Below are 278913 nucleotides of genomic sequence, written 5' to 3'. Positions count from 1 at the left end.
AGCATATGACAACATGGATGAAGCTGGAGGACATTATGTTGAGTGAAGCAAGCCAGGCACAAAAGACAAATACTGTATAACTGCATTATCATAAATAAATATATTGTGTAAATTCATGGAGTTAATAATTAGAATATAGGCCACCAGAAAATAGAATAAGGGTAGAGAACGGAAAGGCTAAACTGAAGAATTTGGTTAAAAAGTTGTTTGTAAATCTTGGGAAATGAGTGGAAATAGTGAAAGCACATCATGGTGTTTGTGACTAGCAGAGCTATTATGTGGGTATGACAGTGGTTGAAACTGAAAGTCTAAGGACATGAATATTTCTAGAAGGAAAGGGAAAAAATTTAATGTGGGACTGTAGAGCATAGTGAAACTGCATGTGAAATATGAATAAGGGTGATATTGCCTATATAAGACAGATTTTACAAAATAAGTACAAATAAACTAGAGAAAAGGAAAAGAGTAGTGGCTGTGTATAGCAGGGGAAGCATAGATTGAGAGGTGATGAGTTTTGTTTGGTTTTTGGTTTTAGTATTATTATTACTGGGATAATGAAAATGCTCTAAAATGATTGAAGTGATGAGTATATAACAACGTGATTATGCTGAATATCATTGACTGTACACTTTAGAAGGATTTATGCTTTTTAATATGTATCAATAAAATTGATTTGTAAAAAAAATGGTTAATTGTTAGTATTTTTAAATGGATGCTGTCTGAATGGATTGTTCCATTGCTGACGTATTCATTCTAGAATATATATGATGATGATATGTGAAAAACACAGAAAACTGCACTGACAAATAAATCCAAGACAATTTTTTGAAGGCTGACAAAAACACCACAGGCCTTTATTATAAAACAAAATTTCTTTTTTGAATCTCCACATTCTTCAATCTCCACATTTGCGAGTGTATGTTTATGTGTGTCTGTGTGAATTTAAAGGGAGTCAACACTCAAATTATGGTAAAAAACAACAAAACACAGATTTCCTTGACTCTTAAATGTGCCATAAAACAAGTCAAATGAGAATACGAACCTAAAGGCATTTCCTGAAAATAAGACCACACTCCACCCCCACCACAATTCCAAAATCAAAGTACTTGCATTCCAAGAATCAGAAAAGATGTGGAACAACAACACTCTCCCATTTGACAGGCTGGGGTGCAAAACGGGGCACCCACTCTGGGACATCTTGAGCTGCAACCACAAAAGCTTCTTGCCTTCTCAGCTAGTGAGTCTGCTTTGGGGTAATGGCACAACAGAAGAAAGTTTTGAGTCCACCAAAAGACATATAAGAAAGTTCATGACAATATTATTCATAATAACCAAAACACAGAAACAACTCACATGTCCACCAAAATCAGGACATGTAAATAAATGTTAATACAGTCACAAAATGGAATACCATGCAGAAATAAAAACTAAACAAAAGAAACCCCCTACAAAATAACTAAGATGCATCTCAGACATAGGCTGAGCAAATCAGCCAGACATCACAGGGCACGTGGATTTGCGGCCCCCAAACAGGGCGACAGAAATCAGAGCTGCATTTCTTTTCAGGGCATTGACCTTGGCTCTGTGGCAGGAGCTCCTGTCCTGGGTGGTGGGTGCAGGGCACGTCCATCTGCAAAACCCCTTTTGTGACATGTGCTCTTTCCCGAGTGGGAGCTGCAGCTCAGTGGAAAGTCAAGCAGGACTGTGCAATGGGTGGCCAGCCCAGCCAACTTACTTCATCTGGGCCCTGGTTTAATCACCAAACATCAGTGGGCTTGCTATGGGCAGATGTCTAAATTAGGTGTTTTAAAGAAAAATATGATGTGGTTGTAAGAAGTTGATCAGAACAGAATAGCCAATTGACATTCTAGATATTTCCTGAGAGAATAATAAAACTGAAGAACACATTGCTTTACTTAAATCAAATCTGTGAGGAAGGTGATTCAGGTCTGGATCACCTGACGGGGATAAATTGTTAATCTTACCGATTTGGAAATTGTGCAGGGGCACCTGGGAGTAGAAACAAGGCAGTGTGAATGCCTGTAACTCTCAGGATTCACCCTCGGACTGGCACGGGCTCAGGGCACCTGGGATGAGCAGGGGCCCCACCTGCCAGGGACACGGGTCCAGGATGACCGTATGTTGTTAATCATAGCTTAAAATACTCCAAAAATATGCCTGGGTATTTCTGTAAGTATAATCAAATAATAGAGAATTCAAGATTAAATTAACAGAATTGTATATGGTGTATTGAAAACCAACATTTGCGAGTCGCCAGCCCAGTGCTTGTCCATGAACAAAGCCACCCCTCCCCCGTGACCAGTTGCTGGCTTGTGCTGTAAGAAAACCTGTGATTTTCAAGAAAAATTGTGCTTCCTCTCTTCCTTTCAGCAATCACCCCAGATCACTTATGAAAAGGCAGAGTTGATTTATTTATAGCTTTGCTGAGGAAGCAGATATATGTTGACTTTGCAAGCTGGTCTTCATAACTGGATGTGCCCAGGGCTTGTTTAGAGTTTCATTTCGGTTCCACCTGGAAGAAGCGAGCGGACTTTGCGGGTCTGTTTAATTCTTGAAGACGGAGCAAATACGCAGAGCGGCCAGAAGCACGGCGCTGGAGCCTAAGCGTCTTCCTCATCCAGTGCCCCTCTCGGCCCCAGGAGGAGGCACAGCTGGAGCCTCTGGAGACAGGTCCCTGGCCCCTGCGACTAACCCTGGCGGCCAGGGTGAAACCCAGACTCTGTTCTGAAAACCAGGCCCAGGAGCCCGCAGTGCCTGTGGGAGCAGGAGTTCCGCATTCCGCGTTCCCAGCTCCCAGCACGTCTGCGGGACCAGTGCTGGTAGAACTGGAGTGCACGAGCGCTGTGTAGTTTAGTTACAGGCTTCCTCCTTGCTCATCCCCTAATGCCTACCCATCGCGGGTACTTTAGTCCTGACTCTGTGGGACATAAAGAGTACAATTCTGGGAATGCAGCATATTTTCAAAAGTGGGGCATATTTAACCTCTATCCTGGCCAGGGTCGGCAAAGAAAGGGCTCGAGACTTAAATAAGTGACTGCAGGAAGCAGCCATCAAAGGAACAGGGTTGTCAGGGTGACGTGGTCCTCATGCAGTTTTTGTGTCAGAAGATTCTTTTTCCTGCTTAAAGCAAGATAATTCAAGAAAAGTCCACAAGTATTTCATAAGAGTTATGTTTTTGTAAGGAATTCACAAATCGAGTGAAGTCACAGTTTCCAAATTTGCACAACTCTGCAGTAAATATTAGAAAGAGAAATAGCAAAGCTAATGCTTTTGCAATGATTTCAAATGTGAAAGGGACTGGAAATGCTTTTCTCCGAGTGGTGGTACCCAGACCCCCCAGGAGCCCCCGAGGTCACACAGGGCCACAGACGCCCTAAACCCAGCTTGGGGGCACCACCTGCAGCAGGGGCTGCCCCCCTGCCCCCCGCCCCATGTAAGCCTGGGGCCCAAGCGATGTGATGCCCAGGCCCCTTGCGTTCAGGGTTCTGGGAACGGGCTGCAGCCACACCAAGCACTGCTTTGGAGCAGAGTGGATGGCTCAAGTGGAGTCAGAACCACAGACCTCAGAGAGTACGTGAGGAGCCACAGGCCGTGAGCAAGGGGCCTCCACGGCACGCAGGAAGCGGCTGCACACAGCTGCACCTCCAGTATGCCCTGGCGTGGGACAGCACTGGACGGACACCCACTCAAGGTGCAGGAATTCACCTGGGACCACCCAGGTGGAGCTCTTATGGGACTGGGGCCGACTTCGGGGCTACCCAGGCAAGAAGACTGGAACTGGCAAGAACCCGGAGACCCTGTCTAGAACCGACTGGTGAACAGACAACAAAGAGTCACACCAGTTAGAAATAGAGTGAGAGACCCAGGAGGACCGAGGACACTGCCTCCTGGGAGACCTGCTATTACTATTTGATTTCAAATTATATTGGTGTTTGCATGTAATTTTGATTAAAATAACACATAAAATTAAACAATAGCAGAATAGGGGTGCTGGAAATGTTCTATCCATATACAAAGTAGACAGAGAAAAGCGATTGCACAGGTCTACTACCGCCTCAGGGACTCTTCGCCTCAGATGTGGATGGCTGCAGAGGAAAGCCGCTCCCTCCCACGCGTCCCAGCTTTTCTGGTTTGTCAGAGGCCCGAGGTCAGAGGCTGACCAAGCCAGCTGGATTCCAAAGAGCAGCCAGGCCCCTGTAAGATGAGCCACATGAACTGCTCCTCCTCTGGCAGAAGACAGGAGAGGTGGCTGCTGCAAAGGGGGGTGGAAGGAAGCTCAGGCAGTGCTCCCTGATTATAAGGCTGGGAGAGGCTTGTATGGTGTAGAACGCCCGGGCCTTGGTGTCCGCACCTGCCCAGCCGTGGGTCCTTCCATGGCCTTGTTGGGGGTGCGGGAAGACAAAGACAACTGGTTGCCCCTGGAGGACGAGCACGACACCCTCCTGCTCCCCAGACCCCTCTCTCATATGACACAAAGGCCATTGTCTCCTGGGGAGGGCAGGAAACCCTCCTGCCCCAGTGTCTCAGGCAAACATCTGCCCCTGGGGAGTGGACGCAGGACTGACCGACAGGAAGCTGTGGGCTGCTGGCCTGGGGAGAAAAGTCTTTGCTTCCCGAGGTACAAGCAGCATTTGGGCGAGACCTGTGGGGAGCACCGACGCCCCTCTCCAGGAGCCCCTGTGATGGGGTGGGTCAGGGACCGAGGACACGCTGGCCCCAGCCCAGCGCAGCCCCAGCAGCAAGCAGCCCCATCCCACAGCGGGGAACGGCAGGAGGGAAAGACACCTCCACATGGTGGAAGGCACAGGGACACGGGAGAGCTGAGGGCGGGAAACGAGCACCGAGCGCCGAGCACCTTGGCCACCCCAGGGACCACACTAAGCCCAAGGCACCTGCAGCTTCCAGTGGAGGGACGTGAAGTTTGTGGTAAATGGAAGGTAACCATAGCAACAGAACCCAAACCCAACGCCACATATGAAAGGCCTGAGAGGAGATGCATGACATTTCAGGGTGAAAATACTATTTATCTCACATGATCTCTAGTATTCAATCAAAATTCTCAAAACAGAAGAAAGACAATTTATATAACCTGTCAGCAAGAGGTAAAGCAGTGAGCATTACCAGGTACAGAGGAAACCCAGATGTTAAATATTTGTCCAATGCTTTTCAAATAAATATAGGCTGTATGATGAAAGATCTGGAAGTGAAAGTGGAGAAATACATGAAAAGTGATGAATTTCATCACAGAGATCAAATGTAAAAGAGTGCCAAATGATAATGCTAGGAATGAAAACATGATATCAGATATATAGTATTCTTTTGACAATTACAAGCAAAGGAAACAATCAGTGAGCCTGAAGATAAATCCAGAGAAACTATATAAACTGAAACATACAACATGAAAAAAATTTTTATAAAAGAACAGAGCATTCCAGAGCTGTCAGATAATGTCAAAAATTCAAATATATGTGAAATTGTGGAATCAGAAGGGGAAGGGACAATTAGCAGGGAAGAATAAATATTTGAAAAGATAATGGTTAGAAATTTTTCAGAATTAATGAAAGACACAAAGTATATATGCAAGAATCTCAGATAACTCCAAGCAGTATAAATAAAGCAAATAACATCAATATTAAAACACATCATAGTCAAGCTGCTGGAAACTAAAGTTAAAGTGAAAACTCTGAAGACAGAGGAAAGAAAGATGGCTCAGATACCAAGGAACAAAGAGACTTGTCCTCCTAGGTCTACAAGGGGGGGGGGGCGAATTGTGTCAGCTCAGAACTTTATTCGTAGCAATAATATATTTCAAAAACAAGGTGGAATAAAAGCCATTTCAGAAAAAAAGCTGAATAATTCTTTGCTAATAGAGCTTCACTACAAGTACTATTAAAGGAAGTTATTCAGGCTGTGGTATTAGATAGACATTTAGCTTTATACAGAGAAATGAAGAGTGCTAGAGATGGTAAAAATGAGAGTCAGTATAAAAGATATTTTTATTGCTTTAACAGATAATTGTGTGAAGCAAAGGTAATAGCAATGTGTGCTTTATAACATGTGTGGAGACAGGGTGTATGACAAAGGTAGTGAAGAGATGGGAGGGAGAAAACAGAAGCAGGCTGTTTAAGTTCTTACAACCATACCTGAAATGTATGCTATTATTTGTAGGTAGAATGTGAAAAGTCAACCATGTATATTGTAAACCTTAGAGCAAATCACTAAAGATTGTGCAGAGAGCTATAAGCAATAAGCTACAGTGGAGGTAAAACATAAGCATAAAAACTACCCAATAAGTCCAAAAGAAGGCAGGAAAACAGCTGTCTAGAATGGCTTCAAAATTGCAGAAGAGAAAAGTGTGTTCGGGTTTCCTTCCAGAGAAAGGTAGCTGTCCTGAGTCCAGGTGGGCTGATATTTGCCTGGCAGACATAGTGGGAACACTATTCACTGGAATTTGAATTTTATGAGAGCAAGAACGAATCTTGCTTGCTTGCCCCACTATTCTCATTAGCTAAACTAGTGCCTGATGGGAGCCAGCCCGTAATGAATACGGCTTGAACTACCATGTAATTTGTTCTGTAACTTTAGTATAGGAGTACAATCACTTTCTTTCCCTGAAATTGTGGACAACATAGGACAACATATCTAGTCTTCACTATTTGATTATTGTGGAGGTTGTCATAACCACATTTTAAAGTACTGCCAAAATAATAGTGAACTGGTTAAATAAAAAAACACACAATCGTCCAGAAAGAGAACAAAAGTAATCAAAAGAAAGAGTTTTGGTAATGAAATCATTTAAGTATATCAACAGTAGATACAAAAAATATGAGAATTTTAAAATGAAAATAAGTAGATTTTTTTTTGGAGGTGCAGGGTATTGAACCCAGGACCTTGCACATGGGAAGCAGGTGCTCAACCACTGAGCTACATCCACTCCCCGATGAGTTGGTTTTTTCATTTGTTTTTAGGAGGTGGGGGGATTGAACCCAGGACCTCATATATGGGAAGCAGGCACCAGACTACATTCACTCTCTTAAGTAGAATTTTTGATGCTTTCAGTCTCTGATTGCTTTTATATGGCCACTTAAAGTTAGAGGTATAATTTTTCCCTAAAATTTGTGAGAGGTTTAAACCAAGGCTATCTGTCCTGTAAATATAGTATTGTGATGGGGAATAGATTAAAATTTCTCATGAGGACTCTGATATAAGTAGGAATTTCTTTTGGATTTTTTGGACATGTTTTAATTATATAGTAAAATTAGAGTAAGGTTTTCTGTCCCATATGTCAGTTATTCCTTTCAGCAACCAGACTTTTTGCACAAATGCTATTTACACTTTCAGATTTTTATGATAAAATCTAGGTTACATGGAAAATTATTTTCCATCCATTTAGAAAGACAACTGTAATGCTTTGAACTCTCATTGGGATGCAGAATGAGTTAAAGAAAATGACTAAAATGTTCCTAATCTGAGGACCTGCCTTTGTGAGAATAGGATAAGAGGTCAGTTTCGGAACTGTGTTTGTTTTATCAAATCAACAAACTGAAGGTTCCCGAGCTGGCCTGGCTGCCTCCAAGGATCCAGGCCCACAGGCCGGTCCTCCCGGGAGTGCTTGAACGTGGCAAGGAGGAAGGTTATCTCTTCAAGACTCGTTTTCCCCGAGGAGAGGAAAGCTGCGTCCCCATCTGGCACGTAAAATCAGTTTATCCTGAACAAGGATGTCTTTCAGAGGCCACTGACAGAATCCAGTCTTCTGATTTGGTTGAGAGAGAGAGCATGAATTAGTAATCCGCCGGGCAGGCCGTGGTCGGCTGGCGTGTCTGGGAGGGCAGGGGCCCTGCAGGCAGGTGCGCACAGCGGCTGCCCCTGTTCCCCGGGAAGGGAGGGCAGGGCAGGTCAGGGCCGAGCTGGACGCGGCCTCCGTGCAGGCCCCACTGGCCCCACACAGGGCCCTTAGGAGGTGTGGGGAGGCAGAGCCAGGCCTCGGCCCTGCCTGCCAGGAGCAGACCCAGAAGCCCACCGCAGTGGGCACAGCCCCTTCCCAGGCGACGATGGCAGCGAGCCCGCGTCCACCCCCGGGCGTTTCAGCAGCTCTCCAGCCTGGCCGGGCACCCACTGCGCCCTGCGCCCTCCGCAGCCCTGAGCTCAGAAAGTGCCTGACTTTTCACTCATTCTCTAACAAGTATACGGTAGAGTTTTCCAGAAAGTATCTCACATGCCCACAGCTGTCTCAGGAAGCCCTCAGGGGCCCGCACTCCCGCAGAGGCGAGTCCACCTCCCCTGCTGCCGCACTCAGCTGAACAGGGGCAGAGGCTCCTGGTGGAGGCCGCCAGGGCCCCGAGCCCAGAGGTCTGCAGGCTGCACGGCTGCGCCCTGGCACGCGGGGAAGGCAGGATTTTGAACAAATGGTTGTTAGCCTGCAGCGAGTTCACTGTGGTTATTTAAATGAGTTAATGGAATATTCTAAGACATTCTCAGTTTCAATGTCTAATTAAACTAGATAAATATGAATAGTATATTAACAGATATAACATGCACAAACAAAAGCCTTTTGAGGGCCACAATAAGTTTTAAGAGTAAAAGAATCCCAAGACCAAAATGTTGATCTCAGGGCAGTATTCTGTGCTGTTCTTTAGTGTAAATTTTAGCTGAAAGTTCTTTAAATTTATCTAATCAAACGCAAATATTGAGTAAACCCCAAAGTAATTTCTACAAAATAATCATTGCCTCTAATTACTAATGTTCATTCAAAATTATATACCATTCCCATTGAAAGAGCAGAAATTATGTAACCAGAGATGTGTGCCTGTGGGTGAGTGCACACGTGTACATGTTTGGGGGGGGATCAGATTTCCTCTAAATATGACAAACAAAAGTTCTTATTCCTCATTAAACAGATTTATATAAACTGAATGTGTGCAGCTATTTACATGCTTGATCTCAGTATCATGAGAAAGCAGCTGGTCACTTCAGGTGAAGATTTACCTTAAGAACCTACTGGAGACAAATCTTCTCTCAGCTCTTCCCAGAAAGATGGGAAACAAGAAGCTGAGATGCTGTTTTCATGAAGTAATCAATAGACTTCTGGATGTGGAAAAACTACAATGCATGAACTTTGCGTTTTCCTTTATAATTCTGAATCATATCTATACATGTATTAATTGTTTGGGGCTACCAAAATGAAATTCATTTATAGGAACATTCAGGTCTTTTTTTTTTTAAAGACATTTTATTTATTTATTCCCCACCCCCCTGCCACTTGCGCTTGCTGTCTGCTCTCTGTGTTCATTCGCTGCACTTTCTTCTTTGCCTGCTTGTCTCCCTTTGTTGCATCACCTTGCTGCACCAGCTCTCCATGGGTGTGGGCCAACAGCTCTCTGCGGCACAGGCTGTCGGCTCTCCATGGGCGCAGGTCAGCTTGCCTTCACCAGGAGATCCTGGGAATCGAACCCGGGCCTCCCATATGGCAGACGGGAGCCCAATGCTTCTCCATTCAGGTCTTTCACAGAGAGAGATACAACTACTAAAATTTATTTAACTTACCTAATAATAAGGACAACAAAATTTACAATACCTGAAATAATCTAATTTAATCAATTTAAAGGAATGTGCAAAATAACCCGTGAATTGAAATTTTCACAAAAGTATAATGGCAATAATTTATGCTAAAATTTTGTAACTACACTAAGAGTATCTGGAAGTCCCCTTTTCATTTGTTAGTAAAAGGCAGAATTATAATGGTCTAAAATGTCAGATGAAGATAAAGAAGCCTACATAATGTTGCAATTCATAATAAAATGTTGGGAGGAATTTTAAAGATAAAATCATGTAATTTTTTCTGTCGGCTGCTGATAGAAAATCTCACACATATATATAATTTGTCTTTTTTAACTATAATCATTTTGTAATGAAGGAATCATTTATCCAATTGATAAGGTTTCCTCTTTTTCTTCCAAACATAAAAGAATCTCTACTAAGAAATCACCAGTTATCCTCTTGATAAAACTATTTTCTGGTACTAATGCAATAATCTTTTCAAGAACAATGTGGTCTCCTCCAGATAATAATATATGAATTAAATGCCTTCAACTAAACTAGAACCAGCAAACTTTTTCTCTTGTATTAACTTCATACAGCTTAGACTCCACATGCAAATAATCATAATATAAAGAAAAGCACATCAGGAGAAAAATCCCATACACCAAAATTAAATTATCTCATTTGGGAATTTTTAAAATAGAGAAGCATTGTTGTGGTTTTAATATGACTATTTTAAGCATTTATTAAAAGAACAATGCATAAAACTTCCAAACTGTGTTACATCTACTGGAAGCATGAAATAGTGAGTAAGAGTCTTCTTTCCAAAGAGGAATAACCCATTGCATGATTTTAACAGAAACATTCATTACATTATGTACTGGTGATTGCCTCAACATGCTAACCCCCTTAGCCCTGTCTAATTACCAACGGCTGGAGTTAGATATTGTCTGCATTTCTCCTTAGAAAGTCTGTCTTGATTTTCTTCTTTCTCCTTATTCCACCCTCCCCTACCTACCTCCTTAACACTTCCTGGGATTTTAATTCAAGATGATTATAAAGTTATTTTAATTTTAAGCACAAATTTGAACGTAATATTTGGTTTTCCTATTTATTTTTCAGCAAATTGGCCCTCATTTCTCATTTTTCCTTAGGTTTATTTTCTTGTCTTTCTCAAGTGCTTCCTTTAGAATTCTTCTTTTTTCCAGGAGTTTCTAGGGACTGCATGCTTGTGTCCCAGGTTCTGTATTGTAATCTCATATTTATTTGAAAGTTTTGGGGTCTATAATTCTAATTCCAATATTACTATCTGTAAGAACTCTGAAGTTATTGCTCTGTTAGCTTCATGCTCTGCTTCTGATAGGAAGTCTGATGGGAGGGACTCTGATGCTTTTTCCACTGTAGGTAATTCCTGTTTTTGACGAAGGCTAGTAAAATAGGGAATTAACAGATGGATCTGGAACCTGGCAGAGAGTCCATGTGGACATCAGTAACCCCAAGATGGCTACTGGAGGACCCCCACGCCCGGGACTCTGCAATCCAGAACAAAGACTTCTTCTGGGAGCAAGGAAAAGCCCTGGATGTTCCCTGGGGACTTTATCATTCTGTCCTCACTAGGGGGTTGATGGGTGGGGTAATCAATCAAACCAGCAAACAGCTGGACCCCCACCCCTGCCATTAGCAAAGCAAACCACGAGACCTGAGCACTCTTGCCCTGCTCTCCTGCCTCTGGACCCGTTGGTGCCCTCTGTGTTCACTCTCACCATTTTTCCTCTGCCATGTGGCCACACAAGTAAACCTGAGGATTTATAATCTACAGTGGGGAATTGTAGCTTGTAAATCATCCCTCTTTATCCATTTTCACCCCCTTCCTCTCTACCTGGGACCCCTGCTCTGTTATTTTCTCTCATTTCTCTTCCCTTCCTACCTAAATAAATTACTGCCCTAACTCACCCAGCGTGCTCTTGAGATTCATTTCTGCAGCATGAATTGAATTTCAAGAACCTAGATAAAATCCGGTAAAGTTTATTTCTAGAAAAATATTTCAGAATTATCTCTTCAACTTTGTCATTTCCCAACACTAGTTAGGAATTTTCAGTCTAAACCCTCATGTTCTTCAGGTTCTACACTACTGATTATTTAAATTTATTGGGGGGTGGAGGGTGCGGTGGGCAAGGGCAATTCATGCGGAATGCGCTGTGGCAAGTGAGCATCCCTGGAGGGAGGCGGGGCTTCCTGGAGGCGTGGCTCCCTGGAGGAGGGGCTTTCGGGAGGAGAGGGCTCCATGGAGGCGGGGCTTCGTGGAGGAGGGGCTTCTTGGAGGAGGGGGCTCCCTGGAGGAGGGTCTTCCTGGAGGAGGGGGCTCCCTGGAGGAGGGGCTCTCTGGAGGGAGGAGGGGCTGTCTGGAGGGAGGAGGGGCTCTCTGGAAGGAGGAGGGGCTCTCTGGAAGGAGGAGGGGGCTCCCTGGAGGTGGGGCTCCCAAGCAGATCTGGGCCCGCGGAGGTGGGGGCGGCTGAGCGCGCGGCGGGCAGCTCGGGGTCCAGGCTTCTCTGTGCCCAGCGCGAGCTGCTTTAGGGCCAGGGGCTGCCAGCCCTGGGCAGTTTTAGACCACCCTCTGCCAGAGGCCCAGGCCCAGGAGCCTTGCCAGCGCTGAGTTTGGAGATTTGTGGACCCAGAGGAGATCGCGATCTTGCAGCCAATCCATTCCTGCGGTGTGAGCCCCTCGGCTTGGGTGGGATTGGGGCTGGAGCGTTGACTGGAGCCAGGTTTGGGCACTTCAGAGCCTCAGAGCTGAAAGCTTCCAACCTGACAAATGCCCTTAGAAAAGCCCATCCGGCGCCGGGTACCGCGCGGGCAGCGCCAGCAAACCCCCCGCCCCTGGAGGGTCAGCCAAGTATGCGCTGCGGACCCCCGGAAGTGTTTACTTTTTAGAGCCGTATTTGTTGATACGAGTGGTCGGTCCTCCTTTATCTGGCTCTGCCTTCTCGATGGTGAATGGTTTCAAGGCTTCTGCTCTCGATGGTAAATGGTTTCAAGGCTGCTCTGAAACATTCCGAAGGCCGCGCCCCAGCTTCTAGATGGGGTGAGTGAGAGGCCCCTAGAAAAAGGCTGGTTAAACCAAGAGCTTCCTGGGAATCCCGTGCAAATCTAAGGAAGCAAAAGAGACGAGGCGTCTTTAAACAGAAACACACGTTTGACAAGAAGGTGCTGGGGCAGGAGGTGGGAGCAACGAGCAGACCCCACGGAGAGGGGCTGGCTCTGGAATCAGCAGCAGCAATGGGGTGGGGGTGAGGGTGGGGCGCACCTGAAGTGGGAGGGGACCCCATCTGCTTCCGGAAGAGCAGCTGGAAGCAGCAGCTGGGCAGGAAGGATGTGGTGCTGGACAGTGACAGGAAGGCGGGGCAAGAGAGAGCGAGGGTCGAGGGCAGGGTTGGAAGGCAAGGGGGTTCCAGGGGCTGGAGCCCAATTATCAGAGTACATTATTTAGCTTATTACCTGAAAATATGTCATTTTATTATGTGTTTGCCTGTGAAATCTAACTGTAACACAGCATAGGCTATAGTAGAAAAAACTACATATAGATAAGCATCCATTTCCACACGAAAATGATCAGTTAAAATCAGATTATTTGGGTTCTGCAAATAATTGGTTACATATCCTTTCAATTTATTGGAACACTTTAATGTTGCATTTCCTAAAATTGTCCTACCTGTTGTTATACTTTTATAAAATAAGTATCACTTCCAGTATCTGACCTTTGAAATGTAATTTTGTCCATTGCACCAATTATTTTCTAACTTGGAGAAATAACTTTTTACTACGTAGCAAGTTGTACAATGGCATTTTGCAGGCGTGATATTCTGTGCTGGTGAACCTGGAGCCGCGTTCCCTGATGAGAGGAGTGGTTTAAATAGGCACATACATGGGACTGCCGTGGGGCCTGGCTGAGGGACAGGCTTGGCTGACGCTGCCTCCACTTTGTGTTGCAGTACTTTCATTCTATCACGTTTATTTTATTCAAGTCTAAAACAACCACTACATAGCAAATATAAAGTGATGTTTTGAAGTCTTAAAATTCAGAATTTTACAATCATTTAGATTTCTGTTATAATGATATATTCTTTTTATTCCTAAGCAGGTAAAATTGTGAGACAAAAATGGATGAATCTTAAACTGTTACCTAATAAAACATAAGTCTTGGTTAAAAAGACTTACTCTTTATAGCTGCAAAAAATAAGCAAATTGACTCAAAGCGGAAACATTAGCAGGCAGGGACCAGTGAGGTGTGAGAAAGTGTTGAGAACTCCAGAAGTATAGAATGTACCCTTCAGACACCTTGGATGTATGAAGAGACAATGCCACTCTCCAATGTGGGAGAGTTTTGACTGACTCATCCCAGAAACTGTGCTATGTTGACCTCACATACTGTTCTTTAAAATAATTTATTTTTAATCATGGTAAACTGTACATAACATAATTTTCACCATTTTCAGTGGACAAGTCTGACAAAGTACATCAGCAATACTGTGTAACTTCACCACTATATTTTCATCATACCCAAACTCAAACCAAAACTTATTCTTTAGCAATAGCTTCCAAAACCCCCTTCCCTGCACCCCTGTCTCTATGAATTTGCTTAATAATTTCATATAAGAAAAATCATACAATGTTTGTCCTTCTGTGTCTGGCTTTTTTCACCCAACACAATGTCTTCCAGGTTCATCAATGTCATAGCATGTTCCAGTACTTCACTTCTTTCTAGAGTTAAATAGTATTGCATTGTATGAATAAACCACAATGTGTTGTATCCATTCTTCTTTTGGGACACTTGGGTTACTTCCACCTTTTGCCTATTATGCATAATGCTGTGATGAACACTGGTGTACAAATATCTGTCCAACTCCCTGATTACATTTCTTTTGGGCAGATACCTAGGTGTGGGATTGCTGAGCCATATGGTAAGTCTATGTTTGAATTTCTGAGAAATCACCATACTCTCTTCCACATCGGCTGCACCATTTTACATTCTCACTAATAATGTATAAAGATTCCTATTTCTTCACTCCTCTCCAATACTTAGTATTTTTGATACTTCTTAATAGAAGCCATACTAGCGTGTATGATGTGGTATCTCATTGTAGTTTTAATTTGCATTTTTAATGACTAATGATGTTGAATATGTTTTCATATAATTATTGGCCATTTGAATATCTTCTTTGGAAAAATATCTATACAAATCTTTGGCCCATTTTTCAGTTGGATTGTTTGTCTTTTTGTTTATATGTTCTGTCAGTTATTGAAAGTGGTGTATAGACCTCTCCATTTATTATTATTTTTTAGGAGATACCAGGGGTTGAATCCAGGACATGGTACATGGGAAGCATGTGCTCAACCACTGAGCTATATCTGCTCCCCTCCATCTATTATTATATGACTAGTTCTTCCTTCAATTGTAATTTTTGTTGCATATATTTTAGTGTATGTTGTGAGGTACAGATATGTTTATAATTGTATCTTCTTGCTGGACTGGCCTTTTAACAATATATAATAATCTACTTTATCTCTTATAGTCTTTTTTGACTTAAAATCTATTTTGCCTGACAATAATAAGCCACTGCAGCTCCCTTGAGTACTCTTTGCATGGAATAACTTTTTCTACCCTTTTACTTTTAACTTTTTTGTGTCTTTGTAACTTTTGAGTCTCTTATATAAAGCCTATAGATGGGTCATGCTTTTTCATCCAATCTATCAGTCTCTGCATTTCAATAGTATTTTAATAGTAGAGTTTAATCCATTAATGGTTAAGGTGAAAACTGAGAAGGAAAAATTTACTTCTGCTATTTAGCTATTTGTTTTCTGAATGTCTTATATGAATTTTGGTCCTCAATTACTCCATTACTGCCATTTTTGAAAACTGAGTTGCCTTCCTGTACTGTACCATTTGATTTCCTCCTTCTTTCCTTTTCTCTATTTAGTTATTTTCTTAGTTGTTGAAGTTACCTTTGTGATTACAATGAACATCTTAAACTAATGACAACTTAGTTCAACTCTTACCAGCCTAGTTTCAGCAGCACAAACACTCTATTCCTATGTATTTCCTTTCCTTCCTCTTTATTTGTTGTCTCAGATTATATCTTTATACATAGTATGCCTATTAACATGAGTTGAAATAATATTTCACACATTTGCCTATTAATTCACATGGCTACGGAGTAGTTTCAAGCTGAAAGTACTATAATGCAGCATTTTATATTTACCTAAGTGGTTACCTTTAGCAATATTTAAAATTCTTTCTTATGGCTTTGAGTTTCTGGCTAGAATTCTTTTATTTTAGCCTGGAGGACTTCCTTTAGCATATCTAATTGGACAAGTCTTCTGTTAATGAACTCTTTCAGCTTTTGTTGAACTGTAAATGTCTTAATTTCTCCTTCATTTTTGAAAGGTATTTTTGCCAGATATAGAATTCTTGATTGACAGGTTTTTTTTCTTCATACCCCTGTCTTCTGGATCCATGATTTCTGATGAATAATCCACTGTTAATCTTTTTGGAGACCTCTTGTATGTGACAAGTCATTTCTCTGTTGTTGTTTCTAAAATCCTCTCTTTGTCCTTGGACTTTGACAATTGCACTATAATATGTCTTGGTGTAGATTTCTTAGAGTTTATTTCACTTGGAGTTCATTAAGATTACTGGATATGTATAGTCATGTGTTTCATCAGAATTGGGGAGGTTTGGGCAATTATTTCTTCAAATACTTTTTCTGCTTTTTGACCCTTGGGGACTCCAATGATGTGTGTGCTGGTATGCTTGATAGTGTCCCACAGATTGGTCAGGCTCTGTTCATCTTTATTCATTTTTTTTCTTTCTGTTCTTCACACTGGATAATATCAGTTGTCTTATGTTCAAGTTCACTGATCTTGTTTAAATCTGTTGTTGGTTTTTTGAAAAAAATTTTTTAAATGGGTACTAACACCTTGTTTTATTATCAACATATGCATTTGATGTCAAATAAATTAATTTTCCAAACTCAAAACTTTCACAACTACATGAAATTTCCATTTTATTCTAAGGTTTATATAACACTAATTCAAATGCATTTCCCTAAAGCTACCCTAGCAATGCTCCTTTGAAATTATTTTAGTCATCCCTAATAACAAAGAGTTTGACACAAAACAAACAAAATTTCAAAGGATTAACTTCTAAATGAGTGAGACAAGAAATGTTGGGGTTGTTAATCCTGAACAAGACATTTTTTGAAACATGTCTTCTGACAAATTTCAATTACTATATTTTGAGCTCCAAAATTTTTTCATTCCTTCTTATAATTTCTATATTTTTATTACATTTAGACATTTCCCTAATTTCCTTTAGTTCTTTCTATGTGGATTCCTTTAGCTCATTGAATGTATTTCTGATAGTTCTTTTTAAATCTTTGATTAACAGTTCTAATGTATTAGCTTCCTCAGGGTTAGTTTCTGGTTAACTTTTTTTCCCTGTGAATGGGCCATACTTTCCTGTTTCTTTGTGTGTTTTGTAATTTTTTGTTGAGAGCTGGATATTCTTATTATTATGTTGTTGTTATAACTCAATATATCTAGTTCTTCTCCTCTGTGGTTGCTAAGGTTTTCTGTTGTCCTGTTTGTTTGTTTGTTTGTTTGTTTGTTTGTTTTGCGAGGTCTGGAGCCAATGGTTTGTGAATTTTCCAAATTATTTTTCTTCCCAAAGGGTAGTAGAAAGAAAAAAAAGAGTAAAAATTAGGTACTGTCTCTTTAAGAGTCCTCTGCTGCTTCTCCAGAGGAGGGGGGTTGAAACAGTGGCCACCCTCAGAGCTGCACTCACTCCTAGTTATCTGAAGTAGATTATCAAATGCAGTGATCAGCAATCAGACCACACCCCAGGATTTTGGAGACATGGGTCCCTATAGCCCACCCTGGTACCAGCAAACTGCACCTGAGCTGGGCTGCAGCCCCTACTGCTGCCTACCATGCAGCTGGGGGACAGGGGTGGTACCCCTTCACGGAGGGAAAGTTCACCAACAGCCAACATAACTTACCAGCTTCTTCCTTCAGCTCTTCTCTGGGTGCTGCAGGTTCCAAGAAACTTTGGAGTCCTAGCATAATTGATTCACACAGCTCCTGCAGGTCAATAATTGTTTTGGAGGAGGTACTGATTCCTGGAATTGGCTTTTCTGCCATCTGCCCACAATCCTTCCTTTCATAAACTGTTTTAAAGCAAAAAGTATTCTGAAGAGTACTCTTCAAACACTGACAGATTCTAATACTGACTGATCCAGTATGAAACATTCAGACACGGACAATGCTTTCCAGTTTTCTCCACTTGTCTCTCCCAGTTGGGTCTCCCAGGACACTCATGTCCACACACATCATCAGCATCATCATTTCGTCCACTTGCTGTTCCTTGAAGCACCATGTTGACCTTCACTCGTGGTTACCTGATGCTTGGCCTTCAATCAAGTTTATTTGGATGATTATTTTTGAGTATTTCAGGTATCATCTGATTTAATCATTCTTTAAAGGTGTAAATAATATTCTGAACCAAATCCTACTTTTGCTTTGGCTCAAAGAATATTTCAGTTGCTTTCTCATATTTTCTGAAGGAATCTCCCACATGAGGAAAGATTGCTGTGTGCTTGCATAGAGATAACAATCTCAGAGCCACATTGAAGAGTTTGTTCAGGTCCAACTTCTGATGGACATTTATCAATTCTTAAGGCTCCCACAGAGGCCAGCATATTTCTCAACAAGCCCTTTACACTAATAAATTTGTCCCAAAAGCAAATGCAATTTGCTTTTACACAGGATAAGTTATGTAAAGAAATAACAAGTTTAAATGTAATTCGGGAAGGCAGTTATATTTAAATACTTAGCATGTTGTGATCTAATCTAACTTCCCCTCAAGACCCCATTTGTAAATGCTGTATTTTCAGGAATGCAATTTTTGGGTGTTGGAAACCATATCTTACTCTAACTGCTATCAAATAATTATCACATATACACATACATTCACACATGCAAAGATAGGCACACACATCCAACCATACGCAGGCATAGAACATGCATACATACAGATATGCAAGCACACATGCACACAGGTATACATATATATACACACACATACACTCATGCATGCACACATACACATATACACCTCACAGATATTAGGGGTTCAGTTCCAGACCATTCCAATAAAGCAAATATCACAAGAAAGTGAGTCACACTAAATTTCAAGTTTCCCAGTTCATATAAAAGTTATGTTTACACTATGCTATAGTCTATTAAGTGTGCAAATTATGTCCAAAAACAATGTGCATACCTTAATTAAAATGTGACAAGATACACGAAGTGAGCACATGTTAGAAAAATGGCTCAATAAGGGTTCCCACAGACCTTTAATTTGTAAAAAATGCAATATCTGGGACACACAATAAAATGAACTGCAATAAAACAAGGTATGCCTGTAAATTTGAATATGCATTCTTTTTCATAAGATAGTTATTTAAAATTTCAGAGGTAGTTTTCACACTGTTCTTTCAAAGAACTATGGAATTTAAATAATTATGCTGAAGATACTGATTTAAAATTATTTAAAATGTCAAGTGTTTCCAACTTCAGTTGCTTTTCAAATTATTACTCTGAAAGTACTCATTAATGGGAACATGAAAAGGTCATTTTCAACAGTTATATCACTTCCTTGCTTTATTATAGTTCCATTTTCTCATGGACAATACTGTCTAAAGAAATGACCAAACTAAGCATGCTCTCTCCTCAGAAAATTGAATTCACTGCAGACTTCCAGGGGGTATGGAAATATGTGGTGAAACTTGCATGCAAATTTGTTAAAATACTGGAATTTCATCTACCTGATGGGTGGAAACTATAGATAGAGACATTTAAAGTAAGAAATCCTGTGCTCAGAAAATGAAGCTGGATAGAAAAAATATCTTTACATATGCAATACCATTCTCTATTATTCTAGACCATTTGCCTCCTGGAAATTTGTGCATGCACACATATGTACTATCATTATTCTAGATTTTATTCAACCAAAATGATGCAGAGACATTGAATGACCAGTTTCTCCCTCTGGGAATCCTTCAGTCTGTCAATGACAGCTTCAGTGCCACCTTGAAGACCACTGGGTGTTGACCTCACAGCCTTTAGGTCATAACAGAAGTAGGAGACAGGCCAAAGGCCAAACCTTCTCTTTTTTATTCTGAAATGCAGATCATTGTAACCTAGAGATGTGGGGAAGTTATTTAGTTCTTATTTTTTCAAGAATTGGTGAAACATCTTTTTAACAATTTCATAATGAACTTTCATTCTTGATATTTAGGGAAAATGAGCCAATTTAAGCTCATTTTTGTGATATTTTTCTCTTTGGTCTTTTCTTCCTTTTGAAGTATTCCAAATGTTTTTCCTGGACTAACTGTATTGTTTTATGAATGTTATATTATACCTGATCATCAGTCACTTCTTAAGCTCCATACTTTTAGTCTACATATAATATGGGGGAAATGATATATATTCCTCTCATTTTGCCTTCACTGAATAAAACTTTCTAAAATTAGCATTTTTATCCATAACTCTTCAAAGGACATGGATACTGACATTAATGGCCATTTTTAGTTACCAAATCAATGTATTAAAGAATAATTGTAGAAATTCATAACATAACATTTATTCAAATGCGGTCCCTAAATTTTATGAGACTATTTCAACCAGCTTTAATTTATTCACTAAATATCTATTCTACTTGCACATTCTCTGCAATAGATTATATTTCCAAACCATATAGAAAATTATAACAGAAACTGAGCCAATTCCACCCAGTATAAAGTACTAATAAGGAAAAAAAATCATCAGAAAATGATTTCAACTCCTTATTTTACCTTCAGTGTAGTCTAGGGATGGGTGTGTCTGTGCTTCCAGAATGCTAAGTAAAGAAGTATGCACCAGATCCAATAGAGCGTGTGTGGAAGCTCCCACCACTGCAAGCAGGCGAGCATAGAGGGTGAGGGAAGGGAATGTGAAGCTACAACAAAGGAAAGTGGAGACCATGGAGGAAGCACAGAGAAACACCATCTACAAACGAAAGTCCAGCAAGGAGTGCTGAAATCCCACACACAGGTTTGGGTTTGGAGACTCCAATTGCAAGCTCCAGGGAACAGGCTTGACAGTAAATAGGCAGGGGAAGGCAACATGGGAAAGAAGGAGATGAGTGGACATGGAAGGCTCCATGGGGGTAGTGGTAGAAGAGAAGGACAGCATGAGGCACCCAGGCTGACTGTTTCTATTCACTTCTTATCACCAAGAACATCATGCATTGAAAATGCAGACTCAGGTCCACTTCAACAAGAAGCCCTCTCCACAAAATGTCTAGGCATAAGAAAAATCACACTAGTTCCATGCAAACATGAGAATAAAATTTAACATAAGAAGGAACATTTTGGCTAATGAACACCACCTCCCAAATAAAACCAACCACAAAACCCCAGAAGATTGAAGCACATTATTCCAAACTGAATTAAATCAAAGGAAAACATGCAGATACAAAAAGTCTAGATGCAGAATTTCTAAAAATAGAAATGGACAACATAAAAGAAGAAATTAAATGAATTGATTGTGTTAAAAAAAAGTATGTAAAGGGAAAGGAAAAACCTTTACATGAATGAAGAGTAAATTGCAAAGTATCCAAAAGGGAATATATTAAAATAAAAAAAAATATTAAAGGGAATTGAAGAGAGTCAGGAAAGCAATCCAGGGGATAAAAATAAGATTTAAAAAGTAAATAAAACTAGCCAGAAAAAAAGGTGGTTAAAATGGAAGGAAGGAAAGGAAGCTCCACCATAAATGTATAAAGAAGTTGCTGATAAACAATTTTAAAATAGTAAAGATATAATGCTTAACATTTTAACCCTGTAAACTTGCTGAAATAAGAGAAAAACTAAATTTTCATTTTGAAAGGCCTGCCATATCTATGAGAGAACTGGTCCTGAACAATCAGATTCAAGACATATTCTACTAAAACTATTAAATGAAAATACCAACTGAAAGAAAAAAAAAAAAAAAAAGATCAAGGACTCTAGGAGAATGACCAAATAAGTTACAAAGGAAATCAAGCTATCCCAAGCAATGTGCCTAATAAGATGGCTTTGGAACAGCATATTCAAGAAACGCAAGGAAAGGAAACTCAAGCAAATATTTTATGCCCAGCCAAGTTGTCCGTCAAGTGTCAAGGCTGTAGGAAGGCGATCTTGAAATCACTTAGATTCAAAGAACACAATGCACGGACCCCTACTCAAGCATCTCCTGAAGGAGCAGTACTTAGCGTGGGCTCCAGCAGAATCACGGGGGCTCGGAGACTCTTTCAGGGGATGTGGGATGGCAAAGCCATTCTATAATATTTTGTATCATTTCCCTGTCTACTGAATACCTCTGCCACGTGTACAGTAGAGTCTTCCACAAGTTTCATGACATATCCAAAATTATCTAAAACAGCTATAAAAATGCCCCTCCCCTTTTCCAATAGCATATTTGCATAAGCCCAGCTTTTCTTTATACACATCCAACAAAATAGCATATTGCAACAAGCTAAATACAAAAAAAATGAGAATCCAGTTGTCATCCATTAAGCCAGACACTGAAATTTGCAAAAGTGTAAAAACATGCTACTCTTCCCACTATTTTATGCACATTTGAAAATATTACCATTCATAAAATGTTAAGTTAGCATGTAATTGATTTATTATTTTTATTGTTAGATGAATTTAACCATATTTTTTTACTTCTCAGTTTTAATTTCTAATATGGTAAATGTCAAAAGAGCTAGCTTACATCAGCAAAAATTCTTTGGGGTTCTTAATAATATATAAGAGCATAAAGGTATCCTGAGACAAAAACATTTTGAGAACGATTCTCTAAAATTTGCACTTTATCCAACCAACAAATGACTGGGGAAACTTTGGCAAAAGTATTGATGTTGAACACTAAGTAGAAAGACTGCAAGAAAACATGGAAATAGAAGGGAGAGAGACAGGAAAGTAGAAGAAGATTATCAATTGTATCAATAATAGGTGGAATTCAAGAGCCAAATAAAATTTACAAACCAGATTGTAAAGAGTGGTATGAGTATTAGAAAAGGTATAACAACCTTAGAGCAAAAGTAACTAATAGAAAGACAGTCCTCCTTAAGCACCCAAAAGAAATACATACATAAATGAAAACAAGCAAGACAAAACCCAGAGAATAAAACTGCATTTACTATAACATAATACACAGAGTGAGAACAACATAAAATAATATGACAGCAATGACACAAAATGTCAGCCATATCAATATTTATGGATTTCACACACTTACTAAAGGAAAAAAAAAAAGATTTTGACATTAGCTAAGAAAGTAAATACCAGTCTATTACAAGCACAACAGAACATCTAAACCAAAGCAATTCACAAACGCTAAGAATGAACAAAGATGTGCCGACAAATTGAAATGTAGGAAAGCAGGTGAGGGGCATGATATCAGGGCAGAATTCAAGCCTCAAAACATGACATGAGGAGAGGCAAGTAAGCGGCAGAGAAAGGAGCTCCAAGAGTCAGCTCGTCCTACAGGGCCATTAGTAATCACCCAGAGCTACCTAAAGCCCCTGAGTGGGGGGCCAGACCAGAAGAGCATCCTGCCACATCCTTGGGAGAATGGAAGGCGGAGACAGCCCATCTGCAGAGAAGATGCATGAGTAGAGCGCCCCACACTGCCAAGTTGGGTGCCCATCCCCTGCAGGCAGCACAAGACGTCTTGGGAGCTATTCTCTAGCTGGATTTGGAAGCTACATTTCTCAAAAATGGGGGAGGAAGAGACAGTCAGGCACCAACTTTGGTTACTGATTAGTCAATTTGGCTGGCTAAAGTCCAGTCTTAAGAACAGCTAAAGTTTGAACCTGTCCAAGCTGGAAAGAGGCTGGTAGCCTCCATTTTAACTCTGCCCCCGGCATGAGGGCAAGTGGAGCTGATTGAAAATCACAGTGATGTAGGGACTGGATTCCTCCTACCCAGGTTGGATTGCTGCCTTAGCCTAGTCTCCAGCTCCAGCTCCACCTCAGCAGGAAGGAAGCTGGTGAGCCCTGCTCTAGTCACTTTTGACTAAACTGCTGTGCACAGGGGGCTCCATCCCCAACCCCTGTATGGAAAGGAGTGGGGCACTGTGCCCCAGCCTCTCCAGACATCTGCAGGAGCTTTCGGCCCCTCTGGGAAAGCCTGTGGATGCATCTCTACCCCCAATAGGGGAGGAGAGGTGGTGTTCCCCAGCCTCCCTGGACATCTGCAGGAGTGTTTTCAGCCTCACAGAATACATTGTTGGGCAAACCTGTGGCTCCATCCCACCCCTTACAGGATACAAGGGACAGTGCCCCTCAGCCTCTCCAGACAACTGCAGCCATTTCGGTGCACACAGACTAGACTTCTGGACACAGCTGCAGCTCTGTCCCCACCACTGAGAGAGCAAGAGGAGGGACAGTGTCCCCTCACACTCTCTGGCCAACTGCAGGCACTTTTGGCCCACACAGGCTAGATTGTTAGGCACATTTGTAGCTCCATCCCTGCCCTGGCAAGGGAGGAGGGGGCAGTGCTTCATGAGTCTATCTGGGCAACTGCATGGCTTAGTTTGCTGCCCACACCTGTGGGTCCACCCCTGTGCCAGGCAGGAGAGGAAGGGATATGGACTTTATCAGATTCACCAGGCAGCTACAGAAGGTCTTGGTCTGCACAGCTTGCATTACTGTACACAGCTCCAGCTCTGGCCCTACCCCTGGCAGGGGAGAAAGGTAGGAGAAGCTTTATCAGTTCCTGGGGCAACATGGGTAGCTTCAGCTTACACGATTTACAGTACCAACCACATCCTGAACTCCTACTCTATAACCAGGAGGGAGATAGGGTAAGAAACAGATTAAAGAGAACTGAAAAAATCAGATTAGCTAAACACAAACCACTATAAAGTTCCAAATTAAGTTAAATCAAGTATCTAAGAGGGACTATAGTACAAAGCCAAGCAAATAGAAAGTCCTTGACTAAAGAGAGAAAATGAACCAAGAATAAATACATCTAGTAAAAGAGATACCAAGACATCAACAAAAATTACAATCCATACCCAAGAAACAGGAAGGTATAGCCCAGTCAAAGGAACAAACTAAGCCACCAGATGCTCAAATAAATCTCTTTAATAATTTAAATGAGATGGCTAAAAAGATTGAGGATATTAAGATGATACCGGGTGAGCATAAATAATTATTCTTTTAAAGATTTACTTGATTTATTTCTCTTCCCTTCCCCTCCTTCCCCCCATTGTCTGATCTCTTGTGTCTATTCACTGTGTATTTTTCTGTGTCCACTTGCATACTCAGTGGTACTGGGAATCTGTGTCTCTTTTTGTTGTGTCATCTTGCTGCATCAGCTCTACATATGTGTGGTGCCATTCTTAGGCAGGCTGCACTTTTTTTGTGCAGGGCAGTTCTCCTTGCAGGGCACACTCCTTGTGCATGGGGCTACCCTAGGTGGGGGTTACCCCCGTGGGGCATGGCACTCCTTGCATGTGGTAGCACTGTGTGTGGGCCAGCTCACCACATGGGCTAGAACGCCCTGGGTTTGAACCCTGGACCTCCTATATGGTAGACAGATGCTCTACCAGTTGAGCCACATCTGCTTCCTGAGCGTAAAGAATTAGAAAGCACAAAGAAAAATAGGAGATCTTATGGGAATGAAAGGCACAATAAATGAAAATTAAAAATAGACTGGGAGCATATAAGAACAGATTTCAAGAGGCAGAAGAAAGGATACATGAGCTTGAAGACAAGGCTTCCAAAAGCAAAATATACAAAAGAACAAATAAAGATAAGAATGAAAAAATTGAACAGAACCACAGGGAACTAAATGGTGACAGGATACATGCAAATATATGTGTCATGGGTGTCTCAGAAGGAGAAGAGAAAAAGAGCACAAAAAAATATTTGAGGGAATAATGGTAGTAAATTTCCCAGCCCTATTGAAGGACATAAATATCCATGTCCAATAAGTAGAAAGTTCTCCCATCCTAATAAATCTGAATATACCTCCTTCAAGATACATACTAATCAGAATGTCAAATGCCAAAGATAAAGTGAGAATCCTTAGAGCAGCAAGAGAAAAGCAATGCATCACATTCAAGGGATGCCCAATAAGATTAAGTGCTGATTTCTCATCAGAAACCATGGAGGCAAGAAGGCAGTGGTAAGCTATATTTAAGATACTGCAAGATGGGGTTGAATGGGACCTCATATTTTTTGAATGTAATATTTTTAAAAAATGAATTAAAAAATTTAAAAAAAAAAAAGATACTGCAAGAGAAAAACTGCCAGCTAAGAATCTCATATCTGGCAAGATTCTTTAAAAAATGAGGGTGAATTTAGAATAGTGACAGATAAACGGAAGCTTAGAAGTTTGAAAACAAGAGATGAGCTTTGCAGAAAAATACTAAAGGAAGTGATACAGCCTGAAAAGAAAAGACAAGAGAGAGAAGCTTTAAAGAGAGACTAGATAAAAAGATTATATCAGTAAAAGTAACTCAAAGTGTAAAAAATGGTGAAATAATATGTGATAGATAAAACCCAAAGGTCAAATGGGTGAAGTAATAACTGCCTTAACAATAATAACATTGAACATTAATAAACTCCCCAACCAAAAGAGGCAGACTGGCAGAATGGATAAGAAGCTACGAGCCATCTATATGCTGTCTACAAGAGACTCACCTTAGACCAAAGAATATGAATAGATTGAAAATGAGAGGCTGGAAAAAGACATTCCATGCATTCAGTAACCAAAAAAAGTTGGAGTAGCTATACTTACATCAGATGAAATAGACTTTAAAAGCAAAGCTGTTATTAGATACAAGGAAGGGCATTATTTTTTAATGAAAGAGGCAATTCACCAGCAATAAATAATATTCATAAATATATATGCACCAAACTAAGGTGCTCCAAATTACATGAGGCAAAACACTGGAAAAACTGAAGAGAGAAATAGATGATCGACAATAATAGTTGGAGAATTGACTATATCATTTTCAGCATTGACTAGAACATCTGGGCAGAGGATCAATAAAGAAATGCAGAGCTTGAATAATATGATAAATGATCTAGACCTAACAGACATATACAGAACACTGCACCCCAAAATAGCAGGATATACATTCTCCTCAAGTGCTCATGGACCTTTCTTGAGGATAGACCATATATTGGGTCACAAAACAGATCTCAATAAATTTTAAAATATGGAAATTATACAATGTACTTTCTCTGATCAAAATGGAATGATGTAGAAATCAATAACAGGAAGTAAAAGGGAAAATCTACAGATATATGGAGGTTAAACACACATTCTTGTATAATCAGTAGGTCAAGGGAGAAATTGCAAGAGAAATCAGTGAATATCTCAAGACAAATGAAAATGAGAACACGACATATCAAAATCTATGGGATATAGTGAATGAGGAATTCTGAGAGGGAAATTTATAGCCCTGAATGCTTACATTAAAAAAAAGAAAGAACTAAAATCAAAGAACTAACTACACAACAGGAGGAACTAGGACAAGAACAGCAAAGTATTCCCAAAACAAGCAGAAGGGATGAAATAACAAAGATGAGAGCAGAAATAAATGAAATTGAGAACAAAAAACAATAGAGAGAATCAACAAAACCAAAAGATGGTTCTTTGAGATCAACAAAATTGACAGAACTTTAGCTAGACTGACAAAGAAAAAAGAGAGAAGATGGAATGAAATTAAATCAGAGATGAAAACAGAGGCATTATTACTGACTCTCAGAAATAAAAGAGATTATAAAAGAATACTGTGAACAAATATATGTCAACAATCTGGACAATGTAGATGGAATGGACAAATTTCTAAGAACATACTAACAACCGACACTGACCCTAGAAGAAATAGAAGGCCTCAACAAACCAATCACAAGTAAAAAGATTGAAATAGTTATAAAAACCTCTCCAAAATGAAAGTCCTGGATTAGACAGCTTCACAGATGAAGTCTACCAAGTATTCAAAGAATACTGAATACCATTCATACTCAAACTTCAAAAAATTGAACAGGAAGGAACATTAACAAACTCTTTCTATACAGCCAACATCATCCTTATACCAAAGTCAGATAAAGAGATTATGAAAAGAGAAAATTACAGAACCATTTCCCTAATAAACATATATGCAAATATCCTCGATGAAATACTCACTAATTGAATCTAACAACACATTGAAAGCATTATTCATCATGATCAAATGGGTTTTACCCCAGCATGCAAGGGAGGTTCAACTCAAGAAAATCAATTAATAAATCAAAGAATAAAAATCACAGAGTGTTTCAACAATGGCAATGGAGGGATACTGGTATGGGATACCAATGACAGGTGATATATGACTGACAGGGAGCTGTACAGAACATATGTCCAGGGTGCATGGTAATGTTTGGATATACTCATAGTGGCAACAATTAAAAACCACAGTAGGGGGGGTACTGGGTTCCTGGCCAGTGGTGCTCTGTCGTGGTCCCTAGGGGAGCAGTGACAGTCTCCCAGGTATAGTGGTGGGGACCGGGAGGGAGTGAGGGTTCAACAGTGAGCCCCTGATACTAATGACTATGCCTGTGAGCTGATAAACCCAAAATAAGAACAAGGCCTAGAGCAACTTTGTGCCTGGGAATTTCCTTCTGTCAGCCTTCATGTTACTGAAATGTGGCCAGTCTCGAAGCCAAACTCAACATGTAAATGCAATGCCTTCCCCCCAGCGTGGGACATGACACCCGGGGATGAGCCTCCCTGGCAACGAGGGACCACTATCAACTACCAACTGATGATGCAACTGGAAAATGACCTTATACGGAAGGTTCAAAGCGGATCAGCAGAATATCCATGTCTACATAAAATACCATGACTTTAAAATGCTGTTTGACCTAAAGTAAGGGGGAAATGGAAAGGAGAAATGAGTTCATATGGCTACGAGTTTCTAAAAAAGAGTCTGGAGGCTGGCAGAAGGTTTGCCCTCATGCACAACTGAGCAGAGTCAGAGAGACAGATAAAGCAGATACAACCCCCAGATATTGGTTCCTTTGAGGGCTAAAGAGACCCATGGGAGTTATGGTCATGGCCGATGGGGTTAACTACCAGGGCAGATGGCCCCTCTTTGGAAATGGTGTTTATGTGTGATGAATCTAGACTCAGTTGGGATCTCCCTTCATAAGACTTTCATGCTAATGTGCTGGAGGTGCAGTTAATGTTGGGGTCTAAGATATATTTAGGGGATTTGAATCTTTGGACTGACAATGTGATAGCCAGATCCTGAGCCTCAACAGACTCCAGCACCTACAATCTGATTTATTGGACTTACCACACTCAGCTAAGATGGAGTTGAAGAAGGACAACCACCACACCATGGAGCCTAGAGTGATTACAACTGAAAATGGGAGGATTGCATCCAGCATCCAGGTGGAATCTGAGCCTCCTCTCGACATAGAGGTGCAATGGACACAACCAATCCAATGTCCACATAGAAGAGGTGCCATTGGATTGGGAAAAGTGGACATAATGGACAAAGGGTATGGGGAAAGGCAGGAAAAGATGAGAGGTGGAGGCGTCTTCGGGACATGGAGCTGCCCTGGATGGTGCTTCAGAGGTAATCACCGGTCATTGTAAATCCTCACAGGGCCCACTTGATGGAATAGAGGAGAGTATGGGCCATGATGTGAACCAATGTATATGAGGTGCAGAGGTGCCCAAAGATGTACTTACCAAATCCAATGGATGTGTCATGATGATGGGAACGAGTGTTGTTGGGGGGGGGGGAGAGGGGGGGTGGGGGGGTGGGATTGAATGGGACCTCACATATATATTTTTAATGTAATATTATTACAAAGTCAATAAAAAATTAAAAAATTAAAAAAAAAAAAAAAAAAGAATAAAAATCACATGATCATCTTGTTTGATGCAGAAAAGGCATTTGACAAAATCCAGCAACCTTTCTTGATAAAATCACTCCAAAAGATAGACATTGAAGGAAACTTTCTCAACGTGATAAATGGTATATATGAAAAATCCCACAGCTAACATTGTACTCAGTGTAAAAGACTGAAAGCTTTCCTGTTGAGATCAGTAACAAGACAAGGATGCCCACTGTCACTACTGTTGTTCAATATAGTGCTAGTGGTTCTAGCTAGAGCAATCAGGCAAAAAAAAAGTAAATAAAATGTGTCCAAATTGTAAAGGAAGATGTAAAACTTTTCACTACTTGCAGATGATATAATCCTATATGTAGAATTTCCTGAAAAATCTACAACAAAGTTACTAGAGCTAACAAAGAAGTTCAGCAGAGTTGCAGGATACAAGATTAATATGCAAAAATCAGTAGTGTTTCTATACACTAGTAATCAGCAATCTGAGTACAAATATCAGGAAAAAAATTCAATTTCTAATAGCAACTAAAAGAATCAAATATTTAGAAATAAATTTAACCAAGGTTGTAAATGATCTGTATTCAGAAAACTACAAGGTATTGCTAAAAGAAATCAAAGAAGACCTAAATAAATGAAAGAAAATTCCATGTTCATGGATTAGAAGACTAAATATCATTAAGATGTCAATTCTACCCAAATTAACATACAGATTCAATGCACTCCTGAAAAAAAATTCCAACAACCTTTTTTAAAGACATGGAAAACTCAAACATTAAATTTATTTGCAAGGGTAAGGGGCCCCAAATAGCCAGAAATATCTTAAAAAGGAAGAATGAGGTCTCTTGATTCTGGACTTTATATTACCTAGTTACAGCGGTAAAGACAACATGGTACTGGCATAAAAATATACTATTAGACCAATGGAACCAAACTGATGGTTCAGAAACAGACCCTCACATCTATGGTCAAGTGATTTTTGACAAGCCTGTCAAGCCCACCCAGCTATGACAGAACAGTCTATTCAACAAATAGTTCTGGGAGAACTGGCTATACATATCCAAAAGAAAGACTCAGGACCCCTATCTTACTCCTTATACAAAAAATAACTCAGAATGGATTAAAAACCTAAATATAAAAGCTAGAACCATAAAACTAGAAAAAAATATAGGCAACCATCTTCAAGACCTGGTGATTTGTGGTTGTTTCTTAGACTGTATGCCAAAAGCACAATGTAAGAAAAAATGATTAAATGGGACCTACTCTAACAAATTCTTTTGTGCTTCAAAGGCCTGTGTCAAGAAGGTAAAAAGGCAGCCTGCTCAATGGGAGAAACTATTTAGAAACTATATATCCAATAAGTTTTTGATTTCCATTCTATCTGAAGAGATCATACAACTCAACAATAAAATGGCAAGCAATTCAACTTAAAAATTGGTAAAGCACTTAGACATTTCTCTAAAGAGGAAATATTAGTGGTAAAAAAGTACATGAAAATGTTCATATTACTAGCTATTAGGGAAATGCAAATCAAACTACAAGGAGATACCATTTCACACCTCATAAAATGGCCATTATTAAAAAAACAACAACGGGTGCTAGAGAGGATGTGAGAAATAGGAACACTACCTCACTCTTGGTGGGATCGTAGAAGGATGCAGCCTCTGTGGAGGACAGTTTGGCAGTTCTTCAGGAAGCTAAGTATAGAACTGCCATATGATCCAGCAATTCCTCCATTAGGACTACATCTAGAAGTGAAAACTGTAACCCGAACAGACATTTGCATACTAATGCTCATAGAGGCATTATTCACAATTGCCAAAATATTATTGAGTAGACTACAAATTACATTAAGAAATTGGTACATCAAGTGAGGCTTATTCCAGGAAAGTCAGGAGGGTTATAAATCAGGAAATTTATGATTGGCTAAATTGACAGCGTAAGGAGGAAAATTCTGTGATTATGTCCATAGATGCTGAAAAGCCTTCACACTATCTAACATCCATTTCTGATAGTAACACTGCAGAATGTGGAAATACAGAAATACTTCATTAGCCTTATAAAATCTATGCCTCTCTGCGGTCACCCCTCGGGCTGAAGTGTGGTTTGCTGGCCTGGCGGGAGAGCGGCCGCGGCAGGCCAAGCCGCTGCCCCCATAATAGGGTGGCTGGTCGGACTCACCGCCACCCCTGAAGGAAGCTTGGCATGGGCGCAGAGTGCCCTCGGGTCTCCCCTTCTCGGCAGCCATGCTTCCGCGGCCACCCCTCCTCCCGGATGGCGCCACCCGATGCCTGTGGGGCGGCACCCTTCTTCTTCTTTCTCCCTGCGCAGGCGCAGGGCGGAAAATTCCAGTCTGCCCTTTTCCCCATCCCCGACAGCAGCAACAGCCAGGTGTGGGTGGAAAAATCCAGTCTGCCCTTTTCCCTTCCCCCGACAGCAGCAACAGCCAGGCATGGGCGGAAAAATCCAGTCTGCCCTCCACCCCAGCAACAGCAGCCACCAATCCCTAAACCCTGCCCCTTCCCCCAGCAACAGCGACAGCCAATCCCTAACCACCACCCCTCCCCCATCCAGTACCGCCCACTGACCTTTCGCCGGCAACCAATCAGAACAGGGCGTGGCTTCGACCAATCAGCCTTCCCCAGCCCCTATAAAACTGTTGCGTCTCCCTCAGTAAAGTGGACTTGTGTGTTTACCTTGTCTCCGCGGTAGTTCTTCTGCCGTGCGCCCTCCAGTCCTGAGAGCCCCCGACAAGGGCCTGGCCTCCCTTGTCCCCAGTTCATCGCCTGCTTCTCCGGGCGACCCCTTCATCACCGGCTTCGCCGGGCGACCCCGTCAGCTGAACCGCGCAACCCCTTGTGAGACCGATCCCTCGTCTGCTGCCGGACCGACCCCTCGTCCCAAGTGGGACCGACCCCTCATCCCAAGCAAGACCGACCCCTCGTCCAGAGCTGGACCGACCCCTCGTCCGCAGCCAGACCCCACCTCTACTGACCGAGCAAGCCGCCGCACCTCTTGATGTGAAATCCTTCTTAATTAATCAGGAAACACTAAGGGAAACCCCTCTCAGGCTTCAACAAGGCAAGATTCCCAGTCTCTCCATGGGGAAAAAAGAAAACAATCAGAGACAGCATGAGAAAATGTACAGAAGAAAAAGTAAACTATTTCTATTTTCAGCTGAAAATAGGATACTTGGAAAACTTTAGAGCATTGATAATAAAAACATCTCAAAAATTAAATAATTCAGTAAGGTTGCAGGGTATAAAAGCAATCAATATGCCATAACCCCTTGTTCACCTGTGTAAATGTTAGAGTGGACCACAAATCCTCCAGCAGACTAAAACAGCAACGTGCTGCTTATAAATAAGCAGATAAATGTAATAGTATAGACTCAGTGTATACATGAGAAATTAATTTTCAGTAGGGCAGAAACTCAAGTCACTGATGTAAAAGTCCTTGTAACAAATTGTGCTTGGGTGCCTGGGTTGCCATTTAGAAAAAGTTCCAAATTTGATATGTTCTTCACACTATACACAGAAATAAACTATAAATGAATCAGAGATAAATATGTAGAAAATGATGCTCTATGAGAAAAATACAGGTGATTCCTCTATAATAGGAGTGCATGACTCCAAACCCAAGTGCCAAGAAAGATTGCTAAGTTTGTCTATATTTTTTAAAGTTTTGTATACACCTGTCACACCCTCCCAAAAATAACAGCATAAGCAATATCAAAAGACAAAATCCTCAAAATTGAGGAACAAACAAACATACGGGGGGAGTGTAGCCATGGACCAGAGTAGACTTATTGTTATTGCAGTAATGGAAGAATTTGTAACGTTGATATAAAGACAGTGGTCAGCACAGGCTCTGAGAGGAGGGAGGGAAGAGTAGGTGGATCGTGGGGCACTGGAATTGTTCTGCACGATATTGCAATGACACATAAAGGCCATTAGACATTTTGTCAAAAATTGTAAAACTGTACAGTGCAAGGTGTAAACCATGTGTAAACTATAGATCTTCATTAGCAGCAATGGTTCAGTATTGTTCATCAATTGTAACAAATGTACCACAATAAGGTAAGATGATATCAAGAGGGGAAAATGAGGGAAGGGATGGGGTATATGGGAATCTCCCATACTTTTGATGTAACTTTTATATAATCTAAAACTTTTCTAAGAATAAAGTTTATTATTTGAACCAAAAAAAAAAAAAAAGACAAATGACAATTTGGGAGAAAATATTTGTAACTTACATCACAAATGAAGAGCTAATAGCCCTGAAAAATAAAGAACTTTTAAAAATTGAGTAGAAACACCAAAAATCCTATGGTGTTTAAGCAAAGTACCTGAATGCACAATTCAGTAAAATCTATATAAAATGGCACTTGATTATGTGAGAAGCACATCTTCATTCATAACAGGAAAAAAGTGAACTAAAACAATGTGGAAATTATATTTCCCATCGTCATATTGGTAAAAATTCAAAAGCTTGATACTATGCTCTGTTGATGCAGCTGTGGGGTAAAGGCATTCTCAGACATTGCTGGTGAGTGTGAAAATGGTAAGATGCCCATGGACAGGAGTTTGGCAGCATCCAACAATAGTGCAAATGCATTTACCCTTCAACCCAGCAGTCTCACTTCTAGGAATTCCCCCTGAAGCATACCACCAATAATTTGAAAATACACTAGCACAGTGCTATCCATGGCATCCTCATTCTAGTTGCAAAATATTGGAAAAGATTTAATTGTGTAAACGTATGAGACAGGTATCTGTGTCCCATGGCATGCTGTGCAGAGGCAGAAAGGAAGAGGGAGATTTCCAGGAACTAACAAAAAGTAATTTTCAGGTTATATTGTTAAATGAAAAGAGCAAAGGAATACGTACAGCATGCTGCCTTTTGTGTAGGAAAGGAGAAACTTTAAAAGTGCATGTAGGGAGCAGATATGGCTCAGGCAGCTGGGTTCCTGCCTCCCACATTGGAGGTCCCAGGTTCAGTTCCAGGTGCCTCCTAAAGAAGACAAGCAATGAGCAGACAACGAGCAGACAGCAAGCAAAAAACAACAAGCAGACAAATGAGTAAAAACAATGAATAAGACTAAAGCTAAAAAAACAGCAACAGTGAGCAAGACAGCAAGCAAACACAAAAAATGAGCAGGGAGCAGATGTGGCTCAAGCATCTGAACACCTGCCTCCCATGTGGCAGTTCCTGGTTCAGTTCCTGGTGCCTCCTAAGAAGAAACAAACAGGCAATGAGCAAACAGACCAGTGAGCCATCTCGAGGTGGGGGAAAGTGCATGTAGTTGCTTGAGTTTGTGAGAAGAAATGCAAAAAGTATAAACTAGAAATGATGAAGTGAGTGAAAAGGCAAACAAACCCCAGAGACATATCAAACAGAAATAAATTACTTGAACGTATTCAAACAAATTGCAAAACCACTCTACATGGGAGGGGTGAATCCAAGTAGTATTCGAACAAGTATTTGACTTTATTCCCAGAGCTCTGCTACCCAGAATCAATACCACCCCACTTGGAGTCTAAACAACATGGGGATCTTTATCAGTATTTTTCCTATTAAATATGATACAAAAAAATAAAATAATACATTACATTTCATTTTCATTTATGAAGGACTGTAACTTCGACCAAATATATGGAACAAGGACTCCAATTTTTGAATCTAAAATGTTCTTAATTTTAATTTCATGGTTGTTTTGAATTTATAATTCTTTAACCAGGAGATTACATGTTTTGTGAACAAAAGAAGGTTGAGAATATGGAAAGAGGTACTTCATTTTCAGCAGGGACTCAGCAGAGCTAGGCTGACAAGGGCCACGTGCACTGCAGGGCTCGGCAGAGGCTGTTTTGAAAAGCACCTCAGCATCTTACACTTTCTGCCAGATTTCACATAGAACAAATGCAAAGTAAAGACCTACAAATGTGGCTTTGCTTATTTGCAAACACACTGGAAAGGCCAGCCTGTGCTCTGACCTGACTTTTTGATCAGCCTCTCCAAATACGTGGATTTGAGGGTGGTTTCCCACATGCTGGAAGTGACCTTGCTGATGGGGGGTTGCTTTCCTGCCATCTCTAGAAGTAATAACCCCTTGTGGCTTTCTTTTTAAGGAAAATGTCAATATAGGGATTAAGCATTGTGGTCATATATATAAACGCTACATGTCTTTAAATGATGCAGGTGTCATGAAACTCGAGTAAAGTCTAGTCTGAAGAGCAGTACAGCTGCTGCCTCCAGGAATCTGATGAGCTCAGGACTGGAGTTTTATGGGAGACATTCCCTGGTCCAGGCAGCCCCTAGGAGAGGTCACTGCCCTGGAGAGGACCCTCCTTTGTGACCCCAAAGGTGGGCCATATCATCCTGTGTCCACGTCCGGGGGCTGCCTCCCTACAGCCTCCTAAACTCCTGCCGGAGGAAATGCCCACTTGTCCCTGCTCCTCACAGCGGACTCCAGAAGGGTGTTTGTCAGAGAGAGGAGCCAGCACTCCTAGGGAAAGAGAAGCAGCAGCCAAGGCCAGCTCAAGGAGAGGGGCTGAACGCACCTACATCTTCAGTGTGCTTAAAATTTATCAGGAAGGGGCAAGGTTTCCTGACAGATATTTCTAATCACAAAACTGGTTTCATATAAAGTATAGATGGATTGGGTTCTGCTGAATTGTTTTGGAAACCATGTTTGGGTGAGAGCCACAATGCCGGTCTGGAAATAATCAGCAGAAACAGAAAACTGAATGAGCCAAAATGAGATAAAATATCTTGTCCCAAAACTCAAAAATGACTTTCACGATAACGCAGTGTTTGGCTATTTGGGGAGGTGGGTGCAGGGAAGGTTGCTTGTTTACCTGAAAGTAAACTATTTCAGTTAGAAAGGAAGTCTTTATAGCTTTTTAGCCTTTTCTTTCAGGGACAGCAAGCAGACATTCTCCTGGGCTGGAGCTTCACCCGGCGTTAACCCTGTGTGTGCTGGAGCCCGGCGGGGCCTCCCACCTCTCCAAATTCTAAAGGTGTGGTCCACTCCCTTCTGCAGACCAGTAAAGGCCATAACACCCAGGAGGATGCACCAGAACACAAAGCCTCCCAGGCACCAGCCTCTGAAGCGCACCCACCCAAAAGGGAACCCAGAAACTCTCGCCAGCTATCCTGTTCCAACATGCCAGCTTTGGGTTTTCCTACGCTTGAACTCTCTTAATGGACAGTCAAAGAGAGCCGGAGAGCTGGTGGCTCCTGGACAAACAACGAGAACTTTCCGTGAACATTTCAGACCAGTCCAGGACAAGAGATCCAAAATATGTTCTGTTCGGAGGTTGTATTTCAGCGCATTCTTTTTTCTTCCTAAAATGGGCCATTTTCCAAAACATATTCTGCAATTCCAACACTAAATATTAGCAGTGGAATAAAAATCAGGCAGTGCAAAGTTTCCGGGAAGGCTGGTGTAAGTTCTAAGCCACTCACCTGCGTTCCCCGCCGCGGCCTCGCTCCAGTTCCGCGCAGACAGCAGCAGCAGCGCGCCGACCAGGGCTCCGGGGACGCGCCCCATGGTCTGCCAACGTCCAGAGGCCCCCAGAGACGAGCTGGCAGGCGCCGCTCTTGGCTGGAGCCTGTCCTGCTGTCGGCCCCTTCTGGGGCGCCCCTCTGCCGCACGCCCACACCCTGACCCCCAGAGCCAGCCCCGCTCCCTCCAGCGGGCGCCCGCCCCTCCTAAGTCCCCTGGGGCGCAGCATCCCCGCCGCGGAGCCGGCTCCGCGCTCTGCCCCGGCCCCGGCTGCTGGCCTTCCGCGATGCGGACGCCTTGCGGTGGCCAGTGGAAGAGCCGTGCGCCCGGGATGCGGGGCCGGCGCCCCACTGCAGGAGCCGGCCGGGCAGGGCGCGCGCAGCCTCTGCGCGACAAACCGCCGACCTTCCCTCCCCCTAGCGGCGCTGAGCAGGGAAGTGGCCTTGTGGGGAGTCACAGCACACCTGGGAGTTACTTCAGGTCAGGTGTGTGCGCGGGGGAGGGGCTGCACACCAGGTAAAAGGGCATCAGGTGACATCGTAAAACAACTAAAACTGTTCCTGGGAGAAGACTTTGTCTTTTTGTTTGTATAAAAGGTATTGTCTTCAGCTTGAGAATTTTTACTCCGTAAATTCCCATTACTGGAGAGAGATTTGCTCTCCAGGTTGTTAAAATCACAGTCAATGTACCTGGGAGGGCTATCTATCTATTTCTAGGGAGGATGAGTGAGATTATGGAAATGAATGAACCAAATGTGTTTAATTTGATAAATTCCAAGTTTTAAATGAGCTGTATCTCCTGCAAATGAGCTTCAACCTGCTGTCCTGGGACCCTCTAGAAATAACTCCCTAAAAACAGGGTGGAAAGGAAGTAGCCCCAAGAAAAAGGAAGCTGGAGAGCTGCCCAGGGCGGAGCACTGAGGCTCCAGGGGTGGAGAGCGGCGGGCTTCGGTGCGGAAAGCTACCGGGATCGGCTTCACCAAGGGTGGGTAAATGGTGTCCCAGAGAGCTGACAGCAGCAGCCTCCCAGGGAATAACCGCAGAGACAAACATAAGGGATGCACACCACAGCACCCTCTGAAAGCAGCCCGAGGCCCGCATTTAACAGGAAGGGGCTCATCAGTTTACCAAATGAGCCACAGCAGTGCCGGAGTTAGTACTAGGGAGCCCTGCGTGTGTGCATGACTGTTCTGTAAACCCACAACTTCTCTCAGAAGTGAATGAAAAGCAGCTGGGCTTCCTGGCTCAGTGTTATTTATGGGACGAAGAGTTCCTTTTCTCAACCACCATCAAAATGGAATCAGAGAAGGAATATTAAGCATGAGGATGAGGTAGGTTGTAGAAAGGTTGGGGCTTCCAAGGGGCCCGTGGGTGGCGCGGCCTTGCTGGGAGACCGTCGGGGCTCCTGGAGGGCATCGCTCCCTGAGCTGATGAGATGACCGCAGGGGTCCCAGACATCACAGGGAAATGCAGGTGACACATCATCTCAGCACACAGCAGGGTCCCACAGCCTCTTCCCAGCCTCCAGGCCGCGAAGGACAGGCCTGCAGGGTCCTCCTGAACCCTGGGGCACAGCCCAGCTCCTGCGGTTGCTAGTCGGGGACCCTCCAGGGAAGGGCAGGGTCGGGTCTCCAGTGACTGGCATTGGGGGTGGGGCACCAGGGGCCTCACCGGTCTCCCAAGGAAAGTCAGAGAATGGAATGGGGCACAAGCCAGTTTGGGCTTCACCCCCCCCTCGCCCACCCTCGTAACTCCTCTGGGTGGGAGTTCATGAGTGTGTGTCTCTTTCTAATTGTTGCCAATGGAAACTGAGCAGGCCTCACTCTCAGAAAATAGCAAGGCCCCTGGTATCCATGCACAGGGCTGGAAAGCGCCTTCCACCTTGGACCTGCCTCCCGGCTGCCAGCTCCCAGAGCCTCTGTCCTGGCTCAGCAGCTCTGAGAAAATACCGCTGGCCGAGCTCTACTTGCATCCCAGGACAACTCGCCCTTCCTAGGATTTTACTCAGTCACTCGTTCCCTTTTCATTTTTCTTTCAGCATTTTCTGCTTAAAATTTGGAATGCATTGGATTCTTACTTCCAAAGTGAAAATGACACTGACAAGGGAAGCCATGGCTAATGAAACGCAGGGGATGTGGGAAGATCTAAGTTGTTCTGAGCCCCAGGCAGCAAATCCGGGGAACAGTTATCTAGGGACAGACCGCAGGTCCCACCAGGCTGCTCCGAGCTGCACACGCCCACCTGCATCTTAGCGCTAAGGCGCAGGGTCTCTCTGATTAGCTGTCACAAGCCTGGGCTTCTAACACCAAGGGTGGCAATCGAACCCATGAAAACCTGTTAGGGAAACCATGGACCTCCCCTTTGCGGTTTCTACAATCCAGCAAGTCTTACCGCTTGATGAGCCACACCTGTCACCTTCCTCATCTGTACGAGGAAGCATTGCTGGTTATTTCACAGGCTTGTGCACACACACTAACTGCACAAAGTCACATTAACATGTGCACATGATCACACGGACAACACATCTGTATGTGCACATGCTCACGTGGACAACACATCATCCATGCTGCACATGCTCACGTGGACACATACATCATCCATGTTGCACACTCACGTGGACACACACATCATCCATGTTGTACACTCTTATGTGGACACACACCATCCGTGTTGCACACACTCACGTGGACAAACACATCATCCGCGTTGCACACGCTCACGTGGACACACACATATATGTGTTGCACATGCTCACATGGACACACATCATCTGTGCTGATGTTCTGTCTTCGATAGGCGCATAGAGGCTTAACCATCAAGTGGAGTTGGGAACTGACTATCCAGTAAAGAGGCCCTGACAGTGCACCTGGCAAGGGTCTTCTAGCCCACCCAGGAGGGCTGCGATGGGCCTTCTGATGTCTCCTGAGCGCTGAGAGAACCAGCGGGAGGGGAGGGAGGAAACTGTTTCCTTACCGTCCCAATGCAGGTCGAAGAGTGACAAGTTCGCTGAAGTCAACTACATGAGTTTTCAGAAAAGGTGTTTTCCTAATATGATGAAGGACATTTCAAAGAAAAGTCATCTCGTGTCCTTGGGGGGAAAAAGAGAGCTTTGTATTATTTATTTTTCCTCATTAAAATAACTTAAGATGTAGTGCCGAACCAGACACAAAAGACCACATAATGTTTGATTCCATTGATACGAAATGTCCTTAATAGGCAAACCCACAGAGAAAGAAAGTAGATGAGGGGCTTTAGGGGCTGGGGTCAGGGAGGGAGGAAGGCAGTTGCTATTGGGCAGGGGGTTTCCCTTAGGAGAGATGAAAATGATTTTGAACTTGATGTGGTAACAGTTACACAATGTTGTCAGGTATTAAATGCCACTGAATTGTTCACACTAAAAGGGGTAAAACAGCAAATTTTATGCTATCTGTATTTTACCACAATAAAAAGGTTATGCCAATACAAATTGAAATTTAGTGAACTGGCTTGGAATTCCCATGGCATGACTAAACAGTTCTGGATAAACCCTCTACACAGGCATGCTCACTTCCACTGTTTCATCACCCAAAATGGGGATGCAAGGCAGATGATGGGCATCTTTTATTTTTAGCTGAGTATATGGTAGCAAAGCAAAATCTATTATTGTGTCAACTGTAGCCAAATGTTAAAGAGATTTTAGCACATTATGAACTTAATTATTGAGATTTTAAGCTTAATGATGTAAAGTTTTTCAAAAGGCATTTAGTGGACATTTGTAATATTTAAAGTTTGGCCTCATGGGGCATGTAAAAATAGAAGTCATTTCAGGGGAAGACTTGCTTCTTGATTCTTTCATCGAAAAATTGAATTGAAAATAAATACTCAGGATTATCTCCCAAGACACAGAACACAAGTTCTCTGAATCTAGTTTTGGGCAGAACTCACTTCAGTCTCAATGTAACTTCCATCCAGAAGGGGCAGTGGGCTCACGATGCAGGGATGTACCCCTAGGGCTGTGACTGCCCGCCCCACGGCCCCTCCCGGGACAGGGCACTGTGAGCTGGGAGTGCCTCATGGGGATGGAATTGTGTACTAAGTGTTTTGTTTTACTTGTTGGTTGGGGAATTCAAAGTCCTTTAAAATAAAGAAATGCCTACAAGGGAATTTTCTGTTGTCATAATGACTGCTATGAAGCTCAAAGCATTTGTTCAAAACTAGCAAAGTCAGTTACTTGTTTATAGACATGCTCTGAGCTGATCAGGCATTCAGAATTCCTAAGCTCTAGAAATGCATGTTGTTATTAATAGTTGAGCAGCCAAAACTATTATACAACATTGATTTAGTTGACAAAACAATGTAAAAATTATAGGCAGTTTCTGTGTCTTGAACACTTGAGGCTGTCTGTTGGAAAATAGTAAATACAATAGATAAACTTCATTTGTGTGCTGTAATTTTACTTTTTCCTATTCTTAAAAGTGTGACAAAATTCTGAAACTTCTTGGTTATCTAGTAACAGAAACAAGTAATATTTTAATATTTTAGGCTGACTAATTATCATATAATTCATATAAAGTTAAAAGGCAATAGGATTTTAATAGCAAATACCTGGATTTTAGTTGATCATTTTTACATAAATACCAATGAATTCTATTGTGAGTGGATGAAGTATGTATAAGACTGCTTTCTAGTTAAACAGGAACTTTTAGTGTTTGCAGAGAGGAGTTTTTAAAAATTTTTGTCTAGATTGATTTGAGCTGCAGAAGGATTTCAGACCTGTTTGTAAAAACCAAAGTTACACAAGACGATGTGAGTAGCACCACCCACATGCACCCACATGAACACATGCACAATGCGCCTGTGCACATGCACAAGCATATACACATGCACACAATGCATGCATGCATACGTGCACACATACGGACTCATGCACCCATGCATGTGCATAAACACATGCACAAAATACATGCATGCACACATGCACACACGCACACACATGCACATGTGCACACACATTGCACACCCATGTGCAAGGCACTCTGTAAGGCAATCCTCAACCCGTGTGCCTCCCAAATGAGGCTGGACTCACATGCCTGTCCAAGCAGCCGTGTCTTGAACACAAGTGTGCCCCAAGTCCTCTAGGCAGACATGCGCCCTCTGATTCATCACTGCTGTTGAAGTCTTGTGCTGGCCACTGTTGGGGGGTGCATGAGGAGGGGGAGGATGGAGAAGGAGGCACCCAGGCTGACCCCAGGTTTCTAGTGGCTCAGGGAGGACCAGGTTTGGGCACAGGCATAATCTGTTGTATTTCCGGGTATGCTAAGTTTGAGACATCAGGGGCCCCTGGGCACAGGGAGGTCAGTGCCGCTGAGCTCTCCAGGGGAGGCATTTGGGGAGATGAAGGGGAGGTCACGGCTCAGCACTGGGGACTGCAAAGGCACAGGTGGGAGGGCTCACAGGAGAGCAGGTCACAGAGCCCCCGGTGAGGTGTGTGCAGAGTGCTCTGCAGGGGGTGACGAGAAGGGGCCTGGGCAGCCCAGAGAGAGGCTGGAGAGCCTGAGAAGCTACCTGGGGAGGCACTGCCCTGGCTGAGGGCCAGGGGGCTGGAGGGCAGCCAAGGAGGCGGTGGCATGATGGCCACACATGTGGGTCATTCATAAAATAAGGACTTGGGCTCACAGGCATCTTAGCCCCAGACTCAGGAAAGCCAAAATCATGCACTATGCATTTTCTATGCTTCTCTCATTTTGACCTTAAGGAGGGAGGTTGTCTCAGCCCTGCTTGTCCTTCCCCAAGTGTCCTGCAGGAGTCCCAGCCCATGTCCAGGCACCTCTGCTCCAAGACCCCTCCCCAGGCTGCCGTAGAGAGCCTCAAGGCCAGTTTCCTGAGTGAAGTGAGCTGGCTCATAGCAAAATGCAAGAGAAGAAACAACAGTCAGTTGCTTTGTAAACTATTCCTACGTAACTTTTATGTTCTGAATAGGAAAAGAGTCTAAAATGCAAAGTATTACCTGTGCAGACATAAAACATTAAAGCTCATTATGGCTTTTTAGGTGCCCCAGCCAAAGTGCCAGCATGGAATGGCCATTACAGCTGACACAGGAGCTGAAGTTCAGGCTCACTGTCCTCTAAGCCAGACAGGCAGAAAGTGGCTCACTGAATACACACATCTAGTGATAAGTTATGAAAGCCCCCAAAAGGCAAATCCTGCTTACTTTAAAGTCACTTGCATGGTTGGTTCTGGGAGTACAGGGAACCCTTGCATAAGGGCAAAACAACAGCAGAACACTGAGAAGCAGAGTCTGCACAGGTGAGTGCTCACCACCTGCTGGCTGCCAGGCCAGGGAAAGCGCCTTCACTCTTGGTCCTCCTCCTTTTGGCTTCTTTCTTACTGGTCCTTTAAAAGCTCTCCAGCTTTGGGAATGGTAAAGGCTCACATCACTACCCACCTCAGGCTCTGCAAGGGAAAGGGGGTCTCTGCTGAGGGGCTGGTGAGGTGGGGCCCCTGCACGGGGGGAGGTGGTGGGAAGGGGGGTTGGCAAGAGCCCTATAGAGAGGAAGCCCTGGGGAATCCCCAATCAAAAAAAACCACAGAAAACAAAGATGCCATGCTTCCTCTTTGACTGCCCTCTGGAGTTCCCTCTTCATCTTCTGACATTTGAAATCCCCACCAGGGAACTGACCCAGACAGACAATCAAAGCCCTAGTTCATTACGTTTAACCCAAAACAGAATAAAGTCCCCGGCCCAAAGCCTGCCTCTATAACATGGACAAGCCTTCATCCTACCAAAAAACGTCAAGTGAACTTCCCTTTTGTGTCTGTATCACTCCTTTGCCATCCTCATCAGCCTGAAGCTTCAGTCGTTCTGGCTTCTGTTGTTGCAACCTTGGGGTCTGAATCTGCAAACTCAATTCCATTTGTCTTTTGACTCTGGGAAGATGGAAGTCTGGGTCCCTGGACGTGGAGAACGGAATGAGGGCATGGTCTTGGGCCCCCAGGGGGCCCTGGCTGGCGGAGGGAGGCTGAGCTGGACCGTGCATGGCTGGCTGCCCCACAGGGAAGCACCCACGTGGCACCCCAGCACGACCTCCCTCAACCCCAGCTCCTTCCGCTTGTGAGGATCCCAGAAGTAGAGCATTCATTAGTTCACCATCGCCACCGCGCACCCGAGGTTGCCGTGAATTTCTCTATATTTATATTTAAATTATTTGCTTAAGGAAAGCAAACCACCAGAAGCCCATTCTCCAGTAGCCCAGTCTAAAAGGAGAAGCTGCTGTGCCTCTGCGCCAGCCCTAACCTTAACCCTAGCCCTAACCCCAGCCCTAACCCTAACCCTAACCCTACCCCTAAACCTAACCCCAGCCCTAACCCTAACCCTAACCCTAACCCCAGCCCTAACCCTAACCCTAACCCTAACCCTAACCCTAACCCCAGCCCGCCACTTGTTTTCATCGCATTGACATGCGCGCTCCCTGTAAATTAAATGTCTGTATGAGGAAACGATGTCCTCTTTACTACAACCCGCTCATAGACTAGACGCAGGAGTGATGAGAGCCGTGGATTCGTTTTCTACTCAGCATCAGTTTTCTTCCAAAGTCCCAGGCGGGATGCGAGAGCGACCAGGGTTCAAAGGCGGTAGGAGCAGGTCGGGGAGCCTGGGCAGGTAAAGCTCGGCGCGGCGCGTGGGTCCGGCCCGGCTTCCGCTGCTCTCCTTCCGAGGGTGCTTTTTAGTCAGCATTTAATCTCCACCTTCCACAACAGCCACGTCCGCCCGGGCTCCTTCTCCATCAGTCCATGCCCCTATGGGAGCCTGGAAATGGGCTGGGGACCCCTGGCTGCCCTGCCCGCTCCCTGCCGAGAAGGGTTGTCTGTGACAGGAAGAGGGTTTACGAGGGCTTCGACCAGTGGCGGCTAACGTGGTGGACAAGGGTCTCCTCAACGTGCTGCTTCTGCTGAGCCCAGGCGCCCGTCGTGGGGCCCAGAACCCTGCCCTCCTAACAGTGCAGGGCAGGTGTGTCTCCAGGCACCCCTCGCGGGGGCCCACGACCCCACCCTCCTAACAGTGCGGGGCAGATGCGTCTCCAGGCGCGCCTGGTGGGGCCCAGGACCCCACCCTCCTAACAGTGCGGGGCAGGTGTGTCTCCATGCGCCCCTCGCTGGGGCCCAGGACCCCACTCTCCTAACACTGCACTCAATAGGGAAGTGGGCAAGTCGAATGGCAAGTAAGGACAGTGGTAAATATCGAAAGCTTTGGTCAAAGACTTCATGGATACATACTAACATACAGATAGTTATGAACATGGGTATAGATAGATAAACATCCACACATGCACACACTCACATATATACACACATATACACACACATTTATATGATTTTCTTTAAAAGTAATATTTTTTCCTTGGCCTAAGAGAGAAAAATTCTCTGATTTCATTTTTTCCTTTATCCCACCTCCATTAAATTGAATAAAGAAATCCTCTTCCCCTCTCCCTCTCCCTCTCTCCTTCTCTTTCTCTGTCCCTTCCTCCCTCCCTTCCTTTTTCACTCACTCCCTCCCTCCCTTTCACCTCCCTCTCACCTCCCCCTCCCTACATCCTCCCTCCCTTCTTCCCACACACCTCCCTCCCTCTTTCCTCCTCCCTCCTCCCTCCCTCCCTCTCACCTTCCTTCCCTCCTTCCTTCCTTCTTTCCTCCCTCAGTCTCTGCCCTCTTCCTTTCTTCCTTGAATCAAGTTTAAAACCTGATTTTAGGGGTCATGGGCATTTGACCCTGGACCCCGAGTTTGAGTGGCTGTTTTTGATACTTCAACTGTTTTGCAGCACTGGGGTCCATTCCCTTTTCTACTTGCACATGTCTAAGCTGATTTATACAGAACTTATTTATTTTAAAAGTGTTGGATGTTTCCCTTTGAGCAGCCCTTGTCCTGTGAATGCTCAGTGACAGGTGAACGCTGCCTCACTCAGTGGGCTCCGGGCCAGTGATGGGAACACTCAGAAAAACCAGGAAAAACCACCCCTGAGGCGGGTTTGCTTGGACACCTGAGAGTCTGCTCTGCTAAAGCTATGGGGTTTTCCTTATTTTGTGGTTTCCAAGGTTATAATGGTACATGAGGAGATTTGGTGGTAAACCATTAAATATTTAACTCCATACATTACTGAGTAATATTAGTGTACATTTTTAAATCACGGACAACCTTTGCAAAAAAAATATAAAAACTTCTGTTATAAACATAACTCCACACAGAAGTAGAAAATAACTCATATTTTATATAGGATTGCAGTCCCATTGGATCACATTTTTTTAAAGATGTGTTTTGTTTATTTCTCTCCCCTTTCCCCCTGTTGTCTACTTTCTATGTCCATTCGCTGTGTGTATTTCTGTGTCCACTTGTATTATCTGGCAGCACTGGGAAACTGCATCTTTTTTGTTGCATGATCTTGCTGTGCCAGCTCTCTGTGTGTGTGGCGCCACTCTTGGGTGGGTTGCACTTTTTTTTTCACACAGGGTAGCTCTCCTTACGGGGTGCACTCCTTGCATGTGGGGGACCCCTATGTGGGGACGCCCCTGTGTAGCACGGCACTTCTTGTGTGTGGCAGCACTGCATGTGGGCCACCTCACCACACAGGCCAGGAGGCTCTGGGAATTGAACCCTGGACCCTCCAAATGGTAGGCAGACACTCTATCAGTTGAGCCATGCCTGCTTCCCTGGACCACATTTAATGGTGAGATTCTACACACTGAAATATATAGAACTATAGATATAGATGCAGATAAAGACAGGTAAGCATCTTTATGTAGAATATTGTCTGCCCTGTTTGTACTAAAACTCCACCTTCCTACTAAGCCATGCTGTCACCACTCCAGCTTAAATTGGCAATGATTCCACAGCCCTCTTTTCCAGTGTACAAACTTCTGCCCTAAACCTCAAAGGATACTTTTCAAGAGTACATTTGAGTGTGGCTAGTCTTGAAGCAAAACTCAGCATGTAAATGCATTACCTTTCCCCCAACATGGGACATGACTCCCGGGGATGAGCCTCCCTGGCACCAAGGGATTACAACCAAGTACCAGCTGATGGTGTAACTAGAAAAAGACCTTGAATAAAAGGGTCAACTCAGACCAGCAGAATATCTCAGCCTACATGTAATATCAGGTGTTAAAAATGCTTTTTTACTATGAATAAAAGGGGGAAATGGAAAGGACAAATGAGCTTATATGGCTATGAGTCTCCAAAAAAGAGTCGGGAGGTCATCAGAGGGGTCACTCTTAAGAATGCCTCAACTGGGTCCCAGAGACAGCCAAAGTAGATACAAGCCCAGGTATTGATTCTTCTGAGGATTACAGAGACCCAAATGTTCTAAGGTCATGGCAGATGGAGGTCAGTGCCATGTCAGTTGGCCCTACTTTGGAGTTTGTGTTCTTGAGTGTGATGGAGTTGAACTCAGATGTAATCATTGTTCACAAGCCTCTTCTGTTACTTTTACTGGAACTGTGGTTGGCACTGGAGTTTGATGTATGCTCAGGGGACCTGAATCTCTGGACTGTCCATGTGATAGCCAGGCCCTGAGCCTCAACAGACCTACAATGCCTACCCTTTGATTTATTGGACTTACCCCAGCCAGCTAACAGAGAGGTGATGAAGGTCAACCACCACACCAGGGAGCTAAGAGTACCTACAACTGCAAGCAGGAGAATTGCATCCATCATCCATGTGGAATCTAAGCCCCCTCTCAATATAGAGGTGGAGTGGACATAACCATCCCAGGATCCACAGGATGGAGGAATAGAGTTTGGATAAGAGTGAACTTACTGATATTCTATTCTGGAACTAGTGTGATTAGTAATAGAAGAAAATATACCATTGATGTGGAGAAAGTGGCCATGGTAGCTGCTGAGGGTAGGAAGAGGGAAGAAGAGATATGATGTGGGGACATTTTCAGGACTTGGGGTTGTCCTGGATGGTACTGCAGGGACAGTTGCTGGACATTGTGTATCCTGCTATAGCCCACTAGATGGACTGGGGGAGAGTGTAAACTACAATGTAAACCACTATCCATGTGGTGCAGCAGTGCTCCAAAATGTACTCACCAAATGCAATGAATGAGCCATAATGATGAAAGAGGTTGTTGATGTGGGAGGGGCGGGGTGTGGGGTGAGGGGGCTATATGAGGACCTCATATTTTTTTAATGTAACATTAAAAAAATAAAGAAAAAAGAGTACTTTTAACCTCGTGCAGTGGACAGGGTGAGACGTGCAGTGGGCAGGGTGAGATGTGCAGTAAGTGCAGCAGGCCTTGGGGCACTTCTGAGGAGGAAGCTCCTCTGGGTGCTGCCTCTGTCACCTGGCCCATTGCTGAGCCTCTTGGCTCTTAAGATGTGGATCGGACTTGAGGTTAAATGTATGCATTTTCCTGCTTTCCTTTCAAGAAATGAAGAAGAAACTTTCTTAAAGGGAATTAACATTGGCTTTTCTGGGAGGGGGCTGGGTTGAAGAATGTGAAAAAGCTAATCCACTTTACATTGTTGTTTGTTTTGCCAGCTCTTGTTTTAATTTAAAATCAGTTCTCAGTATATTGGAGCATGTAGTGTTCAATTAAAAAGGACAATTGGGCAGATGGTGTCTTTAGTACCATGAGCTCTGCTCTCCCTGGAGATGCTGCTTAACAATCCAGAGAAAGAAAGCCAGGGCCTCTGGAGGGCATTTCCTGAATGGAAGGCTTGATAAGAGAAAGGTGTTTTGCACTCCACCTCTACATCGAGAGGAGGCTTAGATCCCACATGGTTGATGGATGTGATTCTCCTGCTTGGGCTGTCCATGTGCCAGCTGGGCCCTGAGCCTCAGCAGAGTTGCAGCTCCTACTCTCCAGTGTGTTGGACTTGCCCAGGTCAACCACCACACTAGAGAACTGAGAGAGCCTACAACTGCAAGGAGGAGAATTGCATCCACCTCCAGTCTGCTCCAGCCCCTCATGGAAGACTTCCAAGCTGCTACTGCCTGTCCACTGTTTTTCAATTAGAGAAACTGTAGGTTTACAGAAAAATCATGCAGAAACCAGAGTTCCCATGTATCCGCCACTTAGAATTAACACCTTGCACTAGTGTTGTTACAATTGATGGTAGAATAATATAATTGCACTATTAACTATAGTCCATGGTTTACATTAGGGTTCACTGTTTGTGTTATAAAGCCCTACGTGTTTTGGTTTTTCTTAATTCTAATAACTACAACTGGTCCTTGATCCACCACTTTCAGACATCAGCCATTTTCTTGAAATTTGGGAGTATTTAGACTTTCAGCCAGGTTTTACAGAAGCTTATATGTTATGGAAATTTCCAATGGAATGACTTTGTATTACAAAAATTCTGCTGTGTTCTAATATTACTCACTCAAACCTGAGTGGTTTAGACCAGTTCTGGTTAATTCATCTCAAATTTTAGTAAATAACCTTTATCAAATGCAATTTCAAATGAACCCTATAAAAATATGTGAAATACCAAATGCTTTTAATTCAGTATTTCAAAAACTTGATTTACATGTTTTTTTGCTAAGATTTGTCTTTTAATAAAATATTAGTGTCTGCTATTATTTTGCAAATGAGAAAAGTATGCATCAACATTCCTTTAGGTTCTACTTGACTTTTAAACTTCTGCTAATTTCACGTTCTCCAGGAACAGCTCAGTCCACTGGTTGTCTGCCCTGGCATTGTGCTGGCTCCCTCTCCACTTAATGTGAGGCGAGGAGATGCACTCATGGAAGAGGGAGTGGAGGGAGCAGCTCTCACCCTCCCTATCATACACAAGGGCTGTAGAGTTGCTTGAAGCCTGACACTTATAGACAGAGCTGTGCTTGGGTGCCCTTAATGATAGAGAATTTCATGAATTCTCCTGAAAGTAATGAGCCTACACAAGTCTCAGTGTCACAATACAGCAGTTACAACTCTTTAGGATGACAGAAGAATTTTCCAACAATTCTTCAATTAGAAATAAAATAACAACAAATCATCCTTTTTACTTTTTAAAACTAAAGAATTGTTTAAAGATGCTTTATGCATTTTATAAAGGCTAATGTTAAGAGTAAGAAACATTTTTATAATAACTAATCATTTGCCAACTGTTTAAAAAACAGATTTAATTTCATTGCAAGCCTGTAGGATCATTTAAATTTTATCCACAGTCTGTGCAAGTAAGTAGCATTTAATTAAATAGAAGTAATTTTACAAATGGCATTCTAATCTAAAAAGTGCTAAACTACCATATGGTAGCATGGGTACTTATCTTTATACAGAGCAATACTCCTATATCCTTAGATGTAGGAAATTCTACTTTCAGGTGAATTTTCGGTTGGAAAAAAAAATTTGTGCTTTTTTTAAAAATATTCGTTTGATATTTGAAGACAAGCATTTTGTGTGACTTGAACTAATAATAACCTATTGCATCTATAAAACCTGTTAGATGATGGTGCCTCATTCATTTTTTAACCCAATGCTGTGTATGCTAATACCATGATGGGCTTTGGCTTTAAGCAGCTGGCGTGACATGGCTATGAGCTTAAGTCATAGCTGAGGCAAACCATGACTGCTCACAGCCCCGCCAGCACGGTGACAGGCTCAGCAAACACTGCTTCATTTCCTCCTCTTGAGAATGAATGCCTATGGGCCATTTTCAGGGAGGACTGCAGGGAACGGAGGTGTGGCTGAATTTTCACAATAAAGTAAGTGGTTAGTTTTAGATTCATAGCTTCTAGTCTACTTTATTTTATTTTATATATTTTTACTGTTACTGGGAAGTTTATTTTTCTATATAGGCAAGCCAAGCCAAGGTTTCTTTAGGTTCTTCTGCTATTAAACTTCTGCTAATTCCATGTTCTCCAGGAACAGCACTCAGTCCACTGGTCATCTGCCCTGGCACCATGTTGGCTCACTTTCCACTGAATGACCAATGACTTACAAGTTCTTGAATTACAGGGTGTCGTTTCTGTTTGCTCCTGGTCCTTGAATCCCACTGGGGATTGGAGGCACTGGGGAGTGGCTGGGATGTCTGGTGGGGCTGGCCTGTGCACCATTGCAGGTTCTCAGGGCCTGCAGCAACCTGATGGCTCGTGGCCTTGGCCACCGAGGTCTGTTCCTAGATGGGCACCTTAGATCCATGGTCCTAAAGCCCAGTGCTTTACTAACTGGGTAGAAAATGTGCTGTCCCTGCTGGTCTTGGCAGGAAAGCATTTCATGGAACTACTGCAATCATTTCATAGCCATGAGGGAGGTCAGCTTGAGGGCAAAGTCAGAACATGGGAGAAGATGGTGCTGTGACAAGCTCTGAAAACAGGCCTTGAGCCCAGGGCAAATGGTGCCTAAGGGTGAGATTATTCCTGGACTCCCCTGCTAAGCCAGCCATGCTGTGGGCCCCTGCATTTGTAATCAGTTGATTTAAAATCTTTTTTCCAACCAGTGCCTCATATCTTCTCTACCTGGTTTCTTTGCAAACATTCCTTACCACTTTCCCATCTACAGAGTCTGTCTGCTTAGAAGTGGAAAATCCCCAAAGTTTTAAGGCAATTGATGCAAAATCACATGTTTTACATTAAGCATGAACAATATTCTGTGAGGTGGCTAATTTCTCTGGTTGCAAATTATTGGTCTGTTTCTAAGAAACTAAATGCCTAGTATTTTGTTTTTATGTTTTGTGGTGAAATCTAAAAAATAGAATATTGATGACTACTTTATATGCATGACTTATATTAATTTATTTTTCAAATTTAAGAAGAATATGGGATTGAAATTATTTTACTTATATATTAAATTAAAATCATCTAATTTCAGAAATTTCTATAAGTATATTGAACAATATTTAAAAATAAATAAGGAAGGGGGGCAAGATGGAGACTGAGTAAGGCATTCCATGAGTCAGCTCTTCCTAGAGGGCATTTAACAATCACCCAGGGCTATCTAAAGCACTTGTTTGGTAGGCCCAGGAGGTCAGAAGAGCATCTTGCAACACCCTTGAAAGAATGGAAGGAGGAGGTTGCTAATCTACAGGGAAGATTTGTGAGTAGAACACTCCAGTGTTCTACAGTGCCAGTACCCATCCTCTACTGGCAGCACAAGCCACCTCAGGAGCTATTCCACGGCTGGAGTTGGAAACTCCATCTCCCAAAAATGGGGAAGGAAGAGATGATTGGCCACTGACTTCAGCTACTGATTAGTAATTTCAACTGACTAAAGTATAATCCTGAGAACAGCTAAAGTTTGAACCTGCCCAAGTTAGAAAGAGGCTGATAGCCTCCCTTTTAACTCTACCCCCAGCATGAGGGGAAGTGGGACTGACTGAAAGTCACAGTGCTGGTAGGGACCTGGCTTCTTTCCATCAAGATTGGATTGCAGCCCCAGTCTAGGCTCCAGGCCCACCTCCAGCAGGAAAGAAACTGGAGGGCAGGGGTGGGGTGCGGACCTGCTCTAGTCTTTCTGGGAAACTGCAGGCACTTTCAGCCAACACAGACTAGACAGTTAGACATGGGGTTCCATGCCTGCACCCCAAGTAGGATAAGAGGGTACTGGTGTTTCCTCAGCTATTTCAGGCAACAGCAGACACTTTTGGTCTACATGAACTGGACTGTTGGGTGCCTGTGGATCCACCCCCACTCCCTAAAGGGCAGAGAAGACAGTACTCCCTCAGCCTCTCAGGGCAACTGCAAGCATATTTGACCCACATGGATTAAATTGTTGGGCACTCCAGAGGATCCATTTCCACCCAAGACAAGAGAGGAAGGGGCTATTGCTATGTCAGTCTACCTGTGCAACTGTGGCCATTTTGGTCCTTCATGACATAGATTGCTGCCCACACCTGCAACCATCCCCACCATAGGCAGGGGAGGAAGGGGCATAATGATTCATCAGTCTCTCCAGACAACTATAGATGGTCTTGACCTGCACAACTTGGATTATTACACATGGTTGCAGATCTGTCCCTTCTCCTGACAGAAGAGAAAGGTGGGAGAAGCTTCATAGGTTCCTGGGACAACTTGGGCAGCTTTAGCCTCCACAGCTTTTAGCACCAACTATATCCTCAGCTCCTACTACACAACTAGCAAGGGAGAAAGGGCAAGAAATCCCCAAATTAAAGAGATAAACTCTGCCAAGAATAAATACATGTCTTAAGTCAGATGCCAAGACACAAACAAAAAATTATAATCCATACCAAGAAACAGAAAGATATGGCCCAGTCAAAGGAACAAGACAGGCCTCCAGATGACATAAAGTAATTGAAAAACCTAATCATAAATGTTCAAACAAATCTTAATAAATCCAGTGAGATGGCTAATAAGGTTAAAGATATTAAGAAGACACAGGGTGAGCACAAAGAAGAATTTGAATGCATACATAAAAAAATGCAGATCTTATGGGAATGAGAGACACAATAAATGAAATGAAAAATACACTGGAGGCATGTAACAGCAGATTGAGAGGGCAGAAGGAAGAATCAGTAAGCTTGAGGACATGGCCTCTGAAAGCAAACATACAAAAGAATGGATAAAGAAAACAATGGAAAAAATTGAACAGGGTTTCAGGGAAATAAATGATGGCATGAGACATGCAAACATACATGTTATGGATGCCCCAGGAAGAGAAGATGAAGGGAAAGGGGCAGAAGGATTGTATTAATCAGCCAAAGGGGTGCTGATGCAAAATACCAGAATTTGGTTGGTTTTTTATAAAGGATATTTATTTGAGGACGGAGCCTACAGATACCTGGCCGTAAAGCATAAGTTACTTCCCTCACCAAAGTCTACTTCCATTTATTGGAGCAAGATGACTGCTGACAACTGTGAGGGTTAAGGCTTCCTGGATTCCTCCCTTCCAGGGTCTTGCTTCTTTCAAGGTTCAAGGTTCCTTTCTTCCTGGGGCTGACTTCTCTTTCCTCTTTGAGCTTACTTCCCCAAGCTCCAGCTTAAGTCTTCAGTATCAAATGCCAACATCAATACTCCAACATCAGAAACCCTCAACTCTGTTCTTTGCCATGCCTTTTATCTGTGAGTTCCCAACCACCAAGGGTGCCCTAATCATAATCATGCCCAGGTACAGATCAGATTACCAACATAATCCAATATCTATTTTTGAAATTCATAACCATATCAAACTGCTACAAGGACTATTTCAGAAAATAATAGTACAAATTTCCAACCCTATTGAAAGACATAGACAAAGATCTAGATATTCATATCCAAGAAGCACAATGTACTCCCATTCAAATAAATCCAAATAGACCAACTCTGAGACACATATTCATTAGAATGTCAAATACCAAAGACAAAAAGAGAATTCTGAGAGCAGCAAGGGAAAAGTGATGTATGGCAAAGAAGCAATACCCAATAAGAATAAGCGCTGATTTCTCATCAGAAAGCATGGAGGCAAGAAGACAGTGGTATGGTATATTAAAGTTACTGCATGAGAAAAACTGCCAGTTAAGAATCTTATATCCAACAAGGTTTTCCTTCAAAAAATGATGGTGACTTTAGAATATCCACAGATAAACAGAACTGGAGAGAGCTTGTAATCAAGAGACCAACTTTGCAGGAAATATTAAAGGGAGTGCTACAGCCTGAAAAGAAAATATAGGAAAGAGAGGCTTTGAAGAGTCTAGAAATGAAGATTATATCAGTAAAAGTAACTGAATTGTCAAAAAGGTGATGAAAATAAAATATGACAGATAAAACCCAAAGGTCAAAATGGGTGGAAGGAGAAATGTTTTCACAGTAATAACACTCAATGTTAATGGATTAAGCTCCCCAATCAAAAGACAAAGACTTGCAGCATGGATAAGAAAATATGAGCCATCTATATGCTGTCTACAAGAGACTCAGCTTAGTTCCAAGGATACCAATAGTTTTGAAAGTGAAAGTCTGAAAACAGATACATACACATGCAGCAACCACAAAAACAAAAAGCTGGAGTAGCTATGCTTATATCAGAGAAAATATGCTGTAAAAACAAACTGTTATTAGAAACAAGGAAGAATATCATATATTAATACAAGGGACAATTCCCCAAGAAGAAATAACAATCATAATGTATGTGCATCTAACCAGGGTGCACCAAATTACATGACAAAGCACTGGCAAAACTGAAAGGAGAAATAGATATATCTACATTAATAGTTGGGGACTTCAATACACCTCTATCAGCATTGGACAGAATATCTAGGCAGAGGATTCATTAAGAAACAGAGAGTTTGAATAATGTGATAAATTGGCTAAACCTAATAAACATACAGGACATTGTACCCCAAAACAGCAGGATATGCATTCTTCTCTGTTCATGAATCTTTCTCAAGGACAGACTATGTTGTGTCACAAAGCAGAGCTCAATAAATTCAACAGGATTGAAATTATACAAAACACTTTCTCTGATCATAATGGAATAAAGATGGAAGTCAATAACAGGTTGAAAAAGGGAAAATTCACAAGTATATGGAGATTAAACAACATACTCTTAAATATTCAGTGGGACAAAGAAGAAACTGTGAGAGAAATCAGTATATATCTCAAGTCAAATGAAAGCAAGAATGCAACATATCAGAATCTGTGGGAGGCAGCAAAGGCAGTGGTGAGAGGGAAATTTATAACTCTTGATGCTTACATTAAAAAAAGAAGAAATAGCTAAAATCAATGACCCAACTACACAGCTAAAGGAACTAGAAAAAGAACAGCAAACTACTCCCAAAGCATGCAGAAGGAATGAAATAACAAAGATCAGGGCAGATATCATTGAAATTGAGAACAAAAAAGCAACAGAATTAATGAAACCCACAGTTGGTTCTTTGAGAAGATTAACAAAATTGAAAAACACTTACCTAGACTGACAAAGAAAAAAGAGAAAATGCAAATAAATTAAATCATAAATAAAAATGGGGACATTACTTCTGACACCACAAAAATAAAAGCGGTCATAAGAGGATACTATAAACAGCTGTACATCAACAAAGCAGACAATATAGACAAAATGGAAAAATTCCTAGGAATGTACAAACAACCTACACTGACCCTAGAAGAAATAAAAGACCTCAATAAACCAATTACAAGTAAGGTGTTTGAAACAGTCATCAAACAACTCCTCAAAATGAAAAGCCCAGGACCAGATGGTTTCACAGATGAGTTCTACCAAACATTCAATGAAGATTTAAAATCAGTTTTACTCACATTCTTCCAAAAATTGAACAGGAATCAAACTTATCCTATGAAGCCAATATCACCTAAATACCAAAAACAGATAAAGATATTCCAAAAATAGAAAATTAGAGACCCATTTCCCTAATGAATACAGATGCAAAGATCCTCAGCAAAATATTTGCTAATTGAATCCAACAACCTACTAAAAGAATTATTCATCATGTTCAAGTGGGTTTTATACCAGGCATGCAAGGATGGTTCAACAAAATAAAATCAATCAGCATAATACATCACATTAATAAATCAAAAAAGAAAATTCACAAGATCCTATTGATTAATGCAGAAAAGGCATTTGACAAAATACTGCATCCTATCTTAATAAAAATATAATGAAAAATAGGAATTGAAGGAACTTTCTCAACATGATAAAGGTCATATATGAAAAACCCATAGCTGACATTGTGCTCAGTGATGAAAGTCTGAAAGTTTTCCCCTTGAGATAGAGCAAGAGCAAGATAAGAATATTCACTGTCACCATTGTTTAATATGATGCTAAGGTTCTAGCTAGAGCAATCAGGCAAGAAAAAAAAAGACACCCAAATGGAAAGGAAAAAGTAAAATTTTCACTATTCACAGAGGATATGATTCTATACTTAAAAAGGTCCAAAAACCTACAGCAAAGGTGCTAGAGCTAATAAACAATTTCAGTAGAGTGTCAGGATACATGATCAATATGCAAAAATCAGTGGTGTTTCTATAAACTAGTAATGTGCAATCTGAGAAGGAAGGGGGAGAATTTCATTTACAACAGTGACTAAAACAATCCAATATTTAAGAATAAACTTAACTAAAGATGTAAATGATCTGTATTCAGAGAACTACAATTCATATTGCTAAAATAAATCAAAGAAGCCCTATATAATTGGAAGAACATTCCATGCTCATGGATTGGAAGACTAAATATCATTCAGATGTCAATTCTACCCAAATCAATGTACAGATTCAATACAATTCCGACAAAAATTCCAGCAGCATTTTTTAAAGAAATGGAAAAAACAATTATCTACTTATTTGGAAGCGAAAAGGATCCTAAAGAGCCAGAAACATCTTAAAAAGGAAGAATGAGGATGGAGGACTCTTACTTCTGGGCTTTAAATCATATTACCTAGCTACAGAGGTAAAGACAACATGGTACTGGCATAAAGATAAACACAAAGACCAATGGTACTAAATTGATAATTCAGAAACAGCTGCTCACATCTATGGTCAAGTGATTTTTGACAAGCCTGTCAGACCCATCTGGCTGTGGCTGAGCAATCTGTTCAACAAATGGTGCTGGATAGTCATATCCAAAAGAAAGAAAGAGGACCCCTAGCCCATACCTTACACAAAAATTAACTCAAAGTGGATCAAAGACCTAAATGTAAAAGCTAGGACCATAAAACTTCTAGAAGAAAATGTAGGGAAACATTCAATACCTGGTGGCAGATAGTTGATCTTAATCCTTACACCCAAAAGCATGGTAAATGGAAAAAAAAAACAACACAAAACAAAACCATGAGTAAATGAGACCTCCTCAAACTTGAACACTTTTGTGATTCAAAGGACCTTGTCAAAAACATTAAAAGGCAGGAAATATTTGGAAACCATATATTTGATAAGAGTTGATTCCCGTTCTACATAGAGAGATCATACAATTTAACAATAAAAGAGCAAGCGATCCAACTGAAAATTGGGTAAAAGATCTAAATAGACATTTCTCTAAGAGGAAATATAAATGGCCAAAAAGCTCATAAAAATGTTCAATATCACTAGCTGTTAGAGAAATGAAAATTGAAGTGAAGATGAGATACCATCTCACATGACATACAATGACCTTTGTTTAAAAAAAAACAGAAAACAGTAAGTGCTGGAGAGGATGTAGAGAAATAGGAACTCTCCTTCAGTGTTGCTGGGATTGTAAAATGGTGCAGCCTCTGTGGAAGATGATTTGGAAGTTCCTCAGGTAGCTAAATATAGAAGTGCTAATATGATCCAGCATTTCCTCTACTAGGAATATATCCAGAACTGAAAACTGTGACATGAACAGATATTTGCACACCAATGTTCATAGCAGTGTTATTCACAATTGCAAAAAGATGGAAACAGCCAAGTGTCCATCAAATAATGAATGGATAAACAAAATGCAGTATAGACAAATGATGGCATACTATGGTGCAGTAAGAGGAAATGAAATAGTGCCACATACAATAACATGGATGAATCTTGAAGACATTATGCTAAGTGAAACAAGCCAGACACAAAAGGGCAAATATTGCATGGTCTCGCTAATACAAACTAAATATAAATGCATGGAGTTAAAACATAGAGTATAGATTTTTAGAAGATAAGAGTAGGCCTGTGATGGAGTATCGATGCTTAATTTATGCACAAGTTTCAATGAACTTGACTGAAAAGTGTGAAAATGGATAGAGTTGATGGTAACACATTATAGTGAGTAGCAGCTGATTTATAAATGAGATTGTGGCTGAGAAGGGTAGTCTAGGGATGTAAATGTCAAATGACAGAAAGCTAGAGAATAATCTAGGGACTGATTAATACAGTGAATCCAGACATGGATGAGAATTGTGGTTAGTAGTACAAATGCAAGAATGTTCTGTGAGCTACAATGGATGTATGTCACTATTGCAACATGGTGGGGATGTGAAGAAGCATGGGAAAAGGCAACTAATGTAACCTATGGACTATAGGTAACAGAAATACTATGATATTCTTGCATCAATGCCAAAGATGTACTGTGTTAATAATAGGAAGGTATGGGGAAAATATGCCAAATGTACACTATGGAGTATAGTGATAATAGTCTGATGATATTATCTCACATCTGTAACAAATGTTCCACAAGGGTGAGGTATGTTGACAAATGGGTGCTCTATGGGAATTCTACACATGTGCATGATTGTTTTGTAAGTTCACAACTTCTGTAATAAAAATATATTTTAAAAAATATAAAATAAGGACTTCTAATGGCAGTCAATGAGGTGTTCACACAAACACTCATAAAGGTAACAATTATAGAATATGCACAAAATAACAAAAAAAAAATCACCTATTAAGAGGGACTGAGAAGAGTCTAAAAGCAGGTAGAGGCAGAGAAAGAAGTATATGACTATGTAACTGTTTTCTTAACTACCAAGGCTATGGCTACAGGGACAGGGAAACACAGCTTTAGCAGTGTGGCTTAGCAGCTTGAGCTTGGAGGGGTAACAGAGAGCAATTGGAAACTTAAAGTGACTACTCTGGAAGCAAGAAAATCAGGAAAGATGAGACTAAAGGTTTGTATGTAAATGCTGTCCAAAGAATTGATGAACTGCCAAAATACGCAGGCACAGATACCAGAGAGTCAGGCTAATAAAATTTAGTAACTGGGGGCTCTTAGGACTGAGCATTTATCAACCACTGCATGCTGTGGGGGAACTGAGTTTTCAGTTTGAGTCCAGGCAAGTTAACTCTATTCTGGAAGAAGAAAATAAACAACCCTCTGAAGAGCACAATAGAAATAAGTCTCAATAATTCATTATCTGCAATGTTCACTTCAACAAAAAATTACTGAACATAAAGGAAACAGAAAAATGTGACCATAATCCGGAAAAAGCTAGTCAATGAGAACTCATTCCAAGTGGTTCCAGATGTGAGAAATAACAGGCAAGGATTTGAAAGCAGCTGTAAAAATATGTTTAAAAAATTGAATGGAAACATTATCTTAATAAGGGAACCAAAAAAGAATCTCCGTGAATAAAAGAAAACAACAAAACAATGGAAATACAAGACATGAAATATATACAAGAATGAAATGTATAATAACTTAAATAAACTTCAGCAACAGGTTGGAAAGAAAGAATCAGTGAAGTAGAAAGGTCAAGAGATACTACGCAATCAGAAGAAAAGAGAGAAAAATGATAGAAGAAAATTAACAAAACCTGTGAGATGTTATCAAGCAGTCTAAAATACATATAATTGGAGCCCAGAAAGAGAAGAAAGGTCCAGAATAAAACTGAAGACCCTCATGCAGAATGAGTGTAGGAGTCGATGGACCTGAGGGTATCGGGAATGAAAGACAAAGAAAGATTGGGTTCAGGGGATCTGCAAGCATTGAAGCCTCAAGCTCATCAGACAAGTTTATTAATCTCAGGGGCTTCTTTATATACCCCAAGCAATTGTGAGAACCAGCAACTATTCTAGCTAACTATTCCCATTACCTCATTCTAAATAACACAGTGCACAGTGAATAAGATAGTTACCAAAGCTCATAATGTTCTATTATATTATTGAAACAAATATACTCATTAATTTTGTTGCCCAGGTTACTTGAGATATCGAGTTTGGGTTCTGCTGGGATGTATGTTTCCCAGAGAGATTAGCCACCTGCACGTATATCTCTAGGGACAGCATGACCCAGTGGTCAGAAAGTAACCTTGCTTCCACGGAAACAACATGCCTTTTTTTCCCACAATCAACACAAAGAAAACCACACATATCTATTTAGTGAAACTGCTGGAATCCAAGATAAAGAGAATATCTTAAAAGCAGTCAGGAAAAGGAACCCTCTGCATAGGGAGGATCACCTATCAATGAGGTTGACTTCCGTTCAGAAACACTGGAGACAGAAACAGCAGGGTTTTGCAAAGATGGCAGAGTAGGGAGATCTAGGACTTAGTCATTCCTCCAGAGCTACTATTAAACAGTAAGGAACTGTCTGAAACAGCTGTTATGAATCTGTGGAGGGCAGGAGACCAGCATTGCACAGCATCCAGGCAAGAGTGGGAGGATGAGGATGATAAATCATGGTAAAGAACCGTAAATTTCTCTCGTCACCTCATGGCTACTGGCATCCATCCCCACTCTCAGATCAGGCAACTGTGGGTCCCACCACTGATTACATTACTGATGACAGAAAGGAACACAAAAATCCTCTTCTCCAAGAGCATGGTGGGCACAGCTGGTCACAGGTCATGGGTTTTGATTAGACTTCAGATCCCTTGGGCCCCAGCTCTGAGGTGGGCATTGTTCCAACCCACCCTGGACAAAGGCCATGGCAGCTGTTGTTTCAGCCTGCCCTGGACAAAGGCTGTGGCAAAGGAAACTTAAAGATGCTTTGCTTCCTCAGTGCAATGGGGAAGAGTCAGCTGAAGGGCTGCATTTGCCTGGCAGGCCAGGAAAGCTTGGCTTTGGGGAGCCATGAAGGAAGCTCTTGGTGTCCTTCCTGACCCCCTTCCCAGGGCTCGATGGAGCCGTGTTTGTGTTTCTTCACTGAATCCTGGCCCTATTTCAATTGGGAAAGATGAACTTGGGAAAGTCTCCTCAGGATGTGTCTCTCCTCCCAGCATTTGCCCTCCAGGCAAAAGCAGCCTGAGACAATGAAAGGTGTGTAATCAATAACAGAAGGAGAAATGAAAAATTCACAAATATATGGAAAATAAACAATTTGGGACAAAGACTTGCTTGCTTCAAACACCTGGAAGAGGAAGGTCTGTCTTCTGGGAAAAATAGGGGAAAATCAAACCCCTGTGAACAGGAGAACTCCAAAACAACCAAGAAGCAAAAGACCAGGACAAGACAGGCCTGGAAAGACAGGGAACTCCCTGCACACTACTAGCCTTGGACAGCCCTTCCTGATAGAAGGCTGGGGCACAAGACAATATATGTCTTACCACAGGCTGCTTTAAAAAATCAAAAAACAGACATCTCAGGGAATAAATCCCAGAGTTAACATTTTAAATATTAAAATATACAGTGTGCAAAAAAAGTGTGCAAGGCAAACCAAAAAACAGGAAATTATGGAAGAGGATAAAAGTTCAGAAAACACCAAATGAAAATGACCAGAAATGAGGACATACCAAACAAAGCCTTTAAAACAATATTTTAATTGAAAGAAACCAGGCAAAAATCACTACATTTTTTCCCATTTATATAAGATGTAACTATAAATACATTTGTATAGATGGAATTAGACTAATGGCTATGCAAAGCTGGGGAAGAATAAAGTGATTGAAAGATGACTGCTAAGGACTGTTTTTGTTTTTTTTTTCTTTTTGGACTAATTGAAAATGTTCTAAAATTGATTGTGGTGATGAATGCACAATTCTGTGATTATGCTAAAAGCCATTGAATGTACACTTTGAATGAATTTTTTGGTATCTGAATATATCTCAATAAAATTTCTTTGAAAAATAAATAAAGTAAAATGCTCAAGGAGATGAAGGAAAATACAGAGAAAGAATTTAAGTATACCAAGAAAACAGTGAGTGCGCAATATGAGCATCATAGCAAAGAGATAGAAATTTTAAAAAGGACTCAAGCAGAACTACTAGAATTGAAGACAAATAATGAAATAAAAAATTCCCAGGAGGGTTACAAGAACAGATTGGATCTGGCAGAAGAAAAGAATAATCAAGTCAAAGACAAGACACTTGAAATTAGTCAGGCTGAGGAACAGAAAGAATAAACTTATATAAGGTGAAAATAGCCGAAAACAACTCTGGGACACTATCAAGCATACCAATAATCACATTATGGTAGTACCAGGAGGAGAAGAGAAAAGGAAAGAAGGAATATTCAAAGAAATAATGATGAAAAACTTCCCAAAATAGCAAAAGACCTGAATAGACATACCCAAGCATCCCAGAGACCACCAAACAGAATAAACATGAAGAAAAGACAACCTGTCATATATTGATCACACTTTCAAATGCAAAGGACCTCTGGGCCTCATCTCTTTCATCCTCTCAGGTTCTCTTTCCGTGTCTGTGCTCAACTGATTCCAGCCTCCAGTCTCTGGGACCTCTCTCTCTCTCTCAGCCTCCTGGGGGTTTCTGTCTCGGTCCCCTTTTACTGTCTGTCTCTGGTTTCAGTCCTCCATTTATAGAGGACTCCAGCAAGAAGACCAAGACCCACCCCAGGTCACTCCTCCCTGAAGCAATACAATCAAAGTCCCCAAAATGAATCCAATCCAATCAAAGGGTCTCACACCTGCAGGGATGGACTAGTTCCAAGAACATGATCTTCTCTTGGGTGCACAAAATCTTCAAATTGTCACACACATTTTATAGTTGTTACATCTTTTTTCTTGAATTTCCCCCTTTTATCAGCATATAATGATCATCTTTGTCCCTTGTAACTCTTTTTGACTCAAAGTTTCTTTTAGTTGATATTTATATAGTTACCCCAGCTTTCCTGTGGCTACTACTTGCATGGTTCATATTTTTACATCCTTTCACTTTCAACCTACATTGTATCTCTGAATTTAAGATGAGTCTCTTGCAGACAGCATAGAGTTAGGTAATGATTTTTCAAATCCATTCTCCCAATTTTTGCCTTTTGAATGGAGTGTTCAATTCATTTATGTTTAAAGTCACTACTGATAATGTGGGACTCTCTTCTGCCTTTTTACTATTTAGCCTTTGTATGTCTTATACATTTTTCCCCCTCAATTCTTCTGTTAATGCCCAATTTTATATGTATTTGATTTTGGGGGTTGTACCATATTGAATGCCTTCTCTTTTCTACCTGGATATATTTTTCATCTATTTTTCTTGTGATACCATGGGGTTAAAATTTAACATCCTAAGTATAAAACAATTGTATTTGGCTTGATGCCAACTTAGCTTCAATAACATACATATATATTTTTTCATATACCTATTTTCCCCCACCTTTATTTTACTAGGTATACCTTATATATTCATACATAGTATTTTAAAAATCATGCATTTATCATTACTTTTTTATGCAGTTGCATTTTAGCAATTGTAGGATGTAAGAAGTGGAATTACATATCAAACAATACATTACAGTAATACTGGCATCTATAATTACCCAAATGGTTATCTTTACCACAGGTCTTTATGCAGCACTGAATCGCTGCCTAGTGTCCTTTCTTTTCTGTCTGAAGAACTCCATTTATTATTGCTTGGAGGGCAGGTCTAGTGGTGATAAACTCCTTCAGATTTAGGTTATCTGAGAATGTCTTAATCGTACCCTCATTTTTGAAAGAGAGTCACACTAGATATAATTTCTTGGTTGGCAGTTGTTTTCTTGAAATATTTCAATCCACTATCTTCTTACCTCCATGGTTTCTAATGAGAAATTGGTACAGTCTTATTGAGACTCCCTTGTACTTATGTTGCTTTTCTCTTGTAGTTTTCAGAACTCTCTTTGTCATTTTCATTCAATAGTGTGATCAGTACATGATGGTTTTTTTTTACCTCCATATTTATCCCATTAGATGTTCTCTGGGCTTTTTGGATGTGCATAGTCACATCTTAAGTTTGGGAAGTCCTCTTTCATTATTTCTTTGACTATTCCTTCTGCCCCTTTCTTTCTTCTCTTTCTGGAACTCCCATAATGTATATATTTTTATGGTGCCCTGGAGATGACTTTGGCTCTTTTAGCGTTTTACAATTCTTTCTTCTTTCTGCTCCTCAGCCTGACTCATTTCAAGTGTCTTGTCTTCAGGTACACTGCTTCTTTCTTCTGCCAGATCCTATATGTTCTTTTAACCCTCCTGGGAATTTTTCATTTCAGTTAGTTATTGTGGTATTCAACTCCAGTAGTTTTGTTTGCTTCCTTTTTAAAATTTCTATCTCTTTACCAAGATTCTCATGTTGTTCATTCATTGTTTTCCTGATACCCTTTAGTTCTTTCTCTGCATTTTTGTTAATCAACTTGAACACGTTTAAGATCACATTTTTTAAATACTTCATTTAGTATGCCCACATTCTGCTCTTCTTCATTGGTGTTTTCTAGATTTTTATCCTCTTCCTCTGGATAGGCCATGATTTCCTGTTTGTTTGTCTTGTACTCTTTTGTTGCATACTTTAAATTTTAATACTTCAAACTGTTAAGTCTGGAAGTTATTCCCTTAATTTATGTTTCTTGGTTTTGTAACCAACTTATCACAAGAAAGAGATTTTCTTGAGCTTCAGCCCCCTTTTCAGGGAGGGCCGCCCAAGGCAAACACAGTGTGCAGGATTTCCCCTGCATTTCTGGGCCCTGTCTTGTCCTGGGCTTTTGCCTGTTAGAGGTGGTGTTGAAGCAATGGCCATAGCAATCCCTCTCTATGGTGGACCAATACAGTGTTCAGAGCTAGGACCAGCAATCCAAATTCCCTATCAAAAGCTACAATCAGCACTCAGCCTTGCTTCCTCCCTGTCTTTAGGGAGGAGGGATTTCACATCCCTCTCTGACCACAGCACCAGGTAGGAACTGGAGCCAAGGTGGCTCAGCTCAAGGGTGCAGGACACATGCTGGCCATCTTTACAGAGTGACAATTCTTTACTGCAGTTTCTCAGTCTCTTCCTCCCATTCTTCCTTGGATACTGTACAATGCTTCTCTGGCCTCTGGAGCTGCAGAACAACTGTTTCACACAGTTCCTGCCTGTTTAATAGCTGTTTTGGGAGGAAGGGTTAGTCCGGGGACTCACTACTCTGTGATCTTCCTGGAAGTTCCAAGTCTATGTCTTTTGATTGGGAAGTTTAGTACATTTACATTCAGAGTAATTACTGATAAGGCATGGCATACTTAGTGAATTTGTTCTTTTTTTCTTATACATCTTATATCTTTTTTCCCCTTTTCCTTTATTGCAGACTACTTTTGTGTACTTTTCATCTTTTGTGAAGTAGTGGATTGATCCCTTTCTCATTTCCGTTTCTGTATATATTTCAAATACTTTCTTTGTAGTTATCCTGAGGTTTGTATTAAACAATCTAAGTCTATAATTTACTGTCTCAAAAAATACCAAATTAGCTTCAATACATACATAGTCTCTGCTCCTTCACACTTGTATCCCCCTCCATATATTTTTGTCTCATATTGCCTCTTTATATTTTGCATGTCCTAAACGTGGAAATATTATTATTTTTATTCAATTGTATTCTTAATATTGCAGGAAATAACGAGTGGCATTACACACTGAGGATACCATACTATAGAATTTTGCATTTACCCATGTAATGTCTTTTCTGGGTAATCTTCACTTCTTCATACTTCTCCAAACTACTCTTTCCTGTATTTTCCTTTCAACCTGAAGAATTCCCTTTTGCATCTCTTAAAGGGAAGGTCTCTTGGTGGCAAATACTCTCCATTTTTGTTTATATGTTAATGTCTTAAATTCTTCCTCCTCTTTGAAGGACAGTTTCTCTGGATAAAGATTTTTGGCTGGCAGTGTTTCTCTGTTTTCTAGGGGACCACTTTGTATGTACCACTTTCTAGGGGACCCACCTTGAGACTATCTGGTCTTGGGTTCTGTCCCTGGGTGTGCATGGGACTCCAATATGCTTCATGGATTGCTCTGTGGTGGGCAGGAGGTGCCCAGGCTGGAGCATTGCCACTGAGTGTCTCTCACACTTCATGGGACCAAGTGGGAGCAAGTTGATGCCTCTCTCCTACCTCTCCCTTTTTTTTTGGTTTGTTTGTTTTTTGCTTTGATTCAGCATTTGTTGTATCTTCTTCCAGTCTCTGTCCTCCTCCAGCATTCTCAGTGAGTTGAATTTGCCCTTTAATTTAGCTGTTTCTAAGGGGAAACATTTCTGGGGACAGCATTTTTTTTAAAGATTTATTTATTCATTTATTTCTCTCCCCTTCCCCCCACCCCGGTTGTCTGTTCTCTGCGTCTATTTGCTGCATCTTCTTTGTCCGCTTCTGTTGTTGTCAGCAGCATGGGAATCTGTGTTTCTTTTTTGTTGTTGTTGTATCATCTTGTGTGAGCTCTCTGTGTGTGCGGTGACATTCCTGGGCAAGCTGCACTTTTTTCATGCTGGGTGGCTCTCCTTATGGGATGCACTCCTTGCACGTAGGGCTCCAAGGAGTGGCATGACACTCCTTGCGTGCATCAGCACTGCACATGGGCCAGCTCCACACGGGTCAAGGAGGCCCAGGGTTGGAGACAGCATCTTGATATCCCAAGCATTACTTATTTTCAATAGTATTAAAGAAAAGTTTATCTTCCTGAGAAATGCTGTGTAAATTCAATGTTACTGAATCAAACCATGTTTTACTTCAAATGATAACTCCCTCATTTAACTTTATTTCTGTGTTTGGCTTATTATTTTTCAATATCTTCTGTATATATTGAAGGAAGTATGCATAACAGTTTGTGTAATCAAAATTTTGTTCAAAATTTTCATTCATAAAATATACCAAAACTATAAATTTCATGGTATGAGTTCACTGAATATAAATAAAGTACATAATTATTAAGTTGTGTTGATTCAGGAGTTGCTTTAGGATGAGTTGTTACCTTGGGACCCTTTGTTAATAGACTAATTACACAGCAACTGCTTTAAAAGTGAAAAAGTGTGACAACTAACCACAACATTGAAGATACTCAGAAATTTAAAATAATGGAGAATTTCAGTCGTGGAAGAGTCCTAATTAGATACTGTTAGAGGTTTGCAATAATTAACAAGCTGTTGCTCAGTTTCCCCTGATATGCACTGGGGAAAGGCTAACCCCATCCCCCATAAGCCTAAGTGTCCAAAGGCATGGTACTTCCCACAAGTTAAATAAAGAAAGCACACAGAGATGGGATAAAGGGAAATGGAAACCTTCCCTACCTACATACCAGAGGAAGATAAAATTCCTACAGAACAAAGAAATATCTGCTCCTGCAGCATTCCAAGAAACCACAGCTGTGTAACCCAGTATCTTCTAGTCACTATCAGAGAAAGTTCCACCTCTAAGGGTTTCCCATTGGCCCCTGCACTTCACTCGGACCCTCAACCCTCTCCCACCAACTATCATTTCCCTGCCTAGGAAAGTTCTTTATAAATCCAAATCCCCCTTTCCAGGGGTGGGCTGAAGTCTCTCTTCAGACCCCCACCATGCTGGTGGAGGCACTGAAGTCTGTTCTTCAGACCCCCTCCATTGGGAGAGCTTCTCAATAGATCTTTATCTATAGTCAAATAGTCTCTGTATCCCCATAAGCGCTGTGTTTTCTTCAACAGCTACTAATTGAATTAAAGTAGAACGTTCCTATACTGAAAATATCAGAGACTATTTTATTTAACTAAGCTGAAGAATTAGAAATTAGATTATTTGTATTGGAGGACTAGAGAACATTAACAAAATGTCTTAGGTGGCTTTAACCCCTGTGAGGAACTGGTAGGATCCAGAACAGTGTATCCAAATTGTATACCATCTGCATCCATTAGTACATGCCAGCAAGGGTAGAAACTATAGGAGAAGAATAAAATTATGTGGGAGTCCTTGGTTATCTACACTGGCAAGAAATATTTTATGCTACACATTAAAAACATAACAGCCTTTTTATTTATCATAAGCAAGGCCTTAAAACCTTGAGCAATTAGGAACAGAAAACCATACACCTGTACATAATTTAAATTGCAGAAGATAGCCATTTGGATTTCTGTCTGTGGGATGATCAAACACTCCACAGTTAGAGCAGGTTTGTCATATAAATATAAGTTTATCAGTGAGGTTCTAATTAATTGTAATCTTTTTCAGAAGAAGATGTGAATGGCCCATGAAATATCAAAGTAGGAACTGTCAACAAAGGGCAAATGGCACAAAAGTGATTTCATACAGCTTTTTATTCCTGAAATTCTACCATCAGCTGATCCAATGGTTTGTGAAAAACAGTATCTTCTCTGTAGATTCATCCATGCATCCAAAACTCATTTAGTCTCTTCCCACCGGTGAGATGAATTATGCATGCATGTAAGTTACAGCAGTAACCTAAACAAATTTCCCATGTGTTTACCTATAATTTCTATCTCTATATCTACATTTATTTCCATCTATACATGTATCTACCATCTATAATCTATAAACTATTTCTATGTCTACATCAATGTCCATGTCTATGCCTATATATATATACACACAATCTTTAGCTATGTAATTAAATTTATCTCTATCTACACTTGTCTTTGTCTCTTTATTATCTGTATCTATTGCAATATATCGTCTTTATGTCTCTTGCTGCTGCTATCTGTATATCTACCATCTATCTAGTTCTATCATCTATCATCTATCTACCCATCTATTACTTATCTATTTCCTACCTTAACATAAATTTACCTTTTCCTAATTATAATAGCAAACATCACATCCACCAATCAGACTAAACCACCACTTTTAAACATGCGATACAAGGAATAGCATGATTTGAAACTGTACATGATTCACTTATGCATGCCCCTTTACCCATGTTGCCTCACATTCTCCTAAACCACCCTTGAAGCACCTTCCCCAAACTGCATAAATGTCTCAAGCCTCTTCAACTCAGGGAGACAGATGTGAGGTTTTCATGACCTGTCTCCCTGATGAGCACTTAAAACACACTATTTTCTCAAAATCCTAGTGTCAAGGCATTGACCTCTGTGCACATCAGGCAATGAGCCCATCTTGGGTGATAACAGTAGAATTACTCAAGTCCTCTATTTCCTTATTGAAGTGCAACTCAGATGTTGTATCAGTTATTGTTGGTGCATTGAAGTCTCCAACTATTAATGTAGAACTATCTCTTTCTCCCTTCAATTCTGTCCATTTTTGCTTCATGTATTTTGGGGGTCTGTTTTGATGTGCATATATGTTTATAATTGTTATATATTCTTGCTGGATTGAAACTTTTATCAATATATAATATTCTTTGTCTCATATAACCTTTTTTTTTACTTTAACTATTTTGTCTGAGAATAATAGCTCTCTTCTGAGTACTGTTTGCATGGAATATATTTTCCACCCTTTTACTTTCAATTTTTTTTTTGTCTATGTACCTAAAGTGAATCTCTTACAGACAGCATATATATAGGTCATGGTTTTTTCCAATCTGTCATTGTCTAATAGGGGAGTTTAATCCATTAACATTTAATGTAGTAACTGAGAAAAAGTATTTACTTCTGCCATTTAGCTTTATGTTTTCTGTATGTCTTGTATGCTTTTTTTTGTGGTTCCTCAATTACTATTTACTCCATTTTTTGGATTTAGTTGCTTTTTCATAGTGTATCATTTTGATTCACTTCTTTTTTCTTTCTCCCTGTATATTTTAATTATTTTCTTAATTGTTACCTTTTTGTTACAATTATTACCTTAAATAACAACAACCTAGTTAGACTAGCATCAACCTAGTTTCAGTATGATACAAACTCAGGACTCCTACATGATGACTCACCCTCCCTTTTATATTTTTATTGTCTCAGATTACATCTTTATGCATTGTAGGCCCAGTGACATGTATTTCTATATTTTTTTTATTTTTCACACATTCGCCTGTTTAGTAATTTGGGGAAGGTTGGTTACAGGTTCAAAGTACATGTTTTTATATTTACCTATATAGTTATCTTTACCAGTGTTCTTTATTTCATTTTATGGCTCAAATTACTGTCTAGTGCTCTTTTATTTCAACCTGAAAGACTCTCTTTAGCTTTTCTGGTATGGTAGGTCTACTGTTAATGTTTCAGCTTTTGTTTATCTATAATTTGTTCATTGTTTTCCTTTCTTCTTAAAAGTTAATTTTACTGGATACATAATTCAATAAAATTATTCATTAAGGACCTTAAATATGCCACCCCACTGTCTTCTGACCTCCTTGGTTTCTGATGGTTTCTGATGAAAAATCTGCTGTAACTCTTATTGGGGATCCCTTGTTTGTCATACGTCTCTTCTCTCTTGATGTTTTCAGCATGCTCTTTGTCTTTGTATTTTGACAATTTCTCTCTAATGGTTCTTGGTGTAGCTCTCTTAAGAGTCTATCTTTCTTGCATTCATTGAGCTTCCTGGATGTGTATGTTCATGTCTTTCATCAGATTTGGGAAGGCTTTGGCTATTTTTCCTTCAAATACTTTTTCTACCCCTCTCTATCTTTCTTGTCCTTTTGGGACAGGCACCCACAGAGCACTCCACCCAACAAGAGCAGAATCACATTCTTCTCAAGTGCACATGGAAAGTTCTCCAAGGTAGACTGAATTTGAGTCCATAAACCAAACCTGAACAAATTTTACAAGACTGAAATCATACAATGTATGTTCTTTATCCACAATGGAATTAAATTAGAAATCAGTAATAGAAAAATATCTGAAAAATCCTCAGACATGTTGAAATTAAACAGCCCCAAGGAGTGGAGCCACTGCACACCATCTGAAGAGCTATTACTGTGACCGCAGAGGTGCTGGTGAGGAGAAGGAGCCTGTGAGTCTCTTTCCCACTGCTGGTGGGAGTGAAAACAGGGCAGCCACTTGGAAGACACCTTGGTTGTTTCTTATCATGTAAAGCACACACCTTGCATATGACTGAGCAATAACTCCACCTCCCTCTTCACCCCTGTACCCTACCATGCCCCAACATTTCTTGGTAACACCCATTTGAGTCCTTGGAAAATGAGAGTGGCTGCAAACCTCACTTCTCTCTCTTGCCTTCAGGGTTTCTATACTTTCAGGAGGTCTGTAGCCAATTTTTAAACGATTTAGCTGAATTATTCTCACCACCTCATGGTACTTGGAGTGAAAGTCTATAATTTTTGGTGGTAGTCAAATGTTTTTCTTGCCTATAATAATTTAAATCATATTCCTGAGAGTTGCACAACAATTTAAATTGTTAAGTTAAACTTCAGAAGAGTTTTTATTTGCTTTTTACTTTACATTGTAATTTTTTTCTTATTTTACAAGAACCACTTCACCTATCCTCAATAGAAGTATCATAAAAAAATATATATGGACTTCCAGGAAGATACCATCCAGGTAGAAGGGCAAAGCTCAACTCTCCCACAAATGACAGCAGATAAAGGGCAAAAGCCTACCTGAGGGAGCTGCTTCGGGGATCTATAGAACAGGAAGGTGCTACACATTATCCAGGAGGGAGTGAGGCACATAAAGAAGCCAAAGGAAAACCAACCATAAGTTACTCCCCCTGTGGCTGGAAATAGCACATATGCCCCACTCTCAAGGTGAAAAGACTTGACAAAACCCCTGGCTCACTGAAGCCTACTGAATGGGAGGGAGTGTTCTGTAGGAGAAAGAGGGGTCTGGCAGAGGGTGGAGAGTGGTTTATTTTTGGTGAGTTTGGCCATCTGAACCCATTTGAATCTCAAGAGACCCCAACCAGCACTGAGGTGGCCCCAAGGAGAGAAGAGGGGGGATCTGATCAGGCAGGCTGTCACAACCAGCTACCCTGGCAGAAAGGAATTAGGTCGGTAAGGATGTGGAGACAGTCACATATTCAGCCTGACTTAGCAAACTGTTGGAAACCTAACTCGCCTGAGGGAACAGGGGTAGAAAGACCCAGATAAACTTTCAGAAGCCTAGTAAATCTGAGTGGCAGATGTAGCTCAGTGGAGGAATTCTTTCCTTGCATACAGAAGGTCCCTGGTTTGATTCCTGGTACATTGTAAGAGAAGGGAATCTGCCAGGTTATCAGTCAGTACTTTAGGACAGGGGAGGCATAGACAGATTTTTTCTGTTTTAGATTGTCTTGAATCTGTTCTTTTTCATTAGTTCTTTTTCTTCTTTTTTTCTTCTTCTTTATTTTAATTGTTAAAACCAGGTACATCATCTGTAGAGGATAGGCTGCAGGGTGATTAATTGATCAGTTCTGGCAGTCTGAGAAGCTCCTTAAGGGCCTAAGAGGGAATGCTATTTTTCCTGGTTGTTTTTGTTTGTTTGTTTTTGTTGTTTCCTGTTTGGTGTCTTTCCTCTTTCTTTGTTTCCTTTTTTTGTTTCCTTAGTTTTCAACCTACTTTATTTCTTTTCTTTCTTCACTTTTCTATCTTCTGTCTTCTATTGTTTTTCTTTCATTCCAACTCTTTTTGTTTGGCCTTCATTTTTTATTTTTTCTCTCTCTCTCTCTTCTTTTAACCTTCCTTCTCCTCTTTCCAACTTTTTAATTCAGTCTATTCTTTTTTCTCTATTTTGTTTCTTGTTTCATTTTTTTCTATTCCACCTTTTTAATTCTTATTTCTTTGTATTTTTTAAAGATTTTTTACTCATATTACTTTTTATTTTACTATCTCTTGTATGGCTCCTCTTCTAACTTTATTATTATTATTACTATTCTTCTTTCTCTCTTCTTATCTCTTTCCTTTTCTCTGGCCCTACTATTTTTTTTTTCAAGGGAACACAGACAACTGCAAGGATATAGAATAAGAGGAACCAAGTGTCAAAAAGGAAACTTACCACACACACACAAAGACCCCAACAATAAAACCCTAAAGTAGAGAAGCTAATCAACTTAATAAGTACATCAAGATAAACAGATGTCTAGACACCAACAAAAAATTACAAGCCATAATAAGAAACAGGAAGACATGGCTTAGTCTAATAAACAAACCTAAAAATAGGAAGAGATGCAGAATGTGGAAAAACTAATCAGGGATATCCAGACAAATATCATTAATCAAGTAAATGAAGTGAAGGAAGATAAAGGATATTAAGAACATGCTGGGGGAACATACAGAAGAAATTGTAAACACACATAAAAAGATAACAGACCTGATGGTGAAGATAGGCGCAATGCAAGAAATAAAAAATACAATTAAGATGAAACACATAGCAGCAGATTTGAACAGAAAAGGAAAGAATTGATGTTAAATACAGTACATCTGAAATCAGACAGATAGTAGAACAGAGTGAAAAAAAGATAGGAAAAATCAAGCAGGGACTTAGGGATTTGAATGACAACATGAAATGCACAAACATATGCATTATAAATATCCCAGAGGGAGAAGAGAAGTGGAAGGAGTCAGAAGGGGTGTTGGAGGAAATAATGGCTTAACATTTTCCAACTCTTTTTTTTTAAGATTTATTTATTTATTTCTCTCCCCTCCCTCCCACCCCACCCCACCTCATCTCACCCCACCCCACCCCAGTTGTCTGTTCTCTGTGTCTTTTTGCTGCATCTTGTTTCTTTGTCTGCTTCTGTTGTTGTCAGCGGCATGGGAATCTGTCTCTTTTTGTTGCATCATCTTGTTGTTGTGTCAGCTCTCTGTCTGCTTGGCACCATTCTTAGGCAGGCTGCACTTTCTTTCACGCTGGGTGGCTCTTCTTCTGGGGCACACTCCTTGTGCGTGGCACTCCCCTACATGGGGTACACTCCTGCGTGGCACAGCACTCCTTGCACGCATCAGCACTGCGCATGGGCCAGCTCCACATGGGCCAAGGAGGCCTGGGGTTTGAACTGCAGACCTCTCAGGTGGTAGACGGATGCCCTAACCACTGGGTCAAGTCGGCCACCATTTTCCAACTCTTTTGAGGTAAATACATGTTCAGGAAAAGCAGCACACCCCAAATATTATAAATCCTAACAGGCCTACCAGAGGACATATACTTATCAAATTGCCCAATGCTCAATATAAAGAGAGAATACTGAAAGCATCAAGAGAAAAGAGGCCCATCACATACAAGGGAAGTGCAATAAGATTAAATGCTGATTTCTCATCCAAAACCATGCAGGCAAGATGGCAGTGGTATGACATAGCTGAAGTGCTAAAAGAAATATTTTCCAGCCAAGAATGCTGTATTCAGCAAAGTTGATATTCAAAAATGAGGGCAAGTTCAAAATATTCACAGATAAAAGAAATTAAGAGAGTTTGTCAAAATAAACCTACCCTTCAAGAAATAGTAAAGGGAGTTCTTCAAGTTGAAAGGAAAAAACAGAACAGAGAGGGTTGAAGGAGAGTGTAGAAATGAAGATTATTGATAAGAATAAAAAAGATAAAAAGAAATAAAAGCAACATATGACATACATAAACCTAAAAAATATGGCTAATTTAAGTAATTCCTTGACAATAATTACATTGAATGTTAATGGATTTAGCTCTCCAATCAAGAGACACATTGACAGAATGGATAAGGAAATATGCTCCATCAATATGTTGTCTACAAGAAACCCACCTTAGACCCAGGGACACAAGGAGGTTGCAAGTGAATGGGTGGAAAACAATTTTACATACTAACAATAACCACAAAAGGGCAGGAGTAGCTATATTAATAATGGACAAAATAGACTTTAAATGTAAAACTTTTGTAAGAGACAAAGAAGGGTAATCTATCAAGAAGAAAGAAAAATCATAAACATTTAGGCACCTAACCAGGTGCCTCAAAATACATGAGGCAAACATTGGAAAAACTAAGCAGAGAAATAGATGCCTCTATAATTATGGCGGGGGATTTTATTGCACCATTATCACCATTAGACAGAACATCTTGGCAGAGAATCAATAAAGAAACAGAGATCTTAAATGATACATTAGAGGAGCTAGACCTAATAGACATATACAGAACATTATACCCAAATACAGTAGGATATACATTCTTCTCAAGTGCACATCGATCATTCTCCAGGATGGGTCACATGCTAGGCCACAGAACAACTCTCAATAAATTCAGAAAGACTGAAATTATACAAAGTAAATTCTCTGACTACAATGGCATGAAGCTGGAGATCAGTAATGGGCAGAGAAGCAGATTAGGCACAAAGATATTGAAGTTAAACAATATGCTCTTAGACAATCAGTGGCTCAAGGAGCAAATTGCAAATGTATCAGTAACCACCCTGAAATGAATGACAATGATAATACAATGTATTAAAACCTATGGGATGCAGCAAAAGCAGTGCTGAGAGGGAAATTTATAGCCATAAATGCCTATATTAAAATAGAAGAAAGAGCTAAAATCAAAGACCTAACAGCAATTTGAAGGAATGAGAAAAAGAACAACTAACCCCAATGCAAGTATAAAGAAGGAAGTAATAAAAATTAGAGCAGTGCTAAATGAAGTTGAAAATAAGAAAGCACTAGAAAAAATCAACAAAACCAAAAGCTGGTTCTTTGAGAAGATTAATAAAATTGACAAACCCTTAACTAGCTTAACAAAGAAAAAAAGAAATGAGGAAGGGATATCACCACTGATTCCACAGAAATAAAGACTATCATAAGAGGATATTTTGGAAAATTGAATGCCAACAAGATGGATAACTATTTAGATGAAATGGACAAATTTCTAGAGACACACAAGCAGCCTAGACTAATGAAAGAAGAAATTGATGAATCCAACAGACCAATCACAAGTAACAAGATTGTATCAGTCATCAAAACCTCCAACTAAGAAGAGCCCAGGACCAGATGTCTTCACAGATGAATTCTACCAATCATTCTGAGAAGAACTAACATCAATCCTGCTTAAACTCTTCCAAAAATAGAAGTGGAGGGAGCATTGCCTAACTCGTTCTATGATGCCAACATCACCCTAATACCAAAGCCACACAAAAATGCCACAAGAAAGGAAAGCTATAGGCCAATTTTCTCTAATGAACCTAGATGCTACAATCCTCAAGAAAATCCTTGCTAATCATGTTCATCAATACATCAAATGAATTATACGTCATGGCTAAGTGGGTTTCATCCCTGGTGTGCAAGGATGTTTCAGCATGAGAAAATCAATCAATGTAATGCACCACATTAACAGATAGAAGGAAAAATCACATGATCATTTCTATTGATGCAGGAAAATAATTTGGCAAAATACCTCACCCTTTCCTGATAAAATCTCTTTAAAAGATAGGAATAGAAGGAACCTTGCTCAACATGGTAAATGGTATGTATGTAAAACTCATAGCTAATATCATATTCAATGACAAAATGCTAAAAATTTTCCCTTTAAGATTTGGAACAAGACAAGGATGCCCACTGTCACTGCTCTTTTGTAACATTGTGTTAGAAGTATTTGCTCAAGCACTTATGCAAGAAAAAGAAATAAAAGGCATCCAAACTGGAAAGGAAGAAGTAAAAATTTCACACATGACCTGATCCTATGCATAGAAAACCACAAGAAATCTACAACAAAACTTGTAGAGCTGATAAATTGGCAGGATATAAGTTCAATGCACAAAAATCAGTAGCATTTCTGTATACCAATAATGAACAATCTGAGGAGGAAATAGAGAAAAAAATCCAGTTATAATAGCAACTAAAAGACTCAAATACCTTGGAATAAACTTAACTAAAGATGTAAAGGCCTTGTACACAGTAAACTCACACCGTTGTTAAAGGAAATCAAAGAAAACCTAAATAAGTGGAAGAATATTACCTGCTCATGGACAGGAAGATTAAACATCATTAAGATGTCTATCCTACCCAAACTGATTTACAGATTTAATGCCTTCCCAATAAAAATTACAACAATATTTTTTACTGACTTGGAAAAGCTAACTATGAAATTTATTTGGAAGAACAATGGGCCCCAAATTGTCAAAGACATATTATAAAAGAAAAAATGAAATCGGAGGAATCACACTACCTGACTTTAAAACATACTACAAAGCTACAGCGATTAAGGCTGCATGATATTGGAACAAAGGTAGACATACTGACCAATGGAACAGAATTGAGAGTTCTGATATAGATCCTTGCATATATGGTCAACTGATATTTGAAAGGGCCACTAAACCCACTCAACTGGGAGAGTATGGCCTGTTCAATAAATGGTGCTTGGAGAATTTGATATCCATATCCAAAAGAATGAAAGAGGATCATCACCTTATACTCTATACAAAAAATAACTCAAGATGGATCAAAGATCTAAATAGAAGAGTCAAGACCTTAAAGCTCCTGGAAGATAATGTAAGGAATCATCTATGATATCTTGTAGTAAGGAATGGTTTCATAAACTTTTCACCCAAAGCATGAGCAACAAAAGAAAAGGTAGATAAATGGGACCTCCTCAAACTTAAAAACTTTTGCACTTCAAAGGAATTTGTCAAGAAAGTGAAAACGCAGCCTACGCAATGGGAGAATATATTTGGGAAACATCTATTTGATAGGGGCCTAATATTCAGTATATATAAAGAAATCCTACATCTTGAAAATAAAAAGACAAACAATTAAACCCATTTAAAAATGGGCAAGTGAGTTGAACAAACACTTCTCCAAAGAAGAAATATAACTGGCAAAAAAGCACATGAAAAGATACTCAAATAATTGCTATAAGAGAAATGCAAATCAAAACTACAATGAGATATCATTTTACACCAATTAGATGGGTGGCTATTAAAAAAAAGCAGAGGACTACAAGGGTTGCAGAGGATGTGGAGGAATGGGAACCCTCATCTACTGCTGGTGGGAATGTAGAATGGTGCAGGCACTGTGGAGGACAGTTTGGCAGTTCCTCAGGATGCTAACTATAGAACTGTCATATGATCCAGCAATCCCACTGTTGGGTCTATATCCAGAAGAATTGAAAACTGGGACACAAACAGAATATGTACACCAATGTACATTGTGGCATTATTCACTATTGCCTAAAGTTGGAAGCAACCCAACTGTTTATCAACAGATGAATGGATAAGCAAACTGTGGTATATGCACACAATGGGATACTACTCAACTGTAAGAAGGAATGCAGTATTAACACATGGGATAACATGAATGAATCTTGAAAACTTTATGTTGAGTGAAGTAAGCCAGGCACTGAAAGACAAATAGTACATGACCTCACTGATGTGAGTTAAGCAAATTGAGCAGACTCACAGAACTAGAGTCTGGAATATAGGTTATTCCAGCAGCCTTTTTAGCAGAAATGGAAAAACTGGACCTTAAATTCATATGGAATTGTAAGGGGCCTTGAATAGACACACAATTTTCACAAAAGACAGAGTTGGAGGCTCACACTCCCCAATTTCAAAATTTGCTGTAAAATTACAGCAATCAATTGATCATGGAGGGAATGCCAGAACTGCATGAAGCAATGAGGATGAATAGAAATGCTAAATATATGTACACATATACATTAATATTAACTGAATACTGAGGGTACAGGACCTAGTAATGATTTTTGGAATTTCATGCACTGTATGTAAAATACATTACAAAAATAATGAAATAGCTGGGAGTCAGTGAAGTCACACTGTTACCAAGTAAGTGGTAAAAGTAATATTTTGAATTACGTCATATTTATCAAGGGTGCACATTGTAATCTGGGATAACCACTTAAATTTAAGTAAAGAAATTATAGTTAAGTAATTGTTACAGGGAAATGGAATAAAATTAGATTAACCAGAAAAGAAGGAAAGAAGGGGGGGAAGAACATAAAAATAGGGGAGTTCAAGTAGAAATCACAGTGAGAATTGAGATAATAAATACAAACTAAACATCATTTTTAATTATATTAAATGTAAATGGACTAAACACTCAAAAGACTTAGCTTGTGAATGTGAACAGAAAAGCAAATACCAACTTAACTCTGCTTATAAGAGACAAATTACTGCATATAATGAACTGAAAAGCTTGACAGTAACGGCATGAAAAGGACTTTAGCATGCAATACTAGTCAAAAGAAAATTTGTGTAGTTGTACTAAAACCATGCAGAGCTGACTTTCAAGTACAGAGCCTTTCTGGAGATAAAAGAGATTTTTTTTTTCATTATCTTATTTATTCATTTGTTTGTTTAAATTTTTTTTCTAGTAACATATATATGACCTAAATTTTTCTCTTTTAATAACATTCACAGATGTAATTCAGTGCTGTTAGTTAACATTCACAATGTTGTGGTACCACATCCATTACCAAAACTTTATAATCAATTTAAATAGAAATTCTGTACAGTTTAAGCATTAACTCCCCATTCCCTATTCCCAACCCAGCCCCTGGTAACTTATATTCTTGATACTGACTCTATGATTTTCCTTATTCTAATTATTTCATGTCACTGAGATCATACCATATTTATCCTCTTGTGTCTGGCTTATTTCACAGAACACGATGTCTTCAGGGTTTATCCATGTTGTCACATGAATCAGAATTTCATTCCCATGGAGCCTAGAGTGTCTACAACTAGAAGCGGGAAGAGTGCATCCAGTACCCATGTGCAATCTAAGCCCTCACTTGACATAGGTGTGCAATGGACACAACCAATCCAATGTCCACAGAGAAAATGTGGAATGGGTGTGGGAACGGTAGCCATGGGGGCTGCTGGGTGTGGGGAACGGGAGGAAGAGATGAGATGTGGAGGCATTTTCGGGACGTGGAGTTGTCCTGGATAGTGCTTCACGGACAATTACGGGACACTGTAGATCCCCCCAGGGCCCACTGGATGGAACGTGAGAGAGTCTGGGCTATGATGTGGACCATTGATTATGGGGTGCAGTGATGCTCAGAGATGAACTTACCAGGTGCAATGGATATATCACGATGATGGGAGAGAGTGTTGCTGTGGGGGGAGTGGGGGGCGGGGGCGGTGGGGTTGAATGGGACCTCATATATATTTTTTAATGTAATTAAAAATAATAATAATAAATAAATATTTAAAAAAATATTCCACTGTGTATATATACCACATTTTGTTTATTCATTCATTGGTTGATGAACCCTTTTGATTGCTTCCATCTTTATCAATTGTGAATAATGTCATTATGAACATCAGTGTGCAAATATCTATTTGAGTGCCTGCTTTCAATTCATTTGGATATATAATGAGTAGTGTGGCTTGCCAGGTCATATAGTAATTCTGTACTTAATTTTCTGAGGAACTGCCAAACTGTCCTCCACAATAGCTACACCATTTTATAGTCCCAACAAACAATGAATGTTCCTACTTTTCTATACACTTTCTAACATCCATAATTTTCTTTTTTTTTTTCTACAGTAGCCATTCTAGTTGGTGTGAAATGGTACCTCATTGTGGGATTTTTGTTTGTTTGTTTGTATTTTGAGGTACTGGGGGCTGGGGATTGAAGCTGGGACCTTGTATATGAGAAACTGGTGCTCAACCACTGGCCACGTCAGCCCCCTGCTGAGCTGGTCCCTTCATTTCTTTTGCTTGTTTAAAAGAGATTTTCAATACTGAAACAGGTGTCAAAACTCTAGGAAGGTATTATATTCTAAATTTGTATGCACTAGATAACATAACTTCAAAATGAACAAAGCATGAAATGAGCACATCAGTAGACAAATTAACAATCACAGTGGGAGATTTTAACACTCCATCTCAATATCTGATCATAAAGCAGGCAAAAAACAAAACAAAACAAAAAAATTAAACCAAGAATATCCAAGTAACAGAGTTAACATACTTGACCTGATTAATCTGCACCAAGCACTTTTGCAGCTGCAGCAGCAATAGTAAACAACAAATGGCAGAGTTTACTTTCTTTTTGAGTGTAAATTAGAGCTTTTATGAAAAGTAACCATAGAACCTGAACAAAGAACAGGATTTAAATAATTCAGAGCACCTACTCTAAACACTGAAATTCACCTAGAAATTGATAGTTTACAATTGCTTGGGGATTAGTAATAGCCTTCCAAGTAGTCCATGGATCAATTAAGAAATCATGTTGGAAAGCAGATCATATTTTGAATGGATAAAAGTGATATATGACATGTCAAAACTTGTGGGATGCAGCTACAGGAGTGTTTAGAGGGAAATTTTATACTTCAAATACATGCATTTGATGATAAGAAGGGCTGAAAAGCAATTATACAAGTTCCTGCTTCAATAATCTAGAAGAAGACCAGGACAGTAAATGGAACCAAAAAAAAAAAAAAAAAAAGTAGAAGGAAGAAAAATAAATAGAAGAATATAATCTATGTTTTTCTCCTTTTGCACATTAATTTTCTAGTTCAATTATTTCTGCTCTCATCATAATTATCTCTACCAACACAATTTAGAAGCTAGAATAACACTGATAACAAAACCTGACAAGGACTTTTACAGAAAGGAAAAATAAAGACCAATCTCTCTCATCATCATAATCGGAAATATCCTGGACAAAATACAAGCAAAATTAATACGAGGATGAATATGTCATGACAAAGTGGGGTTTGTTCCATAAATACAAGGGTGGCTTATATAAAAAAGCAGTGCAATCACCACGTTATCAGAATGAAGGAGAAAAACCATCATCTCAATAGGTACAGTATAGTTTTGCTTGCTAGGTTGCGCTACGCCGCCTGCAGCGATGAGCGCTGGTTGTAGTCTCTCTGTCTTAGATGCTCAACCAGGCGAGTTCCAACCTCAAGGGGTGGAGGCTCTTGGCAGAGGGGCAGGCCGCGGAGGTATTTAGCACTTAACACATTCAGCCACACAGCACCACACAGCACACAGGAATGAGACTCCGGAGACTGTTTAATGGGAGGAAGCAAGTCCGTTTATTGGAAGGGGGGAGGCTATTTTATACTCTTTTTTGAAGGATCGTGTAAAAGGTTGATTGGATGATATTGAGTGAAGTGAGACGCAAGTCAGAGTTCTAGTGCTGGTTACCGTGCCCTTATTGGGTCTGTGCTAACTCGGTTTCAGTTGGTTTCAGTTGCCTTTTCCTGGAAATGGGCTGAGTTATTGCCCCAGGGGCTCTTTTGTTACTTTCCCGCCATTTACTTTCGCACCCTTTGCCTCAGGCGCCATTTTGACAGCTCTAGGCCCATCTTCCCTTAGGGACTTTCTAGTGGGGGGAATTCCCACAGTACAGAAAAAGCATTCATAAAATTCAGACTTGCATTCATTATTTAAAAAGCTTTTCACACACTCTAGGAATAAAATAAAAGTTCCATAATCTCTTCAGGGGTGTAGACAAAAGTCCTGCAGCAAATGTCATACTTTATGGTGAATTGTTACCACCATGTCTATCTCATCATCCCAAAGGCAAGAAAAAATGCATAAGAATTTGAAAAGAAGAAATCAAACTGTCCTTTTTCATTGATGGCATGATTGTGTACAAAGGAAAAAAATCTTAAAATTGATAAGGATACAGATCAATACTCAAAACTCAATAGTACTTCTAGGCACTAGAAAAAAAAAATAGGCACTGTTACCACAAAATGACAATTTTTACAATAGCACCCCCCAAATTCCAGCAATGTGTACAAGTCTTCTACTCTGATAATTACACATCTTAACTGAGAGAAATAAAAGAAAACTGAAACAAAGGGCCAAATATTTTTAAAATATCAATTTCCCCCTGACTACAAAGTCAATGCAATTCTAATCCCAGGAGGTTCTTTACTGGGACATCAATAAGCTTATTTAAAAAGGTGTACGTGTGTAGTAGCCTCTGAGATGACCCTGACAGCCCTGCCTCCTGTAGCCATTCCCTTCTCTCATCTCTGCCCTTGAGTGTGGGGTGGACCCAGGGACCTCTTTCTAATGTATAGAATATGGTAAAGTAGCAAGATGTCACTGCTGAGGTGAGGGGACACAGAGCCTGTTGGTTTCCATCTTGAAAGTTCTCCGGCTTGCTCACTTGCATGTCAGCTTCTCTGTCATGAGGACACTCAAGCAGCTATGGAGGGTCCCACATTGTGGGGTTGGAGACCCCAGCAGCCTGGAGTGAGCTTGGGAGGGATCCTCCTCCAGTCAAGCCCTGGCACATGGCTAAGCAGCCTCAACTCTGGGGTAATTTGTTACAGAGCAATAAACAGCTAATACGATGAGTAACGTAAATGATCAAGGGCAGTTAAGGCAATTTTGAGAACAAAGCTGGAGAATTTATTTAAAAGCACAGAAATTTAAACAGTGTGTTGTTGATGCAAAAATAGACAAATGAAACAGTTGAAAGACTCCCACAGAAATTGTCACCTGATTCATGACAAAGTGGGACCTTGTGCTGGGGAGAGGACATATAAAAAATAAAATTGGACATCCATGTAAAAAAAAATGAATTTTGACTCTTTCCATAGTCCCTATCATAAATTCCCTATTTCACTTGCATTTTAGATCTACATAGGAATGGTAAGATAATCAAGGTTTTGGAAGTAAGCATGGAATTGTATTTAGTTCCTTGGTGAGGCAAAGATGTCTTAAGCAGGATGTGTACAATCAACAAATGTGACAAACAGATTGACTGCATTTGATCTACATCATAATTAAGAAGATCTGTTCACCAAGAGATTCATTTAAGAAAGTTGAAAATGTAGGTGTCTTATTCCATGTTCTCTAGGGGAACAGAATCAACAGTAGTAAATAGTGTAAGGTTTTATAAAAATTCTCTCATGTACCCACGGGGATGCACAAGTCCAAATTCCAAGGGCAGATTGCAAACCAGGGGCTCTGATGAAGGTCCTTGATGAGTTCCCAGGAAATGCTGGCTGTCTGCAATCAAGCTAGAAAATTCTCTCTGAATGCTGAAGTCACTTCCCCTTTTAAGGCATTAAACTGACTGGATAAGGCATCACTCATTGCTGGTGGCAATCTCATGGGTTTTAGATGTAATTAGTCATGTATGCAATAAACTCATTGTGACTAAAGTCCATAAAAGTCCTTGTATTACCATAAGTTTGGTGCTTGCTTGACCAAACAACTGGGCACAATTACCTGGCCAAGTTGACACATTAGCCTAACTAATAGTCTACCCTTTGTCAATTTGGCAACCATACACACCATCTTAAACATAGTTAATCTCTAAATAAAAACAGTAACAGACATACATATATTTATTTCTACCTAACAATATTCAACTGTCTTGCGTACAATCAGAAATCCATTAATTCCCTATAGAATAGGGATCAAGTCCTTGGGTAATATTCACTCTTTAAGTTTTTTTAAAAGGTACATAGATCATACTAAATGTTACATTAAAAAATACAAGAGGATCCCATATGCTCCCCTCCCTATCCCCCCACTCCTTCAACATCACCAAATTCTTTCATTAGTGTGGCACATTCATTGTACTTGATGAGTACATTTTGAAGCACTGCTACACATCATGGATTATAGATTACATGGAAGTTTACACTCTATTCAGGCCATTCAGTGGGTTATGGTAGGATATATAATGTCCTGTATTTGTCCCTGCAATATCATTCAGGATGACTCCAAGTCCTCAAAATGTCCCCATATCACACCTCTTCTTCCCTTTCCCTGCCCTCAGCAACTTCCATGGCCACTGTCTCCACATCAATGATACAGTTCCTTCCATTGCTGCAATCACAATAATTCTATAGTAGAAAACCAGTAAGTACACTCTAATCCATATTTTATTCCTCCATCCTGAGGACCCTGGGATGGTGATGCCTACTTTGCCTCTAACTTTAGAGGGGGCTTAGATCCCATATGGCTGATGGATGGAATTCTCCTGCTTGCAGCTGTAGACTCTCAGTTCCTGGTATGTTGGTTGACTATCCCCACATCCCTGTTAGCCAACATGGGCAAGTTCAATGAACCGGAGAGTAGGTGCTGCAACTCTGCTGAGGCTTGGGGCCCAGCTGGCACATAGTCAGTCCAGAGATTCAAGCTTCCCAAGCATACACCAACCCCAGCACCAACCACAGGTTCAGTAAAAGTTACAGAAGAGGCATGTGTATAAAGGACATATCTGAATCCAACTCCATCACACTCAGGGGCATGAATTCCAAAGTAGGGCCCACTGGCAAGGCACTGAACTCCACAGCCATCTGTCATGACCAGAGGACCTGGGTGTCTCTGTTACCCTCAGGAATACCCCTACCTGGGGTTGTATCTACTTTGGCTGTCTCTGAGATCCTGCTGAGATGTACATGAGCACAACCCCTCTGACGACCTCCTGACTCATTTTGAAGTCTCTTAGTCATATAAACTCATTTGTCTTTACCATTTTCCCCTTTTATTCAATGTCTTTTTCTATTTGCATCACCAGCTGGAGCTTGGGATAAGTCCCTTGGCACCAGGGAGGTTAATCCCTTGGGGTCATGTGCCATGCTAGGGGAAAGGTAATGCATTTACATGCTGAGTTTGAGTCACATGGAGACTCTCAGGAGGTATCTCTTAGGCACCCGGAAGCTCTAGACCTACTTGAAATTTCCAGCACACAGGCTCCTAAGCATATTCATCAGTAAAAAGGGGCCATCATTGGACCATCCTTCTTCCCTTGCACTTGGGGGTTGTTGCTGCTCCACTAGGGAATGTGACAGAACTCCCCAGAATGCGAACTCAGTACTTCATCAGTTGTCATGTTTAACTCTACCCACTATGACAATATCCAACAAACACCCAAACATATCTATGTATCTATATACCTATATGCATGCCCTGGAGAACTCCCTCCCACCCATGCATCCCCCATCAATGACACCCCACATCAGTGCTCTTCCCCTGCCATAGTTGAACCCCTCTGTGATAAAAAACTTCTTCAAAAATGAAGCCTAAAGTATTGCCAAATTCAATTATTACGAAAATGAAATAGTAATGATAGGTTTAAAGATTAGAAATAGAATACATAATTTAGAAAAATCTAAAATGAAGTAAAAAATAAATTGGGATATTAAAAAATGAAAAATATAAAACTTTTTTTAACATTGTGATTTTCATCACTGTAATAAGTATTGCTCTGTGTGTACAGTGACAAGGCAATCTTTTCCATTCCTTCCTCAGTGTCTAAATACTTTTTTTTTTAAATTTTATTATGTTTTCAAAAAAGCTTTAGATCACAGTAAAGTCACAAAAACAATATGGGGGACTCCCATATATCCAACTTCAAGCCCTTTTCTCCCTTCCCCAGCAATGATCTTTTTACAAGTGGATGTTATGCTTGCTACAGCTGATGTGTGGGCATTGAAACATAGCTACCAACCATGATTCCATTATGGTTTACATTACAGTTTACACTTTAGACCATATACTTTTGTAAATTTTTGGTGAAATTTAACATGTCCTAAATCCATTGTTGCATGATCCTGTGGCACACTTCCATTGCCCCCTAGTTACCCCACCCTACATATATTCTATTCCTCTCTCCCCCTCCCCTCAGAACCACAGTGACAACCAAGCTTCACTGCTTGAAGGACAAGATTTATAGATACTTGCATCATTGCTGAGGGTTTGACACACTAGTCTGTCCTCCCCCAATAGGAGCCACCCATGCTCTTGAGAGACACCCTCCCCTCTGAGAATTTCAGGCCTCCCCAGGATGGGGATACAATACCTTCCCACTCATTGTATGGGTCTCCATCCACTGGTATAACACACTATGACAAGAGGAGCCCTCACACACTCCCTAGAAGCCTGCCCCAGGTGCACCCTGTGCCAGATGCCCCTGTCAAACACCTTAAACTAGTAACCCTTCCTTATTTTACTTTCTAAAGAGTTTTCTCAACGTTATGGTTTCAACCACATACCTGACACTTTCCCATATTCACCTGTTCCCCCCAAACCATCCCCCCAATTCCATGGGCCATCTGACCCATTCTCTAAACCCTAGTCCCCCTCAAGCCTGCAAAACCCCTCCCAATAGTATCCCTATGCCCCTATCTTATCCCTTCACTGCACAACTACTTACCTCCACTTTGTCACAGATTTCACCCTTGTAGGTGTCAGTTCACAACCTTCCTCTCCCCCCAATTCCTGTAAGCCTATCTTCCAGTCTCTAGTTCTCTGAGACAGCTTGGTTTGCTTAATTCATATTAGAGAATTCTTGTAGTATTTGTTCTTCAATGCCTGGCTTGCTTCCCTCAACATAAGGTCCTCAAGATTCATCCTTGTCATCCCATGTGTTAGAACTGTATTCCTTCTTACAGCTGAGTAGTTTTCCATTATATGTATATGCCACATTTCATTTATTCATTCATCTCTTGATGGGTATTTGGGTTGATTGCGACTTTTGTCAACACTGAATAATGCTGCTGTAAACGTTGGTGTGCATATATCAATTCGTGTCCCTGTTTTCAGTTCTTCTGGGTATATACACAGCAGTGGAATTGCTGGGTGATTGGCAAATCTATCGTTAGTTTTTTGAGGAACCACCAAACTGTCCTCCAGAATTGTTGGATCCTTCTACATTCCCACCAGCAGTACATGAGGTTTACCAGTCCTACACATCCTCTCCAACACTTGTAGGCCTCTGTTTTTTTAATAGCCGCCAGTCTAATGGGTGTAAGATGGTATCTCATTGTAGTTTTGATTTGCATTTCCCTAAGGTAGCTAGTGATGTTGAGCATCTTCTCATGTGCTTTTTAGCCATTTTTTTTCTTTTTTGGAGAAGCATCTGTTCAAATATCTTGCCCATTTTTTGAATGGGTTGTTTGCCTTTTTATTTTGAGATATAGGATTTCTTTATATATTTTGGATTTAAGACTTCTATCAGATATATAGTTACCAAATATTTTCTCCCATTGGGTAGGCTGTCTTTTCACTTTCTTGATAAACTCCTTGGAGGTGCAAAAGGCTTTAATTTTGAGAAGGTCCCATTTATCTATTTTTTCTCGCGCTGCTCATGCTTTGGGTGTGAAGTTCATTAAGCCATTTGCTATTATAGTGTCCTGTAGATGCTTCCCGATATTGTCTTCCAAGGTTTTTATGGTCTTGGCTCTTATATTTAGATCCTTGATCCATCTTGAGATGATTTTGGTATAAGGTGTGAGATGGTAATCCTCTCTCATTCTTTTGCACATGGATATCCAATTCTCCAAGCACCATTTGTTGAAGAGGCCATTCTCTCCCAGTTGAGGGTGCTTGGTGGCCTTGTTGGATATCAGATGACTGTATGTGCGAGAGTCTATATCAGAACCCTCAATTCAGTTCCATTGGTCAGTATGTCTATCCTTGTGTCAATACCATGCTTTTTTAACCACTATAGATTTGTAGTATGTTTTAAAGTCATGTAGTGTGATTCCTCTTATTTCATCTTTCTTTTTCCCTATGTCTTTGGCTATTCAGGGCCTCTTTCCCTTCCAAATAAATTTCATAGTTTTTCCAGTTCATTAAAAAATGCTGTATTCATTTTTATTGGGATTGCATTAAATCTGTAGATCAGTTTAGTTAGGATAGACCTCTTAATGACATTTAGTCTTCCTATCCATGAACAGGGAATATTCTTCCATTTATTTAAGTCTTCTTTGATTTCCTTTAAGAGTGTTGTGTAGTATTCTGTGTATAAGTCTTTTACATCTTTAGTTAAATTTATTCCTAGGTATTTGCTTTTTTTATTTACTATTGTAAATGGTATTTTTTTTCTTGATTTCCTCCTCAGATTGCTCATTATTGCTGTACAGAAATGCTACTGATTTTTGCACATTGATCTTACAACCTGCAACTTAATGAACTCATTTATAAGTTCCAGAAGCTTTACTATAGATTTTTCAGGGCTTTCTATGTACAGAATCATGTCATCTGCAAATAGTGAAATTTTGACTTCTTCATTTCCAATTTGGATGTTTTTTATATCTGGTTCTTGCTTCAGTGCTTGAGCAAGTACTTCTAACACAATGTTAAATAGGAGGGGTGATAGTGGGCACCCTTGTTCCCAATCTTAGAAGGAAAGATTTTAGGATTTCACCATTGTAAATGATATTAGCTGTGGGTTTTTCATATCTACCCTTTATCAAGTTCAGAAAGTTTCTTTCTATTCCTATCTTTTGCAGTGTTCTTATCAGGAAAGGGTGTTGTATTTTGTCAAAAGCTTTTTCTGTGTCTATGAATATGATCAAGTGATTTTTTTCCTTTGATCTGTTTATGGTGTGTATTACATTGATTTTCTTATGTTGAACCATCCTTGCATACCAGGGATGAAATCCACTTGGTCATGGTGTATAATTAGCTTGATGCATTGTTGAATATGATTAACAAGTATTTTATTGAGGATTTTAGCATCTAGGTTCATTAGAGAGATGGGTCTGTAATTTTCCTTTCTTGTGTTGTCTTTGTTTGGCTTTGGTATTAAGGTAATGTTGGCATCATAGAATGAGTTAGACAATGTTCCTTCTATTTGAACTTTTTGAAAAGGTTTAAGCAAGATTGGTGTTAGTTCTTTCTGGAAGGTTTGGTAGAATTCACCTGTGAAGCCATCTGGCCCTGGGCTCTTCTTATTTGAGAGGTGTTTAATGACTGAGTCTATCTCTTTACTTGAGATTGGTTTGTTGAGATTCTTTCATCAGTGTCGCATATTCATTGCATTTGATGAATACATTTTGGAGCACTGCTGCACCACATGGATTATAGTATACATTGTAGATTACACTTTCTTCCAGTCCATTCAGTGGGTTATGGCAGGGTATATAATGTCCTGCATCTGTCCCTGCAATATCATTCAGAACAACTCCAAGGCCCAAAAATGCCCTCATATCACATATCTTCTTCCCTCTCCCTGCCCTCAGCAACTCCCATGGCCACTGTCTCCACATAAATGATACAGTTTCTTCCATTGCTAGAGTCACAATAATTATATAGTTGAATATCAGTAAGTCTCCTCTAATCCTTATATACCACTTCCACTTTATTGTGAAGTGCTCTTGTGTATACCCAATGTTATGGTTCATTGGGTCAGATAATGCTTAGCTCATGATAGACAACTCAATTCTCATGGTAACTTGGTAGTACATGGTTAAACATTCAGTCTCTACTAAGGTCCAGTAATAGGCCAAAAGCTGTTTTTCAAAAGAAGAGTAGAAATCTGCACAGGATGTCTGGGCTTTACTTCAAAATCCTAAGGGTTTGTGTTCTGATTCTCCTAGAAGGGCCTACTAAATGCTCTAGACTGCATCTCTATTTGTCACTGACATTTTCAACACAGTAGGAACTGCTGGATCATATGGCCCAAGTGGCAGTGCAGTTTGCCCAGCACCCTGAACCTGTCACAGAACCTCCTCTTGCTCTGTTCCCCAGTCAAAACTTGTAGCTTTTCTGGTCACTTGGTAAATGGACTGGAGTAGCACACCCAAAAGAGGAATATGTTGCCTCCAAAATCTGAAGATACCCACTAAGTGCTGTGCCTCTTTTGTGGTCACATGAGGGGCCAGATGCAACAGCTTATCCTCCACTTTAGAAGGGATATCTCAACATGCCCATACCCCTGAACACCTAGAAATTTCACCAAGGTAGAAGGCATCTGTATTTTTAAGTTTTCTCCCATCCTCTCTCACTCAAAGGCCTTACCAATAAGCCTAGTGTGATTGCTATTTCTTGCTCACTAGACCCAATTAGCATGATTACCATCAATATAATGGACCAGTGTGATGTCTTATGTGTAGGAGATATGATCAAGCTTCCTACAGGCAATATTATGACATAACATAGAGCTGGAGAGTTGATATACCCCTGAGGGGGGACAGTGAATGTATATTGCTGTACTTGCCAGCTGAAAGCAAACTGTTTCTGGTGGCCCTACTGATAGCAATTGAGAAAAAAAGCATTTGCCAGATCAAGTTGCAAACCAAGTATGAGGGGATATGTTGATTTGCTCAAGCAATGATACCACACCTGGGACGACAGATGCAATTGGAGGCACCACCTATTTAATTTTATGATAATCTACTATCATCCTCCAAGAGCCATCTGTTTTCTGCACCGGCCAAACAGGAGAGTTGAGTGGGGACGTGGTGGGAATTACCACCCCTGCATTCTTAAAATCTTTGATGGTGGCAGTGATCTCTGCAATTCCTCCAGGAATCCAGTATTGCTTTTGATTTACTATTTTGCTAGGTAGGGTCATGCTAGTAACTTACACTTCACCTTTCCTACCATAATAGCCCTTTCTCTGTAAGTCAGAGTTCCAATGTGGGGATTCTCCAGTTCCTGAGTATGTCTATTCCATTTATGCATTCTGGAACTGGGGAAATAAGCAGAGAATGGGTCCGGGGACCCACTGAACCCACTGTGAGATGGACCTGAGATAAAACTCCATCAATCACCTGATCTCCATAAGCCCCTGCTCTGACTGGTAGACCACAGTGATGTTTTGGGTCTTCTGGAACCAATGTCTCTTATGAGCCAGAGTCTGTTAATCCCCCAAATGTCTGATCATCTCCTTTCCCCAGTGCACAGTTTCCCTCATAAAAGGCCATGGGTCTCTTCGGAGAAAGCTGGGTAGAAATTTAACAATATAAGTTTTTGGCAGTATAACAGGATCCTTCCCCAGGAGGACCTGGCCTTCTTATCATTAGAGGGCCTCTGGATCTATAAATTGTCTCAAGTCTTAGAATTGATTAAGGGGCCATGGCTCTCTGTTTCTATAATTTAAGTTAGACTTTTGTTCACTTGACCTAGAAGTCTTCTGAGTATACAGATCAAGTAAGAATTTAGTAGACTGCCCATCTATTTCATTTCTAAGTACCCCATGATCTGTTAGTGATGACCATAGCTCTATGGGACTCAGACTCTAGATTGCTGCTTTGAGTCTACCTTTCATTGTGATACCCACACTCACCCTGTCTTTGGCAATTAGGTGCTGCTACTTGTTGTCTGCCAGCCTGAGAGCTGATCATCCCCATAGTGTTTAAATATTATAGTTTCATGACAGCAGTTCTTACACAGTAATATCTGGCCTACAGAGAGGAACAACCACAGAGCTTCAGGGAAGATGAAGTTAGTCTCAAAAATTTGTTTCTCACAGTCCTGGTTAAAGCTATGTCCTCTGAACTTTTCTGGGGTAGATGGGCAAGTCTTAAATGGTGAATCCATTCTAGCAGTCCAATTTCTCTAAGCCTTTGGATCCCCTCATCTGCAGAATACCAGGATAAATTGGGCATCTCAGCCTCAGGCATGCTAGGCCATCTTTTGGTTCAGCCAGGCATCCAGACAGACTATTAAAGCCTTTTCTAACCCTTTGATCTATATCATTGAATCCAGACTCTCCTTAGTGGGCCCATATCAGTAAATTCAGCCTGATCTAACTTCATATTCCTTCCACAATTACCCAATCCCCTTAGTGTCCATTCCCACACGTATTCCCCTGATTTCTGGCTATATAAGTTGGAAAACTCATGCAGTTCTTTTAGAGTATAATGTACTTCCTCATGGGTCACACTTTATAATTTGCCTTTGATGACCCATTGTGATTTTAGTCAAGTTATAGGTCTGGAAGAGAAGAGGGGTGGTGGGGGTGGGTAAGGATAAGGATTAGAAATACCTTGCAAGCTACTGACCTCAGGGCATTCTTTTGCATTTTCTTCAGGTGAGACAGGATTAATCTCTACAGGTGGAGGTTGAATGGTAGACTCCTCAGGGCAGGGTAGAGGTTGGGTGATGGTTTCTTCAGAGCAGGGAAAAGGTATGGACTCCCTGGGGCAGGCTGGAGGTTGGGTGATACAAGCTTGATATTGGGTGGTCTCCATGGGCAGACCATTACATTTGGCATGTCTAAGCCAAATTTAGGGTTTCAATGTCCCCACCGATATCATCATCATATGTCTCCTTCCCAATCCTCAGGGTTCTACTCCTTTCCAACCATTGCTCTCACTTTAATAGCAGGCCCTCTGCAAAGTTGAGATTTTAGTTCCATTGTAACTCTGGTACTCATGCAGTGAGGCTCTGGGTCTGGTTTTCAGAGATCTCAAGTCTGCAGCTGCACAAAACAAGATTTTACTTCAGATCACACATATAAACTTTCACAGCATTCATGCAATGCTTAAGTTGCAAATTTGAGGCCTTCAAGCTCATCCCTTTCTTTTTAACTGTATCTACCGCATTTAGGAAGAACCAGCCCACATTATTGTATCTTTAAACTCCACAAAACTCTGTTAAGGTGTTAAAAACACTCTCGCCCAGATCCTTGTCTCTTGTAAGCATAGAAGTAGTTATATCCAGTGGTGATATTTTGTATATGTCTTGCCAAATCACACCATAGACTCTCAGTGGACTCTTGATTATTGGAAACAAAGTCATTAATGTACTTGGATCTAATCAGAGTAGAGAACCAATTACAAAAATCCCACAACCAATTCAGAAATTCCATTTTTAAGATTCTGATACTCAAGAACCACTCCTGTTACCAAGCTGTATTAGTCAGGATTGTCTAGGGAAACAAAACTGACAGGAGATAATTGTTAATAGAATGGGATTTTATCAAACTCTTTCACATGATATAGGGATGCACAAGTCCAAATTCCACAGGACAGGCTGCAAAGCAGGGCTCTGATATTGTCAGTCTGAAGTAGAGATGGGGATTCTCTCCCTGATTGCAGAAATCACTTCCCTTTTAAGGACTTCAGCTGATTGGATGAGATATCCCTTAGTCACTCATTGCTGACAGTGATATCCTCAGTTGATTGTAGATATGATCAGCCATTATGCAATCAACTCATTGATGATTAAAGTCTATGAAATGCCATTGTATCAGTGCTTGCTCGAACAAATAACTGGGTGCCATTACCTGACCAATTAACACATTAGTCTAACCATCACAGGGCAGAAGAGAAGAAAATAAGAGGGAAAGGGTCAAGAGTCAAGGTATAGGAAGTGAAATTCTCTCATGAGTGAAGAGGTACCCCACAGGTGCACTGATACCTTTCTCCCTCTCTTCCAGGGATTTCCAGGAAACTCTAATGCAGACAGCATCCTGCACTACCAGCTGCAGCCACCCTTGGAGACACGGCACCTGAGCTTCCTGCCCTTGTCCTGGAACCCTGATGGTCAGATTGGGATGCACGTGGAAGTGTATGGATGTGCCTACAGTGAGTGTCCCGGGGGTGCACTTGGATGCAGGTAGAGTGAGTACCCTTGGGGCTCATGGTCGAAGGTAGAGTGAGTGCCCTGAGGTGAGGGAGATGCAGGTGGAGTGAGTGCCCTCAGGTGACTGTAGAAGCAGGTGGAGTGAGTGCCTTGAGGTGAGCGTGGACACAGGTACAGTGAGTTCCCTGAGGTGAGTGTGGATACAGGTGGAGTGAGTGACCTGAGGTAAGGTAGAAGCAGGTGGAGTGAGGATGTGCCTTCAGGAACATGCTGCTTTTTAACCACATTACTCTCGTGGCAGCACCCACGTCACCCTCTGTGCCCCATCGGGGGACCAGCTGGCCCGCCGAGTTTAGCAGAATCAGCATGTGAGGGAGAAATGGCACCTTGATAAGGAGAGCATTGAGAAGAGTTCCTCCAAGTCTGAAATGACACTGATCTGTAGGAACTCCCAGGGGCTCCCTGGAGCCAGAAAACAACAGAAGCAGCACATGACCTTCTGGAGCATCTAACGATGTTTTACGACCAGCCTCACATGGAGGAGTGCTATTGCTAACAGCCCCCAGAAGTTGGGACAATACCAACTTTGCACCAACTGACCGGTGGTTAGCATGTCGAGGGCGGAGCAAGTGTGGACCTTGTCTGAAGGGCTTATTGATGTGCCTCTACTACCCTGATGCCCAGTGGAAATGGCTCAAGCAGAAGACTTCAGGCTAGTTCTCAAGCAGTTCACGCTGGAGGAAACCTTGAAATAATTGTCAGCTTTCAGGAAACCATGCATGGAAATGATTATATCTATAAGATACATGAGCTTTCTCACTGAATGCAAATTTTTACAAAAGTTTTACATTATTTGTTTTGATAATCTAATAGCCACTTGAAGTAATCAGCACCTTTATCAACAGGAAGGATAATTTATAGTCATGGTTCTTTTCAATTCGCTGGTCTGTGACTGGTTTTTAAGTTTACCACAGACAAGCCCACAATGAATCGACCTTTCAATGCGTTGCAGGCAGAATCCACTCACACCTGGCTGCAAGGTCGGGGTCCAACCTCAGGTAAAGGATTCACCAAAGGACTCAGAGCTCAGCAGTGCCATCAGTTATTTAGGTTGAGGGCTAAAGCCAGCAACAGAGCAAGGCCCCGAGGGCAGGTGCAGGCAGGCCAGCGTGGGCTCGTGCTCTGCCCTCCTGAGGGTCCCTCGAAGGTGGGCGATAGTTCCTCCCTGGAGCCTATCTGACAACAGGCCATCAAGCCCTGTCAGCAGGGGCCCCCCCCAAGCCTGGGGCTGAGTGCTCACTGGGGCCCATCCGTGGCTTATCTCACTTTCCAGACCCTCCAATGGCTGAGCAGACAGTGCATGGCCAAGACCCCAAGAGCCACATGCTAGCACAGGCTCTCAAGTGTGCCACAGGCCCCCTCCCAGCCGTGTCCCTGTGGAGGGGCCACTGCCCCTCTGTATGCCCCCTGGCTCTCCCTCCCAGGTCCTGGCCCACCCCCTCCCACTTGCTCACCATCACCTGGGGGTCCCTATAAACAGCTCTGCACCTCCTGGGTCTCCTGCCCTGAGAACACTGGAGGTTCCCTGTCACCCTGAGTGAGTGCACAGGTGAACTTTCCAAGAATAATTTCCCTTTTGCCCTCATTTAAATGTGCACAATGAAGACTGAAGGGCCTTCTGACAATAGGGCAGTTGTTCCTTTTATAAGGGGGATGGCCCTCAGATAGAAACAAATGCCAGAGACCTGGGCAGGGTCAGGCAAGTGCTGAAGCTGAGGGATAGGGCCTGGCGCCTCAGGTGGTGCCTCAGGTGGTGCCTCAGGTCTGGTGCTTCAAGTGACGCCTCAGGTGGTGCCTCAGGTGGTGCCTCAGGTGATGCCTCAGGTCTGGTGCCTCAGGTGACACCTCAGGTGATGCCTCAGGTGACACCTCAGGTGATGCCTCAGGTGGTGCCTCAGGTCTGGCTCCTCAGGTGGTGCCTCAGGTCTGGTGCCTCAGGTGACGCCTCAGGTGATGCCTCAGGTGGCGCCTCAGGTCTGGCTCCTCAGGTGGTGCCTCAGGTCTGTGGTGCAGTTGGCACCTCAGTGCTTGGGCACCTCTCTGGGCCTTTGGAAGGGCAGCCCCGAGCTGCTGAGTAAACCCTGGCCACCTGCCCTCCCTGCTACTGCTCAGCCAGTGGAGAAAATGGAGCCATTCCCTGGAGGGCCTTGAGGTCTGCCTGGACCGCACCCGAGGGCTGAGAGTGTCCCTGGATGATGACAGGCAGGCTAAGCAGTTCTTCCGAGGGGGCGGACCTGTGGGCCTTGGGCGGTCTGGTCCAGGAGTGACAGACCTGTTTCCACGAGAGAGTCTAGTCTTCAGCAGGGGATGCAAACCCCAGAAACATCCAAGGATGCAGCTGAGAGCGAGTAGTGTGGCAGTGAGCTGCGCAGGTGACACGGACCACGACAGACAGAAACCACCTGCTCAGGAGACCCCAGCCTCCTAATCTTTAGGAGACCCTGGAGACTCAAATGGAGTCTTTAGAGTATTTCTATACAGGAATTTTGCCCAAAAAAAATGGTGAGGAAAGGCTAATGAGGAACTGAGGAAAATTGACACCTCCTGAAAGAAACAATATCAGCAGATGACAGGGCCAGAATTGCGCATGTGGGCATGTGTGTTTGTGAGCTGGTGTGTGTTTATGAGCCTGTGTGTGTTTGAGACCTTCTGTGTGTTTTTATGAGACTCTTATAAGCCTGTGCATGTGTTTATGAGCCTATGTGTGTTTATGAGCCTGTGTGTGGATTTGTGAGCCTCTGTATGTGTGTGTTTGTGTGTGTGTTTATAAGCCTGTGCATGTGTTTACGAGCCTGTGTGTGTCTATGAGCCTGTGTAAGTGTGCAGTATGCAAGAAGCCACACATTTAAAAGCTTTCATGAGGCACATGCTAATATTTAGAATAACTTCTGTTATATTTTTTGTAGGATCGGAGGTGGTTGATTTTGATGGAAAAAGCTCCCTGCTTTACAGATTTGTTCAAAATACTAGGAGTCCAGTAAAAGACATCATTTCTTTTAAATTTAAAACAATGCACAATGATGGGATTCTATTCTACAGAGAAGGGAGAAATGGAGATTGTATCACCCTCGAGTTAGTAAAAGGACAACTCTTTTTACTCATCAATTCAGGTAAAATTATCAGGAAAGGAGCGCAGTACTCTGATTTCTTAGATGTAATTTACATAAAAGCAACTTTTACCTAGTCTTTTTAACAGTCTTTGCAGATGCACTTACACACCCCAACTGTTTTCATGTGAAAATCATTTGCAATGTAAGGATCGTACAGGGAGGTTCTCATTGGAGCTTCTTGCATCATCCAATTACGACTCCTTAACTCTGTGCCAGGATCTCTCTACCTCGGTGCTTTGGGCACTTGGGGCCATTTAACTCCTTACTGTGGGGCGTGCCTGGCCCCCACAGGGTACTGTGGTGCCCCCTGGACGATGTGGCACCTCCAATTATGACCACCCAGCACAACTGCAGACATCCACGCCCCCAGGGACAGAGCTGCCTTCGTGGAGAGCCCCCGCTCACCAGGAACAAGGATGCAGGGACACTAATTAGCATACCCAGAAGAGACGACTCCAAGGAAAATGGGTGCGCCACTGGTGGCCATAGTGCAAAGAGTGATCGTGGGTGGAGTGGGGCAGGGTGGGTGGGATTGTGTTCCGGGGGCAGTGAAGCCATCAGCAGTGCGGAGAACGGATCTGCGGCACCTGGAAGCACTGGTTTTGAATTCACCTGACACTGCGCTCTCGCCTCTCTGCCCAGGTGATGCTGCGCCTGCTCCAGCCCGCGTCACACTGGACAGCCTGCTGGATGATGAGCACTGGCACTCAGTGGTGTTTGAGTGCTCGCGCCTGCATGTGAGACTCGTGGTGGACAGACATGCCCGACACTTCAGCCCCCAAGGAGACCTGGGCCAACTGGATCTCCACACCGAGGTGGGACGCGCCCCCTCCCATCACACAGATGAAAGTAACTAGAATACCAGCATAATATTTGCATGGATTCATTTTTGCACAGGTTGAAATAAATGTACCACCAGCATAAAGATTAATAGTCTCTGTCAACAGATACTGGCCACTGTTACATCTGACAGGCCACCCTGGAAGAGCTGACTTAATCCAACAGTGGCTCTCCTGGGTCTGGTGCCCCAGATGTCAGCCTCTAACCTAGAGGTGTGCCCCAGGGAGACCTACAAGGCAAAGCGGACTTGAAGCAGGGACAAGGAAGACACTAACAAGAGACTTGGGGACTCCCTGCAAGGGCACCCAGCCCAATCCACCAGGCACTCTGGAGCACAAGCTGTACCCCGAGTTTCCCACCTGAGGGACCCTGGGCTGGGTGCCCTGCATGTGTCCCTGACTGGAGAAGGGCCACCCCAGGGATGCAGATTCCCTGGCCCTAAAGGAAGGGCATTAAGGGGAGACAAAGAAAGAGGCCACACAAATGCAGTAGCACCAGCGCCAAGGGAGAGTGGGCACAGCCCAGCATCTTCTGCTCTGGGTTCCTGCTCCCCAGTCTGTGAACCTGTGACTCATGCCTGCCATCAAATCGTCACTGTCAGCAACCCCCTTTCCTCCCCAAAGTGTCCCAGTTTGAGGGTGAATGGCAGGCCTCCCTATTACAGATGGAGACGCTCTAGCCTGAACTGGAAGCAGGTGCATGCAAAAGCATTTAAACTATGTCTTGTAATTTCCTTTCTTTTAAAAAAAATATTTTAATTACCTTTTTTAAAAAAAGATACATTGATCACAAAAAAATGTAACATTAAAAAATATAAGAGGTTCCCATATACCCCACATCCCACCCCACTCCTCCCACATCAACCTCTTTCCTCATTGTGGCACATTCATTGCATTTGGTGAACACATTTTGGAGGACTGCTGCACCGTATGAATTATAGTTTTCATTGTAGTTTACACTCTCCACCAGTACATTCAGTGGGTTATGGGAAGATATATAATATCAGCATCTGTCCCAGCAATATCATAATTTCCTTTTAAATGAGCAGACATAGCAGATATAAAATGATGCAAAATTGGTATACCCATAACTATTACTGCTATACCTATGAATCATGAATATTTTAAGCAAATCATTGGGAAATCACTAAAGAATGTTATTGATATTTTTTCTTTCTAAGATCAGCTTTGGAGGGATTTTACCACCTGGAAAATCAGAGACATATCAAAGAAAAAACTTTCATGGATGTTTAGAAAATATTAATTTTAATGGAGACGATATCATTGATTTGGCCAAGCAGCGCAGACTGGAGATCCTTGTTATGGTAAGAGAATCCAGGGGACTGAGGAAGAGGAGGGGTGCTGGCTGCACAGGGCTGACGTGCTCCTATCTGATGCTATGTCACCAGCACTTCTTATTGGGTAACTCATGTTCTTATTTAACAGCCTCCTCCAAGGGTCCGTGAGCCATAGGAAGTAAGGATAGGTATTAGCAAATGTAATGCATGTTATTTGAATTTAACATGAAGTGAAGAAAGCTGTTTTAGGTTGAAGTCTTAGTTTCCTGTTTCTGGAGTGAAGACTTTACTCTCTGGACAAGTACCCCTGGTGTTACTGTAAGAACAGCTATTTCCAACAGAAGGGCCTGCCCAACCCACCACCACGAAGGAGAAACACGTCTCAATGGGAAGGTGATTTATTGTGAGTGCACAGCCAAGGAACTGGGGGAATCTTCCCAAAACCAGTTCAACCTGATAATGGCAGTTAGGGTTTATTAGGCAAAGGAGAGGGGTAAGGAGGAAGAAAAACAAATAAAACACCAGGGACATTGTGAGAAGGGTATGGGCAACTTCTCAGTCCTGCGTTGTCTCGAGCACACTCAACTTTATGTTAGTTTTCAGAGGCTAATTCACATTTAGATGTTGTGCAGGGGCAAGGTCTCCGCGACTCCTTTCTCAGCTGACCACTCAAGGATATAAGATTTTTGTCTCTGAGAAAAGTTTCGGACTTACTGGGTCATAAGGAGCTCCTGATACCTCTCTGTCTGGTTTTGCTTTGAGACGTTATCTTGTTCCTGTGAGCAAAACTGAGAAGGTTTGGTTAATATCCTTCAGAGAACTAAGTGCAAAGAGTAAACTTCTAAAATTAGATTAATAGAAAACCAGCTCAATTAGTTTTAGAATTTTCAGATCTTCTTAAGTGAAGAAACTTCAGTAAGCACATTTTCCAGCAATTGCTGGTTCCCTCATAAACTATCAAGCTACTTCTTGAGACATTTGGGAAAAAGGCCTCTTGCTGAGGAAGTTCCTAACATGCACCTGTGGTTGATGCAGCACTCTGCTGGGCAGGTGTGTTCAAGGTGTTCTGATGGCCAGTTTTTAACCTCTCTACCCTTGTGTCATTAATATACACAAATTAAGACAGGATTCTGGTAAAAGCCACAATCTTATGAGCTTTGGCAATGTGATCATCTCCTGAAAGATGAGGCTTTTGTAACCCATTTTAAGTCCCCGCAGCAGCAGCTGGCTGCTCGAGGCCAGTGCATCTGGTGGGTGCTCCTGGAGGGGGCTGCCTGCCTCCTCGTGACACCTGGGCCTTGGCCAGCTGCTCCATCCACACCTGCACAAAGCAAGGTCCCAGTGCTCTGGTTTTGAGCACATTTGTGTGCTCTAGGGCTTGGTGAGCCTGGGAACAGGCAGCAGCGGCTCACAGGGCTTGGTTATACCAATTCTGTGTTCTGGTTATGGATGTCTTAGTTCCTGGGTTCCTTAACCAAGGGCCACAACTAGAGCAGCAAGCTAAAAGCCTGAAGGCAAGATGCCTGCAGGGCCGAGCTGCTCTGAAGAGTCTAGGAGAGCTCCTTGCCTCTGCTGCATCTGGCTTTTGCTGGCAACCCTTGGAGTTCCTTAGCGTATGCCTGAAGCATCCCAACATCTGCCCCCACTTTACAAGGTGTCCTCCCCGTGTTTGTCTGTCTGGGTCCAATTCTCCTCTTCTCTGAAGACACCAGTCAGATTTGATTAAGGCCCTCGCTAGCCCAGGTTGGCTTCATCTTATCTAATTGCCTCTTCAAAACCCTATTTCCAAATGAGTCCGCATTCTGGGCCTGGGAGCTAGGGTGTGACATGTCTCCTGGGAGGCACAATTCAGTGCTGAACAGTGGGGGAGGCTCTTCCAGCTGGCCTCTGAGTCTGGGTGGGTGGTCTTGAGGTGGGTGTCAAATGGGGTCTTACGGAGAACACTCTTTAACAGCTCGGTGAAAGCTACAGCAGAAGTACCACCACTGGGATGGACGTGTCCTCCACAGCCATCTCCCTCTCCTTTTCTCTGTTCTCAGGGAGACGTGTCCTTCTCCTGCTCGGAACTGTGCACTGTGCCTGTGACATTTCTGAGTGCCATGAGCTTCCTAGAGCTGCCAGTCAGTCCTGGAGGAGATGGAGTTTCCGTCAATTTCCAGTTTCAAACGTAGGACAGGGTGGGGCTTTTGCTGTCCAGCTGACCTTGCCATGGTTCAGGGGGCCTCTTCCTCACTCTCAATGATGGAAACCTCAGCCTGGCTCTGCACAAATCCCAGGGACAAGCCCAGACGTACATCATAGCAGGTAAGATGCCAGAACCACAAGACCCCACATCCAAGAGTGGGGTAACCCGACTCCTCAGGACCCCACACCCCAGAGTGGGGTTAACCTGACCCCGCAGAGCCTCAGGCCCAGGGAGTGGGTTTAACCTGACCCCACAGGACCCCATACCCCAGAGTGAGGTTAACCCATCCCCACAGAGCCTTGGGCCCAGGGAGTAGGATGTTAAAACCAACCCCTTGAGTCATGATTCTCAGGGTCCCTGATTCCAGGTGCCTGAGTCCTATTGTCCTGGACACAAGACCCCTGCTCTTTAGACTCATGGTTACACCAATGCTCTGTGTTCCAAAGCAGCTGTGATGCTACCCCATGGACCAGCATACCTGTGGAACAGGGACTGCTTGGCACAGTGTCCTGGAGGTACAGTCCTGGAGGAGAAAGCCATCTCCTTAACCTTAACCCACCCCTGTAAGTGGGACCTTTGTAAACAGAGCCTCTGATGTGGCTGCTGCAGTTCAGGCCCAGCTGCTCCCTGTGGGTCCTCTTCCTGGAGGCCAGATAGGAAAGGCCACAGACAGGGAGAGAGCCAGAGGGATGGCCAGAAGCTGGAGTCAGGAACCAAGACAGGAGGGAAAGGTCAGGAGAGGCCGCCATGCTCATTGCCACGGGACAGAAAAGCCAAGGGCCAAGGATGGCCAGCAGCCCGCCCCGAGCGCTACAGTCTTCTGAAGGAGCATTGCCTTGATGACGCCTTGATTTTGGACTTTTCCTGGCTTCAAAACTCTGAGTCAATAAATACCCATTGTTTAAGCCAACCCATTGCATGGCGTTTGTCTTGGTAGCCAGGAAACTAAAACAGTTTTTCATACTAGCAGTGAGGTGCTGCTATGGCAAATACCAAAAAAAATGTGGAAAAAACTGAATTGGGTAGTGCATAGAGGCTGTATGAATTGTGATGTTCTTGATAGAAATAACCTAGATTGCTTTAAAGAGACTGTTTGTAAAAATGTGGATACTAAAGGTACATCCGAGGGGGAGGCAAGATGGTGGCTGAGTGAACTTCCCGGTTACTAGCTCCTGGGGGGAATCGGCTGGGAGGGGTCGGAGACTCTTTGGGACCGGCTGTTTCGGGATTTTCCCTGGTCCAGAGGTGTCTGGACATCGATTTGGAGGGAAGGTAACAGAGAGGATCCATCTGTGAAATATACACGGAGATCCCAGCTACGTGTGGAGGACTCCCTCCTTGGGTAGGCGGAGCCGAGGCAGCTAGCACCGCGGCGGGCGGCGGGCGGGAGAGCCGAGCCCAGCTGAGCCGCGGCGGGCGGTGGGCGGGGGACCGGAGCCCAGCTGAGCCCAGCCGAGCCTGGCAGCGGGGTTTCTGTTCTTTGGTTTTTTTTTTTCTTTTTGTTTTTTTTTTTGTTTTGTTTTTTTTGTTGTTCTTGTTGTTCTTTTTTTTTTTTTTTCAATCCTCTCTTTCTTGTCCCCAATATTCTTCTTATACTATTTTACCTTAACAATACAATAGGTCCTACAGGAAATACCTCACATTTGCTGGGTTTCCTCACCCTCCACTGCCTCATTTCTCTGTGAATAGATTTAGCCCATCTACACTATCCCCTTTCCCCTACAACTTGATATCCTCCACCATCTGCTATCTCCCCTATATTCCATCTCCCTTTCTTTGATCCACAAAGTGTCTAACTCTTAACTTCTAATACCTTTGTTTAGTTTTCCATCTGGTATTCGTCCCTGAAACTATTACCTTTCTTTTCTCTTTCCCTCTCTCACGAAAACAATAGCCTCTTAGTACGTACCACATTCCTCCCATAGTCAGTCGTCTACCTCATTATAGGTACTTTCCTACTACTATAACTCTACACAATTTACATGATCTAACCTCCATCCGCCCAGAACTCATATTGTTGCTTTGTAAACATATATCACCAATACTACTGCACACTTTTTCCTTCCTTACACAATTGACTTTCCCCAGCACTAATACTTTCCTTTAAAGTGAGCTTAACTAGCAATAAGAAATTGGAATAAGAAGAACAAAGTGACAAAGAGAAGATATAACACTTACGCAAAAACAACAGCTAATTAATCTCCAAGACTAGACAAAGAAGCTAAGGAACTGATTAAACCCGTCAAGAAAAAATGTTGACAAGACAGCAACAAAAATCTACAAACCAAACCAGTAATCAGGAAAACATGGCTGAACCCAATCAACAAACTGAAAATCAGGAAGGGGGGCAGGACTTCGCACAAGCAATGAAAGATCTCAGAACATTTATCACCGACAAATTTGATGAAGTAATGAAAGAGGTTAACAGCGTGAAGACAACACTTGGAGGGGAAATTGCAGACATGCGCAAAAAAATAACAGATATGATGGAAATGAACACCACAATTCAAGAAATCAAAAATACACTTGCAGCAAATATCAGCAGACTAGAAGAGGCAGAGCAGAGAATTAGTGATGTGGAAGACAGTGCATTGGAAATCAAACAGATAGTAGAAGTGGTCAATAAAAAGGTAGAAAAAATCCAGATAGGACTTAGGGACCTGAATGATAACGCAAAACACTCAAACATACGTATTATAGGCATTCCAGAAGGAGAAGAGAAGGGAAAGGGGTCAGAAGGAGTGTTGCAGGAAATAATGAATGAAAACTTCCCAAATCTACTGAAAGAGACAGATGTACATATCCAAGAAGCACAGCGCACTCCACTGGTCATAAACCCCAACAGGCCCACCCCAAGACATATACTTGTCAAATTATCCAATGCTCAAGACAAAGAAAAAATTCTAAAAGCAGCAAGAGAAAAGAAAACCATCACATACAAGGGAAACTCCATAAGATTAAGTGCTGATTTCTCATCTGAAACGATGGAGGCAAGAAGGCAGTGGTATGATATAGTCAAGGTACTAAAGGAAAAAAATCTCCAACCAAGAATACTCTATCCAGCTAAACTAGCATTCAAAAATGATGGAGAGTTCAAAATATTCACAGATAAACAGAAACGGAAAGAGTATATCAACAAGAAACCTCCCCTTCAAGAAATTCTTAAGGGAATTCTGCAGGAAGAAAGGAAAAAACAGGACAGTCAGAGATGGAGGAGAGTGTAAAAGCAACAAGAAAGACAAAAATAGAAGGGGAAAATAAAATAATACAAACAAAATATAACAAACACAAATCCAACCAAAATATGGCTACCATAAATAACTCTCTAAACGTAATAACACTGAATGTCAACGGATTAAACTCACCTATCAAAAGATTCAGACTGGGACACTGGATAAGGAAATACAACCCATCTATATGCTGCCTACAAGAGACACATCTTAGACCCAGAGACTCATGGAGGTTGAAAGTGAATGGCTGGAAAACAATCATACAAGCAAACAACAACCAAAAAAAGGCAGGAGTAGCTATATTAATATCAGACAAAATAGACTTTAAATGCGAAACAATTGTGAGAGACAAAGAAGGATACTATATTTTAGTGAAAGGGACAATTTGTCAAGAAGATCGAACAATCATAAATATTTATGCTCCTAACAAGGGCGCCTCTAAATATGTGAGGCAAACGCTGGAAAAACTAAGTGAAAGAATAGATGCATCTACAATTATAGTGGGGGATTTTAATACACCACTATCAACTCTGGACAGAACATCTCAAAAGAGAATCACTAAAGAAACAAAACATTTGAACAGTATATTAGAAGAGCTGGATCTAATAGACATATATAGATCATTACACCCAAACACAGCAGGATATACATTTTTCTCAAGTGCACATGGAACATTCTCCAAGATTGACCATATGCTAGGCCACAAAGAAAGGCTCAATGAATTCAGAAAGATCGAAATCATACAAAACAATATCTCTGACCACAGTGGAGTCAAGCTGGAAATTTGCAAGGGACAGAGACCCAGACTTCACACGACAATTTGGAAATTAAACAGCACACTCTTAGAAAAACAGTGGGTCAAAGAGGAAATCTCAAAAGAAATCAATGACTACCTTGAAACAAATGATAATGATAACACAACATACCAAAATTTATGGGATGCAGCAAAAGCAGTACTGAGAGGGAAATTTATAGCCATAAATTCATATATCAAAAAAGAAGAAAAAGCAGAAATTGAAGAATTAACTGCACATTTGAAGGAATTAGAAAAACAACAACAAAGTAACCCAACAGGAAGAAGAAGGAAGGAAATAACAAAGATAAGAGCAGAACTAAATGAAATAGAAAATAAGAAAGCACTTGAAAAAATAAACAAGACCAAGAGCTGGTTTTTTGAGAAGATCAACAAAATTGACAAACCTTTAGCGAGACTAACAAAGAAAAAAAGAGAAAAGATGCAAATACACAAAATAAGAAATGAAAAAGGTGATATCACCACTGACCCCACAGAAATAAAGACTATCATAAGAGGATACTTTGAAAAACTATATTCCAACAAAAATGACAATTTAGAGGAAATGGACAAATTCCTAGAAATACATAAGCAGCCCATACTGACGAAAGAAGAAATTGATGATCTTAACAAACCAATCACAAGCAAAGAGATAGAATCAGTCATTAAAAATCTCCCAACTAAGAAGAGCCCAGGGCCAGACGGCTTCACAGGTGAATTCTACAAAACATTCCGGAAAGAACTAACACCAATCCTGTTGAAACTATTCCAAAAAATCGAAACAGAAGGAACACTGCCTAATTCCTTCTATGATGCCAACATTACCCTAGTACCAAAGCCAAACAAAGACACCACAAGAAAGGAAAATTACAGACCAATTTCTCTAATGAACCTAGATGCAAAAATACTTAACAAAATACTTGCTAATCATATTCAACAACACATTAAACGAATTATACACCATGACCAAGTGGGATTTATCCCAGGTATGCAAGGATGGTTCAACATAAGAAAATCAATCAATGTAATACACCATATAAACAGATTGAGAGAAAAAAACCACATGATTATATCTATAGATGCAGAAAAGGCATTTGACAAAATACAGCACCCCTTCCTGATAAAAACACTCCAAAAGATCGGAATACAAGGAAACTTTTTGAACATGATAAAGAGTATATATGAAAAACCTAAAGCCAACATTGTTTACAATGGCGAAATCCTGAAATCCTTCCCTCTAAAATCAGGAACAAGACAAGGATGCCCATTGTCTCCGCTCCTATTTAACATTGTCTTGGAAGTACTGGCTCGAGCACTGAGACAAGAACCAGATATAAAAGGCATTCAAATTGGAAGGGAAGAAGTCAAAATTTCATTATTTGCAGATGACATGATCCTATATATAGAAAACCCTGAGAGATCTTCAACAAAGCTCCTAGAACTCATAAATGAGTTTAGCAAAGTCGCAGGTTATAAGATCAATGCGCAAAAATAAGTAGCATTTCTATACACCAATAATGAGCAAGATCAGGAGGAAATCAAGAAACAAATACCATTCACAATAGTAAATAAAAAAATCAAATACTTAGGAATAAATTTAACTAAAGATGTAAAAAACTTATACATCGAGAACTATACAAGATTGTTCAAGGAAATCAAAGAAGACCTAAATAAATGGAAGAATATTCCTTGTTCATGGATAGGAAGACTGAATATTATTAAGATGTCTATCCTACCAAAACTGATCTACACATTCAATGCAATCCCAATAAAAATCAACACAGCCTTCTTTAAGGAACTAGAAAAACTAACTATGAAATTTATTTGGAATAAAAAGAGGCCCCGAATAGCCAAAGACATATTGAAAAAGAAAAACGAAATAGGAGGAATCACACTTCCTGACTTCAAAACATACTACAAAGCTACAGTAGTGAAAACAGCATGGTACTGGCATAAGGAGAGACACACAGACCAATGGAATCGAATTGAAAGTTCAGATATAGAACCTCATGTATATAGCCATATAATATTCGATAAAGCCACCAAACCCTCTCAACTGGGAGAGAATGGCCTATTCAACAAATGGTGCCTGGAGAACTGGATAGCCATATGTAGAAGAATGAAAGAGGATTACCATCTCACACCTTATACAAAGATCAACTCAAGATGGATCAAAGGCCTAAATATAAGAGCCAAGACCATAAAGACCTTAGAAAGCAGTGTAGGGAAACATCTACAGGACCTTGTAATAGGAAATGGCTTCATGAATATCACACCAAAAGCACGAGCAGCAAAAGAACAAATAGATAAATGGGACTACCTCAAAATTAAAGCCTTCTGCACCTCAAAGGAGTTTGTCAAGAAAGTAAAAAGGGAACCCACACAGTGCGAGAAAATATTTGGCAACCATATATCTGATAAGAGACTTATAACTTGCATATATAAAGAACTCATATATCTCGAAAACAAAAAGATAAACAACCCATTTAAAAAATGGGAAAAAGATTTAAACAGACACTTCTCCAAAGAAGAAATACAAATGGCTAAAAAGCACATGAAAAAATGCTCCAAATCCCTAGCTATCAGGGAAATGCAAATCAAAACTACAATGAGATACCATCTTACTCCCATAAGATTGGCAGCCATGAAAAAAACAGTAGAATACAAATGCTGGAGAGGATGTGAAGAAAGGGGAACACTCATCCATTGCTGGTGGGAATGCAGAAGGATCCAACCATTCTGGAGGACAGTTTGGCAGTTTCTCAAAAAATTATCCATAGATTTGCCATATGACCCAGCAATACCACTGCTGGGTATATACCCATCAGATCTGAAAACAAGGACACAAACCGATATATGTACACCAATGTTCATAGCAGCATTGTTCACCATCGCCAAAATTTGGAATCAATCCAAAAGTCCATCAACAGATGAGTGGATCAATAAAATGTGGTATATACACACAATGGAATACTACTCAGCTGTAAGAACCAATACACTACAATCGCACGTGATAACATGAATGAACCTTGAGAATCTTATGTTAAGTGAAGCAACCCAGGCATTGAAGGACAAATACTATATGACCTCAATGATATGAAATAAGTTTACTGCCTCAGAGAGCTAGAGTCTGGAAAAGTGGCTTACTGGAAATCGGGGGGTGGAGGAAGGATGTGAGTTAATGTCTGTAGGGGTGGAATCTGTGATGAGCTGGGGGTAAGTATGAGCACAAAGAAGGGACAAAATGGGGGCAAGGGGTTACCTTCGGGTGGGGTTTTCTGGGTTTGAGGGGGGCTGGGGATGGGAAGAGGGGTAATATGGTCCAAGAAATAGGTGGGAGGGAGGGGCAACATACAAACATGGGAGAGTGCCAGAAGTTCATTGAGAACTAAATGCTGAGTAAAACGTATCAAAGTATAAGTAGGAGGGTCACCTGGTTAGGATGCTCAGGGGGTATGGTCTGATGCGGGACGGACTCCGGAGGGAATAGCTGAAGGCTCATTTTGCCAAGGTGGGTTCTACCATTGGGTGGGGTGGACCCATATCCTGGGGAAGACTAATGCCGTCGAATAGAGAGAACTGTGTCTCTCGTGAGAAAGGACGGCTCCCAGGGCATTAGATTGGCAGGCGTTGTGGGCACTAAGGGGAGGGGAAAATGGACGTGCAATGGATAGAACAAAGGTAAATAAGGGGGCAAAAGAGGAGTTATGTGAGAGTACACGAGGATGAATATAAAACAGCTAATATTACACCAAAAACATATAGGGGACGACAGACTAATAATGAAAACCATAAGACAAAACATAGGATAACTAAAAAATTTAGAAAACTGTACAACCTAAAGTATGGACCACATAGTAAGCACAAATGTTACCTTGTTTGAAAACTATAGTTTCGGAATCTGTACATCAGTTTCAGGAAATATGATATGAATAAGTTAAAAGATTATTGCTGTGGAAGGGAAAAGGTTTTATGGTGGATCTGGGGAAATACTGTATATTGTATATATGAATTTTGGTGATCTAAGACTCTTCTGAAGCTGACATTATGTTGGGATTCACTTTACGGGAAGTTTTGGATCACAGAGTGGTTCAACAATGGCAGCTGAGGAATACTGATATGGGATGTTATTGACAGGATATATATGGTTGACAGGGAGTTATACAAGGCATATGCCCAGGGTATATGGTAATGTCTATATATACTCATAGTGGAAACAATTAAAAACAACAGCTGGGGGGATACTGGGCTCCTGGCTGGGGGGTCACTGTTGTGGGCCCTGGGAGAGCAGCGGCAATCCTCCAGGTGCAATGGCAAGAACCAGGAAGGAAGGAGGGCCCAACAGTGGGCTCTTGATACTAATGGCTACACTTTTGAGCCTATGCACCTGCAATAAGAACAAGGCCTAGAGTAGCATTGTGCCTGGGGGTTTCCTCCTGACAGCCTTCATGTTACTCAAATGTGGCCACTCTCACAGCCAAACGCAGCGTGTAGATGTGATGCATTCCCCCCAGCGTGGGACACGACACCCGGGGATGAGCCTCCCTGGCACCGAGGGATCACTACCACATACCAGCTGAAGAAGCAACTAGAAAATGACCTTGAATTAAAGATTCAATGCGGAACAGCAGAATATACCTGTCTACATATAATAACATGACTTCGGGAAGCGGTTTGACCTAATGTAAGGGGGAAATGGAAAGGAGAAATGAGATTATAAGGCTGTGAGTCTCTAAAAAAGAGTCTGGAGGTTGTCAGAAGGAATACCCCTATGTACAACTGAACAGAGTCTAAGAGACAGATAAGGTAGATACAACCCCAGGTATTGGTTCTTTTGAGGGATAAAGAGACCCACGGGTTCTATGGTCATGGCAGAAGGGGTTCACTGCCATGACAGATGGCCCTTCTTTGGAGCTGGTGTTTCTGCGTGATGGAAATGGACTCAGAGGGGATCTCTTTTCACAAGACTTGCATGCTACTTTATTGGAATTGTAGTTGGTGCTGAGTTTAAGATATATGTAGGGGATTTGAATCTCTGGACTGATAATATGACACCCAGGCCCAGAGCCTCAACAGACTTCAGCTCCTACACTTTGACTTATTGGACTTACTCCACTCAGCTAACATGGAGTTGAAGAAGGTCAACCACCACAACATGGAGCCTAGAGTGTCTACAACTAGAAGCGGGAAGAGTGCATCCAGTACCCATGTGGAATCTAAGCCCTCACTTGACATAGGTGTGCAATGGACACAACCAATCCAATGTCCACAGAGAAAATGTGGAATGGGTGTGGGAATGGTAGCCATGGGGGCTGCTGGGTGTGGGGAACGGGAGGAAGAGATGAGATGTGGAGGCGTTTTCGGGACGTGGAGTTGTCCTGGATAGTGCTTCACGGACAATTACGGGACACTGTAGATCCCCCCAGGGCCCACTGGATGGAACGTGAGAGAGTCTGGGCTATGATGTGGACCATTGACTATGGGGTGCAGTGATGCTCAGAGATGAACTTACCAGGTACAATGGATGTATCACGATGATGGGAGCGAGTGTTGCTGTGGGGGGAGTGGGGGGCGGGGGCGGTGGGGTTGAATGGGACCTCATATATTTTTTAAATGTAATTAAAAATAATAATAATAAATAAATATTAAAAAAAAAATAAAGGTACATCCAACAAGGCCTTAGAAGAAAATGATGCGTGTGTCACTGGAAACTGGGGGGAAGGCGATGCTTGTTTTAAAGTGGCAGCGAACTTGGTGAAATTGAGTTCTGAAGTCAGATGGGAGGCAGAACTTGAATGTGATGACCTTAGATATTTAGCTGAGGCAATTTCCAAGCTAAGTGTGGAAGGGCAGCCTGGTTTCTTTGTGTAGCTTTTAGTAAAATGAGGAAAGAAAGGTTAAGAACTCTTATGCACAAAGAAACCAGAAATTGATGATTTGGAAAATTCTGAGCCTATCTAGACTGTGCTCTGAGACTAGGGCGAGAGGAGGCTCTATCAGGGCCCCTGAGCTCCCAGGAAGCGAGCTCCTGGAGAGGTTTAGCCGAGCGTGGGTCCAGCCATTTGGGTGCAGGTCAGGATGGGAGATGCAGCCACCCAGGAAGGCCTGTGCGGGGTCCTTCTGTCTAAAGGTTTGGACCTGTGCACTGTGCTCAAAGCTGACAAGGCTTTTGTGAAATGTGCACGACTGGAACCATTGCCAGCCAGGACTGAAGGGACAGAAATGGGACCAATTGAAGGAAGACTACGGCTAGGGCGAAATGAGGAAACCAAATGCTGGACAAAAGAGATCTCCTGGGGTCAAGAGAGTGGGCCTGCCCACGTGTGTGGGAAGGGCAGGCTCCCCCCTGCACTTGGAGGGGCAGGCTCACCCCTGTGCTTGGAGGGGGCAGGTTCACCCCTGCACTTGGAGGGGCAGGTTCACCCCAGTGCTTGGAGGGGGCAGGCTCACCCCAGTGCTTGGAGGGGGCAGGTTCACCCCTGTGCTTGGAGGGGGCAGGCTCACCCCTGCACTTGGAGGGGCTGACTCACCTCTGTGCTTGGAGGAGCAGGTGCTTGGTGGGGCAGGCTCACCCCTGCACTTGGGGGACTGGCTCACCCCTGCTCTTGGGGGGGGGGACAGGCCTGTGCCCTGTTGTTCAGGGAGCATGGTGCCATTTCCCGGCATTTTGGAGGGACCTGGTGGCCATGCCAATGTTGGGGCAGCGTGGGCCCTTCACCCCAGGGTTTGGGGTAGCGTGGCTGAAGCAAGCACTTGGAAAGGGAGCAGTTGCTCCATCAGGCCAAGAGGACAAGACACTAACCCCTAGATGACTCTTAGAACTTTAGGGTTATGGAATTTGCTCTGAAAATGTTGACTCTCTGCCTGTCCTTCCATTGTAAATGAGAAGCAGACAACTTGTTCTCAAGGTGTCACACATCCACAGACTGAGTGGAATGGAGCTCCAGGGCAGACCTGCCTGTAACTGATATTGATGAGGCTTTGTATGTAGCATTGTCACCAAAATGACTTAAGGCTCTTGGGATATTCTGATGCAATGAATGTATTTTTCATGTGGAAAGAGCAGGTCTTTTTTGGGGTCCAGAGGGAGAGGGTGATTTTGGTGACATGGAGCTATGTACCCCAGAAAGCTGTGTGCTTAAACTTAATCCATCCCTGTGGGTGCAGCCCAATGTAAGCAGGACCTTAGGATGAGGTCCTTCATGTATGGTATGGCCCAGCTGAATCAGGATGGTCTCGATCCTATTACTGGACACCTTGTAGGGATGGTCACAGAGAGAGAGAAAGGCGGAGGGAGCAGCCAGAAGCTGAGTCAGTGGGGGAGCAGCCAGGGGAGCCTGCCCCGTTCACGGCCACGGGCAGTGCCCCATGGTCTTCAGGGAGAAGTGGTCACCCGGGCGATGCCTTGGTTTTGGACTTCTGACCTCAAAACCTCGAGACAGTACCTTCCCGTTGTTTAAGAAAGCCCCTTGCCTGCTATCTGCTCTGGCCTCCAGGAAACCCAAGCACTTGTTAGCAGCCCCCCACACACATGTGCACATGTGTGCACACACACCCATATCCCAACACACACGTGCCTTTCCCCTTTCCCAGTGGACTCTTCACTTACCGGACATCGGTGAGTCTCGGAGATTCTCTGCACCCAGGAGGCACATCCTTCCTTGCTGCTTGCCGTGTCTTCCTGTATGTTTGATTTCTCATGAATGGCAGTGGCAGTTCTCCATCTTCTGATGATGGCTGACATCAGTTTTGTGTGCCACGGTGGCATGACACCCTGCAAGGAGGACTGTGGATCTGTCAGCAGGGGAGCGGGGTTTGAATTGCAGCACCTACTCTGTGCTGACTTCAGAATGCCAATTGTCCACTTGCAAAATGGCCGTAGTGGTTGATCTCCAGTGTGGACATGACAATCTACAAGGAATTCCCTCCCCTCCTATTATCCACTCTCACCCCAGGCACAGAATGACTTATGTTGGACAAAACCTGTGATGAGCCTTTAGAAGTGAGCGCTAACATTCCAAAGCTGCATTCCTGATTAATAGTAAATAATAACTGATCCTTTTTGGATAGAAAAGAGGTGAGAGGAGCGAGAAGGACTGGCTTAGTGGCTAACTGTTGTGGTTTTTGTTTGCTCATTGGAGTTGAAAGTTGGCATCAGAGCTGAGTGCCACAGGGCAAAAGGGGGCTTTGTATGCTGTGGGTGGAAGAGAGGAGGAGGAAAAGAGGCTGCCTGGACTGAGCTGTGGAATCATGGCTCCTTGGGCTTCTGTACATCCTCAGAAAGTGGCGAATTTGTCACGCAGAGCCCTGGCTGGCTGAGGAGGAGGCATGAAGCCTGACTGTGACCCATGAAGAGGTCACTGAGGGGGCCTTTTTTGCCCGGCCAGCCCGGGTCTGCCCTCAGACCTGGGACCCAGCAGTCTCCAGGCCAGGTGCTCTGGGGATGGTGACAGTGCCCAGTATCTCTCCTTCTCACCTGAATGCTGTTGTCATGCCAACGTGCTGCTCGGTGCTGGGTCTGACGTAAATGCCTTCCCTCAGGACATAGCAGTGCTGACCGCTGGGCCACCAGCTTCAAGTCGCCCTGTCATTGGCATGATCAGCATCACGCCCTCATAGCTGGGCCAGAGTCCACCTGGGCACCATGTGCGGGGACATTCATATCTGCATGTGGAATCCAGAGTTCCCAACCAGAGAGCTGCTTCACGAGTTATTAGAGGAACCTCCAGGCAAAACTGGTGGAGGTGTACATTTAGCCTTCGAGCTTCAACATTTAACCAACACTGAATCTACTTTCTCTATGTAATAATCTGCACCAAAAATGATAAAATATGGCATAAGCAGAGAATCAGAAAAAACATATTTGAAAGCTAAAGATGAAGAAAAACAAGAATAGAAATTTCTACACATGCCCCTATAGCTTATTTCTGTTCCTGCTTCATCCCTGAGAGGTGAAAGAGGGCACCCCAAGTTAGTGTTCCCTCCTGCGATGTAAGAGGGACTCCTCTGAATATTAGTGAAATGGACTTACAGGGATAGGTTCGTGAGAGAGAAAGAAATCACACTCAGTATCTCCACAACGAACAGGCTTCCAAGGTTAGCTTCAGAGAACGTTAATTTATAGTGAACACGCCATCATCATGCAGTTTATTTTGATGAAGCTGATGCCCTCTGAAGAGGTTTCAATTGAGACCCTAATTTTATTTTATTTTATTATTTTTGATTAATTGCCTTTTTTTTTGAAGATACATAGATCACAAAAAAATATTGCATTAAAAATATCAGACCAGGGAGCCAAGAACACCTACAACTGCAAGCAGGAGAATTGCATCCATCAAACAAGTGGAATCTAAGCACCCTCTCAATACAGAGGTGAAGAGGACATCACCATCCCAAGGTCCACAGGATGGAGGAATAGAGTATGGATTAGAGTAGATTTACTGATATTCTCTTCTGGAACTATTGGGTTTAGTAATGGAAGTAAATGTAGCATTGATGTGGAGAAAGTGGCCATGGTAGCTGCTGAGGGTAGGGAGTGGGAAGAAGAGCTGTGATGTGGGGGCATTTTCAGGAATTAGAGTTGTCCTGGGTGGCACTGCAGGGACAGTTACTGGACATTGTATGTCCTCCCATGGCCCACTGGGTGGACTGGGGGAGAATGTAAACTATAATGTGGACCACTGACCATGAGGTGCAGCAGTGCTCAGACATGTATACACCAAGTGCAATGCGTGTCCCATGATGATGCAGAAGGTTATTGTTATGGGAGGAGTGGGGTGAGGGGGGTGAGGGGATATATGGGGACCTCATATTTTTTTAGTGTAACATTAAAAAATAAATAAAGACAAAGAAATTAAAATATATATATATATATAAAAGAGGTTCCAATATACCCCACTCCCCATACCCCATGCTCCTCCCACATCAGCAACCTCTTTCATCATCGTGGCACATTCATTGCATTTGGTGAATACATTTTGGAGCACTGCTGCACCACATGGATTATAGTTTACATTGTAGTTTACACTCTCCCCCAGTCCATTCAGTGGAGAATCGCATCCATCTACCCTGTTGATGGGTATCTAGGCCCCCTCTTGATTTAAAGGTGGAGTCCCAGGATCCACAAGCCCTAATTTTAAGCATCTTGAGGAAATTGCTTCGGCAGAATGTTACTTTCACACACACCGTAAAGCCAGTGTGCCAGCATGGAGGTTTGACAAAGTGCTTGGAATGAGATTATACGTACTGACAGGTGTTTAAATCTTTATGGTGCATTTATGTCCAGCCAAAGGAGCTTTTGGGGACATCTGTGGTCAGCAGCCAGAATGCCTGAGTGCCCCTCCTGCCGTGCAGGCTTCCAGAACCCTCTGCCCTGGGTGTGGGCTGGACTTGGTGGCTGCCGGCGGAAAGAACTTGGCAGCAGCAACAGGACGTCCCTGCTGAGCTTTGACTGCAACGGCAGGAAGCCCCTCCTTGGGCACCTCATCTTCTCTCACTCTGTCGACTCCTGGCCGCCACATCCCGAGCCAGGGTCGAAGGCGGCCTCCAGCCCACTTCCAACAAGCCCACGAGGAGCGGAGGCTGCCAGCAGCTGCCGGTGAGGTGGGCCCTGCCCCTCCAGCCTCCAGACGGGGCTGCAGCCCCCGATTACTTGAGGGGCCTTGGGCCAGAGCCTCCCGGCTGAACTGCCCAGATTCCAGCCCCAAGAAAACAGGGGACATGTCATTTAAAGCCACTAAACTCAGGAGGAGTTTGCTATGCAGCAATAACACCTACTTATTTAATATGATTATCTTATATTTTATATTACTATATTAATATTAATTAAGCTGTAAATATAAATATAGAGCAAAAGTGTTTACATAAGATAAAATACTCCTGATTCTTTTCTTAAGCAGACATTTTCCAACCAGTTCTTGTATTTTCTTTTGAAAATATATTTTTTTTTATTTCTAGATTTAGTGAGGCAAGTAAATTTAACATTTGAAGATTAATAGATTAAACTACAGAAGAACTTTTGACCTATGGTTCACATAATCAGCATATGCTAATTAAGGTATTACTTTACACACGGTTATGAGAATTCAATAAAGTGGCTCTATTGAGAATAACTCATTTATTTATGAATTATTACATAATGAATTCTATTCTTCCACTAGAGAAGGGTGTTTTATGTTAGTTACTATAGATTTAAATTAGATATTATACATTAATATTCTTACATGAAATCAAACTCAAATTACATTGAACATGTGGGTAAATTGAGTTATAATTTTTAAATGTTTAAATTATAAGCCAAAGTTTTCATCATAATGTCTAACTTGACAAATTGTAATTTTATATGATTAGCAAGTATTTTGTTGAGGATTTTAGTATCTAGGCTGATTAGAAAGATTGTTCTATAGTTTTCCTTTCTTGTGGCATCTTTGTTTGGCTTTGATATCAGGTTATTAGGGTGAATGGCATCATAGAATGAATTAGGCAATGTTCCCTCCACTTCTCTTTTTTGGAAGAGTTTAAGCAGGATTGGTTTATTTCTTTCCAGAATGTTTGGTGAAATTCACCTGTGAAGCTGTCTGGTCCTAGGCTCTTCTTTGCTGGGATGTGTTTGATGACTAATTCTATCCTGTTACTTGTGATTCTTCTGTTGAGTTATCATTTTCTTCTTCCACCTATGTAGCTGCTTGTGTGGTTCTAGGAATTTGCCCATTTACTCTAAATTATCCTTCTTGTTGGCATATAATTTTTCAAAGTATCCTCTTATGATACTCTTTATTTCTGTGGGGTCAGTGGTGATATACCCTTCCTCTTTCTTATTTTATATACTTACATCTTCATTCTTTTTTTCTTTATTAGCTTAGCTAAGAATTTGTCAATTTTATTAATCATCTCAAAGAACCAGCTTTTGATTTTATTTTTTCTAGTGCTTTCTTATTTCCAATTTCATTTAGCTCTGTTCTAATCTTTGTTACTTCCTTCTTTCTACTTGTTTTGGGGCTAGTTTGTTGTTCTTTTTCTAATTTCTCCAGGTGTGCAATTAGGCCTTTGATTTTAGCTCTTTCTTCTTTTTTAATATAGGCAGTTAAGGGATATGAATTTCCCTCTCATGGCTTTTGCTGCATCCCATAGGTTTTCATATGTTGTGTTGTCCTTTCTGTTTGTTTCAAGGTAGTCACTGGTTTCTTTTGCAATTTCCTCCTTGATCCACTGTTTGTCTAAGAGTGTGTTTAACTTCCAAATATTTTTGCCTAATCTGGTTCTCTGCCCTTAATGATTCCAGCTTCATTCCACTCTAGTCAGAGAAATTACTTTGTATAATTTCAATCTTTCTGAATTTGTTAGAGTTGCTCTGTGGCCTAGCATGTGGTCTATCTTGGAGAATGACCCATGGGCACTCAAGAAGAAAGTATATCCCACAGTATTTTGGTGTATAGTGTTCTGTATGTGACTAATAGGTCTAGATCCTTTAATGTATTATTAAAAGTCTTTGTTTCTTTATTGATTCTCCATTGAGATGTTCTGTCTAATGGTGATAATGGTATATTAAAGTCCCCACAATAATTGTAGAGGCATCTATGTCTCCACTTAGTTTTTCCAGTGTTTGCCTCATGTATTTTGAGGTGCCCTGGTTAGGTGCATAAATGTTTATGATTGTTCTTTCTAATTGATAGAATATCCCTTTTATTATATATAGTGATCTTTTTTGTCTCTTACAATGGTTTTGCATTTAAATTCTATTTTGTCCATTATTAGTATAGCTATTCCTACCCTGTTTTGATCATTGCTTGCAAGTAAAATTGTTTTCCAACCATTCACTTGCAACCTCTTTGCATCCCTGAGTCTAAGGTGAGTTTCTTGTAGACAGCATAGGGATGACTTTATTTCCTTATCCATTCTGCCAATCCACGTCTCTTGACTGGAGAGTTTAATCCATTAGCATTCAATGTTATTATTGTAAAGGTATTAATTATATGAATACCTGAAAATATAACCTGGAGGTGTAAGTGCCTTTAAGTCCAGACATGGAATCTGTCACCATTATCAGAAGATACATAGGACAGATATGTTCGTTGGCCCTTTGCCAACCATATGCGTTTGCTAAAACACATTGTAACAGGCATTTTCCCCTCAGAGAGGTCAGCTACATGGTGGGTTAGCTGCCACAATACTCTACTATATAAATTTTTAGGGTCTTAATCTGAACTAGATTGTGAACTAGAAGACAGATGATAGATAAGAGAGATATATCTTGAAAACAAAAAGATAAACAACCCATTTAAAAAATGGGAAAAAGATTTAAACAGACACTTCTCCAAAGAAGAAATACAAATGGCTAAAAATCACATGAAAAAATGCTCCAAATCTCTAGCTATCAGGGAAATGCAAATCAAAACTACAATGAGATACCATCTTACTCCCATAAGATTGGCAGCCATGAAAAAAACAGTAGAATACAAATGCTGGAGAGGATGTGAAGAAAGGGGAACAGTCATCCATTGCTGGTGGGAATGCAGAAGGATCCAACCATTCTGGAGGGCAGTTTGGCAGTTTCTCAAAAAATTATCCATAGATTTGCCATATGACCCAGCAATACCACTGCTGGGTATATACCCATCAGATCTGAAAACAAGGACACAAACTGATATATGTACACCAATGTTCATAGCAGCATTGTTCACTATCGCCAAAAGTTGGAATCAATCCAAATGTCCATCAACAGATGAGTGGATCAATAAAATGTGGTATATACATACAATGGAATACTACTCAGCTGTAAGAACCAATACACTACAATCGCACGTGATAACATGGATGAATCTTGAAAATCTTATGTTGAGTGAAGCAACCCAGGCATTGAAGGACAAATACTATATGACCTCAATGATATGAAATAAGTTAACTGCCTCAGAGAGCTAGAGTCTGGAAAAGTGGCTTACAGGAAATCGGGGGGTGGAGGAATGATGTGAGTTAATGTCTGCAGGGGTGGAATCTGTGATGAGCTGGCGGTAAGTATGAGCACAAAGAAGGGACAAAATGGGGGCAAGGGGTTACCTTCGGGTGGGGTTTTCTGGGTTTGAGGGGGGCTGGGGATGGGAAGAGGGGTAATATTGTCCAAGAAATAGGTGGGAGGGAGGGGCAACATACGAACATGGGAGAGTGTCAGAAGTTCGTTGAGAACTAAATGTTGAGTAAAACGTATCAAAGTATAAGTAGGAGGGTTACCTGGTTAGGACGCTCACGGGGTATGGTCTGATGCGGGACGGACTTCGGAGGGAATAGCTGAAGGCTCATTTTGCCAAGGTGGGTTCTACCATTGGGTGGGGTGGACCCAGATCCTGGGGAAGACTAATGCCGTCGAATAGAGAGAACTGTATCTCTCGTGAGAAAGGACGGCTCCCAGGGCATTAGATTGGCAGGCGTTGTGGGCCCTAAGGGGAGGGGAAAATGGATGTGGAATGGATGGAACAAAGGTAAATAAGGGGGCAAAAGAGGAGTTATGTGAGAGTACACGAGGATGAATATAAAACAGCTAATATTACACCAAAAACATATAGGGGACGACAGACTAATAATGAAAACCATAAGACAAAACATAGGATAACTAAAAAATTTAGAAAACTGTACAACCTAAAGTATGGACCACATAGTAAGCACAAATGTTACCTTGTTTGAAAACTATAGTTTTGGAATCTGTACATCAGTTTCAGGAAATATATGAATAAGTTAAAAGATTATTGCTGTGGAAGGGAAAAGGTTTTATGGTGGATCTGGGGAAATACTGTATATTGTATATATGAATTTTGGTGATCTAAGACTCTTCTGAAGCTGACATTATGTTGGGATTCACTTCATGGGAAGTTTTGGATCACAGAGTGGTTCAACAATGGCAGCTGAGGAATACTGATATGGGATGTTATTGACAGGATATATATGGTTGACAGGGAGTTATACAGGGCATATGCCCAGGGTATATGGTAATGTCTATATATACTCATAGTGGAAACAATTAAAAACAACAGCTGGGGGGGTACTGGGCTCCTGGCTGGGGGGGTCACTGTTGTGGGCCCTGGGAGAGCAGCGGCAATCCTCCAGGTGCAAGGCAAGAACCAGGAAGGAAAGAGGGCCCAACAGTGGGCTCTTGATACTAATGGCTACACCTTTGAGCCTATACACCTGCAATAAGAACAAGGCCTAGAGTAGCATTGTGCCTGGGGGTTTCCTCCTGACAGCCTTCATGTTACTCAAATGTGGCCACTCTCACAGCCATACTCAGCATGTAGATGCGATGCATTCCCCCCAGTGTGGGACACGACACCCGGGGATGAGCCTCCCTGGCACCGAGGGATCACTACCACATACCAGCTGAAGAAGCAACTAGAAAATGACCTTGAATTAAAGATTCAATGCGGAACAGCAGAATATACCTGTCTACATATAATAACATGACTTCGGGAAGCGGTTTGACCTAATGTAAGGGGGAAATGGAAAGGAGAAATGAGATTATAAGGCTGTGAGTCTCTAAAAAAGAGTCTGGAGGTTGTTAAAAGGAATACCCCTATGCACAACTGAACAGAGTCTAAGAGACAGATAAGGTAGATACAACCCCAGGTTTGGTTCTTTTGAGGGATAAAGAGACCCACGGGTTCTATGGTCATGGCAGAAGGAGTTCACTGCCATGACAGATGGCCCTTCTTTGGAGCTGGTGTTTCTGCGTGATGGAATTGAACTCAGAGGGGATCTCTTTTCACAAGACTTGCATGCTACTTTATTGGAATTGTAGTTGGTGCTGGGTTTAAGATATATGTAGGGGATTTGAATTGCTGGACTGATAATATGACACCCAGGCCCAGAGCCTCAACAGACTTCAGCTCCTACACTTTGATTTATTGGCCTTACTCCACTCAGCTAACATGGAGTTGAAGAAGGTCAACCACCACAACATGGAGCCTAGAGTGTCTACAACTGGAAGTGGGAGGAGTGCATCCAGTACCCATGTGGAATCTAAGCCCTCACTTGACATAGGTGTGCAATGGACACAACCAATCCAATGTCCACAGAGAAAATGTGGAATTGGTGTGGAAACGGTAGCCATGGGGGCTGCTGGGTGTGGGGAACGGGAGGAAGAGATGAGATGTGGAGGCGTTTTCGGGACGTGGAGTTGTCCTGGATAGTGCTTCATGGACAATTACGGGACATTGTAGATCCCCCCAGGGCCCACTGGATGGAACGTGAGAGAGTCTGGGCTATGATGTGGACCATTGACTATGGGGTGCAGTGATGCTCAGAGATGAACTTACCAGGTGCAATGGATGTGTCATGATGAGGGGAGAGAGTGTTGCTGTGGGGGGAGTGGGGGGCGGGGGCGGTGGGGTTGAATGGGACCTCATATTTTTTTTAATGTAATTAAAAAAATAATAAATAATTTAAAAAAAGAGAGATATAGATTGATAACACATAGATGATAGATGATAGCAATAGTATATAGATGATAGACATGTGTGTGATAAACTAGAGATGGATGGTAGATAGGTAGATATAGATATATTGATGGAGTGATTAGATGATAGATGAGATAGATTGAAAGATAGGTAAATGAGACATGAATGATAAATGATATGTAGATAGATAGATGATAGAAAGTTGGATGGATGGATGAATGGATGGATAGAACAGGTGATGCATCCCTGAGCCCAGGGTTGATGTGAGGTGAACTTGTCCACACACACTCTCTCCTCCTTCACCACAGGAAGTGGAGGGGAGGGAGGCTGCAGTGTCACAAAGGAGGGGAGGAGCCCTCAGACCATGCTCCATCTCCTCCCCCTTGTGCTTCCTGCAACACAACAGCCAAAGAGACCTAGAAGAAAAGCAGCTGGCTGACAGTTGTCTCCTGTATTATGAAGAGCTAACCTCGATGTAAACTATAATCCATGCTGTGCAGCAGTGCTCCAAAGCGTATTCATCAAATGCAGTGAATGTGCCACATAGATGAAAGAGGTTGTTGATGTGGGAGGAGTGGGAGGTGGAGTTGGGGAGCGGGGTATATGGGAGCCTCTTATTTTTTTAATGTAATATTTTGTGTAATCTATGTATCTTAAAAAAATAATAAAAAAAGGAAAAAAAACTTTAAAAATCAAGGCAACATAAAATAAGGCATTTTGCCATTGGTCTAATTATAAATTCCACATTTGTTTTGAAGACAAATGGCAGCTATTAAAAATAAGCCTTGGGAAGGCAATTCCAGTTTCTGCATTTCTGACTATATCATGGAATAGAAGAGATGAGTGATTTAACCATGTCCAATTAAACAGGCACCTTCACCTCCACCTTGGAATTTTCTTTAAAAGCGCTGCCCCCTGCAGGGACTTAACTGGACTCAGGTCTGACCAGACAGGGGCATCACGGGGACTTGTGGGAAAGCCAGGATTTGGGGGGCTGCAGCCCTGCGGAGGCAGGAAGTGCATTTTAGCCAGCAGGGAGGGGGGACTGGGGAGTGCGGGCTGGGGCCAGAAGGAAGCCCGGGAAGGACCAAGGGCTGCGAAGCTTCCGGAGAGGCGCCCGGGATGGAGGAGTCCAGGGGCTGCTCCCTGGGGACAGGAGCGAGCGCTCCCGCGACGCCCCCAAGCTGGGAGGGGAGTCTGGAGAAGCTTCAGTTCCCGGTACCACCAGGGGCCCAGCTCCTTCCACAGCAGATGGGACCTGAGCGTCGGGGACACCAGGACGTCTGCTCCGCCTCTCTCCCTGCTCCCAGGAAGCAGACGGGGAGGCGGGCGCCTTCCTCCTCGTGTTGCCTGTAGTGGCCCGTTAGGAGAGAGCTGCGGCCATCCAAGGCGGCGCCCCTTGCGCTGCACACGAGCACGTGGCGAGGAGGGAGCCCCAGGAGTCCTGCGGGCCCGCGGCACCGGGGACGTTGTGGCTTCCGGCTCAGCGCAGACCCCCGCGCGGGTGCGCAGACCCCGGCGCATGCGCAGGCGTGGGGCCCTGCCTCGGTGACTCCACACCACCACTCTTACCGGAGCCGCGGACAAGCGCGCTCGTGGGGTGGCGGCCGCTTCGCGAGGGAGCGTCACCACATTCCAAAATCATAACAGGGTTTGCGCTCTACTTACTGCGACAGCACCTGGCCTTTGAAGAAAATTTGGAAAATACAGCAAAATGCAAATGTAAAATGAAATGAAAATGACCGCAGTCCCCTCGTCAGAAAAGTACCCTTTGTATTAGGGCTCGTTTCCTGACAGGTACATTTTGTATATAGGCTTTGTGTTTTATTAACATTGTTTTTACATTTTATATTTTATTAAGTTTCTTTTTTATTGTAAGAAGTTTATACTTAATATTCGTCTAAGTAATATTTTATTAATATTGTTCTAAATATTAGGGAAGCTGTCTAGATAAAGAGCATATATTATTAATACCGGTTCATGAAAGAGCAAGACAACCACATAAAGCATCCTTCATTAAATCTCAGAATGTTGGAGAACAACTGCATCCCGTGTCTTCCCTCAAAAGTGAGGTCACGTGGGCTCCGGACGGCCCAGGCTGGCCCTGCGGGGAAGGGTCCCGCGCTCCCAGGGCAGGGGGGCTGCGGCCCGCCGGGACTCGCCGCGCATTCGCGTCGCTGTCTACACCGCTGACCGGGCTTGTGGTTCGACCCCCAGGCGCAGCGGTCAATGACGGATGGCATTCTGTGTCCCTCGCGGCGGCGGGCGGCCACCTGCGCGTGGTGGTGGACAGCAACGCGGCCGCTCCCGCAGCGCTCCAGGGGGCCGCCTTCTGGGGCGATTCCTGTTATTTTGGAGGTGAGTGAGGGGCTTGGAGTAAGCCGGCCCCCGGGGGCTCAACTTCATTGCGCCTCTCCCGGAGGTGGTGAAGATCTTTTAAAATGTCACTCGTAGCTGCTGCCCAAAAGGCCTGCAAATGTGGAGAGGTTTACTTCTTAACTGCAGCTTTATTGATGCATAACCTACACAAAATTTGCCCATTTTAAGTGCATGATTCAATTTTTTTTTAGTTTTTAAAAAAATATATTTTTAGCTCCAATCGCAACAATGCAAGTTTAAAACATTCCATCAACCACCAAAAGACCATCATACCGATTTTCAGTCAAGCCTTATACCATTCCCAGCTCAGGCAACCACTACCTGCTTTCTAACTCTATAAATAGGCCTTTTTAAGGTTTCATGTACATGAGCTAATTCCATAGGGTTTCTTTTGTGCCTGGCTTTTTCCACTTAGCATAATGGTTTTACATCCCCGCGGTATCATGCATCTGCCATTTTTAAAATCTGCTTTTCTGTATTCTAAGCCTTTCTTTATTCTTCTCTTCTTTTGTTTCATTGAATTCCCTTGCTGCTTTTATAAAATTATTTTCTTGGTGGTTGCTCTAAATATTGTAATATCAATCTACATTTATCACACTCCACTTCCTATTAATAACTCCAGTAAAGTACAGACATTTTTTTCACTATTAGAGCTCCATGTTCTCTCTTCTCTGGCTATTCTTGCTATATATATTGCATGTTTATATGTGATAAACCCAACAATACCATTTAAGAAATACATGTTACGCAATCTTATGCCATCTAAATTAGTTAAGAGAAGGGAAAAAAAAGCAACTGGCACAGTCTTGAATATTTACCAATAAATTTGTATTTTCCAGTTCTCTTTATTTTATCCTGGGATTACATTTACCATTTGGCATCATTTCTTTCAGCCTGAAGGACTTCCTTTATTATTTCTTCTAAGAAAAACTAGCTAGCAATACTTTATTGCTATTTTCACTTTTCTGGGGAAGTCTTACTTATCATTCACTTTTTTGTACTTAATATGTTTAATTATGGTGGAATACACACAACATAAAATCATTTTAACCATTTTAAGTGGACAGTTCTCTGGCATTAAATACATTGACAATGCTGTGTAGTTGTCACCACTAGTTCCAGACTTTTTCCATCACGCTTAGGCTGTAACTCCCCATTCCTCCCTCCCTTCACCCCTGGAACCACTATTCTGCTTCATGTCTCTATGAATTTCTTTATTCTAAATATTTTACGTGGAATATTTGTCCTTTTGTATCTGGCTTATTCCACTCACCAGGATGACTTACACTTTCACCCATGATGTAGCATGTACCAGCACTTCACATCTTTTAACGACTGAAAAATATTCCAATCATATGCCACATTTGTTTATCCATTCACCTGCTGATAGATGCTTGCGTTGCTTCCACCTTTTGGCTGTTGTGAACAATTCTGCACAAACATCGATGTACTAATATAAGTTGAGTCCCTGCCTCAATCCTTTGATTTATATGTCTAGGAATGCAATTTCCGGTTCATATGATAATTCTGTTTTTAATTTTCTAAGGAACCGCTAAACTGTTTTCCACACTGGTTCTATTTTACATTGCCACCAACAATATATGAGGCTTCCTATTTCTCCACAATACCAACAACACCTATTATTTTCATATTTTTAAGATAATAGCCATCTTAGGGGTTGTGAAGTAGAATCTCATTGTACCTTTAGTATGAATTTCTTTAATGTCCAACAATGTTGAGCATCTTTTCATATACTTTTTGGACATTTGGACATCTTTAGAGATACTCAAATCCTTCCCCATTTTTAAATTGGGTTGGTGTCTGTTCACTGATGAGTTGTAGGAGTTATTTATATGTTCTACATACCAAAAACTTAACAGATAAATGGTTTCTAAACATTTTCTCTCATTCTATAAGTTGTCTTTTCACTTTGTTGATAATACCCTTTAAGGCACAGAAGTATTTAATTTTGGTGAAGTCCATTTTGTCTATGTTTGTCTTTTGCTACTTGTGCTTTTTGTGTAGAGTCTAAAATTCCGTTTCCTACTATAAGGTCCTGAGTATATTTCCCTATGTTTTCTTATAAGAATTTTATATAATATCTTTTATATTTAGGTCATTTGTCAATTTTGAATCAATTTTTTTGGGATATGGTGAGAAGAAAGGGACCAAGATTATTCTTTGAAGGGGATTTGTGGGTGTCCAGCATCAGTCATTGAAGAAACTGTTATTTCCCCCATTGAATAGACTTGGTAACCTTATTGAAAACCAGTTGGCCATAGATATGTGGATTTACCCCTGGATTCTTCATTCTATTCCATTGGTCCCTGTGTCCATCCTTAAGTAACACAATATTTCAATTACTATACTTTTGTAGTAAGTTTTGAGTCAGGATATATGCGTCTTCCAATTTTGTTCTTCAAGTTTGCCTGGTAATCCCTTATGCATTTGAGGATCAGCTTTTCCATTTTCTACAAAAAAAGACTACTGGAATTTTTATAGGAATTGCATTGAATTTACATATTGCTTTACACAGTATTGACATCTTAATAATATTGTCTTCCAATTCATGAACATGGGATGTCTTTCCATTGATTTAGGTCTTCGTTTTTATGACAAGATTATTTCTTCAATAACTGCATTAATTTGAGTGCATAACTACAGACTTGCTGGTTAAAGTCTTATAATACACACATTGAATATTTTAACAGTTTGATCCATTTATGAATTATCATGGATGTGGCTAATGTTTAATTAATGACTTATAATGCCTCTGACAGCATAAGATAATGATGAATGAGACATAAAAGGAGTTGTCAAAGGTTGACTTACTCAACACTCACCCCTGGTATCTTACAGATGTCACTTTCAATCTTCAGCCTTTAAATATTGACACTTACTTTTCCCTGGTAACTTAAAACTAGCATATTAAAATGAAACTTTAAATGAGTTTACATAATGCCAATTAGTCTGTGGGACTGTAAATAATAGAGTTCAGTATTCTTTGGCTAGTAAGTACTTTTTTGTTGTTGTTATTGTTTAACTTTTTAATTGAAGTTTATCATTCATACATGACCATCCATAAACATGAAGTGTATATTAAAAGTTGTGAACTTCCAAAACAAACATGCATAACATCATACAAAGTTCCCATACATTACGCCACCACCAATACCTTGCATTGTTGTGAAACACTTGTTACAAACTATGAAACAAGTCAAACCCTTACTAACTATAGCCAATATCTTATATTTGGTGTATTTTCCCCAAAACCATGTGATTAGTGACATCCTGTACTAGTATTATATATTTATTACAGTTCATGAAATAATATTCTCTTTTTTTTTTTTTTTTGGTTAACCAGAGTCCATTTTCTTTAAGTTCTTTCAGCACTGCTTTGTAGTTTTCAGTGTACAAGTTCCTTACCTCTTGATTAAATTTATTCTAGGTTGTTTTATTCTTTTAGAAACTATTATAATGGAATTGTTTTCTTGATTTCCTTTTCAGATTGTTCATAACTGGTGCATAGAAATCCAACTGGCTTTTGTGTGTTTACCTTGTATCCTGCCAATTTGCTGAATTTGTTTAGTAAAACTTAGTAGTAGCTTTCTTGTGGATTCTTTGGAGTTTTCTAAATAGAGGATCATATCATCTGAGAATAGGGATAATTTCACTTATTTCTTTCCAATCTGAATGCCTTTTATTATTATTTTTTTTTACCTGATTGCTGGCTAGAATTTACAGTACAATATTGAATAATAGTGGTAACAGAAGGCACCTTGTGTTGGTTCTGATTTGGGGGCAAAAACTTTCAGTCTTCATCATTGGGTATAATACTTGATGTAGGTTTTTCATGCTGAGAAAGTTTCCTTTTATTCCTAGTTTTCTGTGTGTTTTTATCCTGAAAGGATGCTGAATTTTGTCAAATGCTTTTTCTGTGTCAATTGACATAATCATGTGTTTTTTGTTCCTTCATTCTATTAATGTGGTATAGTACATTGATTTTCTTATGTTGAACCACCCTTGCATTCTGTGATAAATCTCACTTGGTCATAGCATATAACTCTTTTGATATACTCTTGGATTTGGAATGCCAGTATTTTTTTGAGGATTTTTGCCTCTGTATGCATGAGGGATATTGGTCTGTAATTTTCTTTTCTTGTGCTGTCTTTATTTGGCTTTGATATCAAGGTAAAGCTAACATCACAGAATGAATTAGAAATAAATTCCTCCTCTTCTATTTTTAGAAAGATTTTGGGAAGGATTGTTTTTAAGTCTTTTAAGATATTTGGTAGTGAATCTGCAGTGAATTCTGGTCCTGGACTTTTCCTTCAATTTCTTTACTTTGTATAGGTCTGTTGAACTTTTCTATTTCTTCTTGTAATGTTCATGTTTCAAAGAATTTGTCTGTTTCATTCAGGTTTTCTTATCTATTGGCATATAATTGTTATAAACACCTCTTATAATCTTTTTTTATTTGGGTAAGTTTGGCTATAATGTCCCCACTTTCATTCTTAATTTTAGTTAATTTCGCCTTCTCTCTCTCTTTCTTTATCAGTCTGGCTAAAGTTTAGTTGCCTTATTCATCTTTTAGAGAAACCAAATTTTGATTTTGTTGATTCTCTCTATTGTTTTCTACTCTCTATTTCATTCGTCTCTCCTCTAAACTTTACTATATCCTTCCTTTTATTACCTCTGGCCTTAGATTACTGTTCTTGTTCTAGTTTCTTTAGGGGTGAAGTCATGTTATCAATTTATGATCTTTATTCTTTATTAAGTTAGACATTTATAGGTATTCTTTTTCTGGGGAGCACTGCATTCACTGTAAGCTATAAGTTTTGGTATGTTGTGTTTTTGTTTTCATTTATCTGAAGATATTCCCTAATTTCCCCTGTGATTTCTTCTTTGACCCATTGGTTATTCAATAAATTTTAATTTCCAAAAATTTGTGCATTTTTCATTTTTTTCTCCTATTATTGAGTCTAAATTTATTCTATTGTTGTCTTAGAAGATATTTGTATTATTTCAATATTTTTAAATTTATTAAGATTTGATTTGTGGCCTAACATGAAATATATCCTGGAATATGCTCCACTTGCACTTGAGAAGAATTGTCTTGTGCTGCTCTTGGGTAGAGTGTTCTATAGATGTCCATTAGGTCCAACTGGTTAATAGTGCATTCATATACTCCACTTCCTTATTGTTTTTCTATTTTTCTGATCTGTCAATTATTGAAAAACGTGTATTAAACTCTACAACTATTTTTGCAAAACTATTTCTTCCTTCAAGTCTGTCATTTTTTGTCATATATTTTGGGGTTTTGTTGTGACATGCATATATGTCTATAATTGGTACATATTCTTGCTAGATTGAACCTTTTATCATTATGTAATATCTTCTTTGTCTCTTGTAATCTTTTTGAGTGACAATAATATAGCCACTCATCTCTCTTTGGATTGCTGCTTGCATGGAATATCTTTTTTCACCCTTTCACTTTTACCTCTTTATGACCTTCTACCTACACTGAATGTCTAATAGCACATAGATGGATCATGTTTTTTTTTTTGTTTTTTTTAAAGATTTATTTATTTGTTTAATTTCCCCCCCTCCCCTGGTTGTCTGTTCTTGGTGTCTATTTGCTGTGTCTTGTTTCTTTGTCTGCTTCTGTTGTCGTCAGCCGCAGGGGAAGTGTGGGCGGCGCCATTCCTGGGCAGGCTGCTCTTTCTTTTCACGCTGGGCAGCTTTCCTCATGGGTGCATGTGGCCGCCGCTGCGGCGCTGCAGGCAGGTTGCTGCAGGCGAGTCGCTGCCGGGGATCGGGCCTACGCCACGGCCGGACCGGGGCGGCAGCGGGCGGCTCAAGGCTTGGGGGACGCGTGGTTCGATGGAAGAAGAACCACGGAGACGAGGTCTATGCGCAGGTCTGACTTTATTCGGGAAGTACATGAGGTTTTATAGTGTCATGGAGGCGGGGAGGTTGTGGGAGGGGCATGTCGCGGGGCAGCCGAGGATTGGCTGCAGAGGCAAGGGCGGACCTGCGGTTTATGACGTGGGCCATTGATGGCAGAGGGGGGTTGTTTCCGAGGTTGTGCCGGGGCGGATCCGGGATGAGGGCAGTTGAAATGAGGCGGGGAGAACAGGGATCGGCTGGGAGGGGGAAGATAACAGTGGCTGGGAGGAGGGGCGGAGGGAAGCAGCAGCACAAACTGCTGCTGAGAAGGGCCATAATACAGAGAGGTTACGAGGAACAGGCGGGCAAAATATAAGGAAGCGAAAGGCAGGGTGGGAGCAGGGGACAGGTGCACTCCTTGCGCGTGGGGCTCCCCCACGCGGGGGACACCCTTGCGTGGCTCGGCACTCCTTGCACGCATCAGCGCTGCGCATGGCCAGCTCCACATGGGTCAAGGAGGCCCGGGGTTTGAACCGCGGGCCTCCCATATGGTAGATGGACGCCCTAACCACTGGGCCAAAGTCCGTTTCCCTGGATCATGTTTTTTATCCAAACTGCAAATATCTGCCTTTTAATGGGGGAGTTTAATCCATTGATGACCAAGAAGACAGAATTTATGTCCACCATTTAGCTATTTGTTTTCTGTATTTTATGTATGTTTTCTGTTCTTCAATTTCTGCATTACTGTCCTTTCTGTATTTGCTTTCTTTTTGTATTGTATCCTTTTGATTCCCTTTTTTCATTTTCTCTCTATTTTTGAGATATTTTCTTAGTGGTTACCTTGGTAATTACCATTAATGTCTTAAACTAAACACAACCTAGCATGACTAGCACCAAAGTAGTTTCAGTAATACACAAACTCTCTACTCCCATAAATCTCCATCCCTCTCCCTTTCCTTCGTTATTGTCTCAGATTACATCATTATATGCCCATTGTATTACTTATCAAAAGGGGTGCTGATGCAAAGTACCAGAAATTTTTTGGCTTTTATTGTTTGGGGTAAAAGCTTAAAGTTACAAGGCCTTAAAGAGTCCAACTCAAGGTTACTTCCTTACCAAACTGTTGGCATGTGTTGAAGCAAGATGGCTGACAATGTCTGTGAGATTCAGCCTTCCTCTTCCCTCTTAAGACTCTGTGGGTCCAGCTTCTTCTGATCTCAGCTGTCAGCTGGCATAAGGCTCATATCTCTTCCTGGGGCTCATTTCTTTCAGGACTCAGCTGTTCTGTTCTCTCCACAAGGTCAGCTGTAAACTATCAGGCAAATGGTTCACCTCTCTTCCTGGGAATTCTGCCATGTCCATGGAGCTATCTTTCTTCCTCTGTGTTCTTCTGTGTTTCTCCTTCTGTGTTCTTGATTAAACATCCATTTATATAGCTCACCAAGGGGGTACTCAACCTGGCACACCCTAATGACATGGTTAAATTAAAGCCCTAATCTTGATTTAATCAAGTAAATGTAAGCCTCGTATTTAAATCAATCAAAGGGTATCCCAGAGGAATAGACCAGTTTACAAACATAATATCTCTTTTTGAAATTCATAAATAATATCAAACTGTCACACCCATATGTTTTAAATGTTTTTAAAATATTTTCCTGTTCCATTATAGGGGGAAGGGTGCAGTTACAAACCAAAAGTAAAATAATACAGGATTTTATACATACCTATGTAGTTACCTTTACTAAAAATTCTTTATTTCTTTCATGGATTCAAGTTACCCATAGTGTCCTTCCATTTCAGTTGAAGGACTCGCTTTAGTATTTCTGGTAATGATCTCATTCAGCTTTTGTTTATCTGTAAATATCTTAATTTCATTTTACTTTTTGAAGGATAATTTTGCTAGTTTTATTCCTGTTGACAATTTTTGCTTTAAGGACTTTAAATATGCCATCCCACTGTCTTCTGGTCTCCATGGTTTCTGATGAGAGATCCACTTTTAATCTTATTACGGAATCTGGTATGTGACAAGTCACTTCTCGCTGCTTTCAAGTCCTCTCTTTGTCTTTTTTATTTTGACAATTTCACTATAATCATTCTTGGTGAAGATCTCTAAGAGTCTATCCTGCTTAGAGTTTGTTAAGTTCCTGAATGTGTATGTCTTTCATCAGAATTGAGAAGTTTTTGGCTATTATTTCTTCAAATACTTTTTTCTGCCCCTATCTCTCTTGTCCTTCTGGGTCTCCAATGATGCATATATTGGTATACTTTATGCTATCCCACAGCTACCTCAGGCTCTATTCATTTTTATTCATTATATTTTCCTTTTCTTCCTCACACTGGATAATTTCAATTGTCTTTTCTTCAAGGTCACTGATCCTTTCTTCTGCCTGCAAATCTGCTGTTGAATCCATCTAATTCATTTCATTTATACACTTTGCAGCTCCAAAATTTGTTTGTTCCCTTGTTTATAATCTATCTTTCCATATTGTTCAGGCAACATTTTCCTAATCTCCTTTAATTATTTCTTTAGCTCATTAACATGTTTAAGACAGTTAATTTCAAGTCATTGATTAATTGTTCCAATGGATGAGCTTCCTCAGGGATGGTTTCTGGCAAGGTCTTTTATTTGTCCCTATGAATGAGTCATACTTTCCTGTTTTTTTGTGGTTTTTCTAATTCTGGGACTGCTGGAAAATACGAGTGTTATGTTATACTCTACCTCTGTAAATCTAGTTCTGTCACACCTCTGAGATGGCTAGGTTTTGATTTTTCTGTTTTGTTTTTTTTTTTTAATTGAAGTCTGGAGCCATCAATTTGTGACTTTTCCAGACTATTTTTCCCTTTAATCAAGAAATGGAAAGAGGAAAGAGAAAAACAAAAGGTACTGCTTCTTTAAGAATCTTCTACTGCTTTGCCAGAGGGGGTTGAAACAATTGCTACCCCGAGAGCTGACCCCACCAATGATCTGAAGGAGCTAATCAAATGCTGTGATCAGCAATTAGATGGCACATCCCCAGACTATGAAGTCCTGGTCCCTATAGCCCACTCATGCACCTGTAAGCTTTACCAGGAGCCCTGGCTGCATGCCCCACTGCTGACCGCCATGTAGCTGGGGGTTATGGGATGGTGGCTACTGCATGGAGGGTGAAATGTACTGATATTTATCACAGTTTACCAGCATCTTCCTCTGGCTTTTCCCTAGAATCTACAGTGCTGCACTAGAGTCCAGAGTTCCAAAATAGTTGATTTCACACAGTTCCTGCCAGCTCAATAGTTTGTTTGGGTGGAGAGACTGATTCCTGGAGCTTCTTCACACAATCCCATTTTTAAAGGACAGATTTCCTAGATAAAGAAACTTTTTTTTTTGACACTTTCCACTGATTTCTGGTCTCCATTGTTTCAGATAAAGTAAGTCATTAATTCTACCAAAGCTTCCCTGAATTAATTAGTCATGTTCTCTTGTTTCTTTGAAGATTTTCATTCTTTCTTTCTCTTTCAACTGTTTGACTATGAAGTGTCTCGGTGTAGCTTTTTTATGATTATCATACTCGGAGTTTGCTAACCACAGGGCATGCTCTTCTTTGAAGGCACATTCTCTGTGACTGCTATCACCAATTCTGTCAAAGCTCTGAATTTATTTTATTCTGGAAGTGTTAAAGAATATATTTTATGAGAAAGGGTGATTAGTAGAGCTGTTACTATTTTTAGTATGTAACCATTACTCAGAAGCTTTTATTAATATAATAGCCTCTCAATCTTAATGAATTTCATGTTATCTATAGGGGCAAACCCACCCTTCTGTACATATTTGACCATCTGAAATATGTGTATTACCTTTAAAATAAGAAAATGATAATTGAAAGTCTTCAGAATCTGATCAGATTTGTTGACATAAATTTTAATTTGAAACTTCACAGTTCCCATGTGGCTAGTATCCATCATTTTAATGTGCCACATAATGGCTTGGAAGATGTATATTTATTTTTATTTGTCATATTTATATAGATTATTGGGAAGAGAAAGCATCAGTTATGTAATTCTTAAAACAAAAAAGGGAAACTAAACTTGCTATTATCAAAGAAGCTTCCAGATGGAAAACCAGTATGGATTGAGAAAGAGTTAAGATGCATGATTCTTATTCCCAATTCCTTGACAGTTTTGAACTATTATTAGCACAGGCCCACAGGGAGTATATTTAAAAAAAGCATAAGTTCAATGGTTAAACTCTATATTTAACAAAATTTCTTAGTTGAGTTTTTTAGAGTCTAACTTAAAATATGATCACAAAACCTCAGGTCTAAGCTGAAAAATACTTAAATAATTGGACAATTTTCTAAATTTAAAAAAGTTATCCAATAACTTTTATCCACAATTAGGGGGGAAAATGATGTTCTCAGAATTGAGATAAAGGAAGCATCATTTTATTTGGTGAAGAAATTGAAGTACAAAAGCCAAGGTTTCGTAACATAAAATTAACAGAAGGCTGTTTTGGCATTGCAGGGTATGAGTGCTTACAGTGCATGCTGATGTGTGCACATACCTGTGTGCTGTGCGCATGTGCCTACATGCTGATGTGTGCCCATGTGCATGTGCCTGCAAGCCTTTGTGTCTGTGTGCCATGTGTGCATGCATGCATGCTTATATGTGTGAATGCCTGCATGCTGATGTGCATGTGCCATCAAGCTGATGTTTGCATGTGCCTGCATGCTGTGTGCATGTGCCTTTGTGATGTGTGTGTGTGCTTGCATGCTGATGTGTGAGGTGCCTGTGTGCTGTGTGTGTGTGCCTGCATGGTGATGTGTGTGTATGCCTGCATGCTGCTCTGCCAGAACCTGCAGGAACCCAGTGTTAATGAGTGGGCACCTGCATCCACCCCAGTGTGCTGTTAGCCACGGCCAGCCAGTGGTGCTGGTCTCTGTTTGCCACACTGCCATGTGTGCTTGAATCTCCACTTGCAGGACTTAGTGCAGTGCAGGGCGATGCAGTCAGTTTGTTCCATGTGATGCCAGAACTGATTGGGGTGCGATGGAAGCAGTGGTCCCAGGCATGACCATACGATGGGCCCAGGAGGTGGCCAGGGAGGGCCAGGAGGCATGTCTCAGGGACAAGCCCTGGTGGGGGGAGGTTTGGGTCAGTGAGCAGTGGTGGGCCTTGGAAATCATCAAACACCCATTCCCTTTTAACAGAATATTCTCCAATGTGAATTTTTTGGACCATGGACTTGTTATGCCATTCATCATTACTCTTAGTGGTTCTCAGGTATAAACGCAGAAAGGTAACTGCTGATTATGCATTTGACTAGATCTCATAATACAAGTACTTGTTAGGAAATGGCTTGGTTCTTGGGCTGCACAGGCTTCATGTCTTAGGACAGCAGAGGTTCACTCCACTGCTGTGGAGCCGAGGTAGAGCCTCTGTACCCCTCGTGGCTGCTGGCGGGTGCTGGCTGCCTTCTAGTGCCCCTGCCTCATTGCCATGTGGCTCTCTCCCCGGGACCTGTGCCCAGGCCCCTCCTCGAGGACAGCTCACGGGTGAGGCCCACCTACTGCTTTCCTGGGGTGGGGATCGGATTGGGCATGTCCTTCTGGGGCATGTAACAAAATCAAATAAAAATGCCTCTGATTTCCCAAGGCTGTCTTGAAGACGACCTGATCTGAACAAGCTTGCACACGCGTGTGTCCTTGCACACTCAGGCACAGGCTGAATGGTGCGTCTGGACAAAGGCCAGGTGTCCAGCCACCTTCTGGCTTCATAGCATTTCCAAACTTCATAATTTATGCAATTCGTATGTCTTATAATATGATCGGTTATTTCACTTACAATTTTAAATCCATGTGCATTTTACTTTTTTCACTAATATGCTAAAAAGACTTAAATTTTTCTAGTGTGCTTCAAAAGTTATCATGACTGACTTCAGTTTTAGGAATTTAAAACCTTAGCGCACCTTCACCTTTTTTATATCCCTGACCCCAGTATCATTTATACTCTTTCAACTCAGCTTAACCCCCTCCCCCATGAAAAGCAGCACGACCTTCTCATGAAGGTAAAGGAGGTCTAACCTGTGGACACCTGTGCACTGGTACTGATCATTCCTCCCTCTGCTCTGGATGCGCAGGCCTCCTCCCTGGGGGTCCCCGGGGGGACTGGGAGCTGCCACCCGCTAGATTCCAGGGCTGCCTCTGAAGCATCTCCATCAATGCCCAGGAGGTGGATCTGATTTTGGTACAGTGCGACGGCTTGCTCGGTCGGTAGAGGTGGGGTCTGGCTGCGGACGAGGGTTCGGTCCAGCTCTGGACGAGGGGTCGGTCCCGCTTGGGACGAAGGGTCGGTCCCACTTGGGACGAGGGGTCGGTCCGGCAGCAGACGAGGGATTGGTCTCACAAGGGGTTGCGTGGTTCGGCTGACGGGGTCGCCCGGCGAAGCCGGCGACGAAGGGGTCGCCCGGCGAAGCCGGCGACGAAGGGGTCGCCCGGAGAAGCAGGCGACGAAGGGGTCGCCCGGAGAGGCAGGCGACGAACTGGGGACAAGGGAGGCCAGGCCCTTGTCGGGGGCTCTCAGGACTGGAGGGCCCACGGCAGAAGAACTACCGCAGAGACAAGGTAAACACGCAAGTCCACTTTATTGAGGGAGAGGCAACAGTTTTATAGGGGCTGGGGAAGGCTGATTGGTCAAAGCCACGCCCTGTTCTGATTGGTTGCCGGCGAAAGGTCAGTGGGCGGTGCTGGACGGGGGAGGGGTGGTGGTTAGGGATTGGCTGTCGCTGTTGCTAGGGTGGAGGGCAGACTGGATTTTTCCGCCCACGCCTGGCTGTTGCTGCTGTCGGGGGAGGGGAAAAGGGCGGGCTGGATTTTTCCGCCCTGCGCCTGCGCAGGGAGAAAGAAGGCATCGTGCGGCGCTACCTGGGAGGAGGGGCGGCCGCGGAAGCATGGCTGCCAAGAAGGGGAGACCCGAGGACACTCTGCGCCCATGCCGAGCTCCCTTCGGGGGTGGCGGTGAGTCCGACCAGCCACCCTATTATGGGGGCAGCGGCTTGGCCTGCCGCGGCTGCTCCCCCACCAGACGAGCAAAGCACACTTCAGCCCGAGGGGTGACCGCAGTACAGCGGGGGTGCTCGGGAACTTCAGCCACCTCCAGATCGACTCCTGTGGCCTCCTCGACAGGTACGGGCATCTGCTTTATTCCAGCGTCTTTGCTTGCAATGTTGGCGTTAGAGTATGAAAAAACCACACAGTTGGAAAGCGGTCTCTCTGTCTCTCTCTCCATCACCTCTCCTGCTTCAGCTCCCATGGAGGTGACCTTTTCCTTTGATGTGGGGAACACGCCCTGTGAGGTCACAATGCAGGTGCCCGTTGCCCTCAGCGACAGCCGCTGGCACCAGTTCCAGGCCCAGAGGAACACCAAGGAGGCCTCGCTGCAGGTGGACAGGTGCCTTGGCCATGCGTGGCCCGCGCCCACTGACGGGCACCGGCTGCTACAGCTCAACAGCCAGCTCTCTGTGGGTAAGCTGCCCCCTGCTCACAGGCCCTCAGTCCAGGGTCGTGGGAGGAAAGGAGTGAGGGGAGGCAGAGGACGTGCACCACGGGGCAGTGCCTGGGGCTTCTCTCACTGACTCCAGAGCCTTCTCTGCCTTCGCATGTAACGGTCCATTGTCGGAGTCAATGGACCCGAAGGGTATCAGGAATGAAAGACAAAGAAGAGATTGGGATCAGGGGTTCTGAGAGCATTGATTTCTCAAGATCATCAGACAAGTTTATTAATATCAGGTGCTTCTTTATATACCCCAAGCAACCATGAGAACCAGAAACTATCCTAGCTAACTATTCCCATAACTTCATTAATGAAAACACAGTGCACAGTGGATAAGATAGTAACTAAAGCCCAAGATGTTCTATTATGTTATTGAAACAAGTACACTCATAAATCTTGTTGCCCAGGTTACTTGAGATATCAAGTCTGGGTTCTGCTGGAATATTATGTTTCCCAGAGAGATTAGCCACCTGCATGTACATCTCCAGGGACAACATGACCCAGTGGTCAGAAAGTAACTTGCTACCATGGAAACAGCATGCCTTTGTTTCCCTCAGTCAAAGAGTCTGTCCTGCGTGGAGCTCACTGAGCTTCCTGGACCTGTGGCCATGTCTTTTATCAGCATGGAGAGTACAGGGGCCATCATTCTCCAAATGCTCATTCTGCCGCCTTCTCTCTCTCATCCTTCTGGGCTCCAGTGATGTGTGTGTCAGTTGGCTTGTTGGCCCACAGGTCCCTCCAGCTCCAATCATTTTTCTTCATTGTTTTTTCTTTCCATTCCCCACACTGGATAATTTCAATTGTCTTGTCTTCAAGTTTGCTGATGATTCTTTTTTCTGCCTTTTCAAATCTGCCATCGAATCTGTCTAATGGGTTTTTCATTTCAATTACTGTACTTTGCAGCTTAAAAAATTCCTGTTTGTTTCCTTTTTATAATTTCTATCACTTTTCTTTGTTCAGGTGTTTCCCTAATTTCCTTTAATTCTTTGTAAATGGATGCCTTTAGCCCATTTTACATATTTAAAATGGTTTATTTGAAGTCTGACTAATAGTTCCAATATATGAGTTTCCTTAGGGATGGTTCCTGGAAAGCTCTTTTTTTTCCCTGTGAATGGGACATACTTTTGATAGCGTCCATTTGCCTGATGTGCACAGAAGCCAATACCAAGTCACCAGGATTTCAAGAAAAGAGTTCATTGCATGGTCGGCCAGCAAGGAGGCTGGAGGAGAGCCTTGTCAGTCTCCCTGAGCAACGTTGGGGCTGGGGTTTTATACTGATAGGGAAGGCAGGCTTAAGGGAGTGGCTAAGGTTGGGGTGAAGTGCCTCAGGCCAATCTGGTTTGGCAAAGGTGGGTGAGTGGCAGGCTTAAGGATGATGTGAGCCAATCCAGCTTGAGAAAGGCAGGGTTAGACGAAGCATGCTCAGTTGCAATTGTGCTTGGTCCTAACATGGAGGTCTAGCACGCTTGGTGACTAGAACTGGTGAGAGCTGGCTTCAGACACAGAAACTTTTCTTGCAAGGCGAGAACCCTCCTATGAATAAACATGAAGAGCTAGGCATTTGGATGAAAATTTCTAGAAACTTCTACAAACCAGTAAGTGAGAGACTAATCTGAAAAGTGAGTTAGTGAGTGGCAGTTTCAAGGGGGTTGGTCCATAGCAGTTTTAATCTCCCCTTCTCTGTTGGCACATTCTTCAATCTTGATGTATGGGACAATGATGGCTCTAGGTACTCCCTGCTGGTTCAGGGTCTAGGTTGGGATTCAAGGAATGGAGAGGCATCCACAGGTCCTGGGCTGAGGAGGTGACTTGGGCTGTCCATCTTCCCCACTTTGGCTGTTGAGGCACAGACTGGTACCCCTGTTCTCCAAGAGTAGAAGAATCCAGCAGACCACAGTCTCTGGGATACAGATTTGACCACAGGGTTTAGAACCAAAGGTCTGAGCATAAGAGGCACAGCTGTTTCTGTTATTGAACTTAAAATGGGTGAGAGCCAAGACACCTTGATTCCCAGAAGGTTTGTGTGGATGGGTTATTAACCACCTGTGGCCAGATAGCCTGATTGTATATTTAGTTCTTGCATATTTAACTCAATCTGGCTGGAGGTAGGTGCCCAAGTACAACATGAGGTGTTAGATGCAGTGCATACTCTTGTTCAGCTAAAAGATAGTCTAAGGCCATCTGATTGTCCACAACAACATTGGACAAAGAGTCAATAGAGACGTGAATGGCCTCAAGTGCAGGAGCAGTGGAGGTGGCAAGTTCCTCAACCATTGTAATTAAATTGCATAGAGCAAACTGCCCCAAGGAACTAGTAGTCCTATTTCTAATCCTAATCCACCTGCAATTATGCCCAGTGCCTGTTCATGCTGGAAATGGTTATTGAAATATCCAACTTCAAATACTGTAGAGTACACTTTTATCCATACATTATTTACACACTGGAACAATCTAACCTGGGTGTCAAAGATGCCTTCTTCAAAACCTTTAAAAGGTAAATGGGGCTGTGGGTGTGTGGGGCTCAAACAGTTGAGCATCTGCTTCTTACTTGGGAGGTCCTGAGTTCAGTTCCCAGTGCTGCCTAAAAAAACAAAACAAAACAAAACAAAAAAACAACAAGCAAATAAATGAAGAAGCCAAGTCAGGGAAGCTGATATAGCTCTGTGGTTGAGCTGAGTGCCAGCTTCCCACATACAAGGTCCTAGGTTCAGTCATGGCCCTGATACCTTAAAAAGAAAAAGTAAATGGTTCATAGGGTTCCCAAAGATATTCAATGCTTGTGGTCATGGAGACTGTTAAATTTTCTATGACCAGAGTGAGGTTACACATAGTTACTTTATGAAAGGCAATTTTCCCCCATGGGGTTGTGAATCCCAAGGTAAGAAATATACTGGCAAAAATTAAGCCTAATGCATGTTTTTATCAGGGTTCAGGAGATTAGAAGAGGAGTAGTAAGATAGTAGATAACTAGTAAAATCCAGATAACTGCTGTGTCCTGCCTATACTATAGTTTCTCATTATCCACACATAGAAAAATGTTTCCTGGTTGGGTACAAACTTGGGCCCATTGTTGATTCCACATAGCCATGTGGCTGGCTTTTAGTGTCTGGGTGTCCTTAGGCTTCTCAAGAGCTTTGGTGCTTGAGGATTTGCACACTGTGGCAGCCTGTGACATCTGGTCGAGACCCACATAAGATCAAACCTGAGAATCACCATCCAACTCCACTTCAAATCTTTTAGCCAAAGGAACTCTACTTTGTTTTAACATTTTCCCTTTTGATCAAGATCCTTCTCTGAAAGCATTGCTGACCAAAATTTGATAGTGCCAGGGAGGCTCATCCCTGGGAGTCAAGTCACATGTAGGGGGGAAGGTATGAATTTATTTGTAGAGATCGGCTTAGACAGAGAAAGAATACAATTGAGCAACAAGGAGGTTTTTCTTCAGGGGGTGACTCTTAGGCATTAATTATAATTAAATTTAGTTTCATCATTATAGAAATGTTTCATAAATGCAATATTCAGGGTCAAGGGCCTGGCTTTTTAGCAAAGCTGCTTCTGTGAGGAGGGCTCATATATTCCAGAGTTTATTTTCATAGGTGTAGCAGTTTGATATGGTTCATGAATTCCAAAAATAGATATTGGGTTATGTTTGTAGATTGGTCTGTACCTGGGAGTGATTAAATTATGATTAGGGCTTTGATTGGGCCACATCAATAATGTGTTGAGTCCCTGCCCCTTGGTGGGTGGGGACTCACAGATAAAAGGCATGGTAAAGGACAGAGTTGGAGATTTGATGTTAGAGTTTTGATTTTGGGGTTTGATGCTGGAGTCTTGAGTTGGAACCCTGGGAAATAAGCGTACAAAGGAGGAAAGAGAAGCAAGCCCTGGGAAGAGAGGATCCCAGGAAGCCTGAACCATGGCAGATGGCAGCCATCTTGCTACAATACATGGCAAAAGAGATTGGTGAGGAAAGTAACTTATGCTTTATGACCTGGTAAATATAAGCTTCTATCCCAAATAAATACCCTTTATAAAAGCCAACTGATTTCTGGTATTTTGCATCAGCACTGCTTTGGCTGCAAGGAGACTGGAGGCGAGGCTCAGATCAGTCTCTGTGAGCAACATGGGGTCTGGGGTTTTATACCATCTGTGGAAGGCGGGCTTAAGGGAGTGGCTAAGAATGGGGTGAGGTGCTGTGGGCCCATCCAGGTTGGGGAAGGTGGCTGAGTGGCATGCTTAAGGATGACATGGGCCAATCCAGGTTGAGAAAGGCAGGGTTAAATGGAGCATGCTCAGTTGCAATTATGCTTTGTCCTAAAATGAATATTTAGCATACTTTGTGACAAGAACTGGTTAAAGCTGGCTTCAGAAATAGTAACTTTTCTCGGGAGGCATCAAGTTTCTTATGAATAAACATAAAGAGGCATGCGTTTGAATTAAAGTTTCTAGAAACTTCTACAAATCAGTAAGACAGGAACCGAAAGGTGAGTTGGTAAGTGACAGTTTCACTTTCCCATTTCTTTGGGTGCTTTGTAATATTTTGTTGTGAACTGGCTATTTCAGTATTATGTTGTAACTCTGGGAATCTAGTTCCCCCACTCCTCTGGTACTGCCAGTTTTGTTTGTTTGTTTGTTTTTGTTGCAGAGAGCTGGAGCCATCAATTTGTGACATTTCCAAACTAATTTGCTCCCAAATGAGGAATGGAAAGTTTCCAGAGGAGAAAATGCGCCCAGACTCCTCAGCCACTTTGCCTGAGGGCACTGGAACAGTGGCCACCCTCAGAGCTGACCCCCAGCGATCTAAAGCAGCTGACCCAGCACAGAGATCAGCGAGCAGACCACACACTCCTGGGGTTTGGAGGATGAGGTCCCTGTAGCCACCCTGCCCTGGCTTCCAAGCCACACCAGGAGCCAGGGCCCACCCCACTGCTGCCCGCCATGCTGTGGGGGCTGGGGCTGGGGCTGGGGCTGTGCAGAGGGGAAATTCACTGAAACTCGCTGCAGTTTACCAGCCTCTGAGACTGGTCTTTCTCTTTTGTACCAATGTGTTTTGATGAAAAGATGTATTAGTACTGACTGAACTTTTGGGTTAAAAAATTAATTTTTTTAATGAATAGTACCTCTTGTGTCTGGTATAAAAAGCCATTGTCATCCCAGTCTGTGAAGATATTCTCTGATGCTTTCTTTTAGAAAACAAAGCTTTTTAGAAGTTTAATATTTTAGGATTTGTTTCAAGTTCTATGATCCATCTCGAAATAGTTTTTAGATGAGGTGTGAGGTAGGAGTTAAGGTTTATTTTTCAATAAAAATTTCTAATTTTTCAGCACCATTAACTGAAAAGAGAGTTGTTTCTGCCAATAAACTGCTTTGGCAATTTGTTGAAAGTTGGGTGTAATGTGTTTGTAGGTCTTCCCTGTTTTGCTACATTGATCTATTTGTCTACCCTTATGCCAGTGCCATGCTGTTTCTGAGGTTTCATGGTATGTCTTGAAATCTGGTAGAGTATTTCTCCATTCTGTGTTTTTTCAAGATTTTCATGGCCATCCTAATACCTCTGAGTTTCCGTACAATTTTAGAATCAGTTTATCATTTTCTACCAAAAGCCTTCTGAAATTTTGATTGGGATCATATTGAATTTTCATTTTGAAATTATTGAACTTACATTCCATGAAGATTATATATCTCTTCTTTATTCATTTAGTTTTTCTTTAAGAGTTTTCAGGAATGGTGGGTAATTTTCAGAGTAAAGATTTGGTACCTTTGATTCAATTTATTAGTAGGTATTTAGTGCTTGATATTATTGTTAAAGGTAGCTGTACATTTCCTAGTTGTTTACTGATAGTAACACAAAGAAAATGGATTTTATTATATTGATCTTAATTCTCTGGTCTTATTAAATTACTTGTAGATTTCTTTGGATGTTCCATACACAAGCACATCATCATTGACTCAAAAATTGTTTATTTCTCTCTTTTCAAACTCAATACATTTTATGTATTTAACTTATTCCACAGGCTAGGATTTCCAGTACCATTTTGAATAAACATATGCGCAATTGACATCATAATTTTTCCCCTAACTTAGAATGTAGCTGTTCAATATATCATTTTGTGTCATATGAATTTTCTTTTTCTTCAAAGATACTTTTTATCAGATTAGGGGAGGTTCATTATATCATGGGATTGCTGAGAGAAAAAAATGTATTGGTTTATTTTGCTTCAGTTCAGATCATCATATTTGGTTTTTTCTTCTTTATTGGGTTAACATGATAAATACATCAATTAAGGTTTTTTTAAAAATCTATAATTTTTAACGCATATTTTTAATTATGCCACACTTTTCTATTGCACAGTTATACTTTTCCACTTTCAATTACTTTTGGATTTTTTCATGACATAATCCTTATATTAAGGAAATGTAAAAGCACATTGCATCTAATCCTAATATCCTCATATAATCACTGATTTCGCTTTACATTTTTCCTAATAGTCTATTTTTGTACTAAAAATTATAATTGTTATGAGCATATTTTTTCTTTTTAATGTGTTTTTATTATAGAAGCTATGAACTTACAAAACTATCATGCACATGTATAGAATTCCCACACAACAACCCTTCACTAACACACCACACCCTTGTGGCACATGTGTTACACACTATGATATAATATCATCAGACTATTAGCACTAATTATGGTCCATAGCATATATTCGGCATATTTTTCCACACCCCCCTATTATTAACATAGTATATCTTTGGCATTGATGCAAGAATATTACAGTATTGCTGTTAACTATAGTCTGTAGGTTATACTAAGTGTATTTGTCCCATACTTCTCCAAATTCTCACCACCCTACAATTGGGAAATACATCTGTTCTAGTTCATAGAAGTACATTCTTGAATTTGTACTATTAGCCAAAATTCTCATCCACGTCTGAGTTTACTGTATTATTCAACCACTAGATCAGTCTCAAGCTTTCTTTCAGTTGACATTTATATTCCTAGACTATTCTTTTCAGCCACAATCCCATTTATAAACCAACTGCTTCTCACTATAATGTGTTACCATCAACTCTATCCTTTCCACATATTTCCAGTCAAGTTAATTAAAACTTGTATGTACATTAAGCATCAGTACTCCTTCACAGCCCTCCTCTTATCACCTAATAACCTATTCTCTAGGTTTTAATGCCATGCATTTATTTCATATTTACTTCATTATTAGTAAGACCATGCAATATTTGTCCTTTTGTGTCTGGCTTACTTCACTTAGCATAATGCCCTTAAGATTCATCCATGTTATCATATGTGTCCCAATTCCATTTCTTCTTACTGCAGCATGGTATTTGATCATATATATATACCACATTTTGTTTATCCATCCATTCGTTGATGACAGACACTTGGTTTGTTTCCATCTTTTGGCAATTGGGAATAATGCCGCAAGGAACATCGGTGTACAGATGTCTGTTCATATCATAGTTTTCAGTTCTTCTGGATATTTTCCTAGTAGAGGAATTACTGGATCATATGACAACCCTGTAGATAACTTCCTGAGGGACAGCCAAACTGTCTTCCCCAGACGCTGCACCACACTACAGTCCCAACAATGGAGTATTCCTGTTTCTCCTCTCCATCACTTATTCTTTTCTGTTTTTTTAATAATGGCCATTCTATGTGTTGTGAGATGTTAGCCCATTGTCCTTTTGATTTGCATATCCCTAATAGCTAGAGATATTTAAATTTTTTTCATGTGCTTTTTGGTCATTTGTATTTCCCCTTTCAAGAAATGTCTATATAAGTCTTTTGCCTATTTTTAATTGGATTACTTGATCTTTTATTGTTGAGTTGTATGATCTCTTTATATAGAATGGAAACTAAACCCTTATTGAATATATGGTTTCCAAATATTTTCTCCCATTGAGTGTGTTGCCATTTCATCTTCTTGATGAAGTCCTTTGAATCACAAAAGTGTTTAAGTTTGAGGAGGTCCCATTTATCCATGTTTCCTTTCATTGCTTGTGCTGTCAGTGTAAGGTTTAAGAATCCACCATTTACCACCAGGTTCTGAAGATGTTTTCCTACATTTTCTTCTAGGTGCTTTCTCATTCTAGCTTTTATATTTAGGTCTTTGAGTCATTTTTAGTTAATTTTTATATAAGGTGTGAGATAGGGGTCATATTTCCTTTTTTTGACTATTTGTTGAATATTCACTCAGTTTCTTTTATTTGTGAATTTTCTAATCTTGTCCTGATTTTTGAAAGACGATCTTGCTGGATGTAAAATTCTTGGTTAGTAGTTTTGTTCTTGCATTATCTTAAATATATCATACCACTGACTTCCTGCCTCCAGGTTTCTGATGAGAAATCAATATTTAATCTTATTTGGTATCTCTTATCTGTTATGCATTGCTTTTCTTTCGCTACTCTTGAAATTCTCTTTGTTTCTGTCATTTGACATTCTGATTAGTATGTGTCTCAGAGTTAGTCTATTCAGATTTATTTGGATGGGAGTATGTTGTGCTTTTGGACATGGATATCTATGTTCTTCAATAGGGTTGGGAAACTTTCTACCATTATTTCTTCAAATATTCTTCTGTCCCCTTTTCCTTCTCTTCTCCTTCTGGGACTCCCATGACATGTATGTTTCCATGTCTCTTGCTGTTATTTAGTTCCCTGAGACCCTGTTTAGATTTTCCATTCTTTTCTTCATCTGTTCTTTTGTATGTTTTGGAGGCCATGTCTTCAAGCTCACTGATCCTTCCTTCTACCTCCTCAAATCTGCTGTTATATGCCTCCAGTGTATTTTTAATTTCATTTATTGCAACTTTTATTCCCATAAGGTCTGCTATTTTTCTATGTCTGCTTTTAAATTCTTCTTAATGCTCACCCAGTGTCTTCTTAATATCCTTAATCACTTTAGCCATCTCACTGAATTTATTAAGGAGATTTGTTTGAACATCTGTGATTGGGGTTGTCTCAACTCCTTTGTGTTACCTGGAGGCTTATCTTGTTCCTTTACTTGGGCCGTAGCTTCCTGTTTCTTGGTATGGATTGTAATTTTTTTGTTGGTGCCTTGGCATCTGGCTTACTAGATATATTTATTCTGGGTACAGTTTCTCTCTTTAGTTTAGGACATTCTTGCCTTTTCCCTTGCTGGTTGTGTTAGGAGCCGAGGATGTAGTTGATGCTGTAAGCTGTGGAGACTGGAGCTGCTCACATTGCCCCAGAAACTGATGAAGTTTCTCTCACTTTTCTCCTCTTCCTGGGGTAGGGAAAGAGCTGCAGCCATGTGTATTAATCAAAGCTGTGTAGGACAAGACTGCCTGTGGTTGCCCAGATAGACTCATGAAGCTTCATACCCCCTTCCTCCCCTACCTGGGATATGGATGGAGCTGCAGGTGTGGACAGCAAACTAAGCTGTGTGGGGCTAAAATAGTTGCCCTGGTAAACCGATCTAGCACCTTCTCCTTCCCCTCCTGGGGGTGGGGATGGACCCTCTGGAATGGCCAACAATCGATTCCATGTGAACCAAATATGCCTGTAGTTGTCCTGAGTGGATGAGAGAGTACTGTTCCTTCTGCCCTTTAGGGGGTGGGGATGGAACCACAGGCACTCGGCAGATCAGTCCCTGTAGGCCAAAATTACCTGCCTTTGTGGAGAGGCTCAGGTAACACCAACCCACTCCTATCCTATTAGGGGATGGGGGCAGATCCACAGGTGCCCAGCAGTTCAGTCTATGCAGGTCGAAGGTGCCTGCCATTTCCTGGAAAGGCTGAAGAAACCCAGCTCCCTGATGTCCTATTTGTGGGTGAAGATGGAGCTACAGGTATCTAACTATTTAGTCTGTGTTGACTGAAAGCACCTGTGGTTACCCAGAGAAGCTGGGGAAACACAGTCCCTCTCTTGTCCTATCTGGGGTGGGGTAGAGCCACAGGTATCCAACTGTCAAGTTCATGCAGGCCAAGAGAACCTGAAGTTGCCCTGAGGGGCTGAGGAAGCATCAGCCCCCTCCTATCCTATGGGATAAAGGGGTGGAGATGGAATTGAAGGTGCTCAATAAACCAGTTTGTGCAGGCTGAAAGTACCTGCAATTGCTAAGAGAGGCAGAGGAAACACAGCTCCTCTCCCATCCTACTGGGATATGGGAAAGGATCTACAGGTGTCCAACTGTTCAGTCTGTGCTGGCCAAAAGATCCTGCAGTTACCTGGAGAGGCTGCAGCATGTACCCCACCCTTTGTCCACCATGCAGGACATGGGCCTGGGACCTAGGCCAGAGCCATAGTCTGATCTCAGTGGAAAGAAGCTGGCCCCTACTGTCACTGTGATTTTCAATCAGCCCTTCTTCCCCTCATGCTAAGGGCAGAATCAAAATGGCGGCTACCAGCCTCTTTCTGACTTGGATAGGCTCAAACTTTAGCTGTTCCTAGGATTATACTTTAGCCCACTGAATTTACTAATCAGTAGTTGAAGTCAGTGCCCAGCCATCTCTTCCTGCCTCATTTTTCAGAAATGGAGCTTCCAATTCTACCACAGAATATTTCTGAGGCATCTTGTGCCACCAGTGGAGGATGGTGTGGAGTGTTCTACTCATGAATCTTTACTGCAGATTCTTTTAAGGATCTTCCATTCTTTCAAGAATGTTGCAGGATGCTCTTCTGGACTCCTGGAGGCCCCAACAGGTGCTTCAGATAGCTCTGGGTGATTACTAACTGCTGTGTAGCATGAGGTGACTCCTGGAGCTCCTTACCCAGCTGCCATCTTACCCCTTCTCTGTTGGCAGTGTTTTTATCTTTTAACCTGGTACAGCCCCTGCTCCACCTCTTCTGGCTGGCATTGTTTCTGACAAGAAATCTCCTCTCAGCCTTCTCTCTGTTCCTGTGTGTGTAATGTATCTTTTTTCTCTGGATGTTTTAAATATTTGTTATTTATTTATACTTTTAAGAAATTTTTAAATGACTTGCTTCTGTCTATTTTTTGTTTCTTGAGATAGGGCTTGTGATGGTTAGGCTATTGTGTCAACTCAGTCAGGTAATTGTGCCCAGTTGTTTGTTCAGGCAAACATTCAGCTAACTGTACTACAAGGGCATTTATGGACTTTAGTCACAATTGACTTTACTGCAGTGGTATATCCTAAATAGCTGGTTATAATTACATCAGTCAGGGAGATTACATCAGCAGTGAGTGATGCTTAGTCCAATCAGCTGAATCCCTTAAAAGGGGAAGTGATTCCAGCATTGAGAGAGAATTTCCCAGCTCGTCTTTGGACAGCCAGCATCTCCCAGAACTCATCACCCAAATCTTCTTTGGACTTTCATCAGAGCTCCTGGTTGCAGTCTGCCTGCGGAACCTGGACTTGTGCATCCCCACGGTCACGTGAGATACTCTGATAAATCTCTTACTATCAACAGATATCCCTTGTTGATTGTTTCCCTAGAGAACCCTGACTAATACTGGGCTTAATATTGAGTTTCATAGATGATAGGTCTATAATTTTAATCATATTTGGGAATTTTTCTGCTAAGATAACTTTTCTGTTCCCAGTCCTCCCCTTTCAGGAGCTCACATTAATGCATTTTGGGCTGTTAAAATTGTCCCATAGCTCATAGATACTCCATTCATGTTATTTTTCAGTACTTTTCATCTGTGATTCATTTTGATTAGTTAACAAGTATTCAAGTTCACAAAGCTTTTCTTCTGTAATACCTAATCTTCTCCACATCCTATTTAGTGCATTTTCTTTATCAAAATTTTAATTTTTCTTCTCCAAGTTTGATTTGTACTTTGTAATTTTGTCTATGTGTCTACATAAAATGTTCAGTCTTTTCTCTAGCTTCTTGAAAAAATGAAATAGTCATAACTGCCTTAATATCCCCATCTGTGATAAGTTTCAGTTGATTGCATTCACTCCTCAAGATAGTCTATTCTCCTGCTTCTTTGCAGGCTTGGTAATTTTTTTTTTGTTTGTTTTCAATTTCATTGGATACTAGAACTTATCAATTTTCACTTGTCTAGTGCTGAATATTTTTGTATTCCTTTAAATATTCGTGAACATTCTATAGAATGAAACTAAGTTACTTTCAAACAGTTTGGGGGGGGCTTGTTTTTAAGCTTTTTCAGGTGAGAACTAAGAAGCAATTAATTTAGGATTGTAGCAGAACCTCTTTTTGTTCTATACCTGATGCCCCATGTATTATGTGGTTAGTCCTGTGGGCTTCCAGGGAGAGGCAGTTTCCCCCATCCTGTGTGCACCCAGAACTGTTCCCTCCAATCCTTGTCAGTGGTTCTGTCCTGGCCTCCGGATTTTCCTCCCGTGTATGTGCTGGTCAGTCCTGAGCGCAGGACTTGAGTGGGGCCCTGGGCAGGTCTCCTGGGCTCGTGGGCTCAGCCCCCTCCCCATTCTCATCCCCTCCGTCCTCAGCCCCAGAGCTCCGTGCCTGGGCTCCTGCATCTTACCTGGAAGCATCTCCAGTAGGTAAATGGAGGGCAAGCCAAGGCACCATCACAGCACATCAGAGTACAGTTATCACATTATTGGCATTTTATTAAATTGTTTACATCATTCTAATGTGACTAACTTAAAAATTAATTTCCTCATTTGAGAAGAAATCTGTTTAGAATAAGCATTAACCAAACTCAACGTAAAAATACACAACTGAATTAATGGTTAGAGTTCTTGAACATTTCCTGAAAATGTCCAGGTTTATGTGTCCAAAAGTGCCTGTCCCCGAGGCTCGTGCCAGTTTCCACAAGCCCCTCTGCTCGCTGACCTCCTTTGCCCTGCGCAGGCAGCTTGGCCAGCTACCTGCAGCTGAACGGGCGGGCGCTGGACCTCGAGGAGGGCGCCCAACTCACCCTGGGGGTGGAGCCCGGCTGTCCAGGTCACTGCAGCACCTACGGACACTTGTGCTGCCATGGGGGGCGATGCCGCGAGAGGCGCCTCGGGTTTCTCTGGGACTGTGACCTGTCGACCTATGCAGGGCCCTTCTGCGCAGATGGTGAGTGCAGGGGAGGGCAGAGTGGGGGTGTGTGAGGGGATTGTGGGGGAGGGGAGTAGGGGAGGAGAGGGTGGGTGGAGGTGAGGGTGGGGAAGGTGAGTGGAGGGAGGAAGGAGGGGAAGGGGGAGGGTGGGGGAGGAAAGAGGGAGAGGAGGGGGAGGGGAGTGGAGGGGATGAAGGAGGGGAGGGGGTGGGTGGGGGAGGGGAGAGGGAGAGGAGGGGGAGGGGCATGGAGGGGAGGAAGGAGGGGAGGGGGGTGGGTGGGGGAGGGGAGAGGGAGAGGAGGGGGAGGGGCATGGAGGGGAGGTGAGGGTGGGGGTATGAGGGCAGGGGAGGTAAGTGGAGGAGAGGGAGTAGAGGGGAGGGGGGAGGGGAGCAGGGGGAGGTGAGGGTGGGGAAGGTAAGTGGAGGGGAGGAAGGAGGGGAGGGGGTGGGTGGGGGAGGGGAGAGGGAGAGGAGGGGGAGGGGCATGGAGGGGAGGTGAGGGTGGGGGTGTGAGGGCAGGGGAGGTAAGTGGAGGAGAGGGAGTAGAGGGGAGGGGGGAGGGGAGCAGGGGGAGGTGAGGGCAGGAGAGGTGAGGGTAGGGAGGGGAGGGCAGGGGAGGGGAGTGTGGGGCCTGAGTGCAGGGGAAGGTGACGGCAGGGGAGGTGAAGGCGTGGGGCCTGAGTGCAGGAACCCTGTAGCCACAGCTGGCCCAGCTTGTCTGGAAACATGGAGTGGGACTCAGTGTCTCTTTGATGCAGCACTTCGGCTCCTAAATCCCTTTTAGGATGGATTTAATCTTATTAGGAAGCGCTGGAGTCTGTGCAAGCCAAAGCCGCCCCTCTGGTATCTGGAGGGACATGGCCCCTTGCTCTGTGAAGCTGCCCTAAGGCCTTTGTCTCTTTTGATATTACATTAGTTGTCTTTATTATCTAAAGTAATAGCCTCTAGTAGTAAAGAAGAATTTTCCAAAATGTGTTCTCAATGGTATAAAATTAATAAATTTTCCATTAAACATTGAGTCAGACTAAAACAGAGACCTTCAAAAACCTTTATATGCAGAATTGTCAGTGATCTTTGGTGAGAGTTAAATGGTAGAATATCTTTCCTTCTCTCTCATTCTGAGAAGTCACAGCGATGCTTTGAAAAGGCAGAGGGGGCGACTGTGGGATCAGACTTCTAAGGATGTACTTACGAGCTTCATAGATGCTCAGAGAAACAGCATCAACAAAGCAAACTTCAGCACCTGCATTTGGGAGTCTTCGGGCTGTACTATTTTGCCACTAAAGTCCGCTGCTCTTTGTAGTACAAAATTAGGTATGGATTGATCAGCGCTTGACTTTCAAAACACTTAACAGGAATTAACTGCTGAGAAGTGGTAAGAATGTGATCATAAAAACTATACTTGATGGTAAGGCTGTGATGGCAAATGATGGTTTTCTGTCACCATTCCAAGACACTTTTCACCTGTACAGGTGAAATCCAACTGTGCCAAGGAAGGTTCTGGTAATGGCAGAATGATGTGGCCATATAAACCCACCCCTTCCCCACAAATGACAATAAACAGAACTGGAACCCAAAGTAGAAACTGTGGGAAAGCAGTGAAAAGAGCCAGATCGCCATGTCCTCTTCGAACTGAGCTGCATGAGAGATCTGCAGAGCCAGGCATTGGTGGACACGACAGTGTGGTCAGAGGCTCGGCCACTGAGCCCTTGGGCCAGGGGTGCAGAGGGTGGCGCCGAGAGCCCAGACAGCTCTGTGTTCAGGTGTGGCCCTTTAGTGCCAAGAACCCCAGGGTGGACGTGCCAGTGGAGCGTGGTTTCTGCCCTAATCCTTTGCTGAACCCCGAGTTCTCCAAGCCCGGGAGGACCCCGAGGGCCAGGCCCCAGCACAGAAACCGGCATTTCCACTGCCCACTGGAGCAAACACGAGGACAAGGAGGAGAACCAACAGAATTAACTGAATTTGCAATGAGGTATCGACAATGTCCATTTCTCAATAGAAAGCACCACACTCTGTGAAAAATCAGGGTACGTGGTCCTCATTCAGGAATATAAATACCGTCAAAGAGGAACTGACTCTGAGCAGATCCATTTGAGGTTTAAGCAAAGATGTGGAGTCACGTTCAGATGCTCTGTCAAAGGAAATAATGTTCAGAGAAATAGAAATTCTAGGGCTGAAAAATACAACTAGGGAAATTTAAAATTATACCTATAAAAACAATAACTGAGAGTCAGTGTGCATGAAGACAGAGCAAATATAACTGACCCAGGGTGAAGCCTTGAAAAGACTGGAGAAAATGCATGAGTTGAGAGGCTCAGAGTCTTAATGGACAATATCAGTAGTTAGATAATTCACTTCTAAGCAATCCATGTGTTAAAGAAGAACTCATAAGTAAAACTAGAAAGAATTTTAATTGAATGATAATGAAAAACACACCATATCAAAACTGGAGTGGTAATGCTATTGCAGTATTTACCGGGAAATTAGGACTTTAAATTCCGTTATTAGAAAAGGATAAAGGTGTAAAATCAATGATACAAGCTTCTAATTTTGAAACCAAGAAAAGAATAACAAAATAAAACTCAAAGAAAGTAAAATAAAATAAATTATAAAAGATAAGAGCAGAAATAATTGAAATAGAAAACAAAGGAGAAAATCAATGTAATTAAAAGCTGGTCAGGGAAGATATCAATAAAATTCATAAATCTAAAAACTCTCAAGTTAAAAAGATGGAGGACACAAATTACAAATATCAGGAATAAAAGATGTGACTCCAAAGCAGGTGCTACAAACATCAAAATAACAACAAAGTACCTTTATGAACAGGATATGACAATAAAGTTTACAATTTAGATGACATGGACATATTGCTTGAAAAATGCAAATTACGAAAACTGACAAAAAATGAATGCAAATTTCAATAACTGTTAATTAAAAAGTTAAATTTCTAATTAAAACATTTCCACCATGAAAACCCCAGGTTCAAATGGCTTCACTGATGATTTCTATAACACATCTAAGAAAAAAAAAATTAGCCCTACACTAGCTACTTAAGAATAGAGATGAGGGGAGCCTGCTTTCTAATGCATTATATGAATCTGCTTTTGCTCTGATGCCCAAATATAACAAAGACCTTACAAGAAACAAGCAAACAAAAAATCACAGGACTATATCTCATGACTACTGACCCCCAAATAGTTAACAAACTGTTAGCAAATTAAATTCAACAATTAGAAAAAAAAATAAATCATGAAAATGGAACTACAATATCAATCTAATTTTATAAAATATTTCCATGAAATTCACTATATTAACAGTATAAAAGAGAAAAAAATAATCCTCTCAGTTTATCGGGAAAATGAATTTGACAATATTCAGTATGAAAACTGGGAATGTAAGGTGTCTTCTTCAACCCGGTAAAGCACATCGACCACTGTATTGATGGTGAGAGATTGGGTGCTTGGATGCTTTCCCTCTTAACTGGGAACAAGACCAATGTCCTGTCCCACCGTTTCTTTTCACCCTGCTAGCGATCTTATCCAGTGGAATAAGGCAAGAGAGAGTTTACTTCCCTTATGCAAATGAAGAAAAAAATAAAACTCTCTTTAGTCACAGAAGATGTGATCACCTATAGGGAAAATCCTTATAATTTATAAAAACTTACTAGAAGTAATGAAAGAACTTAGTAGGGTCAATATACAAAAATCAATAGACTTTCTATATGCTAGTTACATATGAATAGAAAACAATTAAAATACAATTCTATTTACAACCAAATCTGAAAATGCAAACTGTTCACAGATAAATTGAGAAAAATATATGTAAGATATCTAAATTAAATCTGAAAAAATTAACATCTAAGTAAATGTAGGAATATATCATATTCGTGAACTGGAAGATTCTTACTGTTACTCTATCAGTTCTTCCAATATTGATCTATAGATTCAATAAACGCCATTAAAATCTTAGTGAATTTTAAACTTTTAGTAGAAATTGGCAAGCTAATTCTAAATTTTATTGAGAAACATATGAGGACCTTGTATTCCCAAAGCAAATTTTATATAAAAAGTAAGTTAGCAATGGAAAAGAGTAATGAGACATAGATGGACTCCTACATCTACGGTCAACTGGCTTTCTGCAAAGGTGCTAAGACCATTCAAGGGGGAAAAGAAAGTCTTTTTAGCAACTGGTTCTGGAATACCTGGACATCCAAGTGGAAAAAATGTTTATAACTTGACAATTTACTCATACCATGTACAAATATTACATTGAAATGGATAATAGGCATACATACTAAAACTAAAATGATAGAAATTCTAGTAGAAAATATAGGAGAAATACCTTTGTCACCTTAGAAAGACAAAGGTATTAGAACACAAAAATATAAATCATAAAATAATGAATTGAAATCCATCAAAATTAAGGAGTTTTATTTTTCTTATGTTAGAAGCCAAAATCGTGCCGTGGGTGAAGAGGAAACAGCCCTCTGTTCTGAGAGTGGGTTTGTAGGGTGCAGCGGCATGCGGACCTTCTGTGCAACGGGGATATGCGGGTCCAGGGATTACGCAGCCCAGCGGCTCTCACCGCCCCCCGCGCACACACGTGTGCATACACACGAGAATTCCTCTTGTTTGGGCTACAAGGACACTCAAACTGTTTAGGGAAGCAGGGTCAGCCTCCTGGGCCCCTGCTGGGAGACGACGACCAGATTATGTGGCGCGGTCAGCTCAGCATTCCATTTCCAGTGGGCAGTAAAATAAACAAGGAATGAGAGTACTGGGTGTTGCTCTGCAGTGGGGAGGGAGACCCCTGACCTCTGACCATTCCTGCTCCTGGGGAGGACGGCAGATGCTCCCGCCACAGACTACGATGGAGGGATTTGAAGAACCGAAGTAGAAGACGAAGCCTGTGACAGCCAGGTCGTTAGGTTATTGCCTCCAACCAATAGAGCACATATTGAGCTTTGAATTATGACATTATACTGAAGAACAGACATTTATAGCTTTAAGATATTTTGAGAATTATCCTGGTGTTTCCATTTACTAACTGTGTTTTTCATTTTGAGAGGTATAGATATTGGTTATAATATTCTCTGCTCTTAGTGATTAAAATTTCCTGAAATTTAATCTAAATGTCTACAGACATACTTAATAGAGACCCCTAATCCTTTTAATATAAAAATATTATTTCAGAGATTTCTGCATATTTTGGAACTGGCTCCTCTGTGACTTACAATTTTCAAGAATATTATTCCTTAAATACCAACTCCAGTTCCCACACCACCACACCCTATGGGGACACGACCCTAGCCAGGGAGAGGCTCACTTTCAGCTTCCGTACCGTGCAGACCCCGAGCATGCTGCTTTATGTGGCCTCCTTCTACAAGGAATACCTCAGTCATCCTTGCCAAAAATGGTGAGTATCATTTTATGTTAGAAAAGTAAATTTTATCATTAGAATTGTAGTAATATGAGGTTTTTAGTGTTTAAGCCTCTCAAACTACAAACAAGGAGAAAATGCATGCTCACTTAGTGTAATTTTGGTTGTATCTGTTTTATTTTTCCAGGATTATAAAAATATTATGACAAAATGTTTCATTTAAGTAATTATATGAAGATCCTTTCTGCTATAATATTTTTGATAAATTTGCATGTTTCTTGTAAACAGAATTTTTGTTATCCCTGGAAGCTCTTCATTAGAAGTATAAGGTATCAGTTACATGTGGAAAACATTTCCTCCCCCTTCCAGACAAGGGGGGAAGAATTGAGGTGGATGCTAACACAGTAAAGTGAGGTAAAAATAGCTGTCCTTGCACACCAAATGAACTGTTTTCCCTACTGAACTAAATCATGCTGTATCCATCTCAAGAGGAAAAGTGAATTGCAGCTAACTGCACAGCCAGCTCCTCTTTCCATGGCAGTGAAATGAGGCCTTAAACCTTTAAATAGAAAGCCAAGACACCTATTTAGTATCTGGTAATAGGATTTTAGTACAGGCCATCAGACAATTGGGGGCTTGAGGCGAATGTTTGCTAAAGCCAAGTCAGGACACGCTAACGTGCAGAACTCCTAAATCCTAGCCCAAAGGCTCCTTACTGTATCCCACTTCCCACTGCCTGGTGAGGGATGCAGATTCCAGCAATACGACCTCTGGAGTGTGAATGGACTGTCAACGTGTGGCCAGAATTCCAGATATGGCCTTGCCCATTCACATCAAAATCTACCTAGGAATCCTAACCTCTATAGGGATATTTAAGCTTAGGTATAGATTTTGGGATGTAAACTGCTTAAGCAGTAGGAGAATTTCATTGATATATTGGACATTACTGTGGCAAGCACAGTACTTGGCCTCCTAGCTTGTGGATGAACAAGAAGAATCCATTTTAGAGGTGCATTCGTTTCCCACTGGTCAGAGTTCAGGTCCAAGGCTTCACCAACAGGGAGTACCTGCCACAGGCCTTTGACAGCCATGTAGCAGCTCCACTCTTCATAGGCATGCTGTGTGGAATTCCTCAATTATTCACCTTTCAAAATTTCAGAAGTACACTCAAGGAAAACAAGACTACAGGAACGGGAAGTAGCTTCAGCATTGCTCAAAGCTCCAGAATTTCTTAGTACAATGTTCTTTCTGCAGGAGTGGGTGGAATTTACAATCAACTATGTGCTTAATTTATGTATTTTCTTTTAGAAAATTAAGAGTTGTAGGGAAGAGGTGCTTATTTTCAATAACATTGGTCTTGACCCCAAAATAGCATGATTAGGCTTGGAGACTGGCAGGAGCAAAACTAAAGAACAATTAATTGCTTCAGGGAAGATAATGATTCAGGATATGATAGTGCACCCAAGAGAAAAGTGTTGAATAGATTTAAACTGCAAAATGCCATCCCTAGAAACAAATAAATAACAATAAAATTGTATGCAAAAGCAGTTTTAAATGCATTTTATTGAAAATTGTTATTTTTCTATTTTAGGGAGTTTGCAGGTTAGGTACAAGCTAAATACACATCAAGATCCTGATATTTTTAACTTTAATTTCAAAAACATGGCTGATGGGCATCTTCATCATGTGAAGATCAGTAGAGAAGAAGCGCTGGTCTTTGTTGAGGTAATTTCATGTTTGACCAAATAATATGAAAATATAGTTCCCCAGGATGTATGATCTAAAGTAACATTTTTACCATGAAGCATAATAGAACAGGCTCCTTTCAGTGCTATTTTCTCTTGTGTCATGGACAGGAAATCAAATATAATCCAGATTCTTTGCTTGTTTCATAAAGGGAATCTGCCCCATATACTATAAATATTTGACTGCTAAACTTTTCTTCATCTGTTTCTATTTGTTAGGGAAATGTTGTCTAGTTTACCATGGGGTGTTACTGCTAGAATCTTTAAAAGGATTCTGCAACAGGAATCTAAATTAAAATTTGCATAACTAACCAAATACAGCTGAGGTATTGAAGGGTAAGTGAAATCACTGTCAGTGATTTTGAGGAAAAATATTGTCATACTTGCTCTCTATATGGGAAAAACAGTCCTTGGCTTCATGTTTCATGTATTATTTTTAGATAAACCTAAACACTTTGGAATTGAAAATCCTATTTACATCTTTGGGTGGGTTGTACCAATTATAGATAATTTATATCATCCAGGAAGTAATAGGGGCTATGAAGAAAAATGTGTCAGAGTAAGGAAGCAGACGTGGGGCAAACTATCTAAGACAACCTAGGAGCGCCCATGAACTATGTTCCTGCTGTGGAAATATGAGCTCCTTAAACGAGGTTCCTCGGTCGTGTGGTGGCACTGCCAGGTCTTCAGAATCTCTCTGCCTTGTTGTCTGCCTTTGCTTCCTGCCACGTTGCTGGTGAACGGCGCCCGCATTGGCATCTGCTTCTCACGTGGCAGGTGGACCAGGAGCCAAGGAGACCAGCGAGTCTGCTGTCGGGCACAGAGTTCAAGGCCCTCAAGTCCCTGGTGCTGGGTGAGCTTTCAGGCAAGTAGATGCAGAGCCTTGAACAACGGTAAGAAATCAAACAACTGCCCCTCTCCTCACCCCCTCAGGACCGCCACGGCACCCCACGCGCACCAGAACACCTTCCTCATTTTACATCCATCACACCGTTAGTGCCAATCCCATAAACTCAGGAGAAAAGGCCTCCCACAGGCTGCATGCATGCACCCCCTTCCAGCAATTCCACACCCCTCCTTCAGCAGCCGAGCACAGTGAACCGCAGTGCTTGTGTCACCCCTCAATGCACACCTGAGCCACAGAGTGTGGATTAAACGCAGCTGGTCCACAACCTTCCTGGAGGAAAGGGCAGTTTTAAAAGTGCACTGGCTGTCTTGCTGCTGTCGACTGTGCCCTGGGCTGTGGCAGGTCCTGCTGAGCCGTGGTCGGGTCTGGGCCATGTCCATGTGGGATGCCCCAGGGCCCAGGACGCCTGAGCATAAGGGCACTCATGCCATCCAAGGAGCAAACCTGCCTCACGCTGCCGGGTCTCCAGGTACTAACATGGAAAGGGGGCCACTTCTTACAGGGTTTGCTTTTTGGTTATGAGTGAACTATATACGTCATGCGTATCTATAGATCACTTTAGGGAGAATGCTCTTGAAGTTTGTTTCATAATAATAATCCAGTATTTGACACTAATCTGACAATAATCAATTGGATTATAAAAGATTTTCATTTACTTTTTGGTCCTTCATAGTGTTCCTCAGACTCAGAATTCTGTGCAAGTAGATGGATGGGTGGTTGGTCAAATATGAACCATTGAATAGGATGGTAGTTATATTTTAAGTCTATTAATGTGAATGGATTTTCGAACACTGTGTTGGGCATTAAAATTATGCATTCCTAGTCTTTGATAGGAAAAAAAAGTTATGAATTGTAATTATTTACCATGTTGCTTATTGGATAGAAAAAAATACATGAGAAGCAGTGCTTGTACATGGCAAGCTTCACTGAAAATCTAAAGTGGGCCAAATAGCATTACACAGAGGCCTGCACATCTGCTTTGTGAAGGGAGCACCATCATTGCTTGCCTTCAGGATAAATACGTAAGCCACAACAACATTCATTTAAAATGATTCTCTTTGGAAAGATGCTTCAAGGTTGATTAAAAGTCCAGGCCCTACAACTTAGCAACAGAGAATCAGTTTGCATTTATGCTTGTCCTGAGATTTTCAAGTTTTACTTATGGAAACAACAGCTGGAGGTTCCATCAAAGAAACGGCAATAGCAACGGCAGCCACAAGAGCAGCATATTTGTTGTGTTTCGTGTTCATAATTGAACAAGTATTGATCAATTGCCCAATACGTGCCAATGACCCAGGCAGGGCCCCTCGGGAAACAGCCCAGATGAAGCACCTGTGACCACGCAGCTTACACCCCAGTGGGGTCCCCTGGTGGATGTGCAGGTGAACATGAGGGAGCACAGGCCACTACGCAGGATGCAGGATGGGGTGGCCTCCCTGAGAAGGGAGAGGAGAAAAGATGCCTGGGAGGCAGGCAGGGCCCTCCTCAGGCCAGCGCTTGGCCTGGACCCCAGTGTGACCGGAGAGCAGCTGGGCACAGGTGGGGAGAGTGGGCACAGAGGTGGGAGAGGAGCACAAAGGAAGGAGAGGGGACACAGAAGAGAGAGAGGGACATGGAGGAGGGAGAGTTGATACAGAGGAGGGAGGGGGAGACAGAGAAGGGGGTATGGAGGAGGGAAAGGGGACACAGGAGGGAGAGGGGCATAGAGGAGGGAGGGGGCACAGAGGAGGGAGAGTGGGCACAGGTGGGGAGAGCAGGCACAGAGGAGGGAGGGCACAGAGGAGGAAGAGGGGCACAGAGGAAGGAGGGGGGATACAGAGGAGGGAGGGGACCCAGAGGAGTGAGAGTGGGAACAGAAGAGAGAGGGACATGGAGGAGGGAGGGGGGCACAGAGAAGGGAGGGGGCATAGAGGAAGGAGGGGGCACAGAGGAAGGAGGGGGCACAGAGGAGGGGGGACAGAGGAGATGGGCACAGAGCAGGAAGAGACACAGGGGGAGGGGGCATGGGGGGGCACAGGTCCCCTGGACCTGCAGGCACTGGGGACCGTCAAGGGTCAGCTTCTGCTCATGGGGACCGTGGGGCCCCGGAACATCACAGTCTGACCATCCTCGTCAAGGAAGCCGAGCCTGGCTCGGTGTTGGGATGTGGGGGACGGGGAGAAGGGGGTGTAGTCGGAGGCTGTCACAGTACCCAGGCGAGGGCCAGGGAGGCAGCAAGATCTGGGTGAATTTTGTACGCTGAGACGACGGGGTTTTCCTTCAGTGGGGGTGGGATGGAGACCACCTGGCCCTCCCTGAAGTAGAGGGAGGAAGCAGCTGCCTCACCTGGGGGACTGCAGGTGCAGCTGGTTTCGGATCCGCTGGGCCAGGCGCAGGGGTGAGGTGGTGTCTGGGGGCGCTCTGGGTGGGGAGGGGGTTGGAAGCTGGAGAATGCGCAGCTCTGGCTCTGGATGTGCTCCTCCAGCGCTGATGGAGATCCAGCATGGCCCTACTGTTAGCACATGTTTTATTCCATTTTTAAATCTATGGCATCACATAGGAGCCATGAGATTGTTCAAAAATCCTAAACTGACAAAACCACAAAATCCCCCCAGCGAGGGGCCATCAGGGACCTAGATCCCACGGGGGCAGCTCCGTTATGGGGCAGACTTGGCCCCAGCTGGTGGTTATTCTCTGCTGCCCGAACAAGGAAGTAATGGACAGTTTTAGAGCAGTCCATGTGCTCGGCCCTGGGCAAGGCTGCTGAAGGTTGAAGAGAAGAATTCTGTGAATGGAGCAAAGGAGGCCATCTTCCATCACTGGTTTGAAATCATTCATGGAGGGAAAGGGCTGATCAAGCATCCTCTGCCCCGTCACTCACACCAGGCGTTACGGCGGGTGTGGTCCAGCAGCGTGGTCCAGCGGGTGTGGTTCAGCAGGCATGATCTGGCAGGTGTAGTCCGGCTGGTGTGATGCAGCGGGTGTGGTCCAGTGGGTGTGGTCCAGCAGGCATGGTCCAGCAGGCGTGGCCCTGCAGGCATGGTCCAGTGGGCATGGTCCAGCAGGCATGGCCCTGCAGGCATGGTCCAGCAGGCGTGGTCCAGCAGGCATGGTCCGGCAGATGTGGTCTGCCAGCACCAAACCCCAATCTAAAGATGCCGCATCTGACACCCTGAGGCTGGAAGATAAACTTTTTCACACAGGTAACAAGCAAGAAGAATTATTTAAAACTTTGACAAGAGATTATTTTAAAATACAACTTATGTTCAAATGCAATGTAAAAATTATTGATAAAAAGACTGGAACAAGGTCTGATATATTGTGTCTTGAACTAAGAAAATGGACTATATTACATAAAGAACAATGACTAAAAATAAATGTATAAAATTAATCATGTATTTCTCCTAAATTAAATGAGTAAAGTACAGGAGAATGGAATTGAATACACTGATATTTTAATTCAAAAATTAGATATTCATTCGTATATTATTCAGACTCTCAAAATAAGGTTGAAGTTCAATTTCAGCAATATATTTTAAAGCTTGAAGCAATGTGTTTCATGAAATTTTGAATAAAAATTCATTTGCCGTATGCCTGGGGTGTGTGGATTTTTCTAATGGCACTATCTGCATGTTGACAGTTTAAGACCTGCCCTGCCATAAACCTCATAAAATTTCCAAAGCATTTTGTAATCCTAAGAAAACTGAAACTCTGTGTGCAGAGTAAAGTGGTGCCTGAGGGGCCTCGTGGCTGAGGCCGGTGGGAAAGGGCTGTGGTTTTGCAGAGTCATCGGCCTGTGCTGAGCGGCTGCACTTCTCGAGTGACCCCAGTCTGCGGCACCCCCCCCCCAACAGATGGGGTGGGCATCTGCTGTGGATTCTTGACCCAGCGTCCACCTGTCAGGGAAAGCCTGCTGGCCGGCTCTCACAGCCAAGGCGCGCTTGAGATCAGATGACCCCAGTCATCAGTGCCTGCTCTAGAGGGGGCCAGAATGACCTGGAACTATCTTTAGAACCAAAGTGCAAGCTTGAAAGTTCTTCAGAAGGGCAGAAGCTGCCCCTTGCATGCAACATGCAATTCTTGCTGGTTGTCAAATAGGAGAGATGACCTCAGAACTGAGCCCGTTGAGAATGTCGACCTCCTGAGGCTCCTGGAATCTGATCGTGTTCTTAAGATTTCCTCCGTAATGGTTTTAAAGTCTGTTTTTATGTAAAACGACCTGGGCAGCTCTATGAAAATCACAAGGCAGATGACACGTGTCCTCAGCCACACACTCTACCTGAAAAGCCACTTCTCCAGGGACCACAGCCACTCTCTTGCCCCCTGCCCTTAGCACTGAGCCTGATCTCACAGGAGAGCAGTTCCTAAGCACAGAAGGAAAGTGGACCGCAGAGGCAAGCTGGCCCACTTACCTGCCCCTGCATTTATACATCTTTGGGGAAAAAGGGTTTTAAGCTAAAGAAAGAAAGAGTGGCACATTTTATTTTCAGGAGTCAGACACAGGGAAGATAACCGTTTTCCCTGTTTCATGGTACAATTGTCAGCTCAGCACCGAAAGCAAGCCAAACACTGGGGTGGGGTAGGGGCGGTGAGAAGCTCCTGTGAACTTTCTTACCTGCCTGGCCCTGGAGGGAGCCTGGACCTGCAGGGGGAGCTGGGGTGAAGCCAGGTGTGTGGATGCCCCTGGATGCTGTAAGCACGACGTGCCCAGCCTCACATCTCCAAGGACTCGAGCAGGACCAGGGGGTCTGGGCTACTTTTGCTACCTCAGGTGTGGAAGGGCTGAAGTCTCTGTGGTCTTGGACATTGCTGACCAGCAGGGGTCGTCTTGGTGCCACACTCACATTGCAAGAAAACAACTCAGTAGAGAGAGAGACACAGAGACAGAAGAGATGGGGAGGGGAGAGAGAAAAGAGAGAGGGAGAGACAGAGAGAAAGAGGGGGATGGAGGGAAGGAGAGGGAGAGACAGGGAGAGAGGAAAGGGAGAGAGAGAAGAGAGAGGGAGAGACAGAGAGGGAGGGAGGGAGGGAGAGGGAGAGACAGGAAAGGGAGAGAAAGAAGAGAGAGGGAGAGACAGACGGGGAGAGACAGAGAGAAAGAAGAAAGAAGAGATGGGAGAGAAAGAGGGAGGGAGGAAAGGAGGAGAGAAGACACAGGAGAGAGAGAGACAGGGAGGGAGAGGGAGACAGAGACAGAGAGGAAGAGACAGAGAAGAGAGAAGAGGAAGGGGAAAGGAGGGAAGGAGAGGGAGAAAGAGAAAGAGGGACGGAGAGAGGGAGAGAGGAGGTCCAGCAGCGACCCCAGAGAGCCCGGCTGTTGGAGGAGCCAGGCACACCTCGGGTAAAACTTGATGAAAGAACATGAGCTTTAGTGGAGCAATGAAATCACCTCTCAGAATTCAGAATGATTTTCCAAACTAAAGTCCAGTAGATGAACTGAAAGAGAGAAGAGACTCCCTGGTCACAGAGCTTCATGCAGAAACAAAGCGTTGCAAAGACAAAGCTTCCCCTGGCACCCAAGGTGTCCCCTGCAGCGGTGGAGGGCGTGTGGTCACCTACTGAGGAGGACACAGAGGTGCCCACCAGCCACGTGTCGTTCCCCCAGGATTACCTGCAGGCCACGGTGTCGCCACAGCGCCCTTAGGAGGGACATGCTGGGGCAATTCCTCTGCAATTAGAAACAGAGGAGGAGACACGCAAGAAGATGGGCGGGGGAGAGCACAGAGGTGCCAGGGGCCCACTGGGCGGGTGTTGGGTAAAGACGCACCCTGTCATCTAGAGTTCAGCCTAAGCGGATACTGGAAAGCTGAGAACGTGAAGTATAGACACTCAGCCAGGGGCCTTCAAGTGCTTTTTGAGCTCAGTGGAGGCAGATTGAGAGAAAGCTCATTGAACAGGAGGTGGGAGCTGACAGCTTGTTTCACGTGGAAACAATCAAGGTTCAAACCTGGAAAGCCCTGAAGTCGATTCAGGACTTCAAGGACCAATGGGTGTGTGTGAGGCCATTTTACTTTTCCAGAAAATTCATTAATGGAAATGAAAAGCACTAATCCCTGTTTCTTTTTCTTTTGAGTACTTATTATTTAAATTTAAATATTGTTATTTGCAGCGTTATTATAAACCTGAAAAGCAGTGTTTTTCTCTGACCTATTTCCTTCCTGCCACTGCTACAATCGTGTCATTCCATGATTATTCCTCACATGATTTCAGGGTAGAGAAGCTCGAGTGGTGAAAGCCAGGCGTCCAGCTCCCAGTGCCCCTGCGTCCGGAGCAACCCGCGCACCCCGTACCCACGCACCCCGCGCCCCTGCCCCGCGGCCCCGGACTGGCGCCCCGACCCCGCGCTCCTGCCCCACGGCCCTGTCCCGCCGCCCCGTTCCGCGGCCCCGTCCGTGCGCCCGGGCCCCGCGCCCCTGCCCCGCGCGCGCCCCACCCTGCTAACCAGAGCTCTCTGTCGCCCTCAGAGCCCGGCGGCCACGTGCACCCCGAGACGGCGCGGGCTGCCTGTGGGCGCTGCGGTTCGAGCGCGCGGCCCCGCTGAAGGCAGCGCTGCCTCCCGGGAGCCCCGGGCGCGCCAGGGTGCAGGGCCGGTGGCAGCATCCAGCTGCGCGGCGCAGGCGGGAGACGGCGCGTCGCGGGAGCGCACCTACGCGCGGGCAGGTGGGCGCTGTGGCCTGGGCCGCGCAGGGGCCGTAGCTCCTGGAACCCGCCGTCGAGCCGCCGGCCCTTGCCTCTAAATGGTCCTCAGCGCCGCACGTCGTGTATCTTAGGAGGTAGCTCTGCGCTGGCAGGCACTGGGGAACCCCTCACGTTCCTCCTGTTTTTCTTTCTAGCTTTGTAGAGGATTCGGGACCCAGAGAGGAGGGGCAGCCTGTGGCTGATGCGACCAAGGGCGACTCGGCTGTGATCGGAGGTGACAGCGCGGCTGTGCCACCTTCGTGGACACGGAGGATGTCCACGGAGAGCGCCCACGGCGGGCAGTGTAGCCCCTGGACACGGAGCATTTGGGGCTTATTTTATGATGTAATCTCCCTGAATCCAGCTTATTTGGAGATTGTCAGTATAAGTGATGGTTTCATCAACACACTTGTTAAGGAATTATTGTAAAAAATGCCTAATAATGGAAAAGCCTTAAATTGCACAGCCCAGAGGGCCTGGAGCATCTACTTAAGGAAATGGCTTCCTGCCTCCCTGGGATTAGCTCAGCGGCCCTGTCTGCTTACAGATCCACCATGTGAGTGGTTTAGATATTGCGCAGGGCCCTTTTGTTTTTTAAAATAAAATGTTAGGCTTATAGACCAATGATGGCACCGAGGTTATTTTTCAACTGAAGAGGTAAAACCATCATTTTAAAATGAAAGAATTTTTAAAACATAATTTTTCAAAAAGCTGACATAAAAATCCAACCTTCCTTCTCCCTTAGTAGGGTTTTTGAGAAAGCACAATTACATGCTTGGACGCTGGCTGGTCACCTAAACGTTATTCAGCTGCTCTGCTCACGAGACATGACACAACCCTCCTGTGGCTGCCAGCACCGCTGAAGCCCTGTCCTCGGCTGTAGCCCTGGACAGCCTCAGCCGTTCTCCCCACTCAGCCGTTACCACCTTGCTGCGAACCCTGGGGACTGTTCAGTGTCACAGATGGGCCCACAGCGTGATGACAGACGCCAGCCTCCTCTGCCTCCTCAGTCCCATAGGCGTGCTTTCCCACAAACAAGTCCAACAAAGGAGAGAGACTGCTCTCGGTCAACTGACTGAGGAGCTCATGTCTGGAAAGATTAGCTACATATGTGTGCTGCCCGTGAAATCAGACATCCAAAATCCAAATGTGTGATGCCCACAAAATTTGACGTGCAATGTCTGTGAAAACAGATGTGCAATGTCCATCAAAGGCCATTTAGTGTGAGGGGAGTTTTCACTGCTCTGCTGTGTCAAAAATAGGAGTCTCCTTATGACAGATTCTTTAAAAAATATCTAATACTTTCTCCTTCAGCACATCCAAACATGTGGATATGGCGCTGACTGGTGGGAAGAGCCAGCATTTGTTCTGCAGAATTTTACACTCTCAGTGACAATTGTTGCAGGACGTGCTGGGTGGGGCAGTGGTCCCGAGCTTGGTCACGGCTCGTTCTGGTGCCGTCCTCTCCCAGCAGGTCCTGCCAGGTGTCCAACAATGAGAGAAGAGGTACCGTCCAGCTCTGCACTCCCCTTCCACTGCCCCAGCCTTCTCATCTTCACACAATGCGTTTTGAAACAGGACGGGCTGCTCTGCCAAGACCCAGCTCAGAGAACGCCAGAATGCCGCAGGGATGCTTGGCTTCCCTGTCGCTGGGTGGCTATGGGGGTGTACACAGCACCCATAGCCAGCTGGCCCTGGAGGGACACGGCCAGGCCGCCGTCCACATCTTAGGGTTCTTTCTCTGTGTCAAGCACATGATAGTGTAAGGTGGAGAATCGATGCAATGGGGTTTGGAATCCTGGTGAGCTAGAGGCAGGAGAGGGCTTCCCGTGGACGGGCAGGTGGAGGAGGGTGGTGGGGGTGGAACGAGACATGCCGACCAGCACAGTCCACTGCAGCCTCTGCCAAAGGGCACATTCCCCGTGACTGTGGCATGCGCTGGACTGCATGGGTGCCCCACACCCTAGCCACACCATCTCAACGTGATTAGTCAATGGGTGAATTAGTTGTTCTCAACCACCACCATCCTGCCACGAGCAGCCACAAACTAGAAGAAAAACTGCTCCCTGTGGCTGCCGTTCTCCTGCCCCAGCCAATGTCAAGGTGACCGTGTTTTACATCCAAAGCCAGATAGTGCATTATTGCAAATGAGAACAGACCTTGACATCAGGGCTGGGAGAGCATGCGCTCTCGAGCACTCACCTCCAGTGAGAGGCTGAAATGATTACGACCACCCCATTTTTTGTTCCGAGGTGAAAGGCCAAGTTCAGTGCTCACTCCGACTAAAGCACAGGAGGCTGTAGCATGTTTGTGCTGGATGTACAGGAGCCGGTGAGCCCCTGCCTGGCGGGAGTGCCGGCGGTGAACCCCTGCCTGGTGTGAACGCCGGTGGCCCAAATGCTTCTCTATCTGCTCAGTTTGCTGCAGCGCGCCCATCCCAGCAGGCTGGTCCTAACTAGCCCAGTCTGAGCTCTGAGTCTGCAGGACACCACAGCTTTGCAATCCTCCTCCACGTTGTTGGAAGAGACCTGACACTGCAGGACACGCCGTCTCCTCCGTGACTTGAGAAATCCCTGTGCTGTCTGACGTTCATGAATTGGAATATAAATCTACACCTGCATTAATCATCCTTAAATGTATAAAACTTGGAAACCACATTTTCAAGTGCATTTCTTAATATTCTGGAACTTATTTTTGATATTTTATTTTCTCTGGTGCAATAGCTTGAGTAAACATTTTGCTATAATATAACTCAGCATTTTTCAAACCTGGATATACACAGATATCACTGAATAGCTTTTTAAAGTTACTAGTCCTCCCATCCAGAGATTTTGGTTAAATTTATCTAATGTGCAGACAAAGTTGAGAACCACAGGTATTGGTTTCAATTATCAAAATATTTACAATTGGAGATTTCAAATAATCTGGATTCTGTAGAATTCCATGTTCCATATGTTCCTACAGTATGTTTAGCAATAGGAGCTAGTCATACATGTCTAGGTATTAATCACATATTAGTGTAATTTACTGTGCTGTACCCAAATTATTTTTAAAAATTCATGAAAATACATACATTTAGATTCCTTAAAATATATCAAAAGCTTAGTGGAAGCATGGTTCAATTTATCCTCTCATGACGATTTGGCCACATCTGCTTCTCCTTGCACACATGTGGTCTGGGGTTGTGTGTGTCTCGGGGCATTAAATGGAATCCTGTCGGCAAGATGGCGGCTGAGTGAACATCCCTGTTAGGGTCTTCTGCAGGGAATTGGTTGGGCGGTGTTGGAGACTCTTTGGGACCGGATTGTTTCGGGATTTTTGCTGGTCCGGAGGTGTCTGGACATCGATTTGGAGGGAAGGTAACAGAGAGGATCCGTCTGTGAAATATACACGGAGATCCCAGCTACCTGTAGAGGATTCCCTCCTTGGGTAGGCGGAGAGGAGGCATCTAGCCCCGCTCAGTGGGGCTGAGCCAGGCCGGCCGCAGCGGCGGACGCCGGAGCCAGGCCGGGCTGCGCCGGCACCAAGCGGGGCCGGGTGGGGCCGGGCGGGGCTGAGCCGGGCCGCGGCGGCGTGCGGAGCTGGGCGGGGCCGGTTCAGGCCGCGGCGGCGGGCGGCGGACGCCGGAGCCGGGCCGGGCCGCTGTAGCGAGCGGAGCCGGGCGTAGCCAGACCGGGCCACGGCGGCGTACGGAGCCGGGCGGGGCCGGTGCAGGCCGCGGCGGCGAGAGGCGGACGCCGGAGCTGGGCCGGGCCGCTGCAGCGAGCCGAGCCAGGTGGAGCCAGGTCGGGCTGCGGCGGAGTAAGGAGCCGGGCGGGGCCGGTCCAGGCCGCGGCAGCGGGAGGTGGACGCGGGAGCCGGCTGGGCCGCTGTAGCGAGCGGAGCCGGGCAGAGCCAGGCCAGGCCGCGGCGGCGTAAGGAGCCGGGCAGAGCCGGTCCAGGCCTCCGCGGCGGGCAGCGGCGGGCAGAGCCGGGCCTGCGGAGGGGTTTCTGTTCTTTGTTTTTTTTTTTTTTTTTAATTTATTTTACTTAATTTTTTTTTTTTTTGGAGCATCTGCAGTACTGGGGAGTTCGTGGGCCCTGGGCGGCCTATTGGGGGTTTGTGGGAACGGAGGTGCTTGCAGACCCATTTGGGCAGACAGACGGGGGGTTTTAGGGCAAAGTGGGGGGAAGTTGTTGTTTTAGATACTGTTGCAATTGTGACACGTGTATACCTGTATCTCTCTTCCCCCTATCCGTTCCCCACCGTTTGCCCATCCGCTTTTTCTTTCTTCCTTTCTTCTTGTCTTTCTTTTTTTCTTTATTATAATTAGTTTTTTTTTTCGGTTTTCTCTTTCCCTCTTGTCCCTCATCTTCCACTTATTTTATTTTAATTCAAGTATACAATAGGTGCTACAGGGAACACCTCACATTTGCTGGGTTTTCCCATCCTCCACTGCCTCATTTCTGTGTGAACTGATTTAGGTTACCTACACTATCCCCCTTCCCCTGCATCTTGATATCCACTATCATCTACTGTCTCTTCTATATTCCACCCCCCACCTCCCGTTCTTTGATCCACAAAGTGTCTAACTCTTAATTTCTAATACCTTTGTTCTGTTTTCTGTCTTTTATCCACTCTTGAAACTATTACCTTTCTTTTCTTTTTCCCTCTCTCATGAAAACAATAGCTTTGTAGTTCATACCATATTCCTCCCATATTCAGTCATCTACTTCATAAAAGGTACTCTACCTACAGCTATAACTCTATGCAATCTACATAAATCTAACCTCCATCCTCCCAGATCTCATATTCTTGCTTTGTTAACATACATCACCAATACTACTTTACACTTTTCCCTTGCTTACACAATTGCCTTTCCCCAACACTAATACTTTCCTCTAAAGTGAACTTAACCAACAACAAGTAACTAGAATAATAAGAAAAAAGTGACAAAGAGAAGATATAACACCTATGCAAAAATAACAACTAATTAACCTCCAAGAGCAGACAAAGAAGCTAAGGAACTGAGAGTATAAGACCAACAAAAATAACAAAAAAGACAAAAAAATATATACAAACAAAATATGACAAACACAAATCCAATCAAAATATGGCTAACACAAATAATTCCTTGATAGTAATAACACTGAATGTCAATGGATTAAACTCACCTATCAAAAGATTCAGACTGGGACAATGGATAAGGAAATATGACCCATCCATATGCTGTCTACAAGAGACACATCTTAGACCCAGAGACGCATGGAGATTGAAAGTGAATGGCTGGAAAACAATCATACAAGCTAACAATAACCAAAAAAAGGCAGGAGTAGCTATATTAATATCAGACAAAATAGACTTTAAATGTGAAACAATTGTGAGAGACAAAGAAGGATACTACATTTTAGTGAAAGGGAAAATCTGTCAAGAAGATCGAACAATCATAAATATCTATGCCCCTAACAAGGGTGCCTCTAAATACGTCAGGCAAATGCTGGAAAAACTAAGTGAAAGAATAGATACATCTACAATTATAGTGGGGGATTTTAATACACAACTATCAACTCTGGACAGAACATCTCAAAAGAGAATCACCAAAGAAACAAAACATCTGAATAGTATATTAGAGGAGCTGGGTCTAATAGACATATATAGATCGCTACACCCAAACACAGTAGGATATACATTTTTCTCAAGCGCACATGGATCATTCTCCAAGATAGATCATATGATAGGCCACAAAGAAAGGCTGAACGAATTCAGAAAGATTGAAATCATACAAAACATTATCTCTGACCACAGTGGAGTCAAGCTGGAGATTTGCAAGGGACAGAAGCCCAGATTTCACACCATGATTTGGAATTTAAACAGCACACTCTTAGAAAAACAGTGGGTCAAAGAGGAAATCTCAAAAGAAATCAATGACTACCTTGAAACAAATGATAATGATAACACAACATACCAAAATTTATGGGATGCAGCAAAAGCAGTACTGAGAGGGAAGTTTATAGCCATAAATTCATATATCAAAAAAGAAGAAAGAGCAAAAATTGAAGAACTAACTGCACATTTGAAGGAATTAGAAAAACAACAACAAAGTAACCCAACAGGAAGAAGAAGGAAGGAAATAACAAAGATAAGAGCAGAACTAAATGAAATAGAAAATAAGAAAGCACTTGAACAGATAAACAAGACCAAGAGCTGGTTTTTTGAGAAGATTAACAAAATTGACAAACCTTTAGCAACACTAACAAAGAAAAAAAGAGAGAAGATGCAAATACACAAAATAAGAAATGAGAAAGGCGATATCACCACTGACCCCACAGAAATAAAGACTATCATAAGAGGATATTTTGAAAAACTATATTCCAACAAAAATGACAATCTAGAGGAAATGGACAAATTCCTAGAAACACATAAGCAGCCCATATTGACAAAAGAAGAAATTGATGATCTTAACAAACCAATCACAAGCAGAGAGATAGAATCAGTTATTAAAAATCTCCCAACTAAGAAGAGCCCAGGGCCAGATGGCTTCACAGGTGAATTCTACAAAACATTCCTGAAAGAACTGACACCAATCCTGCTGAAACTATTCCAAAACATCGAAACAGAAAGAACATTGCCCAACTCCTTCTATGATGCCAACATTACCCTAGTACCAAAGCCAAACAAAGACATCACAAGAAAGGAAAATTACAGACCAATTTCTCTAATGAACCTAGACGCAAAAATACTTAACAAAATACTTGCTAATCGTATTCAACAACACATTAAACATATTATACACCACGACCAAGTGGGATTCATCCCAGGTATGCAAGGATGGTTCAACATAAGAAAATCAATCAACGTAATACACCATATAAACAGATTGAAGGAAAAAAATCACATGATTATATCTATTGATGCAGAAAAAGCATTTGACAAAATACAGCACCCTTTCTTGATAAAAACACTCCAAAAGATTGGAATACAAGGGAATTTTTTGGACATGATAAAGAGTATACATGAAAAACCTAAAGCCAATATTGTTTACAATGGAGAAATCCTAGACTCCTTCCCTCTAAACTCAGGAACAAGACAAGGATGCCCACTGTCTCCGCTCCTATTTAACATTGTCTTAGAAGTACTTGCTTGAGCACTGAGGCAAGAACCAGAAAAAAAAGGCATTTAAATTGGAAAGGAAGAAGTCAAAATTTCATTATTTGCAGATGACATGATCCTATACATAGAAAACCCTGAGAGATCTACAACAAAGATTCTAGAACTCATAAATGAGTTTAGTAAAGTTGCAGGTTATAAGATCAATGCGCAAAAATCAGTAGCATTTCTGTACACCAATAATGAGCAAGATCAGGAGGAAATCAAGAAACAAATACCATTCACAATAGTAAATAAAAAAATCAAATACTTAGGAATAAATTTAACTAAAGAGGTAAAGAACTTATACAACGAGAACTATACAAGATTGTTCAAGGAAATCAAAGAAGACCTAAATAAATGGAAGACTATTCCTTGTTCATGGATAGGAAGACTGAACATTATTAAGATGTCTATCCTACCAAAACTGATCTACACATTCAATGCAATCCCAATAAAAATCAACACAGCCTTCTTTAAGGAACTAGAAAAACTAACTATGAAATTTATTTGGAAAGGAAAGAGACCCCGAATAGCCAAAGACAGACTGAAAAAGAAAAACGAAATTGGAGGAATCACACTACCTGACTTCAAAACATACTATAAAGCTACGGTGGTGAAAACAGCATGGTATTGGCATAAGGAGAGACACATAGACCAATGGAATCGAATTGAAAGCTCTGATATAGAACCTCACATATACAGCCACATAATATTCGATAAAGCCACCAAACCCTCTCAACTGGGAGAGAGTGGCCTATTCAACAAATGGTGTCTGGAGAACTGGATAGCCATATGTAGAAGAATGAAAGAGGATTACCATCTCACACCTTATACAAAGATCAACTCAAGATGGATCAAAGACCTAAATAGAAGAGCCAAGACCATAAAAACCTTAGAAAGCAGTGTAGGGAAACATCTACAGGACCTTGTAATAGGAAATGGATTTATGAATATCTCACCAAAAGCACGAGCAGCAAAAGAACTAATAGATAAATGGGACTTCCTCAAAATTAAAGCCTTCTGCACCTCAAAGGAGTTTGTCAAGAAAGTAAAAAGGGAGCCTTCACAGTGGGAGAAAATATTTGGCAATCATATATCTGATAAAAAACTTATAACTTGCATATATAAAGAACTCCTATATCCTGAAAATAAAAAGATAAACAACCCATTTAAAAAATGGGAAAAAGACTTAAACAGACACTTCTCCGAAGAAGAAATACAAATGGCAAGACAGCACATGAAAAAATGTTCCAAATCTCTAGCTATCAGGGAAATGCAAATCAAAACTACAATGAGATACCATCTTACTCCCATAAGATTGGCAGCTATGAAAAAAACAGAAGAATACAAGTGCTGGAGAGGATGTGAAGGAAGCGGAACACTCATCTACTGCTGGTGGGAATGCAGAAGGATCCAACCATTCTGGAGGACAGTATGGCGGTTTCTCAAAAAACTAGCCATAGATTTGCCATATGACCCAGCAATACCACTGCTGGGTATATACCCAGCAGAACTGAAAACAAGGACACAAACCGATATATGTACACCAATGTTCATAGCAGCATTGTTCACTATTGCCAAAAGTTGGAATCAACCCAAATGCCCATCAACAGACGAGTGGATCAATAAAATGTGGTATATACACACAATAGAATACTACTCGGCTGTAAGAACAAACACACTACAAACACATGTGATAACATGGATGAATCTTGAGAACCTTATGTTGAGTGAAGCAACCCAGACATTGAAGGACAAATACTACATGACCTCAATGATATGAAATAAACAAGCTGCCCTAGATAGCAAGAGACTGAACGATAGGCTTACAGGAAATCGGAGGGTGGAGGAAGGATATGAGCCAATGTCTGCAGGGGTGGAATTTAAGACGAGATGGTGGTAAGTATGAACACAAAGAAGAGATAAAAGGGGGGCAAGGGGTTGCCTTTGGTTGGGGCTTTGCGGGTTTGAGGGTGGCTGGGGAGGGACGGATGGGTAACGTTGCCCAAAAGTGGGGGGAGGGAGGGGTAGCATACGAACACAGGAGAGGGTCAGGTGTTGGTGGAGAGTAAAATGCCGAGAAAATCATATCAAAATATAATAAAGAGGGTTACCTGTTTAGAATGCTCGGAGGGGAGGGTCTGATGCAGGACGGGCTCCTGGGGAATGTCTAAATGCTCATTCTGCCGGAGTGGGTGACACCATGGGGTAGAAACCCAAGTAGTGAGAGTGGGGGTGGACCCACATCCTGGGGAGGACTAATGCCATCAAATAGAGGGAACTGTATCCCTCGAGAGAAAGGGTGGCTCCCAGGGCATTGGGGCAGTTGAGCAAGTTAGGCCCTGAACACTATTCCATCTATCTCTGGAAGTGGCTCCTCAGGAAACGGAGGTTGGCTGTCACTGTGGGCACCAAGGTGGAAGGGAAAATGGACGTTAAATGTGTGGAACCAAAGTAAATAGGGGGTAAGAGAGGAGTTTCTTGAGAGTACACAAGGATAGATATAAAACATGTAATATTACACCATAACATATAGGAGATGACAGACTGATAATGTAAACCATAATGTAAAACATAGGATAACTAAAAATGTATAGAACTGTGTATCCTAAAGTATGCACCATAATGTAAGCACAGATGTCACCTTGTTAGAAAGCTAATGTCTCAGACTCTGTACATCACTTTAAGTAAATATGATATGAATAGGGCGTAAGAGTATCATTGTGGAAGGGAAAAGGTTTTCTGGTGGATGTGTGGGAGTGCTGTATATTATATATATACATTGCTGTGGTCTAGGACTCCTGTGAAGAAAAGCTGAATAATTGGGGGGGGGGGGGAAAGAAAAAGATAGGATGTGGAATTTTTTCAAGTCAACATTCTTTATCTAAGTTCTTTATCTAACTTTATCCAAGTTCTTTATATATCCTTTAAACCCATCGCTATATGCCATTCCCTAGTAAGGGACCATGACATTATATTGGGCTTCAAATTTCGGGGAGTTCTGGATCACAGAGTGTTTCAACAATGGCAATGGAGGGATACTGGTATGGGATACCAATGACAGGTGATATATGGCTGACAGGGAGCTGTACAGAACATATGTCCAGGGTGCATGGTAATGTTTGGATGTACTCATAGTGGCAACAATTAAAAACCACAGTAGGGCGGGTACTGGGTTCCTGGCCAGTGGTGCTCTGTCATGGTCCCTAGGGGAGCAGCGACAGTCTCCCAGGTACAGTGGCGGGGACCGGGAGGGAGTGAGGGTTCAACAGTGAGCCCCTGATGCTAATGACTATGCTTGTGAGCTGATAAACCTAAAATAAGAACAAGGCCTAGAGCAACATTGTGCCTGGGAATTTCCTCCTGTCAGCCTTCATGTTACTCAAATGTGGCCAGTCTCGAAGCCAAACTCAGCATGTAAATGCAATGCCTTCCCCCCAGCGTGGGACATGATACCCGGGGATGAGCCTCCCTGGCAACGAGGGACCACTATCAACTACCAACTGATGATGCAACTGGAAAATGACCTTATATGGAAGGTTCAATGCGGATCAGCACAATATCCATGTCTACATAAAATACCATGACTTTAAAATGCTGTTTGACCTAAAGTAAGGGGGAAATGGAAAGGAGAAATGAGCTTATATGGCTACGAGTTTCTAAAAAAGAGTCTGGAGGCTGGCAGAAGGATTGCCCTCATGCACAACTGAGCAGAGTCAGAGAGACAGATAAAGCAGATACAACCCCCAGATATTGGTTCCTCTGAGGGCTAAAGAGACCCATGGGAGTCATGGTCATGGCCGATGGGGTTAACTACCAGGGCAGATGGCCCCTCTTTGGAAATGGTGTTTATGTGTGATGAATCTGGACTCAGATGGGATCTTCCTTCATAAGACTTTCATGCTAATGTGCTGGAGGTGCAGTTAATGTTGGGGTTTAAGATATATTTAGGGGATTTGAATCTCTGGACTGACAATGTGATAGCCAGGTCCTGAGCCTCAACAGACTCCAGCACCTACAATCTGATCTATTGGACTTACCACACTCAGCTAAGATGGAGTTGAAGAAGGACAACCACCACACCATGGAGCCTAGAGTGATTACAACTGAAAATGGGAGGATTGCATCCAGCATCCATGTGGAATCTGAGCCTCCTCTTGACATAGAGGTGCAATGGACACAACCAATCCAATGTCCACATAGAAGAGGTGGCATTGGATTGGGAAAAGTGGACATGGTGGACGATGGGTATGGGGAAAGGCAGGAAGAGATGAGAGGTGGAGGCGTCTTTGGGACATGGAGCTGCCCTGGATGGTGCTTCAGAGGTAATCACCAGACATTGTAAATCCTCACAGGGCCCACTGGATGGAATGGAGGAGAGTATGGGCCATGATGTGAACCAATGTATATGAGGTGCAGAGGTGCCCAAAGATGTACTTACCAAATCCAATGGATGTGTCATGATGATGGGAATGAGTGTTGTTGGGGGGGGGAGAGGGGGGTTGGGGGTGGGGTTGAATGGGACCTCACATATATATTTTTAATGTAATATTATTACAAAGTCAATAAAAATAAATAAATAAATAAATAAATAAATGGAATCCTGTCATGATTCGCCTTTGGAGAAAGGCGTGCAGGAGAGGTGAACGTGCTATGCCAATGGACTCAGGGGTAAACCAATGTCACAGCATCGCTGGACCTAGGCATTCCCGATGTTTTGTTGTTCCCAGTGTGGGGTAGGTAGAGACAATTTCATCTAGACTCTCCGGGCAGTGGCGCGGGCCACGCATCTCCCTGCACGTGCCACCACCTGTGTTCTGATGTCTCCCTTCTCTTCCCACCAGGTGCCATCGCCACGGTGGTGGTCATCTTGCTTTGCTTCGCTGCCATAACCATTGGCCTCTATCAGCAGAAGAACTTGTACAAAAGCAAGGAGGCAAATAGGCCAGAGAACAAAGGCTGTGCCGAGGCCGTGCCAGAGTGCGAGCCCCACTTGCAGCGCCCAGTTGGCGAGAATCAGGAGTACTTCTTCTGATGGGTGTGGTTGCTTTGGGTCTTCTTTCTGCTTCTTGCCATGCCTGGCCCTCCACCACCACAAAGCACCCTTGGTACACGGCAGATGACGGCGCCATTGGGGGGCCCCACCGCACCATTCGTGCCGTGTGTATCTGAAACCACGATGCGTATCATCAGGGCCCTTGCTAGTTTCTGGCACGCCAACGCAGCTGTAAATGGAGTTGAATGACTTCACGACTGGGTTTTGAAAGGAAACATGCTACGAAGCTCTGAGTCAGAGTCAGGCATGAGCCTTCGCTGCACTCGCACACGCGGGCTGTGCTGTGGGACCTGTTTCCCTAGAACTGGCCATACTTCCTGGTCATGTTTTTCAGACAGAACCTCTGCCACGAGCCGCAGCCGAGTGGCTGAAAACGAGCAGCCCTCTGCTTTCCTGCGCTGCGGAGGCCAGCCCTAACTGGGAAGACTTTCATTTGTCGGTTGGTTGGCATTTTATTTATTTACTCTTCCTGCTTGAATGCTCATAATCATTTTGGATAGATCGAGTACTAAATGCCAGCTTTCAACTAGGAAACTAGAAATTCTTAGGTAGCAGCGTTCCGCTGGTGCACAGCTCACAAGGATGTGGTGTTTTGCCTTTTTCCTTCATCTCGTCATCAGGGTCTATTGCTGACGCTCAGTGCTCCCTCACAACATCACTCTCACAGAGATGTTTAAAGCTAGACTTGCAGTGCAGTTAGAACCATGAAATTTTCTTACTACCAGTGTAGTTTTATTTGCATCTGCAGTGCCTGAATGATACATATCAGTACATTTATTTCCCTAAAAACCTTGGGTGATTATGTTTTCTTTTTAGTGATCAATTCTTTTGTTTGTTGTTGGTTGTGTATTTTCCCTAGTGGAACTGCCAAGGTTCCTCAATATCCTGAGTCTGTATTCCGTGCAGCTGCTTTCTCACGTGTTAGAAAACTCACTGTGCATTGAATCGCATTTCCTTTCCAAATGTTGAGCTGCTTCCCTTGTCTGTCAACTGCTCACAATGTTGAACTTTGACCTGCAACTGTATCCCCACCTGAAAACCAGAGCAGTCTCCAAATCCCTTATTCTAGCCCCAATTCCAGGATGTCGGTGTCAGGTTCTCAAGGAGCTCCCAAACCAATGTTTTTGGGTACAGACCGGGAGAGCAGAGGCTGACGGGAAACACTGGAGGTAGCCCGCAGCTCCTGCCAGAGCCTCCCTGGGTCCCAAGGTACCTGACCGAGCCCCCCTGTGCACCCCTCACCCTGGGCTGCTGCAGGGAGTTCCATAGAGAAATACAGCAATTCCACGTTGCTACTTCCGGTCAATTTCACATCCGCTTTTCTGTGTTTCTTATGGATTGGAAACCACATTGCCTCTGTCTTTATTCACTGTTAAAATTGCTGTCAGAGTGGATGTGGCTCAAGCCATTGAGCACCCACCTCCCACATGGGAGGTCCCAGGTTTGGTTCCCGGTGCCTCCTGGAAAAGCAAAATCAAACAAGAAAAATAAATTTAAAAACCAACTCAGGGAAGCCAACATGGCTCAGTGGCTTCCTACATACAAGGTCCCAGGTTCAATTCCTGTTGCCTGGTACCACAAAAAAAGAAAGAAAAAAATGCTGTCAGTCTTGTAGTGCCTGGGCAATCTTGATTTTCTTTTTCCTGTAAATCTAATCCAGTAACTTAAGGAGGACAAGTCTTTTGAATCATTTGTATATTTTCTCCCAAAGACTTGTAATAGCTAGAGACGGAGCCAAGAGAGCGATGGTAGGTTTCATTCACGGCACGTTGTGCAGTCACACTGGCTTCACAGTAGCTGTTCCAGGGCTCGCTTTGGCCCTGGAAGGGCTCCTGGAGCTGTTAGGGGGGTAGGCCAAGAGGGCCCAGTGCCTGCTGTCCGCCCTCCACAAGACGCCGCAGTGGTGGCGTCATCGCACACCCGCCGTCTTCCTTGATTTGACAATTTTAGCTTCTTGTTCATAATAAAACAGAATTTGGGGGATGAAGTAAGAGAATTTATGTAACATTTAAAATTTATGAAATGAGCATTTCATATCAGTAAAAAAGACATGTAGACTTATGCGTTCTGTCCTGTTGTGTGTGTTACTTTATACCTCATGGACTAGCCTAGGATTTCTACTACTTGCAGACTAGTAACTGGTGCTGCAGTTACCAAGGTAAATAATGGCCCTAATTAACAGTGAAAGGGAAGTTATTAATACCTATGGATTGCACAAGTAAAGCAGCCTGTGATTGTAAATATTTTATAGAGTGGAGCCCTTTGAGCCTGAGAAATGTCCCTACGCCATCAGCAGTGGATAGAGCCATGCATGGGTGTCTTCCTCTTGTGAGTGCCCAGTGCTGCCTGGGGAGGCGCAGGTGCGCCCATCAGGGAGGGAAAAGCCAGGGACACACAAGGGCTGCCCTGACCAAATGCCAATGGCTGACAGATGTGGCATAGGTGTGAAGCCTGAGCTTTCCTTTTCCTAACGCGGGCGGTGTGCTCTGGGTTCTCAGGCGCAGCTGCCCCTTGAGCGGGTGTGGTCAGAGGCGTGGTCCTCCAGGCCATCTCAGAGGCCATCTCGCCTATCCCCTGGCTGGGACTTGCCTCTGCATCTCTTGAGGGGAAGACCCCAGGGGCTGGCCCTTCTCACAGCCATGAAGGGAAGACGTCGTGGCCTGGAGGGCGCTTAGACATTTTATAATCCAATACAATCTTAGGAATGAGAGACCAGTACACATACTTCCCCAAGCAGCCAGTGCTAGTGGGTGGGAAAGCAGCACGGGCTCCAGCCACCCCTCCTGGCCCTGCCAGGCACCCAATGCACCAGCTGTGCACAGCTGGCCCTCAGTACATAACTGTGGAGGAGAGGAACCTGGGCCGGGCCTGTGGTCTGAGCTGACCCATGATGACGCATCTTCCCACGTCCTTCCCGCCAAGCCTCAGCCAAGGACCGCTGGCTTTCGTAAACAAGTATGTGTTACCACCTAGCTCTCCAATCGCTCCATCATCTACCATCTCTCTATCATCTAACTAACTTCAATATTTTTAGGTTATTCTAAGATGTAAACATGTCAGCTTTGATTACACAGCTTAGTCACCAAATATATTCGAGAGAAAGGAAGAACGAAATGGACTCTCCCTAAATAAAGTATGTTTCATTGTTTTGCTGCTTAAAGCCGTGTTCTCCAGCCCATGGACAAAAGCGCGTGCCCAGTCCTGCCCAGCACCCTGGCTTTCTGCTTTCCTTAGGGATGTGGGGAGTGTGGAAATGGCACTGAGGCTGTTCGCGGCATGTTGGGGCATGGGTGGGTGTGAGCTCGCGCATGTGCAAGAGGAACAGGAGAGCACAAGGACCCAGAGAGTCTCCGTGTTCTCAGTGACTGGCCCTCAGGCTGCAAAGGCATGCGTGGAAAGTCAACACTTTAGGTAAGAACATGCATCTGCCTTGCTGCAGTGCCCCTGGCACCAACCCAGAGCTGCGCACTCAGCCCTCCCTCCCCTTGCCCACCCCTCCCTTTCCACCATCACCAGGAGCGGGCGATGACCCTCCTTCCTGGGGGCCCCTCGGTGTGCAGACAACATGTGAAGACCTGTGCGGGCCTTGGTATCGGCCCAGGGCTCCATGGATGAGGCCAGACCACACGGGCTTTTCCAGGCTTAAGGTGCCACTGAATCACCTGAAAATGGGTGGCAAAGACTGAACTATCATGTAATCTGCCATGGAATGATGTGTAGAAGAAAGGCTTTTAAAATTATTTCAGAAGAACCAGCAAGATTATGACAGAGTAAGGAGCTCCTAGAGTCAGCTCCTACTACAGGGCAAGTAGGAAACACCCAGAGCTCTCTGGAGCTGCTGAAGCACCTATTTGGGGGCTCCAGGAGACCAGAAGAGTATCTTGCAGTGTCCTTGAAGGAGTAGAAGGAGGAGACTGCCCATCTACAGAGAAGACTCAAGAGTAGAGTGCTCCATGCCCCAGAGGCTGGTGCCCATCCTCCCCTGGAGGCACAAGCTGCCTCAAGAGCTGTTCCATGGCTGGAATTGGAAGCTCCACTTCCCCAAAACAGGGGCAGAAGAGATGGTTGGGCACCAACTTCTGCTACTGATGAGTAAACTTAGCAGGCTAAACTACAATACTGAGGGATGCAGACTTACCCCAGTGGATAGGGTATCCGCCTACCACATGGGAGGTCTGCGGTTCAAACCCCAGGACACCTTGACCCGTGTGGAGCTGGCCCACATGCATGCTGATGCGCACAAGGAATGCCATGCCATGCAGGGGTGTCCCTGCATAGGGGAGCCCCATGCCAAGGAGTGCACCCCATAAGGAGAGCCACCCAGTGCGAAAGAAAGTTCAGCCTGTCCAGGAGGGGTGCTGCACAAACAGAGCTGACACATAAGATGACATAACCAAAAGAAACACAGATTCCCATGCCGCTGATAACAACAGAAGCAGACAAAGAAGAACACGCAGCAAATGGACACAGAGAGCAAACAGGATTGTGGGGGAAGGGGAGAGAAATAAATAAAATAAACAAATAAATAAAAATAAAGCACAATCCTGAGAACAGCTGAAGTTTGAGCTGGTCCAAGCCAAAAGGAGGCCAGAAGCCACCATTTTAACTCAGTGCTCAGCACGAGGGGAAGCAGGTTAGACTGAGAATCCCAGTGCAGATGGGGACTGGCTTCTTTATCTAGATCAGAGTGCAGCACCAGCCTAGGCCCCAGTGCCACTCCCAGCAGAATGAACAGCGGGGACCTGCGCCAGCATCTCCCGGAAATTACTGGCCAAGCCATGGAGCCGGTGATTATTCTTCTTTGGTAGCATGAGCCACCCCAGGAATTATATTCTGTTGCTGAAATTGGAAGCTCCATTTCCCAGAAACAGGGGAGAAGGAGAAGGTTGACTGCTGATTTCTACTACTGATTGGTAGACTCAGCTGCCTGAGAAATAACTCTGGAAACAGCTGGAGTATGAATCAGACCAAGTCAGAAAGAGGCCAGTGGTTGACATTTTGACCCCATCCCCAGCCTGAGGGGAAGCCAGGCTGACCAAAAATCACAGTGATGGTAGGAACTGATTTCTTTCACCCAGATCAGCCTATAGCTTTTGACTAGTCTTCCACCCCACCTTTGGAAGGGAGGAGGCTGGTGGGCCCTGCACTAGCCTATCCAGGTAACTGCAGAGCCTTTGGCTGGCACAGACAAATTAAGAAGTCTATCAGGGCAACTGCAGTCATCTTGTACCTGCACTGCATAGATTGCTGCCCACACCTGCAGCAACATCCCTGCCCCAGGCAGGGGAGAAAAGGATGTGAAGCTTCATCAGTCTCTCTGGGCAGCTACAGTCTAGGCCTACATGACTTGGATAATTCACACAGCTGTGACTCTGTCTCTAGCCCTGGCAAAGGAGAAAGTTGGAAGAAGCTTCATTTTCCTTGGTCAATGAGAGCAGCTTGAGCCTCCACAGCTTACAGCACCAACTACATGCTTGGCTCCTACTGCACAACCAGCAAGGGAGAAACAATAGGAAGCCCTAAACTAAAGAGAAAAACTACACCCAGAATCAATACTCTAGTAAGCCAGATGCCAAGACACCAACAAAAAAATTACAATCCACACCAAGAAACAGCAAGCTGTGGCCCATTTAAAGGAAAAAGATAAGCCTCCAGATGACATAAAGGAATTGAGACAACTAATCATAGATGTTCAAACAAATCTTAATACATTCAATGAGATGGCTAAAGAGATTAAGGATATTAAGAAGACACTGGATGGGCACAAAGAAGAATTTGAAAGTAGACATAGAAAAACAGCAGATCTTATGGGAATGAAAGGTGCCATAAATGAAATTTTAAAAACATTGGAAACATATAATAGAAGATTTGAGGAGGCAAAAGAAAGGATTGGTGAAATGGCCTCTGAACTTGAAGAAATGAACATAAAAAAGAATAGAAGAAGAAAAGAATGGAAAAAACTGAGCAAGTTCTCAGGGGACTAAATGACAGCAAAATGTATGTAAATATGCATGTCATGGGTGTCCCAGAAGAAGAAGAGAAGGGAAAAGGGGCAGAAGGAATTTTTGAAGAAATAATGTTAGAAAATTTCCCAACCCTATTGAAGGACTTGAATATCCATGTCCAAGAAGCACAACATACTCCCACCTAAAAAAAATATGGAGACCAACTCCAAGACACATACTCATCAGAATATCAAATGACAAAGACAGAGAGAGAATTCTGAGAACAGCAAGAGAAAAGCAATGCATAACATATAAGGGATACCCAATAAGATTAAGTGCTGATTTCTCACGAGAAACCATGGAGGCAAGAAGACAGTGGTCTGATATATTTAAGATACTATAAGAGAAAAACTTCTGGCCAAGAATCTTATATCCAGCAAGGCTGTCTTTCAAAAATGAAAGCAAGACTAGAAAATTCACAGATAAACAGAAACTAAGAGAAATTCTAAGCAAGTGATGAGATTTTCAGGAAATGCTAAAGAGTATGCTAGAACCTGAAAAAAAAAGACAGGAGAGAGAGGCCGGGAAGAGAGTCTAGAAATGAAGATTAAATCAATGAAAGTAGCTAAAAGTGTCAAAAGAGTGGTGAAAATAAAATATGACAGATAAAGCTTAAATATGAATAAACTTAGCCAACAATGTGAAGCACTTATATTCAGAAAACTACAACTCAATGTTAAAAGAAATTTTAAAAAGGCCTAAATAACTGGAAGTTATTATGGATTGGAAGACTAAATATCATTAAGATGTCAATTCTACTCAAATTGATAATTAGATTTAATGCAATCCTGATAGAAATTCCACCATCATTAAAGAAAAAAATTGAAAATGAGATCATCAATTTTATTTGGAAGGGTAAGTAGTTCTGAATAGCCAGAAACATCACAAAAAGGAAAAGTGAACCCTCATCTCCAGACTTTAAATCATATTACCTAGATATAGTGCTAAAAACAGCATGGTACTGGCATAAAGACAGACACATAGACCAATGGAACCAAATTAATGGTTCAGAAACAGACCCTCACACGTATGGTCGAGTGATTTTTGACCAACCTATCAGACCCACACAACTTAGGCAGAACAATCCATTTAACAAATGGTGCTGAAAGAATTGGATATCCATAGCCAAAAGAAGGAAAGAGGACCCCTATCTCGTATCTTATCCAAAAATTAACTCAAAATGGATCAAAAACCTGAAAATTTCTTCAAGACTTGGTGGTAGGTGGTGGATTCTTAAAGGACATAAGAGGAGGACTGAGTGGGCTACTGATTATTTAATGTATGTAGAAGTTTTAATTAGCTTTACTGTAAAAGTGTGGAAATGTATAGACTATATGGTAACACAGTAAGTAACAGGTAGTTTATAAATGAGGATATGACTGAAAATGGTAATCTAGGTATGTAAACGCCAGTTGACAGAATGCTAGAGAATTAGCTAAGAACTGGATAGCACAGTAAACCAACAGGTGGATGAGAAATGTGGTTGATGGTACAGACGCAAGGGTGTCCTTTGTGAGCTAGAGCAAATGTATATCACTACTGCAGGGTGTTGGGAATGTGGAGAAGCATGGGAAAAATACAGCTGGAGTGATCTATGGACTGTGGTTAGTAGTAATAATATAATGTTCTTACATTATCTATTCAAAAGATGTACTGTATTGATAATGCATCTATTCAAAAGATGTACTGTCTTGATAATGAGGCAGTATGGAAAATGTGTACCACATGTACACTGTGGACATGGACATGGTAACAATCAGAAGATATTATCTTTCCTGTAGCAAATGTTCCACCACAGTGTGGTGTGTGGATGGAGGAGTGTTGTTTGGGAATTCTGCACATGTGCATGATTGTTTTGTCATAAAAAATATATATTTAAAAAATAATAATAGGGTGAGTTGGGGGGAAAACAAACCAAATGTAAGATAAGGACTATGATTAGTAGTAAGATTTGACAATATTCTTTCATAATTTGTAACAAATGTCTCAGGACAATACAAGGTGTTGGTGGAGGGTTGATGTATGGGACCCCTGTATGATGTTATGCATGTTTGCTTTGTAAGTTCACAACTTTTACTATACACTTAATTGTTTATGTATGTTCATATATAAATGACATAAAGATAGAAATAGGGTTGGCTGGGGGAAAAACACATTGATTAGTAGTAATATTTTGACAATGCTCTTTAATCATTAGTTAAAAAGGTTTAACAACAATGCAAGTTACTGGTGGCAGGGTGAGTTATGAGAGTCCCAGATGTTATCTATGTTTGTTTTATAAGTTCACAACTATTATTATACACTTATTGTTTATGTATGTTTATGTATGAATGATATACTTCAATAAATCACTTTTATAAAAAGTATTATTTCAGAAAATTATATCTTTAAAAACATTCATGACAACCTATATGTTTAGTTCATGCGAAGTGGTTATTTAAAAACAATTAATGGGAAAGCGGACTTGGCTCAAAGGTTAGGGCATCCGCCTACAACTTGGGAGGTCCATGGTTCAAACCCTGGGCCTCCTTGACCCGTGTGGAACTGGCCCATGTGCAGTGCTGATGCATGCAAGGAGTGTCCCACTTGTAGGGGAGCCCCACGCACAAGGAGTGTGCCCCATAAGGACAGCCACCCAGCGTGAAAGAAAGTGCAGCCTGCCCAGGAGTAGCGCTGCACACATGGAGAGCTGACACAAGATGACCCAACAAAAAGAAACACGGATTTCCGGTGCCACCGATAAGGAGAGAAGCCGTCACAGAAGAGCACACAGCGAATGGACAGACAGCTGGGGCGGGGGGCGGGGGGCGGGGGGTGGGAGGGCGCTAAATAAATCTTAAAAAAAAATAAAAACAATTAATGTCATTTTTCCTCCATGCAAAGACTGTTCAATTCCTGGTCTGCTTCAAAACTGCCTTGTGGAGCCGAGGGGAGTCCTTGTCCCCCCCCCCCATCTTCAGGGGTCGATGGGGCTGCTGTGGCCGTTGGTTCCCCAGTTGCCAGAAAGAGGCTCCCGCGCAGCCCCTGCCCTCGCCCTCAGTTCTTGGCACCTGAGCTTCTCTCAGCCCCAGAGGCACGTGGAGAGCCCTGCACGCCCCCGTGAAGGCATGTCCACTGTACACACGTTTGAAGATGTGCCCACCTGCACTCACCCGTGAAGGCGTGTGAAGGCATGCCACCCACACGCATGTGTGAAGGCGTGCCCACCCAGTGGGTGCACCTAAGAGCGCTGGCGACACAAATAAGGCAATAATGGAAAGAAGCCGCCCTGCAGGAAGAGACAGCCTGTGGTGCGCCTGGCGCCGCTTCTCTTTCCCTTCTTACATTTACCACACTAATGCCACGGAGGTCCCGCGTGCGCGTTTTAACACTGTCACTGCACTCTCTCTCTCTGCTCAGGTCCTTCCATGTCGGCCTCCCCAGGCTCACCGGTCCTCCTCCTGCAGAGGGAAGCCAGGGACCAGTCTGAAACCACCGTTACAGCACAGGGGCCTGCACCTGGCATCGTCAGGTGCACCCCTTCTCTGAAGGCACAGGCAGGCCCCAGCCACCCCTTGGAACACATCTTTCTCTCCTCTAGACCAGCCTCCTCATGTCCAAAGTCAGACATACCTTTTTTTAAAGGCGGTACCAGGAATTGAATCCAGGACATTGTACATGCAAAGTGGGCACTCAACCACTGAGCGACACCCACACCTCCAGACAGACATCCCTTCAGCAATGCACATCCCCATCACCACCCACGCTGGTTATTAAGCCACTTTGCTCAGCCCATGCTGCCCTTCTGCCACCACACATTGTGCTCCACCCTCCTGGGCTATTTATAGAAGCCACACAGGCTAGACTCATGACTCAAACATGTCTGCCAAAAATGTGGTTTTGGGAAACTGATGTGGCTCAAGTGGTTGAGTGCCTGCCCCCCACATTGGAGGTCCTGGGTTTGGTTCCTGATGCATCCTAAAAACAAAGATAACAAGCAATCAAATGAGAAAACCAACTCAGGGAAGCTGATGTGGCTCAGTGGTTGAGCACCAGCTTCCCACTTACAAGGTCCCAGGTTCAATACCTGGCCCTGGTAACTTAAAAAAACAAACAAAAAAATGCAGTGTGTGTTGGCACATGTAACATATATAAAATTATTTTAAGTGTCAAAACTATCAAAGAAGGTAAATAGATACAATGCATTCACTTTGGCATAAGTAAATATAATCTGGCTCTTTAAAAATAATTTAGCACCAATAAAGTAAAATTTGGTTATTTTAGGGCTCTGTGTAATCAAGAGTTCTCTGAGCTTTCCTTAATTAGGTACTGGCTACACAGGTTAATTAAAAATCATAAATGAGCCCATGAAGGCAGCTTATAAAAATTTGAATTTAAATGTAATGTACACTCTGTCCACAGTTATTGCCTTCGAAAGCAGGTTGTTTGTGTGATAGGTGAGTTGCCCTTGGGAAGTCGATGTCTGCTTGTGCCTAATTATGTTTTATGGTTATTTGCCTGGTACCTGAGGTATAATTGGAACAGATATACTCAGAAACTTCCAGAAGCTCTGTCTTGCTTGCCCCCCAAATAGCAGAGAGGAACCTGATGGGGGCAGGCCCTTGTGGATGACCTCAGTTGGTAAATCTAAAGCAGACCCACCTCATCCCTGGCCGAGCCTTGGAAAGCTGAGCAGGACAGGAGGATGCCGCTTTGTGCCCATCTCTCCTGCATGCTGAGTGTGAGCATGTGGGGCCAAGGTGGGTGGCTCCCAGAGAAGGAGGGGAATTACTGCAAACGTAACTATTTAACTCCCCTGCAATTCCAGTGATGGCATTGGGAGAAAATCAGCACAGCCCCTGACACTGGGGATGCACTTTTTTGCCCTAGATAATGTGATTTTTCTGAACTAATTTGTTAAGAAAATCAGAGGATGGGTTTGGGAATGGCAGAGTAAGGACCTCAGAAAACGTTCTCTGCAAAAGTAATGCAAACACAGTGAAAAAAAATCATCAAAATTGATTTTGTCAGAACTCTGGAAATTAACCAAAGGCTGGCAAAAATCCAGGGAGTGCTAATTCAAGAAAAATGACTGAATCTTGGTTTAAAAGTGAGCTTTCTGGTGTTTAAATTTGCTCTTTTGCATCTCCTATCCTCACCTCTGCAGCAGCCTTTAAAACAGCAATCTGGGAGCAAGATGTTATGAAGGTATTCTAACTGATTTACAGTCACGTTACACAGAATAGCCTATCTTTTTAAGAGTTCCCCTCAGAGCTTTGAATTAATCTCATAACTGTGTGGGGAAGTTGTCATTTTAAATATCTAAAACATGGTCAATAAAGGAATAGTCCCAAAGACCTAAATGAATCCTCCCTTTGTCTCTCAGGATTGCCTGATAAATAAAAGCCCTTGTCTTTCCTCCTAGAAATGTTCTAGAATCTTTGGAGAGTTGGGCCCAAGGGGAAGGCAGGGCCATGGTGCAGTGAGTTCTTCCACATGCAGGTTGGGGTGTTTGCCTTCTGGCCACAGTAGTTGTAGGATTGCTCTTCTGAATCTGCTCATACTGAGCTTTAAATTAGGGCACCTTTAATCAAGGCTATTCATTATACCACGTATACCGTTTAGTTTTTAATTTAGCTCTTGTAAGTTAAATATTAACATTTCCTTTAACAGTATCTGTTCTTTGAAAGCAGATTTCCACCTCTAGTTCTTCTTAAACAGTGTTTCCTTCAGCTTACAGAGACGTCTGATATTACCAAGCTTCGAGCACTGTGTGTGAGTATGGGATACTGAACTCTTCCAAAGTCATTTTAAGTTTTCACTGGGTTATTTTAGTAGCCTAAACTATCAAGCAGACCTTGAGAGACTGTTGAGGCATTACCTTGAGTGGCTGTGGAGGCATTTCCTGTTTTCCATCTGTCGGAGTTGCTTGTACCCAATTAGGCTTCTCACAGTGAGCCCTGGAGCCAGATCTGCTGTTCTCCTGGTTCCCTGCTTGTCATTTTAAACTGAGCTCATCACTTTGTATTGTGTTTTATGATCTTAACATGAAGAGAATCTGTAATGGATGGAAAACCTACCCCCCACTCCCCCCAAAAAAAAGTACGGCCTTGCGTCTGCATTAAATGGTATAATCCAAGTCCATAAAAAAACAAAACAGCAATCTGCAATCATGGGGGAAGCTAGCATTCTAGCAGCTACTGGAGGGGCCAGCGCTTACTCAGAGTCCCATTGCCAGAGAAGTGCGTTATTTGCATAGCCTGAAAAAGCCCATTCTCAAGGTTTGTCCTTATTGGATGTGACTCAGAGCTCACAAAGCAAACAGACTTTTCCCTGGGGCATGTTTGTCAAAAACAATTAATAACAATTGTTCAACATTGCAGATTCCTGAGGTGGCAATTGTGGTTGGAACAAACAAGTTAACCAACAAAATTAAAGGGAAAAGCTGTGAAATGTCATGTCCACAGTCCACAGCTCCAGCACATTCCTGGGAGTCTAGAGGCCTCCTGGTGCCAAGCGCCTGCCCTGGGCTGTGCCTCAGGAAAGACCTGGCAAGGCCCTGCATGCTCCTCTACATGTGGCCCCATGCAGCAGGGAGTGCAGACTAGTCAGCTACTGTCAGCGAAATGTGGAAGGCTCCTGGGCAGGACAGCTTCACATCTGAGGAACTCGCTGACCAAAATTGGCCAGCCACTAAGGCAGCTAAATACAGATTTGACTGAACAAACAACAAAGAATATACACTTTACATAATCAGTTCAGGCAAGTCATTATAAAGGAAACAATAACTGTCATGATAACAAAAAAAAAAACACAACAAACCCTGTGGCAGGGGCGGATCTAATTTCAATAGAAGCCACATTATATTATTTTAAATGATGAATTTTAAACAACAAAAACAAGAAAACATATATAGAAGAAAGTATGGTCAGTACCCAGGGGGATAAAGCAGTTGACAGAATCATCTGACGGGAAGCCAGATGTTGGACTTACTAGAACAGACTCAAACCAGCGTTCAAGTGTGTTGAAGAACTAGAGGAAACCCCATCTTATGAACTAAAGCTATCTTTGAGAATGAAGTCTCACCAGATAGAAAAGATCAATAAAGAGAAATTGTAAAAAACCTGAAAAAATATGAAATTAAAAAGTTCAATAACTGAAATGAAAAAATGTACTAGAGAGGTTGAGCAACTGATTTGAGAGGCAGAAGAAAGAACCAGATAACTTGAAGACAGGTCAATTCAGCCTCTGCAGTCTGAGGAACAGAAATAAAAATGAATGGATAAAAATCACCAGGGCCTCGGTACCGGTGAGCCCAGAGCCAACCAGTACACACCTCCCCGGAATCCCAGAAGGAGAAAAGAGAAAGGAAGAGTATTTGAAGAAAATATGGTGAACGTCTTCCCAAATCTGATAGAAATATTAATGTATATATGCAAGAAGCTCAAAACACTCAAAGCAGGATAGACTCCACATGTGCACATCACCATGAAATAATGAAGGAATCTTGAAAGCAGAAAGAGAGAAGTAACATAATGTTTAAGGGATCCTCAGTAAACTTAATGGCTGACTTCTCACCAGAAACCATGGATGCCAAAATGCAGTAGGATATCAGTGCTGCAAGAAAAGGAACATTAACAAAGAACACTGTATTAAGTAAAATTATTCTTCAAAATGAAGGAAAAAATAGAAACTAAGAATCTGTTACTGCTCTACAAGAAACACTAGCAGGTGTACTTTGGGGAGAATTGAAGGGATGCTAGACAGAAACACAAAACCACATAAAGAAGTAAACAGTGCAGTAAAGGTAACAACAACAATACATAGAAAAGACAGTATAAACATTTTCTTTACTCTTCTGCTTCTATCAGATTTAAAAGATATTTACATAAAGTAGTAGTGATAAATCTGTGTTGATGGGCATACACTGTATGAAGATGCAATGGCATAATGATAGCTGAAAGGAGGAAAGCAGGAATGGAACTGTGTAGGAAAAGAAATGGTATATAATATTGGAATCAAGTTGTTATTAATCAAAGTTAGACCATTATTAATTAATATCATCATTGTAATCCACACGACAACCACTAAGAAAACAACTAAATCATAGCAAAAGAAATGGCAAGTAAGTTAAAATGGTACACTAGAAAATATTTAACACAAAATGAAGCCGCAATGGAGGTGTGGACATAAAACAAAAAGACGTAAGAAATAAAGAGAGCAGGTAGAATGGTAGACATAAGCCCAACCTTATTAGTACTTACTTTACATTTAAGTAGATTAAACTCTTCAATCAAAACTAGAGATTGGCAGAAAGGAGAAACATAAAACAGTACTCAACTATGTGCTGCCCACAAGATACACAGTTTAGAATTAAATACACAAGTAGGCCTGAAGAACGAAGAAAAATGCCATGCAAATAGCACCCAAAGAGGAGCTAAAGTGACGATACTAGAATCAAAAATAGACCTTAAGACAATTCTTACTAGACACAAAGAAGGAAACTTTTAATGACAAAAATGCCCTTCCATTAATAACCTAAAACAAATACAAACATAGATGCCCCTAGCAACAATTCCCTGAAAGACATGAAACAGAAACTGGTAGAACTGAAAGGAGAAATAGACGAATAAAAAATAATAGTTGGAGACATCAGTGACCCACTTTACATAATGGATGACTAAAAAGAAAGAAAATTAACAAGGAAATAAAAGATGTTCACAACACTACCTACTGAAAAAATTTAACAGACATTTACAGGACCTGGGTAGAACTGGGTGGACCTGACTTAATCAGTTGGGAACCCAGGCCTTTTAAATTGAGGGACTCCAAACAGCTGCTGGGTCTATGGTTTCTCTCCTTGTGTTTTTCTAACTACACGAACATCTAGCGTTCACCTGTGCCTGTGGGATCCAGCCTGCTAGTTATCTTCCTTCCTGACCACCCAGCCTTCAAAGTTGCATAAGCTAATTCTTTGTAATAAACACTCAATTAATATGTATTCCTGCTACTGGGCTTATTCTCTGGCTGAATGCTTACTGATACAACCTCACTTCAACTAATAATAACGTCTTTAAAAAGTCAAATTTACAAGTGGGTTCAAATCCACAGCACTGAGGATTAAGACTAAGAGCCTGCCTTTTGTGAGGAACCTGATTCAATCCACCAGGATGGTTCTACCTTAGAAGGACCGGTCACCTTCAGTCGTCCTTTCCTTGTAGTGCGGACAGAGGTTGTGGCCTCGGAATATAAGGGGAAGGCTTGGAAAATCTTTTAGGGACTTCTGCTCCCATTTTTTTCACCATTTAACTATTTTTCCCCATGAAACTTTGTATTCAAAATATTGCAGCGATCATTTTCACCTCAGATTTTAACATCCCTTCTTGGTGGTATGAGGGCTGTATGTCTTCCTGGCTGGTTAGAGAGCTTTCAATTTGAGTGTTTCCTGAGTGGAAACATGGATTGCATTTTTCTAGAAGCCTGGGATTTAAGACCTCATGTACATGCAAATAAAGCTTTTTTTAATTTACCAGGGATCTGAAAACAATCCTCAAACTATAACGACAGATGCATAGAATTTAGTTATCCTGTAATCAAGGAGTCTGAGCTCATGTTCCAAGAATCGTTTCCAAAGTAATTTTTTAAAAACCATAAAAGTGAATTTAAAAACATATATATATATGTATTGCTTCTGGCTTTTAATCCAGCATCTGATCTACATGCTTGCTATAGTATTGCTCTGATAAATGATTATGCTATAGGTCAGATGATAAGGTAGGCAGACATTAAATATTCTAAAACTTCAGATTTAAAACACATTTATAAAGAAGTAAGATGAGGTTCATCATAAATAAAAATTGAGGCTGAGTTTACCTCGTCTCTGAAATGGGACATGAGTATTTAATACACATCTGGGAGACGGGTCACCTCACAGTGGGAGCTTTGGCACAAACGGGACATTCACCACCACCTGGTGTCCTCCTGATGCCCCATCTCCAGTGGCCTGTGCTGGTCCAGAGGTGCAGGTGGCTTTGGGAGTGCCTCTTGCCATCACTGGGTGCTGCAACCCCACGGGGTGCTTGGGAGACCCCGGTGTCGGGGCCAAGTCTGAGCAGGAGGCCCTGGAGAGGCGCTGGGGGCCAGGGCCCAGCAGTGTGGGGACTCGGTGGGACCTGGCAGCTCAAGGTTCCTGCTGTGGCCCCGCCGTGACAGGGGGTGGCCGGGTCTTCAGAGCAGCGCATTTTCCTTTTCTGCAGGAGAATGCAGCAAGTGTCCTGAAGCACAGACTCAGCTCCCGAGAACGCTGGAGAGGCTGAAGGGAAATGGTCTTTGAAGGCAGTGAACAGGTGGCATTTACTTGGCAACAGAGGGGTGGCCACAGCACAGAAGCCAGGGCCGGGGGCCTGCCTGAGGGGACCGAGCAGCAGAGGACCTGACCCTCAACCACCTTGAACCCTCGTCAGGGCCCGGCAGGTGGATGTGGGGCAGCCAGGCCTGGGGGCCACCCCTGGGGGCCGGGGAAGAGGAAGCAGCATTGGGGATCCAGTGGACAGGGGGGCTCTGGGACTGGCGGGGGGGGGGGGTGCCTGCAGAGGAAACAGCGTGAGGCCTGGAGGCTGTTTCTGAGACACTTCCCTGAGGGTGTTAGGCCTCAAAGCAAGGCCTTTATGGATAAGCAGAGAGGGCATGAAGACAACTTCAACATGAGGGTTAGGCCAACTCACATTGTGTCTGCAGAGGTAAGGAGCCAAGGCCAGTCCAAAGCGACTCAGACCTGATTCCCTCTGCTGCAGTTTCACTCTTGTTTAATACCCAAGTTACCACTTAGCATTTGCTTTGATTATGCATTAGTTTTTATACATATGGGTGAACACACATAGCTGGTTATATAATTCTATGATTAGTATGTTCAGGAAATGACGCTTGCACATACATTGCATGATCAAGAACGGGGTGGATAACTCCACCCCTGGGTGGGAATTTTACTATGTTAATTAAGCGAGTTGAAGTGAGGGCAGCAAGGGGCTGCTTCTGCACATGTCCAGCCAACTGGTTGAAGCTGGTTTTCATACTTCATTGCTTCAACAGGATATTCTTGACTACAAAAAGTGGAATTTGGCCCAAAGAGAGCATTGCATTTCATTACCTTCTGATTTACATACAATTCTTTTCTTTGTATCCTAGCAACAGGAAGAGAAACAAGTTACTTTCAGGTATTCAGTCATCCTACATCCATCAAGGGCATTGAGGGACACACTGGGACCCCCAAGGGGGCCGCTGTGGCATCCCCAGCAGGCAGGGATGGTTCCCAGATGGTGGCCTCAGCCTGCACTGCAGCTGCCCCCAGGTCTCAGGCGTGGGGCAGCAGGGAAGTCTTGGGGTCGCCGTTACACGCTGTCCTTGAGGGAGCTCCAGCCACACCATGCCGTGGGCCCTCCACGAAGTGGGGATAAAAGCCCCCCCCACACACAGAGACCTGGGGGCCCAAAGCCTTAGGAAATGGCCTTGAGTCGGTGGTGCAGAGGTGGTTTCCACAGCCATGGGCGCATCAGCTCCTGGCAGCCTGATGTCCGCCGGGGCCTCTGATGGACACAGGGTCAGCTGGGGCCGCTAAGGAAGGGGAAGACGAGAGAGCGATGATGCTCACCATGCAGGTGGAATATGCTCTGTCCCAGGACAGGCTGGAGGACGAGGAGGGGAGGCTGGTCAGCTGAAGGACCTACGGTGAGAGCAGTCACCGGAGCAGAGCGTGGAAAGCAAGTCCCCCTCAGCTAAACTTCCACTGCAAACGGCACCTGCAGCCCTCCCAGCCCTTATGGACCCTCTGCAAAGTCCAACTGCCATCCCACCTTGCTGTAGCCTTCCACCTGGAGCCTGCTCCGAGCCACTCCTCCAAGCCCTCCCCCAGCCTCTGCACAGCCTTGACAGTGACCAGGACACTCCCCAATCAAGAGGGGCTCAAGTGCAGAGTGGACAAGCGTCTCAGCCATGCCACGTCTTGTGCCTTGAGGAGGGGACAAGCTCAGCACCTCCCAGGTTACTGAGGTTTTCGAACTCTGCAGACTGCCAGCCCCCAATGCCTAGGCCCCTGCCGCTGAGGCTTTTCAGAGGGGGACAGTGTAGGTCACTTTGGGTAGAGAATGTCCCATCCTGTGTACGGCCATCCCAGGCAATGGGAAGACAAGGCTTGGGTATTGGAGGAGAAGATAAGTGTTTCCATAAGTATTTACCTGCACCACCTTCATATTCCTCCTTTGCAAGATGCACCCAAATGATGCCAGCACATCGACCTGTAGTCCATGCATGTATGCATGTATAAGTGCATATACATGCAAATGTAATACAGTCATTCATTTAGACAGATAGATGATAGAGAGATGATGGATAGATGAGAGAAAGATGGTGAGATACAAAAATGGTGGATAGTTGGATAGATAGATGATGGATGGATGGATGGATGGATGGATGGATGGATGGATGGATAAATAAATGATGGACAGATAGATGGTGGATAAATGACAGAAAGATAGATAGTAAAGAGATGAATAGATAATGGATGGATGGATGGATAAATAGATGATGGACAGATAGATGATGGATAGATGATGGAAAGATAGAAGGATAGATGAATAGATAATGGATGGATGGATAGATAAATAGATGGACAGATAGATGATGGATAGATGATTGAACGATGATGGAAATATAGATGATGGATGGATAATGGATAGATGAATAGATAATGGTGGATCGATGGATAGACAAATGGACAGATGGATGGATAGATGATGATCATAGATAGATATATAGATACTTAGATAGGTGATAGAAAGATGGATGGTTAGATGGACAGATTGATGATGGGCAGACAGATGGATAGATGACAGGAAGATGGATAGATGGTAGATATGGATAGAGATGATCAGAAGATGAATGAATAGATAGGTGATAGATTGATGGACATGATTTTGTCCTGTGGGCTTCCTGCCCATTCCACCATGTCAACGCACAGACATGAAGACAAACACACAGGAAGAGAGAGCTCTGTCTATTTTTATTTTTATGTTTTGATGTACCATGGTTGGGAATTGAACCAGGGACCTCGTATGTGGGAAGCTGGTGCTCAACCACTGAGCCACATCAGCTCCCCTGAGTTGGTTTTTTTTTTTTCCTTTGTTTTGCTTATTTTTTTTCTGTTTTTAAAAGGCATCAGGGTCTAAATCTAGGCCCTCACATGTGGAAAGCAGGTACTCAAATGCTTGAGCCACCACCAGTCCCTACTTGTTGGTTTTTGCTGATAGTCTGCTAATTGTTTTTGCTCGTTGTCTGCTCACTGTCTGCTCATTGTTTGTTTTCTTTAGGAGGCACCAGGAACCAAACCTAGTACCTCCCATGAGGGAGGCAGGAACCTAACTGCTTGAGCCAAGCTGCTCCCCCCATCATTATATTTTCTTTAGGAGGTACCAGGAACCAAACCCAGGTCCTCCCATGTGGGAGATGGGATTGAACCATACCTGCTTCCTGCTCATTTATTTTTGTTTTTTATTTTGCTCATTGTCCGGCTTGTTTTTTTTTTTTCTCTCATTGTCTACTTGTTTTTGCTCATTGTCTGCTTGTTGTTTGTTTTTGTCTTCTTTAGGAGGCACTGGGAACCAAACATGGGACCTCCCACATGGGAGGCAGGCACCCAACTGCTTGAGCCACATCCTCTCTCCCCCTCTGTCATTGTTTTTTTTTATTTTATTTTATTTACTCATTTTTTAAAAAGTATTACATTCAAAAAATATGACGTCCCCATTCACCCCCACCACCCCCACCCTAACACTCCCCCCACAGTAACACTCTCCCCCATCATCATGACACATCCATTGCATCTGGTGAGTACATCTCTGAGCATCGCTGCACCCCATGGCCTGTGGTCCACATCATAGCCCACACTCTCCCACGTTCCATCCAGTGGGCCATGGGAGGACATACAATGTCTGGCAATTGTCCCTGCAGCACCACTCAGGACAACTCCAAGTCCCGAAAATGCCTCCACATCTCATCTCTTCCTCCCATTCCCCGCACCCAGCAGCCACCATGGCCACTTTTTCCACACCAATGCCACATTTCCTTGATTATTAACCACAATAGTTCATGAATAGAATATCATTAAGTCCACTCTAATCCTTACTGTATTCCTCCTTCCTGTGGACCTTGGCTTGGTTGTGTCCATTCCACATCTATGTCAAGAGGGGACTTAGATTCCACATGGATACTGGATGCAATCATCCTGCTTTCAGTTGTAGGCACTCTAGGCTCCACGGTGTGGTGGTTAACATTCTTCAACTCCTTGTTAGCTGAGTGGGGTAAGTCCAATAAATCAGAGTGTAGGAGCTGAAGTCTGTTGAGGCTCAGGGCCTGGCTATCACATTGTCAGTCCAGAGATTCAGATCCCCTAGATATATCTTAAACTCCAGCACCAACTACAATTCCAGTAAAGTAGCATGAAAGGCTTGTGAAAAGAGATCACATCTGAGTCCAGCTCCATCACGCAGAAATACCAGCTCCAAAGAAGGGTCAACTGACATGGCAGTGAACTCCATCTGCCATGACCATAGAACCTGTGGGTCTCTTTAGCCTTCAAAAGAACCAATAGCTGGGGTTGTATCTACTTTATCTGTCTCTGAGACTCTGCTCTGGTGTGCATAAGGGCAATCCTTCTGACAACCTCCAGACTCTTTTTTAGAGACTCATAGCCATATAAACTCATTTGTCCTTTCCATTTCCCCCTTACTTTAGGTCAAACAGCATTTTTAACTCCTGTTATTATATGTAGAGAGGGATATTCTGTTGATCCACGTTGAACCTTTAATTCGAGGTCATTTTCTAGTTACATCATAAGCTGGTACTTGGTAGTGATCCCTCGGTTACAGGGAGGCTAATCCCTGGATGTCATGTCCCACACTGGGGGGAAGGCATTGCATTTACATGCTGAGTTTGGCTTTGAGACTGGCCACATTTGAGTAACACAGAGGCTGTCAGGAGGGAACTCTTAGGCACAGTGCTGCTCTAGGCCTTGTTCTTATTTCAGGTGAACAGGATCACAAGCATAGTCATTAGTATCAGGGGCTCACTGTTGGACCCTCATTCCTTCCTGATCCTTGCCGTTGCACCTGGGGGACTGCTGCTGCTGCTCCCCTAGGGACCACGGTAGAGCCCTCCCCCCAGGCTGGGAACCCAGTAACATGCAGCTGTTGTTTTTAATTGTTTCCACTATGAGTATATCCAAACATTTCCATGCACCCTGGACACATGCCCTGTATAACTCCCTGTCAAACATATGTCCCCTGTCAATAATATCCCACACCAGTATTCCTCCGCTGCCATTGTTGAACCACTCTGTGATCCAAAACTTCCTGAAAAGTGAAGCCCAATAAAATGTCAGGTTCCCTTGAGAGTAAAATGGAACATAGTGATTAGTTTAAAGGTTACATATAGAATACATATTGATTTGGAAAAATTCTACATCCTATCATTTTCTTTTCTTTTTTTTCTAATTATTGAGCTTCTCTTCCCAAGAGCCTTAGATCACAGTAATTCATATATACAATATACAGTACTGAGGGGAGACGTCAGGCCGAGGTGTGGCTCATGGCAGTGGCAGGGCTCGGCACACGCCAGGCGCCGGCGTGAGCCAGCCCGGGCAGCAGGCACGGGTGTACGGCCCTCTGCTGAGAGGGGAAACCGGGCGCTTTCCCGCCCTCCCCTCGCTCCCCCACCACGATCCGGCTGCTGCCTGCACCTCGCTCTCAACCCCCCCCCTCCAGGGGCCTCCGCGAGAGGCTGCCGCCATAGAGGAACCCCCGCGCCTCTTCCCCCCCTCCCACAACACGCAAGTGCAGACATAATCACCGCTTGCCACACCCCTCCCGGCAGGGCGCAGGCGTGCCTGGCAGTCACAGCCTGCCAGCCCCCAGCCCGCCCCTTGCTGGCCTCCCCTCTGCCCCATCTCCGCCCACTGGCCTGGATAGCGACATCTCCCAGCCATGTTAGGGCATAAAGTCCATTCCCACCAATCCACACTCACCCCAGGCCAGCCCCGCCTCTGCTCCCCCAGACTTATATTTGCAAGCACTTCCTCAATAAACAGACCTGTGCATAGTCCTCGTCTCCGTGGCGTTCTTCATCGCATTGCGTGTCCCCACCAAACCTGAGTGGCGAGAAGGGGCCTTGAGGCTTCGTGCCCGCACCTCCTCCTTCGCCCACGCGGTGGCCCCATCCGGAGAGCCCGCCTGACCAGCCTCGCCGGCTCTCCCGGAGGCCCGAAACCGCCCGCAGTTTGGCGCCCAACGTGGGGCCGTCCTCGACGCCAGGCCCCTCGTTCCGCTCAAGGTAGGGACTCTTCGGCGTCCTCCATTCAAACCAGAATGGGTGCTTCGCTTTCCCCCCGTCAGGTCCCGCAGGTTCAGGCCCTGACTGCCCTCTTGGAAACCAACCACATCAAGGTTTCTGTCCGCCAGCTTCAGCGCTATTGGGACTTGCTTCTCCCATTCAATCCCTGGCTCACCACCTGCCCGCTCTGGAGTCCTCAGACTTATGCCAGGCTGATTGACCGAGTCACCTCTGCTATGGAGCGTGAAGGCCGATCGTTTCCCCCCGGCCTCCTCCCTGCCCTCGTGGCCATTCGTGCCTGCTTGCAAGGTGTGCCCACCCCTGAGGCCGAGACTTTCCCGTGCGATATTCTGGGTGGCTCCGATAAGGGGAACACTTGTCAGGAGGATGCTCCCAACAGTGATTCTGACACCGAATTGCTCTCAGCCCAGCTAAACGCCGCCCTCGAACTTAACCCCCTCTGCACCGCTGATTCTGACTCTGACCAAGATGGCGAACTTCCTCCTTCTTCTTCACAGAAGAAGGGAAAGTCCACCCAAGGTGGCGCACTTCCTCCTTCTTCCTCTCAAAAGAGGAAGAAGTCCCACTCCCCACCCCTTCCTGCTTCTTCACGGAAGGAACCTCCGCCTCTATACCCTCCCCTTCCTGCCTCGGCGCCATCTTGCCACTACCTGCCCAACCCGGAAATGGAAATGTTGCATCCGCCATCTTCCGATGATGACCTGGATTTTGAACATGAGTGGCCGCCACCTTATGCACCACCGCAACCCTTCCTTCACCAAGGGTACCCTTCCCCGTGCACTGATGAATTTCTCTTAAAGCCTCCCACCGCTCCGCTCGCTGATATGTACCTGCTAAACCCCAACCGTTCTCCGGCGAACCCCCAAGTGTGGGTTCCCTTCTCCCCTAAGGATGTTCAAGCCCTCCGTAATGCCATCCAAGAGGATGGGCTCACTAGTCCCCACGCCCAGGACCTGCTAGAGCGCATGTCCGTTGCCCGCTGCCTTCCATACGATTGGATCTCCCTTGCGAGGGGTGCTCTCCTGTCAGGGCAATTCATCGACTGGCGCATGCACTTTGCCACCGAGAATGAAAGACAAATCGCCCAGAATGCCCGCGATGGGACCCCATACCCTCCCAATGCATTCCTCGGGCTGGGGTGCTTCAGCGCGCCTCAACGCTTTTTGGGCCTTCCTCAAGGCTTCTTTCTCCAGTTGAGGGAATGTGCCCTCTGAGCCTTCTGCAACTGCACCACCTCCACTCCTGAGCCACTCACTAGGCTCTTTCAAAAACCTGAGGAACCATTCGCCGACTTCATGGCATGCGTTCAGGCTACCGCTGAGCGCAAAGTCGTCGGCGCACAAGCTCAAACTTCCTTCATCAAGGACATCGTCCAAGAGGGTGCAAACCCAACTTGCAAAGCAATCATCAGACCGTTGAGAGACAAGCCCCTCCATGATTGGGTCCTGGCCTGCTCCGGTGTCAATGTCCAGGCCTCTGCCATGGCCCAGGCCGTCCTCGCTGCTGTCTCAGCCTCCAATGAATGCTTCTGCTGTGGCGAACTCGGTCATTATGCTCGAGAATGTCCCAACAAACTGTGGCCACCGCCAAACTTGCCCGAGACAAGTCGTCTGCCAAGGGCTCCCTCCACCCTGTGCCCGCGATGTGGAAAAGGGTACCATTGGGCCCGTGACTGCCGCATCCCTAACACCAGCCGCAAGCCTTTAAATGGCTGTGGGGGCAGGCCTCAGCCCCTCAACAAAGAGGCCACGGCGACTCAGCCTCCCCGCCCATGAGAGTACTCTGGTCTGTTCCCATCGCGCCCTCCACCAAACCTCTTCTCTCCATCCAAGTGTCTGGCCGCTGGCTCACAGGGTTGCTTGATACAGGAGCAGAAATTTCCTGCATCCCATTCGATCAGGCTGGCCACCTCCCCCTCACCGATGGGCCCTTGGTTGTTGGGGCCACTGGCCAAGCGCCCTCCCAGCAAGTTGCCCAAGATGTCGTCTGGAGAGATGCTGAGGGCCGTCAAGGAACCTTCCACTCCCTCGTTCTAAAAGAAATCTCGCAAGTTCTCTGGGGCCGTGATATCCTGCACCAGTCGGGGGCCGTTCTCACTGCGTCGCCACCACAGCTGCCCCCCCAATAGCTTTGGCCATTGTTCGCGTTCAACCTCCAGCGCCCGTTCCTCTGCATTGGGGTACAGAGGAACCCATTTGGGTGGAACAATGGCCTTTTCCAATCCCTAAACTGGACATTCTCAAGGGACTCGTGAGCGAGCAGCTTCGTGCGGGCCACATCGAGCCCTCCACCAGCCCTTACAACTCTCCAATATTCTTCATTCAGAAGAAGAACGGCAAGCCGCATCTACTCCAAGACTTGAGGGAAATCAACAAACAATCTATTATTGTTGCAGTAATAGACATCAAAGACTGTTTTTTTTTCCATTCCACTCCACCCAGCAGATCGGCCAAAATTCGCCTTCACGGTTCCCCAAACCAATCTTCGGGAACCAGCACAGCGATACCAATGGCGCGTTTTGCCCCAAGGCATGCAGAATAGTCCCGCCATTTGTCAAATGTACGTGCGGGAAGCCATCCAGCCGCTCGTGAGGTATGCCAACATCATTCACTACATGGACAATTTGCTTATCGCCCATCCCTCCGAGCCAGGTTTGCGCACAGTACTGGAGCGACTCTTAGGCCATCTTCAGGATTTGGGTCTCAAAGTCAATGCACAGAAGCTAACAGTCCATCCACCATACCAGTTCCTGGGGTTCTCCATCACTTCCACTGTTACACCTCAAACGCCAAAACTTAAAGTGCCCGATTCGCTCACACTCCATGAACTGCAACAGCTTTGCGGGCAAATCAACTGGGTGCGCTCGGCGCTTTCCCTTACCACACAGCAGCTTCAGCCATTGTTTCAGCTCTTGCGCACTAATGCGCTGCCCTCGCCAGGACTTCGCAGAAGAATCACCCTCACTCCTGAGGCCAAGGAAGCCCTTCATCAGATCAACTCCACCCTCGAGCACTGTCAGCTCCAACGGTATGACCCCGAAAAACCGCTATTGGGACTAATCTTGCCCACCCGGGGCACGCCTACTGGCCTTCTTTGGCAGGACGGGCCACTCCTCTCGGTCCACATGGCCAAGAGCAAGCTCAGAAAAATTGGCCCTCAAGCTACCCTATTCATTCAGCTCACCACAGCCCTGGTCACCCATGCCTCACATCATTATGGGTACCCGCCTGACACCATCGTGTGGCCACTAACTGCTGAACAGACCACTACTTTGCTGCGTAGTTCCATTGACATGCAGGCGCTCATGGAACTCTTTCGCGGGAGCTTCGACAACCACTTTCCACAGCACCGGCTGCTGCAAGGCCTCCCCCTGCTAGATATCGCAGCGCCTAACCATTTCCCCTTTCCGTCCCGCAAACCCCTCCCGGGTGCGGCCATCGTCTTCACAGACGCTTCAAAAACTAAGTTCGCCGCAGTTGTCTACGCGCCTAATGAGCACCAGCCGCGCACTCATGTGCGCCTCCATCAGTCCTCTGTCCAAGTAGCAGAACTGTGAGCTGTCCTTATGGCCCTCCAGCTGAATCCTGATTGCCCCTTGAACATCTTCACCGACAGCCTCTATTGTCTTCAAGTCTGTCAAGTCATCGCCTTTTTGGCGTTTTTTCCACCCAACTTCCCTCCCAATAAGGACATCAATGCCGCTCTTCTGCAGCTCCAGGAGCAGCTTGAAGAGCGCCGGCAGCCTTGGTTCATCACCCACATCCACAGTCACTCCGGCCTCCCAGGGCCTTTGGCTCATGGCAACCATCTGGCTGATCAAGCCATCCACCTACTACCAACAGACCCTGCGGGTGCCGCTGCTGCAGTCGGCGATCTTATCAATCAGGCCAAGTTGCTGCATGCCAGGTTTCATTTTTCAGCCAGAAGCATCCACAAGCTCTTTCTGGACCTGCCAATTCATACTTGCAAGCACCTTCTCCGGTTATGCCGGACCTGTGCCCCGCTGCTGCCTCTTGGACCACTTCAGCCCCAAGGAGTTAATCCTCGTGGGCTTCGGCCCAACTCTAGGTGGCAATTGGACATGACTCATGTTCCTCAATTTGGTCGTTGGAGATACCTTCATGTAGCAATCGATACATTCTCTCATCTCTGTTATGCTACCGCGTTCACGGGAGAAACCGCCAAGCATGCCGTCCAAGCCCTTCGAGAGTCCATCCTCTTCATGGGCGTCCCCTGGGACATCAAAACAGATAACGGGCCTGCCTACTGAGGTGCTTCCTTCGCAGAGTTCCTCAAGCTGTACAACATCACTCACCACTTTGGCATCCAAATACAACCCCAGGGCCAAGGCATGGTAGAGCGCACTCATCATTTTCTCAAGTTTCTTATCACTAAGGAGACCAGCAACCATCCACGCCGCACCCCCTGCGACATCATCACCGAGATGGCCCCTCGTTCCCCACCGCCTGTCCCGAGCACCGGCGATCCAGCCCCGTTAACCCGTCGCCAGCGCCGCCGTCTTCGGCTACTCAACCATCGCATGCAGCAGCTCAACATCTCCAACCCTGAGGATCCCCTCCACTCACAGATCCTGCACCTTCTCCACTGCGCGAAAGAGGCTGCGGCGCAAAGGCCGCTGCCGCCCCCCAGCACCCCTCCCCTCGTTCACATCCTCATCATCATCCTTCTACTTCTCCTCATAATAGCCCTTGGCAGCTTCCTCTGTGTGCGACACGCTCTCAGGACACATCGTGACCGCTAGGCCCTCCTTGCCACGGTCATGCTGGCCCTTATTAAAAAAGAAGGGGGTGATGAGGAGAGACGTCAGGCCGAGGTGTGGCTCACGGCAGTGGCAGGGCTCGGCACATGCCAGGCGCCGGCGTGAGCCAGCCCGGGCAGCAGGCATGGGTGTACGGCCCTCTGCCGAGAGGGGAAACCGGGTGCTTTCCCGCCCTCCCCTCGCTCCCCCACCACGATCCGGCCGCTGCCTGCGCCTCTCTCTCAACCCCCCCCTCCAGGGGCCTCCACGAGAGGCCGCCGCCATAGAGGAACCCCCGCGCCTCTTCCCCCCCTCCCACAACATGCAAGTGCAGACATAATCACCGCTTGCCACACCCCTCCTGGCAGGGTGCAGGCGCGCCTGGCAGTCACAGCCTGCCAGCCCCCCGGCCCGCCCCTTGCCGGCCCCCCCTCTGCCCCATCTCCACCCACTGGCCTGGATAGCGACATCTCCCAGCCATATTAGGGCATAAGGTCCATTCCCACCAATCCACACTCACCCCAGGCCAGCCCCGCCTCTGCTCCCCCAGACTTAATATTTGCAAGCACTTCCTCAATAAACAGACCTGCGCATAGTCCTCATCTCCGTGGCGTTCTTCATCGCATCGCGCGTCCCCACCAAACCTGAGCAGCGAGAAGGGGCCTTGAGGCTTCGTGCCCGCTCCTCCTCCTTCGCCCGCGCGGCGGCCCCATCCGGAGAGCCCGCCCGACCAGCCTCGCCGGCCCTCCCGGAGGCCCGAAACCACCCGCACAGTACTCCCACATATCCATTATACAACCTTTTCCCTTCCACAGCGATAATCTTTTAACTTATTCATATCATATTTACTGAAACTGATGTACAGATATTGAGACAATAGCTTTCAAACAAGTTAACATTTGTGTTTACATTGTGGTTTATAGTTTAGGCTATATAGTTTTCTAAATTTTTTGGTTATCCTATGTTTTACATTATGGTTTACATTATTAGTCTGTCATCCTCTATATGTTTTTGGTGTAATATTACATGTTTTATATCCATCCTTGTGTATTCTTGTGAAACACCTTTTTTTTGCCCTCACATTTACTTTGGTTCCATCTATTCAATATCTATTTCCCCCTTCCCATTGGGACCCACAGGGACAGTCAGTCTTCATTTCTTGAGGAGCCATGTTCAGAGATACTTGCAACAGTGTTGAGGGCTTGACTTGCTCAACTGCCCGAATGCCCTGGGAGCCACCATTTCTCTTGAGAGATACAGTTCCCTCTATTTGATGGCATTAGTCCTCCCCAGGTTGTGGGTCTACCTTCACTCTCATTATATGGTCTCTTCCCAATGTATAATCCACTCTGGCAAAATGAGCGTTCAGATATTCCCTAGGAGTCTGTCCTGCATCTGATTATCACCTTTGAGTATCTTATAACAGGTAACTTTCCTAATTATATTCTGAAAAGGTTTCTCAGCATTATACTCTCAACCAACACCCAACAATTTCCTATGTTCATGTGTTACCTCAACCTCCCCCCAATTTCTTGGGCAATATTACCCATCCACCCATCACTAGCCCCCCTCAAACCTCCAAAGCCCCACCCAAAGGTAACCCTATGCCCCCATTTTATCCCTTCCTTGTACACATACTTAACTCCAGCTTATCACAGATTTCACCAATGTAGATGTCAGCTTGCATCCTTCCTCTACCCCCCAATTTCCTGTAAGCCTATCTTCCAGTCTCTAGCTCTCTGAGACAGCTTGCTTATTTCATATCATTGAGGTCATGTAGTATTTGTCCTTCAATGCCTGGGTTGCTTCACTCAACATAAGGTTCTCAAGATTCATCCATGTTATTAAGTGTGTTTGTAGTGTATTTGTTCTTAAAGCCGAGTAGTATTCCATTGTATGTATATACCACATTTTATTGATCCACTCATCTGTTGATGGGCATTTGGGTCAATTCAAACTTTTGGTGATAGTGAACAATGCTGCTATGAACATTGGTGTGCATATATCGGTTTGCATCTCTGCCTTCAGTTCTGCTGGGTATATACCCAGCAGTGGAATTGCTGGGTCATATGGCAAATCTATGGTTAGTTTTTTGAGAAACCACAAAACTGTCCTCCAGAGTGGTTGGATCCTTCTGCATTCTCACCAGCAGTGGATGAGTGTTCCCATTTCTTCACATCCTCTCCAGCATTTGTATTCTTCTGTTTTTTCATAGCTGCCAATCTTACAGGAGTAAGATGGTATCTCATTGTAGTTTTGATTTGCATTTCCCTGATAGCTAAAGATTTGGAGCATTTTTTTCATGTGCTTTTTAGCCATTTGTATTTCTTCTTTGGAGAAGTGTCTGTTTAAATCTTTTTCCCCTTCTTTTAAATGGGTTGTTTATCTTTTTATTTTCAAGATATAGGAGTTCTTTATATATGCAAGTTATGAGTCTCTTGTCCGATATATGGTTGCCAAATATTTTCTCCCATTGTGTAGGTTCCCTTTTTACTTTCTTGACAAACTCCTTTGATGTGCAGAAGGCTTTAATTTTGAGGAAGTCCCATTTATCTATTTGTTCTTTTGCTACTCATGCTTTTGGTGTGATGTTCATGAAGCCATTTCCTATTACAAGGTCTTGTAGATGTTTTCCTACACTGCTTTACAAGGTCTTTATGGTCTTGGTTCTTATATTTAGGTCTTTGATCTATCTTGAGTTGATCTTTGTATAATGTGTGAGATGGTAATCCTCTTTCATTCTTCTACATATGTATATTCAGTTCTCCAGGCACCATTTATTGAATAGGCCGTTCTCTCCCAGTTGAGAGGGTTTGGTGGCTTTATCGAATATTATATGACTATATATATGAGGTTTTATATCAGAACTTTCAATTTGATTCCATTGGTCTGTGTGTCTGTCCTTATGCCAATACCATGCTGTTTTCTCTACTGTAGCTTTGTAGTACGTTTTGAAGTCAGGTAGTGTGATTCCTCCAATTTCGTTTTTCTTTTTCAATATGTCTTTGGCTTTTCGGGGTCTCTTTTCTTTCCAAATAAATTTCATAGTTAGTTTTTCTAGTTCCTTAAAGAAGGCTGTGTTGATTTTTATTGGGATTGCATTGAATGTGTAGATCAGTTTTGGTAGGATAGACATCTTAATAATATTCAGTCTTCCTATCCATGAACATGGAATATTCTTCTGTTTATTTAGGTCTTCTTTGATTTCCTTGAACAGTCTTGTATAGTTCTCGGTGTATAAGTTTTTTACATCTTTAGTTAAATTTATTCCTAAGTATTTGGTTTTTTTATTTACTATTGTGAATGGTATTTGTTTCTTGATTTCCTCCTGATCTTGCTCATTATTGGTGCACAGAAATGCTACTGATTTTTACACATTGAGCTTATAACCTGCAACTTCACTAAACTCATTTATGAGTTCTAGAAGCTTTGTTGTAGATCTCTCAGGATTTTCTAGGTATAGGATCATGTCATCTGCAAATAATGAAATTTTTACTTCTTCCTTTCCAATTTGAATGCCTTTTATATCTGGTTCTTGCCTCAGTGCTCGAGCAAGTACTTCTAAGACAATGTTAAATAGAAGGGGAGAGAGTGGGCATCCTGTCTTGTTCCTGATCTTAGAGGGAAGGATTTTAGGATTTCACCATTGTAAATGAAATTGGCTGTTGGTTTTTCATATATACTGTTTATCATGTTCAAAAAATTTCTTTGTATTCCAATCTTTTGGAGTGTTTTTATCAAAAAAGTGTGCTGTATTTTGTCAAATGCTTTTTCTGCATCTAGAGGTATAATCATGTGACTTTTTCCCTTCAATCTGTTTATATGGTGTGTTACATTGATTGATTTTCTTATGTTGAAACATCCTTGCATACCTGGAATGAATCCCACTTGGTCGTGATGTATAATTCATTTAATGTGTTTTTGAATACGATTAGCAAGTATTTTGTTAAGTATTTTTGCGTCTAGGTTCATTAGAGAAATTGGTCTGTAATTTTCCTTTCTTGTGGTGTCTTGTTCGGCTTTGGTAATAGGGTAATGTTGGCATCATAGAATGAATTAGGCAATGTTCCTTCTATTTCGATTTTTTGGAAGAGTTTCAACAGGATTGGTGTTAGTTCTTTCCAGAATGTTTTGTAGAATTCACCTGTGAAGCCATCTGGCCCTGGGCTCTTCTTAGTTGGGAGGTGTATAATGACTGATTCTATCTCTTTAATTGTGATTGGTTTGTTGAGATCTTCAATTTCTTCTTTCATCAATATAGGCTGCGTATGTGTTTCTAGGAATATGTCCATTTCCTCTGAATTGTCATTTTTGTTGGAATATAGTTTTTCAAAGTATCCTCTTATGATAGTCTTTATTTCTGTGGGGTCAGTGGCGATATTTCCTTTTTCATTTCTCATTTTGTGTATTTGCATCTTCTCTCTTTTTTCTGTGTTAGTCTCACTAAAGGTTTGTCAATTTTATTGATCTTCTCAAAAAACCAGCTCTTGGTCTTGTTTATCTTTTCAAGTGCTTTCTTATTTTCTATTTCATTTAGCTCTGCTCTTATATTTGTAATTTCCTTCCTTCTTCTTCCTATGGGATTACTTTGTTGTTTTTTTCTAATTCCTCCAAATGTGCAGTTAGTTCTTCAATTTTTGCTCTTTCCTCTTTTTTGATGTATGAATTTATGGCTATAAATTTCCCTCTCTGTATTGCTTTTGCTGCATCCCATAAATTTTGGTATGTTGTGTTATCATTATCATTTGTTTCAATGTAGTCATTGATCCCTCTGTCATTGTTGATCCTGTCATGTGACAGAAAGGAGACACTCAAACAGCTGAGGCCCTGTGGAGAGATGAGCCTTTTCCCTGCTAGCTCACAGCTGAACTTGGGGAGAGAGCAGAATGGCTGAGGCTGATACAGGAGGCCCTAAAAAAGCCCAGTGCCAGCTTGCAGCTGAAATTGGGAAGAAAGCTGAGCAGCTGAGCTGGAGAGAGAAAACCTGGAGGGGAAGGATGAAACCTTGCAGAGATGGTGGCCATCTTGCTCAACACATGGCAATACACCAGGACCACCAGTAATTGACTTTGGGGAGAAAGTACCTCTGATGGTGCCTTGGTTTGGACTTTTTATGGCCTTGGAACAGTAAGCTTTTACCCCAAATAAATCTCCTTTATAAAAGCCAACAGATTTCTGGTACTTTGCATTAGTAGTCCTTTGACAAACTAATACAGCAGGTCTTGTCTGTCCAGAGGTTCATTGGCTATGTCATGGATGTTTAATGAGTGAATTAACAAGTATCAAGACAAGGCTATTGCAGATGGCTCTAAATTCTGCACATTCTCGAAAGACCAAACTTCCTAGGGGTCATATGAATCCCATTGCCCATAAATAAGCTGACAATGACATCTCCTGTTCTGGAAAGGGCTTAGCACATTTTATTTTCATCTTCCAATAGATACTACATCCCTTTCTCCCAATTCATATTACCTTCTTCTTCTTGGGTGCTCCCTCCATATTTCTCAGTAATAAAGGGGCTTCTAATAAGTCAGAGATTCCTCTTCAGAGTTCATTATCCTTTCAGCAACAATTTACTGTTATATCAGGAATTTGTAGATAGTGATTGTGTTTTAGGAATGTTGACATTTTTCTAACCTCAGTGTAAACTGACTAATGAAGTCCACACCTTGGTTTTCTACATTGCTTGTCAGAATTCAGACCCTCGAGCCACTCCCACCAGACCTGTGGGCATGTGGGTGCAGGTGTGAGCTGTGTGAAAAAAACACAGAGACTTGAAAGGATAAATTCATTTATTGTATTCACGTGTGAATTTCCTCTTGTCCTCAGGAGACATTATATGCTCATGTTCCCAGAGGACATTAAACGTATTTCTGGAAAACACTTTCTTTTATTTTGTAGGTGGTAGCAATTTCCACAGTTGACATCATTTTAATCAGGTTAAGTGCCCAGGTTTTCAAACATGTGAATGTAAGAAGTCTGTTGCTGTCTTGTCTACAAATGGCAATAAGAATGAAGGTGGTGATAATCACCCCTCTTCCTTCACCATAAAGCAAGGAAGCTGGGTCTCAGTGCCTTCTTTTCCTCTTAGAAGAGGAAAAGTAACTCTTTGTGGGAACAGCCTGTCTGGAGCCCCACACTTGACCTCCCATTTGTCTCACCAGAAGGAGCAAGACCCTGAAGTGGGCAGGTCCCAGCATCACCTGTTGTGCCCAGGTAAGTTAAAATTATTTCTTCATGTAAATGGCACTTTGAAAATCAAGTTCAGAAAATATCCCACGTCACTTCCCATCCCAAAATCCTGTTAAAATTTCATCACATTCCTCAAAATGTTGATTTCCTTCTGCAATGTGCAATGCCTTGAAGCACATCATCACATTTACAGACTTGCAAACACAGCAACATCGTGTAATTGATGTGGAATGACCAATACCAAGGCACTCTAGGGCTAAGTTATTTCCAAGTCCTGAATGAGATTAGGTTACTTTCTGAGGGAGGCTCGCAGCTGATTCTGCCAAATACCAGCAATGCCCACCCTCGGGCAGAGGGAGGGGCTAGAGCCCTGGGGCAGGGTCCCAACACATGGATTCAAAGGGCATGACTGGGGAGAAACCTTCAGCAGATTTGAGGCTGTAAAACGTGCTCCTCCAGTCTTTTTACTCAAAAGATGATGGTGTCTTCCTTTTGTTTTGGTTCCTTTCATTTTGCTCTTTCCAACAACGACTTTGATCCTTAAACATCAATGGAACTTGAGAATGCATCTGGCAGCCCCAGTCCAAGGAGCAACAGCTCGTCCTCCCCAACCTAACCTGTGACCTGACCTGACGGCTGGAGGGACGGTCAGGGGAGAAGGGCGGCCCTTGGCTCACTGCAGGGAATGCCAGCAGCCCAGCCCTGGAGCGGCTGCACCTGCGCTTCACACTGGATCAGAGGGGCTTTCCAGGGCCACGCCCCCAGGTGCCTGGTGCTCCTGTCCAACAGGGGGCAGGGAGCCCCGGGGCTGGAGCTCCTGCCCCTGCACGTCCTCTCTGGTGGAGAGGGCCTTGGTCAGTGAGATGTGGGCTGAGTCCCTGGGGCTCCTCGGGGTAGGCCAGGGGGCTGTGGTAGGTCCTGAAGGAGGAGGAGCTGAGGGCCTGGGTGCTAGCTCCCCTCCCTCACCCGGTCTAGGATGGCCTGGAAGGGAGGATGTGGGGACACAGGCCAGGGAGGCCCCATCCCCACCAGCCAGGCTCCAGCTGGTGGGCAGAAGGGGCAGCACCCCTGAACCTGGCTTTGGAGGCGACAGCCAGGGAGGAGCTGGGCAGGACCAGGGAGCTGCAGAAGCCCTGAAGGCCCAGCTGGTGCCCAGCAAGACTGGGCAGTGGACTCGGGAAGCGCTCACATCCATGGGCAGGTGGGCGGGCACTTACTGGACAGGCAGGAGGTCTGGGCAGTGTGGAGCCCAGGGCCTCTGTGACTTGAGCATGTCACGTCTCCTCAAGGGAAAGCCCACCTGCTCAAACCAGCAGTGGTGATGGCTGACGTCTGTCAGAGCATCTGTCACTGGAAACGAGCACTTCAAATGTCAAAACAAGTTTCAAATACTTATCAACTGACTGTCAGAGCAAGATCCCTGTAAGAATGAGGCCAGCTCTGCTCAGTTCATGAACACACAGTGATGTGTGCACAAATGTGGTGTGTGCACATACACATGTGCATGAGTGATGTGTGCCTGTGGATCTGAGTGGGGGCATGTCCACACATGTGTGTTTGCATATGCGTGTGTGTACATGACTACATGTGTGTGGATGCAAGTGCGGGTGTGCACACGTGCATGGGTCCATGTGGTGCGAGGGTGGGGTTGCTCATGTGTTTCGTGAAGTAGGAATCCTCACTGAGCACCTGCCCTCAGGTGCGAGGCGTAGGTCTGTTTTCACCAGGTCCTCGGACCCTGACCAGAAGGGACCAGGACCCTGAGCTTGTTACAGGGGGGTGCAGAGGGAGCGTCCACTCACAGGGTCAGCAGGAGCACCACCACCCAAACCAGCGCTGCGCAAAGTCGTGCTCCTTACCGGGGTGCTGGACCCCAAGTGCACTTCAGACATTTCCAGTATGAGCACCATCTTCCAGGTGAGCACCATCTTTTTCCAGGTGAGCATTGTCTTCATTTTCCAGGTTAGGGCCGTCTTCCAGGTGAGCATCGTCTTGCAGGTGAGCATCGTCTTCCAGGTGAGTGTGGTCTTCCAGGTGAGGGCCATCTTCCAGGTGAGCACCATCTATGTTTTCCAGGTTAGGGCCGTCTTCCAGGTGAGCCCCATCTTCCAGGTAAGTGTGGTCTTCCAGGTGAGGGCCATCTTCCAGGTGAGGACCGTCTTTCAGGTGAGGGCCATCTTCCATGTGAGGGCCATCTTTGTCTTCCAGGTGAGCCCCGTCTTCCAGGTGAATGCTGTCTTCCAGGTTAATGCCATCTTCCAGGTGAGTGCCATCTTCCAGGTGAGCTGTGCCTGAACCATTGCGCACTGGCATGCATAACATTTCTAATAATTATTTGTGTTTCATTTCATCTCTCATTTCACCTTGGCATACCACTTTGGGCTTGCATGATTTTTGTGGGCTGTGATTTCAGGTTTAGGATCAAATCTGTTCCCTAAGGAGGCAGTGGGTCCAGGGTCCCGGTCTTAGGAGTCCCTGTCTGCATGGGCCCCACTCTGGGGTGGGGGCACAGGTGCCCCTGGCTGTCCTTACGAGGCTGCAGGGAAATGATCCACCGGCTCCCATCCTCATGAAGATCGAATCCCCGTCTGGGAAAAACACGTGGTGGGACCGGCAGCAGGTCCCTTTGGCACCCAGGCCACAGGCTCCGAATTTTTGTTACTTTAATTCTTAATACTAGTGACTTAGGATCAAGATATCATTCCTTAAATGTTATATTTTGTGCTTAATTTAGAACATACTAAAATTTGTCCAGAAAGTCACAGGAAAATCTGTATTTATGCAAACCAAGCAACAGTTTAAGTGCAGCATTTCCAGACTGCCCTGGAGCCCCTCTGCCTTGGGTTCTGGGTGCCCTGAGAGGAGCCTTCTCCTGGGACTTGTGCCTCCTAAGAACACAGATTGCTCCATCCCACCCTGCCAGGGCTCTTTCATGGGGTAAGTCACTCCTGGAGGCATTAACTTGTCCGTGGTCACAAGATACGATAAATCCACATAGACACTGACAAGGAGTTCCAAGTTTTCCATCTTACAGCTCAGGCTGAAGGCTCGTCGGGATGTGCCCTGCCCCGGACCTGCTTTTATTGGAAACGGGGAGCTCTGGGCACGAGGGCAGGACACGGCGTCCATCCAGCCGGGCTGGACAGTCAGGACTCAGGGCCTCAGGGCCCGGAGACCAGCCCCCAGCGTGAGATTGCGGGCGCGAGTGCATGTGCACCAGTGGAATGTCTGGGTGGTGTGCAAGCAACGTGCCGGCGTGCACATGTAGGTGGCCATGTGAGGGTGTGTCCTGAGAGGGGGCACGCTGGTGAATGGATGGGGCACGTGGGGGTGTAGGTGTGTGCGGCGACTGAAGCCTGTGTGCTTGAGTGTGAAAGGCTGTGGTCCTGAGCATCTCCCCGGCCACCAGCGAGGCTCCCACGAGGGCATCTGAAACTGTAGCAGGAAGGCAGAAGCTTCCAGAATGCCCACAAGCACCGTGCTGGGGGCTGGGCTGGGGACAACCCCCAGAAGGCAGTGGGTGCCACAGAGAGCCGAGATGCACCCAGGTCCACTCAGTAAAGCAACAGCAGGCACGGCCGACCTGTGCTGGAGCCGAGCGTCCAGAAGGCGCCATGCAGGGAGGGCACTGAGCCCGTCGGCCCCAGCCGAGCAGCTGCGGCAGATGAAGCTACACGGAGCGCAGCTTCCACGCAGGAGGCTCCTGGCTAGCGCCCCATTTGGGCCCCACAAGGACGCACGCCCTGAGCCTCTAGGAGCCCCTGGCTTCCTGGCCCAGCACCCCATGGGGTGTAGGCGTGAGGCTCCCCCAGGTTTCCTTGAGTCTGTTCCTGGTCGCTGCGAGGACGCAGGGCTCAGAGTTCAGAGCAGCCCCAGGGAGCACTGCCACCCGCTGCCCGCCCACTGCCCACCCGCTGCCCGCTTGCTGCCTATCTGCTGCCTGCCTTCTGCCCACCTGCTGCCCCTGCCCCACTTCCCCCACCCTTACTGCCCCTCCACTGCCCTCACCTTGCTGCCCCTGCCCCAATGCCCACCTGCTGCCTACCCACTGACCACCCTGCTGACCCTGCCCCATTGCCCCCTCCACTGCCCCCTCTTCCACTGACGCCACCCACACTGCCCCCTCTGCTGCCCCCTCCACTGTCCCCTCCTCTGACCCTGCCTTGCTGCCCCATCCCTGCTGCCTGCCCACTGCCCCCTCCTCTGCCCCACCCCCACCATCCCTCCACTCTTCTCCCTGAGCGCTCAGTCTTCTTTTCCTGCCAAGCTGTGCTCTTTGCCTTGTCCTTGGCTACGGCACATCTGTTCGTGACTCCTTTTTGAATGACGCCTGCCCAGGACCCCGCTCTCCACACCCCCCCTACCCTGGAACCTGGAGTCATCACAGGTTCTTAGCGTGACTGTTAGAATGTGGAAACGCACCTTGCATTCCTCCCATGACTTCAGGCAGTGAGCAATGGAGGAGGCACAAGGAATGCGACTGCCTGGTAGTAAAATCGTATGTCCTCCCATGGCCCACTGGGTGGACTGTGGGAGAGTGTGGGCTATGATGTGGACCATTGACCATAAGGTGCAGCGGTGCTCAGAGATGTATTCACCAAGTGCAATGAAGGTTTCATGATGATGGAGGAGCTTGTTGTTATCGGGGGAGGAGTGGGGTGAGGGGGGTGGGGGGTATGTGGGGACCTCATGTTTTTTGAATGTAATATTAAAAAATAAAGACAAAAAATAATAAACAAAAAACTAAAAAAATCGACTTTGTGTTAATTTGTTGCTCAATCTGGTCAATGCAGAATTTGCATAATGAGGTCCTTGTGCATTTGCTCTCTTGAAGCCCTGAGGGGCGCACAGTACGCTGAGTCCCTCAGCCAGCCGAGAAGACAAGGGCTTGTCAAGAAATGCCACGGTCAGAGATGTATTCACCAAATGCAATGAATGTCTCATGATGATGGAGGAGATTGTTATGGGGGGAGGAGTGGGGCAAGGGGCGGGGGATATATGGGGACTCATATTTTTTAAATGTAATATTAAAAAATGAAAGAGAAAAAAAAAGAAAAGAAATGCCACGGAGCATTAGATTCCAAGGTCCTGTGGGTGGGGCACACACTTTTAACACCAAACCTTAAATGCTGCATTCACAGCTGAGCAACTTATTAACACACAGTTGGCACTACGGCCGATTTAGGAGATGGCTCAGTGGAGGGTAGGTTGAGGTGGAGAGGTTCACTGCAAATAAAGAATTAACTTGGTGCATTAGTGTCTCCCAACAGATAGGATAACTTTCATCCGCATCAAGCTCATTCTTCAGAATGCTTTGATGGTTCCAGTCGAGATGCTAAACCCACCCAGGGACAGGTAAAGCCTGCCAGTGCCCTGGCATTCAAATGCCATGTGAAGGCCTGCAGGCTCTTTGGGCTGCACCTGCTGGCTCTTTGGGCCTATGCTCCTTTGGGCTGCACCTGCTGGGTCTTTGGGGTGCACCTGCTGGCTCTCTGGGCATATGCTCCTTTGGGCTGCACCTGCCAGCTCTCTGGGCATATGCTCCTTTGGGCTGCACCTGCTGGGTCTGTGGGCTGCACCTGCCGGCTCTCTGGGCATATGCTCCTTTGGGGTGCACCTGCCGGCTCTCTGGGCATATGCTCCTTTGGGCTGCACCTGCTGGGTCTTTGGGCTGCACCTGCCGGCTCTCTAGGCATATGCTCCTTTGGGCTGCACATGCCGACTCTCTGGGTTTGTGCTCCTTTGGGCTGCATCTGCACAAGTTATAAGCATTCCTTACTCTGACTTTCCAGAGCCATAATAAATGTTGGACTATTTTGAAATACCAGACTTAAATTTCACAGTGGAGATATGGCTTACTTTTCTTGCTTCTGTTTGAAGCAAACCTTTATTCATTTAGCAAGTACATATTGAGGAGCTGTTTTACTGCTCACATCAGTCGAGGCTCTGAAGAGGTGCACAGAAGAGGAGGGAGTCACTGCCTTGAGGCGGGGCAGGGCTTGTTGTTGGAAACTACATTTGAATTATTAAATTTTCACTTAGGAAAACTGCTCAGACTTTTCTATAGTAAACAAAGCAGGGCTCTACTTCAGGAGAGCAGAGAGCACAGTAATTCACATTTAAGTCACCTCACCTACACTCTGCTAATATACTTAAATGGTGCAAACTGTGTGTGCTCCTTTTTACATAACCTATAGCTTGGCAGTATTCCTTATACACAAAGCATGCAAAAATATATTTCATGATTTAGAGAATTTTAAAGCCAAGTTGCACAGTATGCAGTTTCCCTTACTGCTGCTCTTAAAAGAACAAATCTCTAGTTAGATGTTACCAGAAGCCCCACATTTTCCCTTTTCAGTGAGTGAGCCCCAGCCTTAGAGCACGTTGTAGGCTCTGGGACGTGTATGTGCATGTAAGCGTGTGAGTGTGTGGTGAGCACAGGTGAGTGTCACTGCTGTGCGGCTGTGCTGTGCATGTGCACATGAGTTGCATGGATGTGTGGAGTGTGCGCGTGTGTGTGGTGCGTATGCACAGGATGCACACGTGGTGTGGGTGTGTGTCTGGTGTGTGGGTGAGCCTGGAACACGGGGCTCTTATCCACCATGGCACATGCCCAGCTGGGTGAGGCGCCACCCCAGCGTTCTGTCCATGGGCTTGGTGGGCTGTGCTTGGGCGGGAAAGGGGCTCCCGCATGCTCAGCGACAGCTGGACATGCTATGGCTGAAGCTGGGCAGGGTTTTCACACCACCCAGCTCAAGCTTCATCACCCTTCCTGAGGGTGAAAGGGCAAACAGCAGATGTGCATTTAAACCCACCCTCCAGTTTCTTCAGCAGAGCTTTTGGACGAAGGCACATGGGAAGCCATTTCAGCAGAGGCCTCTTTCCCAGGCTTTCCACTGCTAAGTCGAGAACGGCCTGGGGAACAGCCTCCCGAATCACTGTTAAATCGCAACCACCCCACAGGCCAGAGATCAGGTGCTGCCTGATTAGGGTGTCCCCACATAGGGGAGGCCCACGCGCAAGGAGTGCGCCCCATAAGGAGAGCTGCCCAGCATGAAAGAAAGTGCAGCCTGGCCAGGAGTGGTGCCACACACACGGAGCACTGATACAACAAGATGACACAGCAAAAAGAAACACAGATTCCTGTGCCACTGACAACAACAGAAGCAGACAAAGATGACACAACAAATGGACAGAGAACAGACAACGGGGGTGGGGGAGGGGGAGAGAGAAATAAATAAATAAAAGAAATCTTAAAAAAAAAAAGAAACAAACCCGGTGTCATGCTGGGACAGAGGATTCAGCATCAGCCTGGCAACAGCCCTCGTCGTTGTTCTGAGCCTTCACTAAGTGATTAAGTCACATGTGGGATTTCTTCCCTCTAATGCCTAAAAATAAATTTGACAAAATTGCTAACAGAACATTTTGGAAATTCTTATGGATGAAATTTATATAATAAGCCACCAGAGAGAACTATAATTTTTATAGCATATAGTCAACAAATTCCATGGATTTATTTATGATTAATAGAAAGTGTTTTCTTTTTAAAAACAAGTTTCTTGTGAAATTTTCAGCAGCATGCAGTGATGAGCCGTTATATTTCTCTGGGTGGTTTTTGAAACTTAATCCTTACTTTGAAGCCTAAGTAAGCTCCACCTGACAGGAATAGTCATGGCATAAATAAGACAATTTAAAAATTAATGTTGTAAAATGTAGTGTATCATCTTGAAACTAGATCCTAGTTATGAAGTTTGGACGCCGTCTGGGCCTGCTGGAGCCTCTCCCTACAGAGCTGTGCGATCACTGGCCATGGCCCCATAGCTTTACCTGCTTTGGATTTTGAATTCTTCACTGGCCTTTTCTGTGCCTTGGTTTCTGAGCCTGATGCCTCAAGTTGCTGTGAGAGTCATGTGAAGCAAAACCTTTGAAAGATGTACAAGTAGATACAATGAGATAATTTTTGCAAAAAAAAAAGATTATAAAAATATACATGCTAGTTTAAATATAACCTCTTATATTTGCTTACATCTAATAAAATATTATTAAAGGTTAGATAAATTGTTTCTCTTCTCAACAAAATTAGCTGTGAATGTATCCCTTTACTTTCATAAGAAGGTTAAGAAGCTGTTGTTCTAGGGAGCTGCATCTGCTGAGATGGATGGAAGGACAGACAGCCTGAGGTGGGTCTGGAGGACACTCCTTCTGCACTGCAACCCACCCAGGAGCACAGCATGGGGTGTCCATGAGCAGCCACCCAGCAGCCCTAACCCTGCAGGGAGACCTGCAGCCCCGATGCCACACGAGGCTCCACTGCAGCCCCGGTTCCAATGCAGACAGCAGCCCAGGACCCCCACGTGAGGGGAAGCTCCCACATTAACGTGTCCCCCAAAATTCACAGGGAGTCAAAGTCAGAGGAAACAAGGCTGACCAAGTCATGGGAGAAAACCTCCCATGTCCACGGTATTGCCAGCAAGATAAGTGAGGACACTGCTCCACTCAAACAAAAATTTACTTGAAATGGATCAGGGACCTCAAGGTCAAATACAAAACTCAAACTTTTAGAAGAAAACACTTTGGAAGATGTATTAGTCAGCCAAAGCGGTGCTGATGCAAAATACCAGAAATGGGTTGGTTTTTATAAAGGGTATTTATTTGGGGTAGGAGTTTACAGATACCAGGCCATAAAGCATAAATTGCTTCCATCACCAAAGTATTTGGAGTAAGATGGCTGCTGACATCTGTGAGGGCTCAGGCTTCCTGGATTCTGATCTTCCAGAGTCTTGCTTCTCTCTGGGTTTAGGGTTCCTCTCTTCCTGGGGCTTGCTTCTCTTTCCTCTGTGTGCTTACTTCCTGGGGCTCCAGCTTAAGGCTTCCACATCAAACTCCAGCATCAAAACTCCAACATCAAAAACCCTCAACTCTGTCCTTTGCCATGCCTGTTATCTGTGAGTCCCCATACACCAAGGAGTGGGGACTCAATGCCCTAATCATAACTCAGTCATGCCCAGGTACAGATCAGATTACAAATATAATCCAGTATCTATTTTTGGAACTCATCAATTATATCAAACTGCTATAGAAGGTGTTAAATTTTAGGAGAAAATCTTCTCAGCCTTGGATTCAGCAAAGCATTCTTAGACATAACTTGACCTATAAAAAATGTTGAAATATTGAATTTCATCAACCTTTTTTTTGAAGAACACACGTTGCTCTGTAAAAATACATTTGCATGAAATGGGAAGAGAAATTGTAGAGCAGGAGAAAATACTTGCTAGTCACATACGTGATGAAGGACTTGTATCCAGACTATATAAGGAGTCCGTAGAACTTAACAATAAGGAAACACACACCTCTGAGAAAGGAGGGCTCAACAGTGGAACAGCCCCACATCCGAGGAGATGGGGGTGCCCGGAGCCCAGGGATGCTCCGTCTTGGCAGCAACAGAGACAGACTCTGTGATGCATGGATCCCCCTTCCTGCCCCACATTGTGCTACAAGTCCTAGCCAGTGCAACTGGAACAGAGAAAGGCAACTCGAGTGCTGGGCCTGTTCACAGATAACATGATGTCCATGTAGAAAATCCCAAACCAAAAATAAAATCCTTCTGGAACCCTGTCACAAGATACAAGCCTGAGGTATAAATATTAGTTGTTTTCTTATATACCAGCAATGAAGCGTTGGAATTTGAAATTAAAAACACAACACCATTTACATTAGCCACCCTAAAATATGAATTTTTTAGGTAGAAATATATCAAAATAGGTACAAGATCTTATAAGGAAAACTGCAAAACTGGTGGAAGAAAGAAAAAGTCTAAATAAACAAGAGACATTTCAAGTTTGTGGATAGGAATACAACACTATTAAGATGCCAGTCCTTCTCATATTGATCTGTAGATGCAACGCAGTTCCAATCAAAACCCCAGCTAGAGGTCTGTGGATACTGACAAACTGGTTCTAAGGTTTATATGGAAAAGTCAAAGGATGCAGAGGAGCCAACACAGCACTGAGGGGCAATGTCAGAGGACTGCCACCACCAAAGCTCAAGTTTAACTCTAAGTTCAGTGATAAAGACAGTGTGGTATTGATGAGAGAATAGACAAACAGATCAATGGGAAAAAATACAGAAAGAGACCACAAAAATACAGTTGACTGATATTTGACAAGGAGCAAAGGCATTTCAGTGGAGGAAGTATAGCCTTTCTAAGAAATGGTGCCAGAAGAACTTGACATACACATGCAAAACATACAATCTACACCCAGAATAACACCTCTCACAAAAAGTAACTCAAAATGGAGCATAGACTTAAATGTAAAGTCCAAAACTATAAAACTTCTAAGAGATAAATAAGAAAAAAATGTGACAGTGGATTTGGTGATGATTTTTTAGATGCAACATCAAAAGCACAATCCATGAAAGCTGGATTTTATTAAAATCAAAACTTCTGCTCCATGAAAGATATTGCTAAGAGGATGAAAGACAAGTCAACAGGCTAGAAGAAAGTATCTTCAAAACATATACTGTATTGATAAAGGACTTCTACCCTAAATATACAAAGAACCCTTAAAACTCAACAATAAGAAAATAACCCAATTTTAAAATGCAGGGACAGTTGCTGGACATTGTATATCCTGCCATGGCCCACTGGGTGGACTGGGGAAAAGTGTAAACCATTATCCTTGTAGTGCAGCAATGCTCCAAAATGTATTCAACAACTGCAATGAATGTCCCATGATGATGAAAGAGATTGTTGATATGGGAGGAGTGGGGTGAGGGGTATATGGGCACCTCAAATTTTTTTAATGTAACATTTTAAAAAAATAAAGAGAAAAAAAGAAAAAAAGAGGTGTATAGATGACCAATAGGCATATGGAAACATGCCTATTAAATGGACACCTATTAAAATGGCCCAAATCCAGCACACTGTCACCAAATGCTGACAAGGACATGGGAAAAACTGGAACTCTCACTCATTGCTGGTGGGAATATAAAACAGTGCAGCCACTTTGTAAGAAAGTTTGGCCATTTCTTTCAAAGCTATTCACAGGTTCCCCATTCAATCCAGCAATCATGCTCCTAGGTATTTTACCCAAAGTAGCTGAAAACTTATTCGACACAAAAACCTGCACATGGATGTTTATAGCAGCTTTCCTGTAAGTCACCAAAAACTGGAAGCAACCAAGAAGTTCTTAAAGAAGTGAATGAATAAATGAACTGTGGTCCAGCCACACGATGGCATGTTGTTCTGAGATAAAATGGAATGAGCTATGGGGCCATGAAGAGACATGGAGGAACCTTCAGTGCATGTGGCAAGTGGAAGCAGCCAGGCTGCAGAGGCCACATGCTGTGTGAGTCAGCACTATGACACTCTGGAAAAGGCAAAACTACAGCAACAGTAAGGTCAATGGGGGCCAGGGACTTGAGGAGAAGGGGGAGGGCTGCACAGGTGGCACCCAGGACATTTCTAGGGCAGGAAAACTATTCTGTATGAGACTGTAACAATAGCTTCATGACATTATGGGTGTGTCAAAATCCCTAGAATGGCACAACACAAAGAGTGAACTCCAAGGTAAACTATGGACTTCAGCTGATACAATGTATCAGTGTTGCTTCATGCCTGTCACACATGCAATGCAATAATGCAAAATATTAACAGTGGGGCCTGTGCAGAATGGGAAGGGGATCAGGGACATATGGGAACCCTCTGTGCTTCATTTTTCTGTAAACCTATGATGGCTCTAAACATAAAGTCTGGTTCCTCTTTGCCTCTCACTAAAAATAATGCCACATTAAGCTTAGCTGGAGCCCCAAAAGAGTAAGAATGAGGTCAAAGACATGTGCATCTTGTATTAAATATGCTTCCATTTCTCCAAAACAGTGACTTTCAGGGTGAGCTACAACACCGAGCAACAGCAAGCAGCACCAAGACCACCTTTCTAAATCTGAGACATTATGGCTGGTGAATTTTAACCTCTCATTGCTGCACTGATTTGTATTTATCTGGCTGCAAATAGGACAGCATATCTTCCTCTGTACTTTCATGTGGTTACTTCATGAACTTTGCCAATCACATGCCCCATGGAAGGGCCCACAAATGCATTCCTCAGCATTTCCATCACCCCGGACACCCCAGCCAGCACACCCAGGGGCAGACACTGTCCTCATCTGTTGCCTTTTCTTAAGACGTCACATCAGTGGAGCCATGGACCCTGTACTGTACATACACGTGTGTACGTGCATGCAAATGCACATCCAGCTTCTTCTGCTCCATCTACTGGTTTCTGAGTCCACCATGGTGTTACCTTTATTTATCGCTCAGAAATATTCCTTGGCATGGATAAACAGTGTTCCACTGTATCATTCTCAGAAAACTCCAAAGGAAGACTCAAAAGAGAAAAACCACAACCCTCAACCTACAATCATGGCACCTCAGAGACAACTTCCTGACAACAAAGGTGAAGAAAAAATCTAGCAAAATTCAAAGAGAATCACATGTTTCCACCTAAGAACAAACAAGGCCAACAATGGCTGACTTCTCTAGAAACATCAGAGGTCAAAAGACAATGAAATGACATCTGTAAGTTGCTGAAATAAGAAAAAAATTCAATCTAGAATTCCATATCGTAATAATATATTTCAAATATGAACATAAAAGAAAGGAATTTTCAGGCAGACAACAGCTGAGAGAATCCCTCATTAGAAGGCCAAAGGGCCCCGCTCAAGCTCTGGGTGAAGATGCAGGTGGAACCCAGAGTGGCAGGAAGGGAGAATGCTGAAATGGTCAGTGCCCAGGAACCATGTAAAAGACCCTTAAAAGTGATGCTTTCTCTCCAAATCTTTAGAAGATGATGAACTACTTAAAACAAAGAACCAAACAACACGCTGCAGGATTTACAGCACAAGAGCAGAGGTGTGGATGAGTGCGATAGGCAGGATGCGAGGCTGGCTGCGGTGGATGTGATCATCTGAAGATGCAGCCAGTACTCTCTGCAAGAGGAAAAACAGGACACAAAGAATGCCTGATTCTCCCCAAATGAGGCAGAAATGGGGTGCCCAGGGACAAAGAGCAAACGAGGCAAAGACCACGTACCTGGAGAGAAACTTAACTCCAACCACATCTGTGTTGCATTAAATGATTTGCACTAAACACAATTCAAAGGTCAAGATTGCTAGACTGAATATAAAAGCAAGACTCCATTACACACTGTTTATAACAAGCACTTTTAAAATTCAAAACCACAGGCACACTACAGTAAAAGAGCTGAAAAGATGCATCATTCAATCATTGACACAAGAACGCTGGTGCGTCTGTATTAACAACAGAACAAGAGTGAGGTCACCGCACGATATAACCATCAATTCATCACAAGACAGTGAACCGTGTCAAAGATTAGTGGTCTGGGCTCCTTTCTCCTGTGAATTATTCCATTTTCACTTGAGTTGTCTATTTATGTTAACATTTGTTGTGCTATGAACTTTCTTTGCTTATTTCTCATGTGCTTGGGCAGTCTTTTCTCATTCTGTTTTTTAATGTATTTTTTCCAAAGATAGACTTCTCTAAAACAGTATTTCCAAAAGAAATAGGAAATAATGTTTGTTAGAGATGAATGGACTCAAGTATTTAGCAGTCGCACTCTGCTTCCAGATGCTCGGGTAAAGCTCCTTTCCTTCCCGTGTCTTTTAGCTCCCCCCGCTCAGGTCTTACAGCTGTGTCCTGCTCTTGCTAGAGCTGGGTATACATGCGATGCAGCCCCAAGCTCATCTGTGCTGTCACCTGAGGCAGACGTGGCCTCTGCTCACCTGTAGCCTCATCTCCCAAGCAGATGTGGTATGAATTCCTACCGGTGGTTCCAGAGCTGATGACCTCCCGTTAGCCCAGGGGTTCCGGATGGTCACGTAAGCCCCCTAGATAGGCAGGAGCACAGTCCAGGAGCCGCCGTGCCTGGGCTCCCTGGCAGTGGCCCATTTCTGAGTCTGCCAGGTCTACACTGGCAGGCCTAAGGGGTGATCGAGCTGGCTTCTCTTTCCTGGGCAACCCCAGGAGAAGGAAGGAGGCGATGGCAGTGGGGATGGTGAGGTTTCCACCTCTGCTGGGTGTCGGGGGCTCCACCAGGCACCGGGAGGTGCCACACAAGGTGCGTGGTCAGCGTGGTCTCAGGCCTCACTGCGCTCAGCACCCCACGCCCTCCTGGTCTCCCTGGGGCAGCGGCTCCAGCCCGGCCTCCACCCAGCACGTCCTCTGTGGGTCCTCACCAACCCCAGCCCACACCTTCCCTTGCACCTGCATGGCCTGCACTGCTGCTGTGCCTGATGGCAAGCCTGTGTGCTGCGGGCCCGGGGACCCCCGCAGCTGTGCCCGATGGCACGTTAGGGCTTGCCCCAGGATCCTAAACACACACCAGCATTACCTGCCATCATTCTCACTCCCAAAACCCCCACGTCATTTAACCAGAGCCTGCATTTCTTATTTATAATACGACGTGGACCTCAAGACCTCGGGTTTCCGAATGGTGCGAAACCTTGCCTCCCTAATTCCACATTTTATGGGGTGCCTCAGATAAGCCATCAGCAGGCGGCAGGAACTGCAAAGGCCAGACCGCCTGGTGGTGGTTGGAGGACCCGGCCAATGGCCCAGCCAGAGGAGATGCTCATCCCCGTTACCTGGGAAGGTGTCCTGCTAATAAAAGGGAAACACCCTCTCCTCTCCTAACCGTCCTGCAAGTGCCTCTGCCCACCAGGCAGGGTTTATCCTTCTCACTCCAACTGCAGAGTGGCGATGGGAGATCTAGCACCAGATGCTGCAGCGTGGTGCATGGACAGCCAGCGTGCGGGCTGTGGGGTGTCCCGGCCAAGCAACCCCCGGACACAGCAAAGAGGAGTGCAGGCCATGGGCGCTGGGCAGGCAGGTGGGGAGGACAGCTGGACACTGGCTGGAGAAGAGGGAACGCAGTGCAGCCGTGGGTGAAGCACAGGGTGACAGGGAGCCAAGGGCTCAGGGGGGCCTGGGGTGGGTGCGGTGGGCAGGGCCACGGCCTGGGGACTCACTGGGTCACAGCACCAGAGGACCCTAGGGCTCAAACAAGGATGCTGAACCCCGGGGAGGACGCAGCGACTGCCAGAGGCAGAGCCGGGGCAGCGTCACCCGCCCACGGTGCCGGGTGAGCGTGTCCCTGCTCGTGCGCAGGCTCATGAGTGCCTGAGCTCATGACCACGGGGCGTGCTAGGAGTACGCAGCTCCCTGCCTCCTGCTCTTTCCTTCTGGATCTAACTGACTAATTTACTCCTAATCGCCCCAGCGTTTCCCTTCATGGAACAAGCTCTATCGGGCCCATTTGGCAGCTTGAGAATGGACTGCACGGGATTAAACTGCCCGCGTTTGCAGGCCACGTGTGGGAGGGTCAGCACTGGAACCCAGGGGCGGCCACAAGCTCAGGATCCTCCCACCCTTCCCGAAACAAAGTTTTCATTCAGACGAAACTTCATTAGCCAAAAACACTCTCAAAAAGACAAAGACAGTGCAGAGCCCACAAAATCATTAGGAAGGAACGCCCCCAGGGAAGTCTGGCTGGGGGCCATGATCTGGGCATGAGGCGCCCTTGCTTGGAAATCGGCCTGCGTCCTCAACCAAGCCTCTGACTTGAACACGCATTTTTGGAATACATCAGTTTTCTTTAAGGAAAAAAAAAAGGACATTCCTTTTTTGGCATTTTCCCACAATGCGGTTTTCTTTTGCTTGTATTCATAGATACAACCTTCTGTTCTTCAAAAAAAAATGATGGATCCTTTAATTGGGTCTATCTTTTAACTGAGGAATTTAAAAGGGTGTAAAACATTCAATTTAACATCTATTAATAAATAATTTAGTTTTGTAATTACTTGGAAATAGCACCTTCATTCATTTTATAAGATAATGGCTCTAACCAAAATCCATGCAAATGTATCTTTCCAGAATATGCTTTTAGGATAGGGACAATATATTAGTCAGCCAAAGGGGTGCTGATGCAAAGCACCATAAACTGTTTGGTGTTTATAAAGAGTATTTATTTGGGGTAGGAGTTTACAGATACCAGGCCATAAAGCATAAGTTACTTTCCTCACGAAGTCTATTTGGAGCAAGATGGCTGCCGATGTCTGCAAGGGTTCAGGCTTCCTGGGTTCTTCCCTTCCAAGCTCTTGCTTCTTCCTGGGCTCAGGATTCCTCTCTTCCTGGGGCTGGCTTCTCTTTCCTCTGTGTGCTTAATTCCTGGGGGCTCTAACTTAAAACTTCAGCATCAAACTCCAACATCAAACACCCCCAACTCTATCCTTTGCTACCTCTTTACCTGTGAGTCCCCACCACTTGGTGGGTGGGGACTCAACACCCTACTGGCGTGGCCCAATCAAAGCCCTCATCATAACTTAAATCACTCCCAGGTACGGAGCAGATTCCAAAAATAATCCAACATCTATTTTTGGAATTCACAATCATGTCAAACTACTACAGAAAATAACTGGAAAAGGTGTGGAGATGGTCAAAAAGTAAAAAGGAGAGATTCTGCCCTCAGGTTTGACACCTAAGGTGGGGCTGGAAACAACAGACTCAGATGCATCAGTTAAGATGATTCTTGTCCTCTAATGATATGCAATAGACCATGGTCTGCAGGACATAAACTCCACTTCCTCAACTTCAAACCCAGAAGATGCTGAAAAGAACGCAGGGTGCTTAGAAACCGACTCAGAGTTCAACAAACTGTGGGCAGCTGAAACCTCTCCCAAAGAGGACCTGGCACCCAGTTTGGGCTGTGTGTTTAGCACCAGATTAACTTTGATCACTTCATATTTTCAGAGAATCTTCCTGCTGCCTTTTTAGGAACAAAGAGAATTTATGTGAATTTACACACTGCCTTTAAAGAAAACCCTGAAGGTGTGTTCAGAGAAGTACCCTGTAATAAGATTAACTTCAAAGATGAGCAAAGTGGTGCAGGGATCAGTCACACAGCCTCCAGGGAGGGTTTGCTTTTGTCCTCAGGGTCTTGCCTGACAGGCTTCAGAGCTCTGCCCACTCTGCTCAGCCCTCACAAGGGACGTCCAAGAAACAGAGAGCCCACCCCCCGACAGCGGGGTGGGGGGGCAGGGTCACCAAGTCTAAGAGCTAGTGGAAGGGAGGGGCAGGTGCAGGGTCCTCCCAGATGGGCCCCTGGCAGGTCCCTGCAGAGCCCGTCCTGCCGGGGGCACAGACGGTGGCCCTGGGCTGCTCAGCTTGAGCTCCAGGAGCCGGGTAGCATTCTCAGTCCATCTCCATTTATGGCTCATGAATCTGTTTCTCTGTCTGCAAACATAGAACAAGCTCATTTCAAGGCAGCTGTCCGCTGCCTCAGCCAGCCAGCCCTGGTCCCCTCCTCCATTCTCATTTTTAAAATCTATGTTTCAGCTGTTTTCCAGTCACTATGATGAACCAGTTTGCCCATAGGTAGTCAAAAGAACATCCTCTCATTCCTGAAAAGTTACATATCATCCAGTCAGCAGGTTGCCCTTGTTTTCCCAGAAGGCTGGGATCCTAATTGGGAGAAGGTAGGGCACTGACTGAGGAAAGCGTTCAGAGTGTGGGAATAAAAATTGACAGTAACTGAATTCACCTAATTACCTACGACAGGCTTTGGCTAGAAAGCGCCCCCCACGTGCTGGTGACACCCTGTTCAAGTGTCTGCTGCTCTGACTCAGCCTTGCCCAAGCGCCTGCGCCTCACTGGACCCTCCCTGCCAGGCTCCCGCCGCCCTGCAGCCCCTGCTCATCCATCAGGCTTTGGCTCCCCTGTCACTGTTTGGGGACCTTGCCTGCCTGGGGTGGCCCAGCCCTTCCCCTTCCCCTCATCTCCGTGACACCTCGCACCTGGCGCCACCCTTGGAAACGCCGACCCACCGTGTCCCCTCAGCTCTCCATCCCAGGCTCTCAGCAGAACTGACCCTCGGCCCAGCAGAGCCACCACCTCGCATCTCCTCCCAGGTCTCCTGCCTTCCCGCCCCCCTCACCTGAATCCTTTCCTGCAAACGTGCCCAGGTTCTTCCCTTGTTTTCCAGCGTGGAGGTGTGCACACGCAGGGTTGTACATGGGACTGTGTACACGTGTGCGTGCATGTGTACATCTGAGTGTGTGTACACACGTGTGAGCACATGTGTGCATGTGCACGTGTGTGGGTTTGTGAATGTGTATAAGTGTGCATGTGTACACGTGCGTGTGCATGTGTGCGTGGGCGTGTGTGTGTGCACACGCGGGGAACGGCATCCGAAGCGGCAAGCGGGCGTGACGTCGGGCTGGAAAGGATCCCGAGGTCCCGGGGCCTCGGGACGGCGTGGCTGGGGCTGTGGAGGCTGGAGGGGTCCCTCCTGGGCTGTGGACACCACTCCCTCCAGGATCATTCCTAAACCGCCTCTTCCTGGTCACTAGGTAAAGCAGAAGTTATGGGTGTCTTCATTCATAGGTGACCGTGACGCCTGCACCCAGGGGCCGGGGGCCAGCCTCCCAGGCCAAAGCTCACACACTCTCGGGTGCAGTGGAGGTCAGGGTAGGCGAGGGCTGGCACAGCCAGCAGCTACCCCTCCCTCAGGCAGGTGCTCGTCACCCTTGCCTTGCAGACAACAACCCCAGCCTGGCGTGTGCGGGTGTTCTGCCTCGTGCCGGGTCCGCGGACACGGGAGGCAGTGCTCCTTCTGCTCACCTCTGCCTGCCACTCTGGAATCACTTAGCTGGCTGGCCACCTCGGCACACCACACGCGAACCCCGTCCCAAGGCAGAAACCAAACTAAAGCTGACCACTGCAGCTCAGAGCCGCAGCGTAACCGATGAGTCCAGGGCTGCTGGTCTCCTCCGATTTGCCCTCTAGTGGCCTTACACCCTTACTCCTCTATCGAATCACCTCCCCTGAGATGCTGGCTGGCTCAGTTTCCATTTCCCACCCCACCCCGACAGCGTCACCACCCCTGCGTCCACCTCACTCTGTCTGTTGAAGGATTTTGTTAGAGCTACCGCCCCACCCTGCTGCTTCCCCATTTCATGGTTGAGAAAATTGTGAGATTGCTATTTATCCTGTCAATCAAGGCTGGAAACTGCAGGTGTCTCTGTCAAAAGCCTTTAATTCTTCAGAAAGGGAAATAAACGCACGCAGGGCCGGGTGGACTCCCAGCCGCTCCAGCTGCTGCTCATCCTGGGCGTTTGGGGAGAGGAGTCATTCCCAGCACTGCTAGCGCAGTTACCCTCGTCACAGCTTTTCCTCATGAAATGCTTCTAATTTTATAGACTTAATCATCACAAGCAAGCACATCAGAAATGGAGAATCACTGATTTAATCATGAAAAACCCCCTTCATTTACTGTGGCATCTATTCTGCATTTTCCTTCTTCTATGATAAACTTCCTTTATAGGCCCTGGTGGCAGGAGGCACCTATCAAGAATTCTCTTCAGCTAGGTCCAGCCACTCCTGAGTTCAACGTAGATGACCAAAGAACACATGCTTTTTCATATTTGCCTGACACATTTCCCAGTGGTTTTGGCCTACTCAAAGAAATTAATGTGGAGATATACAAAATTAACAGAAGACTTGTTTGGGGGAGACGAGCATCTCCTACATATTTTTTCAGTGATTATGATGTTAGATCAGATTTTCTGTATAAGATTTTTTTAATTGAAATACTCTACGCAAGTATCTTCCTAAATGCAAAATAACCATAAAACATTGGTAATCCAATAAATGAGGCAAACACTTAAAATCCTAGCATCTTTACACTGGGACATGTTCAACCTTTTAATTCGATAAATCTGATCACAGAAGTTCAGTGATTTCTCAGGTTCATAAAGGCTTTAGGTCCAGGCAGGAATCAGGAGCAGCATTTCCAGAACGTCTGCTGGGAGGCCCTCCACGTGTGCCTGTGGCCGTGTAGGCATCTTCATTCGAGTACCAGCTACTGCAGTCATTCCAAAATGATTTTGAGCTCACCTTTTCCTTTGTTGAGTTGAGGAGCATGTAGAATGAATTTGACCTTGCCGGAGAGCGCTGGCTGCTGCCCTCAGCTCAGGGAGGGCAGCTCCAAGCCCTGCCATCGCTTGGACGGCCAGGGGGCCTTAGGGTGGGCCTCAGCCCGGCAGAGCTGCTTCCCAGGGTGGCCATGGCCTCAGTCTTGGAGCTGGGAAAGCCCTGGATGGCTCAGGGCCCCATGCAGTCAGGAGTCACACGCGTTGGGGAAGGTGACTGTCCTGCCTCCGGGAGGGCAGCAGACACCCCACGCCTGGACTCCCCTGGATGGCTCAGGGTCCCTGGGATCGGGTGTCACACACGCTGGGGGAGGGCAGTGGATGCCCCACACCTGGGCTCCCCTGGACACCCCCGGGCTCCCCTGGACTCCCCTGGACACCCCTGTGCAGGCTCAGGGCCCCTGGGGTCAGGCCACACACACGCTGGGGAGGGCAGTGGAGGCCCCGTGCCTGTACACCCCTCAACTCAGCCATGCAGCTTGTCCTTTGGACTTTAACATGCCGTGGGCAGAGCAGCATGCAGTGGGCCCTGTGGGTCCTCCTCGAAAATCGTCAAATGGGGTGACTTGGGAAACCCCCAAACTTGCAGTTGGTGCCAGGATTGAGGACTGCTCCCACATCCCTGCAGGGGAAACGCCCTCTGAGATCACTGTGGAAGCACAAAGCCCACCACGAAAGAGCCCACGCAGCACCCACACACGCCATGTGCAGAAAGCAAGCCAGTGAAGGGGAAGTCCTGGGAGGTCAGAGCTGTGAGTGCCAGCCCGCCCCAGTGCACGGGCTTCTCCAGATGTGCAGTCACATTCCAGGGAGGCTGCAGCCACTTCTGTGCAGGGCTTAAGGTGACCTTCACCTGGGACGGCCCAGGTGCAGGGGAGGGCCTTCAGGGAGGGGCTTCCCGGAGGGGAGGCAGGGGCAGGGGCCCCGTGCAGGAAGCCGACTTTCCCCCGGCTCTGCACAGGTGGCCCGGGAAGTGCCCAAATGGCTCATGGAGTGAAAACACGGGCGCCCCTGCATGGTGCTGGGTGGTCCCTTCCTGGGCCCCTGAAATTCTAACCTGTGACTCCTGTCACCTTACAGATGAGATGAGGGTCGTGAACGATGTGGCGAGAACCCCTGCAGTGGCCAGGTGGGAGGGGCTGGCACCAACTCCAGGAGGCCCCTGACCTTCACTGGGCCCTGCACTGGGCATGGATGGGGCTGCAAGTGCAGGAAAGCCAGGACTTCTGGAGGATGCAGGTGGGTGTGGCCCCTGCCCAGGCCTGCAGGTGACAGCAGGACCCACCAGCAAAGCCAAGTCCCTGCCCTAAATCCTCCCGGATCCCTAGCTCCACAGGAAGGCCGGAGTCCGAGGCCACTGGGCGAGAGCCCCTGCCCCCAGCCCCAGCCGGTCACCTCCGTGACAGCGGCTCCTGCAGGCTCCACGGAGCTCTGGACACCTGCCAGGGCTTAATCATTTCATGACTTACGGGGTCCAGCAGGCACTCGGGCTTCCTTGCCTTTTCCTCTGGGGGACAGGGGACCTGGGCAGGCAACTATGGGTCCAATCTTTCAGAGAACGGAAAGGCAGCCGAGCAGCTCATCCAAGCAACTGAGTGAGGAATGCGAAGGAGTAAGGGCCGGGGCCACAAAGGCAGGCAGGAGGAAAGAGCTGAGTGCTCGAGTGACTGGAGGACATGGGATCCTGTTACTCTGAAAGTGGTGGGACAGTCGCGCAGCTGTATGGAATATTAAAACCGTTCAGTTTCTGCCCATGGGAGGACTGAGGAGATGCTCTTTCCACTCAGGGAGAGACACCCTTGGCACCAGGAGGGGCCCAGAGATGTGCAGGTGGGTGATCCCAGCTTCCTGGGCATGTGCGTCCTGGGGGGTGGCAGTGGGGTGCGGGGGCAGAGGGTCTGGGGCACAGAGGGGAGAGAAGGAGCAAGTCCCCTTGACCCACAGGGCCTGGCCCAGCGCTGGCCCTTCGCAGCTTGCTGCTCCTCCAGGCGGAGGGGATGGGCACGGCTCAGACGAGCCCCCAGGCCAGGAGGCCATCAAGGTGCCCAGGGCCCAGGGCAGCCAGCCCTCAGCACTGGGGCCTTTGCTGGGCAAAGGAGAATGGTTCAAGCAAGGGGTGAGTGCTGCAGCATGGCAGGGTGCCCTGATGGCAGGGCCCGGGAACCCACAGCAGGGCACCCACGGCAGGGCATTCACAGCAGGGCACCCTGACGGCAGGCCTTGGGCACCCATGGCAGGGCCGGCCTCGGGCACCACAAAGGCTCCTGATCCACATTCTTGCAACCCCCTCTCCCCCCGGCACCAGCACATGCTCATCGGTGTTGAGCAGTTCAACTGCCCGGCCCCCTGTGAGAGCCACGGGATTGCAGATGTGAAGAGTGGGCTGGGGGAGTCTAAAGGTCCCCCTCCCCATCGTGAGCTGGGGGCCATGCATGGGGCCTCTGGCACTGCTGGGTCAGAGCCCAGCGGCCCCTCCAGACAGGTACAGGCAGGACGGTTTGGCCCAAGCTAGGGGTGGACCACAGGGGCTATGCCCAAGGAAATCCCACCTGGCCCCTGGTAGAGAAGAGGCCCCGGGTGGTGGTCACAGAACTGGTGGCTGGTGGCCAGGACCCCTGGGTGGTGAGCGAGGAAGGACCAGTGTGGCAGCACTGAGAAGAGAAGACACGGACGCAGCAGCCCTGGCAAGCGCTAGGACGAGCTCAGTGCAGAAGGCCAGTGAGCAGGACGGCCTCTAGACTCGTGTCAAAGGACACGCCATTGCCAGCGGAGAGGCCTCCCTGACACATGGGACCTCATGAGCAGAACGGAGCGAGGGAGGGAAATGCTGGAATAAACCAAGTGAGAGGGTTTTCACTGGCCAGAGGCGGGACCCCCGGGGGACCCTCTCCCTGGGATCGTCAAGAGAGGGGCTGCTCCAGGTTTGAAGCAGAGGAGGGTAAACACAGGGGGTTAGAGAGGCCCCAGGGAGGAGGCCTTCCAGGCTGGGAAAGACCCGGGGAGTCGGTGCCCCGAGCCCCCACGCAGATGAGGTGGTTGCAGGGGATAGAATGATGGAAAGAAGCAGCACGTCACATCCCGGGCTCAGAAAGAGCAAGGGCCAAGTCCCACCAGAAACCACAGGGGCAGGAAGGCCGGGAGGATGTATTCAAAGTGCTGGAAGCAACGTTGCCCACCAAGACTTCTCTCTTTGGCAAACCTTTCAAAAAGAGGGAGAGAGTACAGCATGCCCAGATGAAGAAGCTGGGGGTGAAGCCACCATCAGACCTGCCCCAGGGTGCCAATGTGCACTCTGAGGGTGAAAGGAAGGGACACTGGACAACTGCCCGAAGCCCCAGGAGGAAACAGAGATGCCAGTAAAGACAGGCTGTGGGGGAAGATAAATGCCGGCTCGGTTGTATTATTTGTGTGACTTCACTCTTTACTTCCTACAGGACCTAAAATGTACGTGCCTAACATGCGATGATAAATTAAGGATTTGGGACTCGTAATGTGTAAGTACGTAATTTACAACCAGCACCGCATACAGGTGGCGGGCTGGAGGATTATAAGAGCACAGGTTACATTTGCTATCCAAGTTAAGTTGGTGTCAAAGCAGATGAGGCTGTTACAGATTAAGGATGTTGAATTTAAGCTCCATGTTAACCACAAAGAAAATATCATAGAACCTGCAAATTCACAGAGAAAGAAAGCAGAGTACAGGTAAACAGTGCAGGCTGCAGAGACTTTGGGGAGTGAATGCAAAATGAGCGCAGGGCTTCTGGTTGGGGGGAAGGGAAAGTTCTAGGAATGGGTGGTGGGAGGGCCCTGAAACATTGAAATGCGATGAACCCCCCTGACAGGCATGCTTGGGAGTGGTTGGGATGGGAAAGCTTAAGCTCTGTAGGTTTCTATGATTTAAAAAAGAAAGAAACTGAGATAATGAAAATTAAATGCAATACAGGATCTAAGACTGGAGGACAAAAGTTTCAAAAAGACATAATTGGAACATAAAAAATTTAATATAGAGGATAAGCTTTATATCACAGATAATTTCTTGACTTGGTAATTGTACTTAAGTGAATATCCTTGTCCTTACAAAATGTTCATGGAAGTATCATGTGTTCAAGGAGCATGATGTGGGCAACTTGAAAAAAAACAGAAAATAGATGATTAATAGAGAAGGATGTGGCAAAAGTGGCAAAACACTAAAAGTGGTGGATCCGGGGTGAGGTGGCAGTATACTGGATTCTCGGTATGAGGTTGCATTATTTTTCAACTGTCCTGTAAGTTTGAAATTATTTCAAAATTAAAAGTTAAAAAAATTACAACAGATTTAGAGGTAAACAACAAAAGCAAAGTGAGGAAGAATGAAAATAGAAAACCAGACAACAGTGAACAGCTATCCCATATTAACTAAATGCAACCCAAGTATGCAAGAATGTGGTAAAATATGACATTGCCCAGATTTCACACACTTGACATTTAGGAATATATCCTCTCAGTTACAATTTGATTTGCCTAATTGCATACACTTCATGGGCACTTGTGTAGGCTTTTATGATGCTGGAGTAATGAGACATTTCTCAGCATAAATCGGCTGTTCTTTTCATGGAGCTTCTCCTCCAGCTACCTGAGGGGGCCACGTCTGCACCACCGTGCACCTCCTGAGAAAACCCATGGCCCTCAGTGTGGGGCTATCAGTTCCCTTTCCTGACTCCACATGGGCGGCCCCCTTTGAGCTTAGTACCCCAAAGAAGGAGGCACTGTGGCCCCCTCATTTTCAGTTGCTTTCTCTAACAGAGTCCCCTAAGGCCTTTTGCCTCCTTTTATCAAAAATATCAAAATACTCAGCTGGTCTCCTGAGGCAGAAAGCAATTTTATGCAAACCTGCTTACTCATCATGACTTTTAAGACCAACAGTCATCAATAAAGGAAACTGATTCTAAAAGGCACACACATCCCACATTAAACAAACCTACTATGCCCAAATCTGATTTTAAGGAAAACTTTGCTGTAAAGAAGTTTCTGTAGGCAGAAATTTAAGGTCCATCTATGCTGGATGGCAAAACAACAAGCTTCTTGGTGATGGCACAATTAGGGATGGCACATTTAGGCCCAAAGCTCCCACATTTTCTCTGGGCCCACACATTCCAAAGTGCATTTGAGCACGAGGCTATAACAATTAGAGATGACATCTGCAAGAGAAGAGCTGATGAACATGCAAATTTGGAGAATCCAAAATTAATACCTGGAACAAAAATAAAGATTGTTTCAATGAGCATGCTGATCAGATGCATTCATTCAAGGTCTCCCAATTGGGTAAAATCTTTCCTATCCCAAGCAGGGTTTGCACACACAGCTGAGGGGCAGGGGCGCCCTGTGCCAGGTGGAGAAACCACAGAGTTGAGAGTCTTTGTGACTGGAGGTGGGCAGTGGGGAAGTGGCTGGAGGGGGCCAAACTTACAGCCCAGCCCGGCCCAAAGTGGGGGTTCTCCCAAGACCATCCAAATGGAAATTCCCACCTGCTCTTGAGTGGCTCCTCCAGAGAATGAGTGGTCATTTCTCCCCAGTGTGCCCCAGCAGCAGCTCCACTGAGTCTCGGGGTTCCGTTCAGTCCAGTTCACCTGCTCAGGGAACACAACCTGTCTGAGAAGTCACCAAGGCAGCCAGCCTCCTTCTCCGAGACGCTGTCCTCATCACCCAGCTACATCCTCCTTTCAAAGACAGCATTTTCTTGTTTTCATCACTGCATTTCTACACCCAGGCCAGCTCCCCAGTGGGTCTGGGGTCAGCCATGCTGATGCAGGAAGAGCCTGAGGGCGTGTCCTTTTTGGGCTGTGCTGGCACGCTTGCACAGACTTGGAAGCTGATGCTCAACATGGTCATCAGCAAAACCAGCTGTATTTATGCTGCAAGAGAAGGAATATGATCAGAAACTAAGTAGCAGATACACAAATTCATCACTTCCTTGTTTTACTATGCTTTATTTCTATATAGAGTAGAAATATTATATAATGATATGCTACTTTGTATCGCTTCCCAACTCTGCATTCAGAGACTTAAAGTGGAATCTTGAACTATGCCATTTACAACCCAGAAATCCACAAGCTTTGCCAACCAGGGCTTGATGTAGGTTTTCTGATTGCCCAGATTTAAGATAGTGATGGAGATGAATAATGCAAATGGAATGTTAAAGTCTGTCACTTCTGTAACCATTACACAGTGAATAGCACAAATATTCAGGAAATTCTCCCAGTATTTGAAAACTATTACCTGATTCAGCCAAGGGGTCTCTCAGTTCATTGACAAATGAGTGAGTTTCTGGCTTCTGTCTGTTGCTTTGCCTGACTCTTACTTGTCAACATACACAAGAATGCCAGCCAATGGCCATGTAGGCGCTTCAGGTTGAATAAGAAGATGAGTTCAGCAACAGCACTGTGTGAGCAGGCACTGGCTGTGCAGAATTACAGGAGACAGCAGTGCACGTGTATCACCATGCCTAAGTGTGCCATGCAGTCTATCAGTTAAGTGTGCAGTACACCTACACATGTACATGCTCACATGTGTTCCTAAAGAGCTGATTACCACGCACAGCGCAGCACAGCATCGGCCCTTGAGATGGGGCCATATGAGCAGCAATGCGTCTTTGGAGAGTGGGGTCCAGCAAGGAGAAAGGAAAGCACAGCCAGGTGTGGAAGAGAGCATTGCATCATCCCCATCCCTTATTCCCCCTCACATCCTATAGGACTTTCCAGGGGTATCCCTGGAGGTACCCTCACATTTGGAGGAAGTTCTCCTTCACAAAACTGAGCACCCAACTCCTTGTGGCCTCCCTGCTCCCAGGGGTTTTACTACATGCTGGTGGTTAATCAAGCTGCTGTTTTGCACAGGTGAGTCACAGATGCTATGACTTTCGCAGCACAGCAGGAGGAAAACGTGTACCTGGGGGCCCACATCAGTTCATGGCCCGTTGTCCTGGGAGCTTCCCCTTCTCCTCACTGTTGCTTTATCTGCAGGGCAGTGACACCCACAGCGACTGGTGTCTGCTCTAGCCAGGACCCCCTAAAACTACCTGGGAACTCGGGTAAAGCCTGTGCACTCCGCCATCAGTGGCCTCCCGTGTCCTGAGCGGTCTTGCCTAAATCCACCATGAGGCATTTTTTGGAGTGGTTTATGCCTCCAACACTGCAGGGCACAGAGGAAGGGGCCAGCTTTGAGGTGGGCATCACCTCCCGAGCACCCTGCTCCCAAGGGGCTCCCCATAGTCTTCATTTTCTCCACAGCATTCACGCCGGCCACCTCAGCCCCACCCATTCCCTCTTGACCCTTATGCTCCTTCCATGCTTGGGTGGGCTACTGCAGGGCAGTGATCCAGAGACACTTGCACCCATGTGAGATCACCGGGTGCAGCTTCCCCAAGGGCAGAGGAGGGGGTGCTGGTCCTCGCCCACTGTATCAGTCAGGAAAGGGGTGCTGATGTAAAATACCAGAAATGAGTTGGCTTTCATAATGGGTGTTTATTGGGGGTAGGAGCTTACAGACACTAGGCCATAAGCATAAGTTACTTCCCTCACCAAAGTCTATTTGGAGCAAGATGGATGCCGGTGTCTGCGAGCGTTCAGGCTTCTGGGGTTCCTACATTCCTGGGGCTTGCTTTTCTCTGGTTCAATGTTCTTCTCTTCCTGGGGCTGGCTTCTCTTTCCTCCATGAGCTTATGTCCTGGGGATCTAGCTTAAGGCTTCAACATATAACTCCAGCATCAAAACTCCAACATTAAGAACCTTCAACTCTGTCCTTTGTCATGTCTTTTATCACCACCAAGGGGTGGGGACCCAACACCCTGCTGGCAGAAGAGGTTTACCTAATTATTTAATCAAGTAAACCTGTGAATCCAATATAATCTAATATGCCCAGAGGAAAAAATAAGTTTAAAAACATAATCCAGTCTTTCTTTTTGGAATTCATCAAAGATACAACACCGCTACACCTACCAAACCACTTTCCTTTCAGCACTATCAGATGGGAGAATTCTGCTCCTGCTTTCCCACCTCCTCTTTTCAGCTCCACCAGCCTCACCAGGTTTGGACACTGCGGTCACCCCTCCGGCTGAAGTGTGGTTTGCTGGCCTGGCGGGGGAGTGGCCGCAGTAGGCTAGGGTGGCTGGTTGGACTCACTGCCACCCCTGAGAGGAGCTCAGCATGGGCGCAGAGTGCCCTCGGGTCTCCCCTTCTTGGCAGCCATGCTTCCGTGGCCGGCCCTCCTCCCAGATAGTGCCACACGATGCCTTTTTTCTCCCTACGCAGGCGCAGGGTGGAAAAATCCAGTCTGCCCTTTTCCCTCCTCCCCGACAGCAGCAACAGCCAGGCATGGGTGGAAAAATCCAGTCTGCCCTTTTCCCTCCCCCCGACAGCAGCAACAGGCAGGCGTGGGTGGGAAACTCAAGTCTGCCCTCTACCCCAGCAACAGCAGCCACCAATCACTAAACCCTGCCACTTCCCCCAGCAACAGCAACAGCCAATCCCTAATCACCACCCCTCCCCCATCCAGTACCGCCCACTGACCTTTCTCCGGCAACCAATCAGAACAGGGTGTGGCTTCGACCAATCAGCCTTCCCCAGCCCCTATAAAACTGTTGCCTCTCCCTCAATAAAGTGGACCTGTGTGTTTAACTCATCTCCGTGGTAGTTCTTCTGCCGTGCGCCCTCCAGTCCTGAGAGCCCCCGACAAGGGCCTGGCCTCCCTTGTCCCCAGTTCATTGCCTGCTTCTCCGGGTGACCCCTTCGTCGCTGGCTTTGCTGGGTGACCCCGTCAGCCTAACCGCGAAACCCCTGTGAGACCGATCCCTCGTCTGCTGCCGGACCGACCCCTCGTCCCAAGTGGGACTGACCCCTTGTCCCGAGCGGGACCGACCCCTCATCCAGAGCTGGACCGACCCCTCGTCCGCAGCCAGACCCCACCTCTACCGACCGAGCAAGCCGCCGCAGCTGGCGCCCAACGTGGGGCAAGGCAACCCCACCACAGCACAACGTGGGGCAAGGCAACTCCACCACAGCCTCACTTCATAACCTGGCGGCCCCCCCTCCTCTCTTCTCACCTTGGGACTTCTCTCATGCAACATTGCTGCTACCTGAGCCTTGGCTACCTCATATGATCCACGGCGGTCTGGGAGAATCGCTGGATGGCTTTCTCCTTCCATGTCGGGGGCTTATACCAACCCGCTATGATTAAGAGGAGCCTTGGATTTCTCGGGAGCGCGCGCTTGCACGTCTGAAGTAACCCTACCATAGCCCTACGCTCTCCTCTCTTCTCACCCCTATCTTTTTGCTCTGCATTGCTGCTCCTGAACCTTGGTGACCTCATACGGTCCACGGTGGTCTGGGAGAATCGCTGGATGGCTTTCTCCTTCCATGTCGGGGGCTTATACCGACCCGCTATGATTAAGAGGCGCCAATAAAAATCTCAGGAGCGCGTGCCTGAGCACCTCCACCCCTGCCTTCACCTCTGCCTCCTCCCCTCCGCGATTGCTCCCCTTTGCCTTGCTCCACTGCTTGTCGTTCCGCCCTCCCCTCGTCGGGGCCTTCTCTTGGCCCGCGACCACCGTCAGAGTCCCATTGGCTCCGACCCCTCGTCTCACCACGCACCTCGGCTCCCATCGCCGTGCTCTCAAGGTAAGGGCCCCTTTTCTTATCGGCTCCAAAAGGCCATTAGCAATGGGTAACATCCTATCTGCTAAGCAAGCCCCACAAGTTCGGGCCCTCACCGGTTTCCTAGACACTCACCAGTGTAAGATCTCTTTCAAACAGTTTCAAGTATATTGGGACCTTCTTCTCCCCTTTAATCTGTGGCTTACCACGTGTCAGCTTTGGGACCCGGACAGCTATACTCGCCTTATAGATAGGGTCACTTTTGCTGTGGAGCAGGAAGGTAAAAGATTCCCTCCTGGCTTATTACAGGCAACATGAAGTCCAGAAGAAATCTTGAAGGGTATAATCTATGATATGCTATATAAAAAAGGATTTAAAAGCAGCTATACCAAGAAAGTAAGAATTATGAGTCAACTGTAAATAAATGATATATTTCTGTTAATGTGTTGTAATTGTTCTGTGTTTGTCTGTCTGTTCGTTCAATGTCAACATATATTGTGATACCTCCGGATGGTAAATATAAATTACTAGAAATCTTTAAAAGAGCTCTATTCAAATGGCCAAAAATTAAATAAGCACTTATATTAATACTTAAGTTTATTATATTAATACATAAGTTTAAATGTTAATAAGATATCTACAATTAAAAAAATTTGTAAGTCTTAATTAACAAAATTAACTGTACGTCTTCATAAAAAGTTGTTCTTGCCTAGATTAAAATGAATAACTTATTTTTCTTTGCAGGATAATATAAAGAATGTAAAACTTATATGAATATTAAAAAGGTTAAAAGTTTGTAAAAATGCTAACGGAAATGTAATAAGTTTTGCAAAAAGACGTATTTTGTCCTAAAGTAAGATGGCTAATTTTTCATAAACTCTTGAAACTTAATTTGCATGCGGCAAGTGTAAAAGGTATTGTGATAACTTTACGTGGGGGAATGTGTTCTGTAAAGATAAAATTTATCTTCAATAGTTTACATTAAGGTATTAAATGGCTAATTCCAAAAGGTCATTCTTAAATATATATATAAAACTGAATTGATGATAATAATAATAAAAGGTAATTTTATAACAGGAAAGATTAACAGCAACCAAGCTCCCCTGCCAACTTGCTTTTAGGAAACGGTTTCTAATATTGCATGCTACTAAGTATTTAAAGGAAAGTTATTCTTAAGGAAACAGAAGATGATTTTGTCTTTGCAGCCATTGTCTATTTAGCAACACCCCACGCTATCAGCCTAGCCACTGTTGCGCCGGACGATTGGAACCTTAAACAAAGACTCCTCCTCACTGTCATCTTCCTGTCTATCATTACTATATTTACTGCCCTCATTCTCCTTCATTTATAAAGCAGTCTCCTACAAACCACAAAGCTTCTGTCTTAAACATACCATTCTCAACCCTATCCTCTAAATGATCTTCTCACTTCCCCCACAGCCTTTAATACTTTATTTCTTCCTCATAACCTTTGCTTTCTTGATAATATTTTCCATCATCTGTCTAGCTGCTACCACCCCAGAAGATTGGAACCTCGGCCAATGAATTCTACTCTCCATCGCCTTTCTGTTTATTATCCTCTTTTATGCTTTACTCCTTATCTTCCTCCCATAATGACTTCACCAAGCCTCCTCTTGTCCAAAACCGTCACCCTTCTTTTCCTCACACTCCCCATTGCACTCACCAACCCCAGCCATCAGCCTTTTAATTTGACAGTAAGCCTCTGGCAGGAAAAAGTAATCCTCTCCTACAATGTCTTCGCTGCCAAGGAGAGATCAACTACCTGCAACGCGCTGTCATCCTGGACTTTTAACAACAGATGGATCTTATAGCCGCCGAGATCAACAAGAATTGAACATTGGCCACCCTTGCTTGCAACGGCAAGATACAACCCCCTAAATTGTACATTTATATCCCCGTCATACTCACCTCCCTCTTCAGCCCCGCTTCCCTCATTGCTTACTGCCCTTGGGCCTCGGCTACTTGTTGCTGCTGCCATCCTGGCCCTTATTTGAAAAGAAGGGGGAAATGCGGTCACCCCTCGGGCTGAAGTGTGGTTTGCTGTCCTGGCGGGGGAGCGGCCGCAGTAGGCTAGGGTGGCTGGTCAGACTCACCGCCACCCCTGAGGGGAGCGCGGCATGGGCGCAGAGTGCCCTCGGGTCTCCCCTTCTTGGCAGCCATGCTTCCGCGGCCGGCCCTCCTCCCAGATAGTGCCACACGATGCCTTTTTTCTCCCTGTGCAGGTGCAGGGCGGAAAAATCCAGTCTGCCCTTTTCCCTCCCCCCCCCGACAGCAGCAACAGCCAGGCGTGGGCGGAAAAATCCAGTCTGCCCTTTTCCCTCCCCCCAACAGCAGCAACAGGCAGGCGTGGGTGGGAAACTCAAGTCTGCCCTCTACCCCAGCAACAGCAGCCACCAATCACTAAACCCTGCCACTTCCCCCAGCAACAGCAACAGCCAATCCCTAATCACCACCCCTCCCCCATCCAGTACCGCCCACTGGCCTTTCTCCGGCAACCAATCAGAACAGGGCGTGGCTTTGACCAATCAGCCTTCCCCAGCCCCTATAAAACTGTTGCCTCTCCCTCAATAAAGTGGACCTGTGTGTTTACCTTGTCTCCGCGGTAGTTCTTCTGCCGTGCGCCCTCCAGTCCTGAGAGCCCCTGACAAGGGCCTGGCCTCCCTTGTCCCCAGTTCGTTGCCTGCTTCTCCGGGCGACCCCTTCATCACCGGCTTTGCCGGGCGACCCCGTCAGCCGAACCGCACAACCCCTGTGAGACCGATCCCTCGTCTGCTGCCGGACCGACCCCTCGTCCCAAGTGGGACCGACCCCTCGTCCCAAGCGGGACCGACCCCTCGTCCAGAGCTGGACCGACCCCTCGTGCGCAGCCAGACCCCACCTCTACCGACCGAGCAAGCTGCCGCAGGACACCACCGGGCTGGGGCATGTGGCTCTTCGGCTCCTCAAGGACAGGTAGCCCTACATGCAGCTTCGTTCCCTGTCCCCAAGCTTTCAGTGTCGTCAGTCCGAAAACTTTTGTCTGATTACATGGTTTAAGAAAAGTTGCCACCTCTGGGATTTCTGAAAAAGGATTCTACTAGGCAAAGCTAACATGATTCTAAATCCTTTGAAAATCATCTGTTTCACAACCCCCCCCACCCAGAATTATGATAAATTGAGGTATTGAGGTCAATAGTTAATGTTTTAAAAACAATTTAAATTGTCAATACAGAATAGTCTGGCAAATCAAAGTTGCGTGTATCTAATTATGAATTGGTCTGAGGTTCTTTGATATAGATAGACTGAAAAAATTCTTTCAGTAAACAGACTACAATGCTCCTTTATAATATATTTTTGTTCATTTCTGCATGATTTATCAACTGCCAAATCCTTGTACATTTCAACTTGAGTAAATAAGCAGAAAGGTTAAAGTTCTTAATACATGAAAAAAAAAGTTTAAATTATTTAAAAGAACCCAAAGCTTAAGGTGGTGACATCAGCAAAATGGTGAGTAAGACATTCCTGGTAAATGACTCCCCCCCCCCCTTAGAAATAGTGGAAATCTGGCAGACTCTGTCAGAATCAACTTTCCAGAACTCTGGAAATTGGTCAACAATAAATAACTTTTTAGTAAACAACAAATCAGGAAAAGTAAATCCTATAATTGGCTGGAAAGCTGCAGAACACCTTTACTTGTGAGCCCCTCCCCAGCTGTTGGCTTGGCCCAGCATCTGAGGCTTGATGGTTTGGCAGCCTACACAACTTGAAGTGCTGGTCCCTGATGCCTGGTGATTAACTCACCCAAACACACACATTAATGTCTTTGCACATCAGCTCCAATCTGCTTCTTGAAAGACTGACTTAAAGCACATGTTTGTTTTTCCTAACAAGGAATTTGCCCAGGATGTAGAAACAGTGCAGAACGGAAGATTAGGGCAGTGGAGCAGAGTTTAGCTGACTGTAATCCCTGGGGTGAAAGACTGTAATTGAGACAAAAAGCACAGCCCAGGGTGCTAGGAGGAGAATTTGAGAAGAGAAACTACTTTTGTAGAGACAGAACAGTTACACATATTGAAGACTTCTTGAAAGCTCCTACACATGCTAGGGCAGGAGACCTGCTCAGAGAACCTGAGAACAACCTAACTTTTCACCGCAAGCTGATCTATAGATTCAGTATAAACTAGACTGGCTATAGAAGGGGAACTTCAGTGCACAGCCAATATAATCTAAAATCTGATGGAAGAGAGGGAATACAACTTCCAGAGTTAAAAAGCCAAAGTAATCAAATACCCAGACTTTGATGAAAGAGCACATGCATACAAAGAAACAAGAAGAGATGGTCCATTGAGAGGAATGAGGTAAAATGACAGACAAAGCACAGACATTGGGATGAGTAATCAGAGATATTAAGTTCCCTCTCATAAATAACTTCAATGAGCTAAAGGAAATCATGGACATAGAACTAAAGAAAATTGGGAAGGTGATGTTTGACCAAAAGGAGCAATTAGAAAATTTTCAAAGGGATCAAACAGAAATTCTAGAGTTGAAAAGCACAATAACAGAAATATAAAATATACTAGATGGGTTCAACAACATATTTAAACAGGAAGAAGGAAGATTCAGTGATCTGGAAGGTAGCTAGGTGAAATTATTCAGTCTGAAGTGGAGAAAGAAAGAAGAATTTTTAAAGTGAGTAGAGCTGAAAGGATATAAGGAAAACATGAATTGTACCAACATATCTGTTATAGGAATCCCATTAGAAAAGGAAAGAGGAAGAAGAAACATTTGAAGAAATAATGACCAAAAGCATCTCAAACTTGATGAAAGACATGAATATAGACATCAAAGAAGCCCAACAAACTTCAAATAGGGTAAACTCAAAAAGATCCACATTGAGACCCATTATAACAGAACTGTTTAATGGCAAAAATAAAGAGAAAATCCAAAAAATTTAGCAAGGCAGATGTGACTAATCACATAAAAGGGGATGGATCCTCAATAAGATTAAGTGCCTATATTTCATGAGAAATTAAGGAAATGAGCAAGCAGGATTTAAGTGCTGAAAGAATAAAAGCAACACAGCCCCTAATTGTGTATCCAACAAAATCATCCATTAAAAATGAGGAATGTATTAAGACATTTCCAGATGAGCAAAAGCTGAGGAATTTCAACACCACAAAGCCTCCCCTCCTAAAGGGAGTTCTTTGGGTTGAAAAAAAAAGGACACTAGACAGTGGTTCGAAGCCTTATGAAGAAATGAAGTTTTTCAGTAATGGTAACAATATAGGTAATTATAAATGGCAGTATTACTATAGTCTTGCTATGTAACTCTAATTTTTTATTTCTTACAGAATCTAAACTACAAATGCATAAAAATAGTCCTATTTCTACATTATTGGAAACACAAAATATAAAGAGAATTTGTGAACAGACATAAATAAAGAGGAGAAATAGGTTTGTAGGAACAGAGATTGCACGTGCTATTGAAGTTAAGTCAATATCAATGGAAGCTACATTGTTACAGACATAGGATGTTAATTATAAAACTCATAGTAACCACAAAGGAAATATAAATATACAGTAAAGGAAATGAGAAGGGGATCGAATAGTTTCACTGCAAAAGATCAACTATACACAAAAGAAGAAGCAATGGAGGAAATGAGGGACAAAAAAGGTATAAGATGTACAAGAAAAAATGGCTGTAGTACATCCTATATTATCAGTCATTACTTTGAATATAAGTGGATTAATAGATCCACTCAAAAAAACTAAGATTAGCAGAATGGGTAAAAGAGCAAGATAGGACTATATGTTGTTTACAAGAGACTCACCTTAAATTCAAAGACAAAAATAGGTTGAAAGTAAAAGGGTGAAAAAAAAATTCCATGCACATAGTAACCAAAAGAGAGTCAGGGTGGCTATACTAACATCAGAAAATAAGTTTTGTGAAAGGTTGAATTATGTGCCCCAGAAAAAAAGCATGTTCTTAATCTTAATCTAATTCATGTGGGAGAACACTTTGTAAAAAGTATCATTTGAAGATGTTATTTTTAGTTAAAGTAAGGTCCAACTGAATCAGAACCAGTCTTACTCCTATTATTGGAGGCCTATTAAAAAGAAAAAGCTACATGGAGGAGCTGGAAGTTGGGACAGTAGAACCCAGAAGAGAAAGGAGAGAAAATCACCATGTGATGGGAAAGCCAAGGAACCTGAGGATTACCAACCAGGCAGAACAATACCAACCCCAGGAGGAAGCAGCCTCCTAGCCTCTGAACCTATGGGCCAATAAATTCCTGTTTATGCCAACCCACTGTATGGCATTTGCCATAGCAGCCAGGAAAGTAAGATGGGCTCTAAGCTAAAATCTGTTACATAAAAGACAAAAAAGGACACTATGTATTAATAAGAAGATCAATCCAACAAGAAGATATAACAAATATAAACATATGTACTCTTAATATCAGAACCCCAATATTTAAAGTAAACATTGATGAAACTAAATGGAGAGATAGTACTACAATAACAGTTGGAGACTTCAATATACCACTTTCATAAGTGGGTAGAATATCTAGACTGAAGATCAGTAAGGAAACCAAGGACTTAAATAATACCATGAGCCAACTAGACGTAGACATATATAACACACGAACCAACATCAGCAGAATGCACAGTCTTCTCAAGTGCTTAGAAAGTAGTTTATAGCTATAAATGCCTATATGTAAGAAAAAAGAGACCATCCATAAAATACACATCGTGAGGAACTGGAAAAAGAGTAAGGTAAATGTAAAGTTAACAGAAGGCAGGAAATATAACTATCAGAGCAGAGGGAGAAAATAGAAACACAATCAAGAAAATCAATGACACAAAAAGTTGTTTCTTTGAAAAGATAAAAAAATGACAAAACTTTAGTTGCTGACACAGTGAATGAAAAGAGAGATGATGCAGCAAATCACCAAATTCAGAAATGAAAGAGAGGACATTCTAATAATCTTGCAGGAATTAAGAAGATTATAAGAGAATACTATGAGCAATTGTATGCCAATAAATCAGATAACCTAGAGGAAATGGATATATTGCTAGAAATTTACAACTTAACTAACTGAAAAAGAAATAGAATATCTCAACACACCTAAAAAATTTAAGTGTAGGGAACTTTTCCTAATTCACTCCATAAAGCCAGCATAACTCTGATATAAAAACCAGATAGATATCACAAGGAAAAAATTAGACTAATTTCCTTCTGAATATAGATATAGTAATCCTCAAAAAAGTACTAGTCAATCAAATCCAACAGTATATTAGAAGGGTATGCCATGACCAAGCAGGATTTACTTCAGGAAAGCAAGTGTGGTTCAACATATGGAAATCAATTGATATGATACACAACACAAATAGAATGAAGGGGGAAAAATCACTTGATCATCTCAATTGATGTAGAAAAGGTATTTTGAGGGGAGTGGGTATGGCTCAACAGGTTAAGCTCCAGCCTTCCACCTGGGAGATCCCAGGTTCGGTTCCTGGTGCCTCCTGAAAAAAAAACAAAAGCGAACAACAAGCAAAACAGATGATAAACCAGCTCAGGGAAGCTTATGTGGCTCAGTAGTTGAGTGCTGGCTTCCCACATGTGAGGTCCCAGGTTCAATCCCCTACCCCCAGTAACTAAAAAAGAAAAAAAAAAAGGCATTTGACAAAATCCAATACCCTTTCATGATAAAACAAGGAAAGAAACAAACAAACAAAAAAAACCTGAGAAAAATAGCAATGGAAGGGAACTTCCTCAACATGACAAAAGGCTTGGGAGGCAGTGCGCAAAGGTGGTGGAGGCTGCAATTGCACAGATTCTTCAGCATGTGCACACACACACCCACACACATGATTAGATTTCAGGAGAATACGTATCTAATAGAGTCTCACTGGCCACTAAGTTACAAAATTTCTAAACTCATATGCACCCATAAAAATCCATAAAATAAAGCAAAAATGATAGAACATTAAGGGGAAATTGACAAATCCACTATTACAATGAGAAATTTCAACACACATCTGGTCAAGTAACTAAAATATAAGTAAAAATTGAGATTTGGACAATACAATAAACTTGATTTAACGGGCTTATAAATTATCTTCCACCCAGTCATGTAATCAAACAAGTATCAGTAAAAATCAAAGAAATACTACCATACAAATCGTGCTCTTCAATGGCAGGGCAATCAGTTTGGAAATCAATGCCTAAAATAATTCCTTGGAGAAAACATACTGAATAGAAAATTTTAAATCACACATATAAATAATTATGTAACAAAGAATTCAAAAGAGTAAAGAGGGTGATATTAAAAAAGGAACAAATAAATAAATACAAAAACACAATAGAGAATAACAAAAGAGCCAAAATTTATTTGAAAAGTATGCTAACACAGAAAATATTCTGGTGAAATTCAAGATAAAGCAAACTGTGTTTATTAACCTTTCTATTTTCATTATAGTGCCCTCATAAGAATGATTTTTCAATTTTTTTCCTATAAGTATCCCATGGGGTCTTAATACCACAGATATGCTCTTTATCTCTTATGTGCTTTTTGTGCATCTGTGCTTTATCCATAGAAAGAATAAGATTCCTCTCCCTGCAAAAACCAATGTTTACCACCTGTAGCAGTTTGATATGGTTATGAATTTGAAAAATAGATATTGATTTATGTTTGTAATCTGGTCTATACCTGGGCATGATTAATTTATGATAAGGACTTTGATTCAATCACGTCATTAGGGTGTTGAGTCCACACCCCTTGGTGGGGACTCACAGATAAAAGGCATGGCAAAGGACAAAGTCGAAGGTTTTTGATGTTGGAGTTTGATGTTGAAGCCTTAAGCTAAGCTCTGGGAAGTAAGCTCACAGAGGAAACAGAAGCAAGTCCCTGGAAGAGAGGAACCCAGGAAGCCTGAACCCTTGCAGATGATGGCAGTCATCTTGCTCCAATACATGAAAAAAGACTTTGGTGAGGAAAGTAACTTATGCTTATGTCCTGGTATCTGTAAGCTACTACCCCAAATAAACACCCTTTATAAAAACCAACCAATTTCTGGTATTTTGCATCAGCACCGCTTTGGCTGACTAATACACCACCTTTGGTTGATATTATCCTTGTTGAGAATACATATATTAAGAGAAGGCAAATTTAAGCAGTAATAGTAATTAATAAGGTTTAACTATACATAGAGCAGAAATATTTTAAAAAGTCAAACATTCTGAACCACTTTATATCAATAAATGACCAAATGTGAGTAAATGAATAAATTCCAAAGTATAAAAACTGAGTTGACTCTAAAACAAATGGAAATACTAAATAAGCCTGGAGCTACTAAATAAACTGCATCCATAGTTTACAGTATTCTCGCAGAGAAAACACTCGGCTCAGATGGTATACCAAATATTCAAGAAACACATTATATTGATCACATGCAAAATCTTTCCAAGGAGAAATTACACTCCCAGGTGCACTGAATGAGGCTACCATAATATCCATATACCATATACCATAATATCCATCCATAATAAGGATGGCACAAAAATAGGGGATTACAAGCCAGCGTCCCTCATGCATGATCCTAGATCATAAAAATTCTAAACTATTAGTAAAGCTCAGTCCTTCATAATTAAAAAAATTATCATCACAATCAAGGTGGGTTTATTTCCAAAAAATTTATATTATGTTTACATTCAAAAATGGATTAATATAATTAACCATATTAATAGACTACTGGAGAAAAAATATGGCCACAAAATGTGAATAAATTATTTAGATAAAATTTGACGCTCATTCATCATTTGTAGCAAATGTAGAAGGTCTGGGAACCCCCTTACCCTGGTAAAGGATTTCTGCCAATAGCCTTCTTCATAGTTGTTGACAGTAACATGTGAGAAGCATGCCACCTAAAATCAAGCCTGCCTCTATCACAGCTTCTATTAAAAAATTCACTGAGGATGGAGAGCACGGTTGTTCATCTTTTCTTTCAACTTACATAGAAATGTGAGATTCACCAGTTAATTTTTAGAATTATGAGACTATGCAAGGTGGCCAGATATAATAAATAAAATAAATTATATCACAATAGCAATAAAGAGTAGGCAAACATCATTTAAAACTCCTATAACAAAAGTAGCAAAAAATATAGGATATTTGGGGAAGAGGCTGTGAAAGGCGCCGATGAAGACCTAAGGATGTGGAGACACAACAGGTGCCCGCAGACAAGGATCATTCTGCAAGGACCCCCTTTCCCCCAGATGAACTTCTATAATTAATGCCATTATAATCCACATTTGAGACGCCTGGAGGGTGGGGAGCCTTGAAAAGCTGATTCAAAAAATGTATGAAATCACAGAAATATCAGGGCTGGCTACAGAAGTCCATGACGTGTCAGAATTGGCTGGGTTATGTCATCTACTAATGAGCCATCCCAAAGCCAATCAGCTTCAAAGCACACATGCTCCTCCCCGCTCACCCCATGTACCCATCCCGGGTCCCCAGGGGCTCTCAGCATCAGCCTCCCTCAGGAACCAGGTGGTGGGGCCACCAGTCCATCACTGGCCCTGAAAGCTCCTGGCTACAAGTTACAGTGCCTGGTACATAGGAGCATGTCACTGGCTGGAGGGAGTCATGGACTCCAGGGGACATGGCTTGAAATCTCCCCTAAGAGGGGAGGGGCAGGGGGGCAGCAAGACCTCCTGACAACTTTCCACATGGATAACAGACCTCCTGGGGCTGAGCCTGTCAACCTAAACCAGGGCCTGGGGCCGGGAGCTCGGAGCTGGAAATTCCTGAGGTGGTGGCAGCTCACTGAGGACAGGACGAAGCTCCACCACGGGGGCTGCCACTCGCTACCTCCAGGGGATAAGGTTAAACAGATGAGAGCACAGCTCACACTTATAAAGTCACCCCATGTGAATCCAAGGCTTCAGTGTGAGAGGCAAGTCTTCAAAACCTTTAAAAGGTAGGAGACTGTCCTTGTCACTTTTAATAGGGGAGAATTTCTTAAACAAGATACACTACAAAAGAGCTGGCATCTTAAAGTTTATAAAAATGGTCATATTCAGCTGTGTTAAAATAAAGAATTTCTGCTTCTTAAAAGTCACAACAAATAAAGAGAAAAAACAAGCCACAAAATGGAAGGTAGTTGCAATGATAGCTAAAGGACTTGTATCCATAATAAATGCTAATTCTAAGGAATCAGTATATAGAAGAAACACCCAAATCAAAGAATGGACACAGATATGAAAAGGCATGTCACAGAGAAGGAAACACAAAGCCCTCAAATCATGTGAACAGATGACCTCTCCCACCAGAAATTAGGGAAACTCTGGTTAAGACTCAATGAATGAGACATCCAATATGTAGGCCAAACTATTAAAGTATGACATTAAGAATGACATTGGATATGAACCAAGAGACCCCTCACAGGGAAATATGTCAGATTTCAACAATTGGCAAATACCATTTATTTAAGATACTCCATTATTTTAAATACCACTCAGGAGAGAAAAACCCCCAATGCTTTGAGATGATTGTGCGAAGATGGCATTGGACTTGGAAGGCAGGGCTCATGTTTCTCACAAAAACAATGGGGAAAGGGCCACCAGCTCTCTGGGGGACCTGCTTTGGAGGTCAGCAGACCAGGACAGTGCTGTGCAACTCCCAGCAGGTGAGGGACAAAGAGATGAAGAAGCCAAAACAACGAACATGAGTTACCAAACCCCTGCAGCAGCTGGGAAGGGCTCCCTTTCCCCACTCCAGTATATTAAGCTGGGGCAAAACCCTGGCTCACTGCAGTGACTGAGAGGAAACAGACATCTTCCTCCCAGTCAGCTGTTTCAAGAGAAAAGGGAAGGGGAGCCAGGGGGCTTTTCTTCAGGAATTCGCCCAGTAAAGCCCACATTGAATCTCAGCTGTGGCCAGACCAAAACACAGGAAAGCCAAGACAAACACCAACGAGTGCCATCTGCTGGCCAGTCTGAAAATTGTATGGACAAAAACTACTTTTGTTTCTCTCTGTTCCCTGAGAGAAAGTCTGTGCCCCATTAGTGAGTCCATGGCCCTATTTTGATAACTTAAACTGGGCAATTTTAAAGACTTATAATAAGTTGAATGAAATATCAAAGAAGAGATGTGGAAAAAAAACCAATAGGCAAGAGGGAGAAATTGGTCATCACAGCAAATTCACCAACATATTCAGAAGCCTAGACATCAGAGAAGAATCACAAGTCATACTATGAAACAGGAAGAGATAGCCCAGCCAAAGGAACATACCAAGTATCCTGAAGACATACAGGGTTTAAGATAATCAATGAAAATCATACAACTCTCCTAAATCAGTTCAAAGAATTGAGAGAAAATATGACTAAGAGATAAATGGTATTAAAAAGACCCTGGGAGAGCACAAAGAACAGTTTGAAAGCCTGCAAAGGAAAGTAACAGGCCTTCTGGGAATGAAAGACACGATGGATGAGTTAAAAGTGCATTAGGGTGAGCCTCTGCACCCATGAGCATTAGCACCCATGGTCAGATGGTCAGTCACATGATGATTGTGCATGTCTCTGGCAGCCGTGGGTTCCAAGGCTGAAGAGAAAAAACTGCGAAGTCGCTGCAGCCATAGCAGGAGAGAGAAAGAATCAACAAGCAGTGGAAGGGAAAGTACTGTAAACTGACTTACTGCTGGGGAAGAAGATGTTGTATTTTTGTGGCAGGAATCTGTGGGATCTGTAATAGAAATGATGGCTGGTTGTGGTGAAATTGGCCACTCAGTAAACATGCTTCCAATGAACAGGAAAGCCGAGTCCTGTTCTAATACCGCACTTTCTCTAGCTGTCCCTGAATGTGCCCTTTGTCTGCAAATGTGTTCACCCAGTCAGTCTGCCTTGTAAACATGTTTTCTATCTGTGCTGAAAATGAATTCCTGAGGATTTCCTTTACAAACCAACCTTGTTTTTACAAGAAGTCAAGGCTGCAAGTACAGAAATTGGTGAAAATGCATGGTATTATGAAGGGGGCACATGCTTTCTCCAAAGATAAAAAGAGCACTGAAATGCTGATTTCTGGGTTTCTCTATGTTGCTGATCTTGAAAATTTGGTTCAGTGTAGGAAAAACGAACATGGGCTTTGCAGGAAGATTGAATAGGATATCATAGATGCCGAAGGGTGTAGCTGGACTTGGGCTGGACTGTGACTTTCCCACTGCAAACTTAGCAAAAGAGAGCTCTGCTCTTAGAAAGGACAGTATATTAGCACAGAGGGGAGCTTCATTTCAGCCTCAGTTGTCCAGAGAAGTGCTCGCATCAAAAGGTAGTGCTGCAGCGTTTCTTAACTGACCAGCTACTGCTCCTAACTTCAGTAGATGGTCAGTTAACAAACCCTGCAGCACCATCATCTGATATAAGCATTTCTCTGGACAACTCTTTTCATCATTTGCAACTGAGAGGTTATAGCATCGCTGAAAGGAGCCATAGGGGAGAAGGAGAAGATCAAGGATCAACATCTTCAAGGATCATCATCTCCAAACATCCCTACTGAAGAAACCGAATCAGATGCCATTAGTGATAGTGAGCATGCATCTGCACTTGATGCATAGCACCCCTTGAACCAACAGAAACTTTTGGTTTCTAATATAAAACAGATAGTAATTGGTCAATCAGATCATTCAGGAACTGATTGCCCAGTAGCAGGCAGTGCAACAGTGAGTGTCAGAGTCAGATCTAGAAGGTCTGATTGACAGTGCACAGTAAGTGAAGTTTAAATAAACATAGCTTTCAGCCCCATGCTCAAAGCTGAAGTGGTTATCTGCAAATTTCTGCCCATGTAATATTATACTCAACCTAATAGTATATTTTGGGAGTGGGGGTGGGAAGGGGTATGGATAAGATAGACCTATAAGTAAAATGTCTAACATGTTTCTGTTGAAAAATTTATTTAATGTAAGGAATTTGGGTGTTAATAGTTGAGAGCTGTTTGGTAGTAACCCAGTTTTCTTGAGGTCTGCTTATTTTATAAGAATAAAATATTTTTTCTTCAGTTCTTTGGACCAGTGTGTGTTATTATCTGTGCATTAACAGACCTCATCTGACTCTTGCATTGTGTGTTTTTTTTTGCTTGGATTGACATAATATAATTAATAAAATTTGGTATCTTTGAGATATTTGGTAAGAGTATGAGCAGGAAGCTTAATTTAATGAGAGAATAGATGTGAATTTGGGATTTTAAAATAGATGACTAACAACCATTTTATAGAAAAGTTACTGAAATGTAAATATAAAGTAAGCTGCTAATATCTTATGCTTTGGGATTTTGTCAGTAATACACTTCATGGCATTCTCATAGACTTTGCTGTCTAGTGCTTGTAGTTCTGAGGTTTCTCTTAATCTGCATTATTCTTTTGATTATGAAATTTATAATTTAATAAATTCCACAGTTTATTAAAAAATACATTAGAGGCACATAAGAGTGGATTTTACTTGCTTGAAGAAAGGATTAGTGATTTCAAGGACAGAACATCTGAACTGGAAAAGACAGGAGAATAGAAAGAGAATGGAAAAAATGGAACAGGATCTCATGGAATTGAAGGACAATGGGAAACACACAAACATACACAATATCTGCATCCCAGAAGAAGAAGAGAATGGAAAAGGGGCAGAAAGAGTAATTAAGGAAATAATCACCAAAACTTCTCAATCCTTAAGAAAGACATCAATATCCAAGAAGGACAGTGCACCTCAAACAGAGTAAATCCTAATAGACTTATGCTGAGATGCCTACTATTCAGAATGACAAATATGAGACATAGAGGTTTCTGAAAGCAGCAAGAGAAAACCTAAGCATCACATACAAGGGAAACACGATAAGATTAATTGCTAACCTCTCATCAGAAACCATGGATGTGAGAAAAAAGAGGTATGATGTACCTAATGTACTAAAAGAGAAAAACTACCAGCCAAGAATTCTATATCTGGCAAAACTGTCCTTCAAAAATGAGGGTTAGTTCAAAGTCTTCACAGACAAACAAAAACTGATAGGATATGTTACCAAAGATGAGAATTACAAGAAATACTAAAGGGAGAACTGAAGCCTGAAAGGAAAAAAACAAGGGTGAGAGATTTGGAGAAGAGTATAGAAATGAAGATGATCAGGAAGGGTAAATTAAAGGATCAAAAGACAGACAATAGTAAGCTATGACAATAGAAAATGAAAGGAAAAATGCATGAAATATGTAATGTCTTTATGATAATAACATTCAGTGTTAATGGCTTGAACTCCCTAGTCACAAGACAGACTGACAGAATGCACAAAAAATATATAAGCCATGTATTTATTGTCTACAAGAGACTCACCTCAGATGTAAGGACATTATCAGGTTAAACTGGAAGGCTGGAAAAAGATATTCCATGCAAATAGCAAACAAAAGAGAGCTGTATAGTTGCTGGAGTTCTCACATGGTGCCCTCCTCACTGTGGAATGCTCTGGACTCTCTCCTAGAGGTTTTGGGCAAAGGGCATGGGGATAGCTGGCAGGAGGAATGAGAGTCTAGATAACTCAGGGCAGGTGCAGTTCCTGATGGATCCCTCCTTGGAAATAAAGTGACATCCATATGTTCAGATACTAGGCAGCAGGCACTCATCCCTAGTTAATTGCAGAGTAAATGTATGTATGAGATCATTGTCAGTAAATAAGGTACAATTGATGTTGAGCATATGCAAGGCTTTCTTTGAAACCTAGAGAAAGTTTCTCCATGAACAGAAGTGTAAGATTAACAGAGATCTACAAAATTATTTAACCAGTATGCATTTCCCTGGGCAAATTACTCTGAGGGCCCAAAGTAATCTTGATTTTCTTAACCCTAACTATTAGATTTCCTAGGAAATTTTGGCTCAGTGCTAAATGCTCAGGTATTAATAGGTCTTAGACTGTACCTGAGAGGCCAGTGCTTGCATCGCTTTAAAGGGATTTTCTAAGTGTGGCCCAAGAGCCAGGTGCTCTAACAGAGTCTCCTATGAGCACATCTTACCCTGGAGTATAGACAATTGCAAATCAGTGAGTGGAGCCAAGTTTAAAATGCTTTAAAGGCATAAATTCTTGTTTTGTTTGTTTGGTTTTTTTCTTTAAATAATTGGGTCCTTAAACGATTACCCATTAAGGATGACCAGAAGTATGTTACCATATGGTGATAATGCACCGCATCCCAGAACTGACCCTGGGTCAGTGTCTGGACTTGCAATAACAGGACTAGAGATTGTGACACAATCTCTGTTACGTGTCTGTCAAGACGACAGATGCAGTTGGCCTTTCCATCCATAGGTAGGGATGTTTGATTGTCTCTGTCTAGCTCTTTGTTAGCACTAAAGAACAAATGCACCATTCTGTAATGAGACTGAGTATTAACTGCAAATATGAAAAATCATTCTTTAACTTTCTAACACATTATTTTGGATTGGTCATGCAGCATAGTTCCTTTCTATAAGATTACTTACAGGTTTTTCAAGTTAGTGACTGAAAATTCTACATTCTTAAGAAAACATATTTAACAAACTAAATGTTATTTGCATTAAGATGCTTCCATGCAAATTCTAAAACATCTAATTTATATATGCAGAAGTGCTTTGTGAACCATAAAATAAAGATGGCATGTTACCTATAAAAAAAAAAAAAGAAAAAAAAAGGGAGCTGGAGTTATGACACTGATATTGGACAAAATAGATTTTAAAGGCAAAACTGTTATAAGGGATAAGAAGGTGATTATATATTGATAAAAGGAACAATTCACCAAGAAGAAATAACTGTAGTAAATATTTATGAACCTAACCTGAGTACCCCAAGATACACGAGGCACACACTGGCAAAACTGAAGGGAGAAATAGATGTTTCTACCATCATAGTTGGAGATTTAATACACCACTCTCAGTACTGGATAGAACATCTGGACAGATGATAAATAAAGAAACAGAGAACCTGAATAATATGATAAAGGAACAAGATAGAATAGACAGCCATAGAACATTGTACCCCCAAACAGCAGAATACACATTCATTCAAGAGCTAATGGATCTTTCTCCAAGATACACCATATGTTGGTCATAATACAAGACAATAAATTTAAAAAGATTGAAATTATATGAAACACTTTCTCTGATGATAATAGAATGAAGCTGGAAACCAATAAATATATAAACATAAATATATAAACAACAACTCTTAAATAATCAGTGAGTCAAAGAAGGAACTAGAAAAAGAGCAGCGACCTAATCTCAAACTAAGCCAAAGGAAAGAAATAGTAAAGATCAGAGCAGAAATAAATGTAATTGAGGACAAAAAAAAAAAAATAGAGAGAATCAATCAAACCAAACATTGGTCATTTAAGAAGATCGACAAAATCAACAAACACTTAGCTAGACTGACAAAGAATAAAAGAGAGAAGGCACAAATAAATAAATGAGATGGGAGCATTACTACAGACCCTGCAGAAATAACTGAGATCATGGGAGAATACTATGAACAGCTGTAGGCAAAAAAACCTAGAAAATGTAGATGAGATGGACAAATTCCTAGAAACACATGAACCACCTACATTGACCCTAGAAGAAATAGAAGACCTCAACAAACTAATCACAAATGAAGAGATTGAAACAGACATCAAAAGCTTCCCAAAGATGAAAAGCCCAGGACCAAATGGCTTCACAGGTGAATTCTAGCAATCATTCAAAGATGATATAATATCAATCTTGCTCAAGTTCTTCCAAAATATTGAACAGAAGAGAATACTGCCAAACTCATTCTATGAAGCCAACATCATCCTAGTACCAAAACCAGGTAAAAATTCTACAAAACAAGAAAATTATAGACCAATATCTTTAATGAATATGGTTACAAAAATCCTCAACCAAGTATTGCAAATCTAATAAAAAACACATTAAAAGAATTATACACTGTGGTCAAGTGGGTTTTACATCAGGTATGCAAGGGTGGTTCAATACAAGAAAATCAAATAGTATAATAAACCACTTTGATAAATTGAAGAAGAAAAATCACATGATCTCGATTGATGCAAAAAAATCATTTGAGAAAATACAGCACGTTTTCTTCATAAAAAATACTCCAAAAGATAGGAATAGAAGGAAACTTTTTCAATATGGTAAAATGCATTTACAAAAAACCTACAGTTAGCATTGTACTCAGTGGTGGAAGACTGAAAATTTTTCCACTGATATCAGGAACAAGACAAGGATGCCTAGTGTCACCATTGTTATTCAATATTGTGCTAGAAGTTCTATCTAGACGAATTAGGCTAGATAATGAAAAAGAAAGGCACTGAAATAGGAAAGGAAGAAATGAAACTTGCACTATTCACTGATGATATGATCCTCTATTTAGAATCTCCTGAAAAAAATCTACAACAAAGCTACTAGAATAGATGAATTCAGCAATGTGGCAAGATACAAGATTAACACACAAAAATCAGCAGCATTTCTTTTTTTTTAAAGATTTATTTTATTTATTATTTCTCTCTCCTTCCCCACCCCAGTTGTCTGTTCTCTGTGTCCGTTTGCTGCATGTTCTTTTGTCCACTTCTGTTGTTGTCAGCAGCATGGGAACCTGTGTCTCTTTTTGTTACGTCATCTTCCTGAGTCAGCTCTCCATGTGTGTGGTCCCATTCCTGGGCAGGCTGAAATTTCTTTCACACTGGATGGCTCTCCTTACAGGGTGCACTCCTTGCACGTGGGGCTCCCCTATGTGGGGGACAACTCTGCATGGCGCGGCACTTCTTGAGGGCATCAGCACTGCACATGGGCCAGCTCCACATGTGTCAAGGATGCCCAGAGTTTGAACCACGGACCTCCCACGTGGTAGACGGATGCCCTATCCACTAGGCCAAGTCTGCTTCCCATATAGCATTTCTAAACACTACTGATGTGCAATCTGAGTAGGAAATCAGAAAAAATCCTATTTATAATAGCAACTGAAACAATTTAATATTAGGAATAAACTTAACCAAGGTGTGTTAGTCAGCCAAAGAGGTGTTAAGGCAAAATACCCATAATCTGATGACTTTTATAAGAGGTATTTATTTAGGGTAAAAGTTTACAGTTACAGGGCCCTGAAGTGTCCAACTCAAAGTACCATAAGAGGTACTTTCTCACCCAAGTCGGTTGCCACATGTTGAAGCAAGGTGGCAGGCAGTCTCCACCTAGTTTCTCCTTAACTTTTCCTCTTATCACTCTGTGGGCCCAGCTTCTTCTAATCTCAGATGTTGACTGGCATAGGACTCATCTCTCAGGGCTTCTCAGCTGCTTTGGTCTTTTCACAAGGTCAGCTATAAACTATCAGGCAAATGGCTCATCTCTCCCCAGTGCTCAAGGATCACAACTGACAAAGCTCTCTGTTCTTCTGTGAGTCTTCTTGAGTGAGCATTGGTTTACACAGCCTACCAAGAGGGTTGGAACTCAAACTTGAGTCAAGCACTACTGACATGGTTGAATCAAAGCCCTAATCTTAACATAATTTAATGAAAGACATCCCAACTCAATCTAATACAATTGAAGGGTATCACATCCAGAGGAACAGATCAGTTTACAAATATAATCCATATCTTGTTTTGGAATTCATAAATAATATCAAACTGCTGCTCAAGGACATCAAGGACTTGCATTCAGGAAACTACAAAGCATCCTAAAAGAAACCAAAGAAGACTTAAATAAATGGAAAGACATTCTCATGTTCATGGCCTAGAAGACTAAATATCATTAAGATGTCAACTCTACCCAAACTGATTTACAGATACAGTGTAATTCCAATAAAAATCCCAACAGCCTTTTTTTGAGAAATGGATAAACCAATTACCAAATTTATTTGAATGGGTGAGAGGCCCTGAATAACCAAAAATGCATTAAAAAAAGAACAAAGTTGGAGGATTCTCACTTCCTGACTTTAAAGCATATTACTTAGTGACAATGGTAAAAATATCATGGTGCTGGCATAAATGTGGACAGACTGACCATAGCAACTAAATCAAGAACTCAGAAATAGACCTTTATACATCTATGGTCAAGTGATTTTAGAAAAGACTGCTTTCCCAACTGGGCTAGAATGGTCTAAACAAATGGTGCTGGACAAACTGGATATCTATATCTAAAAGAAAGAAAGAGGACCCTTATCTCACACCTTATACAAAAATTAACTCAAAATGAATCAAGGCACAACATATCAAAACTTATGGGATGCAGCAAAAGCTGTACTGAGAGGGAAATTCATAGCCATAAATTCATACATCAAAAAAGCAGAAAGAGCTAAAATTGAAGAAATAACTCACAATTGGAGGAATTAGTAAAAAACAAACAAACAACAAATTAACCACAAATAAAGAGGAAAGAAATAACAAATATCAGAGCAGAACTAAATGAAATAGAAAATAAGAAAGCACTAAAAAAATAAACAAAACGAAGAACTGGTTCTTTGAGAAGATCAATAAAATTGACAAACCCTTAGCTAGACTAACAGAGGAAAAAAGAGAGAAGATGCAAATACACAAAATATGAAATGAGAAAGGGGATATCACCACTGACCTCACTGAAATAAAGACTATCATAAAAGGGTGTTTTGAAAAACTATATTCCAACAAGACAGACAATTTAGAGCAAATGGATAAATTCCTAGAAACACATAAGCAGCCTACATTGATGAAAGAAGAAATCATGACCTCAACAAACCAATCACAAGTAAAGAGAATCAGTCATTAAAAACTTCCCAACTAAGAAGAGCCCTGGGCCAGATGGCTACACAGGTGAATTCAACCACATATTCCTGAAAGGACTAACACCAATCTTGCTTAAACTCTTCCAAAAAATTGAAATAGAAGGAACATTGCCTATCTCATTTTATGATGCCAACATTACCCTAATACCAAAGCTGAACAAAGACACCACAAGAAAAGAAAATTACAGACCAAAGTCTCTAATGAATCTAGATAAAAAAATCCTCAATAAAATACTTGCTAATTGTATTCAAAAACACATTAAATGAATTATATACCACAAAAAACAGGTTTCATTCCTGGTATGCAAGTGTAACTCAAAAGAAAATCAATTAATGTAGTACACCACATAAACAGATTGAAGGAAAACAATCACATGATCATTATCTATAGATGCAGTAAAAGCATTTGACAAAACACAGCATGGTTTCTTGATAAAAACACTGCAAAAGATAGGAATAGAAGGACATTTTCTGAACATAATAAAGAGTATATATAAAAAACCCACAGCCAATATCATTTACAATGGCAAAACCCTAAAATCTTTCCCTCTAAGATCAGGAATAAGACAAGGATGCCCACTATCACCCCTTCTATTTAACATTGTGTTAGAAGTACTTGCTCAAACACTGAGACAAGGACCAGACATAAAATGGACCCAGATTGGAAAGGAAGAAGTCAAAATTTCATTATTTGCAGATGACATGATCCTATACATAGAAAGCATTGAGAAGACTACAACAAAGCTTCTAGAACTTATAAATGCCTTCAGAAAAGTCGCAGGGTATAAGATCAATACACAAAAATCAGGAGCATTTCTGTACACTGATAATGAGCAATCTGAGGAGGAAATCAAGAAACAAATACCATTTACAATAGTAAATAAAAAAATCAAATACCTAGGAATAAATTTATCTAAAGATGTAAAAGACTTATACACAGAAAACTACACAACACTGTTCAAGGAAATCAAAGAAGACCTAAATAAATGGAAGACTATTCCGTGTTCATGGATAGGAAGACTAAATATTATTAAGATATCTATGATACCAAAACTGATCTACACATTCAATGCAATCCCAATAAAAACCAACACAGCATTTTTTAATGAACTAGAAAAACTAACAATGAAATTTATTTGGAAAGGAAAGAGACCGTGAATAGTCAAAGACATACTGTAAAAGGAAAATGAAATTGGAGGAATCACATTACCTGACTTCAAAACATGCCACAAAGCTACGGTAGTGAAAACACCATGGTATGGGCACAAAGATAGACATACTAACCAATAGAACTGAGCTGAGAGTTCTGATATAGATCCTCATATATACAGTCATCTGATATTCAACAAGGCCACCAAGCCCACACAGCTGGGAGAGAATGGCCTCTTCAACAAATGGTGCCTGGAGAATTGGGTATCCATATGCAAAAGAAGGGAAGAGGATTACCATCTCACACCTTATACAAAAATCAATCCAAGATGGATCAAAGACCTAAATGTAAGAGCCAAAACTATTACTATCTTGGAAAACAATGTTGGGAAGCATCTACAGTACCTTGTAATAGGAAATGGCTTCATGAACTTCACACCCAAAGCATGAGCAGCAAAAGAACAAACAGATAAATGGGACTTCCTCAAAATTAAAGCTTTTGCACCTCAAAGAAATTTGTCAAGAAAGTGAAAAGAGCCTACATAATGGTAGAAAATATTTGGTAACCACATATTTTATAGGAGCTTTATATCCTGCATGTATAAAGAACTCCTATATCTCGAAAATAATAAGACAACCCATTTAAAAAATGGGAAAAAGATTTGAACAGATGCTTCTCCAAAGGAGAAACACAAATGCTTAAAAAGCACATGAAAAAATGCTCAAAATCACTAGTTATTAGGAAAATGCAAATCAAAACTACAATGTGATACCATCTTTCTCCCATAAGACTGGCAGCTATCAAAAAAACAAAAGACTACAAGTGCTGGAGAGAATGTGGAGGAATGGGAACACTCAACCACTGCTGGTGGAAATGGAGAAGGATCCAGCCATTTTGGAGGAGTTTGGCAGTTTCTCAAAAACTTAGCTATAAATTTGCCCTATGACCCAGCAATTCCACTGGTAGGCATATACACAGAAGAAGTGAAAATAAGGACACAAAAGGATATATGCACACCAATGTTCAAAGCAGCATTATTCACTATTGCTAAAAGTAATCAACCAAAATGCCCATCAACAGATGAATGGATAAATAAAATGTGGAATATACAAGCAATGAGATATTAGTCATAAGGAGGAATACAGTACAAGAACATGTGATAACATGGATGAATCTTGAGGACCTTATGTTGAGTGAAGCAAGCTGGAAATTGAAGGACAAATACTACATGAACTCTCTGATATGAAACAAGCAGACCAAGCTGTTTCAGAGAGCTAGAGACTGGAAGATAGGCTTAAAGGAATTTGTGGGGGAGGGGATGTTTGCAAGCTGATGCCTACATGGGTGAAGTCTATGAGAAGCTGGAGGCAAGTATTTATAGAGGGAAGGGATAAGATAGGGGTATAGGGCTACATTTGGGTGGGGCTTTGTGGGCTTGAGGCAGACTAGGGTTGGGAGGATGGGTCAGATGGCCCAAGGAATTGGGGGGAGAATTGGAGGGAGCAGTTTAATATGGGAGATTATCAGGTAAATGTTTGAAGCTATAATGTTGAGAAAACTCTTCAGAAAATATAATAAGAATTACATGTTTAAGGTCCTTAAGGGGGATCTTCTGGTACAGGGGCAAGCTTCTAGGGAGCGTGTGGGTCTCATTTTGTCATAGTGTGTTATATCATTGGGTGGAGACCCATACAATGAGTGTAAAAGTGTACCCACATCCTGGGGAGACCTGATGTTCCCAAGTAGAGGGAATTGTGTTTCTTGAGAGAATTGGTGGCTCCCAATTAGTTAGGGCAGTCTACTATGCCAAGCCTTCAGCATTGTTGCAGTATCTGTAAATCTGGTCCCTCAAGTAGTGAAGATTAATTGTGACTGTGGGCCCTGAGGGGAGGGGGAGAGAGGTATAGAATAGAAGGAAGCAGGGCAACTGGGGGGCAATGGAAGTGCTCCACAAGATTATGCAATGATGGGTATAGGACATTTAACTTACACCAAAAGTGTATAAAAGTCTATAAACTAAAATGTAAACCATAATGTAAACCAAAATGGAACCAAGTTTGAAAGCTATATTTCAATATCTGTACATCAGCTGCAGCAAATATAACATGAACATGTAAAAAGATCATTGCTGGGGGAAGGGGAAAAGGGTTTGATGTTGGGTATATGGGAGTTCCCTATATTGTGTATGTGAGTTACTGTGATCTAAAACATTTTCTAAAAATTAGAAAAATAAAGAAAGGATATAGACACTGAGGAAGAAATGAAAGAAAGTGCCTTGCCACTGTACATACAGAGCAACACCTATTACAATGATAAAAGGCAAAATGTTTGAAACAAAGTTTTATAATATTTTACATTTTAATACACCAATTCATTTTTACTTTAGTATTTCTAAATTATTGTGTATTCTATTTCTAAGCTTTAAACCCATCACTGTATTTCAATTTCCTATTAATTGAATTTGGCAATATATTAGGTTTCATTGCTGAAGAAAATTTGGACCACAGAGAGGTTCAACTATCGCAGTGGAGGAACATTGGTGTGGGATGTTATTGATGGGGGGCACATGAGTGAGGGGGAGTTCTCCAGGGCTTGTATATAGGGGACATAAAAATGTTCTGATACATGTTGGATATTTTTATAGTAGTTACAGTTACAAACATCAACAGAAGGAGTGCTGAGTTCCTACCCAGGGGAGCTCTGTCACATTCCCCAATGGAACAGCAACAATCCCTCAAGTGCAACGGCAAAGACCAACAAGGAAGGATGGTCCAATAATGAGCCCTTTATACTGATGACTATGCTTATGAACCTGTGTGCCTGAAATATGAACTGGCTTAGAGCTGCAGGGTACCTAAGAGTTACCTCATGAAAGCCTCGATGCTGCGTAAATGTGGCCACTCTCTAAGCCAAACACAGCATGTAAATGTATTACCTTCCCCCCAGCATGGGACATGACTCCTGGGGATGAGCCTCCCTGGCCCCAAGCGATTACAGACAATCACTAACTGCTGATGCAACTAGAAAGAGACCTTGAATAAAAGGGTCAACTCAGACCAGCAGAATATCTCAGCCTATATGTATAATCAAGTGATAAAAATGACTTTTTGACCTTGAATAAAAGGAGGAATTGGAAAACACAAATGAGTTTATATGGCTAAGAGTCTTCAAAAACGAGTTGGGAGGTCATCAAAAGGGTCACACTTATGCACACCTCAGCAGGACCCCAGAGAGAGCCAAAGTAGATGCAACCCTAGGTGCTGGTTCTGAAGGCTATGGAGATCCACAGGGTATATGGTCATGGCAGGTTGATTTGGAGTTCTGTCCCATGTCAGAGGGCCCTTATTTGGACTTTGTGCTCCTGAGTGTGATAGAGCTGGACTCAGATGTGACCTTCCTACACATGCCTCTTCTTTCACTTTCACTGAACCTGTGGTTGGTGCTAGGGATGGTGCATGCTTAGGGGTCTGGACTGCCCATGTGCCAGCTGGACCTTGAGCCTCAGTAGAGTTGGGACTCCTACTTTTTGGTTCTTTGGACTTAGCCAGGCCAGCTAACAGAGATGTGAAGATGGTAAACACACCAGGGAATCAAAAGTGCCAACAACTGCAAGCAGAGGAATTGCATTCATCATCCATGGAACATAAGCCCCCTTTTGATCTAGAGGTGTAATGGACATCACCATCCCAGGGTCCACAGGATGGAGGAATAAAATATGGATTAGAGTGGGCTTACTGACATTTTACTATAAAACTATTGTGACTAGTAATAGAAGAACTTGGAGCATTGAGGTGGAGAATGTGACCACAGTAGTTGCTGAGGGCAGTGAGAGGGAAGAAGGGATGTGATGTGGGGGCATTTTGGGGACTTTGAGTTGTCCTAAATGATACTGCAGGATCAGATGCTGGACTTTATATATCCTGCCATAACCTATTGAATGTATGGGGGGAGAGTGTGAACTACACGTAAACTATTATGTATGTGGTGCAGCAGTGTTCCCAAATGTGTTCACCAAGTGCGATGAGTATGCCACAATGATGGAGGAGGTTGTTGGGGTGGGAGGAGTGGGGTGTGGGAGTTGGGGGTATACAGGAACCTCTTATATTTTTTAATGTAACTTTACTTTGTGTGATGTATATATCTTCAAAAATATATAATTTACAAAAATGATGGGGTGGGGGTGGGGAGTGGGGTATATGGGAACCTCATGTTTTTTAAAATATTTTTTAATGTAGTGTTCTTTGTAATCTATTAACTTTAATTTAAAAAGTGTAAAAATAAAACAAAATGGATCAAGAACCTAAACATAAAAGAGACAACTATAAAGCTGCTAGAAGAAAATGTTGAGAAACATCTTTAAGATCTTCTGGTAGGTAATACTTTCTCAATCTTATACCTAAAGCACGAACAATGAAAGAGAAAATTGATAAATGGGACCTCCTCAAAATTAAACACTTTGTCCTTATAGGACTTTGTCAAAAGGGTGAAAAGGCAGCTGAATCAATGGGAGTAAATATTTGATAAGGGTTTAATATCCATGATATATAGAGATCATACAAGTCAACAATAAAAAGTCAAACTGCCTGATTAAAAAATGGGCAAAAGAATTCAAAAGACAATTGTCCAAAGAAGAAATACAAATGGTGAAGAAACACATGAAAAATGTTCAACATCACTAGCAATTAGGGAAATGCAAATCAAAACTATGAGATATTATTTCACACCTATTAGACTGGCCACTAGTAAAAGTTGGAAAACTGTAAGTGTTGGAGGTAGGAACACTTATTCACTGTTGGTTAGAATGTAGAATGGTACAGCCACTGTGGAGGACAGTCGGGCAGTTTCTAAGGATGTCGAATATAGACTTACCATGTGACCTGGAAATACCATTACTAGGTATATACCCAGAAGAATTGAGAGCAGTGTAACGAACAGACTTCTGCACACCCATGTTTATAGCATCATTATTCACGATTGTTAAAAGCTGGAAACAACCCAGATATCCATCAACTGATGAATGGGTAAACCAATTGTGGTGTATTCTCCCAATGGAATAGTATGCAACCATAAAAAGAAATGTGGAAACATGACAACATGGATGAACCTGGAGGACGTTATGTTGAGTGAAGCAAGCCAGATACAAAAGAACAAATACTGTATGATTGTGCTATTATGAACTGAATATATAATGTAAAATTATGGAGGGACGCCTTCTCCCAGGGGCTCCAGGCACCCTCTGCCTGCCCTTCTCCCCCAGTAGCTGGGATCCTAGGCCCTCCCTTCAACAACAGGTGCTTGCACCCGGAGCCCCTGCACGCTGGCTTTGCGCTTCCTCCCTCAGCAAACACTTCAGCTCTGGACGAACCCCACGTCCCCCTGGGAAGCTGCGTGGAGGAGAAAGTCCCCAAAGGACCAGCCGGCCCCGCGGGGCGGCCCCACCACCGACTCCACGAGGCCCAGCGCCTCTGGCATCCGACTCCACGGTGTGGGGACTGGCTGGTCCAGGGGCCCGAGGCTCCTGGTCTGATAAGGGCTGAGCGCGGGGCTCCCCTCCTCCGCGCACAGGGCACTTCCCCGCCGCCCACAGCCAGAGCAGCCTTGATCGCAGTGCTGAGCGCGCGGATGTGAAAGAAGAGCCCGTGCCCCGTCACTGCATCCCCAGACCAGAGCCAGCTCCAGGCCAGTGGACTCAGAGGGACCCCGGCCCCCCTCCCTGACGGCTTGGACCGCGGTGTGGCCCCGCGGCCCTGTCAGCGCCTGGCTCTGGCCCGGAGGCGCTGAGCAGGCGGGTCCCCCCAGCTCTGCCTCCAAGGCAGGGGAGTCTCGGCTGGACCCCAGGGTCGGGGGCTGCGCCAGTCCGGGCGGGGCTTTCTCTCCAGGAGAAAGGGCCCCTCAGGACAGGCGGGGGCTTACTGGGCCCCACCCGCTCCCCCAGCCGGCTTTCCCTCCCCACCCCTCCAGAGGCAGCCCCAAGGGAGAGTCCAGAGAACCTCGGAGCCCGTGGCTGGCCCCGCCTCCCCCACTGCCTGCAGCAGGCCCTCCGCGCTGGCCCCTCCTGCAGGGCCTCGGTTTCCCCCTGGAGCTGGTCAGGGGAGGACCGCCTCCTGCTGGGTGAGGAGAGGGAGGCGTCCTCAGCCTGCGAGCACCCTCTGGGTGCCACTTGCGGCCGCCGCAGGATTGACAGTAACTGAGGACCAGAGAGATGCCTGAGCCCAGCCTCTGCCTCCAGGCTCTGCTCCCAGGCCGGGGTGGGGAGAGCGGGTGGGGGGCGAGGGAGTGCCGGGTCCTCATCCCAAACACCCAGACCCTTCTGGTAACATGCTGTTAAGCAAAAACGCAGCGATTTTGAGGGTCCTAGAGGTCCCCTGTGAGGGTCTGGGGGAAATGGGCGCCTCGTTTAGCCCCCTCCCACCCCGCACAGATCCTGTGACTCCCCCTTGCAGTTGTGAACAGCCCCGCAGTGCTGCAGGTCACAAAGGGGCCACGTCAGCCTCATGGCCGTCATAATAACCGGCCCCCGAGCGGCGGAAGGGGGCGAGCAGGCAGTTGCGGCTGGTGCCCAGAGCCAGCCGCTGTCTTGCTTGGCGCCCTGCGCGGGTGTGTGGTGAGGTCCTGCGTGTCTAGGCTAGAGATGCGGGCCGGCGGCCGCTGAGCACGCACAGAGGCGGAGGTAGCGCCTGGAAGAGACTTTGGTGGACTTGCTGGGCCTGACTCCAGGCTTCCAGAGCGACCAGACAGATGGGGAGCCGCGCTCCCCGGGCGCCTGGGCCAGCGCCCTTATGGCTGCTGTTGCTGCTCCTGCAGCTGCAGGTGTTGAGCATGGGGGGCAGACCCCATCACGTTCGGAGCGGGAGGGGCGCGTGGCTCCAGAATTCAGTGGATTTGGGAACCTGCCAGCCCTCCTTGGATCTCTATTTCGTCCTGGACAAGTAAGTTGCTGGGGGCGCCTGATGCACTGGGGGGGGGGGGGAGAGGGGGCGGGGGGGGGGTGTTATTGGAGCAGGTCCAGACTCCACAGGGGGTTTCTGCCCGGGTCCAGGGCCTGGGGAGACCCTGTCTTGTGGGCGCTGCGGGAGGCCCAGGGGTGAGTCGCAAGAGAGGTGGCTCTGAGAACGCCTCGTTTCCCGAGGCAGAAGGATGCTCCAGGCTTTTGTGTCCAGATACTTTTCCTTTGGCAGTTTCTACTGAGAAATAGGCTAAGCTGCAAGGCAACCAAGACGTTCATCTGGGGTCCTGAATGGCAATTCGGGAAGCAGAGAGTCAGGGAGCACCCCAAGTAGTGTTATGTTGTGGCATTTCCAAGCAAGAGATTTCAAAGAAAAAGATGAGCACCAAAGTTGACTGTGGCTGGAGGATGTTTGGGGTTGTTAGGAGTTAGCTGAGTCCTTTCATTGCACTTTGCTTTTCGGTGTGGGGAAGCCCCTGAGGTTTTGAGGAGCCTGTGCGTGAGGGTTTGTAGACTCGAGTGGTTTGTGACACCTGAGACTGGCCTACGAGTCACCTCTGCGTGGCCTCCTGACTCCATTTGAAATCTCTTGGCTGTCAAATTGTTTTCTTTTAGTTCTTTATAAGGAAGGGAACATAAGCCACCACAATGTTTCTGAAGCTTCTGTCCCTTCTTTTAAGTGGCCTCCAAGTGGGCTGATCTTTAGTCTAGAAGACTTCTGTCTCTACAGGGTCCCAAAGCAGGGTCCCAAAGCAGGTTCATGGCTTTCTTTGGGTATTTTAAGTGTCGCTGGTGCTTGGAAAATCCTTTGCTTTGCTTCTTCTGGTGGCTTTGCTTCCTTCTTCACAGTCACTTTCAGGAGCAGCTGGTGGGTCTGCTTGTGGCCTTGGCCCCTGGGCAGTGGCTCAGGTGCCTCCTGGCCCCTGTGAGGTTGTCCTTCCAAAGAAGGAAAGGGAGGTGCAGGGTCAGCCTTGGAGAGATTGTCTTGCTTCTACCTTCAGCTCCTCCTGTTGGGTTGACAGTGAACTTTGCATTCATTGAAGAGTAATGGAAGTGCAACCAATGGTAATTCTGCTGGAGCACTTTACGGTTTCACCGTGGTTGTCTTCTTTCATCCTCCAAACAGCCCTGGAATGGAAAGGGGCAAAGGGGGGTGTCCATCCAATTCTGGGTGGGAGGGGTGAGGCCCTAGGGGTGAGTGAGGGACCCAGGGTCAAGTGATGGAGGCAGATCTTGGAAGAGAATCCCTTCTTCTGCCTAGTGGGGGACTTCTGATACACCCTGGACAGGTCTCGCCTGGTTGACGCCCCCTTGGAGAGTGGATCAGGGTTGGAGGACGGCTGGATCTGGAGGGGATGACAGCCTCTCTCGTTTAGTCTTTCTGGAAAGGGCAGTGAGGCCAGAGGGCCCCCTGTGGCTGGGCAGCCATCCTACTGCTCTCCCAGGCTCTGCTGTTTGGCCCAGTGGGGGCACAGCCCAGCCAGGGTTGGAAGAGGAGCTCTGGCACCAGGGGTGTGTGAAATCACATTAACTGAGCACTTACTACATGCTAAGCAACATACTGGACACTTTAGTCCCTGATAACTGAGGGAGTGTGTTCAATTCCCCTCTTTTAGGATGATGCAACTGAGGCTTGGAGGGGCTAATTGGGTTGGTCAAGGCCACATAAACCTAGTATGCATTTATATTTCCTTACTGGCTAATGATGTAGACACTCTTTTCATATGCTTATTTTTCATTTGTGCATCTTCTTTGGTATGTTCAAGCTTTTGCCTTTTGTTTGACTGAGTTTTTTATGCTTCTGTTGTTGCATTGTAAAAATTTCTGTATATTTTAGACATTAAACCCTTATTAGTCTATGATTTGCCACTATTCTCCCATCTTGTAAAATATTTTCAGTTTTTTTAATACTGCCTTAATGAATTAGTTTTAATTGTCATGAAATGGAACTTACATACTGTTTCTTTTGTTGTTCATACTTTGGCATCATATCTATGACTCCATAGCCAAACAGTATATCATAAAGATTATTTTCTTCAAAGAGCTTTGCATTTTTAGCCATTATAATTAGGACCTTCATCCAATTTGAGTCAATTTTTATATATGATATGAGGTAGGAGTCTACCCTCATTCCTTTGCAAGGGGATATCCAGGTTTTAATGATGTCATTTGTTAGAATCTAATCTTTCACATATGTGTGTTACTTACATTTTTGTACAAAATCAATTTGTCCATATATGTTTGGGCTTATTTCTGTACTTTCAATTTTATTCCAGTGGTCCAACTATGCATTATCATTAGGCCAGTTCCACACTGTTTTGATTACTGTAACTTTGTAGTGTATTTTGAAATTGGAAAACAGTGTTCTTTCAACCTAATTCTTCTCTTTCAAAATTGTTTTGTTATCTGAGGCTCCTTGCGGTTCTATGTGAATTTGAGGATCAGCTTTTCCATTTCTGCAAAAATGGCTGCTGTAATTTGACAGTGATTGTGTTGGATCCATAGATCATATTGGGCAGAATTGACATTTTGGCAATATTAACTCTTTCAATCCATGGACATGGGCTTTCTCATGCCACACATTTATGCCTTCTTTAATATCTTTCAATGGTCTTTTGTAATTTTCACTGTAAAAGTTTTTTACATTCTTGCTTAAATTTATTCCTAGATATATTATTCATTTATATGCTATCATAACTGGAATTGTTTTCCTATTTTTGTGTTTAGATTGTGCATTGTTAGTATATAGAAACATAATTGATTTTTAATGTGCTAAACATGTACCCAGTTGCTTTGCTGAATTTGTTAATTCTAGTAGTTTTCTTATGGATTTCCTTGGCTTTTCTAATTAAAAGACAACATCATTTGCAAAATAGATAGTTCTATTTCTTGATTCCAATTTGGATACAGTTTATTTCTTTCCCTTCTTAATTGTTCTGGCTAGAACTTCTAGTACAATATTGAATATTGAATAGCATGATTAAAATGGGCATTCTTATCTTGTTTCAGATTTTAAGGGGAAAGCTTTCAGTTTTCATCATTGAGCAAGATGTTAGATGTGAGATTTTCTTTTTTCTTTTTTGTCTTTATATTTTTTTAATGTTACATTAAAAAAATATGAGGCCCCATATAACCCCCACTCCCTCACCCCACTCCTCCCCACATAACAACAACCTCCTCTATCATCATGAGACATTCGTTGTACTTGGTGAATACATCTCTGAGCACCACTGCACCTCCTGGTCAATGATCCACACCATAGCCCACACTCTCTCACAGTCCACCCAGTGGGCCATGGGAGGACAAACAATGTCCGGTAACTGTCCTTGCAGCACCACCCAGGACAACTCCAAGTACCGAAAATGCCCCCACATCACACCTCTTCCTCCCACTCCCTACCCCCAGCAGCCACCATGGCCACTTTCTCCACTCCAATGCCACATTTTCTTTGATTACTAATTACAATAGTTCATGAATAGAATATCAGTAATTCCACTCTAATCCATACTCTATCCCTCCATCCTGTGGACCTTAGAATGGTTGTTTCCACTGCACATCTATATCAAGAGGACACTTAGATTCCACATGCATGCTGGATGCAATTCTCCTGCTTTCAGTTGTAGGCACTCTTGTCTACTTGGTGTGGTGGTTTACCTTCTTCACCTCCTTGTTGGCTGAGTGGGTAAGTCCAATAAACCAGAGTGTAGGAGTTGCAAGTCTGTTGAGGCTCATGGCCTGGCTATCACATGGTCAGTCCAGAGATTCAGGTTCCTTGGGTATACATTAAACCCCAGCACCAACTACAGTTCCGGTAAAAGTAACAGGAGAGACTTGTGGACAAAGATCACATCTGAGTCCAGCTCCATCACACGGAAACACAAACTCCAAAGTAGGGCCAACTGACATGGCACTGAAGTCCATCTGCCATGATCATAGAACCTGTGGGTCTCTGTAGCCCTCAGAAGAACCAGTACCTGGGATTGTATCTACTTTATCTGTCTCTGGGACTCTGCTGAGGTGTGCATAAGGGCAACCCCTCTGATAACCTCCTGGCTCTTTTTGGAACTCATAGCCATATAAACTCATTTGTCCTTTCCATTTCTCCCTTTTATTCAGGTCAAAAAGCATTTTTAACTCCTGCTATTACATGTAGACTGAGATATTCTGCTGGCCTGAGTTGACCTTTTTATTTAAGGTCATTTTCTAGTAATTGACCTTTATCATAAAGAAAAAGTTCCCTTCTAATTCTCGAATTCTAAGTGTTTTTATCAAGAAAGGGTGCTGTTTTTTTTTCCAAGTGTGTTTTCTCCATCCATTTAGATGATCATGTGTTTTTGTTTCCTTCATTCTATTCGTGGATTGATTTTCATATATTGAACCAGTCTTGAATTTTGGGATCTATACCACTTGGTCATGGGTACAATCTTTTGTCACATGCTGTTGGATTCAGTTTGCTAGCATTTTGTTAAGGTTTTTGGCATCAGTATTCACAAGGGAACTTGCTCTGTAATTTTCTTTCCTTATCAAACTTTGGTATCCAGGTAATGATGGCCTTATAGAATAAATTATAAAGTGTTCCTTCTTTTTGAATGCTTTGGAAGGATCAGGGAAGGATTGGTGTTATTTTGTACTTGAAGTATTGGTAGAATTAAATATTGAAATCATCTATTCAGACCTGGGATTTTGGTGGATGGTTCTGTTTATTCAGTGTCTTTATTTGTTATAGATGTGTAGAGATTTTCTCTTTCTTCTTGAGTCAGTTTAGGTAGTTGATGTGTTTTTAAGACTTTTTCTAATTGGCCTTGGCCCTCTAATGTGTTGGTATAAAATTGTTTAGAGTATTCTTTTATAATTCTTTTTATTTCTATAAAGTCAGTAATGACATCACTATTTTATTTTGATTTTAGTTATTTGTATACTTTTTCTTGACACTGTAGGTAAAATACAGTCCTTTTTGTCAAATTATCATAAACCCAAGTTTATTTGTGTTCATTGCCTCAAATTGTTTTCCATTCTCCATTTCATTAATCTGTGGTCTAATATAGAAATTATTTCCTTCCTTCTGGTAACACTGAATTTATTTTGCTCTCACTGCTGCATCAGGATGTGAAGTCAAGTTATTGATTTGAGAGTTTTCTCTTCTTTTTCATGTAGGAATTCATAGCTATAAATTTCCTTTTCAGCACTGCATTCATTCTATCCCATGAATTTTTGTATGTTGGCTTTAAAAAATCTTTCTAAGTATTTTCTCTTTTTTTTTCTTCCCTTTTAATTAAAAAAAAGTTACATTAAAGGAATATAAGGTCTCCATATATCCCCTAGCCCCCTCACCCCACTCCTCCCACATCAACAACTTCTTTCATCATCATGGCACATTCATTGCATTTGGTGAATACATTTTGCAGCCCTGCTGCACCACATGGATAATGGTTTACACTCTAGTTTACACTCTCCCCCAGTCCACCCCGTGGGCCATGGCAGGACATGCAATGTCCAACATCTGTCCCTGCAGTTCCACCCAGGACAACTCCAAGTCCTGAAAATGCCCCCACATCAGATCTCTTCTTAATTTACTCTGTGATTTCTTTTTCAACCCACTGGTTTTGAAGAGTTTGTAGTTTCATTTCCACATATTTATAATTTTTCCAGTGATCCTTCTGGTATTGATTTCTAGCTTCATTCCATTGTGTGCCAAGAAGTTACTTTGTATGATTTTCATTTTTCAAAATTTACAAGTCTTATGCCCTAACATATGGTCTTCCTATGGAATGATCATTGTGCACTTGAAGGATGTATGTGTTCTGTGTCATTGGGTAAATTGCCCTATATGTGTCTCTTTGTTCTAAGTGGTATATGGTGCTATTTCAATTTTCTATTTCTATGCTGATTTTCTGTCTCAATGTTTTATCTACTATGGAAAATGGTGTGTTGAAACTATTATTATAGAACTGTCTATTTCTCCTTTCAGCTCTTTCTACTTTTTCTTCATGTATTTGGGCCCTGTTGTTATGTGCATATATGTTTTATAATTGTTACATCTTCTTTTTTAGTTGACTCTTTTATCAATATATAATAACCATCTTTGTTTCTTGTAAGAGTGTTTGCTTACCATATATTTTTTCTGATATGGAAGATATCAGATATCCATCTTAGCTCTCTTTGGGTTATAATTTGCTTGGGGCATTCTTTTTCATTTTTTCACTTTCAACCTATTTGTGTCTTTGGAATAAAAATGAGTCTCTTGTAAGTGCATATAGTTGGATCATGCTTCTTTATTCTTTCTGCCAATCTCTACCTTTATATTTGAGAGTTTAATTCATTTACACTAAGGTATTTATTTAAAAGGCAAGACTTCTAACATTTTGCTACTTGCTTTTTGTATGTCTCATACATTTTTTGTCCCTCCTTTGCTCCATTATTATCTACCTTTTTTGCTAAGGTGATCCTTTATCGTGACCCATTTTGAATCACTTCTCATTTGCATTTGTGTAGATAATTTGGACATTTTTGTGATTAACATATGGATCACATTTGACATAATGGATCCTTTATAGTTTATTTTCAATAGTTTACACATAATCTTTTCCTATTTCTCTCCTTCCCTATGTTACTTTTATTGAAATGTACTTCTAACATGTGTGCTCTATAATGTATCATTATGGTTGGCTTTATGCATTTGAACTTTAAGCCATATAATAAATAAAAGATTTTTTTACAAATGACACATGTAGTAATATTGACATTTACATTTAGCCATATATGTACCTAAAGCACAGGTCTTTATTTTTCAAACAGCTTGGAATTGATGTCTAGGGTTCTTTCCTTTCAATGGGAAGGAGTTCCTTTAACATTTTTATAAGGCATGTCTATTTGTAATGAACTTCCTCATTTATTTGGAAATATCACAGTTTCTCCCTCATATTTGAGGAGCACTTTTACAGATATATTAGTTTCATTTGACAGTCATTTGTTTCTTTCAACTCTTTAAATATTTCATGCCATTGCCTTCTGTCTTCCATATATTTGAATTAATCTTACTAAGCATCCCTTTTACAAGATGTATCACTTCATTCCTGCTGTTTTCAAGATTCTCTTTTTATCTCTGGGCTTTGCCATTTCCACTAAAATGTGTCTTAATGTAGATCTCTTTGAATTTATGTTTCATGAAGTTGATTGAGCTTTTTGGATTAGTTTATTTCTATCTTTGATCATATTTGTGACATTTTTGGCAATTATCTCTTTTAGCATTCTTTCTACCCCTTTTTCTCTTCTACCTCTGGGATTCCTATGACATATGAATTGGTACATTTGATATTGTCCTACCATTTCCTTATACTCTCTTCACTTTTTCATTCTTTTTTCTTTCTGCTTCTCAACTTGCATAATTTCAATGGTCTTATCTTTTCGTTTGCTGATCCTTTCTTCTTGTTTCAGTCTGTTCATGCTATTGAATTTTCCTCATGTTAGAATAATTTTAGTTCAAGAATTTCTATTTGATTTCTCTTTATAATTTCTGTTTCATGATTGAAATAATAATTTTGTTAATACATTCTTTTCCTGGTTTCCTTTAGTTCATTTGTCCTCTTAAGAGAATTGATCTATGATCTTTGATTAATAATCCAAGTGACTGGGTTCCTCGGTTAAAAGATTCTTTTGAATGCATTTTTCCTGCAAGTGAGTCATACATTCCTCTCTCCTTGCATTTTTGTAATTTTTGGTTGAGAATTGGACATTTTGAGTTTTGAGTATTGTGGTCACTCTGCAGGCTAGCTATTGCCTTCCTCAGTCTGCCCGATCAAATACAAGACAAAAAAGTGATGGGGTAGAATAATAAGAAAAAAAAAACATACCCCCACCCCTTCCAAAAATGTCTGCCACCCTTAATTCTCTAAGTAGATGCCAGTGGAAAGCTGGAAGCTATTGTTGCCAGGAAAGCCAAAATCAAGGCTTGTGTCTCTGCAGGTCCTTCATGACCCATCCACCAGAAAATACACACAAAAAGAGAAATGAAACTGTGTTAGTCAGGGTTCTCTAGAGAAACAAAATCAATAGTAGATATCTGTCAATAGTATGCAATTTTATAAGATTCTCTTACATCACCGTGGGGTTGCACACGTCCAGGTTCCACAGGCAGGCTGCAAAGCATGGCTCTGATGAATGTCCAATGAAGGTCCTTGATGAGTTTCTGGGAGATGTTGGCTGTCCAAAGACTAGATGGGAAATTCTCTCTGAGTGCTGAATCACTTCCCCTTTTAAGGCATTCAACTGATTGGATAGTGTCACTCATTGCTGACAGAAATCTCCCTGACTGATGTAGATGTAATCAGCTATCTATGCAGTAAAGTCAGTGGTGACTAAAGTCCATAAATACCCTTTTACTACAGTTAGCCCAGTGCTTACTTGACCAAACAACTGGGTACGATTACCAGGCTGAGTTGACACATTAGCCTAACCATCACAGATACCCACCAAATATAAAGATGCTTGGATCTTTACCTCCAGCAGATGCTGTTTGAGACCAGAACCCCCTTCTGCTGAGTGGGACCAGACTGAACTTAGCATGTGTGCTTGTGTCTCAGGATTTCCCAAACTGACCTTGACCTCCAGCCAGACTTTTGGAGGCTGATGTTTCCTCTGCCCACAGTGACTACAGCCAGCTACTCCTAGAATCTATGACATGTTTCCACAGCTGTTCCACCTCCACTGCCAGCACTGCAGGCCTCATGGTTTCTAGTCTTCATTACAAAAACTGAATTCTTGGCAGTCTTTCCTTACATCCTGAACTCCCATGGTTGTTCTGAATGTCTGATCTGGTTTTGGGGTTACCCCCTAGTTAATTACACTCTCTTTTTCTAGCTCCTTTTTTTTTTGAGGTGGAGGGAAGATTCTTTAATACTTCCTATTTTACCATTTTGCTC

General features: G+C 43.5%; 1 protein-coding gene, 1 long non-coding RNA gene and 1 pseudogene across 2 annotated transcripts in view; all 3 read left to right on the top strand.

The window, feature by feature from the left end:
* Positions 1–37107: 37107 nt before the first annotated feature.
* Positions 37108–159278, top strand: LOC139439087 (contactin-associated protein-like 3B). Its single transcript, XM_071215561.1, is given in 13 exon segments — positions 37108–37509; positions 94403–94550; positions 97515–97718; positions 98361–98533; positions 99739–99882; positions 101895–102046; positions 116349–116660; positions 124571–124860; positions 138051–138269; positions 156474–156677; positions 157991–158014; positions 158252–158385; positions 159183–159278. Coding segments are annotated over 13 exon segments (2502 nt in total).
* Positions 159279–253876: 94598 nt separating this feature from the next.
* Positions 253877–254898, top strand: LOC101410742 (E3 ubiquitin-protein ligase RNF146-like; annotated as a pseudogene).
* A 14983-nt stretch (positions 254899–269881) lies between these two features.
* The window catches only part of LOC131278997 (uncharacterized), an 18238-nt gene continuing 9206 nt past the window's right edge, over positions 269882–278913 (top strand). Inside the window, exon 1 of the long non-coding RNA XR_009186342.1 lies at positions 269882–269978. This is a non-coding gene — a long non-coding RNA (uncharacterized lncRNA). The remainder of the gene's footprint in view (positions 269979–278913) is intronic.

Source organism: Dasypus novemcinctus, chromosome 6 (assembly GCF_030445035.2).
Source record: "Dasypus novemcinctus isolate mDasNov1 chromosome 6, mDasNov1.1.hap2, whole genome shotgun sequence".
NCBI lineage: Eukaryota > Metazoa > Chordata > Mammalia > Cingulata > Dasypodidae > Dasypus > Dasypus novemcinctus.
This window is presented reverse-complemented; position numbering and strand designations above follow the sequence as displayed.